Source organism: Typopeltis vanoorti, chromosome 24 (genome assembly GCF_054136105.1).
Source record: "Typopeltis vanoorti isolate ZY-2024b chromosome 24, IOZ_Tvanoo_1.0, whole genome shotgun sequence".
Taxonomy (NCBI): Eukaryota; Metazoa; Arthropoda; class Arachnida; order Uropygi; family Thelyphonidae; genus Typopeltis; species Typopeltis vanoorti.
This window is the reverse complement of record NC_143572.1, coordinates 4,842,431-5,081,828: the sequence shown is the minus strand read 5'-3', so window position 1 is coordinate 5,081,828 and position 239,398 is coordinate 4,842,431. Positions and strand designations below refer to the sequence as shown.

The following is a 239,398-nucleotide window of genomic DNA, read 5'->3' as shown; positions in this document are numbered from 1 at the left end:
AAAAAAAAGCAATCAACTTTCTTATTTATAAGTATATCAAAGAGAGAAAATTCTCTATTACATATTTCTTTTTCTAACATAAATTTTATCTTAGGAAAGAGGCTGTTAATATGAAATAAAAATGTCTAATTCTTCAGTACAATATATCCAAATAGTGAACACGTAATCAGCATAGCGAAAAAAGTACAGGAGTAAGATGTAAATAGTATTCAAGTCATTCTTCCAAGTGTTCCATGATATGATTCAATGACAGTGGTCTTCCACCTACTTCTAGAGATTCCTTCCACAAAAAGCAACCAGAGCACACAACAAAGTCAAAGAAATTAAAGATGTCAACCAGAAAATGTTTAGAAAATAACAGAGGAATTATCTCTGAAGGTATATTGGTGAAAACCAGAAAAACATCAACATGATGCCAGAAATACAAAGGCAAGCTCTGCCATCATGGTGAGTTTTAGGGTCTTTCATTTTAAGAATGAAACATTGTAATTCCCATTAGATTTAGCAGATTTGTTAAAAAAAAAAAAAAAAATTAGGTCATAAGCCAGGCAACCAATATAATTGACCATTGGAATTCCTCCACAAAGGAATGCCTATGTAGTGTACTTTTGGAAAGCCCATATAGTCTGATTGGTGGCATGAAAAATCCTTTACTTTTCAGTTGTGTCCACATCCAAAGAATTACTGTTGTCTGGCAACTGATTTGATTCACTTGTAATTACCAAATTTGGTAGGTCTGATAGTTTATGTAGAACAATCTATGAGAATTAGTCTCATCTTATGGTTATATTGAAATGAATCCATAATCACTTTGGAATTTTCCTGTTACATTTTGAGATAGGAATGTTTTGAGGTGGCAATTTTATATTTAAAATAAATATGCTACTTCAAAATGCATTTGTAAGTTGAATCAGGAGGAAGGTTATGTAGGTGCTTTTTCTAACTGCAGCATAAAATGAGCATGGAGGAATTTTTTTTTAAAGGAGTGATAGTGAAATCATGGCCTCTCAAAAAATCATTAATTTCATCTTAGATGAGTCTAATAACTATAAAATGCAGCAGGTTAACTAACCAATTGTATGCATCTGGAAAGGAGAAAATTTACTCAGTCTTATTACAAGGTTTTCAACCTTTTGCTTGAAAACCTTTTAAGAAGACTGCATAAGTCTGTTTAGATTTTAGAAATGCTTTCTTTCCAGGTTCTTTAGAGATATGAAAAAATCACTATAACTTGGTGGTTAAAACTCTTCGGATAATAAGCTACTGAGAAATACAAGAGCCTCCATAGTTTCAGTCGGTATAGACAGCCCTTCGGTCAGAAAGACCTGAGTTCAATTTCAATCTATACTGTGAGGAACCTTTATCTAGTCTCTTTTGACTAAAGGTGAGTTAGCCAGCCTCACATAGAGGTAGAGTTTTTTCATCCTGAAACTTTGGTTTTTCGTCCCTTAGAACAGACAAACCGGTCCTCTGAACATACATGGATTTACAGTCATAAAAAAAAAAATATATATATATACCTAATCCCTCATTAGGAAGGCTCAACCTGCCCTCCCAAAGAGAGAAAGGGGGAAAACCCATATGAATAAATAAATAATGACTTCCAAAGTTAATACATGAATTAACTTTGAAAAAGTCACTTGGTATGACAGAGTTCATTCAGAAGTAAGGATTTGCTAGCATATAAATAAATCATCTGGTATCACCTGTAATCTTGCAAGCTTCAATTGTAACTTATCCAAAGTTGCACCATTTTCTGCAGATAAGCAACCTCTAATTTTATGAAACTTAAATTATAAAATCTTTTTTGATACCTCTTGGTATTTTTAACAGTTTCCAAAATTCAATGAATATATGATACCGGTGTTACTCTTTAAAAACAGCCAAAAACTCTTGAGACCTTACCATTGCTGAGACAGCCGTTTTGTGGGATACTCACAACTCTCTTGCTTATCTTAAACATCTCCATTTCATCTACCTCTATTCTCATGTTGGTTCCTATCAGATTATTCACTGTATTATCTCCACATGGATGGATTACACCTTTGCAAAATTAACCTTCAGTAATTCAGCTATTGATTGTCACCTGCTGCTAACTAAATTCATTAAATTTATTCTTTTTACTTGCTGCATAGCAAAAGAATTCCAAGAAAGCAAAGGGAAATTCCTAAGAAATAATTCCCAAGAATTTGTTCTTTGGAATTTTTCTTGGCTAATTCCCTCTCATAATCTGATTGAGCCCCTTCTTTTAGTATGGCTAGTTAATCTTCTTATTTATAACTTTGTTCTGCTCACGATCTTGGTGATTGCATCACTCTTTACGAGGGTGGTCTGAAAAGTTCTCAACCTCAACCATAGATGGCAACACTATCAGCAAGAGATTTTTTTTTTTTAAGTTGGTACATCTGTCATAAGCATCCATGTGAAATCGTAAGTCATTCTATCAAGTAGTTTGTTTTATACAGCTGTCTGAAGCAAAAGTGTTGTCTGTATCCCTTGAAATGGATAAAATTGAGTATCGTGCATTTATAAAATTCTTTGTAAAAGAAGATTTAACACCAAAAGAAATTCATTCGAAGTTCATAAAAGTTTATGGGCATCCTTCTCCTTCGTTTTCAACAATTAAGAAGTTGGCTGCCGAGTTTAAACGCAGCCATACCAGCCTTGAAGATGATCCACATGAAGGATGTCCAAAAAGTGTAACACCAGAAATCATTGATCAAGTGCACGATATGGTATTGGATGACCGGGTAGTCAAAGTGCGTGAAATTGCTGAGACTATAGGCATTTCAAAAAAAATTTGTTAGGATGTATTTTGCATGAAGAATTGCAAATGAAAAAGCTTTGCACAAGATGGGTGCCATGCTTGCTCACAGCAGATCAAAAACGCACTCACATGAAAATCCCTGAACAATGCTTGGAGTGTTTTAACAAGAATAAAAGTGATTTTGTGCATCGATTTATTACTATGGATGAGACTTGGATTCACCATTACACACCGGAATCCAAATAGTAGTCAAATCAGTGAACAGAAGTTGGCTGTTCAGCACCAAAGAAGACAAAATCGGTTCCATCAGCAGGAAAGGTCATGGCATCGGTGTTTTGGGATGCTAAATGCATTTTGTTTATTAATTATCTTGAAACAGGTAAAACAAAAACCGGGGAATATTAATCCGGTCTTTTAATCAGACGAGACGAAAAACTTCATGAGAAAAGACCCAGTTTGCAGAAGAAAAAAATTATCTTTCATCAGGACAATGCACCTGCCCACAAAGGTGTTTTGGCAATGGGAAAATTAAGGGATATGCACCATAAATTGTTGGAACATACACCTTATTCTCCAGATTTGGTTCCCTCTGACTTCTATATCTTACCAAAACTAAAACTCTTCCTTGCTGGTCAGCGTTTTTCTTCGAATCAAGAGGTCATTGCAGCTGTAGAAGGGTATTTTGCAGATATTACTGAGAACCACTACAGTTACGGGATAATGGTGCTGGAGCATCGCTGGAATAAATGTAATTAGTCCTAAGGGAGATTATGTTGAAAAATAAAAATAATTTTGAAATTATAAATTTTTTTTTTTTTTTTTTTTTTTGTTAGGCCAAGAACGTTTCAGACCACCTTCATATATTCCTTCCATGGTATTTTCTCTTTTGCAACTTTTGCTTGATGATGCTGCTGACTTATTTAACTCCCATCTGATTTACCATCATGATCCTGGGTTTGCATTCTGATATCACTTTCCTTAAACATTCCTTGACCATTGCCATGTACTACTACTAGTAGTGGTTCAAGGAATGTTTGCAGTCATGTAGACCCTTCCTTACCAATTCCTATATCATGCAACTGTGCTAAGCTGCATTTTCAATTTCTTATAATCAGCTGCTCTATAGTTCCATATATCCCTTCTCACTAAAAATTCCATATGCTTAGCAACATCAAAAGTGAATAGTGTTTCTAATATGTTTTTTTTTTTTAATTCCAAAGAGAGATTAGCACAATTTTGTAAATAAATATGTGCAAATTATTTTAATATCAGATTTGGACATATTATTGAGTTACATGATTGTCTTTTTTGTAAAATCATTATCTGTTTGGACAAAAGTCAGCTGCTGCTATACTTTTATAGGCTGTATTTTAAGTGTTTATCAGCACACTTAAACCATAACTTTTAGAATACATTTCTAAAATGTTTACATTAAGTTAATATTTGTGCTAAATTATGATTACTAGTAAGTGATACTTTTCCACTTTACCAAGATTTATTTTATTACTATTTGATTCTGTGTATTTATTCAAAGTCTGAAAATACAATAAATTCACTTTCACCATTACATCACTCAAAAGAAATATAAAAAAAGCAATGTATTCAATTCTAGGTGTTATATTTGTTGAGTCTGAGTGATAATAGATATATTGCACTTAAGGTTCTTTTGCTGTAATTTGGCAATACTTTATTTTTAAATAATATTTGTAAGATACAGTCACTCTCAGATTACCAGGGGTGAATTCTCCGTGCTTGCTGCGCAACGCAAGCTCATTAATTGAGATTTATTTGTTAATAAAAGCATGTATTTATAAGCATTCCATTTAGGCTTTTATTTTTGTAGACAGAAAACGTCTTAACCTTGCGCGGCAATAATTGAGCTTTGCATTGTGTATCGAAGGCCGATGCTTGCTCGTCTAGTCAAAGCTACCTTGGCTTGCTCGGTTGTAGGAGCTTCTCAGGTCCTCGCAGCAGCACTGTGATTTCATGCATGCGCATAGCCATTTCATTGTCTCACTCTGTTGTTTAAACACAGGCTATACACAGTCAACGTAGCTCTAGCCAGTGAGCTTTAGCCAGCCTTTACAAGTGTACGTGTTGTTTGGGAAAATTAAGTTACAACCAACTTTTTATGACTATGTTATTGACCAGTTCACCATAGGGTAGAATTTGTAATCATGTAGCTAATTGGAAAAAGATAGAATATCATTTGTAAAATAAATGTTGTATTTGTATGATTAAATGTACACAAATTTCTAAATATATAGTTTTAAATGGTCAGTAATTCATTATTCCACTAATCAGACTTCAATCACACCTCTCACTCCCTGAATGATAATAAGAGCAAGCGTGAATTTCAAGACCAGCATTCGTCCCTGCACATTATTATAGTAGATTTCTTTTAGCACAGTATTGCACCTGTTAGATTTTGGTCAAGACTTTTCACTTACAGTGTTTGCTATATTGATAGAATTTGTTATAGTAGTAATTGCTTCAGTGAAGTACCATCCTTAATGTGCACCACCAAAAGAAAACAGATTATGTCTAGTTTAAGGAAAGTAAGCATTGCTATAACTTATAAAAGATCCACTCACACTAACAAACTATTGAAAAATTCTGACCAAAATGCCATAGCCTACAGTTCAGTGCTAAAAGAAATTCACTATTGCAAACTACCCACAGTGACAAACTATTCCTGTGGGCTCCAATGTGTGTGTAATAGTGAGAGTTAACTGACTCTACTTGCTTTGTCATTGATTAAAATTTTATTTTCATTAAATACAGGACACAGATGAGTATGTGCAGGAAGGCATTTTTATACTAATGAAATGCCCTAACTTGTTAATGCATATGTTGAGTCTGAGAGATAATAAGTATGTTGCATTTAAGATTATTTCACTGTAATTCGGCAATACTTTCATTCATAATCATCATCAAATTACTGACATGTACCCTCAAGGGATGTACAGGATATTATTATTATCTGAGACCTCCAAGGAGTCAAGGACTCATTGAGGGAGGCTGTAAATTACCCAACCCAGCTATCATACCTTCCCTTAAATTCATTTACACTAGATGCACTAGCTATCTCCAAGGGCGAATTATTCTACTCACTCATGGAATTCTACTCACTCTTTGGAAGAAAAACCTAGTTCTTACCTCTATCTTGACTGAGAACAACCTTAACTTCCATGGATGCCCTTCGTGTTCTCTCCCTGCCTTCCATGTAATGAAAAATTTCATCATTTGAAATGCTATAACACCCATTCAAAAGTTTATGGACCTCTATCATATCACATCTCTTTCTCCTGTTAACCAGAGTTTGCAATCCACATACTCGACAAATGACATCATAATCTAAATTCCATAATCTGGATATAATTTTTATAACTCTTCTTTGCACCTTTTTGAACAGCTTCTTTACACCATTGGAACCTCGAAGACCAAATCTGCTCACAGTAATCCAGGTGTGGTCTTATCAAAGCCTTATAAAGAGGCAAAATGACTTCCTTATCCTTACATGTGAAGGTTCGCTTCAACATAGCAATTATCCTCTGAGTTGTATTTGCAACTTTTGCTATGTGACCTTTGAACTCTTATCCACCACTACACCAAGATCCCTTGCCTCTTCAGTTTCTTGTAGCATAACCAGGGCCGGATATCTCGGGGGTGCAATGCACCCGGGCCACACGATCGTATTTTTATTTTTTTTTTCTAATTTTGCTTATAACTAAAGGGATTTCATCGACAGGATTTTAGGGTTCCCGGTAATAATAATATCTGTGTTTCTCTATTATATTAGGGGAGTGTTTGCTTAACCCTTTTGATGCGTTTATGCAGTGTATAAAAATTAACAAACATGATTTCGTTTTTACCCTAAAATGCTAAAATGCCTGATTCATCATTAGTTTTTTTTCTAATCTGTTACACATTTATATCATTTGGCTCGTTATCGAAACCGTTGAAAAAATATTTATTATATTCTTTATATATTGTTAGTCTAGAGCAGGGGTGGACAACCCTTAACGTGCCTGCCAAACGTGTCACGCCAATGACTGTTTTCAGGCACGCAACCCAGGGCTCATCTTAAAAAATAATTAAATAAAAAAATACATTTCAAACATCTTCGCTGACACATATTTTAACTTAATATAATACAATTTTATTAAGTACAGCTATACCAAATAAAAATGCAATAATTAATTAAACTCTACCAACTGTTTCATAATAAGTAATAAAATTAGAAACAAACATCCTATTTCCAAGCCATCGATATATCTTCGCGATATACTGATGTACAAGTTTTGTCCAGTTCAGTTGTTGCATTATTCAGGCATCCAGACGTGACGTGACTCCTTTACCATCAATTGATGTCTTTTCATGTTTCGTAAAGAACGTATCCGTTTTCTAAACTGTATTTGGATTTGGATTTTATTAAATCGCAAGTCATTAAAATATGGATTGGAAGTATTTATTGTCAATTAATATGTTTAACTTATTAGATATAAAAGCAAATTTCCTTTACATTGATTTTCGGAAACTCAATTTTTCAGGGTTTTTTTTCGTAAAATCCCCGCATATATTGCAATTGCTAATTCCTGCCTAGAGAGCAGGTTTCTCATGTGCATCCTACCCAAGCACCATCTGTTTTTCCATTATTTCAAGCAAAAATTAGCGGTAATTTACAAGACTTGAGATACTTAATGAACAATCCTTCACGAATGACTAATGAACAGACAGCTATGGTACTAGGCCAGTAAAGATATGTGCATATGATTGGTGCGGTATTAACAAAAGATCGCGCGAGTCAAAGGTAAAAGTCAGCAGACAATTTTTAATTGAAATGCTAATTCTCTTCAACCAAATTCAATATCTGAAAGTGCCATAACAATATTCACTATATATTTCTTAGTTTAACACGTTTACGAATTTTAACACTTATTGTTAATTTTTATTGTTGCTCTTCATTTGAGCTGGGGGGACAGACTCCCACATATCTAGTTTTTAGTGTTTGCCAGTGCAGCATGTGGTTTTGCTTGTGGCTAAATAGCATAGTTTTTTGGGGAAGGAACATGCGATTCATTAGTTAGTGCCATTTTTATCCCAGCTGTCTCTAATTGCACTATTTGTTGAGAAATATATTACACAGACTGCAAATGTTGAAAGTTTATTTTTCACTTGGTTAGAGTATAATAAATTTAGTTTAATCCTTTATCCAAGTGTGAGCAAACAGGGTTTGCACTTGAAAGTATCTTCAGGACTGGGGTAAGGTGGTACAACACCAGTGCAACTCCTTTGGTAGCTTGCTCCACCTTTGCAAGGAGTTTCCCTGGTGTTGTACCACCTTACCCCAGTCCTGAAGATACTTTCAGGTGCAAACCCTGTTTGCTCACACTTGGATAAAGGATTAAACTAAATTTATTACACAGACTGCAAATGTTTGTACCTAATTCAGTGATACAATAAAACGACCTGCTTTTACTTGTGTCTGCAGACATATTGGCTAGTATGGAGGGCACGTGGTTTACCACGGGATCTATTGCCATGAGGTGAACATGACTAAAAAATTTTTTTCTGTGCGAGGTTACGCCAAACTTCAATTTCTTTTTTTTGCAAAGTAAAATCAGGGGTGCGAGTTATACGCGATTACCAGTTATATTCCAGTAAATACGGTAAGTTATTTTTAAAGCTATGTGAAATGTATTATCAATATTCAGGATTATGAAGTGTCTGCACGTGATTAGATCTCAACTGCATTCTTTTCCACTCAGTTAATAGTGATAGATAAGGGTGAAACTGATGTACTGAAGTAAACAAATGGAAAAAATAAACATTCCTTGAGTGTTTCTAAAATTTTGTAAAATTGTAAAAAGTATGTACATATTTAACTTTTTGTTAATTCATGGGATAAAAATATTTAATATTATTTACTTATTCGACAGGCAAAGCCTAACCCATAATGTCCATGCCAAAAAAAGTATCCCTCTGGGTGTCAAAAAATGAAATCAGCAGAAAAAAAGGAAGAAAAGCAAAATCTCAAAAAGTCACAGGTAGATTTCTTTTCATGGCTACAAAATAAATCTGACAATGAAATTGCTACGACTTCAGCAGTTGCGATTCAAACTTCAACTGAAGAAGAAAACTCCAAACAAGCTACACAACTTTTCAACGAAAATGTAGAAACTGTGGGATTCGTCGAAAAAGGCGTCTGATTATACAATCGTTTTGGATACAGCAAATAACGAAGAAAACAATAACGATGGTGATCAAGTGAATATAAATGATCCAGGTTTGTGGCCAAATATTATAACTGATAAATTTAGATTATTTTGTGTTAAAACCGGAACTAAACAACATCATCAAGACGCATTCGTTAAGAATGTTGAAGGTAGATCATTTTCTACATCGTACTATTTAAATGAAATGCCAAATGGTGAAACTCAGCTTCGCAGCTGGGTAGTTTACTCAAAAGCTCAAGACTCGGTATTTTGCTTTTGTTGAGTATTATTTTCCAAAAGAAGAGGAAAAGATCAATCAACACGATTTATATATGGTTTTAATAAATGGAGAAAACTGTCATCTGTAATTCGAGATCATGAGCTTTCTGTTGGTCACTTTAATTCTTTTATTGCTTTGCAAGAATTATTAAAAAGGCTTAATTTATGTTCCACTGTTAACAGAACAAATCGAATTAATATAAATAAAGAAACGGAACGTCCGAAATTACTGTTCCAAAGAATTGTAGATATAATTCTATTTTTAGCAAGTAATCTGTCATTTCGAGGATCCCATGGAACAATAGGATCTGACAACGAAAGAATTAGGAACGCCGAATTGAAAATTTTAAGTTTAATAGAATTATTAAGTAAATATTATCCTGTGCTAATGGATCATGTAAACGGAATTAAAAGTACGAAAAAAAGAATTGTGCATCATTTGGCGCATAGATTTCAAGAGGAAATTATTGCTGCATTAGGTAATGAAGTCCTTAATAAGAGTAAAGGTGATATAAAAGCAGCCATATATTAGAGCAGGCATTCCCAACCCCATGCCAGCGGGCACCATGGCGCTCGTCGACCAATTTGTATGTTCCCGCCACTGTTCAACCGTGTGCCGTATAGTTTGAAATAATCACGTGCACATCACACAACAATTCATGGCATGCTATATGACGCATGCATTAATGACACATGACGAGTGTTAAATGCGTACAATGTAAAGTAGACGCACATTCGAAGTTGTTCATTATCTGTTGCTATTTATATGCGCATAATTTTAACGGTGTCTTGTACTTAAATTTTTGAAATATTTTGATTTTTAATCCTAAAATGAATGAATCAAGTAAAAGACAACGAACCTATAATTTTAACAATGACTGGGAGGAAACATATTGTTTCGTTAATTTTAAAGATAATTGTGTTTGTTGTGCAACAGTAGCGTTGCAATTCCGAAAAAATAGATGGTGCCCGTCGCCCTATCGGTATTTTAGAATGCTCTAGGAAACAAAAAGGTTGGGAACCCTTATATTACAGTATCCAAATGGATTGTACTCCTGATATTTCTCACAAGGAACAAACTTCAATAATTATTAGATATATAAATTTTGTAGATAGACAAAAAAATAATTATAAATGAGTCATTTATAGGATTTTTTGAAGTGACTGGTGAAGGACTAGCAAATTCGCTTTTAAAAAGAATAGGTGTGCTTGATTTAGATATTATGAATTGTAGAGGGCAAGCATACGATAATGGTAGCAATATGAAGGGAACATATAAAGGCCTACAATCTAGAATAATTAGTTTAAACCCTCATGCAATTTATATACCTTGCTTATCACATTCTTTTAATTTGATAATTTGTGATGCTGCTTCCAGTAGTATATATTGCAAAAAAAATTTCAGAATATTGTAACGTTTATACTGTGTATTTTCTGCATCTACAAAAAGGTGGGAAATTATACAAAAGCATTTCAATATTACGCTTAAACCATTATGTGATACTCGTCGATGGGAAGCCAAAATAGACGCAGTCAGAGCAGTTTATACACCGTTTCAACAAACTTATAATGCTTTAGAAGAATTTATTGGTGCAATTAACGATAACACAGCAGTATCCGAAGCTAAAAGTCTACTGGATTCATTACAAGAAATGCCATTTATTTTAAGCTTATCGGTGTGGTTTACAATATTGTCAAATATTAATAGTATCAACAAACTATTTCAAGCAAAAACAATTGTTCTTGACTCTGTTTTAATTTAGTGAATAAAATTAAAAATGAAATCCAAAATTTAAGATCAAAATTTAACACATTTTTAGACGACGCAAAAATGATAGCACGAAACTTGAATATTTCCGAAGACTTCCCAAAAAAGAAAAAGAAAAAGATTATTTTCCGAACTAGCAGAAGATGAAGTTTTACTAAACCCTGCAGAGGAATTTAGATGTCACTTTTTCAACGTTGTGATTGATGCTGTTATTGTACAAATAGATGAGAGATTTAAAAATATACCCAATGTTATTTCTTATTTTAAATTAATCACTGATATAAAAACATTAGAAAAAATGAACTAAAAAACCGCTCAAGGGATTTTGTATAATATTATAGTAACGATGTAAATGAAGACTTAATCCAGGAAATTGATTTGTTACGAGAATTGAACTTGGACCCAAAAAATGTAAATAACGCGCAAGACATATTGCAATATATATTAAATAATAGTTATAATGAACTATTTCCAAATGTGCTAACTGTATTGAAAATTTTCTTTACGTTACCAGTTACTATAGCAAGCGCAGAGCGTTCTTTTAGCAAATTAAAATTGATAAAGAATTATCTTCGGTCAAGTATGTGCGAAGAACGCTTAAATGCACTTGCTATATTAAGCATCGAAAAGGAAATTGCCAAAAATTGTAATTTTTCGGAAATGATTAATAACATAGCAAAAAAAAGCGCATATTTAAATAAATACATATTAAACAATATACGTGTTAGTAAAAGTAGGCCCCTAATAGTAAACCTATTTATTTTTTTATGTGCTTAAATTAATTTATTTTATTACTTTAAACAATAATTAATTGTAAATAGTTTTTGTGCGCTAGTTAGTGAGCCAGGTTACTTTTTTTGTGTTAAATATTTATTTATTTTAATTATTTAATACTTTTGTGTTCAGTAAACGTTATGTTAACCTGTTATATTTGGAATATGTTTTTTTTTTTTGTTTGTTTGTTTTCCTGTGCCAAAATCATTTGCAGTTAAGAGGTTTTACAGTACGTTTATTTCGAATCCTTTAATTTTTACCTTTGAAAAATATTTTAGGGCCCCAAAAGGTTTCTTGCACTCAGGTGCCTTTATAGAGAAAGTCGGCCCTGAGCATAACCCCGCTAATATAATATGCTACTGGAACTCTAATCACGCCAAAGTACATAATTTTACACTTACTAACATTAAACCGACATCCATTTTCGTTTACCCAGATTTCCAGTCTATTCAAATAATTTTGTAATTGCTGAATATCAGTAGCTGTACCATCGACAGGGTGTAGCATAGAGGCAGCCTGCCTCATGGCGTCGTTTGATAAGGGTGCTCGTTCAGCCATATTGTGGTAGGCACCGTATTACGGCAACAAGATATTTTGCAAATATACGGCATTTAGTTTAGTTTATGAACTTATATTTTAATAATAAAAAAAATTATAGTGATACATACTAAAACTAAACCGTTTAGAACCCACTTATTAGATCAATGTTTCTCAAAGTATACTACGCGTATCCCCAGGGGTACATGGCAATTTTCGGCTATGCATCATTGAAGCATGGAATCATTATTAAGGGAAAAAGTTAATTTAAACGTTAATTAATTTAAATTAATTTAAACTCCTACTCAAATTGCGAGTTACTATCGCCCCGACGTGAACTCGCAGAAATTAAAACAATTCCTGTTACCTAACAAATGCAGAACTTGCCTAACTAGTGCAGAAAGAAGTTTTTCAAAGCTTAAACTGATTAAAAATTATTTGCGAACAGCAGTGACCAGAGAAAGATTGGTTCGTCTAGCAACTATATCGATAGAGGCGGAGATGACTTATTATTTAAATTTAGAAGAGCTTATAAACAGTTTTATTGTGCGATATCCCCATAGAGCAAACATTTAATTAATATTATTATGTAATCGTTTTGCATTAATGTTTCTCTTGTAATAAAAAAAATAGCAATTAGAGATTTTCTTATGTTTTTGTGTTCTAATCCATCAGCGATACGTAATTGTTTGCCTCAGGGCGCGATCTAATCTGGCGACGGTCTTGATCAGTAGCATCCCTGATTGCCCTGCCTATCTTCGCATCAGCAGCATACAATTGCAAATCTGATGATAGACCCTGCTTGATGCCATTAATGTATAGATTGAACAGTAATGGCCCAAAGACAGCCCTGAGGTACACCACTGGTTACCTTAAATCTGGCAGATTCACACCCACTGTATACCACTTTCTGATATCTGTCTGTCACAGTGGTGCACTCAGGATATAATCTTGGGGGGGGGGGGGACGAGTTGAGTAGACGATTTGAGAATACACACTACGCATTGCATACGACCTATGATTGAGCATCTGCAGTGATTGCCAATACATGATACCCGTGATCTCTGGCCCAGCTCGGGCAAACAAAATATCGCCAAAGCACTACTTTGTTCACCTTGCGTTCACAACGGCCGTGATTCCCGAGAGCCAGAGGGTATTCCCACCTTATGTGACTGCTAATTCATGAGTAGTATAGAAATAGAAGACATGACACAACATAAATAAATAAAAAAAAAAAGAATTTTAATTAGGAAAAGATTTTTGGAAATTTTTCTAGTCTTTTTTTCCTTTTTCTTTAGGGGGGGACAATGCCCCTTGTCTCCCCCGGGTGCGCCAATGGGCTGTCAACCATCCCCTGATCCAAGTCAATAGATTATATACCAATCCCATATTCTCCAGTTTACGCAATAGCCTATCGTGTGGTATCCTATCAAATGCCTTACAAAAAATTATTATTATGTGACACCTCCAGGGAGTCCAAAGACTCATCGAGGGAGAGTGTGCCAAACAGCATCGAACAAAATCAACCCTTCCAACAACTAACCGCGCTCAAACTTGCTTAACTTTTTGAGCCATTAGTATCACTCTCTACCAATCGATCAACCTTTGCTGGCCAAGATTATCATTCCCTTTATCCAACTCGGCTGTAACATTGTTATAAAATATGAGCAAATTGCTAAAACATGACCTTCCTTTAGTAAACCCATTATGAGTTTAGAATGTTTGTCTACCCATTTCTGTATGCGAGTTCTTACCAACTTCTCTAAAATCTTCACTACCACACCAGAGACACTAATAGGTCGGTAGTTAAACACATCAGTTTTTGCACCATCCTTGTGCAATGGAACTATCATACATTCCTTCCATTCCTGTTGTATCGTAAACACATTCATAATTTAAAATTATGAATATTTTTACAAATGGTTTATATTAGTACATTATTAGTTTTGCTTTCATAATACGTATTGTCGGCATTTGCCCATTATTATTATTAGACACCTCCAGGGAGTCCAAAGACTCATCGAGGGAGGGCACCTGCTCTACAACTCTGTCTCCACCACTCAATCTACCAACTGACTGCAACTACACCCACGCCATCTACCGCCGGCCACCACCACCACTATTTCCACAGATTATCACAAACATCCATGCCCACGGCAGGATTCGAAACCGCAGCCTTTTGGCTGGAGAGCGCATATGCTAACCCAGTGCTTTCCGAACTTTTCATGTTAGTGACGCACTTTTTAGACAAACATAATTTCGAGGCACAGTAATTCAGTCTGATGTGCCTTTCATGGATCACGTGTCCAGATCGGATGTAGTTTAAGTATATGCTTTTATAATTATATTTTGTAAAACTGCGATTTTTTGTAAAGCTTTAACAGTGACTAAACATAAAATAAAAGCACCAGAACTTCGTTTATTCACGTTGCAGCTAGAATAAACATCAATAATAACATTTGTATGAATAAGTGGTGCACTTTATTTTTACTACTACGTGATAAAACCACAGGGATGAATTCGGCTGTATATACAATTATATAATTGAATTATATATACAGACTATATTTTAATTATTTTTAACCGATAGTTTGTGTATATAATTTTGAACACCACCAACCAGAGCCATAATCTCAGCGGTGGCCCTACTCAGAAATTAGGACGATCCCTAGACCACTCCATAGTGGCCGAAAGACCATCCAACTCAGCGTTGTTCCACTCAGTGACAGGCTCACCCCATCACCGAGAAGAACTTCTCAGCGTTGGCTCTACCCAGTGCAGGCTCACCCCACCACCAGCCAGAGCCATAATCTCAGCAGTGGCCCTACTCAGAGACAGGCAAAAACCTATCCCCAAGAAGAGCCTCTCAAAGCCAGCCCACACAAGTTCCGACCCCCATCGAGGTCTCATCAGTGGGAGCCAGGCTAGAAACACCAAGATTTTAGTAATACAGAGCTTATAAGTATTTTACCAGAACAAGTTACCACAAGGTGTTTTAACCTTATTAAATAAAAATCTCAGGAGGAGATATAAATGCAGAAAGTATTTTACCTTGGGTATAATAAATGTTAAAGATACCAAGCTATTTTAAATCTGGTTTTACTCCATTTCCCAAGTAATGCTAATTAATGCAAGACCAAAGCAACTCATGGTAAAAGTAGAATAAGCTCTGATCACTAATCTTAATATTTACCCTTAATGCAAAGCACATCTCCTGGAGGAGATGTGCTTTGCATTAAGGATCAGAGCTTATTCTACTTAATTTGCGAGCCCCTTGTTCTTCTTGTTTACTTTTTATTTTTTCAAAAAAAAAAAAGACATAATTTTTTGAAATATATTAAGCGACAAACTCATACGGTAACCTAACAAAGTGAATTTATTGAATAAAATATTATAGTTACTGTTACTACCATTTTACAAATTAGAATTCACTTTTGGTAATCGCATATAAATAAATAGGACTATAAAATAACGCCCCTTGATTGGTACCGTTGATTATCACTTGAAGTATAAAAACAAAAGAGAAATATAACGTACTTCAGTTTTATTGTGTTTAGATAATATTTATTTATTCTTAATAGATTGTTTGTCATAAAAACATCTATCGCAAACAAAATAAATTTATTTTGTTTATAAAAAAAGCGGACTATTTCTTCTTATTGTGCTATCTTCATTCGAAGGTCAGCGACCATCTTGGCGAACAAACTGCGCTCTTGTGATAATCTGAGCAGTTGTGCACTGCTCTTTCCTGTCCACATCTTGATGTTGTCAAACCATGATATTCTTTTTCTTCCTCTAGTTCCTTTGCCATCAATTCTTCCTACCAAAATAGTTTGTAGAAGTTGGTATTTGCTGTTTCTCATGATGTGGCCAAGATATGATGTTTTTCGTTTCTTGATTATTTGTACAAGATGTTTAGCTTTGCCAATGGATTTTAAGACATCTTCATTGGTAATTTTTTCTGTCCATGATATCTTTAGCATTCTTCTGTATAACCACATCTCAAAGGCTTCGATTTTCTTGATGGTTGTCGCCTTCAATGTCCATGTTTCAACTCCATAGAGCAGAATAGACCACACGTAGCATTTCAGCATTCTGCATCTGATTTCCATGTTTAGGTCTTTATTGCAGAATAGTGTTCTCATTTTCATGAAGGACTGCCGTGCAACTTCAATTGTCTTTATATCTATTTCTGGATCCCACCGTTCATTAAGCCAGCAACCAAGATATTTATATCTTGACACTTGATCAATATTTTCCCCATTGACTGTCAGTTTCATTGATGAGGCTGGATGTTTGCTGATGATCATGTATTTTGTCTTGTTGATGTTTATATTTATTCCCATTCTTTGGCTTTCTATGTATACTCTGTCAATGAGTTTTTGGAGATCCATAATATTATCTGCAATTAGCACGGTGTGATCTGCATATCGTAGGTTGTTAACAATCTTTCCGTTTATTGTGATTCCCTCTGGACATTCTTCCAATGCTTTTTTAAAGATTACCTCTGCATATATGTTGAACAGGAGTGGTGAGAGCACACATCCTTGTCTCACTCCTCTTTTGATGTTAATATCACTGGTGGTAATGTTGTCTAATTGAACGGTAGCTGACTGATTCCAATACAGATTTGTTATTAGTCTTATGTCTTGTTCGTCTAGCCTTATTTGTTTGAAGGACTTCTATTAAGTTAGTGTGCCTGACTTTGTCGAATGCTTTTTCAAAATCTATGAAACACATAAAGACAGATTTTTGTTTTTCTATGCATTTTTGTATCAATATTTGGGTACAGAAAAGGGCCTCTCTAGTACCAAAACCATTCCGAAAGCCGAATTGTGTTTCAATTAGAGTTTCTTCACTTTTTCTATAAATGCGATTCTGAATTACTTTCAAAAATATTTTTAATGTTTGGCTCATTAGACTAATAAGTCGGAAGTCACCACAGGAATTCGCTTTGAGTTTCTTTGGGACAGTGATAAATGTAGATTTGAGCCAATCTGATGGAAATTCATCACTTTCATATATTTTATTAAATAGTTTTTCAAGAAGTTTGATGTTATCATGTTATCTGGTTCTATTAATTTTAAAAATTCTGTTTGCACACTATCTGGTCCACTGGCTCTTCCTGTTTTACTTGTTCGTATAGCATTCTCTATTTCGCATTTCATGATTGCTGGTCCTTGAATGTTATCTTTTATATTTATAGGCTTCTGTCTAGTATCATTGAAAAGTTCTGTTACATATTTTATCCAAATCTGTGCTTTATTCTCTTCTTCTAGAACTATTTTTCCATTTTCGTCTCTTAGAGACACTATTTGCTTTTTCCTCAGTTTTCCGGAAATTTCGTTGATTTTCTTATACAGATTGAAATTATCATGTTTCTTCTGAAGCAGTTCAATTTCAGTACATAAATTTTTCATCCAATTTTCCTTGGCTTCTTTTATTTTTTTCTTGATGATGTTATGTGTTTCTGTATACCTGGCTAGGTCTTTGTTTTTATACATTCTTCTTGTATCAATAAGAGTAAGAATCTCATCTGTCATCCATTCCTGTTGTTTTATATTATTCACATAACCTACTTCTTCAATACTTGTTGTTACGATGGCATTCTTTAAGCTATTCCAAAGAGATTCCACACTTTTATTTTCTTCTATGTTAATCTGTTGTAATCGCAGGTTAAGCTGTGTCTTGGCACTTTTATTTATGTTTGGGTCTTTCAGTTTTTCTACATCAATTTTCTTTTTCTTCTTTTGTGATTTTTTAGCTGATTTTAATCTAAGACGTACTTCTGCAACTCTTGGATTGTGGTCTGATGAGATATCTGCTCCAGGATAAGTCTTTGCACTCTTTATACTGCTGTGGAATCTTTTATTTGTCATTATATAATCAATTTGATTTCTGACAATGTTATGTTAGTTATCTTGAGGGAGATTATGTTGAAAAATAAAAATACTTTTGAAATTATGAATTGTTTTTTTTCATTGTTAGGCCGAGAACTTTTGAGACCACTGGGTGGCCCTTCGCGGACATTATTGAATTACATCATTGCGACCTTGGCGGCGTCAGCAAAACATGTGGGGTTATTTTCAACTGTGTTAAGAGAGCAGCTCATCTTTCTTTCACAGCCTGTTATTCACATATCGAGGCATCGATTAAAAATGAATTTTGATATTGCATTTTGCATCATAGTGAATTTTTTTTTTCAGTTTATTATTTGTGAGATATTTTATTATAATGATAACACTGCATTTGCATATTTTATTTTTAGGGAATGAATCAACCTCCGTCGCGCGGGAATTTGAAGAAAACAAAAACATTAAAAGCCAGCCATAAAAAAAAAAATCAGCTAACCCCTTGATGTGTAAAGAACACCCGGTCTTTGATATTTTTTAAGTCACTTCCCTTCATTTATCAAAAATCAGTGTTACAACCAGTAGTGGAATATCGCAGTGTGGTCATATAACAGTTGAAAACTTTCGTGGTGAAATTTTTTATAAAAATAATTACAGCTAAAATTAAAAATAAAAACAATCCTCTAAGATACCCAAACCCAAGAAAATTGATACTTTTTTTATCCACGAACATTAAAATTAGCATGACATTTGTCAGAGATGTAACAGATGATGTACAGAAGCATTTGTTTAGATGTGAGTAGATGAACACTGACTGACTTTCTACCCAAAATGAAATGTCAACTAAACCCTTAGAAATTGAATAAATCTACAGATCTTTTTGTGGTATCAGCTTGGCAAATTCCCCACAAGAACTGTTGGGGAATCTGCCAAAATGTTAATTATATCAGGGTATTTCTTCTCCAGGAGACAAATCTAAAGGGTTATAAGAGCTGTGCGAGATTTTGCTATTGTTTATAAAGACAACAACTGGTGATATACCTCTACATAGTTTGTTTTTTTGACTGACGAAATCCCGTTCTAGTATGTGCAGATGAACACCACTATAGAGATTAAGTTAAGCCGGGTTATCGATAATCTTCCCTTGCAACTGTCACATACTTCTGTGGGTAACTCTGATGAGCATGATCAATGCTCTCTCTCTCTTTCTCTCTCTCTCTCTCTTTAAGTTACTGATTGTCATCGTTTGCTAGCAAAAATAATTGAAATTAAAATAAAATTTGAAAATTTCAAAAAGGATTTGAAAAACTGACAGTATTTACTAATATTGTTACTTTGAGAACCTTCATGACCATCAGGTTTAACAATGCCCTTTAGTTGGAAAGACATGAATTTGAATGGCATCTAGGACATGAAGAACCGTTATCAGAGCTTTTCATCTTACAATAACAGGCAAACCAGTCAGAACAGATATATGAGACTATTGGAATAAGGAATAACCACTCTCTTCCATTGGATCTGGCTTCAAAAGCATGCATGATACTCTTGCAGCTCATCAGTAAGTATTAAGGAGGACAGATAATATAGTTGTTGCTTCACAGGGTGATCATATTTTGGTATGAGAACAAAGTAACTATGTAACGCACAGTTTATTAAGAGTAAATTTATTCTATATGTACATGAATTTTCTTTCTTAAAAAAATTCCATTTTATGAGAGTTCATCACACATATTTGTGTATTGCAGAATCACATTTACTTAGCAGCCATTAGTCAACATATTTGTTGAATTGAAGCATTTCGCCATCGTCCCTACTATTATAACAAATCGTAGTGAAGATATTTTTGTCATCAGCGAAGCTCTGGTATGGGTGAATAAATTCATTTGTGAAAATTGACGTTAACTAATCTAATCGCTTATTTTATTTAGTAATTTCTCTAATGTCTCCACTCCATTACTCTAACCCATTCCAACTAATACACTATATTTAGTTATTTTCAACTCGAGTCATGTACTGATTTTGAGATCAGGTTGCAGAGACATTTTCAGTGCTTAATATCTAGACAATAGTCACTGTCACTTGAACTCATGAAAACAGTGATGGATATTTTTGTAGCTATGAAGATTTAAGTGAATGTTTTAAAAGAGAAATATTATATTTGTAATTTAGTTTATTAAATCCACAAAATGTCGGCGTATAAAAATAATTGATATACAACATGGATAGGGGTAGATGACAAGAGAGAGGAAATCCATGGAAGTTAATGGTTGCAGTCAAAGTGGTGAATGCTAGATTTTCTATTAACTGGAATGCTTTGCTGTTGGAAGTTTTGCTTGCTGACAGTGTGAATGAATTCAAGAGAAGGTATGATGTGGTGTGGGTTATGTGTGGTTTCCCTCGAGACCCTGTTCACTGGAGATCTCTTGTAAGAACTTTTACTTTATCTCCCCCGTCTGCAGAACTGCTTAATAAGGTGCTCTTCATCCATTTAACTCTCCCTTGAATTATCCTTCTGATATGACATCCCTTAAAGTTCCCTTAACAATTTAGAATGCACCAGCATTCTGCAATTTTTATGATTTAACACCATTCCAAGTTGTTTCCCGAGTGCATCATCATCACTGGCTCTATGACTTACAATGTATCCCCAACTTCCTGATGATTGTTTATTCCGGTCTGGTTGGCCAAGTGGTTAGCATACCCACTCTCTAGTCAAAACGCTGCGAGTTCCAATCCCACTGAGGGAATGAATGCATGTGATTGTCTGTGTAAATACTAGTGGTGGTGGGCGATAGATGGCGTTGTAATTGGTGGATTGAGTGGCGGAGACAGAGAGTTGTTGAACAGGTACTTGCCCTCAATGAGGACTCCATGAAGGTGTTATATAATAATAATTCATCTCCCAGTTTAAGAGATTATCATTCTTTCTTTCTTTCTGTGGTTCTGGTATGTCCTTACACTCCCATGCCCTCGACCTTCCAAGCACCTTTGGATTTTTAACCATTATTATAGGATACATTGGTCACCATATGCTCCCATCTGCTTCATAATATGTTTGTATGTGAAAACATTGTCTTTTTTTGGAGGAAGAAACCCCAAGTTTTTTGGCAAAGAAACATCATTCTCTCCTTTGAAACCAGCAGCTAATCACCTTCGGTTGAAAAGTCATGATAAATGTTCTTTGTATCTAGTTGGAATTTGAACTCAAATCTTTCCAGCTGAATGGGTATCATTAAAATTTCAGCTACTTCTTACTGTTTTAATTACTTCTCTGTTGCATAAATTCTAGGCACGTGTAGCTCAGTGGAATTGTCGCTTGCGTCCTCCACGCTTGGTCTTTCGAAGTTAGACTTAAGTTCAAGTCTAGTCACTGACTGGAGGAAATTTTTCTAAACCTTTCTTCGATTGGTTCCCGAGTTAGTCGATCTCTGGTACGGGCATGCTGGTTTTTCCTCCCGGAAACTTGGGTTTTTCGTCCCGTAAACTCAAGAAAATCGGCCGCAGTACCCACATTATTTCAGACAGTAACACATCCTGTTAGGGTTAGGTACCAGGAGATGACAGCACTTGTTTTTCAGCCTCTTCATCAGTGGCTGTTATAATTAGTGATGGACGGGTTAGCTATCTCTGATTGGCTAACGGTGCAGATTGAACTGTCCACTTAGTCTCAAAAAAGCTAGATAGGGTATAAAGGCATCTCCTACTCCCTATAAGGGAATAAAAGGCGTTCGTTTTTTTTTTTTTTCATAAATTCAATTTTCATCCTCCACCAGTTGGTTTAGATAAGCCTTTAGTTGAAAAGACCCAGGTTCGAATCCCATCTATGTGTGGTGTGAGGAATATTTGTTAGGTGTTTTAAATCAAATGGTGAGTTAAATGGTCTCAAACAGGATTTTTCTCCAAGAAATTGGGATTCTGTAAACTATAGAGCCAATGAATCAATGACCATAGTATGAGAAACATTCCCACGGCACCCTGATAAGGTGGACCTCCTTTCACTGCGATGACTGCAGCAATCTTCCAGGGCATACTCCCATAGTGGTCATAGTGAATTTTGATCCATTCTTCCTGGAGGCATGTAATGAGGTTCTGGAGTGGACATCCCTTGATCTCACTCGACACTCCAGTTAATCCCATAGATGTGCAGCAGGGTTGAAATCACAGTTCAGTGGAGGCGCCAGTCAAGTGTAGTTATATTTATGTACACAGACCACGCAGTTACAGCAACAGCCTTATGCCACAGTGCATTATCTTGCTGGAATAGACTGGTCGGTTCCGTAGAAACGCCATGAAATAGGAAGTATTTCATTATCCAGAATATTCAGTTGCCTCTCGGAGATCAACATTCGTGTCATCACAGAGGTCTGAGGGCATACCAGGAAAATCGGAACCATACCAGCACATCACCTCTGAATTTCAGTTGGGAACTATGCACTCTGGCAAGAGATTTTCTCCAAGCATTTGTCACACTCACACATGTAATCTCTCCGATAGACGGTGTAGGGTGATTACCTGCTCCATAACACAGTTTTCCATGCCTTCCACGTCCACGCTCTGTACTCGCTCTTTGCACTGCTTAAGACGACACTTGTTGCTCGGGTGGTATAGGGCCTGCATATTGCGGTACTACCATGTAAACCCATGTTGTAAGCTTCGATTTTGAATGTTGTTGACAGATTTGTATTCCAATCGATGCTTCGAATTCCTTATCCAACGTGTCAGCCAGCCAATGGCGGTTTTAACATATTATTCATAGCATCTAATGGTAGCATTTGGTCTATTTGGTTGGTCATCCGCTACAAGTAACACTTGCAGTTGACTCCCTGCGCTTCCATCTCAGTATGGTATTATTGATCTGGGATGGCGCAATTTGTTTACAATTCGCCGAACAGGTAAACCTGCAACACAGGATTCTATCACAACACCTCTTACAAGTCCTGTCAGTTCCTTTGTCAGGTTTTTTTTTAACTATTTAATTAAAATTTAAATAATTTTAATAATTATTTAAATTTTAATAGCTGTTAAATAAAATTTAACATCTATTTAACCCAGACACAGATGAACTGACTTGGGAGCACCATATTCTACTAATTAATGCTAGCAACAAAGACCGGATTCGTTACATGGAACGATGGAACTTGCCTATGGGAGTGTGTGATGGCTTTTTCCAAGCTATGGGAATAAGGATTAACCACCACTTCGGCGGATTTGGTTTCGAATGATTGCACAGTAAAGTTTGGGAATATGTGTGAGTATAAATGGAGGGATCCTTCATATGTTCTTTGTTCCAGTCTCTCTATGCGAATTTCTCTATGACACTTATTTGCACTGCTCAATCTCATTCAGCTAATTCACTAATGTGTACAAGCACAAGCCTACAGCAGCATAATAATATTTTGGCTTAATACTAAACAGTAAGATGTAGTAATTACACTCAACGAACAAAACATTAGAGAAACCTAATAGCGTGGCAGTTCTCCCCTAACGCGAATAGCAGTTTGTCCTCTCCGAGGAATTTACTTCACCAGATGCTGGAGGTAATTCCAGCCATGCAAGTTGTAGTGTCCACAGCTGCACCTTGATATCAGTCCTGGATACATGAGAAGTTAGGGATAGGGATAGATGGTCCAAAACTCAGATAAGTGTTCCTCACACCATGCCTTGGTTGTGGTCCAGTGTGGTGGTGCATTGTCCTGCTGAAACAGACCATTGGTTGCAGGATGCACAAAGGCTATCAAAGTATGTAGGTGATCAATGAGCACGTTCTGATAGTTCGCATTTAAGGAACTTTTCAGTCACACTAAGGGATATAATGTGTCACATGAGAAGGATCCCCAAGCCATCACAGAATCACCACTACTTTCTTGAACAGAGTTGGCTTGGCATGATGCCATACCCACACTCTCCCATCAACACAGTACAACTGATAACAAAATTAAGTCATCAAACCATGCGATGTTCATTAGCTCATGGAGTGTATTCTTCAAACACACCACGAAGTTATGAGAGAAAACGAATAAAATACTGATCAACTACTTATAAATTTCTAAGCAGCAGACTCAGTTTGCACTTTTAATGTTTTGGAGGGGTATATCCCATAGTTTACAAAACACACTTCCTTGTCTCTTCAGTTGTGCAGAGTATTGATTCCCCAGTTCACAGAAAGATGCAAAACTTTCTAATATAATTCCTATGCAGTTATATTAATAACTGTATGCAAACAAATTGTTTCCACGGGAATGTATGTTGTAGTGTCAGACATTCTAACTTCCTGGGATATATTTCTAGTGAGACGAAACCTTGAAAGCAAAATATATTAGGATACAAAAAGTAAGTTAAAATCTGAAGTTTTCCAAGTCATGGGTTTAATAAATAGGAATTTAAATTCCTCCCTATAAAACTTAAGTTAAAAAAAATGTAAATATTAAATATGTTAATATTACTTATCTAGATCCTGTGTAGCTCAGTGGATGTGGCGTTTGCCAACCACGGCGCTTGGCCGCACGAAGAAAGACATGGTTTCGAGTCTAGTCGTAGACTAGAGGAAATTTTTCTAAGCCTTTTTTCGACCGGTTCCCGAGTTAGTCGATCTCTGGCACGGGCAAGCAGGTTTTTCCTCCCGGAAACTCGGGTTTTTCATCCTGTAAACTCAAGAAAATCGACCGTAGAACCCACATTATTTCAGACATTAAATATATTGTGTTAGGGTTAGGGACCACGAGATGGCGGCACATTTGAGCCGTCTCTCTTCACTGAGTACCGCTTAATTAATGATAGCCTTGGGCCATCTATCTCTGATTGGTACCAGTGGAGATTGAACTGCCCACTCAGTCTCCAAAAGTTAGATAGGGCTAAATGGCCTCGCCTACCCCCGTATACGGGAATAAAAAGGCGTTAGCTGATTTTTTTTTTTTATATTACTTATCTTATGGTACTGAGTGGATACTGACTGAAATTAAGAATACAAATATATAAGAACGCCAAGGAAATCTTATTGAAATCATAAATAAAATCCGTAAACAGCTTTAATTTCCCAAACAGGAGTAGGTGAGGCCTTATTAGCACTAACGTTTGAAGAATGAAAGGTGTTGTTAGTGTGGGCAAGGAGAAATGAGAGGTGGCTAGTCCAAACTTCCATTTTGATTGGCATTAGCTGGACAGACTATAGCAGACTGCCATTATCTCGCGGTCTATATGTTGTAAAAATATACTATTGTCTGGAATAATGTGGTCGGTTTTCTTGAGTTGATGATTAAATACACGTGTTTCATTAATTAGTTTCAACAAACAGTTGAAGATCAAAGGTCTGGACCAGAGAGAATATCTTAAATAACCACAAACGATGCTTCCCCTCAGGTAAGGAGAAACCAAGATATCGAAGTTTGTTACAAACATTCGGAAATCCACACTAGGAATGTCTATCTGGCAGATGTGTGGAATGCTCACAATCCACAACCTGATATTTTGCTTGATAAAGGCGTTTGCTCAATGCTCTTCCTAGAGGAAACACATGTTTATTACTCCAAATACATGTGGGAGCTAGGAAAACGTACCTGGCTACAGCTTAGTGGAATTTTGGTACAAACCTGTCGACCTGCATTGTGGGATATTGATGCTAGTCTTCCTGCTAGGAGCCTTTTAGAACATCTAGAAGGATATGGTCTGAGAAAATTAGAACCATAGATTGAAGATATCTGGCCTCTATGAAATCGAGTCTATAAGTTACGAACTATCTCTATGGCACCCATCCATCATATTGATGAGCGATTTCAACTACTTGAAAGATCCAGTCTTGGATAAAGTAGTTGGACAATTACCATCTTAATCAATTAGCTGCAGACACCTGGAAACTTGCATCAGCAAATTTGCAACACCAGCCTGACGGATGTTTGCAATCCTCAAAATTTTCGCACTTGATACTACAGGTGGTCAGGCCAGTTAGCAAGTATAACGCTTGACCGACTTTGTAAAATACTTTCTCTTGTTCTCAATGTTGAGAAGATCAGATGTATAAATATCGCTACAACATCACGGGTCATAATTAAGTTGTGCTCACTTAGTGTCTTCAGCAAGTAGAAATTGGTATCGGCTCCTGCTAATTACACCGGACTTCCCATCACTCTTCTTGGCCAAACTTCACTCATTTTGCTCCTACTGGAAAATAATCACTGGAAATAGGACAAGTGGTTGAGACTAATATCTGCCATCAAAGAAAATACGAGATATGTGGGACTAAGGAGAGAAGCTGGTTCGGAGATAATGAGAACCAACGTTTACCATGCGACAATATGATTGGTGACATTAGTCTAGTGATGCTGAAAAACAAAAGCACTTGGAGGAAAATTATTTTAAGACCAGATTACATTTATGCGCTGAAGCCAAACTTTCGTTTTCTTTATATAAGACATTATTCATCAACTTCCGAGAGGAAATAACCATTACTAGCACGAAGGAAGGTGGTCTAAACAAGAACACAACATTTAACATCCTAGAATCCTTACGGAGGTACTATGATAAACTCTCCTAATTTCTCATGTCTACTCCTCTTGGAATATCGTCTCATTCTCTGCATATATTCAAGAAAAGTTGGATTGTCCCATCACAGCGGCTGAGATCAGAGCAGCTTATGAACAATGGCTAAAACACCTAGGCTTGACTAAGTTAAAGAGAGTTGGTAAATCCCGTTTTATTTTATAGCCGGGTACAAAACTCGGATCGAAATCCATTGAATCCTTAGAGTTTCATGCCGAAAAAACTATCGGCGAGCCCAAGTGTAAGTGATCACCTGGGTAGTACAACACCAGGGCAACTCCAAGCAAAGGTGGAGCAAGTTCCGTCACTAACTTTAATATTCTCTCATAATGTAAAACACAGCTCCTAAGAGATGTATACATTATTAAAATATATACATTATACATTATTATTACGGTAAAATAAGCCTTAAAATAAGCCTAGGTATAATAAGCCTTTTGGCTTATTATACCTAGGCTTGACTGTTTGGTGATAAGGTTTTATTGTGCAACATAGGATTGTGCACTACCTGTTCTTGTTACTCTCTTTAAGAACATCCTATCCACTGGAAATGTGCCAAGCAACTTCGTGTTGTACTGCGTTCATCCCCATACTAACAGGGATCGCTCCCTAATTAACAACTGAAGGCCAATAAGCACAAACCCGAACTCCAAGATCATCGCTCGTGTCGTTAATAACCGTTTGAACTTGGGGATGAGGTATATTATCCAGGGTACAAAAGTGTATGGCATCAAAAAAAAAAAAAAAAGAAAGGAAAAAAGGGAGAGAAGAGTCAAGTTTGAACTACTCTTTTAAAAAGATTCTTCCCCCAAAAAAGGACAATGGAGATAGTTCGGATATGTGATTAGAACAAAAACCGCAAGCATACTACTTATCATCTTGAAACACCAAGGCCGACGTGTATGCAGATGTTGGATGTTGAGGAACATATTGAAGGTCAACATTGGGAAGCATTCTATTTGAATCTGAAAATTGGCTGTGTTGAGAACAATATTTCACGTAGAACTATTCTACTTAATTCAGAATAATCGTAATTAGGTTTCGTCATAATCACAATACTTTTCTGTTTTATCAATTTCTTAATTAAGAAAAAACGAAGGTTGAATGCTTTCCAATATCCAGAATATTGGGCTCCCACCACAAGTGAGAGGATATTTTCGAATTGTTTGTGATCATATCTATGGTGGCGTTATAGTTTTCATTAATCCTGTTGCGCATTGCGTTCCTTTCTTTCGTTTTTGTTATTTATCGGAAGCCATCTTTGGGTAGAATTTGCAGTCTTTTTATCGTATTGTTTGTTTGATTCCGGTAAAAGTGCCTTTTATTGTAGTATTGGTGTTGTGAAAATTTATCAGCAGGGTAGTATTCTTTCTTAATGGCTGACAGTACAGAGGTATGTTGCATTACCTGATCGTTTTAAATTTCTATAGTTCGCAACAGTTCGAGTGCAATTAACGAACTTAGTGATTGAGAGGTGTATTTAGAGAAGTGTTAAATTTTTAAAGGAAGTATTCAGTTTTAAGTGACGTTTTTAGTATTATTCCTACCCAAATGTACTGTTTGCAATATATATTATATATATATATATATATATCCATCCCATGAAAAGATCCATGTAATGGGTATGTTCACGTTAAGAAACTAAAGTTTTAACGCGATTGTCAAATTAGTTTACTATGTTCATTATTGTAAGTGTGTGTGTGCTCGCACGTTGCCTTTGTCCTTGCAGCATTTCAAGTCTTAATATAAGTACATGACTAATTCTTCAGCCTACAAGTATTCGTTTTTTGTCATTTCAGGTTTGTTTCGGCTGTAGAGTGCTGTTGAGATGAATAGGAACTACTTAAGGTTAAATTTTTCTGCATTTTATTCTACATTGCAAACGTAGTGTATTATGTATTCTGCATATAACCACAAATTTTAAGATAAAAATTATTGGTAACATGTCACGTTTTTTTCTTATTTCAGCCAACTTGTCACTCGTGTATTGATTTGAAAGCATTAACGAATTGAAATGCGTGTATATTTTTGTTTTCTTGTTGTGCAGTTAAATTTGCCGTCCAATTAAAACCTCAATAAAGAAAAGACTTAGAATTCCGATCTGGAATCACTGATCGACGAGCCAGTCATAAGTCGGAAATCACAACCATAATGCTGTTAATTATTATTATTACATGGGTATCTCCATGGAGTTAAAGACTCATTGCAGAGATCCTCATTTACCATTATTCACACAATTCTATCATGGCACACGGTACTTGCTGGCAATCTGTTCTACTCATTCACCATTGTTACAAGCTAAAAATCTGGTTTGCACACCCTTACTAACCAAACTTACAGAGCTTCCAGGAGTGACACTCTTGTGCTATCTATACTCATGTATTGAAAAAATTCTTTTGTATGTCGTAGAACTCCCCTTTAGTAACCTATGCTTCTGTCACCCCTCCCCCCTCTTCTTCCTCTCAACTAAACTCTGCAACTCGCACACAATCTGCCCTCATAGGAAGCATTTCACAGACCTGCCACCAGCTTGGTCACTTGTCTCTGGATCCTCACCACCACAACCACCTGATCCCAAAGATTAACATTTAAGACATTTAAAATTAATAAACAAGGTTAACACTTAACATTCCTGACTGGTTAAAGTGTGTAACCCGGTTTTGTATTTTTTAAACTGATTATTTTACTCTGTTTATAGTGAAATAATACAGTGTGTAAAGTTATTGTATACAGTACTAATAAATAATGAAACAAGTGTATAGTGCTTCTGTGCCCTGACATTAAAATAATCATATGGAAACACATGGATCAAGATAAATTCTTTGAAGCCGCTGTTTTATTAATTAGATGATTCATTGGAGGAGGCCTACCCTGTCTAGTTACCAAATTCTTTAAATTCAGGAATTGCAATAAAGTGTTTTGATAATGGTTCATGAGATGCATAACTTGTGGAAGGTTCAGGCTCATCTTTAGAGGTGAGTTGACAGCATTATCATTACATGACACCTTCAGGGAGGACACCTACTCTACTTCTGTCCTCACCACTCTCTGAATCCACCAACTACAACTAGTTGCGACCACACCAACACCATCTACCACTCATCACCACCACCACTAGTATTTTCACAGACAATCACAAACATCCATACCCATGGCGGGATTCGAACCTGCAGCCTTTTGACTGGAGAGTGGATACGCTAACCACTCGGCCAACCAGGCTGGCAATGAATGAAGGCCAGCATGAATGGACTTGTTTGCCTTTTCTTTTCTGCATACATTTCTTGATAGTAGGCAATTACAGATTGCATCAGTGTTTCACTGAATCTCCATGTTGGGATCCATTTCCTCAAACAGTTGAATTGCTTTATGAATGGAGGCAAGGAGGCAACTATTTCTACCAATACTTTCACTGTTAATTTTTTTATTTGAGTGGGGGGGGATGAGGATCACCCTTCATGTTCTACTTTTTTTTTCTCTTCTGCAATTTTCTATGCTTCTCTCTCTATAAGGTCTGTATTTGCAAGCTCCTTCCATACTGCTCAACATTTCCATTGTTAATTTGAACTCTAGTTAGCAGTACTATCTTCACATATCCTGTGAATATATGAACATAGATTTTCAGCAGCTTCTTCCAAACATAATACATATAATTCGACCACAGATGAGAGAACCCTCTTCTCCACATGACAGAAGCATGCAAATCCATTTTGATATAGGGTAATCAATCTGTTTTGTGGGATGAGTGTTTATTATTACACATTGGAAAATTATCTTTTCTTTTATGAACATTCTAGTTTTTAAAGTGGTAACCATTTTGCTTCTATAATAGCTGGAAAATTTTACTTATAAAGCAAGTGATTTCACCTGTTGGTGATGAATTCATACATCCCTTATTCTTTTTTCCCCTTCAACACGAGTTGGCTCTTTTTGTCACTCTGCCAGCTACGGTTCTCTCAACTGTGGGTAGACTACACTTTGTCATCTTACTCCATGCTGCAGCTACATTCTTTATACAATGCAGGAAATTATATTCCTTCCAATACAGCAATAAATTCTCATCTCTGGGTTGCAGGAGTGAGGTGGTATTTGGTGCTTGTGTTATAAATGCAAGTGTGCGAGTCAAAGAATGACCTACGCAAGCAATCCTTGACTTACGATGGGGGTTCCATTCTGATGATCCACTCGTCGAAAAGGTCAGAAGTCACTAAGAACATAAAGATTTGTTAAAATGGTTTATTTTTTTTTAACTAATTTTACTACTTGTTTATAGTGAAATAATACAAATAAAATTACTGTATCGAGTACTATAATACATGAATGTACAGTGCTTCTATACACATTTACCACTAAAACAATCAGCTGAAAACATGGAACAATTCTTTACAGCTGCTATATTAACGATTCATTGGATGGCAAGAGAGAGCCTTAGTCATTAAAAAAAAATTCTTTCTTATTCAGGAATTCCAGCAAGTATTCCAATGATGTTTTGCCATATGCATGCAAAATAGTTATGCGCATCTTTTAGGAATAAAGTGATGACAGGAGTGGGCTTCCTTAAAATTGTGTACATTACATCCAACTTAGTTTGCACACACTTTGCTTTTTCTTTTCTGCATAAATTTCTGTTTCAGTCATTTGCTGCTTTCGTCCTTTTGACTACTTTGCTAACTCTCTGTCAGGATAAGTTTCTTGGTGAAAACATATTGTCATATATTTTACCAATATCCAATACTCGCTACATGAAGTCACATAATCAAGTGGATGGAGCTTTTCAACGTCAGTGGAAGTGACATCACAGGTGTGATTGTCATGCAGAAGGCTAGGAACGAATGTGCCACCATGCAGAACACTAGAAATCATTCCATTAGTATAATTGAAAATAAAAATGAATTTCAAAAAGGAAATGGGCCACGTAAAAAAAAAACCATAAAAAAATGCCAAGTATTGCATATTACACACACAGAGTAAAATAAAAACAAATAATCTTGATAATATGGAGTTTTTTCCCTTTCTTTTCATAAAAAAAAATTATATGACCTTCGAATCGGAGAGAGCAGACTGCCCATAGCTAAACCTGAGTTTTGTTTATAAATTTTGTTATCATATATGGAGTTTTTTCCCTTTCTTTTCATAAAAAAAATTATATGACCTTCCCAAAAGTAACTTCGTCTGTGTAAATAACTACTTTTCTATAACATAATCATGATCCATGACATTTCCATTATTTCTTCATGAGTTTCATCTTCATTATTTGTAATCTTTGAACTGTTAATTATAACCAGAATATATATTATTAACGCCTTTCTTTTCCTTGTTCAAACAAATCATGATCAATTTATTCACCAACTTCAAATAATTAAATAACATTCCTCTATTTTTACTTGCAGCAAAGAAATTAAAAGTTCTCTGCTCTGCATTGCTTACATTTTGCAAATTTTAGTAATAAAAATGTGAAAATAAAATTGAAAAAAAAAAAAATTTTCTTGCTGACAGTGAAAACTAATAAGTTGTTATATTGATGATGTTACACTTCTGAATAAATCCATTACAAGTCTGCAAGCTTCCCTGACTAAATTTATTAATGTTGTAATAAAATGAAAATCAGCAATCAAATGACAAAGATAATGAAAATAGGCAGAAACATTGAAAACATCCATTGTATCCTGAATTTTGAACCTATAGAACAAGTAAAGCATTTCAGCTATTTAGGGAAAATTTTTAGTGAAGATGGTAAATTAAATATGGAAATAGATAATAGAATTAGTAAAGCTGGTATGGCAGGAAGTCAGCTGAATAAATTTATATTGAATAAGAAAGAAATTAGTCAAATAAAACTGTGTTCAAACCAATTTTAACTTATGGATCGAGAGCTGGGTTAGAAATAAAACACTTGATCAAAGACTAGGGACCTTTGATATGAGAGTTCTGAGAAAGATTTGTGTAGTGAGCAGATGGCATCAATTGCAGTATCACATTAAAAATGAGGATATTAGGAAAGAACTTTCCATTGTTAGTAGAGCTAATGTCAGGTGGTATGGTCACTTAAAAAAGTTCCATGCTTTAGGTATGGCTCATAGAATCATTTGGAAAAAGATCACCATGCTCAATCATAGTAAATTTAGAAGAGACTATTTTTGGAATCTGCAGATGTTCTCAAAAATCAACCAATCGGAAATTAAATAAATATGGTTGCACTAAACTTCTTAAAATATGGAAACACTAGCTTGAGATCCTAGTATTTTAGGCTGCTGGCAGGTGCCCACATAGGGTGTCTAGTTAAGACTAGTCTTTTGTCCATGTGTTTCCTTTGTGCATATGTTATTACAAATCTCATATTGTTCTCCCTGATGATGTCTCATTGACTGAGACAGTATATTGCAAGAATTAAATATTTTTAAGCTTTTCTCAGTGCTATTTCACTCCATTAAGCCTCCAACATGAGTTTCTCCTAGCATACGGCTAGCCTTAGTTGTTGGCAGGTGGCCTAAGAATTAGTTTCCCAAATCTTGGTTAGTTCATCACATCCATACTTATTTAGATTAGGCTGGTTTTTTAAATCTGCTACTGATTCTAAAAAGTCTTCAGTTGTATTTACTGTGATGGAGCGTAATAGTTTTCTTCCATCTGATTTTGTGCAAGGTATCCAAGACATGATCAGGTATATCTGACTGACCATAGTTGTTGCATATGCATTTTTTGTGTTCATTTAGGTGGATGTTAGCAGATCTCCCAGTCTGACTATAATATGATAAATTACAAGAACAAGGAATTTTGCAAACATGTGGAACAGAGAGGAGAGAAGTGGATGCTTATGAGAACAGAGAAGGAAATTTAGCTTCAAGTGAAGCTTGAAAGTAGTGTAGTGATTTTATTCATTTAAAGTTCTAGCTATTTTTTGTGAAGTGCCCTGGATATAGGGAATAGTAATGGCATTACTGTAGTCTATGCTGAGAAGGTGAACGGGACTGATAATTTGTAGATCTTTTTGGCATTGTAACCATTGGGCAGGAAGGGTTGGCAAATAAGTGCATTCAGCTATAAGGGAAACTTGGGTGAAACAGAGGTTAGAGGCTCTGTTGACAAGAGTTTGTGACACCATATTTTGGAGAAGGGGGGATGATAAAGTTTATGTATATATCTACCTGTGTGGGTGGGTCTTCTGAAAACTTCAAAAGAAAGGATGCCATTGGGCAGATGTGATTAGAGTATCTAAAAAAGGCAAGCTGTTATTTTATTTTTCAATAGTAATATGTATTCTGGGGTGCTGACTGTTGAGATGGAGGAAGAAAGAATCTGTCTGAGTCATGTGGTCAGTTAGCACATCAGTGTACCTTAATCAAATAGAAGGTTTGCGAATGGCAGTATCAAGAGCATGTTTTCAAAATGTTCCATACAGAAATTGGCCAGCAGGGGAGGGGAGAGCATATGGTACTTGCTGTTTATATAAGGTGCACTTCCAAGATAAGTGAGATCAATAGTGTCAGGGGAAAAGCATTTTTCAATAATTTTAGTATCAGAAAGGGGTATATTTGTGAATAAGGAGGCAACATCAAAGTTCACCATGATATCATTGTTTAAAACTAAATTTTGGATTAAGGATTTGAAATATGTAGGATTTTTTATATTAAGAAGTGTAGCCTGTAAGTGGAATTGAATTTGAATGAACATAGGCAAGAAAAGAAAATTAAGCAGCAGAATAAGAAACAACAAATCACAGAATCAGATTAGTTAAGAACAAAAATCAGGTAAGTAATGTTTATAACTTAAACATTATAACAGATTATATAACAGATAATGTTTATAACAGATTATAACTTCAAGTTTTCCTGGAGCAATAATTAAAAACATAACACATGCAATTGAAAAACAGAAACGTAAATGAGATTGTAATTGTAGTAGATCTAATGACTTAACCAGCAATAAGTTCATGCTTAAGAGAACAGAGAAGGGTATCTAGCTTCAAGTGAGGCTTGAAAGCAGTGTAGAGATTATGTTCATTTAAAGGCCTGGCTATTTTTTTGTGTTATGAGAGAGGATACATGAAAGGATTGTTGGAAGAAGCTAGAGTGAAGAATGAGAAAGTGAAAATTGTAAGTATATATTACTTCGATATGACAAATGAATTATGAAGGGCTATGATGGCAAACAGTTTATATAGGCTGTGTAAAAGGAATGGATGAGAGTTCTTGATATGTGGAGCGAGTTTGACGGAAGATTGTTTCTATAAGAAGGATGGCCTGTCTTTGAATGCGTTTGGTATCAGGAGTCGGTATGAGACATAACACAGTCAGGGAAATTAAATTATAATGGGAGGAATGGTGAAAATGTGTGTAAGGGCAACAATATTATGTAATAACTGTGTATGATGGGAATGGGCATTATAATGGAAATGATTACAAGGAGAGAATGATTTAAACTATGTTCGTCTGACCCCATGAAATGTGTGAAAAGATGTCGGCATATATAAAGCACTAGAGAAGAACAGAGATCTGCAAGTTGTCCAACTGTGTCATGTAGACTACTGACAAGTGTATACAAAAGAACATGTAGTTAGCTTATGTTTTTACATGAGTGCAAGGAGTTTCAGAAACAAAGGCATTGTTACCTTGGTCAATTTAGAACCTCAGATGGTAGGCCTTAGTGAGATCTGGCATTGGAATCAGACATACTAAATGGTATCAAGTGTAAAAGGTAGAGTATTTTAGGAAGGATAGACAGGATAGGAGGTGTGTGTGTACGTACGCATGCACTGCTAATGATATTGGATGACTTGAATCCAGTTAGTGTTGAGGCTTACTAGTATAATTGTAATACTAGTAACAGTTTTTCATGTGGTAGTGAGTTTAAAGCCATCTGGTGTGAGGTGGAATCTAACAAGATAAAATACATAGTGAGGTGTTGTTATGGACCTAGTTGATCGGTTGTTAGTGATGAAGAAATGCATCACCAAATAAAGATGATGGGTATGAAAAGAGTAATCATAATGGGAGACTAATTATCTGAACATTGATTGGATAGTTATGAAATCGCATGAGAAGAATGAAGCTGAATTTATTGAGCTGTTGTGAAACAACTTCCTCAAGCAGCATGTGACAGAAAGAATTCGAGGTCAAAGAGTGTTAGAGTTCCTCCGGTACGTGACAATGATCATGTGGCACTCACTTGGGAAGTTGTAAAAATATTCATAATTTTAAATTATGATTATTTTTACAAATTGTTTGTTAGTATATTAGATTTGATTTCATAACACATACATTGGTACTTGCGATGTGCCCATTATTGATATTATTATTGTCAAAAGGAAATGTAAAGCATTTGAGAAATTGATGTACTTGCTAGATTTTGATAGTTATGTTACTTTCAATTCTTGTTATTGTAATTTAAAATCATTAAGTGTTTTATAAAGACATTTCCAACCAGGGGAACAAATCTGTACACAGTAATCCGTATAAGGTCTGATTAAAGCCTTATACAATGGATATAGTTGTGGAAAGTTTTACTGCTAAGTTACGACATATTATTAATTGCTTGCTTGGAGTGCGCATGCTCACCGAGGAGTTTGATGCAGGACTGACAGAGACAGCATTCAGTATTGAAGTAACGAAAAAAACGAGATCTAATGGAAGTTTACGAATGCAGACTGGAGAAATTTTGTTCTTAGAAAGTTTTTTTAGTTTTTACATGACAGTCAGAAGAATATTAATAGTATATTCTGAAAAGGAATAGTAAAACTGTGAGTCTTTAAACTGGAGGAGTTGAGACTGTCATCAAGTAATTAGTAAATAAAAGAAGATATTGCAGTCAATGTTCTAAAGGAATGTTTGAGACTACATAAAGCTTCATCTGTCTTAAGGACACCTGATCTATTTGTTATTTCTACTGGAAAAGGAAATGGAATTAGCTCAACTTAGAAATATTGATTTTGAAGTAGTAGTAGAAACTTTTTTTCTGGTACAGTAAATTGTGCATCAAATTGAACTGTAAGAGTATTTAGACTTCAGTGAATTCAGAGTATTTATACTTCAGAGACAGAGGAATAATATTGTATACCACAGAAGAGTGATAAAGGATCCCATGGAAAAGAAGGAAATGTTAATATTTTCGGAAAAAGGCCCTAACAAAGAAACTGACTATGAACATTTTGTTATTGTGAAAAAGGTGTTTAGTCTGGGACATGATTAAGTATATGTTAAACAATCCATTAACCACACTACCGGCCAAGATGTCAAGGTTATCATGGATGTGAAGTGCATATTAAAATTGTAATTCCATTGATATTACATTGAAATATATGATGGATGCGAAGCGTATGAGAATGCGTATTTGATCCACAATGGCCGATAATGTGGTTAATAGAATGAGTCAGAGATTGGGTGATTTTAATATTTTTGGATAAGAACATCTCTGAAGTGTAGATTTTAGGTCCTTGGATCCAATATTTTGTAGTTATGTAATTTTAAAGTGTATATAGTTTTATTAAATGTGTATATTTTTTGTATTTGGTCTTGAGTCAGCGATTTTAAAACAAACAGTTAAAAAGTCATTGCAGCAATTAGAATTGAACCCTTGTGTAAATAATAAGCACTCGGAATATAAAAATATCTTAATAGAGATAATCTCATAACAAATGGTGATTAATAATCTCATTACAAATGGTGCAGTCGACTTACAGGATTGGTTGTGACTTAACTTTATTTTAGACTCCAGAAAATAAATCTTGACTCAAGCAAAATGGTTACAGGAGACAGTAATTCTGGTTCTGGAGTTTCTTCAGTTAAAGATGAGGAATTTTTTAAGTTATTCCAAACTTTGTTCTTCATTCTCAGATGATAGTCATGAAAGCATACAAATATTTTTTAGATATGCAGAAAAAATTAGAGATTTTGAAAAATGGTCGAATTCCATTTGTTAATTATACCTTGTAATAAATTATTGGGCAAAGCCAGAATGTTCTTAAACACATCCCCTTTACTGAGAGACTGAGAGTTATGCAACATTTAAAAGTTTACTGATATCAAAATTTTCAAATGTGGGAGAATTAGGACCTAACATTTGGAAAATTCGTCAGTGCATTCAAGGTAATAGGGAGTCTGTTTCAGATTATTACCACAGACTTTGGAACACTGCTCATAGATTTCATGTTTCATCTGAACAGTAACCATTCTAAAGAGAGATCCTCTTTAGAATGGTTACTGTTTCATCAGTTTAGGCATAGCCTTAAAAATAATTTGAAAGAAAAGCATACGAGAAAAAGGTTAAAAATCTTGAACAATGTTAATCTTGTTAGGAAAGAGGAAAAGAGACTTAGGGATATATTCCATTCCACAAATAATAAACAGGTAAATTCTTTTCAGTATAATGAAACTTATTCTCCTAACAGAGTAAGTAGCCTTAGATAAAGTGAGATTATTTTAATCAGAAAGACGGAAAGAACTCAAGGTCAAAGACTGTTGTATTGGATTATAGTGTCAGAGGATCTTTCAATTAAAGATGTACCTATTCTGCCTCTGGTTGGTGACAGTGATCATGTGGTACTCACTTGGGAAGTGACTAAGTTTATGAATGTTCCACTCAGAAAAGGTTACATGCTGAACTACAAAGCATGAAATTATGACCAACTGAGGAGTATACCGAGTTCAGCGCAATGGTATCAGTTGCTGGATGCGAAGTATTTAAAAAAATACTTAAATGATGCAATATCAGAATGTGTCCTGAGAGTTCAAAGAATGAATAGGGTAGGAATCAAATGGATGTGTAATCTTATTAAGCAAGAGATTTGTAAGAAAAGATGAAGGAATACCATGTGTATAAGGATGATATCCATTATGAAAATTATAAGTAGCAGGCCAGAAAAGTTCACAGCTATTTCACGGAAAGCTAAGTATGAGTATGAAACAAAACTGGCTCTGCAACTGAAGATAACCTCAAAGAATTCTATTAACATGCTGAAAGTAAAAGAAAGAATGAATATGAAAAAATAAGTACTGAATGTAAATGGTATGAGGGTGACAGATACACAACAGTTTTTTCAACTAATGACTGCCCATTTTGCTAAAAGCTATCTACTGATGTATGCAACATTGAGTTCACTGATTCCTCTTCACTGGAAGAAGAAACTCAGTTGTATGAGGACGAGGTATTAGAGCTGTTGCATGAACTGAATAAAAATCCAGCAATAGGTACTGGTGGGATATCAGCATGGGTGCATAAGTGTTCAGCTGAACTGGCTATTCCCTTAACTAGCTACATAATTTGAGTGTCAGAATAGGGAAGATTCCAGAGTGGAAAGAATGTATGGTAATTCCATTGCACCATGCACAGACTGATATATCCAGCTATCAACCAAGCAGTATCTCAGGAGGTGAGTTTGGAAAAGTTGGTTAGGGCTTACATTCAGAAATGGGTTGACAAGGAATCTGTACTTTGCAATGAACAGCCTGGGTTTACTAAGGAAAGATCATGTTTTAGCAACTTGCTCACATACTAGAATAATGTTACCACTGAGCTAGACAATGGGAATGGATACACCATGATAATTTTGGATTTTGCTAAGGCTCTTGACAGAATACAGCTTTCAAGACTGTTGCATAAATCGTAGAATAATGGATTGGATTATAAAATATTAGTTTGGATAATAGGATGGCTGACTGACAGATATCAAAAAGTGGTATACAGGGGATATGAGTCTGTAAAATTTAAGGTAACCAGTTTATTTACTACAAGGAGCAGTCCTTGGACCATTGTTATTCAATCTGTACATTAATGACATTGGGAAGGATTTTACAGATGACATACAACTTTGCTGATGATGCAAAGATAGGTAGGGTAATCAGAAATGCTGCTGTGATATGCAGAGAATGATTTGAATAAATAAACTGAAATTGTGGACATGGAAAAATGGATGTTAGTTCAATGTCAATAAATGTAAGGTCATGCACTTTGGCATGATTTAGATATCCAATGTATATTGGTAGATGGAAAGTTGAAGTTCAGGGGCCATGTAGCAACGTTTGCAAATACAACTCAAAAGATAATTGCAATGCTGAAATGAACTTTGACAAATAAGGTTAAGGATGTCATTTTGCCTCTTTAAAAGGCCTTGATAAGACCTTATTTGGACTATTGTGCACAGTGTGATCTCCTGGTTTCTGTTGCGATTCTCATACAGTAGAGAGAGAGAGAGTGAAGGAGTGTTTAAAATATTAGGATTGTGGAATACTGATTATGAAGACATTGAGAATTTGTAAACTGCAGACAGGAGAAAGAGGGTTCATATAATTCAGACATAAACTTCTGAAAGGGTTATATGGAATTTCTGTAGATGGAATTTTTCATTTTATTGAGGGTGGGGAAGACAAGAGGGCATCCTTGGAAGCTGAGAATGAATGCTGCTACGAAGGGGTGAGATCTAGATTTTTCTCTCATTGAGTTCTGTATGATTGGAATGAGTTGCCATTGGATGTGTGTGTGCAAGCAGTGTGAATGAATTCAAGAACAAGTACGTGGTCTCTCTCAATGAGTCCATGATTCTCTGGATAATAAATTGTAATAATAAATATTTAGTTAACTGTTCAGCTAATTTAAAGGAGAGAGAGAGAAAGTCAGTAGCATCTACTATGGACTTGTGAATTTTTGGCAATCTTCATATCGAGGGGAGTGACTAAAAGCTTGAGTTTTTTTAAAAAACTTCAGAAGGTCAAGATGCAACATCATCAAATTCCTGATATGTACCCTCAAGGGGTGTACAGGATATGATAGTACTTCATGAAAAATTTACATCATTATAACTTACTATCTACAATTTTCCTCCAAATCAATTTCTTACCTATCAAGACTCCAATATTATAATATCTTATATTTCTATCTTCTAAGACACTTTTGACTGTATCAATCCACCTACATTTTGGATCTTCCTATGGGTCTTTTTCTTTCAAACCTGGCAGAGAACACTTGTTTTGCTAATCTTTCCTTTCCCATTCTGTTTAAGTGACCATACCACCTGTGATTAGCTCTGCTAACACATTCCTGGATGGTAACAATGTCAAGTTCTTTCCTAATATCCTCATTTTTAATATGATATTTCCATTGATGCCATCTGTTCACGCCCCTAATCTTTCTCAGGACTCTCGTGTCTGCGGTCTCTAGTCTTTGGTCAAGTGTTTTACTTCTGACTCAGATCCATAAGTTAAAACTGATTTGAACACCGTCTTGTATGCAGCTAATTTAGTGTTCCTACTAATTTCTCTCTTATTCCATATGAATTAATTCAGTTGACTTCCTGCCATGCCAGCTTTCTTGATTCTGTTGTATATTTCCATATTTAATTTACCATCTTCACTAAAAATCGTGCCTAAGTAGCTGATGCTTTACTTGTTCCACAGGTTTCCATTCACAATGCAGTTGACATTTTCAATGCTTCTGCCTATTTTCATTGTCTTTGTCTTGTTATTGCTGACCTTCATACCATATCTATTACAAGAGTTATTCAATTAAGTCAGGGAATCTTGCAGACTTGTAGCAGATTTATTTAGAAGTATAACATTGTCTGCATAAAGCAAAGTGCCGAGATTAACATCTTCAATTTTGATATCAGGATTAATTCCACTTTCCTTCATGATGTGATTCGTATAGATAATTATTAACAGATAGGATAATGTAAATCCTTGTCTCACACCAGATTTAATATTAAACCATCTTCCTGTACTTCCTTCATTTCTAACTGCTGACTTACAACTCAAATAAAGACTAAGTATTGCTTGATATAATGCCCAATTGACGCCATATAACAGTAGCGTATTGAATAGCTTCTTTCTTGGCACCTGGTCATATGCCTTTTCCAGATCTATAAAACTTAAATACAGATCTTTGTTGTATTCCCATGATTTCTCAACTATTTGTCGTAAAGTGAAGATCTGATCCTCACAGCCTTTATTTGGCCTAAATCCAGCTTGTTTTTCACCAAGATTCTCTTTCACAATCCTTCTCAACCGTTTCTCAAGTATACTTGCATAAATCTTAACAGGAACACTCGGTAGAGAAATCCCTCTGTAATTCTCACATACAGTTTTATTTCCATTTTTATTTATGGGTACTATGAGAGCTCTACTCCAATCATCTGGAATTCGTCCCTCTATCCAGCCTTCTGAACTGTGCAGCCACTGTAAGACTTTTTTACCTCCATACTTCAGCATTTCTGGTCGAATGTCATCTACTTCTGCTGCCTTTTCACATTTCAGACGTTTGATATCTTTTTCTACTCTTCAAGTATGGATATGTATTCCTGATTGTGTGCCTGGTCAGTGTTTTTTACCACTGTGCTATCACTGATTGTTTCATTTAACAATATTTTGAAGTAATTACTCCATACATCAAGGATATCTTTTTCTCCAGTGTTCATGTCACCTTTATCATCTCCAATTCCTTTTACAGCACTCTTTCCTCCATTTCTGAGCTTTCTCAACAACCTCTAGACTTTCTTGCCACCTTATTGATATTTATTTCCTATGTTTTCAGCTAGTTTTACAGTTTTTAACTTTCTTACATTTGTCTCTATATTCTCTAAGAGCACAAGCTGACTTATTTGTCAGGAACTTTTAATATGCTTTCTTCTTTTGATTCACTGCCTGTGACATCTTTTAGAAACCTTTTTTAAGTCTTTTTCTGAGACTTGGTGAGATCATAATCTAATGGTTTATAAGTGGTGAGGTCTTAGAGCAGTGCATTTATTTCTGATTATAATAACTGAAAATGATGACAAAGTGGCACCAACTTTGTAAGCTGTACTAATGATTGTGTTATGTCTGTGGAGTTTACATAGTGCATAGAGCTGGCTGTTTGGAGTGATTTCTTTTTTGCGACGATGTTTTTGATCTTAATGACATTGAGCCTGATGTTCAAAATTAAGAGCTAAGTTGTGCAATTTTCCTCCCCAAGTAAGGGTTGTATATCAGTAGCATTCCTGATCACTCTGCCTATCTTGGCATCATCAACAAAAAAAAAAAAAATCAATAGAGGTTTTTCCCAAATATGAGCAGAACCTTCTCATTAATATATGATAATAATGAACATTATCTGTTTAAAAATATCAAGACACCCATTTGTTGTAGTTGATATGATTTTTTACATCAAAACCATCACTCATACAGGTATAAAAGGAAGCACATGATATTTCATACTTCATGACAAACATTAACAATGAAATTGGCTCTACTGAAGATCTCACTGACTTTTGACACACTATCATAGGATTCCTGCTGCCTTTGCAACAACTCAGTTTCAGAAATTTCTGTCCTAATAAATTAAGTGATATTATTGTGAAGCAGAACCTATGAACAAAATCTACTTGTCAGCCTATATAAAATCCCAGCAGGACTCTTGAGTGCTGAAGCAAATATCACAAAAAATCTCCTGTCCTTAGTTTAAACACTTGCTACCAAGTTCTGTAATGGCTCTTCAAACAATTCCAGCACTGAAGAACATCTTTATCAGCAGCTGAAGAACATGCATTCCTGTTACTGTATAGCTGCACATAACCCTAACATCGAGGGCAACAGCAAGCATCGAGTGGTGTCTGCCTTTGGACTTGTGCAGTGGAAATGCATTCTCTGGAGTGATGTATCATTTTTCCCTATTTGTTAAGATGAGTGGGTTTGGCAGATGCCAAGAGAATGCTACCTGCTCAGATGTGTTGTACTAACTGAAGTTTGGAAGAGGCATCATGGTATGGGCTGTGAATCCCCCATCCCTTCCAGTTGCAGTGACAGAGAATCTTAACATTCTGTACAATGCTGTGCTTCCACCTTCATGGCAACAGTTTGTTGATGACCCTTTCCTGTATCAACATAATCATTCACACATCACAGTTTGTGCAGGAATGAGTTGATTGGATATTGAAAGACTTGTGATACACTAGGCTGCACAGAGCCCTGAACTCACCCTGTTGTACATCTATGGTATGAATTGGAATGCTGATTGTGAGCCATCAGTGACTAATGTCATTAATATTTTCCGGAAGGATGGAAGGAAATCTGCAACAAGTTATCAAAATCTAGTTGATAGCCTTCCCAGGAGATTGATGTCTGTTATATGACTAGCTCCATATCATTGCCTTTCATATTAGAGTGAGAGTTGCAATGCGCAACTCTTGTTTGGGTGTTTTTGATCAGATGGTTTATACACCACTACTTGTTACCTTAAATCTTGCAGATTCGTTCTCCATATGCTACTTTCTAACACCTGTGTATCAGTCACTCACTTATCCAAGTCAGTTTGTTACAATCCCATATTCTTTGGTTTATGCGGCAACCTTTCATGTGGTATACTAACAGTGCCTCAGCAAAGTCTCTTTATCCAACTCAGCCATAACATTATTATAAAATAACAGTAAATTGCATACTCTTCCTTTAGTAAATCCATGCTGTTCATTGCAAACTATAGCTTGTTTTTCAACCCATTTCTGTATACGAATTCTTATCTTCTTCCTCTGTGCGTTTTTCCCGCTTCCATTGGAAGGTCCGCGTGTTACATAGATATGTTTGTTAGTACAACTCCCAGCCGGCCTGCTGAGGCGTAAATGTATTTTTTTGACTGTAGCAGCGTGTGTTTATGGGATGAAAAACCCCAGATAAACTGGATAAAAAACCCTGCTGTCCACGCCCAAGACCCGCTAACTTGACTATGGCTGAGAAAGCTCCTTAAGCTCCTCACGTCGTTGACGGGAATCAAACCTAGGACACTCCTTCCCCAGGCATATGGTTGCAAAGCGCATAGCCACTAGGCTAACTGCACGGACATATGAATTCTTATTGACTTCTCTAAAATCATCACTACCTTCAGAGATACTGATAGATTGATAGTTACATATAATCCTTTGTGCTACTCACTTGCAGTGGGATTATGATATGTTCTTTCCATTCCTGTGTGGTCTTTCCAAGCTGAGATTCAAATTATACAAACATTCCATGGACTAACCAGTTTAGCTGAACATTCCTTTAGTACACGTACTGATATCCCATTTGTCCCTAATGCCTATTTCTTATCTGGGTTATGCAACAGTTCTAGAACTGCCTCATGCACTTCCTCAGCCTCTTTCAGTGTAGTAGTAGCATTGTGTGCCATGTTACATACATATGGTTGATAGATCTAGTGAATAGTCATTTGAACAGTGCATATGCTCTTTCTTTTACTTGGAGCATAACATTATTTTGGGTTGCCTTTAACTTGCATAGGCAACTTCTTTTCATAGTCTGACTTAGGTTTCACATTATCTTCTTATATAGATTTATTGCTTAATAAGGTTGCACCATCCATTTTATTCCCATCTTATTTGTTCTTCAAACTCAGGAATATATTCAGATACATTATTTATTCATGTTTTTTTTCATAGCTTCCCATTCAGTAATTGATACAATGAGACCGAACGAGTTTGTCATACTTTTCAGCTTTGTAATTCAACATATAATCTGTTTTTATTTGGAACATCTGTATACTTAATTGCTTACCAGGACAATACAGCCTGATCACTGTCACCAACTGCTGGCAGATCAGACACATCCCCTTCTGAGTCCCCCCTTCTGTTGCTATGCTGAAAGCTGACTCAAGTTGCTTCTCTCATATGCTGCTTGAGAAAGTTGTCTTGCAACAGCCCAATAAATTCTTATGAGTTTTGTCTGCTACCCAGTCAATGTTGGAATTATTTGTCAACCTTAGTTATTTGTTTAGTACCCATGCGGGTAATTGACGACACATTTCTTTGTTCTCCCAGCATTCCCAATTGCCACATCTGCAACAACACTCCATTTCACATTAGATAGCCTCACACTCCTACACAGAACATTAAAACATTTCAAATCGCGATCATTAATTTTAAAGTTTCTCCTTCAAAGTATGCAATTTTTTTATTTTTTTTTAAGCAATACTTTGCCAACTTTGTTTCTGCCACTGTCTGATTTTTGAGCTGGGGAGGGGGGGGGGAATTTCCAAATCACATTTCATTTAATAACCTTGCTGTTATTAAATCTGATTTTTCAAAATGTTTGTATTTAAGTGAAAATAATAAAATAACATTCTATTGTGCCAAATGTTGGCTGTAGAAGCTGCTGTATTAGACTTGCTTTTGGGGGCAGGGGACATGAGTAGGAGTGACATTCACTTTTCCTTGCTTGTGTTTCATCCAGTTGCTTTGTTTTTCATTGTAAAGGTGTGGCGTTCAAATTCCATCTGATATGAGAACTTAAATTTTTAAATTCAGATGCAGCTGCCTCTGATGTAGAGGATTTCTTTTTTTAAAAACAAATTAAACATTAAAGTAATAAATTTAATATATGCCTATAGCATTAGTCCAGTTCAACAATCCATGTAGGAATTCTCACTGCAGTTGGATTTTGCTCTTTCAATTTGTTCATCTTGTTTTACCTAGTTAACTGTTCATTAGTCATTTTCCATGGTTGACTCAGTTTTCTATTTCCGTACCATTGGGGAATAAAATATTGCCTGCAATGAATATTCTTCACGATGACTTTTTTTCCTTCTGATTTTTGTAGATTCTCATAACAGACCTTTAATGCTGTTTTATTTTGAGAAAATTTGGATTCTAATAAAAAAAAGATGACTAGGGAATATTCTTATTGGTAACTAGTGACTTCCCTCTTATAGTAATGATATCGCATTCTAATGAGGACTTGAAAGTATTGTTAAAGGTAGCGAAAGAAAACAGTGACAGAGTTAGAATGGTGAGTCTGTTGCCACGGTATGACAGAGAGGAGGGCCATAATCGCAAATGACATTATGCGCAGGTTATGCAGACGGTGTGGTGTGGAATGAGTTTGATGGGCGAAAGGACTTATACAGGATGAATGGCCTGCATTTGAATGGACTTGGTGTGTGGAGACTGGAAAAACTGTTGCTGAATGAAGTGAAAATGGATGTGCAGAACTAGGGAAACTAGAACTACCAAGGAGGAGGGGGGAGTGGATATGCGGACATCAGTGAGACAGTTGAGTGTAAGAATGCATATAATGTACCCCAGCCAGCACCAAGGACAAAAAATGGGAATGGGACATTTAGAATAACGCATCAAGATAGGGGTGGGATCACTGCATTTCATGCATACTAATGCCAGGAGTATTAGGAACAAGAAGGAAGAATTTTTGGCCTTGATTGGCTCTTCTTGGCCACAGGTTATTGGCATTTGTGAAACATGGCTGACGGAAGATGATATAGTTAGTGGGATAGAATGTGTAGGTTATAGTGTGTTTAGGAGGGACAGAGAGAATAAAATGGGGGGAGGGGTGTTATTGATGATAGCTGATGAACTGCAGCCAAGGAGAATTGAATTTGTATTGCAGGATAATGAAAGGAGCTAATTTGAGGCTATTTGGTGTGAGATTGAGATTGGCAGAATAAAATATACAGTTGAGTGCTGCTATAGACCAGGTGATGGAATAGATGATGGAGATGGTATGCATAAACAAATTGATGAAATGAATGGAAGGAGGGTAATTATTATGGGGGATTTCAACTATGGTAACATTGATTGGAAGGAGGAGAGGACACATGTGAGGAAGGAAATGGATTTTATTCAATTATTAAGGGATAACTATCTGAGACAGCATGTAATTGAAAATACTAGGGGTGCGAGAGTACTTGACCTGGTAATAGCATCTCAGAATTTGACTGTAATGAATATGACCATGTTGCCACCTATTGGTGAGAGTGATCATAAGGTCTTGACCTGGGAGGTGGCTAAAGTGTGGAATTTTCGATTAAGACAGGGTATATGTGGAATTACCGTGCTGGCAAGTATGACAAGCTTAGGAGATTGCTTGGATCAGTGCCATGGCATGTACAACTGCAAGGGCTGGACGTCGATAGAGCATGGGAAGTGGTCAAGGAGCATTTATAGGAGGTTATGGCTGATTGTATACCTAGGGTCCGAATAGTAAAACAAGTAGGGGTTAAATGGATGAATAACACCATTAAGATTGAGCTGCAAAAAAAGAAACGACTGTGGAGGGAATTTAAAGAAAGGGGTAACCTGCAGGCGCACGAATGGTATAAAGTGCAGGCCAGAAGGGTAACGAGTGTGGTAAAAAAAAAAAAGCAAAAGCGGATTATGAAAGGAAACTAGCTATGCAAGCAAAAGAGAATCCCAAACAGTGCTTTCAATATGCTGTAAGCAAGAAAAAAACTGTACACGGCAAAATGATTTTAAGGAATGACGATGGTAAGGAGGTCACTGAATCAGTCGATATAGTGGAGTTAATGAGCGCGCACTTTGCAAAAGTATATCATCCAAGTGGTGACATTGAAGAAATGAAGGAACCATTAGTTTATATGGGAATTGTGATGAATGAAGTGGAGGTGAATAGTCTATTACAGAACTTTAATGTGAATACATCTGTGGGATCGGATGATATACCGGCATGGGTCTTGCGTGAAGCGGCTAAGGAATTATCATTGCCCTTGACCATGTTGTTTCATCTGAGTCTCGGGTCTGGTTTAGTCCCGAAGGTGTGGAAAGAGAGGAAAATAGTTTCACTGCATAAAGGCGGATCTAAGACTATGGTTGCAAATTACCGACCAATCAGCATATCAGGAGTCGTTGTCAAGGTCTTGGAGAAAGTAGTCAAGGGAAAAATACCGGAATGGATTGACGAAAATGAGATACTGTACAGGGGACAGCATGGCCTTGTGAAGGGTAGATCATGCCTCAGTAACTTGCTCAAGTTTTATAACAAGGTGACGGCTGAAGTGGATAAGGGTAATGGGTTTACAGTGATACTGCTGGACCTGGCAAAGGCATTTGACAGGATACCACATGGAATTCTAATCCATAAACTACAACATATGGGAATGGATATAGGGTTGGTGAGATGGATAGGTGGGCGGTTGATGGAGAGATATCAAAGAGTATTTTATTCAGGAGTAGAGTCCAAATGACTAGTGTTGTGCCACAGGGTTCTGTTCTTGGACCACTGCTATTTAATTTGTTCATTAATGATATAGGGAAGGATCTAAGTGGAACAGTTCATTTGTTCACTGATGATGCAAAGTTGGGTAGGGCGATAGTGAATGCAGAAGTAGTCAAAATCTTGAGGACGACTTGGATAGATTGGAGTTCTGGGCTAAGGAGAATGGATGTCAATTTAATGTGACAAAACGTAAGGTTATACATTTTGGGGTGAAAAGATTAGCAGCAGTATACCACATTGGTGGAACTGTACTCCATGAGATTGATGAGGCCAGCGACTTGGGAGTGTTGGTGGACAGGGAATTGAAGTTTAGGGGGCACATTGCAAAAGTGGCTAAATCAGCTCATCAACTCACTTGGTTGTTGAAAAATACCTTGACAAGCAGAGACAAGCAAGTTATTGTACTTCTGTACCAAGCCTTGATAAGACCTCATCTCAACTACTGTGCCCAGATTTGGTCACCTCGGTTCCTTCTTGATGGGGAGGAGGTGGAGAGGATCCAGAGGCGAGTGACTAAGATGATAGCAGGTCTATGGAATGAACCATATGAGAACAGGTTGAAGATTTGTGGGTTGCAGAAACTAGTTGATAGGTGGAAAAGGGGAGATATGATTGAGACATTCAAATTGCTAAAGGGATTCTATAGAATTAATTCAGAGGATATTTTTGAGATCAGGACTGGTGATGGGAGAACTAGGGGATACCTATGGAAGCTGGGCAAGAGTGTGGTTAGCAGAGGTCTTAGAGCTGGATTCTTTACTTTTAGAGTGGTAAATGAGTGGAATAAGCTGCCAGAGTCTGTTTTGGGTGCTATGGCGATGAGCGAGTTCAAGGCAAGGTGTGATAGATACTTAGGGCCTCCCTCGATGAGTCTAAGGACTCCCTGGAGTCGCCCGAAATAATTTTAAATGGAAAGAATTATATACAACTCGTAGATTTAATGGAAATAATTTATAATTAACCTGTGAAATAGTTCACAGGTTAAATTCTAGTTAACGATTTGATGTTTCTTACACCCCGGGGATACAATGTAAAGACTAGTATGCACTCATGTAACCCGAAATACAAATGATTACACTTCAGCCCTTGGAAGGATGCTGTCTGGATTTTTAGTTGGTAGCCTCAGTGGTTGGGTAGAAATCCATAAAGCTGCAGTTTCTCATATTTTTATACAGCCATATTTATTTAGGTTAAGGTAATTTTTTAAGTGCATTTGCAGACTAGCAATTTTTACTGCAGATTACAACAATTAGCATCTTATAAGAATGTGTGAGTGTGTGCGCGGTAATAGAATCAAAGGGGGCATAGGAATGGTGTTTCATCATTTCACATGCTAGTTGAAACATGAAAGATGTTTTCCATTATATGCAGTTGCTGTTTAAAACTACCCTAACCTTAATAAAATATGAATCTGTGAAACTCAAATGGAAAACTAATTTTAATGCCTTCTGCTCAACAACTAAGAGCAGAAACCATAAAGGGTACCCCTAGAACTTCAGTAATTATGCTGCTTCCTTGCATGTTTCTGTATTACCTTGTACTTCTGATCTTGGTGTGAGAGGAAAAAAATTATAATCAATTTCATTAATTACAATCAATGCTTAATGATAACGTGCAGTTTAATTTACATCATATCTCACATTTAAATGTCGTTGAGAACTTCTTATGCAGTTTAATGACATTAAGTTGCAAAATTGTTTTATAGCATTAAGCTTGCACACATGCTTTAACTCTTACCTGTTAGACAAAACGTATGACATTGAACTTATATTGAATTGTTTCTATTTTGCACGTTATTCTTATTCTAAAATTAGATTCTGTAGACTGCATATTTGAATATTAATTCTGCCAATTATGACGTGAAAAGAAAAAGTAATACCAATTTTTTATTTACAGGTTTTTCAAAGTGTATCATTAGATGCAGGTAATGAAAAGAACAGTAAGTTTTCTGTTACTTTAAAATTTTTCAAGTTGATTTTTTTTCTTTTTCTTTTTTTTTTTGGAAATCTAAAATATTTTGGTTTTTTTTTCTTTGACTAGCAGTATTAATTTAGCAAACTGAAGTGTATTGTAGGTCCAGTTTCACGCATGTATAGGCACAATAGGTAGCGTGCCTATACATGTACAAGCACGTTGCTTTGAATACAAGCGCAGTCAAGTCAATAACATGTGCACATTGGTTGGAAAGATCCGAGTTTGAATCCTGTATTGGATGCAAGGAGCATTTTGTAATGTTTCCAAATGAATGTGAGCTAACTCATCTCATAAGTTGTGAAATCGGTTGGTTGATTTGGATTTATGGTTGAAGAAACTGGGGTTATGAGGCTAATATATTATTATTATTATTATTCGTGACACCTCCAAGGAGTCCAAAGACTCATCGCGGGAGGACACCTACAACTGTCTCAACCACTACACTGAACCTCTACTACGAATCATCTCCATCAACGCCATTTACTGCCCACCTCCACCACTACCACAGCTAGTATTTTTTGTTTGTAAATTGCATGTGTTCTGAAGGGCCAATTTGTTTGTATGCGGAATGAAAAACCAGAGTTTCCAGGAGAAAAACCCTGCTACCTCCGTATGAGATCGGCTAACTCGCCTTCGATTGAAATCGTCCAGATAAAGATTCCTCCCGTCGCGACGAGAATTGAACTTAGGCCTATTCCAATCAAAGGACACAATGCATCGTCGTTCTTCCAGTTGCGCTACGGTGGTGCTTACGTCTGTTATTATGTCTGTTAATTGCATGAGTTCTAACAAGGTGCCAGAGTTCTTCCCCTCAAAACTGTTTGTCAAAATTGATACCAGTTTTCTACCTGTAGAGAGAGAGGAAAGGGCTTATTACTGATTACATCCTGATAAATAATTTTTCACTCTTTTGGTGTTAAAATTTAATGAGGAAAAATTATTATAAAATAGAGCTGGGTATTTAAGGATTAAGGCTAGATAACTGAAAGAATGGGGAAAAAAAGTACTTTGGAATTGTGACCTATTGTCCATTCCTCAGTTGGTATCTGGATACCAAACAAGCAAATGAGAGTGGGCTGGTAACTTGTGAGTTTGCTGACTTAAGATGTATTTTATATTGCTGAAATGAAAGGATGTATTATGGTGGAATAACATAATGAAAAATTATGCTTGCTGCGTGACATGGTGGCATTACTATCCTGTGTATCAAGCCAGGCTATTTGGCTGAGTGCGTAGCATACTTGTATGGAGTCTCCAGTGAACATGCTGTAGATTTGAATTCCACAGTGGCATGGATGTCTGTGAAAGTCCAGTGTTACCTGTCTAAAATGAAAATGTTTCTTTGTCTTCACAAAAGACAACCACTTGCTGCATGAAGAACATGCCTTCTGGGGAGATTTTAGTAGGGATATGCTGAAGTATGATTTGTACAAATAAATGAATATTATATTTAATTTGCAATTCATTAGAAAAATTCTAATGGAATTTTACAAAAAGTTCTGAGGAAAAAACTTTTTTTTTTTTTTCATAATCAAATCCTGATATGTACCCACACGGAGTGCAAAGGATATGATCCTATTTTTTTAATAAATGAAAATTAAAATAAAATTTTGCTTTCCATAAGTTTAATAAACTGGTCATTTTAATTTTATAAGGAGCATTTATTAAAACTGAATAGAACATAAAAATCAGGAAAAAAAATGTATTTCCTTAAATAACAATAAAAACATTAATAAAACTTAAATTTTTTTCAATTGTTAAATATAGAGAATAATTATGGATTTACTAATCAAAAGGAAGTTATGATCCATTTTGATGGTGGAAAAGCATTTTTCAGTGATTTTTGGAAGACCTGATTTCTTTAATTATTTCAAGTTTCTGAAAAAATCTTGCTGAATGTGCTGATAGCTGGTGCCAAAAGAAATTTTATTGCTATTTCGTTCAAAATGGGCAACCTGATTTTCATTTCTTGCCACTATGCTAATAAATCAAGTTCTTCCTAATCTTAATAGTAGTTTAACAATGAGATGATTGTTTTAATCTTTTTTTTTTTTTTTTTTTTTCACCTAGGTTAGCTTTTGACTTGTAGCAATATAGCAGTATGTATGCTGCCATGATTTACTAGATTTTGTTTTCATCATTATGATTTCCAACAATCCCTATCCCCTTCACTTTTTTTATAAAGGATTGTTATAAACTTTTTTTTTCAGAATCTGATTTCACATTAATTAGAACACTTTCAGGCACTACTTTGTCTGACTTGAAAAGTGCTAGCTTAAAATCCTAGAATTGTTGAAATAAATTTTCTTCTTGGAGAAATTTTTTCGTTGTTCCCATTTCTGAAAAAGTGTTCCTTGATCTTTACATAAACATTTTAGTCATAATAGTTTTGGAGCACTTCTGAAATTAAAGCAACATTCAGACTCATGGTAAAGACCACTGATTTGAGCTTAATGTGTTTATATTGTTGTAGATCATGTAGACATTTCATGCTCAATTATTCTTGTATTTGTCATGGCATATTAAAATTAGTCCCACCTGTAGGTATATCTTGAACTAATTTTATGCAGCTGAAATTTAATTTGGTTTGAATATCTTAATTTCAAGCATGCTGGTGATGGAATGGTTAAAATGTCCAATTTTTCTAAATCTGATATTAGTATGTGTATTAATGGTGCCAGTTATTGCTAACTGCAGTGTATAAGTAAAATATTGAACATTTGTAATTTCCACATCATTACTCTCTAACTGTGGTCACATCAGGTACCAGATAATCACTTTCCCGTGGGGGTGGAACACAACAAATTGCTTTGCTCTGCTAGTGGTACATCTGGTAGGCATGCGATTTTCAAAGCAAGCAAAGCTACTGCTACTGTATTTACTCAAATATAACTTGCCCTCATGTATAACTTGCACCCCTGATTTTACTTTGATTAAAAAAAAAAAAAAAAAAATTAAGTTTCGCATATACATCGCATATGAGAAAAAGTTTAAACACGTTTACGTCAGGGCAATAATAATTCGTTCTCCCACAGTAAACAACACACCTTCCCCAACAGCCACTATATTGCAGATGCAAGATAAGCAAGTACTTTTATTGTATCACTGAATAAGGTACAGAAAAATTTGCAGTCTAATATATTTCTCAACAAATAGTGCAATTAGAGACAACTGGGATTAAAATGGCACTAACTAATGAATCACATGTCCCCTCCCTATACAGAGTCTATATTGAGTCTATACAGAAACTATGCTGTATAGATTCAATTAAACCATTTGTTGCACTGACAAACACAGTATAACTAAAAATTATTGTCCAGTTTTTGAAATTTTCGATGTCATTAAGACATCACAAAAGCAGAAGCGGCACACAAATAGCCAGCAATAAAATTAAACCAGGGGTTGAAACTTTGTGTGAGTTAGCCCGGTAATGAGAAGTTCCGTTGGAACGATAATTGGAAAAACACCATCCCATTGTGAATGTGTTAAAACTAAGAAATATATAATGAATGTTGTTATGGCAGTTTCAGATATGGAATTCAGTTCATGAGAATTAGCATTTCAACTCAACTGTTGGCTTGCCTTTGTTGTTTGGTAGCACAATCTTTTGTTAATATCGCACAAATCATATGCACATCTTCATAGCTGCTCTATCTCTACTGGCCTACCATTGCTGTCTGTTAAATGTAAATTACTGTCTTGTAAATTACTGGTAATTTTTGTTTGAAATAATGGGAAAGAAGATGATGCTATTTGGGTAAATGACTGATGATGCACACAAGGAAACTGCTCTTGAGGCAGAAATAGTGATAGCGAATAGGAGATTCTTGTTAAATCATCCCCATTTTCAGTTTTTTTCCTGAAAACTTTAGTTTCTGAAAATCCTGGCATATATCTCGCACCACGATTTTTCAGCTTTAATTTTTGGGGAAAAAGTGAGAGTTATATTTGATTAAATACTATATAGAAGGGGGAAAATTTTTTTGGTTTCAGGATGTGTAAGCAACAGATTTTGGTTGATGTGTTTAAACTTAAATGGTGTATTTCAACCTGCATTATTAATTGTATACTGCCAAACTTTCAAAATGCTGCAATGAAACTGTGTGACAAATGATTCCTCCCCTCTCTCCTCAGCCACCACCAGGCACAAACAAAAAGTAGAATATTTACTTTTAGCAGGAAATAGAGTAGAATATCCTAAAAACCTGCTTCAAAATTATGGATTAATGAAATATTTTCTAACAATTTTCAATGATCTCACATTTATTCTTTAAAATAAAATACTAGTTTTCAGAGTCTATTGCCAAGGAACTTAAGAATAACTTATTCACTGGTGATAATTTCTTGTTCTCATTCCACAGCACATCTACTAGCCAGCCTTTGTTCGCTTTTGGCCACGAGCCATTGAGAGGTTTCGAGAAACTCAGTCATTTGATGTTTGCCTTGATGTTTCTGGGACATTTGGTCAGGTCTAATATCATGGCCTTGCCCAAGCATCCATCTTATGGTATTCTATTCCTCCTTCCCTTTGTGAATGGATTACCGGCTTCCTTATCAGTTGTTCATTGCAGGTCATAGCAGATGGTTTCTTTTTGTCAGATTTTTCTGTCAATGCTGATGTACCTTAGTTTTGTGCTTTCAACTGCATTCTTCTTATGCATCAGTGATGTCTCTCTCAGATCATTTTCAAAATTTGCTGGTGCTCAGGTTATTCACACTTCAAGATCTTTTATTTAGTCATTTCATTAAACACTTTGCCATCTCTTTGCCATTCTCAGGTGGGGTAGGGATAGCTTGGTGAATTTTGGTGCCATCAATGCAATCCTGTCTCATTTCTTGGAAGAATGGCCATGCTTCACTCTCCTTCATTTTTGACAATATTCTGCTTGTCAACCAGGCTCTGTGTCATGTACCTGTTCATGGTGGAGAAACCTCCCAGTGATGGTATTGACTCTTGTCATTCTTCCTCCTTTTCTTTGCTTTTCTTCGTGCTCTATTTCTCCTGAGTAATTTTTACTATCCTATTTTTCAGACTACATCACTGAGATCCAATGCCTTGCCACTGTTTACCGTGCAGTGCAACCCATGGACATCTGTAAAGGAGGATCATGTAGTATTGGAATTTTTTGGCTTTGGCAAGACAGGTGCTCCTGGATTGCCTGGCTAGGATCAATTGGCTGGTGGGCTTGCCTGTTAAGGGTCAAGGGTGTTGCAGTAAGTCTCCTTCTCCATGGTCTGGGGACAGGGCACAAGGTTGCTGTGGTGCTTGTATGGCATTTTGGGGTCACTCTGGTGTTCCACTCCTAAGTGCAGTCATTGCCAGAGAGTGGGCATCCATGGTGGGTGGGGAGCTATGGCTCTGAACCAAAAACCACTCAAGTATGAATCCTTCAGCCTCATTCATTTCAGGGAAGAAAGTTAGCCACCACCACATCTGCTCTGAGATCCTGTTATGCTGAGAATATAAAAGTAAAGAAAATGTCAACAGCAACTCACTCATGTCTATTCCACCATGTGAGATGTCAAGGTCAAAAACAATCCTGGATCCAATTTACATCATCGATTAATCAAACAATGAGTGCAAAACCTGTTTTGGATAAAATCCAGAAGATGAAAGGTAGATACAGAATGCACCAGTTGTAAATAAATAACTTATAACTTATAAATTTATAACTTTTTTGCACATATTTACAATGGGAAACAATGATGGCAATCTAATGAATGTCCTATTTTCTGCGACTTTTGCAAATTGTGTCATGAAAAGGACACTTTTCGACACGTAAACATTGCATCACATTCGCATTAATAGCCTGATTCCATATTCCGGGTGTGCTAGGTGTACAGTGCATCACATTCGCATTAATAGCCTGTGTGTGTGTGTTCAAAATACGTACAGAGCCCATTGATCAGATGTACAGATTGTGTATTTCAGTGGGTCAAATTTCAGTGGTTTTAAACAGCCAAGAAGGCAAGGCAGGGTGTGGATTGAGACAACACCTAGAAATCGGTGACTGTTGATTGGTTATTGTTTCAACTAATCCAGCTGAATGTTGTCATTTGTCATGAGTTGCTGTTTTTCTTTTCTGAGTTTCATCTGTTTTGCATGCATGAAGTGTGATTTGATGTGGTATATAATATAGACATGTTTTTAATGTATAATTTTCCATAAATTTATAACTTTTTTGCATATTTGCAATGGGAAACAATGTTGTCAATCTAATGAATGTCCTGTTTTCTGCCGGAACTTTTGCAGATTGTATGGCTGTGATCGAAGGAGATAAGCCCCCTCATCCTCTTCCAAATTTACTGATCAAGCACAAAGATGCACAAACTGAATGTGTGAGACAATGTAATGCAGTAGAATGGTTAAATGGATGTGAAGTGCAGTCAAGACTTTTTTGTTGGCCTTGTTTATTATTGTTCACAGAGAAAGGCATTTGGAATAAGCATGGATATTCCGACCTTTAATAACAGTAGTACAAACACGAGCGCTCCAAATCACATGTTCAGTCACTTTTAAATACTTAAGATGTTTGGAAACAAAGAATTGACACTCATTGACCAACAAAGAAAAATTGAAGTTACCAGTCATAATGAACAGGTAAAGAAAAACAGAGACATTTTTAAAAAGATTAATTGATGCTGTTTGTTATTTGGCTAAGCAAGAGCTTCCTTTGAGAGGTCGTAATGAGTCTGAAGATTCAGCTAACCAAGGAAACTATATATAATTTTTAAATGAGTTCCGTGAGTATGATCCTCTTTTAGACAGTCATTTTTATTATTATTTGTCCAAAGACTCATCGAGGGAGAGCATGTACTCTGCAACTCTGCTTCCACCAACTGATCCCAACTACACCAATGCCATCTACCGCCGACCACCATCATTAGTATTTCCACAGACCATCACAAACATCCATGCCCACGCGTGGATTCAAATCCGCAGCCTCTTGACTGGAGAGCGGACATGCTAACTGCTCGGCCAGCCAGGCTGGCATTTAAAGGATTGAACTGTATTTCAAGGGACGTCTTTGACAGTTCAAAATGATATCCTTAGCACTATATCTGATGTGGTTAAAGACGTTATATGGCATGTTAGTTGCACTTCTTTTCGGTAAAATTTTATTTCTAAAATTAGTGTTTAAGTGTCTGGATTGAATATCGCAAATTCAATTCAAACTGAATTCAAGTTATATTCATTTTGCTTTTCATAAATTGGGTGCTTTCTGTGTCCAATGCTGTATTATAAACAAAGCTGTTATACATTTCTGGAACTAAAAATTTGAAAGCAGATGTTAGGACAAATATGTTTAGCTAGCTGTTATGTTTACTGCTACAATAAAAATGTTCTGTTTGCATGCTGAATGCATGCAAACAGAACAGAAAAACACCCCAGGAGGGGAGTGCTTTTCCATTACGTGTGTCGTTCAAGTTGTCTCTAATTACTCTAATTGTTCCTAAATACAGTACACAGATGTTAAATGAAGCTACTTGTTTTTCTTGCTTTGCAGTATAGCACCTGTTGAGGGGAGTGCTTTTCCATTACGTGTGTCGTTCAAGTTGTCTCTAATTACTCTAATTGTTCCTAAATACAGTACACAGATGGTAAATGAAGCTACTTGTTTTTCTTGCTTTGCAGTATAGCACCTGTTGAGGCTGGAAAGTATTTTAACAGTATGGGAACATTTTTATTCTAGTCTTCGGAAACAAGACGTAAGATTTATCTATTCCTGAATAAAAATGAATACTTGTGTATTATGAGAAGTTGTTGATCTACAGCAAAATACTAGCATGTGTGAGATAAAAATAAATGAAACTAATAAATGTAGGATTGCCAAAAGTGGATGATTCCAATAATGATCGGATATTATGTATCCTATTATTGTGTAGAATGTATACTGAGTCTCCGTAACAAAAAAAATTCTTAGAAAACAAAGTTAAATCTAAGCCGGAGAAATACACATGCACAACAAATTTTAAAAGATGATTTGTTGCTCCATCAAGCCACATGTATTCCTGCCACACTTAAATGAATCACCTGATCAACATTATTAGTTCATTGGATTATCCTCTCCCTGTAATTTTAACTGAACTACTAAATGTATTAGTGGCTGTTTATTATTGGTTAGTTATTTATACTTTGCAAACAAATCTCTTTCCCTCTCCTCATAGTTTGTTTATACTTTATAGGATCGTATGCTATTCGCCCTGCCCATTAACTTATAGGACATATCACAAATGTTAATTATTAATAATTCATTTGCCATTAATGTATTTATGCACACATTTATTCTTTCCTTTACATTTCCCATTTTCACATGGTTTATAAATGATGGTTCACATATTTCCACCTTTGAGTAATTCAAATATAACAACCAAATAGAGCATTTCCCTTTATTGTTTTCTAATATACCTTAAAACAAACAGTTTTCCCCACTCTCTGTAATTTGGTTACAATTAATTGATAAAGTATTCAATTTTCCTACAGTTAATTGAATTGGACTGATTAAGATGAGTACTGATGCGCTGTACACTCGTGAAACTTTCATACATCAATAAAAATGCAATCGTGTAGTCAAATTGATGTGAATTTTTTAGCACGGGTTGCATATGCACACAACAGCACATCCAACAGAAATGGACACACAAAATGCCACTGACATATTTTTTCTCATATTGGTCTTTTTGCTTTACATAAATTATGTGCTTTTTTGTATCTGCTAGCTGCATTATAAACAGCTGCTATATGTATTTTTGAACTGAAAATTTGAAAAAGGACGTTAGGATAAAAGTGTTTAGTGCTGCAATGAATCTGTTTTGCTTGCATGCAGGGATAGTTTGTGAGAGGGAAGTGTTTTTCAGTTGTCTCTAATTACACCAGTTGTTGCTAAATATATTACATAGACTAAATGTCTATACTGTATATAGTGATACAATAAAACTACTTGTTTTTCTTACTTCTGCAGTTTAGCACCTGTTGAATATGGGATGTTTTTCATGGTATAGGAACATTTTTATTCCAGTCTTAAGAAAGAACAGCAGTAGTAAAAATTTATATCTTCCAATAAAAATGAATACTTCTTGTATTATAAGATGTCGTTGATATACAACAAAATGCTAGCATATGTGAGATATCTATTATCATACAGAAGAGCTACTGATAAGAAAAAAGTAATGAATGTATGAAATGCAAAAGGGTGAATAATTCTGATGATTGGAAATTATGTATTCCATTACTGTGTAAATTGTATACTGATCCTCAATAAACAAAAGAAAATTCTTAGAAACTAAGCAAAATATACATAAAACAGAGAAATAAATACACATAACAAGCACAATAAATTTTATAAGATGACTAAAATAAAAAGCCAAAAGGCTTCATTTCGGCAATGCAAAATTATATAAATTAAGTGGATATGTCCAGCATTATTTCAAAGTCAAATACAAAAACCATAAAAGTTTTGTGTGAAATTTGACAAGAGAGCTTACTGAGTTTGCCCTAGCCGGACCTTATTATTATTATTATTATTATTATTACGGGCAACTCCAGGGAGTCATTAGACTCATCGAGGGAGGCCCCAAATCATTTTCATCACAACTATTCGACATTCATACAGTATCTATCATACCTCGCCTTAAACTCATTCACTGTCACAGCATCCACCACAGACTCAGGGAGCGCATTCCACTCATTCACTACTCTAAAAGTAAAGAACCCAGCTCTAACACCTTTACTAACAACACTTTTGCCCAGTTTCCATGGATGTCCCCTAGTCCTCCCACAACCAGCCCTGTTCTCAAAAATATCTTCTGAATTAATTTTATAGAAACCCTTCAGTAATTTGAATGTCTCAATCATATCTCCCCTCCTCCGCCTATCAACCAATTTTTGCAACCCACAAATCCTCAACCTGTTCTCATACGGTTCATTCCACAGACCTGCTATCATCTTGGTCACTCGCCTCTGGATCCTCTCTACCTCCTCCCCATCAAGAAGAAACCTAGGTGACCAAATCTGAGCACAGTAGTCGAGATGAGGTCTTATCAAGGCTCGATACAGAGGAACAATAACCTGCTTGTCTCTGCTTGTCAACGTATTCTTCAGCAACCAAGTGATTTGATGAGCTGATTTGGCCACTTTTGCAATGTGTCCCCTAAATTTCAATTCCTTATCCACCAACACTCCTAAATCTCGTGCCTCATCAATTTCCTGGAGCACGGTTCCACCAATGCAGTAAACTGCCTCCCATCTTTTCACCCCAAAATGTATAACCTTACATTTTGCCACATTAAATTGACATCCATTCTCCCTAGCCCAGACCTCCAATCTATCCAAATCATCCTGCAAAATTTTGACATCATCTGCATTCACTATTGCCCTACCCAACTTCGCATCATCTGCAAACAAATGAACTGTTCCTCTCAGATCCTTTCCTATATCATTTATGAACAAATTAAACAGCAGTGGTCCAAGAACAGATCCTTGTGGTACACCACTAGTCACAGGCCGTCTAGTGGACTCTACTCCTGAGTAAACCACTCTCTGATATCTCTCCGTCAACCACCCTCCTATCCATCTCACCAACCCTATGTCCATTCCCATATGCTGCAATTTACTGATTAGAATTCCATGTGGTATCCTGTCAAAGGCCTTAGCAAGGTCCAGCAGAATCACTGTAAACCCATTACCCTTATCCAGTTCAGCCGTCACTGTGTTATAATACGTGAGCAAGTTACTGAGGCATGACCTACCCTTCACAAAACCATGCTGTCCCCGATACAGTATCCCATTTTCTTCTATCCAATCTTGTATTTTCCTCTTGACTATTTTCTCTAAGACCTTGATAATGATTCCTGTTATGCTGATTGGCCGGTAATTTTCAACAGCAGCCTTGGAACCACCTTTGTGCAGTGGAACTATTTTCCCCTCTTTCCACCCCCTTGGGACTGACCCAGTCCTGAGGCTCAAATTAAACATAATGGTCAAGGGCACTGACAATTCTTTGGCCGCTTCACGTACGACACGAGCTGGTATACCATCCAATCCCACAGATGTATTGACATTGAGGTTCTGTAATAGACTAGTTACCTCTACCTCATTCATCACAATTCCAGTATAAGCTGTTGGTTCCTCCATTTCCGCAAAGCCACCACCTGGATGATATACTCTTGCAAAGTGCTCGCTCAGTAATTCCACAACATCGACTGATTCAGTTACCTCCCTACCCTCAGCATTTTTTAAGATCATTCTACCATGAGCATTTTTCCTTTTACTTGCAACATATTGAAAAAACTGTTTGGGATTCTCTTTAGCCTGCATGGCCAATTTTCTTTCGTAATCTGCTTTTGCTTTTCTTACCACCCTTGTTACCATCCTGGCCTGAGCTTTATACTGTTCATGCACCTGATGGTCACCCTTCTCCTTAAATTCCCTCCACAATTGTTTCTTTTTTTGCAGCTCAAGCTTAATAGTGTTATTCATCCATTTAACCCCTACCTGATTTATTATTCGGACTCTTGGTATACAGTCAACCATTGCCTCCTGCAAACCGTTCTTAACCACCTCCCATGCACCATCAACATCCAGCCCTTGCAGTTTTACATGCCATGGCATTGAGCCAAGCACACACCTAAGCTTGTCATACTTACCAGCCCGGTAATTCCACATATACCCTGTCTTATAGGAAACATGATTTCTTTGCCTAAACGTCGATATAGTCATCTGTTATTGGTTCATTTTGATAAGGTTTCACTGGCCTGACAGCTGTTTCAAACTGATTGGTTCTCCTCAGAGACAAGGCAGAAACCTTAAGAGAGCAAAAACTTGTTCAGTACTAAGGAACTCGAAGTGTTGGAGAGGTATATTTTCCTTAAGTGAACTTTTGGTCGTTGTGTAAAGTGTTTACTAAAATAAAGAGCGAAAAGGCTTCATTTTGGCAATGCAAAATTATATAAATCAAGTGGTTTTATATATATATCATATAAATCAAGTATATAAATTAGTAAGGCTTGAAAGGCTACATTGAATTGATTTCCAAAACAGAGTTTTTAGATTGTTTAATTCTTGTCTCACCTGCAGTACTAAATGCATGATAGATTTTTAATCTTTCATAGGTAGAGTACCTATTTAACAAAAACACTTTAGATTTTTTTTTTTCTCTTTTTCAGATGAAGCACAGCTCTAGATTAGTGCATCATGTTCATATGTAACTCACCACACTTTTAATTAACAGACCTCCGCCTTCCCAATTATGGATGTTTTCTTAATTTTGTTTAAAAAATTATGCAATTTGTGGCATGCCTGCATAGACAGGCATGTTCTTGTGTTCCTGCCCCATCAGCAAGTACCACATAGATGATTAGTTCCATGCCAAAATACCCTAAAAGGGTATTTAAGTTTTCTAAGTGAATTTGCTATTTTTTAACATTTTAATTTTTTATTCCTGTGGCACAATATCTTCCTTTATATATTGGTTTATCTGTAAAGTAATTAGTTGTGCTAATTTTGAAGTAAACATTTGAAGTGTTATTAAATGGATTCTAAAGTTATTTTGCAGATTTCAGCAGGAAAAGGGCTTACACATGACTTTTTCCCTCCTAAAATCTGCCAGAATAACCTGAGGGAAGTTTGAGTGACTACTTCTTTTTTTGTACTTAAAGTAGCTTCATAGGAACCCTCGAACAGATTGTTTTGAAGTATCAGGATTTTGGTCCTACATGGTCATAAAAATGTGTAAAGTTTGCTAAAAAAAAATATAGCAATAAGAAACATACCCTATTTGTAATTGATTTTCTTATATTGCCAAGCCTGTTTGGCTGTGTGGTTAATATATATCTACTCTCAGCTGTGGGCATGGATATTTTCTAAATGTCCATATGTGATAAATGAATTTTTCATTTTCCAGTATTGGATTATCACCTTGCTTATTGGAGGCCTGCAAAAAATTCCATGTTTGGTCACTTTGTGAGAATTTACAGATTATTTAACTCTTAGCCTCCCCACAGTAATGATAACAATGTACTATAAGTTTGACAGCTTATTTATGTGTGGAAGCTTAATAGTACATTAGGTGAATTTAATATAAATTCACCTAATGTTTATAAATATACTATTTATAAACATTTTGTTAATGATTACTTCCCTGTCAATTGAGAATATTAAGTATTTATATTAACAAAAAAAACAAAAAAAAATTAAACCTACTTCAACACCAATTTAGGGCATTTTTAAGTTTTCTAAGTGGAATTTACCATTTGATGCCATTCTTTTCTATTTTAATTTTTACTCCTGTGGTACAGTATCTTCCTTTATATATTGGTTTATCTGTAAAAACCAATGAAATAATTAGCAATAGTTATGCTAACTTTGGACACATTTGGAATTATTAAATTGATTCCAAAATTGTTTTGCAGATTTCAGCAGGAAAAGGGCTTATGCATGACTTTTTCCCTCCTAAAATCTGCCAGAATAACCTGAGGGAAGTTTGAGTGACTACTTCTTTTTTTGTACTTAAGGTAGCTTCATAGGAACCCTTGAACAGATTGTTTTGAAGTATCAAGATTTTGTGGTCCTACATGGGTCATAAAAATGTGTAAAGTTTGCTAAAAAAAAAAAAAAAATATATATATATATATATATATATATATATATATATATAGCAATAAGAAACATACCCTATTTGTAATTGATTTTCTTATGTTGCCAAGCCTCTTTGGCTGTATGGTTAATGTACAGCAATCCCTCAATTAGTGAGCCTAATGCATTCTTTTAAACAGGCGCATTAATCGAAAACGCACTAATTGAATATAATAACCTATAGGAAAATGTATAATTCGTTCTCAAATTTCTTATTTAGGGTCTAGTTAAAGGAAAACCATGAAGCAAAAAGAAAATGAAACATATTCAGAATATAAATTTTATTATTCTTCTTCTTTCACTCTTATCCCATGTTAAACGGGGTCAGCGCACTGATCTTTAACCTTCCTCTTCCAAGTTTTCCAGTCCAGGGCATCCTTTGGACTCCATCCTTTCTCCCTAAGATCCTCTGTCACCTTACCCACCTGAGCTTGGGCCTGCCTCTTTTCCTCCTTCCCTCCAACTCCATATACTCCACTTGTTTACCAACATACTCCTCACCCTTCCTCTCTACATGTCCAAACCACCTCAGCCTACTTTCTTGTATCTTCTTTCCAATTGGTCCCACCTTAACCGTCCCTCTGATGTAGTCATTCCTTATTCTGTCCTCCTTTGTCACACCACTCATCCATCTCAACATGGTGCGGAGACGTGGTTATAGGCCACGTCTCCACACCATGGAGCATCGCCGGCCTCACCACCATCTTATACAGCTTTCCTTTCCTCTTACAACTCACTCTCTTGTCGCACAGGACCCCACTCATCTTCCTCCTATTCATCCAACTGCATGTTATTCGGTGCTGTATTTCCTCATCCAAGTCACCATTCCTCTCGACAACCAACTCAAGGTACTTGAATTTCTTCCCTGAAATTAGCCTTTCACCCTGGAGTCATATGACCATATCCTCGTCACTCCTCATTGACATATATTCAGTCTTCACCTGGTTAATTCTCATGCCTCTCTCCTCCAATGCATTTCTCCACTCTTCCAGGGTATTTTCAAGCTTCTCTCGGGATGATTCGCATAGAACAATGTCGGCAAACAGTATGCTCCATGGTGCCTCCTTCTTGACATCCTCGACTAGTACATCCATGACCAGGTCAAAGAGGTAGGGGCTCAGAGCTGACCCTTGGTGTAGCCCTACGACAATGGGGAACCCTTCTGTCATGCCGACACTAGACCTGACCTGAGTTTCTGTTCCCTCATATATCTCCTTCACCAACCTCATGTACTTCTCCGACACCCCCTTCTTCCTCATACACCTCCATACCTCCTGCCTGGCCACTCTGTCGTATGCCTTTTCCAGGTCTATAAACACCATGTGCAGATCCACTTGCATCTCTCTATATTTCTCCATCAATCGCCTTAGCGCAAATATCCCATCTGTTGTCCCTCTTCCTGGCATAAATCCAAACTGCTCCTCACCAATTTTCGTTTCCTGCTGTATCCTTCAATTACTCTTTCCCATATCTTCAATGTGTGTGACATCAACTTGATCCCTGTATAGGTGTCACAGGCTTGAACATCTCCTCTTCCTTCGTAGATTGGGACGAGAATATTTTTCCTCCATTCCTCTAGTATCTTTTCCTGTTGGGCTATTTTCCTCATCAGATCCCATAACATATCCATGCCCTCACTGCCCAAACTTTTCCACACTTCCCCAGGTATCTGGTCTGCCCCCCACAGCCTTTCCATTCTTCATTTTTCTTAGTACCCAATCCACTTCCTCTCTACTTATGTCTTGCACCGGTCTCTCGTTTACCTCTCCATCCTCGCACCTCTCTCTCGGATTCTCCTCATTTGGTAGTTTACGGAAATATTCTTTCCATCTTCCTCTTGTAATACTACTCCTGAGGCATCCTTTATCTGCTTGACTGCTGTTATATCTTTCGAGGCATTATCTCTGGCTTTCGCTATTCTCAACAACAGCTTCACCACTGTTTCTCTCCAGTTCTTCATAAACCTCGTCAACTGCCCTTGCCACAGCTCTTTGCATTTTTCTTCGCTAATCTATATGCCTCCTTTTCGGCTCTAGTTCCAGTCATGTCCCATTTTTTCTTTGCCTGTTTCTTTTCCTTGATCTCCAACTGCACCTCCTCATTCCACCACCATGCCTCCTTATCCTCAGGCGGTCCCTTTCCTGATTTTATACCAAGCACCTCTTCTCCAATTTTTCTAATATTCAGACTGTTAACGTCCCACCATTCTTCCACATCCTCTGGTAACTTCATTTCCTTCAATACCTTTTCTTTAAACTTATTCCTTGGACCTTCCTCTTCCAATTTCCACCACTTTATTCTCCTCTGTATCCACTACTTCTGTCTATTCTTCTTTTCCCCTTTTATATCACAGTCTACCACAACCAACCTGTGCTGTGCCACTACACTTTCTCCATTAATCACTTTACAGTTTTTCACCTCTTTCAGATGTTTCCTATGGCACATAATATAGTCAATCTGACTCATTCTATCCTCACTCTTATAGATTATCAGATGCCCAACTCTCTTCTTGAACCACGTGTTAGCTATAGCCAGACCGAAGGCCAGCATATTCTATGATTCTTTTACCTTCTTCATTTCTTTCACCACTACTCTAACCCCCATGTACCCTTTCTTCACTGCTTCGTCGCCTTCCTACATGCCCATTCAGATCTGCTCCGACGATCACTCTCTCACCATCAAGGATTCGCATTACTACTTAGTCAAGTTCTCTCCAGAATGTCTCTTTCGCCTCCTCATCACAACCTATTTATGGGGTGTAGCCACACTTCCTCCCATCTCAAGCTTAACGCTTATAATCCGATCATTTTTCCGGCACACCTCGCAGACTCCACCCTTTAGCTCCTTATCAATGATAATTCCAACTCCGTTTCTTCCCTTCTCATTCACACTGCTATAAAACAGTTTATCTCCCTCTGCCAGCTCCTTTGCTTTATTGCCCTTCCACCTTGTCTCCTGCACGCACAAGATCTTCAGCTTCCTTCTTCTCATCATGTCCACTATCTCCCTACTCTTAGAGATTATTCAAGGAATCTTCAGCACCACTAAAAAACGTTCCTAACCTCAACAAATTTGGGTGCATGAAACTACCCCAAATTTGGGAGACTTACATTTTAAGAACTTCAGCCCAACTGCCAAGTCAACCAAATTAGCCCACCAGAGGGCATCATTAGGACTTTAGGAGCAATATTAGTTTCTTGCTTTCTTCCTCATTCAGTGACCCGATTCTTACTTTACACACACACTCTCTTTCTGTTGGACTCGCTTCTTTAGCTGAACCCATCCTTGGTTCAGTAGCCCTAGCCCACTTCTCACAGTCCTCAGGCGACAGAACTGCATGTCACTTATGGGGGACGCCCTAGCCCTGGTCCTTTCTATGTTATTGAACATTTCATCCTTGGTTTTGGCATGGTTTTTTTTTATGGCCGGATGCCCTTCCTGACGCCAACCCTCCCCATTTATCCGGGCTTGGGACCGGCACTGAGAAGACTAATTTGCCCTCCCCAGTGGCTGGGTTATAAATTTTATTATTCTACTTCTTAACAAAGAATTGAGCTAATGTAGTTTGGTGGCCATTTTGTTTCTTTTTTTGATACAACCGAAGGTATGGCCCTATTGCCTCTTCTACTCTTTTGCAAATTTTACTGCTTCTGTCTTCATCAGTGTCAGCATCTAAGCATTGCTGCTTAAAAACTTCGATTGTACGAAAAATATTTTCAAATTGTTTCTGTGAAATCTCTTTTGGCTGACTATCAGTGGTTAAATTTTCTTCATATTCTTCGGGATCTTCCTGCTGTGCATCTAAATTTAGCAAGTCAGAATCACTCAATTGAGATTTAATTAACTCTTGGACGTTATCATTGAATGAGAGAAAGAAATGAAGGACGTATCAATTGGTCTCCAACACGCGAAATTACGTGCTTTATAGATAAAATTTCCCAACTGTTATACAAGCAAAATAGTTACCAATTTAAAAATTACAATGATCATAAAAGAGAAGTTAATTTTCAGACATGTAATAATAAACAACTCATCCCAGAAGACTGATTGATTACCCTATTATCGGAATGGCTTCTCCTTTTTGTGACATGCGCAGAAGTGTCGAAGGGTCTCAAATCTGTGGGCGTATAGCAGATGACATAAATTTTGGTGGTAAAAATTTGGAACATAGTGTAGTATGCCATTAAAAATAGCTTTGTAAAATGTTGTAAATTGGTAACTAAATTATTTCATTCTGGTGAGAGATTTTTTAAAATAGTTAGCCATAAAAATGTATAGATAGAAAATTTTTAAAATCTGTAACATTTATTTTTAAGATGTATATAAGCGCACTAATTGAATTTGGGTGTCGAAAAAAAATGTCGCACTAATCAGGGGCGCATTAATGGAGGGATTACTGTATATCTACTCTCAGCTTGGGCATGGATATTTTCTAAATGTCCATATGTGGTAAATGAATTTCATTTTCCAGTATTGGATTACCACCTTGCTTATTGGAGGCCTGAAAAAAATTCCATGTTTGGTCACTTTGTGAGAATTTCCAGATTATTTAACTTTTAGCCTGCCCACAGTAGTAATGATAACAATGTACTATAAGCTTGACAGCTTATTTATGGGTGGAAGCTTATAGTACTTCTAGTAGCAAGGCTTATACGTTGGTCATACATAACTGGTAATTAGTTTACGGAATTAACAACGTATATAAAGTATATTAATTAAAGATAACTTTAATAAATAACTTCTATATTTCTTTATACTTCTATATTCTTGGGGTTATAAAAACACTATATAACAGGGCAAAATTAATCTGCTCAGATGACAAGGCCCTAACTACTGAACTAAACCACATCCACAACACTTTCTTAGCCAATGGCTATAACCTCCAAAAAATACTCAAACCAGTAAACCACAACCCCCCTCCCCCCTCCACAATAAAGATTACACCAAATCTATCACCATCCCCTACATCCAGGGCACCTCTGAGAAAATAACCAATATCCTCAGAAAATATGACCTTACTCCCTGTTACAGACCATATAAAAAGTTGGCATCCCTTATCCGCTCTACCAAAGACCAACCACTTCCCCTAGACCTACCTGGTGTATACCAGGTCCCTTGCAGCTGCAAATTGTCCTACTTTGGCCAAACAGGCAGAACAACAAATATCAGGATTTCAGAACACAAAGACTACATCCGGTTTCACCAGTACAGCTGCTCTGGGCTGGCAGACCATGCCTTAGATACCCACCATAGAATTCGCTGGAAGAAAACAAAAATAATACACCGCAGCAAGTTGAAATACGAGAGATTATTCAAGGAATCTTCAGCACCACTAAAAAACGTTCCTAACCTCAACAAATTTGGGTGCATGAAACTACCCCAAATTTGGGAGCCTTACATTTTGAGAACTTCAGCCCAACTGCCAAGTCAACCAAATTAGCCCACCAGAGGGCACCATTAGGACTTTAGGAGCAATATTAGTTTCTTGCTTTCTTCCTCATTTGCTTTTGTTAGTGCCCGCATGCACATACCATATCTTTATGTTTCTGAAGATGGCAACGTGACATTGCCGAAATATAGAAGTTATTTATTAAAGTTATCTTTAATTAATATACTTTATATGTGTTGTTAATTCCGTGAACTAATTACCAGTTAAGCTTTTAGTACATTAGGTAAATTTAATATAAACAGTGAATTTGATTACTATTTATAAATATTTTGTTAATGATTACTTCTCTGCCAATTGAAAATATTAAGTATTTATATTAACAAAAAAACCCATAAAAATTAACCCTACTTCAATGCCAATTTAGGGCATTTTTAAGTTTTCTAAGTGGAATTTACCATTTGACACCATTCTTTTCTATTTTAATTTTTACTCCTGTGGTACAGTATCTTCCTTTATATATTGGTTTATCTGTAAAAACCAATGAAATAATTAGCGATAGTTGTGCTAACTTTGTAAATGTTGGAATTATTATATTGATTCCAAAATTGTTTTGCAGATTTCAGCAGGAAAAGGGCTTATACATGACTTTTTCCCTCCTAAAATCTGCCAGAATAACCTGAGGGAAGTTTGAGTGACTACTTCTTTTTTTGTACTTAAGGTAGCTTCATAGGAACCCTCAAACAGACTTTTTTTTTTTTTTTTTTGAAGTATTAGGATTTTGTAGTCCTATCATAAAAATTTCTAAACTTTGCTATAAAAAAATTAATAGTAATAAGAAATATGTCATAATTGTAATTATTTATTGTAATATTATTTGCCAAGCTTGTTTGGCTGAGTACTGAATATGTCTACTCTCACCTGTAGGTTAGAATCCTACTGTGGGTATGGATCTTTTACAAATGTCTATATGTGGTAAATGAATTTCATTTCACAGTATTGGATTACCACCTAACTTGTTGGAGGCACAAAGTTCCTCGAAAAATTCCATGTTTTATCACTTTATGTGAATTTCAAGATTATTTCTCCACCTCCCTCCACTAAGAGTGCATCATCAAATTCCTTATTTACTCTTAGTGGATGGGGGGGTGGGATATACACAATAAAGATATTATGATAGTACTACATGAAAAAATTATATCATTACTTACTTACTATCAGCAATTTTCTTCCAAATTAATCTTATCTGTGATGACTCCAGTAATATCAGATTTTGGTCTTATAAGCCACTTTTTACCGTATTCCTCCACCCAGACCTTGGTCTTCGTCTAAGTCTTTTTTTCCTACCATCCTGGCAAAGAACACTTGTTTTGCTAGCCTTTCCTCTCCCATTCTGTTTAAGTGATGATACACCTGAGATTAGCTCTGCTGACACATTCCTGAATGCTAACAATGTCTATGTAGAACTCTCATCTCTGTAGTCTTTTTTGATCAAATGTTTTATTTCTAACCCAGCTGTCAGATCCATAAGTTAAAAATTAGTTTGAACACTGTTTACTTTAGTGTTTTGACTAATTTCTCTCTTATTCCATATAAATTTATTCACTTAACTTCCTACCATACCATCTTTTCTAATTCTGTCTAATTTCATTATTTAATTTTGCATCTTCACTAAAAATTGTGCCTAAATACCTGAAATGTTTTACTTGTTCTATAGGGTTCTCCATTCAGAATACATTTTGAGGTTTTCACTGTATCAGCATCTTTTTATTGCTGTTGTTCATACCAAATTTATCAGCAGTTATTCAGTTGTCAGGGAATCCCTGCAGGCTTCTACTGGATTTATCTAGAAGTTAGAACATCATCATTGAAAAAAATCATTCATTCAGAAAATCATCAGTCTAATTCTGGATGTTGGAGTAGAGCTTTCATAATTCTCATCTATTAAAAAAAGAGAAAAGAAAAAAAAATTATCAGAGCCGAATACAAAAATGACAGAGGAATTTCTGTACTAAGTGTTCCAAGTAAGATTTATGCAAGTATAGTTAAAAAAAAATTGTGGAAGAGAAAGGCCAAACAGCTTGTCAAACTTACAACAAATGTTTGAAAAATCATGAGAATATAAGAAGGATCTCTATTTAAGATCTGGAAAAAGCATATGAAAAGGAGCCCAAAAAAATGCTTTTCAAAGCATTGCAATTGTAGGAGGTAAATGGAATATTATACAGAGCAGTGCATAATCTATATTTAAATTGTAAGTTGTCAGATTTGTGAAATGGGATGTAAGACAAGGATGCATGATATCTTCACTCTTTTTCATAATATGATCCATCTACATGGATCACATTATGAAAGAAAATAGCGTTAAACCTGTTATTAGAATCGGGTATCGAACTTGCCTCTGCTTTATGCAGATGATGATGTTCTCCTAAACCAGTGATTCTCAACCTATGGGGTGCACTGGGCAAAGAAAGGGAAAATCGCAGGAAAAACTACTTTATTGAAACAAAAGCATTTAATGATTTATTGACACAAAAACAAACATAAAATGCACTCTGAAAATAAAATAATAAAAAAATGTATAACATCCTTTGTATTGAATCAACTAGTTATGCTTACAGGAGCATATCAATATTGCAACCTATACTGAGCAACTAATTAAAACTAAACAATAACAATGAATCTTAAAATTAATGGTTTCCTTATGCCTGTGTTGTGGAGCAAAGCTTTTCATATGTTGGTGATACATTAGAAATTGACACTCTTAGTTCTCTTTCTTTATTTAACTGAGATCTATATTTTGTTTTTAAAGCGGCCACTGCAGAAAATCCGATTTCACAAAGATAAGATATTGGAAATGGCAAAAGTGCACGAAAAGCTCTTGACTGTAGTGCAGAAAATTCATCATCAAGACCGACCCAAAATTCAAACAGTGATTTAGATTTAGAAATTGTCTTTTGATTTTGCTGCTTGACGTGAAGTCTGTAAATTGTTCCTCTTCTTCAATTGAGAAACATTCAGGGATAATTTGAAATAGGTTTCTAAGTCACTCATATCTTGCCATTATGTTGCCATCGGTTATAAAATAGTTTCTAAAATTCTTCGTCAACATTGTTAAATAATTTTCAATAGTTGCAAATAAAACTTTGATGTGTTGCCCTTTTGTTTTGATAAATTCATCCACATTTGTAAACATTTCTAATTTTTGTTGCTTTATCTTTTTGTTCCATAACTTTAGTTTTTTACAGAAAGCATTAACTTTGTCACTCATCTCTAAGATATTTGTATTTTTTCCTTGGAGTTGCAGGTTTAATATATTTAGTTCTCGAATATGTCCACCAAGTAGCTCAGTTTCATCACAAATAAGTGGTCTCTATACTTCTCTACTTCTTCGTGATTTTCCTCTTTCAAGAAGATTGCTATTTTATCTCTTAATTTGTAAACACATTGTAAACATCTTCCCCGTGATAACCATCTTGTCTCGCAGTAAAATAGTAGCCCTCTAGCCACATCTTTTCAAAGTTCAGAAAACAGATCTTGATTTTAAGGGTCTCATTTTTTTATAATTCATGGTTATAACTGTTGTTAACACGATGTTTAGACCAGGACTCATTTCCTTGGCAGCAAGAGCTTCTCTAAGAGTCATGCAATATGTCCAAATACATTGTTGGGATTTTTCCCTCACAAGGACTTGTAAACTTTTAAACCTTCCAGACATAACTCAAGCACCATCAGTGCATATTCCAACATAATTTTTCCACTGTATGTTTGCCTTGCATATAAAATCGTCCAATATTTTGAACAATTCAGAAGCTGTGGCTCTTCTTTCTATTGGTTTACAAAACAATAACTCTTGAACTGCTGATAATCCATTACAAAATTGAACATAAGCAATTAAATGACAATCCTTGTTGCTATCTGTTGCCTCATCAAGCTGAATTGAGAATAATTCTTGCAAAGCTTCGATAAAGGTTGTTACTGCATATCTTCACATATATATCACCACTTTGCCAAACAACAGTATTATTTGATAGCGGTATGCACTGTGGTTGGTTAGTAACACTTTCTCCAAACATAGTTTCCACAATATCAATCTCAGCTGGCAGAATTAGGTCTTCTCTAATAGTGTGGGGCTTTTTGCACCTAGCATATTTTATGTGCAACTTTGTAAGAAGCTAATAAAGCTTTTTCATTTACAAAGCTTTTTTAATGCTAAGTTTTTGCTTTTCAAAACATTTCAGTTTGGCAGCAAAGACCTTGAGGTTTGTTAACATATTCCTTGTGAAGTGTTTCCAAAATGTCTTAAGTTTATTTGGTTTCAAGCTATTGGCTGCCAAAATTTTTGAACAAATAACACATAGTAGTCTTTCTTCATCATTTAGTTCAGTTTAGATTTCAGTTTTTGTGAAACTGAAATCTAAATATTCTACTGCATACTTTCTTAATTTTACTTTTGGAGTGATAGTCTGTGAACCTGAATTTGTTGACGTCAATGCTCCACAGTTGTCAGATGCCTGCTTAATTCCAGTTAAAAATTTATTCATTATTCTGTACTAGAAAAGATTGTTTTTATACTGTGTATCACAGTCATTGCGAATAGGAGTAAAATAATCTATTGACTATAACTGTTGGTCAGTGTTACTGCTGTCTTGCCATTTCAAGCCTTATTTATACTCTCAGGAACATTTGAGACTTCCTGTGATGAAATTGTGAATATTTCTGAACGACTGATACTATTCAACAGTCTGTGCAGTGATGCCCGATCTGTTCAATTTTCAAAAGATTTGATGACGTATTTAAATTTGTATGAATATTTAAAAATTTTAATTAATACGTAGTTTTTTTTTAGTTATGCTAACTTATGGGTTTTGTCAGTGTCTCAACACAAGAATTGCAAGGGTAGAAGGTGAGGGGGATGCCACAAAATCTAATATTAAAAAATGGGGCATGAAAGAAGGTTGAGAAACATTCTTAAATATATTCAGTACAAGTCTTCAGGATTGTCTGACTAAATTGAATAACAGATGTAATAAATTTGGCATGGAAATCAGTAATAAAAGACCAAAACTATGAAAATAGGCAGGAACATAGAAAACTTCAGCTGCATTCTTAATGGAGAACCAATAGAATGTAAAATATTTCAGCTATTTAGGAACAGTTTTTTGTGAAGATGGCAAATTAAATTTGGAGATAGACAACAGAATAAGCAAAGCTAGTATTGTGGGAATAATTTTGTTGAATAAATTTTTATGGAATGAGAAATAAATTAGCCAGAATTCTGAATTAGCAGTATACAAGACACTACTCAAACCAGTTTTAAATTATGGATTTGAGAGTTGTTGTGCTAGAAATGATCACAGATATGTGAGTGATGTGAAAAATTAGGGAATTGAATAGAATGGTATCAATGGCAGTATCATATTAGAAATTAGGATATTTCTAAAGAACGTGACATCGTTGGCATTCAGGTATGTGAAGCAGGGCCAGTCTAAGTTGTTGTGGTCACTTAAACAGAATGGAAGGAGCAAAACAGGTTTCATGCCAAGATAGCAAGAAAAAGACCCAGAGGAAAATTAAGCTCTAGGTGGATTGATTCAGTCAAAAGTGCCTTAGAAAAATGAAATTTTATATATGACAGTATCAGAGTGGAATGCATAAATTGAATAGTGTGAATAGATTTACGATACAGTATGTTGAAAGCAGAGCTAACCTTCCATGAGGAATCTGTGGGCACTAAGGAGTAGGGTGACCAACTGACTTGGAGGAAGATTATTGATAGGTTATTAATAATAATGTAAACACATGTATTTTTGTTGGAGTAGCCTGAACACATTTGAGGGCATATGTCAAGAAATTGATGATATCATCTACATAAAGTAGAGCTGAGATGATCATCTCCAATTTTGATATCAGATTTAATACCACTTTCCTTATAGATTCTTCATGGATCACATCATTATGTTGTTCATCATTGCCCCATGGACATCCTTATCTCACGTCTGATTTAGCATTTAACCATCGAAGATGGTTCAATGTCAAATCAAGTTAACAACATGACCTCTCCACTGTTGTTTATCTTAAAGTGAAAATTTCATCCTGACAAACATTTATTTGGCTTGAATCCAGTTGGTTCTTCAACTTCCCATCCACAGTTTTCCTTAGTTGTTTCTCAAGTATATTTGCAAAAATCTTACCAGGAACGCTCAATAAGGAAATTCCTCTGTAATTTGCACATTCAGTTTTATTTCCATTTTTATTAGATGGGTGCTATGATAGCTTTACTCCAATGAATGGGAATTCAACTTTCTCACCAACACCAAGCCTTCTGAATTATTCACTGTAACGATGGTGAAACTTTTACACGTTCATATTTGTGTATTTCTGGTCAGATATCATCTGCTCAGGCTGCCTTTTCACATTTCAGGTTTTTGATGGCTTTTTCCACCTCAGTTACTGATACATGTTCCTGATTGAATTTCTTTTTCTTGTTTTCTACCATCAATGTTGTCATTGCTTGTTTCATTTAGCTGTCTTTTAAAGTAATTGCTCCAGACATCTAGAATATCTTTATCTTCAGCTTTTATGCCACTTTTATCATCTGATTTGTTTTACAATACTCTTTCATCCATTTCTAAGCTTTTCAATAGCCTCCAGAATATTTTGCCACCTTCCTGATGTTTATTTTCTATGTTCTTACCCAAGTCTTTCCATGACTGATTTTAAAGTTCTTCACTTTTATTTTACATTTTTCTCTATGTTCTCCAAGACCACAAGCTGACTTACTTGCCAAGAACTTTCAATATACTTTCTTCTTGTCCTACTGCCTCTTCCTAAGTCCATGATGGAGCGATGATTTCTTTCACCATGTGCCTCTCTGACTGAATCATTGTTTTTTTTTTCCCCTACAGGGTTTCCTACTGAATCTCCAAGATTTGGTTCTTGTTTTCAATGTATTTAATTTTTTCTTGAATGATTTATATGTGTGTATGTCCGTCTACAGTTCAGCTCTGAAAGTTGCTCAACTTTGATTCATTTTAAAACTTTCTTAGCCTTCTTTTCATTATGAAATTCAGTTTTATCCTGTTCAACACTAAATGGGGATCATCTCCAGTTTAAAATCTTCTGTACACTCTTGTGTCCTGAAGCAGTGAGAAAACATTGCTATCAACATTAAAGTCAATGAGACTTTTCTTAATCTGTGCATCTTTCCTGCCTGTAAATTTGTGCATATTTTTATGCTGGAACATGTAATAACAAGTCCATGTACCGAATAAAAATTCAGCAGGCACTTACCATTATTCTTCTTTTTTCAAATTTTCTCAGAATATTTCTATATGTTTAGTAATCACCCACATTATTACTAATAATGTACTACCAGCTAAGACTGCTTTTTTGAGGGTGACAAGTTATAGTACATTAAGTGAGATCAACAAACAAATAATAATGGAATTTGATTAGATTTTTGTTTGTTACTGAGATATAAATAAATTATTAAAGATTAATTAAATAAATTAATTTGAGAAATATGATTATAAATTTATTCCTAGTATATTGCTGTAGTTTGAGCTTGATATGATGTTTAAAAGTTAGGATATGTTTTTCTCACTGGTGACACTTACGTTAAATATTTTGCATGAAATATTTTAAGTCATACTGAATGTTTGAAACTGAAATCTGTGTGTGTGTGTGTGCGTGCGCGCGCGTTCTGGTTGTAATAAGTAGAAAAGTTATCAGTCTTGTATGGGTTGTTCACTCCACTCGTGTATACTGAACAAAGTAAATAAAATTAGAATACTTCAGAAATTACTGCATGTCATTTATACAGAGTAACTGCAAATTTTAATTAGGATTTGACAAAATAGGATATAATATTAGTAGATTATCCTTTGTGATTTATTATGGTGCTGAGCCAGAGGAAGAACATGTTGTTTAACATGTATATTTGACGATGACGGGTAAGTCTTGAGTGTGATATTCAGTTATTTGCTGAGCTTGATGACTGACCACAGATCCAAACACTAGTCTGGCAACCTACCAAGAAGAGTCAATTCATGCTGAAGGGGAAAAAAAAATAAAGGATGTACGAATTGGCCAACATGCAAAATCACGTGCGTTATACGTAAAATTTTTCAACTGTTATACAAGCAAAATAGTTGCCACTTTAAAAACTACAATGTTCATAAATGAAAAGTTAATTTTCCGACATGTAATAATAAACAACTCATCCCTCAAGAAGGATTGATTACCCTATTATCAGAATGGATTCTCCTTCTTCTGACATGCGCAGAAGTGTCGAAGGGTCTTGCATCTATGGACGTACAGTAGGTGGAACATTGCTAAGGTGATTATCATTACATTGTAAAACAGAAGGAATAAGGAAGTGATTCTTCTCCTTCACCAGGCTTTGATATGACCTCAGATTTTCATGTGAAATTTGAAAATCAGTAAAAACTTACAAAGTTTTTTAACAGTTTTACTTCACAATAGAAAACAATAAAATTGCTGAAATTTTGCTTTTTTTTTTTTTTTTTTAAATCCAGCATCTTGAGAGCATAAACAGCTTTTAAATGGTTCTCACAATTAGTTAATTGTGAGAACCATTTAAAATTATACTGTACAACATAAAACTGAAGCCCAAATTGGTACCATCTGTTGTTGGATAAAAAGAGCATTGATCTCAAAATGACTCTCTCTCTCTCGCTCTCCCAGATTTTTGGTAAATTGATACAGCCATACATATTGAGGTTTGGAGAATGTTTTAGTCACTACTGATTCCAAAAACTTGTAATAACCTGTGTGTAGCACTTTGTCCACCCTCCTCCCAATCTAATTGTGAAGGGGACATCCAAGGCATCAATCTTTCTATTATGATATTACTGAATGTATTTCTTTTACTGTCCAAGGCAGGTGTCATCAAAACTTCTTGTCTGTCCATAGTAAACCAGGACATAAGCACAGGATACTTCATATATTCCTGGATGAGATAAAGATGATGTAGTAATTTATGGTACACTAGTACTATGATTGGACAGAAACAGAAAAATAAAAATGTGTCAGCACTGGATTTCGAAACGTAGCCAATACCTCCTCAGGATGTATATAACAGTGGATATTCCAAAGGGGCAGAAGCAAGAAAGGAAAATAGTTCAGTGACTTAACAGATTTAAAGGAAAGTTGGTATGTTAGCAGGTCTATTGAACAGGACATTCTGTGTATGAAAATGCGTGCATAGTAAGTAATTTATTAACTGCAAACTGGTTCTTATCACTGGGTTGCTTAACTGTTTTCTACAGATTTGTGTTTCCGTTTAGTATGAACTTTGAATTTCTGGTTAAACTCAGACTTAGGTTTTTTCAAATGTCTAATGTTACCTATCTATATGCTTTTTTATTTAGAATCACTTTGGCTTATTTTTGAGTATCTAATACTAATCAAATTTTACTTTTTTTTTTCCTGTGTAGAAAATGCACAGGTCATTATTATAGCATTTTATGACTAGATTACATTCTTATTTAAGAGAATATTTTCTGTTTACAGAAAACTGATCCATACAGGTAGATACATTCACCAACAATTACCCCCCCCCCAACAATATGGGATTATAAAAACCCTATATAACAGCAAAATTAATCTGTTCAGACAACAGTGCCCTGGATTGTTGGCCTAATCCAGGCTAAACTACTGAGTCCTTTAACTCAGTAGTTAGACCTGAGTTAAAGAGACATTGGCTAAGAAGGTGTTATCTTTAACACCTTAGCCAATGGCTAAACCCCCCCCCCTCCTACTCCCAAATCCAGAAAATATTAAAACCAGTTAACTGCAAACCCTCCCCCCCTAACAGAGATTACACTAAATCTATCACCATTCCATATATCCATGGCATGTCTGAAAAGCTTGCAAAAATCATAAAAAAAAATATGACCTGACTAGCTGTTACAAACCACATAAGAAATTGGCATCCCTTATCTGCTCCACCAAAGACCAACCACTTTCCCTAGACCTACTGGGAGTATACCAGGTCCCTTGCAGCTGTAAACTGTTCTACTATGGCCAAACAGGCAGGATAACTAATAGGACAGGATTTCCGAACGCAGACTACATCTGGTTTCACCAATACAGCCACTCGGGACTTGCGGATCATGCACTAGAATACGTTGGACGAAAGCCACTTTATACACCGTAGCAAATATAAAAATGAAAGATTGTTCTTGGAATCAGCCTCAGCTCAAAAAAAAAACTTCCTAAATCTCAACAAATTTGAGTGCATCAGACTGCTCCAAATTTGGGAAGCCTGCATCCTTAGAACATCAGCTCAACAGTCGAGACAACCCAATTTAGCCTGCTTGGGGGGCAACTCTAGGACCAACAGCAGTTGCTTTCTTCAGCCTCATTTGCTATTTGTTAGTGCCTGCATGCACATATCATAGTTTTATGTTCCCAGAAGATGGCAATGTAACATTGCCGAAATATAGGAAGGTATTGATTAAAGTTTTTTAATTAATATTTTAGTATACTGTCTGCATGGTTAGCCTAATGACTTTGTGCTTCATAACCATATGCCTGGGGAAGGAGTGTCCCAGGTTCGATTCCCGTCGAAGACGCGAGGAACTTGAGGATCTTCCTCAGGCATAGCCAAGTTAGCTGGTCTTGGGACGTGGGTAGTAGGGTTTTTTCCACCAGTTTATCTGGCGTTTTTCATTCTGCAAGCAGGCAAACTGGCCCTGTGAACATACGCTTCTATAGCCAAAAATATATCCCCCCACCCCCAGCAGCAGACTAGGCGACAGGTTGGTTGGGAGTGGTACTAACAAGTAGTTGCATCTAAGTAACATGTGGACCCTGCATAGGAAGCCAGAATAATGTGTAGTGAAAGAAGAAATAATATTTTAGTATACGTTGTCATTTCCTGAAAAATTCAAAGTCACATCAAGGTTCTGTAATATGCTATGCACATTCATTTCATTTACTTCAGTTTCCATATATGCCTTTATCTCTCTTGCTGCGTCTGATGGTAGGGAGTTAACTGATTCAGTTACCTCCCTACCATCAGTATTCATTAAAATCATTCTGCCATGAACATTCTTCCATTTTACAAGTAAAAAGGAAGGGAGAACTGTTCGGAATTATTACTATTATTACGGGCGACTCCAGAGTCCTTAGACTCATCGAGGGAGGCCCTAAACACCATGTCCAACAACTATTCGACATTCTCACAGTATCTATCATACCTTGCCTTGAACTCATTCACTGTCATAGCACCCACAACAGACTCTGGCAGCTTATTCCATTAATTTGCCACTCTAAAAGTAAAGAACCCAGCTCTAACACCCTTGCTAACCACACTCTTGCCCAGCTTCCATAGATGTCCCCTAGTTCTCTCACCACCAGTCCTGATCTCAAAAATATCCTCTGAATTAATCCTATAGAAACCCTTCAGCAATTTGAATGTCTCAATCATATTTCCCCTTTTCTGCCTATCAACCAATTTCTGCAACCCATAAATCTTCAACCTGTTCTCGTAAGGTTCATTCCATAGACCTGCTATCATCTTGGTCACTCGCCTCTGGATCCTCTCCACCTCCTCCCCATCAAGAAGGAACCGAGGTAACCAAATCTGGGCACAGTAGTCGAGATGAGGTCTTATCGAGGCTTGGTACAGAGGAACAATAACTTTCTTGTCTCTGCTCATCAAAGTATTTTTCAGCAACCAAGTGATTTGATGAGCTGATTTAGCCATTTTTGCAATGTGTCCCCTGAACTTCATCCCCCTGTCCATCAACACTCCCAAGTCCCTGGCCTCATCTATCTTCTAGAGTACAGTTCCACCAATGTGGTATACTGCTGCTAATCTTTTCACCCCAAAATGCATAACTTTACATTTTGCCACATTAAATTGACATCCATTCTCTTTAGCCCAGAACTCCAATCTCTCCAAATCATCCTGCAAGATTTTGACATCTTCTGCGTTCACTATTGCCCTACCCAACTTTGCATCATCAGCGAACAAATGAACCGTTCCCCTTAGATCCTTCCCTATATCATTAATGAACAAATTAAACAGCAGTGGTCCAAGAACAGAACCCTGTGGCACACCACTAGTCACAGGCCGTCTTTTGGACTCTACTCCTGAAAATAAACTACTCTGATATCTCTCCATCAACCACCTATCCATCTCACCAATCCTATATCCATTCCCATATGTTGCAGTTTATGGATTAGAATTCCATGTGGTATTCTGTCAAAGGCCTTAGCCAGGTCCAGCTGTATCGCTGTAAACCCATTACCATTATCCAGTTCAGCCGTCACTGTTATAAAACTTAGCAAGTTACTGAGGCATGATCTACCCTTCACAAAACCATGCTGTCCCCCATACAGTATCTCATTTTCATTGATCCATTCCTGTATTTTTCCCTTGACTACTTTCTTCAAGACCTTGACAACGACTCCTGATATGCTGATTGGTCGGTAATTTGCATCAGTCTTGGATCCTCCTTTATGCAGTGGAACTATTTTCCCCTCTTTTGGCCTGTGCTGCTAATTTCTTTTCACACTGCTTTTGCCTTTCTTACTACACTAGTTACCCTTCTGTCCTGTGCTTTGTACTGTTCATTTGCCTATGGGTCACCTTTCTCCTTGAATTCCCTCAATTTTTTTTTTTTTTTAATTAAAGTTCCATCTTAAATGGCATTCATCAATTTAACTTCCACTTGATTTATTCTTCTGACTGTATGTATGCACTCTGCTATTCTCTCAAACACTCCTTTACCATTTCTCATGCATTGTCAACAGTATCACATGCTATGTTACCGATCCAAGCAACCCCTAATTTTTGCCATACCTACCAGCCTGTAATTCCACATATATCCCCTCTTAAATGAAAATTCCACATATTTAGCCACCTCCTAGGTCAAGACCATATGGTCACTCTCACCAGTTAATGGCAACGTGGGCATATTGGTTATGGAGAAATTCTCTGAATGCCGATACTAGATCCAGCACACTCAAACCCCTGGTACATTCTATCACATGTTGCCTCAGGTAATTATCCGTTAGTAACTGCATAAATTCCATTTCCTTCCTCTAGTGTCCTTTTCTCCTTCCTTTACATCCTCTGATCTATAGCAGCAACCAACTATGTTTTGTTCTGCTGGCCACTATCTCACATGAGATGACATCAAATATGCTATTTTCACTGGCCTGCAATTGGACTCCTACTCTCTTTGATTGCATTTGTCATCAGTAATGTTCTTCTTCCCATTCTTTTCTCTATCCTCCCTGAACAAACTATATGCTTCACATTTTATCCTACTAACTATATCACCTTCTGTCAGCATGTGGAGACCTTCCACTTATCTAGCTTATACCCTTAATGAATCTTTAAAATTAGATGTAAAATTAAATGTTTTAATTTATTAGTACAGTTTAGATAAAATACGTAACAATTTTACGTATTTTAAGCTTATCTAAATTATTTTATCTAAATCGTTTTTAATTTTAACAGTTATTTAATGAAGAAAGCAGAGAAAGGCAGTGAAATTATTTCTAAGTTAAGTGGATGTTGCTACAATAGTTTCAAAATCATAGTGGTTTATTTGCAAATTTTGCATGCTGAATAATTTTAATTAGCGATTATCATTAAACAAAAAGGTTAGTTATACCTGTAATGTAAAATGGATTTAGTGAATAATTTATTCTGTTAAACTGAATATTAGCAGAATCTTCTCTAAAATCATATATTCCATTTCATTGCAAGATTATAACATGAAATGGTTTACAAATTTACTTTTTATATATTTAAATATTGTAGTTGATCCTTAATAGTTTTTGTTTTTTCAGCTGTTGCAAGCATGAGGAAATCTGAAGAATCAGTCGATTCTGACAGGGTAGGTAGAAACAGTAAGCTTCATTTTATTTTATTTCTTTTTAATTTTAAAATTGTTTTATGTAAATAATAATTTACATTACACACCCAAACAGGTCTTGGGCATTAAACTTTATTTATTTGAAAGCAAGTTTTTTATTTTATGCAATATTAGTAATTATTGGAACTTTTTTTGGAAATATTAAAAAAATTTTTACATGACCCATATTTATTTTATGCACTTGAAATGTTAAAATGCTAATTCAAAGAGTAAAGACTGCCAAAATATATGTGCTTTCTAACATGGTATTCAGATTGTTTATTTCATATGTATGGAGACACAGAAAAATTCTGATTTAATACAACTTTTTTTAAAACTATTGATGAAAATAGGCACACAGTATTTATTATGCTTCAGCTCTGAATATGCTAGGTTGTTCTCCACTTATATATATTCCTTGAATAAGATTCAGCTCATTTCGTTTTCTTTTATGTACAGTAATGCCTTATGGTTACAATAAAAAGTGATCAAATTACATATATTTCACTGGACTGAACTACATAGGTAAAACCATTGATACCAGTGGCTAGCTTCAAGTTTTAAATATCTTTTGCATTTTTCCTGAAACATTGTATTTATTATTCAGTTTTAGTGCATTAAGTTTAATTATTTTAATCATTCTGATGTGATGTCTAGACACTCCCAAATTTATTTTAATTGATCGCTAAAAATAATTATGTGGACTGTCTTGCCCGGTTGTTGAGCCCTTAATAGTTCATTTGAATTTAGCCTGAAACTATTTTCCAGCTAGTGCCATGGATTTCATTTATTTTTTTATTTATCACTTTGTGAACAGCATCTAAGCTTTGGCAATTTTATGATATGTCTATGAATTGAAACTGGCTACTTTATTTCTTGTAGAAAAAGAAAAACAAAGAAATAGTTATCACCAAAGCAGATAAGGGGAACTCAATCTGTGGTACTGTGGTACTCAATCATACTGACTACACAGGTAAGCTTAAGGCTTTACTATTAGATTGAGCTACTTACCTCCCCATTGAATACAATCCCACCAACTCACAACCCCCCCCCCCCCATATATATGGGCTCCCGAAAATACATAAAGAAAATGTGCCATCACGTCCCATAGTGGATGGCATTGATTCCCCCACTTACAAACTAGCTAAATATTTAGCCAAAGCGCTCACACACTATACAACACATCCTCACACATAAAAATACTCGGCCCACTTCAAAGCCAGTATAGAAAACCTTACACTCTGACATAATGGTCAGTTTTGACGTCTCCTTATTCACAAATGTCCCTCTCAAAGAAATCTTAAAGCTAATCCAATCTAAATTTCCTCCCAATATCTCAGCCCTATTTCAGTTCACAATGAACTCAGGCTATTTCGTTTGGCAGGAAAAATTGTACAAACAGATAGAGGGGACAGCCATGGGTTCACCACTTTCCCCACCCTTGGTCAACTTCTTTATGGAGCCTTTTGAAGAGAAAGCCTTAAACTCTGCCTTACCATATGGCTTTGCTACGCTGATGATGTGTTCGCTATTTGGCCACATGCCCGGATACACTGCTCTCCTTCCTAACACACTTCAACAATCAACACCCTAGAATCAAGTTCACCCTGGAAAAAGAGGAAAACAATAGCCTCCCCTTCCTAGACACACTAGTCACCCGCCAACCTGATGGTACCTTGGTTTTCTGAGTTTTTAGAAAACCCACCCATACAGGCAGATACATTCACTAGCAACCCCCCCCCCCTCCCTTCACAACAATATGGAGTTATTAAGACACTATTCAACAGGGCTAAACAAATCTGTTCAAATGACCAAGCCCTAACCACTGAAAATCACATCCTTAACACTTTCTCATCCAATGGCTACCCCCCCCCCCCCCCCCCCCAAAAAAAAAAAAAAAAAAATCCAAAAAATACTAAAATCAGATATCCACAAACCCTCCTTCACAAAAAAGATTACTCTAAATCCATCACCATTCCCTACATTCGAGGCACCTCAGAAAAAATCAACAAAATCCTAAAAAAACAAGACTTGACCACTCGTTACAGACCATATAAAAAATTGGCATTCCTTATCTGCTCCACTAAAGACCAACCACTTCCCCTAGACCTACCTGGTGTATACCAGGTCCCTTGCAGCTGTAAATTGTCCTGCTTTGGCCAAACAGGCAGGACAGCAAATATCAGAATCTCGGAACACAAGGACTACATCCGATTTCACCAGTACAGCCACTCTGGGCTTGCAGACCATGCTCTGGATACTCGTGACAGATTAAGGTGGAAGAAAGCCAAAGTAATACACTGCAGCAAGAAATATGAAAGACTATTCATGGAATCAGCTTCAGCCCTTAGGAACATGCCAAACCTCAACAAATTTGGATGCATGAGACTACCCCAAATTTGGGAAACATACATCAGAAGAACTTCATCCCAAAGGCCAAGAACACCTAATATAGCCTGCCAGGGGGCACCATCAGGACTTTAGGAAAACGGTAGCTTCCTCGCTTCGTTTCTCATTTGCTGTTATGTAGTACTTATGTGCACGTGTCTTTATCTTAAGTTCCCATGACGTTGCCGAAATATCGGATAATATATATTAATGTTGATTTAATTTATATTTCTAGTGTACGCTGTCAATTCCTTAAGTGTTAATTATCATATTTCTACATAGTGTCTAATCTTACCCGCCACACACCCCTCACACATGTTGTTGTCCATTTTGATGGATATAATAATGTTTACGAAAATGGATTATATAAGCATTGAAAAATCCAACATTAATTTGATTGTTTTGATATGAAATATTATAACAGCTTCATGTGGACACAGTGATTAATTTTGCAAAACATTAGAATATAGTTTGAGAAGTTGAAATTATATACTTTGTTAAAAAGAAGAAAATACATGTTTATTATTTTCTTGAAGCCTACTTTAAGTTTGCCGAGAGTGAACTTAGAACAACTGCATAACTTGTTTTCTTCCTTTTGAGGTTGTAAAATAATATTGTTCACAGTTGCATTCACTAAGCAACTGTGGGGTAAGGACTATGGAGTAAGCTGTAGTTGCAGATATATTTTGTCTGTGGTGATTTTCATTATGTGTCTTTTGCACTTGTTTTTTAAATGTGATGACTTTTGAAACTTCAGTGTGATTCTGACATTTTCTAAAGTTTACATTTTCTTTCTAATAGTAGCCTGAGATGTTAAATGTGTGTAAATGGCTGTTGTATATATTTAGTATTCCTAGCACATTATTCATAATTGCCAAATCAGCCAGTATTGTGCATATGTATAGAGAAATATTTATTTGCGTAATGCAAACATTTAATGTATAGATACATAGATTATTCATTAATAAATTAAATAGTCAGCATTTGCAGCAATGAATGTAGGGAACAAAAGAACAGTTTTAATGAAAGTTTACTGCTGGATTTCTTTTTGATGCCTTCGTGATTTGGTTGGGACTTTTTGGTAGTTGGATTCATGATATCACATTGTTATAGTTGTGTGGCAGTTATGTTGGAAAAAAAATTATTTTAAATTTCCGCACAGCTTTTGCTGTTTCTCAAACATCATCAACATACGCTTTTTTAAATTCTCACTCAGTCATTTTATTTGTCTTGCAGCATGAATTTGCCAGATACTTACAGAAGACTTGTGTGAAGTATTCATTGTCTTATTATGGGGGGGGGGGGGAATTCATATAGAACATTCACAAATTTCAACACAAATCTGTCTGTTAAGACAATAGCACTAATTTTGGAGAAATATATAGAAATGGGGGGAAAAAAAGCCAGCACTCCTAACATACTCAGAAAACAACTTGTGTAAACTGCTTTTGTCAGACCAGTGTTTCTCTCTCTTTCTTCAAACAGCACTTGCCGTTGTTAGCTAATCCATGAGTATATAATAAAGTGCCTTATTCCTGTAATAGGGGTGATTAAGGGTAGAAGCTGTATAACTAAGAGGAGACCTCCACTTTGCCTTTAAAGGAATGCAGAGAACCGACCAGGGCTTCTGACCTAATGTCCAATCCAAGAAATGGAGCTAGCTGAGGAATTAGATAAGTACCAGATCGACATAACAGGGGTGACTGAAACAAAAAAGACAAAAACTGGTGAGATCTTTCTGAACAATAAATATAAAATGTTATACTCAGACAATCAAGGAAAAAAGATGTAGCCATAGTATTCAACACTAAATGAGGCTAATCTTCTTGAGTGGCAGGCAGTCTCAAGTAGAGTGATGTGGGCAAATATGAGAATGGGGCACTGGACAATGAGACTTATTTGTGCCTATGGTCCCACAAAAGGTTCTACTAAATTAGAAGTGGAGGAATTTTTTGAGGCTCTAGAGAAAGCAACTGACACAATGAAAAAGAAAAAAAAAAAAGTCCTTGTTGGGGATCTAAATAACAGAGTAGGAAATGATTGTGAGACATACAAAAATATTTTGGGAAAATTCGGAGAAAAGAGCAAAGCTAATAATAATGGCAAATACCTATTGGATTTCTGCTCAAGACATGGACTGGTTATTACTAACACCATGTTCCAACATAAAAATGTGCACAAATTCACATGGAGAGAAGAGGCAAGGAATAAGAAAAGTCTCATTGACTATGTTATTGTTGATAGTGATGTTTTCTCCCTGGTGCAGGACACCAGAGTTTACAAAGGATTTGAAATTGGAAATGATCACTATTTAGTCTTGAGCAGGATAAAATTGAATTTCATTTTAAAAAGAACATGTAAGAAAGTTTTAAAGTGAATAAAAGTTGAGAAGCTTTCAGATATAAACTGTAGACTAAAATACACAAAGATTATTGAAGAAAAAATGGAAGAGTTTGAGAACAGGAACCCAACCTTGGAGATTCAGTAGTAAGCCTTGAAGAGAACCCTGATTGATTTAGCCAGAGAGGCATGTGGTGAGGTTGTTTGCAAGGATAGGAAAATCAGAACTCCATGGTGGACACAGGCAGTTAAAGAGCCAGTGAAAGAAAAAGGAAAGCATATCAAAAGTACCTGGCAAATAAGTCAGCTAGTGCTCTTAGAGAGTACAGAGATAAATGTAAGAAAGCTACACACTGTGTAAAACTAGCTAAACAAAAGTAATGGGAAGACTTTGGTAAGAACATAGAAAATAAATATCAAGAATGTGTAAGATATTCTGGAGGTTGTTGAAGAAGCTCAGAAATGGAGTCAAGAGAGTGTTGTAAAAGGAATTAGAGATGATAAAGGTAAAATGAAAACTGGAGAAAAAGATATTCTTTATGTATGGAGTGATTACCTCGAAAAATTGCTAAATGAAACAAGCAGTGATTGCACAGTGGTAAAAAAACACTCAAGACACATACAGTTAGGAATACATATTCATACTAGAAGTAGAAAAAGCCATCAAAGGCTTGAAATGTGGAATGGCAGCAGGAGTAGATGATATTCGACCAGAAATGAACTATGGAGGTATAAAAGTCTTACAGTAGCAGCACTGCATAGTTCAAAAGGCCTAGACAGAGGGACAAATTCCCGATGATTGGAGTAGAGCTCTCATAGTATCCATATGTAAAAAAGGGAAATAAAACTGAATGTGAAAATTACAGAGGCATTTTTCTGCTGAGTGTTCCTGGTAAGAATTATGCAAGTATACTTGAGAAACAGTTGAGAAGAATTGGGGAAGAACAAGCTGGATTCAGGCCAAATAGAGGGTGTCAGAATCAGATCTTAATTTTTCAACAAATAATTGAGAAAGCATGGTAATATAACAAAGATCTATATTTAAGTTTTGTCAATCTTGGAAAGGCATATGACAAGGTGCCAAGAGAGAAGCTATTGAAAACGCTACAGTTACATGGTGTCGATGGGCATTATATCAAGCAATACTTAGTCTTTATTTGAGTTGTAAGTCAGCAGTTAGAATTGAAGAAAGTACAGGAAGGTGGTTTGATGTTAAATCTTGTGTCAGTCAAGGATGTACATTATCCCCTCTGTTATTTATTATCTGTATGGATCGCATTATGAAGGAAAGTGGTATTAAACATGATGTCAAAATTGGAGATGTTAATTTCATCTCTTTCCTTTATGTGGATGATGTTATACTTCTAATTAAATACGCTACAAGTCTGTAAGATTCTCTGACTAAATTGAATAACTGTTGTAATAGATATGTTATGAAGGTCAGCAATAACAAGACAAAGACAATGAAAATTGGCAGAAGCATTGAAAATGTCAACTACATTGTGAATAGAGAACCTATAGAACAAGTAAAACATTTCAGCTACTTAGGGAAGATTTTTAGTGATGATAGTAAATTAAATATGGAAATAGACAACAGAATCAAGAAAGCTGACATGGTAGGAAGTCAATTGAATAAATTCATATGAAATAAGAGAGAAATTAGTCGGAACACTAAATTAGCTGTATACAAGTGTTCAAACCAGTTTTAACTTATGGATCTGAGAGCTATGTCAGAAGTAAAACACTTGATCAAAGACTAGAGACAGCAGATATGAGAGTCCTGAGAAAGATTAGGGGTATGAATAGATGGCATCAATGGCAATATCATATTAAAGATGAGGATATTAGGAAAGAACTTGACCTTCTTTCCTAATATCTTCAGCATCCAGAAATGCTTTAGCATAGCTAATCTCAGGCGGTATGGTCACTTAAACAGAATGGGTGAGGAAAGATTAGCAAAACAAGTGTTCTCTGCCAGGTTGGCAGGAAAATGACCCAGAGGAAGACCAAGATATAGGTGGATTGTTACACTAAAAAGTGTCTTAGAAGATAGAAATATAAGATCAGGTAATGTTGGAGTCTTGACAAGTAACAGACTGATTTGGAGGAAAATTGTAGATAGGGAGTTAGTAATGATGTAAATTTTTCATGTAGTACTATCATATCCTGTACACCCCTTGAGGGTACATGGCAAGAATTTGATGATGATGAACCAATTATATCTCGATCTAAAAATCAGCCATGTGCAAGTGCACGTTATGCCTACTGTACAAAACAAAGATGCAACAAATGTCATCGACGAACAAGCACCCCATGTCTCACCAGTGTAGCGTCGTCGATTGCTGACAAACCCACAAAGTGCCACAGCTGCAAAATCGATATCAGCGATAAAAAAAAGGGTATAATGCGTGAGTTCTGCTGCCACTGGTTACATGCTTCCTGCACAGAAATAGCATATAAGATATATATTGATCTTAACCAGCCCAATTTCAGTTTGCTGTGCCTCCCGTCAATAAAACAGTTCCTCAACTGATGCAAATGAATAGAAAGCCTCAAACAACACATCAGTGTTATGAATGAAACTTTCTCCAAAATATGTGGACTAGAAACCAAGCTTGAATCAACTGATGATCAGCAGCACAATTCAAGTTCCCTCCCCTTGCGAATGAACTCCATGAAATAATCACATCAACGATGCATGACTCGATGGAGGCCAAAAACAAAAAAAACTCAACACCGTGATTTTGAACTTTCCAACAGAAAACAGAACTAAAAACACTAGAAAACTAAAAAGCACTAAAAGAAGACATCAAACTAGCTGAAGAATATGACATTGACCCTATAAAATATCGTCAGATGCCATCGTTTCAGACACAAGTGACCATACCACCTGAGATTAGCTCTGCTAATGCATTCCTGGACGCCGACAATGTCAAGTTCTTTCCTAATATCCTCGTTTTTAACATATTGCCATTGATGCCATCTCTCCATGCCTCTAATCTTTCTCAGGGCTCTCATATCTGTGGTCTCTAGTCTTTGGTCAAGTGTTTTACTTCTAACCCAGCTCTCAAATCCATAAATTAAAACTGGCTTGAACACTGTCTTGTATACAGCTAATTTTGTGTTCCGACTAATTTTTCTCTTATTCCATATGAATTTATTCAGTTGACTTCCTACCATACCAGCTTTGTTGATTCTGTTGTTTATTTCCATATTTAATTTACCATCTTCACTAAAAATCAACTTTGAATACTATCTTTGGTCCCATGGTGTTATTTACTGAATGGGAAAAATGTCAGCAGTGCACGGAAATCTTGTGAAAAAGTGCTTAAATGAGGCGATATCTGAATGTATCACTAGTGTTTGAAGAATAAATAGGTTGGGAGTGAAATGGATGTCCAACTTTATTAAGCAAGAAATCCACAAGAAGAAGTTGATGTGGAAAGAATATCGTAGGAATAAGAGTGAGAGGAGTTATGAAATATATAAAGCTGAAGTCAGAAAAGTAACGAGTATCATGAGGAAAGCTAAAACGGAATATGAAAAGAAATTGGCCATGCAAGCTAAAGGAATTCAAAATAATTTTATTGCTAGCAAAAGAAAGAATGAATGTGGAAGAATAACTTTATTGAATGCAGATGGTACTTGAGTGTCAGAAGCTAATGAGATTGTTCAGCTAATGAGTACTCACTTTGCTAAGATATATCAACCAGGTGTATGTAACATGGCACACAGTTCTACTGCTACATTTGATGAAGAGTTAGAGATTCATGAAAATAAGGTTGAAGGGCTGTTGCATAACCTGGATAAGAATTTGTCTATGGGGACAAATGGAATATGACCCTGTTTGCTAAAGGAATGTTTAGCCGACTTGGCCATTCCTCTCACATGTTTGTATAACTTGAGTCTCAGCTCAGGAATGATACTATAGGAATGGAAGAAATGTACAATAGTTCCATTGTACAAGGGTGATGCAAAAACTGATGTGTCTAACTACCTAAAGATTTTAGGGAAGTTGGTAAGAACTCGCACAAAGAAATGGGTAGACAAACATGTTATGCTCTGCAAGGAACAGCATGGGTTTACTAAAGGAAGGAAGGACATGTTTTTAGCAGTTTGTTTATATTTTATAACAGTGTTACGGCCAAGTTGGATAAAGGGAATGGATACACTATGATAATGTTGCATTTCTCGAAGGCATTTGATAGAATTCCACACAAAAGGCTGTTGCATAAACTGGAGAATATGGAATTGGAATATAAACTCCTGACTTGGATCAGGGGATGGTTCACAGACATATCAAAAAGTGGTATACAGTGGGTGAGAATCTACCAGATTTAAGGTGACGAGTGGTGTACCTCAGCATTCAGTCCTTGGGCCATTATTGTTCAATCTATACATTAATGACACCAGGAAGGATCTAACATCAGATGTGCAATTGTTTGCCGATTATGCAGAGATAGGCAGAGTAATCAGGAATGCTACTGATATTCAGCAATTACAAAATGATTTGAATAGATTGGCAATTTGGGCAAACGAAAATGTGCACAGATTTGATCTCCTGGGTTCTAAGGAGATAAAGAAGCTGTGGAAAGGGTGCAAAGAAGAGTTACAAAGCTTATATCTGGATTATAGGATTTAGATTATCAGGATAGATTTGCGGTTATGTGGATTGCAGATTCTGTTTAAGAGGAGAAAGAGGGGAGATTGATATGATAGAGGTCTATAAACTTTTGAATGGCGTTATGGGATATCAACTGATGAAAATTTTTGTTATATGGAAAGTGGGGAGAGAACACGTGGGCATCCATGGAAGTTAAATTTCTTTGAAGTCAAGAAAGGGATAAGAGCTGGGTTTTTATCCCAGAGAGCAGTGCATGAGTGGAATAATTTGCCCTTTGGAGTAGTGAGTGCACCTAGTGTAAATGAATTTAATGGAAGGTATGATAACTAGTTTGGGTGAGTTATAGCTTCCCTTGATGAGTCCTTGACTCCCTGGAGATCTCAGATAATAATAATTCAAAGCATTTCAAAATAATTACTCCAGATATCCAGAATATCTTTAGTTTCAGTTTTCATGTTGCCTGTATCATCTGATTCCTTTTACTATACTTTTTCTCCCTCTCTAAACTTTTTCAGTAGTCCCAGAATATTTTGTCATCTTGACAAAAGAATATTAAGAATAATGAAGTTATTCTACATGAGTGCATTTCATAATAGCATATGCATGTAGTAACTTCATTACTTTTAACATTTGAGCCTAGGGCTACTTTGGACTTCATCATCAAATTCCTGACATATACGATATGATAGTACTACATGAAAAATTTACATCATTACTAACTTCCTTTCTACAATTTTCCTCGAAATCAATCTGTTACCTGTCAAGACTCCAACATTATCAGATCTTATATTTCTATCTTCTAAGGCAGTGCTTTCCAAACTTATGGATGTAAAGACCCCCTTTGGAAAAGTTAAAATATTTCACCACCCCCCATCGGAAAAAAAAAAAGAATAAATATATGAATAAGCATATATTTACTAATATTCATTAAGTGCCGAAATACATAATAGTAATAATTTAAGAAGTAAAATTTGTGAATCAAACACCATGTGATTTTTTTCCATTAGAATATAAAAAAAAAAAAAAAATAATCAACATTAAATTTGTTTATTTTAAGATTAAAAAAGAACTGCTTAGTCTTAAAACATTTTAAATTTGTTTTCATTATTTCATGGCCCCCAAGGGGGCCGCAACTGACAGTTTGGGAAGTGCTGTTCTAAGGCACTTTCTACTGTATCAATCCACCTATATCTTGATCTACCTCTGGATCGTTTTTGTGCAAACCTGGCAGAGAACACTTGTTTTGCTAATCTTTCCTCTCCCGTTCTGTTTATCACCACCTGAGATTAGCTCTACTAACGCATTCCTGGATGCTGACAATGTGAAGTTCTTTCCTAATATCCTTGTTTTTAATATGATATTGCCATTGATGCCATCTGTTCATGCCCCTAATCTTCCTCAGGACTCTATTATCTGTGGTCTCTAGTCTTTGGTCAAGCGTTTTACTTCTGACCTAGCTCTCAGATCTATAAGTTAAAATTTGTATACAACCAATTTCTCTCTTATTCCATATAAATTTATCCAGTTGACTTCCTACCATACCAGCTTTCTTGAGTCTGTTGCCTATTTCCATTAAAATTGTGCCTAAGTATTTTCAGTGCTTCTGCCCATTTTCATTGTCTTTGTTTTTTTATTGCAGACCTTCATACCATATCTATTACAACAGTTATTCAATTTAGTCACGGAATCTTTGCAGACTTGTAGTGGATTTATTTAGAAGTATAACATCATCTGCATGAAGCAAAGAGCTGACATTAACATCTCCAATTTTGATATCAGGATTAATACCACTTTCCTTCATAATGTAATCCATATTGATAATAACAGAGGGGATAATGTACATCCTTGTCTGACACCAGATTTAACATTAAACCATCTTCCTGTACATCTTTCAGTTCTAATTGCTGACATACACCTCAAATAAAGACTAAGTATTGCTTGATATAATGCCCCATTGACATCATATAACTGTAGTGTTTTGAATAACTTTTCTCTTGGCACCTTGTCATATGCCTTTTGCAGGTCTATAATACTTAAATACAGATCTTTGTTATATTTCCACAATTTCTCAAATATTTGTAATAAAGTGAAAATCTGATCCTGACAGTCTGTATTTGGTCTGAATCTAGCTTGTTCTTTACCAAGCTTCCCTTCCACAATCCTTCTCAACCGTTTCTCAAGTATACTTGCATAAATCTTACCAGGAACACTCAGTGGGGAAATACCTCAACAGTTCTTACATTCGGTTTTATATTCCTTTTTACATATGAGTATGATGAGAGCTCTTCTCCAATCATCTGGAATTCATCCCTCTGTTCAGGCCTTCTGAACTATGCAATGCAGCCACTGTAAAATTTTGAGTATAATGAAATGTTGAGTATAATATTTTATACTCAGCATTTCTGGTTGAATATTATCTACTGCTGCCTTCCCACATTTCAGGTTTTTGATGGCTTTTTCTACTTCAAGTATGAAATATGTACTTCAACGAGCAAAGCTAATAATAAGGGCAAATACCTGTTGGATTTCTACTCAGGACATGGACTGGTTATTACTAGCACCATGTTCCAACATAAAAATGTGCACAAATTCACATGGAGAAAAGAGGCAAGAAATAAAAGTCTCATTGACTGTTGTTGTTGATAGTGATGTTTTCTGTCGGGTGCAGGACACTAAAGTGTACAGAGGATTTGAAATTGGAAGCTCAAGTCTAAATAACCATTTAGTCTTGAGCAGGATAAAATTGAATTTCACATTGAAAAGAAGAAACATGTAAGAAAATTTTAAACGAATAAAAGTTGATCAGCTCTCAGATATGAACTGTAGACTAAAATACACAAATATTATTCAAAAATAAGAAAGAGTTTGGGAACAGGAACCAAACCAAGCTCTAAAGAAAACATTGATTGATTCAGCCAGAGGCATGTGGTGAGGTTGTAAGGATGGAAAAATCAGAACTCCATGGTGGACACAGGAAGTTAAAGAGGCAGTGAATAAAAAGAAGAAAGTATACCAGAAGTTCCTGGCAAATAAGTCAGCTTGTGCTCTTAGAAAATACAGAGACAAATGTAAGAAAGCTAAACAGTGTGTAAAACTAGCTAAACCAAAGTCATGGGAAGACTGGTAAGAATATAGAAAATAAATATCAAGAAGGTGGCAAGATATTCTGGAGTTGTTGAAGAAGCTCAGAAATGGAGGAAAGAGTGCTGTGAAAGGAATTAGAGATGATAAAGGTGACATGAAAACTGGAGAAAAAGATATGCTTGAAGTATGGAGGAATTACTTCGAAAAATTGCTAAATGAAGCAATCAGTGAATGCACAGTGGTAAAAAAAAAACTGACCAGGCATGCAATCAGATATACACTTTTGACTTGTCTTCTGTAAACATATGTACTTTTGCTTGCTTAATTTTCATTAACAGTGATCTGATGAAACTGAAATTTAGATGACCATACATTTGAGAAATTATTATTTTTTTTTAAATTAAACAGTCAGAGTAGAATTACTGCTACCATTTAAATTATTTTCCTGTAAAAAATGGTCTAGCAGAAACGAAAGTCGAGTTAAACAGATTTACATGGGCATCCTTAAAGTGAAACATTCTTAAATTCGATCCAAATACGATTGTTTCTTTTTCATTGTGAATTAAACCACAAATTACAAATGAACATAAGCTGATCTGCTTAATGCTGATGCTTTTTCTACCATTGGTCTTAGATTGTTCTTATGTTTTGATTTTTTTCTTTGAATATTAACAGTTGTGAACTGTAGAGGGTGAGCATCGTATTGCTGTGTCACTGAAATAATTCTTATCTGAATAATGATCATTGTAGTCTTATAAATAGATATTTGGATAAAAACCTTAATTCCTTATAAACCTGTAATGCATTTTGTACTGTGGGTGTGCTAAGAATTTTTTTTGCCATTTTTATCAATTTTATATATATTTTTTGTAAATTTTTTTTTGTATATTTTTAAATAGCCTGTAAACATTGTACTTTTTCAAGCCACTTCAGACCTCCAATAAGTGGGATAGCGGTTTCACACTAGGTAACGGAATTCATCTCCTACCTAAAAACATGCAGGGGGCAACAGGTATTGACCTGGGGACCTTTCAGTTCCACTCGATATCTTCTCTTTACTTAAGAGATTGATTTTAGTTAAATAACTGTAATTGTCCTTTTCCACTCTCTGGTTGTAATAAATAATGTGTTGGTGGGATTAATCTCTATAAAAACTTGATTATCTCAGCTCCTTCTGATGCTTATTAGGGTTGATCTGCTGATGGTCTCACTTGAAGGCATCTAATGGTTAAAAAAAACAACTTTTGAGCCAGTCCATCCTAGGTTTGAATAAAGTAAAAGGCATATGTCATTTATGTATGAGGCGTCTTTCTCCATACATTACATTACATGGAATTTTGGCCGCACAATAGGGACTTGTTCCTTATTTTTGTAGTTTAACCTCTTCTCTTATTCCAAACCACCCACACCGTTAATCTGGTCTTCTAGTTGCAGGCTTAACTAAGTTGATCAGCTACAGAGGTCAGTAGTTTGGAATACCACTGAAAATGAGTGTTCAGGTGTAGTATGATTTACTGTAATGACTTTTTGTGGTTCTTTACTGATGCTGGTCACAAATTGTGTTCTGATATAGTTCATCTTATTTCTAGAAACTGTCTACTTCCTGGCTAGTATCTTGTTACTCCTCAAGACAACTTCATATTTACTGTTTGTGAATATGCCAGTGTATGAACTTATAAATGAAGCTAATCAAATTAGCTTTCAGTATTCCACTCACTGTCTTCTCTTTATTTAGACTAATTTCAGTTAAATAACTTTGCAATAAAATTGGTACCAGGTTTGTGCCTCCCTGCCAGGCAACCTTGTTTTACCTAATTTACTATCAAACCATCTTCATTTGCATCCTGCAATCCTAACTATAATAAATTTCGTTTAATCCTTTATCCAAGTGTAAGCAAACAAAGTTTGTACCTGAAATATCTTCAGGACTGAGGCAACTCATGGTAAAGGTGGATCAAGCTCTCATCACTACTTGTCTTAGTATCTTCCATAATGCAAAGCACATCTTGCAGACATGTATAATACTATGCATTAAGGGAAGGGCAACTACCCAGACTGGTTTCAACCTTTGTTGAGGTCTCTTCAGTAGGAGCCAGACCCAGAAGTTGTCTGGCTCCCACTGACGAGACCTCAATAAAGGTTGAAACCGGTCTGGGCTGGCCCTTCTCTTAATGTATAGCATTATACATGTCTGAAAGGAGATGTGCTTTGCATTATGGGAGATACTAAGACAAGTAGTGATGAGAGCTTGATCCACCTTTACCACGAGTTGCCTCAGTCCTGAAGATACTTCAGGTGCAAACTTTGTTTGCTTACACTTGGATAAAGGATTAAACGAAATTTATTATAGTCTAACCAAGTGGAGAAAAAAACTTCCAGGCAGGTCCTAACTATTGAAATATACACTGTATTACTGATTAGTGTAATGTCCATATGCACCACACATTTTGTAATGTTGTGAACAGCTTTTACTGGTAGCAACTTATCACATGCTTTTTTTAGATCTGCAAAACTTAAATATGGGTTCTTCTTATGTTCCCATGATTTCTCTCTACTGTTTTAAAGTGAAACATCTTATCTCCTATTTGACCTACATCCTAGTCGTCTTCAATTCGTTTTAGAGGTGGGAGGACTTAAGTCTAGCTTTACACTTGGCTTGTAACATCTGTATGGACCGCTCGGTGGAATCCAAATATGACTTGTTGGCTCTTTCAAAGTCATATTTGGATTCCACTGAGTGGGCCATACAACTGTGAAAAAGTTGCTTCTTGCTCAGAAAAGTTATCCGGTCCCTTTTCAGCAACCAGACTTTATCCCTTTCATGCTTCTCCCAAACCCTAACTTTATGGATAACCAAAGCAAATTTCCCTTCACTAAGTGAGATATTGCCAGAAAGATATTACAAGGATCCTCAATAGTTTGGACATGAGCAAGGTTGCTTGTCCAAGTGGTATTTCTCCCCATCCCCCAACCAATTGTGCTCAAAATGTGTGCTTCACAACTGATATCTTATATATATATATATATATTTTATAAAAATCATGATTGTGTGAAATTTATCCAACTTGACTGGCTTATCTCTCAACAAAAAATGGAAGTGAGCCAGTCATCAAACTGCCCTGTCCACATCAGTCTTTTCTCAAACTATTAACCACCAACTTCAACCTGAAGGCCCACGAGTTAGTGCTCACCAATATGGATTTTGACACTCACTCCACTGCAGATCTCTTATCCAACGTTATCCTCTTTGGACACAAATCATATAGAGGTGTGATGAATTTAATGTCTGGCATCGAGAACTTTTTACCAAAATGCTATTTTATGCCTTGTGCTCTGCTAGCTTCCTCACTGCAAATTTGCTCACTGTCACTCAGAGTATGGTGTCTAGTACTTTCACTAGCTCTTGTTCTTGTACATTGACCTTCCCTTACACGACAGTGCATTCCATTTCTCATCATTTGACAGACTTTGTATTGCTGAAATAATCCAGCTTTCAAGATTACTATAACTGATCTTGCCATTCAAGTGAGCTTAGGACATCTTATGAATTGTTCCCACCAAATCAGAGTACTGTTCTGTTTCTTGCAAGAACATTTCACTTCACTTTTACTTTTAGTATACTCAGATCCCTAGTCAAGATCTGGTTTTCCCTTCTCAAATGACTTGCACTTCTAGTCTCCTGGCACAGACCTATCACAAAAACAAAAAGACAAGCTTCCAAAAACCTTGATGCCCTCCTCTCTTCAACACTTCTCACTTATGTCGCTAATCCCATATAAATCCTAAATTTGCTGAACCTTAGAATATCCTTCTCACATTTGGGATGATAAATCAGAAACTGCCCTAAAATGCTATATAGAAGAAGACATTTCATTAAATAGATAACTTCCCTCTCAAAGGCTTTGCACATTCACTTTCTCAAATGTTCTTATGCTTTTTTTTTTTGCATAAGTTTGTTCATAGACACTTCACAGAACTTGATCACTACCATTAATCCTTTCCTCTAATCATGTAAGAACATGAGCAGTTGTAATTCACTCCATCTCCCTTTCTGTTCTTAGGAACAATTTCCTTCACATTCTTTTTATCCAAGGACTATGAACTCCACATGTTTGTGACATATGGACAGGTTACTTCTTTCTGCTTAATCATCTGCTATGTGCTATAATTTGTGACCTCTTGAATGTCAGAATTTTTTAGCCCTATCTTTTTGAAAATCATTAGGTGATTTGTAAGAAGAGAATTGTAAGGATTCTCTTCTTATCATTGGCAAAGTCAACAGCATTCTAGAAAGGTGGTGTTCCTAATCCTGTATGGTATTTAATTTGTAAGTACCTGTGTGTTCTGCAGTTTTTTTTTTTTTTTGCTAAGTTATGGATTAAAAACTAGTTTTTGTGGAAGAAAAATTGCTTACATCAACAAAACTGACTCTTGCAATTGGTTTGAAAATGTATTCGGAAAAGTTTCTGGACTCCTTTCAGCTAATTCTATTCTAAACTTTTGAAGCCCCCCCACCCCGCAGATGTTGTAGAAGTTTTTATAGTCTATGTTAGCATAATATACTATATTGTTGGAATGCATCTTTGTCTGTGTTAATTTTCTATAATTAGCAAACAATTTGAAAAGTACACAGCTAATGTGTGTGTAGGAAGAGCAGGCAGTAGTTATTAATTGACAATATTTAAGTACATTAAAATATATCTGGGTTAAGTGCCCAAATAGCAGGCATCACATAGTGCAATCATACTGAATTTCTCTGATACAAAGTCATTGGTCACATGGCAGCACATCTTATATTTTACCTTATTTTACTCATGTAAAATAATTGTCATAATAATGAAATCAAAAAATATTAGCAGGCAAAGCACATTTGATAAGTATTCTTAATACTGCATTATTAAATACAGAAATATGAAAGCTAGTTTGTAGGGTATCTCCAAACAAAGAGAATTCATCACAGGAAATCCCAAACAAAGACAAAAGAAAAATTTTTATCAACTTCTAATTCAGTGAAGGATAGTGAATCATCTGAATGTGACTTAAGATATCTAGCTGAAGATTCATCTTCTTATGAAGATGGACTTGACACATAATAACCATAGTTGCTGCACCATTAAATGCAAAAGTAACTTTCTCTTCTCACAGATTTTTTTCTTTGTAGTGAGTAGCATATTTTCCTCTTAAACATAAAGATCATAAAGCAAATGTATCCTTCAGACATTTCACTCTCAAGTTGTAGACGACTTTTGTTTGTCAGCTGGTGGAAACAGCCTGCTGTTGCTACTTCTGTGATGATTTTCTTCTATTCCAGAAACTCTTCTTGCTCAGTTCTGCTGTCTGAGACTCAAATAAATTTTAAATTGTTATATATTCATATGACAATACCAGCAGTATTGTCATATGAAATTTTCAGAATCATGGAATAGTTGTGGGTATGGTTTCTTCTGTATGCCATTTGTATGTTGTGAAATTTCATTCCATATAGTCTTGATTAATAAAAAAAAAAGGTGTCTTTAATGGTGAATGCCTTCAAAATTGTCTTACATAAACATTCAAATTGTCCCTGACTCACAGTTCTGGTCATTAATATAACTTGAATGTTTAAATACTCCTTGGCTGCAGAAGAGTGAAGTCATATTGGTTAGCAGAAAAACAACTGATGGCACTTAAATATTTGATAGACCACAGATAACATGGGGAATTTTGAAAGGAATTCCTTTCTGCATACAATAGGGTTTCAATTCTTTGTGCAACTCTTTACTAATTTTTAAAGATGCCAATTTTTCATCCAGCCTTCTGTATTGGAAGGCAGACCTAGCAAAAAAAAAAATAATATTGTAGTTCTTGAATATCCATGGATTGTAGCTGTGGTAGATGAACAAACATTTTGATTTTACATTTGCCTTCTGCATTGCAACCCAGGACTGATTTTGAAACTTGGAACATCCATTTCTTCTCATACAGTCTTGGTGTGGTTTGGCACCTACATTGCACAAAAAAAAAAAAAAAAAAAAGCCTCATCCAGATAGATTTGTCTGGTTATATTTAACAGAACATAATGACTGATTTAATACTTTGTGTGTTTTGTTTTTGTTCCTGATGTAGCATAAGGCACTTATGCTTAGCATATACTTTTTATATAGAAGTTGATAGCTTTTATTTATTTTATTTTACTCAGTTTTACTCAACTAGTTGCAAAAGAAATGTAGTAGATGTGAAAGTAGCCCTGAATGCAGTTATGCTTAGCATGTGCTTTTTATTGTAGAGGCTGATTGCTTTATGACATCTATTTTTTTTTTTTTTTAACTTTCTGATATGTTCTTCACTACCAGTATCACTTGCTGCATGCTTAGAGGCTATTGTTAATGTATTCACATAGCAAATATTTCCCCCCAAATCTTATAATAATATAATATTTTAATATATAATAATCCTTATAAGCAGTTTCAATCAGCACCATGTTAATATTTCATTATGAACAGTTTAGGCTCACTGAATTAAATTTATATAAAATACTATCAAGAGAAAGTCACAGTAAATACATCAGTTAAGCAGTGGATATCGTGTAGGGGATAAGTCATCAGCTTGGCTTACTCAGGGATCATTTCCTGGATTTTTCTCAGAAGTTCCTAAGTCCATAATTTGAGTTGGGCACACAAATGAAATAAATGACTAAATATTGTGTTGTGGAAGTTCACTTCTGTGTGAACAGAAGACCTGTATTATATTTGAGAACAATTTTCTCCTCTTTCTCCTTTTTTTTTTTTTTTTCATGGTCTGAAATAAAGTATAGCTGGTGTATGGAAGAGCTACTATAATTTACTTCCGTTTCAACTGCAATGTAGTGTTTCTTGGACTTCTCTCTTTGGGTGTAGTATTATGGTATTGTATTATTTTACAATGTTGGTATATGAGATTACTATTAAAAATTAGGGGTGAAATATTTCAGTATGGAGAATACTGAAGAAGATTGTAAGTGAAGGTGGATTTGATAAATATAGATGGTAAAATTAGAAGTAAGGTGGGAAATGAGAAATGCAGAGTATACTGATTTTTATTTTATTCAATTTTACTCAACTAGTTGCATTGCAAAAGAAATGTAGGAGATGTGAAAGTAGGTGCAGCTTTCTGAACACGTGTATATCCATTTCCACCATTACAGCCACTTGGGCTAACTAACATTGTCGTGGACACTCACTACAGAATATGCTGGTAGAAGGCCACTCTATTGCACCACAGTAGATACAGATATGAGAGACTATTCATGTAATCTACCTTAACCCTGAAAAACTTTCCAAACCTCAACAAATTTGGATGCACGAAATTACCCCAAATTTGGGAAGCATCCTGAGATCTTCATCGCAGTAGTGAAGACCACCCAATTTAGCCCACTAAAGTTCATCATAGATATAACGAATTTCCCCATAACTAGAAATTTTTTTTAGTGAGGATGTTGCATTTATGATTATTTTAAATTTGCACAAATGCAGCAAATTGACTATAGTTGGACTCGTAATTAATTTACATTTTATTTATTTGATATAGTGCATTTCATTGAATATCTTCTTAGTGCATTTTAGTGAATATGTTTAAAACTGCCTTATACAATGTGTAAATCATTCTTTATCTTTTGACTTATTGTTATATTAATTGTCTTAACACACTACTTATTCAAAACCCATATTTCAAAAATTAATATTTTTTTCCTAAAATAATGATATTCTTAATCTTAAAATGAACATTTTTATTTCCTCACCTGAAAGCATGAATGGAAAAATCATTCATCATACTATAGATTGTCTTGATAGAAATCCTTCACTAGGCTAACATTTTTGTCTGAAGCAGAAGTTTGCTTATGTAGTTGTACTGTTGTAACTTCTAGTAGGTCAGTTTAGTATGAGGATAGGATGCTCTGTATTGGCATCATATCTAACAGTATTTTTTCTCATTATATATTCCCACTTTTTGATATATTCACTGAAATGCACTATCTTCTTAGTGCATTTTAGCGAATAGCTTGTTTTAGTGAATATGTTTAAAACTCTACAAAAAATTTTTTTAAAAAATTTCTCCATCTGCTTCACCCATTACAACAACCTAATAATCAAGCTGTTTCTGGCATCATTCTTCTCCAGCTCCTGCATAAACAACTAAGAGAAATCACCTCTTACCATGACAAACAATGCTCATTGTGGTCTTTCAGTCTTGATGGTGTCAGAAGTTTTGCTCCAGAAACTAACTCCATCCTGTGTTGTATCTTCACTTTTATATTCAGCCAACATCTGAGTATAAACATGAAGAGACAAAGACTATTCAGTTCATTCTAAAAATGAGAAATTTGTATCTGCCGTCAGTGTCTTGTCAATGACAAAGGTTATCGATGGTAAATTTCTTTACTACGTTGGAAGCTCGCCATTTAAGTAATAACCACTAATAAGGATTCTGCTACGCTAGATCATTCAAAGTCTCCACCATCAGTTTCTGGACACACACATCATGAAGAAATGTGTTGTTGCTTCAGATGTTTCCATACATTTGAGTACAACATCAAAGCTTGATTAGCAAATAGCTGTCCTTGAACACTGAATGCTGCTTGTTATAGTGGGTGCCTTCATCTCCTTGGGATTCCTGTCATTGTCAGAGCACCTTAAGACTTACATTGGTGGGAGGTCCAAAGAGAGGAAGCCAAAAAAAAAGTCGTCTTTTATTTTTTCTCTCTTATACATGAATTACTTTCACAATAACCCTATCCATGATTTTGCTGGTGATCATTTATGTTCTTCCTGCTAATTTGACAAATCTTTAGTCCCCCATATCTCCCTAGATGAGAATAATCTGGTCACCTTCATTGTTATCAAAAGTCGTGCCGTTTTTGTCAGAAATGGCAGGAATTTCATGATTTTTGTCAAAAATCATCATGAACCTCCTCATACATTCTGCCTACTGTTGAGAGAACCATAGCTAGAAGAGTGCCAATAAGAGTCGATTCATATTGAAGGGAAGAAAGGATTAAGGATATACGATTCATCACCAACACGCAAAATCATGTGCTTTCCTTGTTTGTCGCTATACTGGCTTTATTTTTATTGTCGCTTTTTTTGCACTGTTTTTTTATTGTATTTATTTGTATGATCTGTATGATGGATCCAGGACAGTCAACAAGTTCTGGCATTAAACCTTTCAGTAGTACTTGTTCCAATTTGTCAGGCCACAAAACGTTTAAGTGAAATTGAGGTATATTGGAGTTGACTGTTAAAAGAATTCATAGGGAAAGAAAAGGTAAAGATAAGCCAAAATTTAAATCTGCTAAAAAGTGCCAGAGAAAGAAAACCATCGAAAACGTAGTTTTGAATGATTTTGACATTCAAAAAAGACTGTAAGAACTACTCATGAATTTTACGCAGTTGAAAAAAATGTGTAGATTGTTCTTAAATTGATTCCAGTGCTGAAAGGAAACATTAATTTTCCTTGGAAAAGAGAAACTTTAAGGAAAATATTTCATGAAATCAGATTTTGTTTCAAAAAGTCACAGAATAAAAGGAACCTCATCATGGAGTGAAGTGACATATTTTGAACACTGTATTTGAGAGCAATACAATGTTTCAGGGAGGAGAAAAGACATTGTGTAGCTAGATGAAACTTGGATTGACAATAATATAACATTTTGGAAAACGTTGGTAATCTAAAGAAGAATATGGAGTGTTACAAACCAGAAATGCCTTGCAGGGCATAATTCTGTGTGCGGATGGAGAAATGGGTTTTTTTACCGAATTCAAATTGACTGTACGAAACCAATTCAACAACTGGAGATTACATGGGCAAATGAATTCTGCGATCTTCAAAAAGTGGACAGAAGAAAAGCTGATTCCAAACCTTCCTAAAAAGATGCAGTTGATAATGCTCCATATCACTCCATCAAATTGTTCTAATAGGAAGCAAGTGGCTCTCTGCAAATAACATTTCTCATTCTCTAGATATATAAAAAATTGAATTGCTCAACTTGGTCAAAAGAAACCCAAAAACTGAACAATTTAAATTCAACATGATGCTCAAAGAACATGGATTCATAGCTTTGAGACTACCACCATATTATTGTGATATTGATGCCATTGAATATGTTTCGGCAGTAGTGAAGAATTTCATTTGTCATCGCATTGTAACTGTGGGGATATTGATGTCAAAACTTAAGATTTCAGAACAGACAATGAAAAGTATTACAGTTCAAAACTGGGGAAAATATTGCTCTCGTGTTGCCTTATTAGAAAATATGTATTGAGATGGAAACGGAATTGTAAAGATTTGGTGATTTGGATACCGATTCAAATGACTATGAAGAGTACAAGGATTTGATAAAGGTTTTTTTTTTTCAAAAATTTTATGCATGGTTTTGTTAAAGAGTCACAAGTCATAAATAATTAATCGGTTTAGCTCATTAAAGTGTCTGAATTCTTTCGACTGTAATTTTAGAATGGCTAAGTGTATTTGAAATAATTTGTTTTTCTGTGTTTTTTTATACAAAACTTTAATAAAAATAAATTTCACTGACATTATTTTTTTTTTTTTTTTATACCTTTTTTTTTAAATTTTGCTAATACTATATGCAAAATTTTCCCCAAGTGTTATACAAACAAAATAGTTACCATTAAATAACTAGAATGTTCATAAAAGAAAAGCTAATTTTCCGACATGTAATAATAAACTCATCCCACGAGACGTATTGATTACCCTGTTATTGAATGGATTTTCCTTTTACCATGCACAGAAGTGTCGAGGGTTCTCTCATCTGTGGTTGAACTATATGTATACAGGATACTCTGATTGTCATGTGAAAAGTTTTAACTTTTATATCAATTTTTCTCCAAATCAGTCAGGATATTGTCAGATCTTATTTCAACTGTCACTCTTCCACATAGATCTTGGTCTTCATCCTGGTTTTTCTTCCCATTCTGTCAACAAACGTTTTCTCTACTTTTTTTCTCCTCCTATTCTGTTTAAGTGATCATACCACCTTAGATTTGTTCTGCTCACACATTCTCAGATGCTGCAATGTCATATTGCTTCTTAGTATCCTCATTTTTAGTATGATTCTGCCATTGATGCTATCTGTTCACCCTCTAATTTTCTCAGAACTCCGATGGTTTCTAGTCTGAAGTGTTTTACTTCTTACCCAGCTCTCATATCGTGAGTTGAAATACACAGTCTTGTATAAATCAAGTTTACTGCTTTGACTGATTTCTCTCTGATATCCAGGTGACTTCCCATTATACCAGCATTGGTTTTTTCCAGAACATTTCTGTTTATCTGGAATTTATTTTTCGGTCTGTTGTTTAGATCTCCAACAGGGACCAACTTAACTTTGTCGGCTTCCTTCTACAATGGTGGGAGAAATAATCCTTTCCCCTTATTTATGCCATGGTCCTAAGTAGAACTTAGGACCATAGGCATAAATTAGTCATTATCCAATTTCATATTGTTCACATCACTACTCGATAATTGTCTGCCATCCATGAAGATTACCCTCAAAATTAGCATAGAATATTATAACTATTCTCCCTTTTTTCCCCCTTCTGATCACTATTGCCATAATCATATCTTGCATTTGTTATTTAGGAGAATCTAGTTTTTTGTCTTGTTTTAATAACATCAATTATGTACTTCTATCATTCTTATACCAGTTCCACTTTTCCATTGATTTCACACTGATGGTGCCTATATGGAGTTTTGCTGCTGCTGATCTGGAATTGTTCTAATAGCCAAGTTTTCACAGTTGCCCCCTCCCCCAAATAGAAACTGCATGGGACCTTGTTCATTTGGGTGATGTCCCAGTCAGCTTTCCATTTAATATTTTACCATTTTGGTTTGTGCTAGTAGGAATACAGATTGGTTGGTAAAATCCAAAAACAAATTATGAATCCATCTTTTTTTGTCCAATATCCATGCAGATAGCCACTAATAGGGTCCACCGTGAGAAGATGAGTATTAGACATTAAACCAGAAACCCAGTTAGTTTTCCACATTACAGGAAAACCTCGCTTAATAAAATCATCAGAGTTAATAAAACTCAATTGCTTATATTTTTATTTAATGTCTAAACCAGTGGTTCTTAACTTTTTCAAAGTCACGGAACACTTTTGATTATAAGAAAAATTTGGGGAAAACACCAAAAGCATTAGGGTCATAAAACTAACAATAAACATATGCATGGACTTGCCTTTTATAAAAATGGAACTAATTTTAATACCATACTTGCATTTGTCAGCTTTTGCAGGTTTCAGCAACAATATTAGGTCTAATATGTGATATACCTACCCTATCTCTTTGTCTATATTAGTAAGTCTTTCATGCTTTTTAGTGTTTATGTATTCGTTAATATTGAGAAAACGAGCTCTCACATATGATGACAACTAACAAAATTTTCAGTGCTCTTGTGGAGAGAGAGAGAGATGGGTATTTGGCTTGGAAAAAATACAAAATTCCTTAAGAGTTATTTCAGAGAATTTCATTTTTAGAGCACGATCCATTGACAAGGTAACTAATTGTTCTTCTTCTTGTAATGAAAATTCACAGCTCGGTGTATTAACTGTGCCAACTGGATTTCGTATCCAGTCATGATTGTGTGTATTTAAGGAAGGAAAGTAACTCGAAATATTTTCTTCTTTTGTTATATATTGTTAATTGTTCTGTTATAATGGAAATAATTCCCTCGACATTTTTATTCAGAGTAGCCAATTACACTCTGAACTGTGTCATGTGACATCTTTCACTGGCGGAATACTTGTAACAAGTTTGTGGAACACCTGTTAAGAACCACTGTTCTAAACATTTGATTGAGCTACTTTTTTAAATTTTTTTACAAAAAAATTAAACATGTTTGAATTATGTTCAAATTTTTCATCTTGTCATGCAATTTGCGATAGCTGGCGATCGCTTTATCAAGATTTCAGCAGACTATGAAGCTTCGTTCTGTATCAGGATCAGCATCAAACAAAATTTCTTTAGCATACTAATGTGATTGAAACTAGCTCTTTTGCAGTTTAGCTTCTTAGTTATGACATTCTCTTCTTGTTTACACTCCTTATCTTCTCCTTCTACATATGCACACTGTTCTTTTAGTTGAAGATCATTCTCGCTTAAATGTTCTGAATGGGAATCTAGCAAGTTTTTCACATCTTCATTATTAAGTTCATTACATCCAAGTTCTTTTCTAGTTTTGCTTTCTTCAGTAATGCTAGATCTTGGATGGTGTGCACGATAAACTAACATAGGCTTGAGTTTAAAGTTACCTTCTTCATTGCCTCCTAATAAAAGCGTAAGATGATCTTTAGATACTTTGTATCCTGGTTGAGATGCTTCAGTTTTAGCTAGGAAAGTTTTTGTTGGCACATACACTTCCAAAAGAGACCAATTTCATTGATGTTGAATATTTGCTGATCGTCATAATCACCCTCCTGAATTATCCTTTTCAATTCTTCAGGAAACTTGGTCACAGAATCTTTATCAGCACTAGAAGATTCCCCAGCCATTCTTAAATTATGCAGTCCAGTTCGATTTTTAAAACGGTCAAACCATCCTAAACTCTCAATAGAGCTTTCGCATTCCTCTTGATTTGGTCTCTTCCAATGAGGTAAAAAATATTGAGAACTTTTGCCTGAATATTCTCTGTACTAAGAGAGGTATTCTTTTTTGGTTATAATCTTCAATCCAGAGTGATAGAAGACTCTCCATCTCAATCATTAAATGGCTTCTATTTCAGGTGATCTGCATGCTTAAAGAAGAAGTAGCAACTTTTCCTTGTTCTTTGTATTCTTTGCTCTTATTTAACATAGTCCAAACTGTAGACTTGCTGTATCCCAGGTCTCGTACAATCGTATTACTAGCACCACTTTCACATCTCTTGATGACTTCCACCTTTTCCGCTCACTGCAGATTGGCGACAAAAAATTTTGCGTGATAAAATTTCGCATAACGTAAAAAAAAATCACGCTAACTGATTAATGACTCGCTTAAAGCGGGAAATAATATATCACTCAATCTCATCAGCTGATTATCACGCATATCGAATTCATGTTAAGTAAGGTTTCCTGTACTTAATCAAAAATCAGCCTTGTGAAGGTCTCCCAGTTATCTTAGACCTCAAATGTGACCTCCTTGTCAACAAAATAACAATTCATCTTCCTTTACTCTTGATAATGCATACTGCTAGACAGGATCAAATCTGTCGTCTCAGATTGACATTTACCACTGTTGTTACCTGTCATAAATATACCACATAGTAACGTCGTTCTTTTTTGTTCAAGCCTCAGCTTTTCACCTATCCAGCTATTAAATCTGTACAGATCTCTTATCCACCCAACCTAGTTTTAGAGCTGTGCACCAAAAATTAAACTTTCTTTCTAGACATACTTAATATTTGGCTCATCAGTGATCCCTTTCTTAATGAATCACTTCAACCACTCTTCTCACAGTTGATCTGTTTCAAACTTTTACTACTGCTGGGATATTCATTCACTTCTGTCATTTTCCAGTTTCCACCAGTCCTGTTAAAACACAGGTGCATGAGACATCCTTTTACAGTTCAGCTGCATTCTCTTTTATCCGTCTGTTCTCTGCAACATCTTCACAAAGCATTTGTCATTAGCCACAACCTCTTTCTTTTCAAGAATATCAGTAAAGTACCTTCTTTATCCCTTGACCACACATTTCACCAGTGTGCTAAAATTTATGCAACTTTCAGTGTTTGGGAGTGATTTATATATATAAATTTTAGGTTATATAATATATGCTGTTTAGTCAATCACATTGATGCAATGTGATTGACTACATTCAAGCATATGTATTGAGATTTTTATAATCTTACCCAGTTAAGTTGGAAGCATTAATATAATTGGTAGGTTGTTCTGAGAATCTTGCCATAACAACTAGGCAATATGGTGGTTTTGTGTGATGACAAATCATTTACTGTTCATAGGCAGTACATCTTGTGATTAAACTAATCACTCCAGTAATTTTCAGTTTGTAGAACTAATGCCTTGGAAACTTTTTTGTTTTGAGTGTTATTTTGGCAGGAAAATGTTCACTATTATTGCGACAGATTTTTCATGTTGTTTATTGTATATGTTATGAATTGTTGATACACATGGAATTTTAAAAGTGAAGCAAAACTTAAAATTCTAAACATGCATTTGTTTTCAAATTTTCATACAAGTCATTCTAAGTATTCAAGTAACTAAATGTCATCATTCATTTTGACAGAAAAGGTTTGGTGCTTATGTTGATATGTTTGTATTACTACCTCATTTGATATTGCCTTTCATACGTGTTTTACTTAATTATTAAAATATTAATGAACCATGATTATTTTTGTATTATAAAATTGCAATCACTGTGATAATTACAGATATAGAATTTACAATCGACTGTTGGAATGGTGAATATATATATATGCAACTGCAGTAAATCATATGCATTTACTATTTAATTTTAATATGAAGTGATATAAATTAAACAGATCTGTTAGCACTTGTTTTGGCAGGCTTCTTATTTCAATAAGATATTTGAGATATTTGCATTATTGTAATATTTAGCATTTAAATCAAAAACTTGCTTTACCAAGACCACAGTAGCTTCACCTTAAGTCTGTCATTTCTACCTATCCCATATTAACACATCTTTATGAATGTTGCTGTCCAAGAATCAACTTCTCTTTGGCACTCTCTCTGTGGTGACCAGTGGAAGATGAAACAGTAACCAGAAGAAAAGACCAGCAGGTATGTATTATCTTCATTGGAAGATGGACAACATGTTGACAATCATTTTCTTTATTTTAATTAATAAAATTTAAAAGTATGGTAATTTATATAAAATGAACCAGAATTAATGTTAATTTTTTTCGAATTGATATTTTTAAATATGAGATTAAACATTTTAAATACACAATTTATTTTTGAAATTGCATTCTGTTAGGATAATTCCTTTTATTGATAAACATTCTTATATAATTAATATCCTTAAATCATAGTTTGCAGTTTAGTTAGCATTGTATAAATTGCCTCATTTAGTTAGTGTATTTGTACAAACTGCAGATTATTCATGCTCAACCAGGAGTTGACATTTATATTGTTAATTACAAGCCTGTATTAGATCTATTACATATAGATTTCTATTACGGCTATTTTTTTTATCTCTTTTCAGATAAAGGATTAAGTTGCTTTCAAACTTATGTAAAAACATAAAAACAAAGTTTTGTTTAAAGATATATAAAATTAGAAACAAATAATTCTAGTTATTTTAAAAATTTAAGATTGGTTTTGTGTATTATGGTCCTGTCTTGTCAAGTGTCATCTCCATCCAAGAGGTTAGCTATCATGGATCTCCATTTATTTCTCTCTCTTGAGTAGCTCTGAATAGTTCAGGCCCAGCAAGTCCTTTATTTTTGAACCACGTGCATTGCTGTCTTCCTTTCTTATGCTTGCCTTCATTTCTTCCTTCTGTTAAATCTTTTTGAAGACTTTCATGTCTCATAATATGATTTTTTTTTCCTTTTCAGTATGCTCTTTATTGATTACTGAAGGTTTTATTTATCTAATCCTGTTATGAATTGCACCATTGTTGCAATCCACGACAGGATTAGGTAAATTAGACAAAACTATTAAATCTGTTGTACCTATTGTAAAAGTAGTTTGAGTAGTATCAGATTTCTATACTGAGATCTAAGCACAGAAGTAAAATTCTAGATATATGTAATCTTCTTTGATAATTCCCTCTTATTCTCAAAATTGAATCTTAACTTCAATAAGTAAATTGAGTTTTCACATTTCAGTATAAAAAGACGTAAACCATTAATAATATTAAGATACATTAAAAAAAATATGCAATATTCTGAACTTTACTTCATCAACAGGAACTTGTCTTAAAATCTAAAAAGATAAATTGCATCTTATCTGGTTTTTGGATCCAAAAATGTACCAGCTAAAATGAACATTGTCTCTTAACTGCATCTGAACTTCTTTAAAGAAACGGTTTCTTTATTTCTTGAGCAAAACAGTTCATTTCCTGAAAACCACTTTATCTTGGAAATAACTGTGGATTTCCTATCCCTTTTCAAAGATACATCAAGTTGAAACTTGACAATAAAATCTTTAAATTTGAATGCTGTTTAGTGTTCCTCCATTAATGGCTTCTAAAAAAAAAATCACACAAAAATGTTGAACCTTTCCAATTTATTAATCAAGATTCATAATTTTTTTTTCTCTTCCTGTATGAAGGATTGCCAATGAGAAATGATCACACATTTAAAAATCAACTCGCTGTATCCTCTGAAACAGCCTGTACTAATGGAACCTTTAATATCCGATAAACATTTCTCTTCCTATTGAAAAATTTTGTTTATCAAGTTCCTGTGACTTTCTTTCACAACTGTTATTCCAATTACTTTTGTAACATTAACAGCTAAATATCATTCATGACATCTTTCTTTCAGAAAGACCAGTGGTAATGGAACTTCTTCTCACTAGTTCCAGAAACTCTTCTATTTCGCTACATATCTGTATCTTTCTCACACTTACAGAGCTTTCAATCCAGCTGATTTTTACTAGTTAATGTGAAGTAAGGGAAACTGCTGCCATTACATGTTATCTTTATGTTGCTTTGCTTGCAAGCAGTAAAAACTCAATTTTCAGTAAGTAAGTCCTTTCAACTTATATAGTTTAAACATACACAAATATTAATCTATAATACTAATTTTAGGTCAGACTAACAAGCACATCTACTACATTCACTTCGTTAAAAATTATCGCTGTACGTTCTTCATTTTTCGTATTAGGCCTGTTACGAAGCTGTCCTAAGCCCTTACAAACGGTATCTGTCCCGAGGATAAGGTGGTTAGCCCCATGCCTCCCGATATGTTCTATGTCTATAGGTGTGTGTTCAGGGGACTGGTTGGTCTGTTGTGGAGGACGAAAAAAACCAGAGTTTCTGGGTGAAAAACCATCTATTTCTGTATGAGACTGGCTAATTCGCCTTGCGTCGAAAGAGACCAGATAAAGTTTCCTCATGTCACTGACGGGAATCGAACCCAGGTCTTTTTGACCAGAGGACCTCGTCTATACTGACTAAGCTATGGAGGCGCTTTTAATATATTCTTGTAGAAGAAATAATATTGTATAATACATTAAGAACCGATATCATCTGTTCTAAACACACAGACCAGAGATTAATAGCTTCTCTCACAGTTAAATTTTAACTATTTTCACCTTATCTAATGGATATAATTAGATAAATATCATTCCTGATATTTATTTTCTAGAGGCTATTGAAAAAGCTCAGAAATGGGGGAAAGAGTACTGTAAAAGGAAATAGAGATGATAAAGGAGATATGAAAACTGAGGGTAAAGATATTCTTGATGTATGGAGTAATTACTTGAAAGATTGCTAAATGAAATAAGCACTGACAGACATTAGGATTGCCATCTGCAATCTGTGCTTGAGGTAGAAAAAGCTCTCACAAACCCAAAATGTGGAAAGACATCTGGAGTAGATATTCCAACAGAAATGTTAAAATATGAAGGTATAAAAGTTTTACAGTGGCTATCTGAATTATACTTTCTGCATAATTCAGAAATCCTGGTCATAGAGTTGAATTCCAGATGATTGGAGTAGAGCATTCATAGTACCTATCTATAAAAGAATTCTATGAATAATATTTCTGTTCTTTTAATTTATTTGACATTTAACTTTCTTGCAACATTAATGTTATTCATTTTGAATTTCTGGTCCAAAGTAATGTGCTTTTTTCTCTTAATTATTCTTTATTTTATTTACTGTCTTGGGTAACCAAGACAGAAACGTGTCAGAACATAACACGTTTCTGTCTTGGTTACCCAAGTGGTTAGTGTATCTGCTCCAACTAAGAGGCTGTGGGTTTGAATCCTGCAATGGGCATGGATGTTTGTGATTGTCTTTAGGCAGGAGACTAATCTCATTGCATAGTGTGAGACCACTTCCCTGCTGATTGGAGTCTTGATTCCATGTTTTTCTATAGATCAGGGTTTCCAGACTGTTTAATGAAAATACAACTATATATTTATATACATACACATATATAAAATATTTACATATGTGAAATTTACAAAATAAAAGAAATTTTGGTCTGTCCATGGTATGGTACAAATATGTTAAAGGTTTTACAACAACAAAAAAAAAACTTCCATGGGTTCTTGCTTTATACAAAAAGCTGAACAGTTCAACAGTTTTATCTTTTCTTCATCAATTACATGTTCAAAATCTATAGTGTTATCATCATCATCATCAAATTCCTGCCATGTACCCTTGTTGGAACGTCCTTCTTGGCTGTATGGTTTGCCATCTTGTTGTAATGTTGTTCTTAATAAAAACAATTAATTGCTGGTTGATTACTAATCAAAATGTAGGGAAATTTATATTTATACTGCACCACCCTATATTTAGCTTAGTCTATGTAAAATAGTAGGATCAATCTTCAATTAACTTAGCAGTCTCCTTATTCATACAGACCGAATTTAATATTTTTCACTTAGGGCTTGTACAAGGTTTGAACTTTTATGAACGGTGCAATGAAAAAGAATTAGGCACACACAATTTAAATCAACAAAACAAAACATTTAATACAAGGTTATATGACAAATACATAAATTTAACTCTGAAAAAAAGATAATACAATTTATTTAGTTCTTCAGGTCAAAACATTCATATTAAATAGGACTTCAAATCTTCAGATATAAATTTCACAGTTCTCTCAATAAGAAAGATTGTTCACGCTGATCAATACTACAGAATTTCTTGCTAAATAAATTTGCTGGTATCACTCAGTTACGCTCTATATTTAACACTTAGCAAGCACTTATAACACTATTAATCACGGCAGTTATTGCTTTAAGGGGAATTATTTTCAAACTTCTAACTTCGGCTAAATTCAGTGAAACACCACAGTAAATGTTAGGACATTCGAGATGAAGCTATCACTTAAACCTTCACATTGAAATAAAATAAAATAGGACTGTTCTTACCGGGATTAATCCTTAGCACATCATATTCAATGGGAGCACATTTCAAACTATATTCACTTGTTACTTCGATGGAACACTATTCAAAAGAATTCTTCAAGGAGATAACTGAATTAATATTATCGCGCTACACAATTCTTGACGGGCTTACTATAGAGCAGAATAATTATTCCATGTTTACTACTGCATAACAAATTGAGCTTTGTACAATCCTTCTTTAAAGCGCTATAGGAATACGTAGTAATTCTAAAACTTGGTGGATTTATTCTGAATCTTCTATTAATCTTCCGGTCTTTTACTTATCCTATTACGGCACTAAATTCCTATTACTGCCAGCGCTGACTTTACTCTCAGCTGTCTATAAGTTTTCTCCTCGTCTCCGTACACTTCTGAATGCTACCCCCTTGAATTCCCTGCCCTTCAGTCTTCTTGTTTGCTTTTACCTCTCGCTTATATGCCTTCCTTCTTCCCGCCTAAAACTTGTTCACTCCGTCCAACTCATTAATTTTCTCTTCTCCCAATTATCGAAGCTCACACCCTACGCTCGCACGTTCTATTTTATTTCTATCTCCATGGCAACGATCAAAACAGAACATAAGCATTAGCGTTACATAAGGTTATACCTTTACACTGAGTAATGAAAAATAATAAAAATATAGTTTACCTAATTTCTCTTTCATTTCATTTACAAATAATAATAATAATAAAATATATGTTACAGTTTAGATAAGGCACACAAAAGTTACATACATAGAATTCCTCATAATATTATTGAAGGAATAAAGTAATAAGATAAATGTTATTTACTACAGAGTCCTTTCAATAGTATAATATACATTAAAATTATATAATTAAATAATAGCTGATAAAATTCAAGGATAATACATGAATAATAAATCTTAAGCAAGGGATTAACAAATAATATTTAAACAAGTCTTGTTTAGTATATGGTAGATTATGTTAAATGTGAATGAAGAATAAAAACATACAAAACAATTTCATTCACAGTTTAACACCCTCAAGGGGTGTACAGGATATGATACTACTACATGAAAAATTTACACCACTACTAACTTCCTATCTACAATTTTCCTCGAAATCAGTCTGTTACTTGTCAAGACTCCAACATTACCAGATCTTATATTTCTATCGTCTAAGGCACTTTTTACCGTATCAATCCACCAATATCTTGGTCTTCCTCTGGGTTGTTTTGCTGCCAACCTGGCAGAGAACACTCGTTTTGCTAATCTTCCTTCGCTTATTCTGTTTAAGTGACCATACTGCCTGAGATTAGCTCTGCTAACGCATTCCTGGATGCTGACAATGTCAAGTTCTTTCCTAATATCATCGTTTTTAATATGATATTGCCATTGATGCCATCTGGTCATGCCGCCTAATCTTTCTCAGGACTTTCATATCTGCGGTCTCTAGTCTTTGGACAAGTATTTTGCTTCTGACCCAGCTCTCATATCCATAAGTTAAAACTGGTTTGAACACTGTCTTGTTTACAGCTAATTTAGTGTTCTGACTAATTTCTCTCTTATTCCATATGACTTTATTCAATTGACTTCCTACTATACCAGCTTTGTTGATTCTGTTGTCTATTTCCATATTTAATTTACCATCTTCACTAAAAATCATGCCTACTTTGGCACGATTTTTAGTGAAGATGGTAAATTGTTTTACTTGTTCCACAGGTTCTCCATTCACAACACAGTTGACATTTTCAATGATTCTGCCTATTTTCATTGTCTTTGTCTTTTTATTGCTGACCTTCATACCATATCTATTACAACAGCTATTCAATTTAGTCAGAGAATCTTGCAGACTTGTAGCGGATTTATTTAGAAGTATAACATCATCTGCATAAAGCAGAGCTGAGATTAACATCTCAATTTTGATATCATGTTTAATACTACTTTCCTTCATAATGTGATCCATATAGATAATGAATAACAGAGGGGATAATGTACATCCTTGTCTCACACCAGATTTAACATTAAACCATCTTCCTGTACTTCCTTCAATTCTAACTGCTGATTACAACTCAAATAAAGACTAAGTATTGCGTGATATAATGCCCCATTGATACCATATAACTGTTGCGTATTGAATAGCTTCTCGCTTGACACCTTGTCATATGCCTTTTCCAAATCGACAAAACTTAAATGCAGATCTTTGTTATATTCCCATGATTTCTCCACTATTTGTCGTAAAGTGAAGATTTCATCCTGACAGCCTCTGTTTTGACCTGAATCCAGCTTGTTCTTCACCAAGCTTTTCTTCCACAATTCTTCTCAACTGTTCCTCAAATATACTTGCATATATCTTACCAGGAACACTCAGTAGGGATATACCTCTGTGATTCTCACATTCAGTTTTATTCCCTTTTTATATTTTTATTGAAGTAGAGCTCTCATAGGGTACTACGAGAGCTCTACTCCAATCGTCTGGAATTCGTCCCTCTGTCCAGGCATTCTAAACTATGCAGTGCAGCCACTGTAAGACTTTTATACTACCATACTTCAGCATTTCTGGTCGAATATCATCTACTCCTGCTGCCTTTCCACATTTCAAGCCATTGATGAATTTTTCTACTTCAAGTATGGATATGAATTCCTGACTACATGCCTGGTCAGTGTTTTTTATCACTGTGCTGTCATCACTGCTTGTTTCTTTTAGCAAATTTTCAAAGGAATTATTCCATACTTCAAGAATATCCTTTTCTCCCGTTTTCTTGTAACCTTTATCATCTCTAACTCCTTTTACAGCACTCTTTTCTCAATTCTTAAGCTTCTTGACCAACCTCCTGAATATTTTGCCACCTTCTTGATATTTATTTTCTATGTTCTTGCCAAAGTCCTCCCATGACTTTTGTTTAGCTAGTTTTACACACTGTTTCGCTTTCTTACATTTGTCTCTGTATTCTCTAAGAGCAATAGCTGACTTATTTGCCAGGAACTTTTGATATGCTTTCTTCTTTTCCTTCACTGCCTCTTTAACTTCCTGTATCCACCATGGAGTTCTAATTTTTCTATCCTTGCAGATAACTTCACCACATGCCTCTCTAGCTGAATCAATCAGGGTTTTTTTCAAGGTTTGGTTCCTGTTCTCAAGCTCATTCATTTTTCCTTCAATAATCTTTGTGTAATTTAGTCTACAATTCACATCTGAGAGCTGCTCAACTTTTATTTGCTTTAAAACTTTCTTACATGTCATTCTTTTCAATGTGAAATTCAAATCCTGCTCAAGACTAAATAGTGATCACTTCCAATTTCAAATCCTCTGTACACTCTGGTGTCCTGCACAAGGGAGAAAAATCACTATCAACAATGGAGACTTTTCTTATTCCTTGCCCCTTCTCCCCTTGTGAATTTGTGCACATTTTTATGTTGGAACATTGTGTTAGTAATAACCAGTCCATGTTCTGTGCAGAAATCCAACAGGTATTTGCCATTATTATTAGCTTTGCTCTTTTCTCCAAATTTTCATAAACATTGTTGTATGTCTGACAATCACTTCCTACTCTGCTATTTAGATCCCCTACATGGACCAACTTTTCCTTTTTCATTCTGTCAGTAGCTTTCTCTAGAGCCTCAAAAAATTCCTCTCTTCTAACTTAGTAGAACCTTCTGTGGGACCATAGGCACAAATAAGTCTCATTGTCCAGTTCCCCATTCTCATATTTGCCCACATCGCTCTACTTGAGACTGCCTGCCATTCAAGAAGATGATCCTCGTATTTTGTGTTGAATACTATGGCTAATCTTTCTTTTCCTTGATTGTCATTGCCTGAATATAACATTTTGTATTTATTGCTCAGAAAGATCTCACCAGTTTTGGTCTTTTTTGTTTCAGTCACCCCTATTATGTCGATCTGCTACTTATCTAATTCCTCTGCTAGCTCCATTTCTTTGCCATTCAGGCTTCTTATGTTGACAGTACCGATCTTTAACTCTGGTGATAGATTTGTTCCAGTAGCTGACTTTTCGCTGTTCACCCTGGTTCCCTGGCGAAAACAACGGGGGCCCTGTTTAACCGGGCAACGCCCCGGCCAACATGAAATTTTGTCATGTTGTACCATCATTTTGAATTTTGGTTTAACCACTAGGAATTCAATTTGGTCGGCTAAATCCCAAATTGCCAGCCCATCCTCATTCGTTCAGTATCTAGGTAGATACTCAACAGGATGCACCATGAGAAGGTGAGGATTGGGCATTAGGTCAGAAGCCCTGGTCGGTTCTCCGCATTCCTTTAAAGGCCATGTGGAGGTCTCCTCTCAGTTTTACAGCTTTGACCCTTAAGCACCCCTAGTAAATAATTGTAAATAATTTTTTGAAAACCACATTAAAAAATTAGAAGTGTGACTGACATTTTTTTTGCGAAATTGGAAATATCACAAACAATTTATTTCTGCAGTCATTTTTTGATGAAATCTCAAGATTACTTCTATCTTGGTTAAATTTGGCAAACAATATGCACTATCATTTGTTATAGAGTAAACCAGTCTTTGCTCAACTACTTTTCCATTTTTCAAAACATGTTTGTAATACGCATCAGAAAATTTTCATAAATGTTCATCTGAAAAAATGTTTACTTGAACCGTGACCCCCTCTTGAACTAAGCAATCACAAAATATGCTATCTATAATGGCCAGAAATATGTGTCTGGAATATTTTTTAACTTTTTGTGTGTGTGTGTGTGTGTGTGGTGAGCAGGCATTTCCACTTCATTTATAACTTCTGTGTCAGATGATTTCTATTCTTGTTCATCTTCAGTATTTGCAATCAATATGGATGTAGTTTCTCTGTCTTCATGTTGACTAGAACTTTCCACTCCCTTTATAAATTCCTCTGCACCAGGTTTCTTTGTGTCCATTTTCTGCAGGCCAGTATCTACTTTATAAATTCCACCAAAAATCGAAAAAGACTACCGACTTGACTGGCTAATCACACTTTTTAGCTTCACATTTTTTTTATATGCTGCACCAACCATTCTTAAAAAATTATTGTAATAACATGTAATATTAATAATAATAAAATAATATTTTTTATATAATTACTTTTTTATAAAGAGATGAGCAAAGCTTTTATTGTTATGGAGCACCCTAGATCAGAATGTGTCTTTTGACTGCGATTCTGTTTTTAATTAAAAACAAAAAAATTTTAATTAAAATATTTTTATGATTTTAACTCCTTTATTCATATCTGTTAAATTTTAAAACTCAATGGAGCTCCATCTTACTATTTTACTTATCACCAGTTGCAGATGAAGAAGTATGATATTGGTGATAGATAATAAAGGAGTTAAGTGTAAAAATAAATATGGTAATGATTTGATATTAGTAAATACACTATAAAACTTTTAAAATTTAAAAATAAAAGATATTAAAAGATTAAAAACTAGAACATGAACTGGAAGGATAAGACAAAGTAAATGTTTTGAAAGTAAAATATGAAAATATATGATGAAAGATGGAATCAGTTTATGGGATGAAGTAAGGCCATTTTGGGAAAGCAGTCATCAGAATCTTTATTTCACCCTGGGAATTGATTTCATCTTTTTTTTTATATTATATATATATATATATTTATGTTTTACTTGCAAAATCTTTACATTCTTTTCTTATCCTTTACAGTTGTCACATTCTAATTTTTAATCTTTTAATATTTTTCATTTTAAAATTTTACAAGTTTTATAGTGTATTTATTTATCATATCACATTATTCATTACCAGATTTATTCTTATCTTTTAATAGTGTCCTATTATTTTTATGATTTTAACTCCTTTATTCATACCTGTTCCTGTTTTAAATTTTAAAACTCAATGGATCTCCATCTTACTATTTTGCCTATCACCAATATCATACTTGTTCATTATCATCTGCAGTCTCCACTCCATATTTCAAAGATCATTATTAACAAAAAGTACTACAAAGGTAGGCAATATATATGATCACTTCATTAAACTTCTATTTTGTTTTTAATTAATAAATAGTTGCAGTCAAAATACACATTCTGATCTAGTGTGTGTGTGTGCGTGCTCCATAATATAAACGCTTTGCTTATCTCTTTATATCAAAGTTTACAAAAGTATCAACATGGACTATAGGTTCAGAGACTATATAAGATACATATCTTTAAAATTTGAAATAATTTGCCTAAACTTCTATTTCTGTTGCCAGTGATATAATACTAAAAAGTACTGAAATACCACTTTTACAAAATACACGTGTGAAATGTAAAACTTCTGTTTCGTGGGAGATCTTAACACCGAAGTGAAGGCACAAATGAGCGGATGGTCAGATGAAGGAGAATGAAATTACAGTACCAATAACACAAAATACTTTCTTTCTGTCACTTTTAAGACCTGTGGGGAACCAAGTTTGTTTATTGCTGTGTTAATATTAACATATTAATACAGCAATAAACAAACAGCCAGTGGTTCAATGAGCACATGGCTCATTAGAATACATAGGTAAAAAATTAAAAAAGAATTAAGTAAATTAAAAGTAAAATAAAATTTTTAAAATATCCATTTCAATAAGGTTTGCACATAGAATACAGATTTATTCATATAAAGTGAATATTATTATTAAGAGAGACCTCCAGGGAGTCATTGGGGGCTGCCACATACTACATGCACAGCTATCATACTTATTCTTGAATTCATTCACATTGCTTGCACTCACAACATACAATGGCAGTCCATTCCAATCATGCACCACCTCATGAGAGAAAAATCAGCTGAGTTTTTTCCTTTAGAATTTTTAGCTTGCATCCCATTTTGGGCACAATACTTATCTTCTCAAAAAAATTTAGAAGCTAATCTTTTCATATGATAAATCTATCACCGACTTCTTAGCAGCATTCATTCTCAGTTTCTAAGGATGCCCTCTTGCCCTTTCCCCAACCTCAATAAATTGAAAAATTCCATCAACTGAAATCCTGTATGACCCTTTCAGAAGTTTGTGAGTCTCAATCATATCACCCCTCTTTCTCCTGTTTGCTAGGGTTTGCAGTCTATAAATTCTCAATCTGTCTTCATAATCAGTATTCTTCCACAATCCTGATATCATTTTTAACACTCTCCTTTGCACTCTCTCCAATAAATCAGAATCGCAACGGAAACCAGGAGGCCAGACCTGCGCACAATAGTCGAAGTGAGGTCTTATCAAGGTCTTATAAAGAGGAAAAATGACATCCTTATCTTTACATGTTAAAGTTTGTTTCAACATTGCAATTATCTTTTGAGTTGTATTTGTAATCTTTCCTACATGGCCCCTAAAAACTTTTTAACTTCCTATCTACTAACACTCCAAGATCCCTAGCCTCATCAGTTTCTTCTAGCATAATTCCACCAATATATTACGATAGATATCTAATCATGCCAAAGTGCATGACTTTACATTTACTGACATCCATTTTCCCATGCCCACAATTCCAGCCTATTCAAATTATTCTGCTAGTACTGCATATCAGAGTATTCCTGATTATCCTACCTATCTTTGCATCATCAGCAAATAGCTGTATGTCACTTGTCAAATCCTTCCCGATATCATTAATGTATAGATTGAATAACAGTGGACCAAGCACTGATCCTTGTAGTACACCACTGATTACTTTAAATCTTGCAGACTCACATCCCCCATATACCAGTTTTTGATATGTCAGTCAGCCATTTTATCCATGCTAATATTCTATAATACAAACCCATATTCTCCAATTTATGCAACAGTCCACCATGCTGTATTCTGTTAAAAGCCTTAGCAAAATCCTAAAGTATCATGGTGTATCCATTCTCCTTGTCTAGTTCAATGGTAATACAGATTTTTATAGAATGTGAGCAAGTTGCTAAAACAACGTTTTACTAACTTGCTTTACGAACATGGGTTTACTAAGACATTCCCTTAGTAAACCCATGTTCATTGCAAAGTAGAGATTCACTGTCAACCCATTTCTGAATGCGAGCCCTAACCATTTTTTCCAAAATCTTCACCACCATTCCTGAGATGCTAACTGGTTGATAGTTGGATACATCAGACTCTGCAATACCCTTATGCAATGGATTACCATACATATGAGAAGTGTATCTTAAAAAAAAAAAAAAAAAAACATAATAGATATACATCCAATATGTATATGGATGTACATGTAAACGTAAGATCATGATTTATTATTTTTTTTTTTTACACATACCTATCATATTCGCTTTCTGTGAATAATCTTAATTATATATGTGCTCTAATACAGTTTTATGCAAATAGTATTTAATTTTAATTTAGCTTTATTTGCTTCTTTTTAAACCATTCCTTACTTTTGCTTCCTGGAGAACTGTGCACACTCTGCGGATTGGCTAAATTTGTTTATTGTTCTGTTAATGACTGTGGCATGCAGTAGTGTAAGAAACCATATACACTATGACATTGGGACAGTTTTTAAGGATGCTGTTGAGAGGATATTTATCAATTACTGAAATTATCACACTAAAAGAAAAGACATTTAACTGCTGCTCCTGCTGGTTGGCCAGAGAGCAGCAGAACGACAGCACTTTGTAACATCTGTTTGTCATTCCATTCTTATTTCAGGTAATGTTCTGTTCCTTTTGTGTCTTCACTTTGAGATACTCATCACAAAATATGGTATTTTGTTTTTCTTTGTATAATTTATGTGTATGGTAAGTTCATCTCTATGAGTTGAATTAATATTAACATCAAATTCACACGGGTATCTCGAAAGATCTCCACTGTTCACTCAATGAATATCTTAATACAAATTATTTCATTTGTGTTATTGATTTTATTGATTTTTTCTTTTGCTGTTGATACTTTGTTGCAATAGACAAGATAACATTGCATACACAGTTGTTAGTGACTGCTTGTAAACAAATAAACAGCTATCTGAATGTTCACTAGTGCCTGTGTTATGTAAATTATTTTATTAAACCAATCCAAATATTTAAAATAAATAAAATATATCCAATTATTACTTCTTGGTATCCTTGCAACTTGTCACACCTAGGCATTGCTTTAGTTGTTTAGTGGATTACAACAGTTCTGCATGAATGGCTGTAGTGTGCTGAAGGTTAGATGATTCAGCAACTTGATCTAAAGATCAAACATAGTAGTCATGTTAAAGGCCTATTGGAGTGAAAACATAAGAAAGAATTAAACCAGTGTTTAATGCTTACAAGGAAGTGTGATGTAAAATTGTCACATTCACACACACCAGCAACACAAAATATATAGTAGATAAGTCTAGTCCCAAAACAGGTCTGTTTCACTCCATTAAGCCTCTAATATGTGAGACTATCCTCATAAGGAGGCATTCCACAGATTTATCACCAGCTTGGTCGCTTATCTGAATTCTCTCCACCACTTTCTAATCTCAAAAAAAAATGCAGTTGACCATGTGCATGGTAGTCAAGATGTGGCTGAATCCATAGCATTATAAGAGGAATAATAATCTTCCTTTCCTTACTTGTCAATGTGTTCTTCAACATCCAAATATGGGTGACATTAATTTTAGAGATTCTGTATTACAAACTAAGCTTTCAATTGGCACCATCTAGATGTCTGTATTAAGTTTCACTTTATTTTGTGTTGCTTGTGTTACACATGTAATTTATGTTGTATTCTGTGGTGACGGTCTCTGTGATTGAGATGAAATATTCGAAGCATTTAACATTGGTTTAATTTTTTTCACTCCATTAAACCTTTACGTAAGTTCTGCCCATTTAAGCCTAAATGCATAACTATAAAACTACTTTTTTTAAAGCATTTGGTGAAATTTGAACAGGGAAGGAGAGATGCTCCTTACTTTGCCAATCAGGCTAGCCTATCTATAACTATGTTTGTCATTTAGTGGTCAGTGCTACATTTAAGATTCATGCTTTACCAAGAATTCAGACTGAAAATATGCTTAAACTGTTGATGCTTATCCAAGTCCAAGAATTGTACGTGGCTTGATTTGGTCTGAGTTTATTCTCCACTTAACATTACAATAGTTTTAATAATTGGCTCATAAGATTGTTGTAATTAATTAAAAAAAAAAAAAGAACAGATTGTATGGTAATTTGATCCTGGCCATTTCTTTTTTTTTCAGTATTTTGAGAATGTCCATTAGTTTGCAACAACTGGCTTCATATTTTCTACATTACTGTTAGAAAATATGTAGTCAATTGCTGTATTTACTTGTAGTGTATTTCGGCATTCCTACACAGTCTTTATTGCTTCTCCAGTGAAGTAGTTAGTGAGGCCTTGTAGAGATTTTTCTGACATTGTGGGTATTATCCTTTGTTAGTATTGGGTAACTGTCAAAGCTCACTATAAAGCAAGTCTGCCTTTGATGTAAAAATTACAAGACTTGAACCTCTTGACTCTCAAAGAACCATTCTGTTTGCCCTTGAACTTTTTAAGCAAAACATTAATATTGCAGAGAGCATGAACTTTTTCAACCTTTAGTTCACCCAAGTTTAGCTTCTAATGATAAGACCTCAAAGGTCAGAACTGGAAAGTGGTCTATGTAGTGACAACTGTGCATAAGCAACATACACATTTAAGAAGTGTGTTTTGCATTATGAAATACTAGTGCAATTTGATGTGAAATTATATGCCTCCATGTACAAGTAGCTTAGTTTAGTTGTCAAGATACTTCATGACTAAACTTTTGTTCCTTCATGCTTGGGTAAAGGATTAAAACAAGAATTTAACTTCTTATTAAGTATAATTTACTTTGTAAAGTGAAAAGCCTTTCTGCATCAAAAGTACTTTCACTTTTTTTTTAGCGAATGTGCTGATTTCCCAATCCAATCTTATTGCTGTATTTTCATTGAGATTTTGCAATATTTTTAAGACTCCAACTTATTTATCACTGTTTCCTCCCGTGTTTCAGATATCATAATTCTGTATATTGCCATCATTTCCACTCAGGTGATATACACTGAAAATAATTATTGTTCAGTAATTCAATTGTTTGCTGCAGTTGCTTTCCTACTTCCTGTATTTATCAAAGATATTCTTGCATAGTTATTTCTCCTGCCTAGCACACCCATTTACAGCTGTAAATAGATATTGTTGTATGTTTAGTGGAAACAGGGAGAAATGAATATCAGTTTTGTGGAACTGGCATCCATTTCCTCCATGGGTGCTGTTCACAGAATAGCATGTAGGTATCTGTAGAAAAGTAAAGTGCACCCGACGGTCTGTGTTAGGAGCGTGGTGGGTGAATCTGAGATTCACTGCATTAGCTGAATCGCCTTTTGTATACTATTCCAAATGTGAGAATGGTATTCTAAGGTTGGATTTGGGATTTCTACAGATTTAGTAGCTGAATAAGTGAATAGAAACACTGAGCAAAAAACTAATACCAAGTTTTTGGAGGTGGTAAATGTGATAAAGGAAAGCCTGGATGTAGCTAACTGTTAACCCAAGAAGAATGATCAAGTTTTAACTTTGAGCTAAGTAAGGTTTAAGGCAGGTTGTACATAATCTCAAAGCTTGGTATTTGAGTATTGCAAGTTTGTCGTGGAGGAATGGCATATACTCTCATCATAAAAACTGAAGTCAGTGAAAGCAAAACATTTATGTAGAGAGTATATTCATACGGAGACCTACTGGAGTAAAACAGCTGGCAAAGGATTAAAAACACTGTCACAAAGACACATTCTGTGTTCCTTGTTCCTGCAAGTTGACTTTCTATAGACAAGATCAGCTACCATTCACATAGCATAACATAATACATCTACAACAGTGAATGTATTCAGTCATATCTAGCAGACCATGCTTTGGATCATCATCATCATCAACAACCATGGGTCCAATGCCCATAGGTGTCTGCTGCCATCTTGATATGATTCTTCCATTGCATTCTGTTTTGTGCAAGATGACTCAATTTGTGTATACAGTTTCCACACCATTTCATGATGTCATCGCCCCATTCTCTGTTTGGCCTTCCTCTTTTGTTCTTTCCTTCAATCATTCCAAACAGCAATGTTTTTAATTTTCTGTCATCATTCATTCTACATATATGGCCAAATAGACATAGTTTCCTTTTGATTATTTTCTGGATCAGGTTTTCTTTTGGTTGTATTCATCTCTAGATTTCCTCATTGTTCAGTTTCTGTATCCAGCTTATTCTCAAGATCTTTCTATAGCACTTCCTCTCAAATGCCAATATCCTCCTTTCAGATTCTGTCAGGCCTTGCATCCATAGAGCATACTGCTGAAGATACAGGTTTCTACAAAGCGCAGTTTAGTTTGCATCTTTATAGCTCGGCTCTTCCATATTTTGTCCATGGCTTTTAAAATAGTCGTTGCCTTGGCTATTCTAATTTTTATCTCTTTTTTGGGGTCCAAGTCATGCGTCATCCAAGATTGTGAAGTGCTCCACAATTTCCAGTTGAAATCTGTCTGTCGTAACTCTGTTCAGTAACTCCTGTTGTCCGAATATCATTGTTTTAGTTTTTTCCAAATTGACATTTAGTCCATATCTTTTTTCTTCTGTGTATAGTGTGTGCAATGTCTGTTCCAGCCTTGCTGCGCTTCTTCAATCACGATGATGTCATCTGCAAAGCAGAGGTAGTTTATTCTCATGCCATTTATTGAAATGTCTCCACCTTCTTTAATCTTATCTAGTGTTCTTCCAGATGTGTGATGAAGATGATTGGTGATATTGGGTCCCCTTGTCTTGTGCCTTGACTAGTGGCAAACCAATCTCCAGTCTCACCTGCTATTCTGATTTTTGCTTGTGCTTGGCTGTTTATATCTTTCAGCAGGCGGATCAATTTATTGTCCACACCATAGGATTCCAAGAGAGCCCATGTTATATTTTATCAATATTATCAAATGCTTTTTGGAAGTCCACAAAACAGCAATATATCTTTTTGGTCTTTCTTCGAGCTTTCTCTGTCTTAGTCTCTATTAGTCTTAGTATTTGTTGCACTGTACTTCGATCTTGTCGAAATCTGGCTTGCTCATCCAGAAGATGTGCCTCCATATGCCCCTTTAGGCGTTCTTCATCATTTTGCGAAGATGACTCATTAATGCAATAGTTCTGTAATTGGTTCATTCTAAAGCACTGCCTTTCTTATGAAGAACAACCAAGACCGATTTTTTCCACTCTTCGGGGGCATATCCTGATCTCCATGTTTCATTACATAGCTTATGTATTTCTTTTGCAACTGATTCTCCCCCATATTTTAGCTCTCCCCTATTATGTTGTCATTTCCAGGACTCTTGTTGTTCTTGAGATGTTTTATAGCCTTATTCACCTCTTCCAAGATGTCATTTTCAAAGATCTCTGCTGGTGGAGAGATTGCTTTTAGTTCTTTGATTACTTCTGTTGCAGTATCGTTTAGTTGATTTTTATATAGCTCGCTGCAATATCGTGTCCATCTGTGTATGATTTCTGTCTTGTCCATCAACACTTTACCATTTTCATTTTCGACTGCTACTGATCTTGTTTGCCACTTCCTATTGACATTTCTTATAAGTTTGTAGACCTCTCTAGTTTTGTGTTCTCCATGATACTGTTCAATGTCTTTGCACTTGTCCTCCAACCATTTGGCTTTATCAGATCTTGCTGCTTTCCATATTTCATTGCATTTTTGACAGTGTAACTCATTTGCTGCCTCAGAAACTCTTAAGTTTCAGTTCTCTTTTCTCTTGTACCAATTTTAGGGTTTCCTGAGTTATGGATATTATGCTTTGGATACTAGGCAAAAATTCAAATTTAGAAAAAAAAAAAAAAACCACCAGATTACAACAGAGGCCTCCAGAAGGCGGCATCTCACCTATTTAGCTAGTCTTCTGTCCACTTCTTTCACTTAATTCTGTGTGTGTGTGTGTGCGTGCATGCGCACACATTACACGTCTCATTTGTGATGCCGTATCTCATCAGAAATTTTATATACCATATGGCAGTTCGAAGTTTGGTTGAACAATCCATGTGCAACATTCAGTTTGGATTTATTTATCTAGTCACTCTAAAGAGTCTCCTCCTCTGTGAACATCACTTTAATACTGAAGGAATTAAATATATCAAAGGCTTAAAAACAAAAAGAAAACTTCTGACTGTACTTTTCCCCAGATGTTTTGAAGTCTGGATCTAATGTTGGAAAAATTATATCCATAATGGATGGCTTAGTGTAAGTATTGTAATTGGTATCCTTCAGAATTCATATATCAAATTTAATTTAATTAAGTGTACTTTCCTTTCCCTTTCAAACATATCTGCGTTTTTAGCCTGCCTCTCTCTATAATACTAGCCATCTCCATCCATAATAATTTATGCAGCAAATAAAATTCTGATATAGATAAAATATATCTTTCTACTGACATGGTCCATTGATGATATAAGTATTCATGGAGAAGCTGAAAACAAATCACATTAAATTCTGACAGCTAGATGCCAGATATTTCCATATCATTACTGTCTTTTGGAAAATTTAACAGTTTGGGATGCTCTTGTCGTGAAATTGTACTTCATATATTTTGGCTGTTTCTTTATCCATTCTTCAATTCTGAATACATGAGGGAAAGAGAATATAGGCTAATGCACACCAGGATATTGTTAAAATGTTTTCTAATGCTAGAGTGCAGAATCATAGTGACATTTTTGAGTAGTCACAAGATCTAGTGGAAAGAATATCTGAATGAGAGGAATTTTTTTAGCAAAGCGGGCACTTTTGCAAGACCCTGTTGATAGATAAGTTGACATATTACTGCATTCATTCTCTAATTAATGTGAGGAGAAATCCACCTTGCCAACATCCAAATGTATACATTCAAATTTTGCTTCCTTTCCTGTTGAATGCAGAACAAAAGAATGGCAATTGCAACAACTAAAATATTGTGGCGAGCAGCTTCCCAATTGGAAAAACTGCAAAATATGTAACTGGAGGTTTTTTTTTTTATCATAATGTTGCCATATAAGCTTTTGTTAAGTGCTCCCCCCCCCTTCCCCATTTATTTTTTGATTTTGCCAACACAAAGTTTATATATTAAACAGTGGATATGACCTAATAACACTAATAGAATTTGTATCCTATTCACTCCTTTGAATATATAAGATACCCCTATAGTTTCCAAACATTGGACTCTCCCTAAATTCATAATAATTTTATGCCCTTGAGATAAAATTTTAGCAAGCCATGAGCAGCTCAATGCAATACTGATACCTATCCATCAGTTGAAGCTACTTTATATACAGGTAACCCTCGTATAACGCGATACTTATACAATGCGGTTTCGATATAACGCAGTCTACAAATTGTAGTAACCCTTGTTGAACGCGGTACTTATACAATGCGGTTTCGATATAAGACAGTCTACAAACTGTAGTAACCCTTTATCTTTTCATATTTTTCACTGTGTGACTTAAAAATCAAATTTTATCTTCGTTAAATTTGCATCTGTCCATATCGTGCATGTAGTTATAAGTAGCGAATTTATATTGATGCATGTACGTCAATTGTTTACCGTATAAAGTGTTTATTGTTGAAAATTGTCTTCGTTTTTTGCCAGGAAAGCGCATTAAAAATCATAAGTGTGTTAATCTCAAGCTGAGCACTTTATTTTCTGGTGAGTTAAATAAAATATGTAATGCTTTTTTTATGTAAAAAAAAAAATTATAGTAATGCCCACTTAGAGCGCTTTTGCGATATGTGTTTGTTAATAGGGATAAACCCACCCACTGTAAACTGCCAAGGTAACAATTGAACACTACTGAAGATACATTCAGTTTCGATCAGCACATGAGACTCGACCTTTGCGAACTTCTTCATAAGTGCTCCAATCTCTTCAGTATGAATTAATTGATGTGGAAATAGATTTAAATAAGGAGGAATTGATACAATTAATAAATGATGTCGAACCAAATTGCGGGGAAAGTTCTGCCGAAGATTCTGATTGTGATGAATCCGTTAAAGAATTCAGTTTAGAGAAATTAGCAGAAGGGTTGAACTTGGCAAGAAAGTTATTTTATGGATAATCATCTCCCAATGGAGCACTCCAGAAAATTTACTAGACAATTGGATATTTGTTTAGCTCCGTATTATGAACTTAATGATAAAACATTGCAGCATAGTGGTAAGCATGATCTTATTACTGACTTGATAACTAAACCAACCGAAGTATGCAATGAGAATTATACAAATGACGTCCAAGAAATATCAAGTGATTACGACGTTCGGCCACTCGTAAATAAAGAACATCTTCAAAATACTAGTTTTGAAGAGAGTGATGACGATTAAAATATGCACTTTATTTTATTTTGCCTAAAACATTTATGCATTATGTGCAATGAAGTTTACGTACAATTTATAATTTTTTGTAATTTTATACTATGTATTTGTTTCATTGTTTATGTTTTCTTAACTTACATGAATTACCTGAATTAAATAAAAATATATTTTTGTTGGATATGTCATTGTTTATATAATCTTAAGAAAAAAAAAATGATTTCGGAACCTAACCCTACTTTTTCTGTGTGATCTGAGTCTCGCATAACGCAATTTATATAACGCGCCGTTTTTGTGGAAACTAACATCCGCATTATACAAGGGTTACCTGTATCACCTTTTTCATTACACTTAAACTATTTTTAACTTTGAATTTGAAAATTGTGCTTTTTTTTTTGTTTTGTTAATGTGCATATGGTATTTTACATAATTTTTAATGTAATTTTTTGTCAAAGGTTAAAGCAATTAACTTTTGGCATTGGATTATTTCCCATTGTGGTGTCAGGGAAGAGAAGGAAAACAAACTGCTCTTGAGATAAAATTTTAGTAAAGCTATGAGCAGCTCATTGTAACACTGTTGGCATTTCAGTAACTAAAGTAATGCATGATTATATATAACATTTGAAAGATAGTTTTTAGAAGATTCCATTAAATGTGGGAACCAGTATGCGTTCTCAGTAATTAGAGGACATTACTGACTTAAAAGGATAAATTGCTGTGTGAAGTTTTGGCAACAATTTAACATTTGGGAGTGAGGTGTACATTACCTATTACAAAATAGCATTGTGCTTTTATTTAGGGGTTAGGCTGTACTGTCTGCTGGACTGTTTGTACAGCAAACATTATAGCCTCACCAATGTACAAAAGCACAATATAATAGGGATTTCTTTCCATTTTGTATTGTGCTTTTGTAACTATGTTCACTGTTCAAAGTCCTTGCAGCTTTCAGACACTAAGCAGGCTTTTTTTTTTTTTTTTTTTTAACTTGGAAGATATTTTTACCTTTTGATCAAAGGGTGCTATGTTTTGGCTTATGATATTGATTATATTACAATTTAAAAAAAAAAAGCCTATATTATCGGAATTTAGCATTTTCTTTTCCATTATTTAAATCCATTTTTTTCCATGAATAAAGTTAAATATATTAAAATTATGTTTAGTTCTAATTAATGTCTCGACTTCATTTGACAAGGAAATTATTGGCTCCAGTGATCTATAGAGCATACATTCCAAAAGTAGGTGAAATGTTCAATTAATCTTTTGCTGGTCATGCCTTGTTTTCGTGTTGTTTAATTTTGACGGTATATATCAGAACACAGAATGATAAGTAAATAATTATTTATTGACTTATTGCTAATATTTCGCTGGTGTTATAACCAGTATCTTTAGAGCACAAAAACACAGTTTGTCACAGTATGTGACTACAAAAACATGGTGTAACAAAGGGACTAGTTTAAAAAATTGTAGCAACAACACAGAGACTTAAGTCCTGATTGGTGCCCTCTATGTTTAAAAAAAAAAAACGGAGAAAAAACAGGTACTAGTTATGTCTTAAGATGACTGTCTCCCAAATCTTAGCCAAATTTATACAGTTGAGGTTCAGAATATGCTTCAAGGCTTCTGTGCAGTACTTTTGTTTTCTTCCAGTTGATCGTGTGTGCAGGGATATCCAAAGCATGGTCTGCTAGGCCCGACTTGCCATAGCAATATTGCCGGATGTATCTTTTATGTTCACTGATATGGATGTCCACAGTTCTTCCTGTTTGACCGTAGTAAGCTTCACATGAGTAGGGTACTTCGTAGACTTCTGGATGTGATAAAGGAGAGATGCTGTCCTTGGGTGAACGGATGATAGTTGCTAACTTGACACACAGTCTGAATACAGTGTGTGTAGCTGATGTTTATTGAGAACTCTAGATATCTTTTCCGATGTTCTTTTAATGTATGGGAACCATCAAAATATTAGCAATAAGTTAATAAATAATTATTTACTTATCATTCTGTGTTCTGATATATACCATCAAAATTAAACAACATGTATGACAAACACAAGCCTTTCTACATCTTTATGCCTTGTTTTTCAACCACAAATAACAGGTTTAGTAGCCTTGCTGGTGCAAAAAGCGAGTACAGAATAAGAATTTTTTTTTCTCTTCAAGTATACATATATACATATTCTTAGCAATCCTCAATATGGATTGCTAAGAATGTTTGTATATTTGAGTGAGGGGAATTCTTATTTTGTGTACTTTTTGTGCCAGCAGGGCTACCACCTGTTTCTGTCATTTGTGTGGTATGAATTTAACAGCTGTGACCAGCAGAAGAGGCCTCGGATATTAACATGACTCCTCTCTAAAACCAAAGACAAAGAAAGTGAATCTGTTGCATGGGAGTTCTTGTACAGTTTTGTATGAATTATACAGAATAGTATCCCTTATAAGTTTGCATTAGTATTATCCTTTTATGCCTTTATATGAAAAAAGATGTAATTCAGGTTCTTGCAAACTAATTAATATTAAATATGAATTCTTGAATTAATAGTTGCTTCTCCCTTCCTCCCAAAAATATTTTAATCTTACAAAAAAAAATTTCTAGCAGGACTTAAGATAAATTTACTCAGTTACATTTCACAAAATTACTACTTATAAAACAAACTACCAAAGTGTCCTGATGTCATAGACACAGCACTATTCTAAAAGAAATTGACTAGCAGATTATCCACTGAAACAAATTGACCTTGTATAATACTGGTGTCCAAATTTTTGGATGAATACTCTTTCTGAAGATTACAACTACAAATTCAGACAAACCAGCTTGTGGCAATACGTATAACTGATTTTGAGTAGAAAGCAGGTACACATTCAAATTTTTGAATCGCATGCAAAGAACCACATGGTAGCGCTCAACACGATGATAAAAGGCTGTTCTAAGTGAATTGTGTTTGAAGGAAGCTACTTTCATGAAAGATTAAATGAAGGAATAGCATTGTATCCCAGCTCTGGACTTTCAAACCAATGGAATCTATTAAAGATGTTTACTAAGAGATCACCCTCGCTCTACCATAAAGCATGAAAACAAAATTTTGGTTATTATCATCATCATCAAATTCCTGACATGTATCCTCAAGGGGTGTACAGGATATGATACTACTACATGAAAAATTTACACCACTACTAACTTCCTATCTACAATTTTCCTCCAAATCAGTCTGTTACTTGTCAAGACTCCAACATTACCAGATCTTATATTTCTATAGTCTAAGGCACTTTGCCCTATCAATCCACCTATATCTTGTTCTTACTCTGGGTTGTTTTCCTGGCAGAAAACACTTGTTTTGATAATCTTTCTTCGCTCATTCCGTTTAAGTGACCATACCACCTGAGATTAGCTCTGCTAATGCATTCCTGGATGCAGGCAATGTCAAGTTGTTTCCTAATATCCTCCTTTTTAATATGATATTGCCATTGATACCATCTGTTCATGCCTTTAATCTTTCTCAGGACTCTCATATCTGTGGTCTCTAGTCTTTGGTCAAGTGTTTTACTTCTGACCCAGCTCTCAGATCCATAAGTTAAAACTGGTTTGAACACTGTCTTGTATAAAGCTAATTTAGCGTTCTGACTAATTTCTCTCTTATTCCATATGAATTTATTCAGTTGACTTCCTACCATACCAGCTTTGTTGATTCTGTTGATTATTTCCATATTTAATTTACCATCTTCACTAAAAATCATGCCTAAGTAGCTGAAATGTTTTATTTGTTCCACTGATTCCCCATTCACAACACAGTTGACATTTTCAACAATTCTGCCTATTTTCATTGTCTTTTTAATGCTGACCATCATACCATATCTATTACAACAATTATTCAATTTAGTCAGGGAATCTTGCAAACTTGTAGCAGATTTATTTAGAAGTATAACATTATCTGCATAAAGCAAAGAGTTGACATTAACATCTCCGATTTTGATATCATGTTTAATACCACTTTCCTTCATAATGTGATCCATATAGATAATGAATAACAGAGGGGATAATATACATCCTTGTCTCACACCAGATTTAACATTAAACCATCTTCCTGTACTTCAATTCTAACTGCTGACTTACAACTCAAATAAAGACTAAGTATTGCTTGATATAATGCCCCATATAACTAGCGTATTGAATAGCTTCTCTCTTGGCACCTTGTCATATGCCTTTTCCAGATCGACAAAACTTAAATACAGATCTTTGTTATATTCCCATGCTTTCTTGACTATTTGTCATAAAGTGAAGATCTGATCCTGACAGCCTCTATTTGGCCTGAATCCAGCTTGTTCTTCACCAAGCTTTTCTTCCACAATTCTTCTCAACCGTTTCTCAAGTATACTTGCATAGATCTTGCCAGGAACACTCAGTAGGGAAATACCTCTGTAATTCTCACATTCAGTTTTATTTTCCTTTTTATATATGGGTACTTTTAGAGCTCTATTCCAATCGTCGGGAATTCGTCCATCTGTCCAGGCTTTCTGAACTATTTAGTGCAGCCACTGTAAGACTTCTATACCAGCATTTCTGGTCGAATATCATCTACTCCTGCTGCCTTTCCACATTTCAATCCTTTGATGGCTTTTTCTACTTCAAGTATGGATATGTATTCCTGACTGTATCCCTGTTGAGTGTTTTTTACCACTGTGCTATCACTGCTTGTTTCATTTAGCAATTTCTCGAAGTAATTACTCCATACTTCAAGGATTTTTCATGTCACCTTTATCATCTCTAACTCCATTTCTGAGCATCTTCAACAATCTCCAGAATATTTTGCCACCTTCTTGATATTTATTTTCAATGTTCTTGCCAAAGTCCTCCTATGACATTTGTTTAGCTAATTTTTCACAGTGTTTCTTTTTCTTACATTTGTCTCTGTATTCTCTAAGAGCACAAGCTGACTTATTTGCCAGGAACTTTTGATATGCTTTCTTCTTTTCCTTCACTGCATCTTTTACTTCTTGTGTCCACTATGGAGTTCTGATTTTCTATCCTTGCAGACAACCTCACCACATGCCTCTCTGGCTGAATCAATCAGGTTTGATTTCTGTTCTCAAACTCTTTCATTTTTTTCTTCAATAATCTTTGCGTATTTTAGTGTACGGTTCACATCTGAGAGCTGCTCAACTTTTATTCGCTTTAGAACTTTCTTACATGTTATTCTTTTCAATATGAAATTCAATTTTATCCTGCTCAAGGCTAAATAGTAATCACTTTTAATTTCAAACCTTACAATCTGGTGTCCTGCACCACGGAGAAGGCATCACTATCAACAATAACATAGTCAATGAGATTTTTCTTATTCCTTGCTTCTTCTCTCCATGTGAATTTATGCACATTTTTATGTTGGAACATTGTGTTAGTAATAACCAGTCCATGTCCTGAGCAGAAATCCAACAGGTATTTGCCATTATTATTAGCTTTGCTCTTTTCTCCAAATTTTCTCAAAATATTTTTGTATTTCTGACAATCATTTCCTATTCTACTGTTTAGATCCCCAACAAGGACCAACTTTTTCTTTTTCATTGTGCCAGTTGCTTTCTCTAAAGCCTCAAAAAATTCCTCCACTTCTACCTTAGTAGAACCTTCTGTGAGACCATAGGCCCAAATAAGTCTCATTGTTATAATAACAAAATGTAATCAACACACTATGGCAGGTCAGCTTGTAAGGTGGCTCCATTCAAGCACAGGTACAGAGATATCTTGACAAACTGTGGCAAGATGTCTGTGATAGGTAGGCCCCAATATGCCCAAATGTCTAGTCTGCGTCCTTTTATCCACTGCTTATTGTAGAGCGTGTTTTCAATTGTATTGTTTCCATAAAAATTTGACAAGACATCAATGGGCTAATGTACTCTTTTCAGATGAGAGTTGTTTTAGTTTTTGCTCCAATTCTAGACAACACTTGATCTAGCATGGAAGTGGTACTGCTTGCCATCACAAGAATATTCTTATAGGAGATGGATACGGCAGTCCTGGGGTTTGTTGTTGGAAGGCGTTATGTTTAATAGACATACCAAGCCACAAGTGCTGGAAGAAGGGACTATGACTGGTGAATGCTATTGCAACGAAGTTCTTCAGTGTCATGTTCAATTGTTCCATGGTGCTGAAGGCCAAGAATTTATTTTTATGGATGACAGTACCAGCAGTGGAGACAGGATATTAATTGAATCAAGTGGCCAGCACACTCCCCAAAAAACACTTTTGGGGCACAATAGGGAGATGCATTGCAGCTCGAAATTCCCCTCCAGAAAACAAGGCCTTATCCTTTCTCTGAAGGAGAAGTGTGCCTGTTTGCCTCAAGAACTCTCTGAATCACTCTGTGCTAAGCATGGTACAATGTTGTGAGCTACATTGCAATTCAGGGTGGACGTATTCCATACATAGTTTTCTCCATACTATAGAAAAAACTGTCTCTCTGCATAGTTTTCTGTAAATACTGTACATTAATTACATAACTACATACTTTGGAAATTTGTAACTTTTGCCAAAAGTGTATTGAAATTTAACTTGTATCAAATTTATAAGATATTTGTGTAACATAATTTATTAGTATGCTGGCAATAAATTTGTCCATATTTGACTGTAGTCATGAAAAATTTTTCATATACAGGTAAAAATGTAGGTTCATCTTTAGCTTTTGGACACCAGTGTATGATTATCAGGAATTAGGGATGATCCTTTCTTGAAGCTGTAATCTTCATCACCACATAAGGGATGACAAAACATTTTCCATAACTTTCTTCCTCTAACTCAACATTTTCAAATTTAAATTTAAAATTTAAAGCTTTTGCAACAGCTGAGTTATTGCAGATGAAAGTAAGTCCAATATAAAATTTAAAATATCAACAAGTAGGTGTAGAATTGCTTCATTTATGAGATATTCTTTAAAAATGAGATTAGTAATTGCTAAAAAAAGCAGGAGGGGGATTTCGAAAGAAAAGCTGACATGAAGTGTAATAATTGTAAAAATTGCAATGATTATCCTTTATCAAATTTAGGAAACTGAAAAAAAAAAAATAAATGTAATGGTTATTACCATCAAAATCTGCATCCCAAAAATTGAGCACCGGTATTTGGGTTGAGAATGTAAATCACAGTCTGAAAACCTAGGAAAATAATAATTATAAAGATCTGCTTTGTTTGGAGTTAGAGATAATGTTAGCTATATAGTATAAGTCAAGCAAATTTATACTTGGAACTTGGAAATTTCAAAAGCATATAATCCGTGTCATGAGTGGACTTGATCTCTAAATTGTCCATGACAGCAGACAGTAATTATATCAATGCTTTGTGGTTAATATATTTTAACTTTAGTAGATTAATTTCATTACTTTAGAAATATTATTTTACTGTTTCAAGTACAATTTTGTTGTTGGCTTATCAGAACTAATAACCTGGGTGGAGTATACACCTGGGCACTCTCCCCAGTATAGCAGAGGTAGGCTCAACAATTTATGTAAAAAGTGTTGTTATTTTATATATTAATGTACTGTTTTCAAAAATTCTAAATAAAATTAAAAACTGAAGCATTCTTCATTCTAGGTCATGCATAATTAGCATTGATATCCAGTGGGGGGGGCGAGAGCATAGTTGTGATACTGTCTTATACTATAAGGATAACTTCATTCTCCTTATCACTGGAAGAAGGAAAGTTTAATATTTGTATATAGTATAGCATATACAATTTATACTGTTAACTTTAGGAAACAGTTTCCTTCAACATTTTGACCAGAATTTAACTTCTGATCATATCACACTCTGAGCATGGCTTTCAGTTTCACCAGTTCTTAACTTTAAAGAGATTTTATTTCTTGTGCACTTTCATTGGGATTTCACCCCCTTTGCATTCCTTTGAGTTAATATAAAACAGTGGATAGTAGATGGAGTATGAGATGCCATCCATTCACCACTTTTCATGTAAAATAATCTTCTAATGAGAGTAGATTTTTTTGACTTTGACAGTGCTTACAATAATAATAAATCAATTCTGAAATACTGATAATTATGCATAGAAGATTTCACTATTGGCTTTAGTTCTTTCGGAGTTCAGAAACTGAAAATAGAAAAAGTCAACTTCTTTAATTGAAAAAATGTTAACTGAACCTGTTTCACTATTCCAAAGGGATCCTTGTAACATCAGTAACTATTCAATTATTAATTGTAACTATTACCAATCAACTCCCCTCCCTCCCAATCTGAAAACATTGCAACATGTGGTGGTCTCTAATAGTACCATTTCACTTGACTAGGTAATGGTTTTTGCAAACTATTTGTCCGTATCCAAAGTGCTTTCACTAATGTTTTGGATTCTGATTAATGTTGAAAATTACAGAAATGATCTGTTAGTTCCAGAGGTATTCTGATGAGTTTAAATTCTGATACTTTTGGAAAGGCTATTAGAAGCTTGCACCTTTTTTTTTAAATTTTATTTGAATGCATGAAGTAAGATATTTAAATGTAGCAGATTATTGCATAAGATAAAACTATAAATATTAGTGTGCAATTTTTTTATATAATTTATTTTGCTCTTTTTTTCTGATGTTCTGTATCTGGCAAGTTTAGCACTTAATTACAAGCAGTCTTCAGTCTTATGCATAGTTGCTTACTGAAAGTTGTATTGTAAGTCGAATCATATGGTATCTGCAGTGTTAAAAAGTAAATAATTGTCATACTTGTCATTAACAAGTACATTTAAAATTGTTATTCTGCATTTGGACATTTTGTTCACAAATATAATAGTTATTTGAAGAGCTAGACTAAAATTATTGCTGAACCAGTTCTCAAAAATGTTTTGTGTAATCAAGCATTTATATTAGATTTTCAAACAACTAGAAGGAATCCCTTTGAATGGGTTTTGAAAACCATTTCTGAAATGATATCTCACTAAGTTTTAGTTTAAAATCACCTGCAGGATTGGACCCAAGCAAAAGGATATCTTTGGAAGCATTATGACCTGGTAAAGATCAGTTGTTTTGCAGGTACTTTCTGGGTTGAATTCTGGGATCTATGAATTTTCCACAGGGTCCAGTTTCATTTGCATTAAATATCCAATGAGCACTTTCTCATTAATTTTAGCTAATGTTATTTATTCAAGTATAGAACCATAAAGTTTCAGTAATATACTTTAGCTAAAGTTTTCCAAAAACATACAATCTGCTTCTTCATATGAACTAATGGATTTGACTCTCACTTGGATTTTGTGAAAATTGTTCTTTGCTTTATATATAACAATCCAACCTCTACCAGCATGCCTCTCTCGCCGCTCTTGTTTTAGATTCTCAAAATGCTCCTTGCTTTTTCCTAACTCATTCACAAACTCAGTGGTGCATGATGTTTAGTTTAATCCTGAATCCAAATCATTAATTTTTCAGCATGAGCAATAAGTCTTATTTACTACTCAGTTGTCATTGGATATTGCATTTGACTCCTGCTCTTAATATTCCTCTTAATTCTTACTTTATTATGATGGTTGCCACTATCCTATGAAGAATATCCAAGGCCTGGCTGATTCTTGTTGCCACCTCACCTTTTTTGTTAGAACACTCAAGCACATCATTTGTGTGGGCATTGCTACCATTTTACATTTATTGGTGGTCGATGGTGTGGCAGGATTCAAACCTGCAATCTCTTGGCTGGAGAGCAGACACGCTCTCCAGCCAAGAGATTGCAGGTTTGAATCCTGTCATGGGCATAGATGTTTGTGATTGTCCTACAAACTGTGTATGGAAAGGGAAGCTGTGACCCTACTACTTATTCTAGCAGAAGACTTTACTCCCAAAACCCTGTGTTGTACAGGAGTGACCATACAGCATCTACAGACATCAAATGTGTTTTTGTTGAAGCCAAAAATATCACCAGCACTGCATCTTCTGTTTTTCAGACATTGTAAAGGGTAAAACAATGGTGTATGTTGTAAACAAGCATGCTTGTTACGTTTTGTTTTGTCTAGACTTGGCTGAGCACCATACAATAAATGTCATAAGCAGGGCTCCAGAAATTCTTTCACCCACTAGCCACAGGCAAGTTATCAGGGACAAGTGCATTTTGAGCATCGTTCTAGATGCATTAATTTTTTTTTTTTTTTTTTTTTTTTTTTTTTTTTTTTTTTTTTTAACTTTAAAACATCTCATTCATTGTCAAGTTATTTGATTTCAAGTGGCTGCCAACAAATTTATTACAGAAGTTTTATTTTCAAAGTTGGAAATAAAACTTCTGGATCTGAAATCCTTAATCCGAACGCTATAGCATTTCTTTTTAAAGAATCACAAAAACATTTGCAATTTTAGTTGCCAATTTTCTCTACAAGTCATAACTTAATCCATCAAATTTCTGACATGTACCCCCAAGGGGTGTACAGGATATGATAGTACTACATGAAAATCTTAATCCAGTAATCTTTAACTTCTTCCTTCCTTTTATCTCCTTTTAAGGCTCAGAACTTTAAAAACTTTTCATACAGTTCATGAAAGACTATGAAAAAAAAAACAGACATCAAGTGTGTTTTTGTTGAAACTAAAAATATCACCAGCTGCATCTTCTATTTTTCATACATTGTAAATGGTAAAACAATGGTGTATGTTGTAAACACACATGCTTGTCACGTTTTAGAACAGACATTAAAACATTAACCTGGCATGTCTTCTTCCCACAATAGTTGTTTTGGTGTCATTGTCACAACATCACAGTTGATAACTTTTAAACATTTTTCTTTCTGTATGAAACACTTCGTAAATATCCACAAAATATCCCATAATTTCTCTCAAGGCAGAATATATTGTGTTCTTTTCACTCCATGAATGCTCAGCTAGATGTCACACACAAAATTTGTTTGTCATGGAGTAATTAAAATAAGTTGCCATTATGTGTTATAGTTCTGCTACTTTTATTTATAAACAGTGATAAAGATTTTCATATCATGAATACATTTAAATTAAATTCCAGTTATTTCCAATTAAATAAATTTTTAATCAAATCATGCTTCATTTAGATCAATATTAACTGTACACATATATGAAGTACACATAACATATTGTTACGGGATATGTAATACAGTCTATTATAAAACAAATTAATTGTATTTTCTAGCAATATAATTTCATTAACAATATAAGAAGCTGGTAATTATAACAAATTAAAATTGGCACAATCTAAATACTGTAGTACTTGTATATACTATATTTTTCCGTGTATAAGACAAACCCTACCTTTTTTGAACCCAAAATTAAGAAATCAATATTTTAAAACATAAAACAGAACACATTTGATATTTTTTTAAATATTCAAAGTATATTTAGTAATTAGGTAATATTTTTAAGATATATACTAAGAAATTATGCATCACTCTCAGTTCCGGGCATATCGTTTTTTATTTTCGGACATTTTTATGGGCTAGCGCTCAAAATTTTGTTAATATATTGACTTATCCTGCCAACAAGTTGTAGATGTATGAATGCTTTCAAAGTTCTGATTGGTTTATTCAGAATCAGCCGTTAACGACATCAATCAACAGAGTTAACAAAGGCCAGTGATTTGCGGAAGCCTGTTCGTGGAGACAGGGTACTGACACTTTCGCCACAGCAGCAGCGGATCTCTCAACCTACATGTATAAGATGATCCCCAATTTTTGGTCGAAAAAAAGTATAGTCTTATACATGGAAAAATACAGTGTCTCTTATTCTTCCAACATCTTTTACCCTTAAGTAGATGTATGATTGTAATATAGCATTGTCCTAAGCTTATTTTTCCAGTTTGCAACATGAAGTACTTTAGTGTAATTAAATGCTTGAAAATCATACATAATGAAAGTAAATTTTAATACTATTAAAGTTGTGAACTATATTGTGTTGTAAATTTTAAACCCACGTTAAAGGAAAGTATATTTTTGTATAATTGCATGTAATGTGTAATGAGAGTTAAAGAAGGTATTATTTTGTTATGTCATCATAACATTTAGGTTTTTCAAACACTGCCTGTAATAATATTTATAAAAAATAGACCAACACTTTGGGTGAGTAAAGTGTTTTTGTGACTAGTGGATTTAAGTTGTATTTCTAGAATCCTGGTCATAAGTAGTCAAAGTGCTGGCTTGTCTTGGATTATATTCCTTTATCATTGAACATTCTAAGTCCAGATCACCATCATTCAAGTGCTGACTGTACTAAAGCTTTAAATTAAAGATACTAAGAATTATACACTTGGTTTAATCCTTTATCCAAGTGTAAACAAGCTTACTCCTGAACTATTTTCAGAACTGGGGCAACTCGTATATATAGAAGCGTATGAATTCACATCACTTGCCTTAGTATCCTATGCATTGTGGGAAAGGTCACTACCCAGACCGGTTTCGACTTTTATTGAGGTCTCTTCACTTGTTTGCTTACACTTGGATAAAGGATTAAACCAAGTATAAAATTTCTTGGTATCTTTAATTTATAGTATAACCAAGTGGAAAAACTTCCAACAACTATCTCTAATCCAGAATAATTGAATAATAAGGTGTGACCCTTTTTGGCAACTCATATATGAAAATATGACTCTTCAACCTTGGTATCACCTCTGGGTTTGGTTCCCACTGAAGAGACCCCAATAAAGGTCAAAACTGGTCTGGGTAGTGACCTTTCCCATAATGCATAGCATTATACATACCCATAAGGATGTGCTTTGCATTATGGGATACTAAGGTAAGTGATGTGAAGTCATAAGCTTCTATATATATATATATATATATGAGTTGCCCTAGTCCTGAAAATAGTTCAGGAGCAAACTTGTTTGCTTACACTTGGATAAATGATTAAACAAATTACATAATTTCTTGGTATTTTTAATTTATAGTATAATTAAGTGGAAAAACTTCCATTTACTAAAGCTTGATGAAATTGACAAAACTAATTCTATATTATAAATTGCAGATTCTGACACTTTTAATTTTGTTTTGTGCCTCTTCTATTTTAATGATGACAAGTTTGGATATGACTGTTTTATTAATGGTTATTCATAACCAAATATGGTGTCCCCATACTTATGAAGAATAAATTTTCTTGTGGTAGTTTTCATAACAAGAAAGTTTTCAAAAATTTGCAGAATGCACTGATAAGTTATAAGTAAATCATAGACTTTGAGTAATAATAAAGTGATTCATTAACTTTGTAGTCATTGTACTGTAGTATAAACCCTGAAGAGGCTCATGTTTTTTTTTTTTTTTTTTTTTTTGAAGTATTTAAAATATTTTTATTTTTAATATCTGATCCACACATGAAAGGCCACAAGACCTATAGCACATTAGTGCCATGTGTGGGCAAGAGGAATAGAAGAAAGGAGGAATCTGTTCACATTTTGCTTGAACAGCTAGAGGTTGTAATCTTTGAGGAAGGCAGAATGGGAGGAGACTTCCAAAGAACAGAAGTAGATGGAATGAAAGAGGCAGTGAAGTTCTATGCTAAATGCTGCATATATTTCAACATGAATATATAACTTATTTAATTTTTAATATATAATAAATATAAAAAATATATTATACCTTATTACTGAAATACCCTAAACACCAGTCTGATATACAACCAATGCATTATTCATTGTATTAAGCAAAGAAGCAATATTGGAATCATGTTCTTGCAGTGTCCTTTGCACCTGTAATGTGTAATGGTTTTCAAATTTTATTGAAATTTAGGCTGTTTCTTGGCAAATGGATTCATTTAAGACAATTAATCTTTGTATTACAGATGATTTAATGCTTTTTTTTTTCTTTTTTTTTTTCAAATGGGAACTAGACATTTAAATGAATTAAAGTTAAAATATTGAATTCATTTGTAATTATTTAATTAATTAACTTTATAGTAAGAATTTCATTACTTTAATTTTAAAATCTTAAATATTTTAGAAAAGGATAATCATCTTTCTAGCCAAGTAGCAGCAAATATAAATTTGTACTATTTTTGATAGCTTTTCTTACAAGGCACCACTTTTTGAATTACCTAGATATTGCACTTGAATGAGGGAGTGAGTGAGAGATGACATTTTAAACAAAAGCACATATTTCATGTTCTGAAATGCCAAGTCCTACTCATGAGAAAGTAATCATACTTATATCAGATACACCATAAGAAATCATTCATGTTTCCAGTGGTCTACCTGATACAGGTGTGATTACTTTCTCGTGATACAGGACTGCCTGATAACTTTTAGTGAAAGTTTTGTTCATCATTCCCTTGTTAAAACAAGAGTTTTCATCCTTTTTTGGAAATGTATAGTTATAGCCTTTACACTTTTTTTTTGGAATAATATTCCTGAACCTTGAGGGTACATATCAGGAAATTGATGCAAGAATATTTTTATATTCAGTACATACTTCTGTATCTACAATTTGTTTATAGATATAAATTTAGAACAAGTCTGATTAGTGATATATGAAGCAAAGGACACAGTTATATATATAAAACTGTGCTTTAATCAGAACTTCTTGAATTTGTTCAGTATGACTTAATAAAATTGTGAATGAAAGTTGAAATTAATATGCAGCATTTCAAAGTAGCTTTTGTTATTTTAAATGAATATAATAGTTTAATTAATACTTTATAAGCATAAATTTTGATTTCTGCCAATATACTAACTCTGTTTTTACATCTCCCTGAAAGACGCCCATTTTCCCAACAGGAACAAAGTCCTGGAAGTAATAGAGAATGCAGTAGTAGTCGCAGCAGTACAAGTTCATGTGGGAACAAAAGTCCAAAGCATCACAGCAGTTCTGGTGGAGAGAAGAGTCCTTTACACCACACAAGTTCATGTGAAGAAAAAAGTCCTCCTCATCATAGTAGTTCAGGTGGTGATAAAAGTCCACACCGTCGAAGCAGCAGTTGCAGTAGCAGCACCTCTGTTCATTCTATTAAAAAGAGAAGCAAGAGTAGAAGTAAAAGTAGAGAGAGGCAAGGCCATGGAAAGGAGCATCACCGTAGTAGAAGCAGAGACAAAAGAGGATCTAGTAGAGATAGAAAGAGTAGAAGTAGAAGCAGGGGTCGATTGACGCGGGATAGAAGTACAAGAAGTCCTCATGACAAACGTCACAGAAGTCGCAGCAGAGATAGGAGAAGTTCTAGAGAGCGGTAATTTTATATTTGTAGCAATCTACATTTGCACAGTTGTTTATTCTAGAATTAAATGTTTTTATTGTCTTTAAAAACATAAATTTATTGCATATACACTGTCATCAAAATAATCAGATATATTTAGTTTTATATCAGTTTTGAAGACAGTTTGTATACATTACTTTAAGGTAAGAAATAAAATATAATGATATTATACTTGATTATACACTCATCATATTATTGCAAGAAGTCAGCTGTTTCTGCAAATTAGCATAATTAATAATCGGAAGTGGCAAAATAGTTAATTCTCTCATCTCATCTTCCTTTTTTTTCCTTTTTCTTTTTTTTTTTTAACCCTCTTTTACCTTGCAGTGTTGGAAAATTTCACAGGTTCCACCAAGATAGTTGATTCTCTTGGATTAAAATCTTATAAATCGGACCTGTCTCTGTATTTTCAGCTAGTATAGCAGCAGATTGCAACACCTTAAAACCTTAGAATTGGCCATAATAGAAAAATGATATATAGAATTCAAATTATTAAGTAAAACTTGTTTTTTTTGACCAAATTATAACACTTAGATGTGTAAAACTCTTGCAATTCTGAGTAAATTATAACAATGCATTGACAACAGTCAATGCATTGCTATAATTAATTATCTTAGTCTATAGAAGAATTATTTTATACTTTACTACAAAATGCTAAACTAAAGTCATACATTAGATAGTTATACAGTTCAGAAAACACTCACAAGTTTGCAAATATGCAGTCATTTCTTGCTATAGCAAACTTTGGAAATAGTTTGATGTAGCGGTGTTTGCTGTTGTGAGAGTCATCGTACATAAATTATCATTCTCAGAGTTGACTGGATGAAGGAAACTGGAGTGATACAATATTCCCTTTTAGGCAAATTGGGGAAAACATGGTCTCTTATGTATGCTCTAACTGTAAAAGTGGGTATTCTCTGGTGGATCATACTCTTCAAAGGATAGAGGCTTCATAGGATACTTAATGATTTACTTCTAGTAGAAAATGACTTCTTTAAGTCTTTATGCAAAATGACCCTTAGAACTGTATTTGTAATAGGAAATAATTTTTATTAATTTTTCTATGATAGTACAACATGACAAAATTTCATGCTGACTGTGACGTTGCCTGGTTAAACAAGGCCCCCCCCCCCCCATTGTTTTCGCCAGGGAACCAGGGTGAACAGCGAAAAGTCAGCTACTGGAACAAATCTGAAAACACACTCCAAGTCAACATCACCAGAGTTAAAGATCGGTACTATCAACATAGGAAGCCTGAATGGCAAAGAAATGGAGCTAGCTGAGGAATTAGATAAGTAGCAGATCGATATAATAGGGGTGACTGAAACAAAAAAGACAAAAACTGGTGAGATCTTTCTGAGCAATAAATACAAAATTTTGTATTCAGGCAATGACAAGGAAAAGAAGGAGTAGCCATAGTATTCAACACAAAATACGAGGCTAATCTTCTTGAATGGCAGTCAGTCTCAAGTAGAGTAATGTGGGCAAATATGAGAATGGGGAACTGGACAATGAGACTTATTTGTGCCTATGGTCCCACAGAAGGTTCTACTAAGTTAGAAGAGAGGAATTTTTTGAGGCTCTAGAGAAAGCTACTGACAGAATGAAAAAGGAAAAGTTGGTCCATGTTGGGGATCTAAATAGCAGAGTAGGAAGTGATTGTCAGACATACAAAAATGTTTATGAAAATTTGGAGAAAAGAGCAAAGCTAATAATAATGGCAAATATCTGTTGGATTTCTGCACAGAACATGGACTGGTTATTACTAACACCATGTTCCAACATAAAAATGTGCACAAATTCACAAGGGGAGAAGAGGTAAGGAATAAGAAAAGTCTCAGTGTTGTTGATAGTGATGTTTTCTCCCTTGTGCAGGACACCAGAGTGTACAGATGATTTGAAATTGGAAGTGATCACTATTTAGTCTTGAGCAGTATAAAATTGAATTTCATATTGAGAAGAATAACATGTAAGAAAGTTTTAAAGCGAATAAAAGTTGAGCAGCTATCGGATGTGAACTGTAGACTAAAATACACAAAGATTATTGAAGAAAAAATGAAAGAGTTTGAGAGCAGGAATTAAACCTTGGAGATTCAGTGGCAAGCCTTCAAGAAAGCCCTGATTGATTCAGCTAGAGGCATGTGGTGAAATTGTCTGCAAGGATAGAAAAATTAGAACCCCATGGTGGACACAGGAAGTTAAAGAGGCAGTGAAGGAAAAGAAGAAAGCAAATCAAAAATTCCTGGCAAATAAGTCAGCTTGTGCTCTTAGAGAATACAGAGACAAATGTAAGAAAGCTAAACAGTGTGCACAAACGAGCTAAACAAAAGTCATGGGAGGACTTTGGCAAGAACGTAGAAAATAAATATCAAGAAGGTGGCAAAATATTCTGGAGGTTGTTGAAGAACCTTAGCAATGGAGGAAAGAGTTCTGTAAAAAGAGTTAGAGATGATAAAGGTGACATGAAAACGGGAGAAAAAGATATCCTTGAAGTATGGAGTAATTACTTCGAAAAACTGCTAAATGAAACAAGCAGTGATGACAGCACAGTGGTAAAAAACACTGACCAGGCATGCAGTCAGGAATACATATCCATACTTAAATTAGATAAAGCCATCAGAGGCTTGAAATGTGGAAAGGCAGCAGGAGTAGATGATATTCAACCAGAAATGCTGGTATAGAAGTCTTACAATGACTGCACTAAATAGTTCAGAAAGCCTGGACATAGGGACGAATTCCCGATGATTGGAATAGAGCTCTAATAGTACCCATATATAAAAAGGGAAATAAAACTGCATGTGAGAATTACAGAGGTATTTCCCTACTGACTGTTCCTGGCAAGATCTATGCAAGTATACTTGAGAAACAGTTGAGAAGAATTGTGGAAGAAAAGCTTGGTGAAAAACAAGCTGGATTCAGGCCAAATAGAGGCTGTCAGGATCAGATCTTCACTTTACGACAAATAGTCGAGAAAGCATGGGGATATAACAAAGATCTGTATTTAAGTTTTGTCGATTTGGTAAAGGCATATGACAAGGTGCCAAGAGAGAAGCTATTCAATACGCAACAGTTATATGGTGTCAATGGGGAATTATATCAAGCAATACTTAGTCTTTATTTGAGTTGTAAGTCAGCAGTTAGAATTGAAGGAAGTACAGGAAGATGGTTTAATGTTAAATCTGGTGTGAGACAAGGATGCACATTATCCCCTCTGTTATTCATTATCTATATGGATCACATTATGAAGGAAAGTGGTATTAAACGTGATATCAAAATCGGAGATGTTAATGTCAGCTCTTTGCTTTATGTGGACGATGTTATACTTCTAAATAAATCTGCTACAAGTCTGCAAGATTCTCTGACTAAAAATTGAATAACTGTAGTAATAAATTTGGTATGAAGGTCAGCAATAAAAAGACAATGAAAATAGGCAGAATCATTGAAAATGTCAATTGTGTTGTGAATGGAGAACCTGTGGAACAAGTAAAACATTTTAGCTACTTAGGCACGAATTTTAGTGAAAATGGTCAATTAAATATGGAAATAATCAACAGAATCAACAAAGCTGGTATGGTGGGAAGTCAACTGAATAAATTCATATGGAATAAGAGAGAAATTAACATCTCCGATTTTGATATTGCTAGATAGGAAGTTAGTAATGATGTAATTTTTTTCATATATTACTATCATTTCCTGTGCACCCCTTGAGGGTACATGGCAGAATTTGATGATGATGAAGGGCAGCTCCTAAAAAAAATAACCATCAGAATAACTTAACACAGCTTGGTTGAAATTTCTACGATGTGACTTTTTATTTACTGAGGTTTACTTTGATGCTTTTGCAAATAGTGCACCATTCATCTTCATAAGTATGGTAGTTACAGCTTGTCACTGATACATGACTAATGTGAATTTCAGGTTTTCCAGAACTTCTATAATATAGTTATGAAAACATTGCAGCACCCTTCATTTGGAAAGACTTGGCTTTACAAAGATACAAAGATTCCTCAAATCATCTGGTTGAAAGTGGCGGGATTTTTCTCTCATTTGTTTATCCCACAAACTGTTCACAAGAATATATGCAGTTAGCAGGTCACCCCCAACAACAAGTTAGTCATCATGTTTGTCTTAAGATTCATAAACTGTAGAACAGAAAGAAAATGAACTATAAAAACCAGAACATTTCATCAGATCTTTGCCTATATTTATTACCATTTAAATTTCTCCGTGAATAATGTTTATGCTTTTTGTAATTTCACATATATTTTCTTTTTGTAAAATGACCCATTTCTAAAACTTTGCGATAATGTTGCTTTGTTTTGTTTATACAGTTGGATAAGTGGTTTGCCAGGGGTTGTATTATTGCATAGATAAATGGCACATCATGAATGTCACTAAATAGTCTAATTTTTTTTTTTTTTCTTTTTTTGTATGTCTCTGTCTTATGAGGATTCACTCTTGCAGTGTTTTTCAGTTATGATCAACTGTCATTATATGATTGATTCTGAATTTGTCGATATGATGGTTTTAGCAAATTGACATTCCTGTGAATCAGCCTATGCACATTTTTGTGATGTCATTGCTCACTGCATTTCAGTGTTTTGTTGAGAGTTAATAATGCCAGATAAAATTCAAAGTATGAGTGCCAAAGAGGACTTAACCTTATTACATTAAATTCTAAAATTAAAATTTTGTGACAAAATAGTGTATTGCCCACTGGAATATGCTACAGGCTAAATTTACTTCCCACCACTGATTACAGTAAAGTGAAAATTGGGATACTAGTAAATACTACCGTTATCAATAAATGTGATAGTCTTATTGCTGAACTTTTAATGATATATTGACCAAACTGGTTGGTGTGTTCTCTTAAGAATAGGTTTTATGTTTGCAAAAATTATTCTAAATTTTTCATTTTGCATAACTGACATAAATTAAAGCTTTATTTTCATCATTCATGTGCATATGTGACTGTTTAAAATGTTATTAAACCATTGCATCTACAGGTGTGTGTGTGGGGGGTGGGATGCAGTGATTATTGTATGACAGTGATCTGGAACCTAACATGTTATGTGACTGGGGTGTGGCTGTAATTTAAAATTGTAATAAATATGTTAAAATAAACTTTATTTACTAAGAAATCAAATACCAGGTTCATGTTGTGTATAAAAGCAACCAAAAAGATTGATCTGGGAGTTTGCCTGCATTTGGCACATTATATGTCTATGTACTACTGTTGTTCACTGACTCTTGAGGCGATCTTGGTTTTTATTGTGTTTATCATAAAAGACAAATTTGTGAGATGAATTTTGTCACCTGATGTGAGACTGCTGCCCTGCTTATTGGGTGACTGAAGTGGCTTGAAAAGTTCCATGTTTAGTGTATAGGGCAAGGTGCCCAGACAATGTAAAAAATAAAAATTAAAAATACAAAAAAAATAAACACCCAGAGTACAACGTACTACAGGTTTGCAAATAACCTTTTGTAGGCAAGAGCAACATTAAAAAAATAAAAAGTCATATACAGCTAAGTCTCGATTAGTGCAGATGATGAATCTCATGAAATGGTTATATCATTCGAATTCACAGTATTAGAATATATATAATTATATGTAAAATATAGTAATCGATTCCAGCTTGACGTTAATAGGTAGTGAAAAATTTTAAACTCATTTTTATATTGTTTATATTGTTTCACTGAAAAATTACAGTGAAGAACAGTCACAGAATATTTATAGAGAGCAAAATAAAAAAATGTTCAAAGTATTTTTTAACTTATGGATCTGAAAGTTGGATTAGAAATAAAGCATTTGAATGAAAGACTAGAGACCACAGATATGAGAGGTATGAGAAAAAGTAAGGGAGTGAACAGTTGGCATCAGTGGTAGAATCATGTTTAACATTTTAAGATATTAGAAAGGAAATTGACATTGTTAGCATTCAAGAATGTGTGAGCAGAGCTAGGGAGAAAAAAAGGTTAGTAAAACAGATGATTTGAATCAAGTTAGATTTGAAACCTATGAATGCAATACTAGTAACAATTTTTCATGTGGCAGTGAGTCTGAAGCCATCTTGTGTGAGGTGAAATCTAACAAGATTAAATACATAGTGTGGTGTTGTTACAGACCTGGTGGACCAGTTGCTAGTGATAGAGAAATGCATCACCAAATAAATACAGTGGGTGCGAAAAGAATAATCATAATGGAGGACTTTAATTATCTGAACATTGATAGGGTAGTTATAAGAAAATTGAAACTGAACTTACTGAGCTGTTGCGAGGCAACTTCTTCAAGCAGCATGTAGCAGAAGGAACTTGTGGTCCAAGAGTGTTAGATCTGATTATAGTGTCAGAAGAGGTTTCACTTAAAGACAACTATTCTGCTTCCAGTTGGTGGCAGTGATCATGCAGTATGCACTTGGGAAGTGGCCAAGTTTATGAATTTTCTGTTCAGAAAAGGTTACCTGCTGAACTACAAAGCAGGAAAATATGACCACCTGAGGGGTATGCTGGTTTCTGTGGTATCAGTTATTGGATATGAAGGATATCAACGGTGCTTGGAAAGTGTTTAAAAATACTTAATGCGATATCAAAATGTGTTCCTAGAGTTTGAAGAATAAATAGAGCAGGAGTGAAATGGATCTGTAATCTAATTAAGCATAATGATGCTGTCAGTTATGATAATTATAAGCAGTAGGCCAGAAGAGTCGCAAATGCTGTAAGAGCAGAGTCTGAATATGAAAAGAAACTGGCTCTGCAAGTTAAAGACACCCCAAAAGAATGAATTTGAAAGAATAACTGCTGAATGCAGATGGACAGATAACTGATGCAGAGGTGATTGCTCAACTAATGAGCAACCATTTTGCTAAAACCTATCAACCTGGTATAGCAACATTGAACTCACTGCTACATCTTTGCCATATGAGGAAACTCATATGAATGAGGAGCTAGCACTAGAGCTGTTGCACAAACTGAATATGAATTCTGCAATAGGAACTGATGAGATATCAGTTCCTATTGCATGAATGCTAAAAGAGTGTTCAGATGAACTGGTTATTCCCTTGACCAAGCTGTATAATTTGAGTCTCAAAACAAGGAAGATTCCACAGGAGTGGAAAGAATATATGGTAATCCCATTGCATGAGGGTTGTGCAAAGGCTCATGTATCCAGCAATCGACCGATCAGTATCTCAGGAGTGGTGGTGAAGATTTTGGAAACGTTGATTAGGGCTCGCATTCAGAAATGGGTTAATAGAGAATCAGTACTTTGCAGTGAACAAGATGAGTTTACTAAGGGAAGGTCATGTTTTAGCAACTTGCTCAGTTTCTATAATGTTACCACTGAGTTAGACAAGGGGAATGGATATACCATGATACTTTTGGATTTTACTAAGGCTTTTGACAGAATACAGCATGCAAGACATAAATTGCAGAGCATGGGATTGGGTTATAAACTGTTGGCATGGATAATAGGATGGCTGATTCACAGATATCCAGAAGTCGTATATGGGATAGTGTGAATCTGCAAGATTCAAGGTAACCAGCGTTTTGCCTCAAAGGTCGGTGCTTGGTCCATTGTTATTCAATATGTACATTAATGACATTGGGAAGGATTTGACATGCAAAAAGAGCTATTTGCTGATGATCCAAAGATAGATAATGTAATCAGGAGTGCTGTTGATATGCAGTACTTGCAGAATTGACTTGAATTAGCTCGAATTGTGGGCATGTGAGAATGGCTGTCATTTCAATGTTATTAAATGTGAGGTGTGGCATTTGATATCTAATCACTTGGGTGTGATTAGATATCAAATGTCATATTATATTGGTGGGATTGTTTTATAAGAAACTGATGAGGCTAGGGATCCTGAAATTTTAGCAGACAGGAAGTTGAAGATCAGGGGGATCATATAGCAAAAATTGTAAATTCAACTTAGAGAATAATGGCAATGCTGAAACGAACACTGACATGTAAAGATAAGGAAATCATTTCGCCTCTTTACAAGGCTTTAAGACCTCACTTGGACTATTGCACACAGGTATGGTCTCCTGGTTTCCGTTGTAATTCTGATATAGCGGAGAGTGTTAAATGGTATCAGGATTGTGGAACACTGATTATGAAGACAGATTGAGAATTTGTAGACACAGACAGTGTAGTAGTCTACATTTGTAGACTATACAGCAATGTTAATTTTATGGAGGGTGAGGAAAAGATGCAAGAGTATCCATGGAAGTTGAGAGTGAATGCTGTCTAGAATGGGGATTAGAGCTAGATTTTTCTCTCATAGAGTAGTGCTTGATTGGAATGAATTGCCTTTGGATGTTGTGTGTGCATGTAGTGTAAATGAATTTAAAAAAGATTATGATAGCTGGTGTGTGTAGTATGTGGCCTTCCTTGATGAGTCCCTGACTCCCTGGAGGTTATAATAATAATAAAAGCAAGCACTTTATGCCAAAATGGCAGGAAAGAGACCTAGAGGAAGTCCATGATCTAAGTAGATTGATTCAGTCAAGTGCCTGAAGAACGAAAGGTTAGATACAGTAATATTGGAGTGCTGACAAGTAACATACTAATTTGGAGTAAATTTGTTGATAAGAGATTACTAATAAGGTAAACTTAATAATGTATTGTTGTCATAGTAGCCTTGACCACCTTGAAGGTACATATCAGGAAATGGGTGATTTTTCTCTCGTCAAGAGTATATACTCCTTTTATGATTGTAATTTCTTAGGTGGCAGTTTCTTTCTTCTGTTTCTTAGCTTTCTTTTCTTTAAAAACTTGAAAGATTTAAAACATTTTCTATGTTCTTCCTAAAATCTTCCCATTACTAGAATTTTAGGCCATTTTTACATGTAACTTAGTTTTCTGACAATTTTCTACAGAGTATATGTCAGTTTGCTAGTCAGGAACTTTGTGTCATTTTGTCTTTTCACGAACATCTTCAATTTTCCACATCTACCATGGAAGTCTGTTTTTTCTATCTTTAAAAATAACTTTCTCACAAGATTCTATTTGTTAGATCACAGTTTTCTTGATATTTTGCCATTCAGTCACCAGTAGTTTGCTATAGCAAACCTCTAGGGACCAGAGAAATAGTTTGTCATAGTGCAAGGCTTTCTATGGTGAATTCAGGAAAAAAAGACTGAATCCCTTCACTCCATTCCCATGAAACAGGGAAACAGAACAAAAGAAAATAATGACACGTTTATGACTGTAATCGTGTGTGTATGTTCACAGGACCGGTTTGCCTGTTCCGAGGGATGAAAAACCCTCATCCTCTGTATGAGACCAGATAACTCAACTTTAGTCGAAAGAGACCAATTAAAAGTTCCTCACATTGTGGACCGGAATCCAACCCAGGTCTTTCCGATCAAAGGGCTTTATCTATACCGACTGAGCCATGGAAGCTTCCTGTAGTTTTATTTAGCAATATCTCACATGCTTTAGTGTACTTTGCATTTCATTAATGTCACTTATGTTGACATGGTACTTCTGTAATCCTTTGATCGTTATGTGGATAGTACCTGCCTACATTTCTGCTGAAGTTGGGTTTATTCCAGTAGCTGACTTTTCACTCTTCACCCTAATTATATAATGAAAATAGTTGCACCATATTTAACTGAGAAACACTCAGCTGGCATAACATCTGTTTATTATTTCACCATGTTTGTGGTTTAAGCCAATAAAGAATACAGCTTGAATGGCTGTCCCAAATTTCCATATTATTTTTATTTTATTCATGATCAAAATGTTTAAAAATATCTTGTTTTGAAATGCTTTCAATTTTAAATCACATTGTTGAGTGTTTTTGTTAGAAAATGTTAATCTTTTCCCTGTTAATTAATTTTCAGATATCGTAGGAGAAGTCCAAGAAGCTCACGAAGATCTAGAAGCAGAGATCGCAGGAAAAGTAGGAGTCGCAGTCGAGACAGACATAGGCATAGTCGTACCCGTGACAGGAGAAGGGGAAGTAGCAGAGATCGTTATCGGCGGCGTCGGAGCTCTAGCAGAGATGGATATAGGAGTAGAAGGCGTAGTCGTAGCAGGAGTCGAACCAGGATGACTGCAAGAGAAAAGAAAGAGAAATTTATTTCAGAATTGGTAGCAAAAGCTGGATTAGTTGCTGCAGGTATTTTTTATGAGTTTGTCTGTGGTTGAGCATTGTACTAATACAGAAAGGTCATATTATCACTAAGTTTTATAATAGTAAAGAATCTACTGGGTGATTTATTAACTTTTGATATGATAAAAATGCACTGTAAATGGTGTATGAAAGCCTAATTCTTAGTTTTATTGCTTTATAGTTCAGATTTATAACCTTCAACATACTGACATTTTTCATGAAACATTGTGCAAACTGGTTTTCCAACTCACTGAAAACATTACTCACTTGCTGCTTGGTTGTTTGAAAAATGGCTTTTGTGATCCGGACCTTAAGGATGTAGTTTTCATGAGTAGACAACTGATTTGACATGATCCCATAAAAAATAATCCAGCAGGATCAGATCAGGTGAGCATGTTGGACAAGCAACTAGCCAGTTATCCCAATCCACTTTTTGAGAAGACATCATTCAGAAACAATCCTACATCCAAAGCAGAGTGGCAGGATGCAACTCATGCTCAAAAAAAGTACTATCTAAAAGATTTAACCATTGTAGTTCAAGGATAAGGAAATTCCACTGCACTGCAATGTAACATTCATCAGTGAATTTCATCAAAAAAAGAGAAGGGACCAATAATGCATGCATAACTTCTTGAGGGCATAGCAGACTTTTTTGAAGAATCTTTTCATATTGCCAGGTTTTTTCTCCAAATGTGGCATTTATGGTTGACTGTCACTAATGTGGAAAGCTACCTCATCGGAAAGAAGCATTCCACTATTCAAAAACAAGCTCACGGAATTTGGCAATTTTGACATTAGTTGACAAATTATTATTTATATGGGTACGCCATGGAGACAGCTGTAGGAACCAGATTGACTATACAGTAATCCCTTGATTAATGCATTCTTTAAAACAGACGCATTAATCGAATATAATAACATATGGGAAAAAGCATAATTCGTTCCTCAAATTTCTTTTTTGACCCTTAATTTTTTTATAAAAGAATTAGGGTATGTCTCAGGGCCTAGTTAAAGAAAAACTGAAGCTGAAAGACAATAAAACATATTCAGAACATAAATTTATTATTCTACTTCTTAACAAAGAATTGAGCAAATGTAGTTTGGCGGGCATTCTGTTTTTTTTTTTTTTTTTTTTTTTTTTTTGTCCATACAACTGATGGTATGGCCCTATTGCCTCTTCTGCAAATTTTACTGCTTCTCTCTTCACCAGGGTCAGTCTCTAAGAATTGCTGTTTAAAATTTTCGATTGTACAGAAAGTTCTGCGAAATCTCTTTGGGCTTGTCAGTGATTAAATTTTCTTCATATTCTTCAGGATCTTCTCGCTGTGCATCTAAATTTAGCAGGTTGGAATCACTCACTTTCTCAGAATGAGATTTAATTAACTTAGATTCATTTGAAAAACCTCTAAAATCATTTGCACAATGTGCTTCCAAACAGCTCGCATATTGCCAGTAATTTCATTTGACTTTGCCACTTTATAACAAGGCTGAGATTTCTCTGATTTGGCCAGAAAACTCTTGGAAGGCATTTGCTTCCAAAAAGGCTGGTTTCATTGAAATTAAATATTTGTTGGTCACAATGGGCTATTGTGAAAAAATCTCTGGATAATATGCAGCCACCTCCTTATCTGCAGCTTCGCCTGTGATTAGAACATAATGTTGGTTATTTCTCTTTTTGAAATGCTCAAACCACCCAGCACTAGCGTGGAATTCTTCTTTTCCATCATTGATAACTCTTTCTTTCAAGGTTGCAAAGAGACTTAATGCTTTTGATTTAATAAGGTTAGTGCTTAGCGGGATCCATTTTTGGTTACAATCTTTGATCCATGTAGAAAGAAGTCTCTCTAAATACTTTGATTTTGAGTGCATTGCATGATGAACTTGAAGCTACCTTACCGTTCTCTTTGTATTCAGCAGTTTTGCTTAAAATTGTAAGGAAAATACATAAAAAAAAGTAAGGAAAATAATGGCAAAAGAGACACGAGAAATTATCAGCAAAATGCTATGTAATTAGCAGCGACATAAATGTTGGCGGTAAATTTGGAACATAGTGTACATGGAAACAGTGTCGTATGCCATTAAAAATAACTTTTTAAAATGTTTTAAATCGGTAACTTAATTATTTCATCATTGTGAGTAATCTTTTAAAATAGTTAGCCATAAAAGTATAGACAAAACAAATTTGAAATCTGTACCATTTATTTTTAAGATGTATATAGGCGCACTAATCGAATTTGGGTATCGAAAAAAAAAATGACGCACTAATCTGGGGGCGCATTAATTGAGGGATTGCTGTACAGTGATCAAAATATACCTGGGGCTGATATTGGATAATACCACAACCCTGTGGTCATTAAAGCAGCAATAAAATTAAAGAAAACAATGAAACCTATATACATAGAAAAATATGATCTTGGCTCCCTTAAAAATCAAGAAATACAAGATAAATTTTTAAAGAAACTGGCACAATCCACCACTGTTAATGTTTCTGATTCCACCAAGTATCCTTACCCTAAAGATGAGATTGAGAATAGATGGCAGAAATTTAAAGAGGGCATAAAAAGCATTAAAACAAACATTTCCCAAATTTGAGAAGAAGATGGGTAAATGACAAGATGCTGAAAATGATGGTGGAAAGAAAGAAGAAACACAATTGTCCTGAATACAAGAACTTAAACAAGGAGATCAGGAAAGAATGTAGGATTGCAAAAGAACTATGGCTCAACAAAAAAAAAAGTCTCTCTAAATACTTTGATTTTGAGTGCATTGCATGATGAACTTGAAGCTACCTTACCGTTCTCTTTGTATTCAGCAGTTTTGCTTAAAATTGTAAGGAAAATACATAAAAAAAAGTAAGGAAAATAATGGCAAAAGAGACACGAGAAATTATCAGCAAAATGCTATGTAATTAGCAGCGACATAAATGTTGGCGGTAAATTTGGAACATAGTGTACATGGAAACAGTGTCGTATGCCATTAAAAATAACTTTTTAAAATGTTTTAAATCGGTAACTTAATTATTTCATCATTGTGAGTAATCTTTTAAAATAGTTAGCCATAAAAGTATAGACAAAACAAATTTGAAATCTGTACCATTTATTTTTAAGATGTATATAGGCGCACTAATCGAATTTGGGTATCGAAAAAAAAAATGACGCACTAATCTGGGGGCGCATTAATTGAGGGATTGCTGTACAGTGATCAAAATATACCTGGGGCTGATATTGGATAATACCACAACCCTGTGGTCATTAAAGCAGCAATAAAATTAAAGAAAACAATGAAACCTATATACATAGAAAAATATGATCTTGGCTCCCTTAAAAATCAAGAAATACAAGATAAATTTTTAAAGAAACTGGCACAATCCACCACTGTTAATGTTTCTGATTCCACCAAGTATCCTTACCCTAAAGATGAGATTGAGAATAGATGGCAGAAATTTAAAGAGGGCATAAAAAGCATTAAAACAAACATTTCCCAAATTTGAGAAGAAGATGGGTAAATGACAAGATGCTGAAAATGATGGTGGAAAGAAAGAAGAAACACAATTGTCCTGAATACAAGAACTTAAACAAGGAGATCAGGAAAGAATGTAGGATTGCAAAAGAACTATGGCTCAACAAAAAAAAAAGCAAGGAAATTGAACTTTTGGACAAAAAGCACAAAACCAGAGAACTGTAACAAAACCAGATGAACAGTAACTAAATGTTACTGTTCATCAAAAATAAATTAAGTATTATATCAGAAAATCACAGGCACTCCTATCATAAAACGATCAGGTTGCTTTTTTTTTGTCCTTTAAGGAAGAAAATATGAATTTTGTAATAAGAAGTTTCCTATTTCAGTCTCAAAGTCTGACACATAACCCAGTTTGGTAATTCAGATTCTGCATAAAGCTTTACAATTCTTTAACCATTTTACTTCAAGTGATTTCCAAAAATAAGATACGTCTTTGCTAATCTAGGATTAGGCAGGCTGTTCTTGGATTTCTTCGGAAAAATTCTGAAAAACTAATGGTCTTTCTTTCTTTCTTTCTTGGAGTTAAAGCATAGAAGCACAAATGTGATAATCAAAAACTTTTTATTAAAAATTGCCCATATCCATTCTTTTGAAATGGGCTTTTAAAGTTTTACTATTTTCTGCTATGCCAGAGCATTATTTTGCTTATGCCCATGCATTGTGTTGGTGGTGTGGTGTAACCTCTCCTTCTCCCACCATTCAACCAAAGCTCTTTATAAGCAGATAAGTAGCTTATATGATGACATGTACTTTATTCACTACCATAGTAATTTATTGCACCACTCATAATACCACAACTGTAAATAGGATATTTGTCTATAACTCTACTCATATTCATTCTTATTCTTTCCCTCATATGTCAGTCATATGAATAGAGTTCATATCTGATTAATGAAGATGGAAATATACCAACACTTCTAGAAATTTAAAAAGTATGCAAATATAGAATTCTACTTAATTATGATTATTAGTATAATCTAAACAGTCTTTTCCCGCAGTGTGACTTCTATAAGCTCCCTCTCTTCTTTTGTTCGAAATGTTTTTTTTTTCTTTCTTTCAAAGATCATTTGTAATAGCCTTTCATAACTGTCATTGATAAATCTGTTATTATTAAAAATGCAGGTTTGGTTTCTCGTGAACTTCAAATAACAATTTGTCTCATGCCCATCATGACTGTCTTAATAAACATACTGATCCCTTTTTTCCTAGCTAAGATTGGTCACACTCCTGTAATTTTCTGAATACTTTCCTATAATTGGAGAGTATCAAGAAAAGTTGCATGTTATTATTATATAAGTATCAAATTGTAATCAGAAGACCCATCGTGGAAGATTCATTTATTCGCACACTGGCCATTCACCCAATATGTATCATACTTCTCCTTGAACTCATTCAAGAAGCACTCACAACCACCTTTAGCAACGTATTCAACACAGTCCCTAGCACCCTTGTCATGCACTGTAAAGTCTTCAGTGTCAATCTTAAAAAACCCCTTTAATAATTTAAATACTTCTATCATGTTTCCTCTTTGTCTGTCAGCTAATTTTTGAAGCCTACAGATTGTCAGTCTATTCTCATATGGATCCTCTCCACAACTTCGTCAGAATGGAATCTGGGAGTCCAGATCTATGCACAGTAATCCAGTGTAGTCTTATATAGGGGAACAACAACCTCTCTATCCCTGCTTGTGTGTTCTTCAACAACCATGTAATCTGATGCAGTGTTTTGGTTACCTTCTCAATAGGCCTTACAATAGATTCACAAGAGGTTCACAATCATGCCCAAGTTCCTGGCCTCACCAGTTTCAGTTCCACCAATATAGTAAACAGCTTCTGATCTCTTCACAAAGTGCATTACCTTACACTTGGCCTCATTAAACTGGCTGCCATTTACCTTTGCCCATACTGCTAGTCTTGTCTTCCTGCAGGATCCAAATAATCAAATTCATATCCATCCTCATTTGCTCCAATTCATGTGATACAGCTCTATATCAAATCTTGTGAAATTCTTTTGTAAAAGTCTAGCAATATCTCTGAGTAGCCATTTCCTTTATTGAACTACATTGTTACTTGATATAAGCAAATTATTAAAGCAAAACCAACCCTTCCCCAAACCATGTTGTCCCATATAGAGTATCATATTCCTAACCACTCAGTCTTGAATTCTGTCTTTCACCACTTTCTCCAATACCTTAACCACCACTCCTGAGATGCTGAATGGTCTATAATTTGCTGCTGCTGTCTTGGAGCCTCTTTTATGCAGTGGGATTATTTTGTCCCCTTTCCACTCCAATGGCACCTTCCTACTACTGAGGCTTAAATTTAAACAGCTTAGTCAGAAGAGCTGATAATTCCCTTGCACATTCTTGTAATAGATGGGTTGATATGCCACGTAATCCCTGTATTCGAGGTTCTGCAATATTTTAAGCACCTCTATTCAACCTCTATTCTATCAGTCAAATCAAACTTACTCTGCAAACTCCACACTATTCCTCCCGTACAATCTTCATACTGACTCATTTGCAATCGTAGCTCTGTCTCAGCTCACTTCTGTCATAGAATGTCACATCTGGCATTGTGATATCACCACCACCCCTGCAAAACACTCACTCGGTAATTCAACTATTTTGGTTTTGTTCTGTTACTTCCCCACCATCAGAGAGTTAACTCTGATGTAACACTGTATAAAGTCATCCTTTCATAGTCATTCCTATGAGTATGTCAGCTAGCTTTCTCCTATAATTAGCTTTGGCCTTCCTTACCATACCTGTCACCCTTCTTGCATCTTATACTGCTCATGGGCATGCCAATCACCTTTTTCATCATAATCCCTCCACAACCTTTTCTTTGTGTGCAACTCCTGCTTAATGAAGCTAAATCATGAAGTATGCATTCAGATACTTCTTTCTTCAAATACCCCTTGACCATCTCCCATGCACCAACATCTCTCCCCTCAATTCTTATACCATTGCTCTGCTGAAAGATGTCTCATCAGCTTGTCATAATTATCTGCTTTGTAATTCCACATACATTCCTTCTTAACAGAAAATTCTGCATATCTGGCAATCTACCAGGTCTTGACCTGGTAGATTGCCAGATTAGCAGATTAGCATAGGTTCTCTGATGTAGTGATTAGATCCAGCACTCTTGAACCTTGTGTCCCCTCCATTACTTGTTGCTTCAGGTAATTATCTCTCAGCAGCTGTTTAAATTCCATTTCCTTCTATGCCTGTAACATTTCTCCTCTTAATCTGTCCCCATAATTACCTGACCTGCACTCATGCTAACTTGTGAGTGCATGTTATCTATATTCTCCCATATACCCTTGGATTATAACAGCAGCCAATTGCATATTTAGCCCAGTTAGTCTATTTCACACCATATAGCTTCAAATGAACTGTTCTCTGAATCCCTGTCCCCCTGATGTATTTTTCTTTTTTGGCTTCAATTCCTCTATCATTAGAAATCCCCCCCCCCCCCCATCCTGTTCCTTCTGTCCTCTGAAGACTGCACATTCTTTTTCTATGACTATATCATCTTTGGTCAACCACCTCTCACTAATGCCTACTATAACTTTTGACCAAGCGGTGCTAACTAATGCTAAAAACTCCTCAACCTCATTTTGAATACTTCTGGCATTCAAATTAACCTGCACTGCTAAATTTTGCATAACGTGATCACTCTCCACTTACTAACCACACTAGGTTGCCTGGATCCATGCTCACCTTGGCCTCCCTTCCCCAAACATTCTAGTTTCCCTGACTTTGTACTTCCAAACTCTCTGAACAATACTTTCTCAAGACACCTGACACCAAATCCGTTCAGATGCAAGCCATCTACCTTATATAAATCCTTCCTTCCATCAAACTTACTCTGCAAACTTCACACCATTTCTCCTGCACAATCTGTATACTAACCATTTACAAGCTCTGTCTCAGCTTCTATCATACAATGGCAACAGACTCAAAACTTTTACTTTTTTGCAAGCACTAGCAACTCTTTCACATCTTATCGTATACTGCACATCTCCTGCTTAATCATTTGTACCAACCAAAATAAACATCTTTCATCTTAACTCTGCATCACTGACATCATATATCTTACATATCTGAATTTATTGTTTTGATTTGTACCACAGATAAAAAAGAAATTACCATTTAATTCCACAAATAAATTAAAAATCAATCAAATTTCAGTTTACTTCCTTACATTTAATTATAGAATTTTTTTAAGTTGCTTCTGTTAAATCTTAAGCATGCAAGACCTTAAGATTTCATTTGGTTAATTTCATTTAGTAATTTACTTCTTCTTTTTAGATGTTGCTAATCTGGAAAAAGCTAGTAACCTTCCTCTTAGTCTTGGAGTAACATCTAGTGCTATAACACCACAAATGGTATTGCAGCAAACTATGGCAGCCATGAATGCTCAAGCACAAGCACTCACTGGTATAACACTTCCTAAATATTATAATCCTGCAGCTGTCAATCCCTTAAAATATGCAGAACAAGTTCAAAAGAGAAAGTTGCTATGGCAATCTAAAGAAAAACCTGAAGTGAGTACTTTAACGAGAGAAAAGTCTAAGATTAGGCTATATTTCTTGACTTATAAAATCAAATCCTAAATGTTATTAATAGTGTCTTAGTTTTTTTATTTTATTTTATTTTTTTTTTTGTGACATATTTTTCTTCATCTTTTCTTTCATAGTTACATGATGATCAGCATTGATTATAATAAATTATGGAGACGACAACCATGTCAGAATAATAACTTCCATTTAATATAAATCAGAATAACTCAACATTTTGATCATCATATCAAGGTCATCATCTGGAGAGAGAGAGAGAGAGAGAGAGAGAGAGAGAGAGAGAGAGAGAGAGAGAGAGAGAGAGAGAGAGTGTGTGTGTGTGTGTGTGTGTGTGTGTGTGTGTGTGTGTGTGTGTGTGTGTGTGTGTGTGTGTGTCAGATTTGCAGTAGAGCCATGGACAGACAGTTTTGGAGTAATCTTGGAAATGCCTTCATTCAGCAGTGGATGGAGAATGGCTGCTGCTGATGATGATAATACACACACACATATAAGCTACATTACAATGCAACTAGTAAGAACAAGTTCCTTTCAAATCAGTTTGGTGTAGGCCCTTCACCAAAATGGAAGTGACTTCTGTTTTTTATTTTAACGGATTGGAATTGTTTATCCAGTTTCACTAATATAAAGTAAGTTACAGGAACTCTGATTTCGGTATACAGCTGCATTGCTGGTATAGCATTTGAGATAACCCAGACACTCCACTTCTGATGGCATTTAGTGCTTGTCAGGTATTGGGGTGTGTCTGTGTTTAGCTCTGTGGTTGGTGGGAAATTTATACACAAAAGGAATTTCTAGAATCTAGAATTCTCCTAAAAGTCCTGATGACGCCCCCTAGCGGGCTATATAGGTATTCTTGGCCGTTGGGCTGAAGGTCTCCTGATGTATGTCTCCCAAATTTGTTGAGGTTTGGCATGTTTCTTAGGGCTGAGGCTGATTCCATGAAAAGTCTTTCAAATTTGAACTTGGTATGGTGTATTATTGTGGCTTTCTTCCACCGTATTCTATGGCGTATATCCAGAGCATAGTCTGCAAGACCAGAGTGGCTATACTGGTTAAAACAGATGTAGTCCTTGTGTTCTGATATTCAGTGTCCTGCCTGTTTGGCCAAAGTTGGACAGCTTACAGCTGCAAGGGACCTGGTATACACCAGGTAGGTCTAGGGGAAGTGGTTGGTCTTTAGTGGAGCGGATAAGGGATGCCAATTTTCTATATGGTCTGTAACAAGAGGTGAAGTCATGTTTCTTTAAGATTTTGGTAATTTTTCCGAAGTGCCTCGGATGTAGGGAATGGTGATGGATTTAGAGTAATCCTTGTTGTGAAGGGGTGGAGGGTTCTGGTTTACTGGTTTCAATATTTTTATTTTTTTTTGGGGGGGGGGGGGGGTAGCCATTGGCTGAGAAAGTGTTGAGGATGTGATTTACTTCAGTGGTTAGGCATTGCCATTTGAACAGATTAGTTTGGCCCTGTTGTGTAGTGTCTAAACTCCATATTGTTGTGTGTGTGTGGTGGTGGGGGAGGGAGGAGGGATTGTTGGTGAATGTATCTGCCTGTATGGGTGGGTTTTCTATAAACTGAGAAAACCATGGTTCCATCAGGCTGGTGGGTGTCTAGTAAAGGGAGGCTGTTGTTTTCCTCTTTTTGCAGGGTGAACTTGATTCTGGGGTGTTGGTTGTTTAAGTGTGGTAAGAAGGAGAGGAGTGTATCCGAGCCATGTGGCCAAATAGCGTCAACACAGTGAAGCTATATAGTTGGTTTTTGTGGGGCAGAGTTTAAGGCTTTCTCTTCAAAAGTCTCCATAAAGAAGTTGGCCAAGGGTGGGTAGAGAGGTGAACCCATGGCTGTTCCCTCTATTTGTTTGTAGAATTTTCCCTGTCAAACGAAATAGCCTGCGTTCATTGTGAACTGAAATAGGGCTGAGATATTGGGAGGAAATTTAGTATTGGATTAGCTCTAAGGTTTCCTTGAGTGGGACATTTGTGAATAAGGAGGAAAACTGACCATTTTGTCAGTATGTTGGAGTGTAAGGTTTTCTATGCTGGCTTTGAAGTGAGCTGAGTTTTTTATGTGTGATGGTGTGTTGCCAGTATAGTGTATGAGCACTTTGGCCAAATGTTTAACTAATTTGTATGTGGGAGAATCAGTGCCATCCACTATAGGACGTAATAGCACATTTTCTTTATGTATTTTTGCGAGTTCATATATATGGGGGTGTTATAGAGTTAAACGGTTTTAATTTGTTAGTAACTTCTACAGGCCAAGAAGTGACATTCTTAAGGAGCCTATGGAGTTTTCTGATTTGTGAGTAGGTTGGATTGTATTCAATAGGGAGGTAAGTAGCTCGATCTAATAACAGAGCATTAAGCTTAGATGTCCGTTTGGTTGAGTACTATGGTAGCATTTCCCTTATCCGTTTTGTTGATTACTATTCCCTTGTTTTTCTTCATTTCCTGCAGAGCTTTATATTCACTATTGGATGTGTTGGTTTTTGGTGGTCTTGCTTTGGTGAGAACACAAGCTACATCCAGTCTAATATTGTTGGCAATGTGGTTTGGAAGGTGGCGGATCCCGCATTCAATCTGGATCATTATATCCTCGACAGGTATGTTCTTGGGAGCAGTGGTGAAGTTGTGGCCACATGAAAGAGCGATGAATGCTGCAGGCTTCAATGTAACTGAAGAAAGGTTGACTACAGTTTTGGTTCAGAGGTCGAGTTCTTTTTTAATTTCTCAAATTTCTTAATATGTCGACCCCATATTTTCTGAAATTCTTTATCTGCCGCAGTGCATGAGACATCATATAAAATTACGTTGTGAATTCCTTAAGTTAATTAATAATCATGTATAACCAACGTATAAGCCTTTCTGCGAGAATTACTATCATCCACGGAGATATCCATCTCACGCAAGGCCTGCCAATTCGGTAAATGAAGCTAAGTTATGAAGAAGTTATAAATAGGTTTCACCTGTAAATTTTCGGATTCAAGATGGGAGAAATCTTAGAAAAATTGTAATTATACACTCTGATAGGTTAAAAAGGTATTTTTAAGGAGTAAAATTTAATTGTTAGGAGAGAATATGAATAAAATATTGAAAGATGAAAGTTTTCCTGATAGTAATTGTGCACCATGTTCACAATCATCTTGTATGATAGGAAATAGTTTAAAACTTCATATTTCAAATACATGGAAAAGGAAGGAATTAAGAAATTCTGGTAAAACTAAACCCAATTGCATAGGAATTTCCAGAAACACATAAGTACATAATTCAGATAATGTACACCATCAGTGGTATTAATTATAACGAATCTAACTTGGATGAAATAGTGGCCGAATATCATAGAATGGTTTACTGAAAATTAAATAAACCAGTGGAAAGTGAAAATACCTCAAATTTAGTTAGAGAAGATAATGCATCTCAGCCTTTAGAATTTGATTTTAATTTGTAGATAATAATGAATTGGAAGATAATGAAAATTAATTTCCAATTGTCTGTGGAATCAAATGATTCTGAAACTATTACTAATTCAGAAATTATAATGAATCATTACATAATGCTCATTATAATTTTAAATCTGGGCATGTTGGGTCAAGAAACACAAGATAGTCTGCATTTCAGAATAATGTTAGAGTGTGGCATCTGTTTTAGAAAATTGGAAAATAACTAAATTTCTTTTTGGTAATGGTAGGTTTTCAAGTAACTGCTTTGTTCACTGGAATTCTTTTCTTATGATTATGGATCTGTTCAGAAATGATTTTATCAACATATTAAGGAAAACAGAATATAGTTTTTGGATTTAAAAAAAAGTAGAGATAAATTTGTGTTATATCAACTATTTTCTTTTTTAAGCCTTGTAATCCATGTTCTCTTCATTACTGACTTGTACATGGGTTTTCAATCTTATCTTTAGAAAAAAATTAATAAAAACCTTTCTTTACATAGGCTGTGCTTTCTATAAGAAAACTACAGTTTTATGTTTCTTAATAAGTAAAATGATTTAGTGACTGCCTGTTGTTCATTCAAACAGGCATAGGTTATTTGTAGGTTTTGACAAATTATGCAAAACTAAAAAAAAACTCGCTAAAAAAAACAAAAAAAAAAACACCTCCCCCACTTTTTTAAATATGTTCCAATAAGTAAGTTGGAGTACTACATCTGTGTTTTAATAAAAAATAAAAGGTATTGGCAGAATAAAATTATATTTTCATTAAATATTCTTTTTTGCCTGGGCTGCAGCTACTTGGCAGCAAAATCTGCTCTTCTTCACGAGTGACTGTATTTGTCAAGCTCTGGTTATTACTGTGAATTTTAATTATTTTTTCATGATTATTTCTTTTGTGGTGATGTTTAAACAATTGCAGATCATAGCTGATTGTAATCATCCTAATATTTTGTGATCTTTTGAAATTTTTCATTGTAATGATTTTGCGTATTATGTTCAAAATTATTTGCCTGTCTACATTTATTGCTTTTAATCTCTCCATAGCAAAAGTCATCTTCTGTGTGGGAAAAATTAACATTTTCACAGGATCAAGATGGAAAGATGACAGCCAAATTTAGAAAACTTATGGGAATCAAATCTGAAGATAGTGGGGAAACCAGCCAGGCACAGCAAGAAGAAATTCAAGAACAGCCTACTAAGGGAGGAGATGATGTTGCCTTTAAGAAACAGGAGGCCCTTTTTCGTGACTTAGACCAACAATATGAAATGGCTAGAATGTCTACACATACACACAGAGGAGTAGGTCTTGGATATACATCACATGGTTCTATATATCCTGCTCCACCAAAATGAACATTATGGTAAATTTTAAATGTTTATTTGCAGCGTTGAATTACCAGTGTTTGCTGTACAATGTCTGTTTATTTTACTTTTAGGGTTTTGGAACACTGTACAGCATACAAGATTGAAAAGAAATGCATAGAAAATTAAGAATATTCTGATATTCTTGTTAAGTCGATACATTTATATAAACTTCATTTATATGCATTTCTTTCTTAATTACTGCAAAAAATGCAGTAGAACTGGAAGTCATCACTGGTGTACTTAAATACAGAACTACTTGTTGAAGAATCGTGATGTGTCAGCCTTTTTAAGTACACGAACTATGCCAGGAATGCTTAAAATTGAATCAATAGTGTATATAGAATCAGTTTCTGTACCATATTTATCTTTTTTCTTTTCATTTTTGTGTAAGTATATATACAGATCTTGTCTCTGGTATGATATTTTTGTCTGATAGGAGAATGTTTAAATTGCAAGATGCTGATGGACAGTATGCCTAGGCATTGGGTTTTAGCCCAGCACTTTGTGTTTGTATATGTAAAACGTTTCTGTGAATAAAAGCAGATTGTAAATTTTCTGCCTTTTTCATAATAATAAATAGCATTACCTCTTAATGCTATGAGCATTCACAATAAGAAATGGTCATAGTATACGTGAGTTGGGATTTAAACTGTAGTATCGATACTGCAAATTAAGGGAGTATATAGTCAACCTCAGTAGGAGTCCTAAGAACTAAAGGAATCTTATACTGAATTTCCTTTCAAATTGAAGTGGTGTTTTTAAAGAACTTCGAAGACTTTTTGCCAAATGGTTATGTGAGTTCACTATCCAAAAAAAACTTGAAATAAGTATGTAAGCAGCATGCTATATTTTTCTGAAATGTAGTGCTTCTCTTAACATGTTCTCCACCAGTTTGTGATAGTGAGACATTTTGGGCCACTGTTCCTTCGTCTTCAAAATTAATTGTTCTTAGGTGCCTTGGTTTGGTCCACACCTAACTTTCAGTCCCAAAGATATTTTTTTGGATGAATGAGGACATTGCAGACTGATCATGTTTTGTTTGAACCATATGTATAATGTGCATTGCCGTGTTGAAAGTAATCCTAATCTGTTCTTATCCTGAGAAATTAAATAATGGATGTTACTATTTATGTTAGAAATAAATATTTACAAAAAGCAAAATTTTTGTCTAATGTCAAATACATTCTCAATGTGAACAGACAATACAATAGTATAGCAGTTGAAATTTTTAAGACTTGATATAATACATGATATCTGTTGCAAGAGGACAGCTTTAATCTGTAACTGTTAGAATTCAACAAAATTATTATTCGTTAATAACACAATAATAGGAAGAGTATTTGAGTAAGATAAACTTCCCACTCTCATTCCCATGGTTGGATTATTGCTTCTGGCCTTCCCACCCAAACATATGCAATGAACATAATCGCCAAAGTAATTCTCACTGGCATGGAAACATACATTCCCCACACTACTCTGAACTGCTGTCCCCCTAACTAAACCATAGTTCTTCAAAAGATGTGCCAAGGGTGTACAAATGAAAAATCGAGCATACCATAACCTCACTTCAAGAACTTCGTCCTCCTTTAGTGCTTATACTCAAGCCAAAATGGATGCAAGAAAACTATCAATGCTTTCCAAAACTTGAAACAACAAAAAGCAGGAAATTTGCAGTCTGTCCAAGCCGAGCCGATCTACTCACATATTGGCCTGTTTTGCCAAAACAATTGCTCGTAACTTTTGTCCAATACTATTCCTGCCCCTATCATACCCAGATGGCTCATCATCATCCACAGAAAAAGCCAATTTCCTGACTTCACACTTTGCTTCCAATGCACATGTAACTGACAATGGTAAATGTCCAACATAGTACCCGTATATCCTTTTTGCCAGAAAGAGACCAGAAAAAAAGTCTCCTGCCCTGATGGCATTCATCCAGTTGTCCTAAAGATTTCTGCACCAGAACTAACTCTTATCCTATGTCGTTTGTATGCTCTTACTCCACTGGTACCTATTCCACAGCCTGGAAATTGGTCTGAATTCAACCCATTCCCAAGAAAGGTGACAAATCACTGCCATCTAACTACTGCACTATCTCATTTACCTCAGCCCTGTCTAAAGTAATGGAGAAACCTTCAATTCCCAACTCCTACACTGCCTTGAAGACACCCAGCTAATAAATGACCATCAGTATGATTTCTGTTGCTGCCAATTAATAGGAGACTTACTCACCCATCTCTGGACAAATGCCATGGACAAATTTATGAATCTCAAGTGGTTGCACTTGATATCTCCAAAGCTTTTGACTGGATCTGGCAAAAGGCTTAATAAGCAAACTTCCATCGTTTGGTCTGTCTGAATGTACACTGTGTTGATGGTGGATAGTTCCTTATCCTCTCACCATTCAACTAATGCTGTGGTTCCACAAGGTTCTGTTCTCTCACCAACCTCCTTCCTTCTATATATCAAACTACTTCAGTTGACCTCAAACCCAATACACAGTTTTGCAGATGACAGTACATTGCACTCCTCCCTTTCATTTAGTAAACCTTACTCTACACAACTCACCTCAACCATCACCAAGCCATCCCCCAATGGGGTTCAGATAACCTAGTCAATTTCAATGCTGATAAAACCCAGTTCTGTCTTATTTCTCACGAAAAACAAAAGAACTATTTTCTCCCAGTATTATTTTTGACAACACTCAAATTTCCAGACAAGATGAGATTTCTCTTGGAATTACCCTGACATCAAGCCTCTCCTGGCATAAACATATCACAACTATTGCATCTTCAGCTTCTAAAAAACTTAAGATTTCTTAAGTATAAAGAGCTAATAAGCTTCATTTCGGCTATGAAAACATTACTAAAATTAAGGGGATATTAAATCCCACATAGTTTTAAAACCGAATAAGAAACTCAAAGATAGGAATCAGAGAGTTTCTTGCCGAATATAGTAAACTATAAAGTATCGGCGAACACTAGCGTTAGCAAATGCAAGTGATCCTAGTACGTAGTACAATCTCGGGCAACTCGTTGCAAAGGTGAGTAAAGTTCAGATCGCTATTCTTAGGTATTATCCATAATGTAAAAACACATTTCCTAGGAAAAGTATGTTGTTATTACATTATGGAGGGAGGTCACCACCCAGACCGGTTTCAGCCTTTTTTGAGGCCTCATCAGTGAGTGGCTAGACCTAATACCGAGGCCTCAAAAAAGGCTGAAACCGGTCTGGGTGGTGACCTCCCTCCATAATGTAATAACAGCATCCTTTTCCTAGGAAATGTGTTTTTACATTATGGATAATACCTAAGAATAGCGATCTGAACTTTACTCACCTTTGCAACGAGTTGCCCGAGATTGTACTACGTACTAGGATCACTTGCATTTGCTAACGCTAGTGTTCGCCGATACTTTATAGTTTACTATATTCGGCAAGAAACTCTCTGATTCCTATCTTTGAGTTTCTTATTCGGTTTTAAAACTATGTGGGATTTAATATCCCCTTAATTTTAGTAATGTTTTCATAGCCGAAATGAAGCTTATTAGCTCTTTATACTTAAGTAACTTAATGGTTGCACCTACTTGGAAAACTCGTTCGCAGAGTATATAAGTTCTTTTCGCTATACACTTCGGTATTAGGTCTAGCCACTCACTGATGAGGCCTCAAAAAAGGCTGAAACCGGTCTGGGTGGTGACCTCCCTCCATAATGTAATAACAGCATACTTTTCCTAGGAAATGTGTTTTTACATTATGGATAATACCTAAGAATAGCGATCTGAACTTTACTCACCTTTGCAACGAGTTGCCCGAGATTGTACTACGTACTAGGATCACTTGCATTTGCTAACGCTAGTGTTCGCCGATACTTTATAGTTTACTATATTCGGCAAGAAACTCTCTGATTCCTATCTTTGAGTTTCTTATTCGGTTTTAAAACTATGTGGGATTTAATATCCCCTTAATTTTAGTAATACTTAAGATTTCTCTTTCGGTCAAGACATTACTTCACCTCTGAACAGCTGTTAACCTTATACAAATTACAAATCTGCTCAGCAATTGAATACTGCTGTCACATTTGGAGTGGGCTCCCTCCATCACCAAGCCATCCCCCAGTGGGGTTCAGATAACCTAGTCAATTTCAATGCTGATAAAACCCAGTTCTGTCTTATTTCTCACGAAAAACAAAAGAACTATTTTCTCCCAGTATTATTTTTGACAACACTCAAATTTCCAGACAAGATGAGATTTCTCTTGGAATTACCCTGACATCAAGCCTCTCCTGGCATAAACATATCACAACTATTGCATCTTCAGCTTCTAAAAAACTTAAGATTTCTCTTTCAGTCAAGACATTACTTCACCTCTGAACAGCTGTTAACCTTATACAAATTACAAATCTGCTCAGCAATTGAATACTGCTGTCACATTTGGAGTGGGCTCCCTCAAATTGCTCGTCTCAATACAGAGGAGAGCAGTTAGATTGATTAATAACCATCTCTTACCAACTCACTCCTTCCACTTTCATACAGACTTGGTTTCTGCAATATGTGTATTCTATAAATATTTCCATGGCAAATGTTCATCTGAAATACCATCAGTGATTCCCCTGCTTAGTACTAAGCCCATTGGAGCACGTGCAGCTGCTGCTCAACATCCCTTCACATTACACTTTGAAACCCATAACACAAGTTTGTTTTTCCTCCTCCTTCATCCCTGTTACTGTTTCATTGTGGAACATTCTTTCCCCCTGATGTTTTTCCCAGGGAATACAATATACAGGCTTTTATAAATCAAATGAGAAGTTTTTCCTTTGCAAACCCACTACCCATATATGCTAATGTACTATAGGTTGATGAACCAAACTCATGTAGGCTCATCAAAAAAAAAAAAAGTCATTTTTGTTTGGATTAGGACGATAAATATGGGCATTACAGTTTTTTTTAACACTTTAAACTTAAAAATTAGCTTTTCCTTCAAATTTGATAAATTATTCCATGTTGGACACAGGAAGTTCAAGAGGCAGTGAAGGAAAAGAAGAAAGCATATCAAAAGTTTTTGGTGAATAACTCAGCTTGTGCTCTTAGAGAAACAGAGACAAATGTAAGAAAGCTAAACATTAGTACAATTAGCTAAAAGTCATGGGAAGACTTTGATAAGAGCATAGAAATTAAATATCCAGAAGATGGCAAAATATTCTGGAAGCTGTTGAAAAAACTCAAATGGAGGAAAGAATGCTGTAAAAGGAATTAGAGATAATAAAGGTGACATGATAACTGGAGAAAAAGATATCTTTGATGTATGGAGTAATTACTTCGAAAAATTGTTAAATGAAATAAGCAGTGACAGCACAGTAGTAAAACAACATTCGGTCAGGAATGCATATGCATACCTGAAGTAGGGAAAAAAAAAACATCGAAAGTCAGAAATGTGGAAAAGCACCAGGAGTATATTGAAATTTGACCAGAAATGCTCAAGTATGGAAGTATAAAGGTCTTGCACTGGCTGCACGGCATAGTTCAGAAGGCCTGGACAGAGGGACGAATTCCAGATGATTGGAGTAGAGCTCTCATAATAGGCATATATAGAAAGGGAAATAAAACCAAATGTGAGAATTACAGAGGTAGTTCCCTACTCAGTGTTGCTGGTAAGATTTATGCAAGTATACTTGAGAAATGGTTGAGAAGGATTGTGGAAGGGAAACTTGGTGAAGAACAAGCTGGATTCAGGCCAAATACAGGATCAGATTTTCACTTTACAACAAATAGTTGAGAAATCATGGGAATATAACAAACATCTGTATTTAAGTTTTGTAGACCTGGAAAAGACATATGACTGTTGCCAAGAGAGAACTGTTCAAAACGCTACAGTTATATCGTGTCAGTGAGACATTATATCAACTTAGTCTTTATTTGAGTTGTAAGTCGGCAATCAGAATTGAAGGAAGTACAGGAAAGCGGTTTAATGTTAAATCTGGTGTCAAACAAGAATGTGCATTATCTCCTCTGTTATTCATTATCTATATGGATCACATTATGAAGGAAAGTGGTATTAAACCTGATATCAAAATTAGAGATGTTAATCTCAGCTCTTTACTTTATGCACATGATGTTATACTCTGAAATAAATCCAGTATTAGTTTGCAATATTCCCTGACTTAATTGAATAAGTGTTGTAATAGGTTTGGTATGGAAATCGGCAATAATAAGACAAAGACAATGGAAACAGGAAACATCGAGAATATCAACTGCATTGTGAATGGAGAACCTATAGAACAAATAAACCATTTCAGCTACTTTGGCACAACCTCACCACAGGCCTCTCCCCTGAATCAATGTTTTCTTCAGGATTTGCAACTGAATCTCCAAGGTTTGGTTCCTGTTCTCAAACTCATTCATTTTTTCTTGAATAATGTTTGCATATTTTAGTCTACAGTTCACGTCTGAGAGCTGCTCAACTTTTATTCGCTTGAAAACTTTCTTCCACATTCTTCTTTTCAATATGAAATTCAGTTTTATTCTACTCAAGACTAAATAGTGATCACTTCCAATTTCATATCCTCTGTACACTCTGGTGTCCTGCACCAGGGAGAAAATATCACTATCAACAATAACATAGTCAATGAGACTTTTCTTATTCCTTGCCTCTTCTCTCCATGTGAATTTGTGCACATTTTTATGTTGGAACATGGTGTTAGTAATAACCAGTCCATGTCCTGAGCAGAAATCCAACAGATATTTGCCATTATTATTAGCCTTGCTCTTTTCTCCAAATTTTCTCAAAATATTTTTATATTTCTGACAATCATTTCCTATTCTGCTGTTTAGATCCCCAACAAGGACCAACTTTTCCTTTTTCATTGTGCTAGTTGCTTTCTCTAAAGTCTCAAAAAATTCCTTGACTTCTACCTTCATAGAACTTATTGCGGGCACAAATAAGTCATTGTCTAGTTTTCCATTCTGGTATTTGCCCACATCACTCTGATATGGCTTGCCATTCAAGAAGATTGCCTCGTATTTAGTGTCAAATGCTATAGCTATTTCTTTTTCCCAGATAAAGCTCTCCTCTTGCAATGGATCTCATGCATAATATCACACAATTTTCATTTATCATTCTGTTGTATTTTGTCTGACTTTTGCATTGAGAGTGATCTTGAAAGAAGAGGAAAAAATTACTTTTAGTAAATAATTATTTCCATTGTAAGTAACTTCATTTGTTTACGATGTCGTCCTATTACATTTCTCATGTTCATATGAATTTGCTGTGTGTAGTACTACCACAGTGTTCAATGAATTGCTTACATTATCCAGAATATTGAACATGTTGGCATTTATGTACCTTTGCAATCATCCATTGCAGTAATCATTTAGCCTAGATTGCATCATCTTTAGCCATCTGATCAGATCATGAACTTTATTTATTGTTCTGGTTGACATGTGACTAGTGTGTCGTTACCTTTCTGTAGGAAAACTGTTAATCTTTACAGAAGACCAACTACATATGTCACCCATGATAATAAATAGTGTCAAGAATATAACTGGTCCACAGTGTATGTGGGAGCTGGTGATACATAGAATGATGAATATATGCAGAAAAATGATTTTGTCAAACGGCCATTTTTCAGTATGCTTGATTATTGTCTTAATAGGGGGATCAATGCTTCCACAATCTGTACGAATTGTTTCAGCAATGAATTTTGTATAATTGTTGCAAGACTGGAAATAATCTACTTCTTGAAAAAAAATGAAACCTATTATATATTTTGTTACTTTCATTCTTATTTTTTTTTGAGTTGTTACATAGGAGAATAACTCAACATTGCATAGTGATCTGAAGTCAAGAAAAATGCCCAAGTATATGGAGTGTTCTCTAATCTAATATTAATGACTGTTGATGATTAGTGCAGTTGGAAAAGGGAAGCTTGGAGTTATATTAAAATCTCGAAGAAAAATTACTTCAAGAATTAAATTAGACTTCAAAGATATTTAGTGAAATATGATAAAAAGAGACAATATAGAAGATAGCTCCATTATTGCTTCAAAATTATGTACTACTTTGCTATAGTGAGTCAACCACCACAATTTTTCATAGTGTTTGCTAATGAAGCAAACACTATGAAAAATTCACTTCCTATAACAAACTACCAAGAGGTTTCAGCCAGAATCCCATAGGTAAAAGTTATGCTAAAAGAAATTAAACAATAACGAAACTACCACATAACAATTCCTATGAGTTGACTAATTTGGGGAGGGGGGGGGGGGGTTGTAGAAGTTTATTTTGGTTTGGGGAAGGCTTTGTATGTTTTGTGAAAAGGAGTGGAAGTTTCTGAAAAGTTTTTCCTGCATGTAGTTATGTGCTTGATTTTCCTGATTGTTTAATCATCAAATTCCTGATATATATTCCCATGGGCTTACAGGCTACTATGATATACTACTACATCATTACTAACTTCCTATTGACAATTTTCCTCCAAATTGATCTGAAAACTGTTAAGACTCCAGTATTATTAGATCTTATATTTTGGTCTTATAAGGTACTGTATCAGTCTATCTAGATCTTGGTCTTGCTCTGAGTCTTTTTTTCTGAAAAAATAAACAAAAAAAAAAAACATTTGCTTACTAAGCTTTCCTTTCTTCTGTTTAAGTGACCATAGATTATCTCTGCTGACACATTTCTGAATGTTAAGAAGTGACCAGTTCTTTCTTCATATCCTCATTTTTAATATGATACTGCCATTGATGTCATCTATTCACTCTCCTAATCTCAGACTACTTCAGATATCTTCTGTGGTCTATTCTTTAATGAGGTGTTTTATTTCTAATCTCTCTCTCAGATTCATATGATAAAACTGGTTTGAACACTATCTTTTATATTGTTAGTTTCCCTCATATTACATAAATTCATTCATTTGACTCCCCCACCATACCAACTTTGCTTATTCCATGTTGCCATCTTCACTAAAAATTTGGTGAAGATGGCAACATGCTGGAATCTTGTTTATAAGTTTCAGCATGCTGCCATCAGTTCAGGATGCTGTTGATTTCACTATTTCTGTTTTTCATTGTCTTTGTCACTTTATTGCTGAATTTCATAAATTTATTACAGCAATTATTGAATATAGCTTGCAGCCTAGATTTATTTAGGAGTATAATGTTATCTGCATAAAGAGCTAAGATTAACATCTCGAATTTTGATATTGGGTTTAATGTCACTTCATCATTGTCATCCGTATAGACGATGAATAATAGTGGAGATAATGTTGCACCCTTGTATCATACCTGATTCAGCATCTAACTATCTTGTATTTCTTTCAATTCTAACTGCTGACTTACAACTCAGATATAGACTATGTATTGCTCAATAAATATAATGTCTCATTTATACCATATAATTCTAGCATTTTGAACAGTTTTTCTTTTGGCACCTTGTCACGTCTTTCCAGATCTACACCCTCTGTCCAAAAAGAAACCGAACTTTTCGAAAATAGAAGAAACTAGTGAAGTCGTATCTTTTTGTTGTCGAAAGCGGCAACCTTCAGTAGTGTTGTGTCAGCTGTTTGACATTTGTTTCATTAGAAGCTGAGTTATAGTGCCAAGAGTGACAGTGTGTTTTGATGAACGTGCGGAAAACGAGTTTCAAATAGAGAGCTGCAATTGACTTTTGTGTTAAACTTGGTAAAAGTTTTACCAAAAAGCATCAAATGCTTCAAAAAGCATATGGTGATGAATGCTCATCCCCTGCTCAAGTTTACGAGTGGTTTAAACGATTTCAAACTGGTCGTGAGATGCTTGAGGACGACGGAAAGCTGGGCTGCCCAAAAACGACTGAGTGAAATTAACATCCAAAAAGTGTGATTTCTTCAAAGAAAATCCAAATTGTCCGTGAGATTGATTGAAGATGAATTGGAGATTCCAAAATCAACTGTGAACAACATTTTGACCGAGAGTTTGGGCCTTCGTGAATTGAATTCGCGATTTGTTCCCCCAACAAGTTGACCGACGACCAAAAAATGTATCGAGTTGAACACTGCAAGGACCTCATTAAAACTGCTCGTAAGGACTCCCTTGAAACGATCGTTACTGGTGACGAAACGTGGTGTTTTGAGTATGAGCCTGAAACAGAGTGCTGAGTGAAGACCACCAGAAGAGGGGCATCCGAAAAAAAAGTCGCTTGGAAAAGTCATAAGTAAAGACAATGCTGATTTGCTTCTACGATTCCAATGGCATTATCCACAAAGAATTTGTCCCGCCTGGCCAAACCGTCAATGGTGAGTTTTATCTAAAAATGTTATTGAAGTGATTGATAGCGAGAATTTGTCGCGTACGGCATGAATATCGTGATGCAGGCAGCTGGTCACTTTTGCACGATAATGCACCATCTCATCGTTCGAACATTGTGAGATAGTTTTTGAGCGAAAACGAAGTTTGTGTGTTGGAGATCACTCACCATATTCACCTGATTTAGCACCTTTTGACTTCTTTCTCTTCCCCCAACTTCATTTGTGAAAGGAAAGTGACACGACACCATCGAAAAGGTTCAAGCTGCAGTAACCACGACCCTCAACATCCCAAAAACAGATATAAAAAACTCATTTAACGAATTAATTGACCATACCAAACGCTGTATCGAAGCTGAGGGAGAGTATATTGATTGAAATAAATTATTTGAATAATTATAATTGGTCTGTGTTTTATTTTCTATCAAAAGTTTGGTTTTGTTTTGGATGGAGGGTGTACAGAACTTAAATAACAGATCCTTATTCTTGCGATTTCTCAACTTTGTCTTAAAACAAAAATGTGATTTATCTGGCCCGAACCCAGCTTGTTTTTCTCCATGCTTCCTTCCACCATATTTCTTGGCATTTTCTCAAATATGCTTTCATAAATCTTACTATGAACACTCAGTAGGGAAATTCTCTAATTCTCGCATTCAATTTTATTAAATTTTTTTTTTTATATAGTTGGTTACTACGAGAGCTCTGCTCCAATTATCTTGAATTCGATCTTCTGACCTGTCCTTTTGAATTATGCAGCTACTGTAAAACTCTTATACCTCCATTTCTAAGCCTCTTTTAATAGTCTCCAGAATATTTTGCTACCTACCTGATTTTCTGTGTTCTTATCAGAATTTTTGTTTAGTTAGTTTTAGCAGCACTTTGCTTTCTGTGTATTTCTGTTTGTCATCTATTCTGACACCACCGTTCTCCATTTCTTGTTTTTAATTTTTTTTTCTTTAAAATCGAGTATTGAGGTTGAAAAAAAAAGTTTTTAAGTTTTCACGTCACCTTTATCATCTCTGATTCCTTTTACAGTCCTCTTTCCTCAATTTCTAAGATTTTTTAATTGCCCAAAATATTTTGCTATCTTCCTAGTATTTTCTGTGATCTTGGAAGTCTTCCCATGACTTGTTTAGCTAGTTGTTGATAGTGCTGTTTTGCTTTCTTGCAGTATTCTCTCAGAGCACAAGCTAACATGCTTTCTTCTTTTTCTTGGGTGATGGAGTTTGGATTTGTTTATCCTTGCCAACATCCTCACTACATGCTCTCTTGTGCAAAACTCTCTTGCTGAATCAATGTTGGCTTGAGAATATTTTTGTTCCCTTTGATTTATACATATCAAGCATAACTGAATCTAAATTGTCATAGTTAATCCCAATGAAATTACAATTTTAAAAGAATGTTTTCACTACAGGAAAAACTGACAACTGTGAAGATGACTACGTTTCACTTCCTTTCTGTTCACACAAAGCAAACCCATCAATTTGTAAAAGTAATGAATAGTAATCTTACTGTGATCCTACAGGAGTTTTCTAAAAGATTAACTTATGCATCATCAGACAAGTCACTCAAAATTGCTACTTTATTTTATAACAGTTCTACCCAGGAAAGTAAACTGGAAATTCTGCAACTATGACTGCACATTGAGTTCACTTCATATATATATATATATATATATACCCTTTATCTCTGAACTTGGCTTCACTGATAGTGGCAACTTCAAAATTTAGGGACACAGATACTATTTATACCCTATAATTTACTTTTCAGTAAATTATAGGGTATGAAAAGCATGAAAATAGTTGTTACAGTAACAGACATGTTCCAATTTTTAGGACCTTTTGCATGAATCCAAAAAAGGCAAAAACAGAAGAGGCTTTCCAATCAGAAAATCAGTGTGAAACCTAGTACAGAGGTGATAATTTTCCACCCAAAATCCACATAACAGGCAAGCTGGTCCGCTTGGCCGAGTATTAGCACATTCGCTGTCCAGCCAAAAGGCTGCAGGTTCAAATTATGCTACGTGCATGGATGTTTGTGATTGTCCTACTAATTCTGGGTGGAAAGAACATTACGACCCTATCACTTTTCTAGCAGGCAGCTTCACTCCCAAAACCATGTGTGGTACGGGAGTGACCATACAGTGGACGCCACATGGGAATAACTAACACGCAGTGACTTGCCAGAACACATGCAATTATCTGTTCTACTCTCTATCAGTTGAAAATCTTAAGACCTTTCCAATTGATGGTAAGATCTTATAAAAGTTCTTGGTGTTCGAAACTGGAAATGGTCATTGTCGTTGCCAATTGAGGAATGCGAATGATAGTTAAACAAAATAAAGAAATAAGGCGATGCAAATGAATTTAAAATAATGAAAAGCTAAATGGGAAATAGAAAAAAAAATATACTGAACAGAAGACAGTTTGTGAAATATAAAAATTCTGTTAATTTTTCAGTAGAGCTTAATGAGAGATGAAGTTCTTCATCTAGCCTAACTTTTCAGCTCTGATGTATAATATGATTTCGAACCAAAACTCCTTTATGTATAAAGTAAGGGTTCGAAATGAGTAAGAGAGGAGTATCAGAACTGAAACATGTTGGAGTAGTTTCCTTTCCTTTTGAATGCGTTATATCACCTGAAGGTGTGTTCAAGAAACCTAAATACCAATAAATTTGTGTTGTCCAATAGATCCTTGTGCAAGTTATTATGAGAACCTGGATGAACGGAGGATTGAAATCTAAAATTTATTAGGCGATCCTAAATTTGTTTCAATCGGACCATTTTCAAGAGAGTAAAACATCGAAAGGGTATACACTGATCAATCCGGATATCCCTTGGCAATTCGTGAACTGACGTCTAGATGTCAATGTGACCTCACCAGTATAAAAGGAGGCATGGTGCTATGTTGTTCAGTGCGAACGTGGACTATTTATTGGTTGCCACATCAGTAAGAAATCTGTCACATTCACCCTCAAGTTGCCGAAGTCAACAGTTGGTGACGTGATTGTGAAGTGGAAACGGTGAAGGAACAAAACCACGGTCGGGTAGGCCGCGTTTAATGAGAGGAACAGTCGAGCGTTGAAGGTGGTTCGTCAGCACCGTGACTGCATCGAGAATTAAGAGGAATGGGGTTCCATAGTCGAGCAGCTGCCAATAAACCAAACTTTCCTATGAACGCTAAGCTCTGCCTGCAGTGGTGTAAAGAGAGACGCCACTGTACAGTGGACAACTGGAAATGTGTGATTTGGAGTGATGAATCACGCTTTACCATGTGGCAGTCTGGTGAGAGGGTCTGAGTATGGTGAATACCTGGAGAACGAGTCATGCAAGCATGTGTAGTGCCAACAGTGAAAATCGGAGGAGGTGGCGTTACAGTGTGGCCCAGAGCTCTGACCTGAATCTCAAGGAACACCTTTGGGATGAATTGGAACACTGACTTTGCTCCTGACTCCAACAACCCAAAGAAATCTGTCACATTTCAACCTTCCTCAAGTTGCCCAAGTCAACAATCGGTGACGTGATTGTGAAGTGTAAACGTCACGAACTGCTATGTCAACAGCTCTTCAGGAAGAAGAGATGTTCCAACACCTGGTAAAAAGTCTCCCTGGCAGAGTTAGAGCTGTCATAGAAGCAAAGGGTGGACCCAACCCGTATTAATGTGCACTACTGGAAAATGTGTCAGGGAAAGTGATTACAGTTTTTCGAGTAGGTGTCTGGATACTTTTGATCAGATAGTGTATTTAAACTGAAGTAATAAACCCTCTAACGTTTGACATACCGGATAATTTTTTACAGGAATATAGTACCACTCGACTTAATTCCTAAAAATTTAAATTTGTCACAGATATTTCTGGGGAAAACATCGGTAATCAAAAATATTGAACAATTTGAAACTATTTTTCAAAAAACAGATGGAAGAAACATGGAAAATATTTAATGGATGTAAATTAAAGTAATTCGATGTAAAATTTCCTTAGAATCAAAGGCATTTTCAATACAATTAGTAATACACACTGGCCACTGAAGTAGAAACCTTTATGCAGATATACATAACATAAATGTCACGAGAGTATATACATAATTCTTGGTCATCACGTGTTCTAGGCAACTATTTAAGAATGCAGCTGATCAGTAATCAACAGTGTTGATCACAATGGGAAAAACAAAGGATCATATTTTGCAGTTCGATAGACGGCTTATTCTTGGTGCTCGTCTGGCTGGAACCATGATTTGGAAAACAGCAGTTGACACTGATTTCTCAAAAGATGAGATCTTTTGGTTTAATCAGTGGAAACAACTTTGCTTATCTATCTAAGAGGAATAAGTCTGATCCTAAGACAGTTTGTCAAGAATGACATCATTGTTACCTGAAAAGGCTTGTACAGACAGAAAGCTTCCTGTGTGTGGCATTTAATGAAGGCTGTTCCCGACCCATATCTCACTGAACTATGCACAGGGAATTGAGAGAATCGGTATTGGCATTCGTGTATGGAAACCACTGATTTCTTCAAAGACCAGAAACTTGGTCTTCAGTGGTATCAGGACACATCGTGACTAGATACTGGGAAAAAAGTCATATGGGCCGAAAAGTGATGATAGGCAATTTGACAGGAGTCCCTTGAAGCAGTGATCCTAGCTTGCCATGTAAATACAACTCAAGGTTCTGGAGATATGGTGTGGGGCATGTTCTTTTGGTATGCAATGGATCCCCAAATATTGCTGGATCGTCATGAATCCTCCAAGGAATATCAGAACATTGTTGCCGATGGCGTCATCCTGTAATGTTGACTTTTAATCCAGCAAAGTGACGGTTGTCTCATGGACGACAATGCTATTGCACAAGAACTGTTCAGTGAGCATGACTGACATTTGCCATCTTTCCTAGCCAACACAAAGCTTGGATCCCAGCCCCATTGAGAATGTATGAGGCATGTTAAGAAAAAAAACATATCTGAGAGCAAAGGCCTCTTTTGTCACATTTGAGCCAGTTAAAGGACTGTGATGAATGCCTGGTTCATGTTATAGATGTAATCCAACACCGTGTGGAATCTATTCCATACTGCATGCTGTAATTCGGACTAAAGGTGGTCCAACACAGTATTAAAAGTTTCTAATTCAGTGGCCAGTAAGTGTAGAATACAATTGAAATACAATTAACAGAACTTTATAAAGCACCTTCATGGCTCAAGTAAGACAAGAAATATTTAATGAAATTCTTCCTAATTAAACATATATATAATAGGAATTACTACAGGAGTCGAATACAATATTATTTTCCATGGAGGAATCGAAGCCCATCAGATCTGTTCAAATTCGGACGTTATAAAGATCTCACAACTTTATATAAATGTTCCATACGGAATCTACTCTTGTGTGAAAATTTGATTTTCTTCAACAAGACTGTGCTTAGTAGAGATGGCATGTTCAGCCAAGACCGACTGCTCAGTTTCATAGGGGTGGATATAAGATTTGCACTACGTTAACAAAAAATGGACACACAGTTGTGGTCAAAAATGCGTTTTCGTTACATTTCTAGCACCATCTTTGGCCTAAATGACAGCAAGTATCCTTCGGAGTATACTTGCAACCAATTTCTGATACGTCATAACAGGAATATTCATCCATTCCTAGCAAAAATTCATCCATTCCAAAAGGCCATCATTAGCACCATTCTTCCTTGATGCTGATGATGGCCTTTTGGTCTGGAGCGAATTCGGCTCTAGATTTTAATTCGTCCCAAAGATGTTCGATAGAGTTGACGTTTGGACTCTGAGCCTGCCGGTTCAACACTTCAACGCTGTTTTGTGGAAATCAGTCTCAGACATGCAGTATGGCATGGAGCATTGTCATACTAAAACATGTATGGGTTACTGCTGAAGTACTTCCACAGCATGAAGTTGTCCAGGTAGCCATTAAGCACATGGTTTTGGGCATGTCCACCAATGGACCAAGTCCCATCCAACTGAAACATCTCCATACTATTACTGATACTCCACCAAACTTGACAGTTGGAATGATGCAGTCCTGCCCTGCCAGAACTCTTTTCTGGGTAATCTCCAGATCCAAACACGACTACCAGATTGAAACATTGGAAGTGTGATTCGTCACTCCACAGAACACTTTTCCAGTGATCTATGGTCCAGGAACGATGTGACGTCGTTTGGCACTGAGGGAGGAGGGATGTGTAGCTTGTTTGCAGCACTTGTGCCATGGTAACCTAAGGCATGCAACTTTCTACGGATATTTCTAGGGCTGACAGATGTCCCTGCAGCATTTTCCAGGTTGACTGCTAGGGCCGACACTGATGACGAGCGGGATGTTCGAACATTCCAAGACAGAGCTGGTCGATCTCGGTCAGTGAGTGTCCGTGGCTTCCCAGGTTTTCCTGCTGTGGTAGCACCACAAACTTTCCATCTACGAATGACAAGCGACAACGGATTTCGGTATGCTGAGACGGGTAGCAATGTCATGGCAGAAAGACCACTGATGTGCCCATCTACCATCCCATGTTGGAAGTCTGTCAGTTCAGCTGAACGTGGCATCTTGACATCGAGTGCAGTGCAAAAGATGCAACACATTCCACCTTTCATTACTAGACTTATTCAGACATTACCTGAATATTTGCATGTGGTAGGATCCGAAATTTGCATGGCACGTAAGGTGTTCGAATACTTTTTTCAACAAAGTGTATGTTCTTCACACCAGACAGTATCAGATCCACCTGATTGATCAAAATGAGACAACCTACAATTCTGTTTTTATTTGCAAAACTATTTGAAATATATATTTTTCCTCCTTAGACCACGTTTTTGTCAAAAGAATTCAAAAATGATAATTCCTTCCTGGCTAGATTGGAATTTAATGAAATTTGGTATTTAAGATCGCTAATAAAATATGCCTCCAATTCGACCATTTTAATGACAAAATTTTATCTACATAAAGCTGTATTCAGTTATTGTGATAATGAATGATATTACTATAAGCGAATGCTATTACGAAATGTAGGCATTTATGACAGTATGAAAGTTTCGTACTCTCATAAATGGTTTCATTTGTTTACTTACCTCATTTGTCGGAATTTTTTAAGTAACAGTCCTATCGAATTGGAACTGTAAGCAGATTCATGCCGATTATTCTCTCCGACTGCACTGTGGCATTTGGCGCCTATTTTTGTATCATTGCTTTTTAGTTTTTCACTTCATAATTCTAAACACGGAAAGTTCATTGTAATAAGAAAGATATAAGAAAAAGTAGTTATAAATCCGAAAACTCTTATTATTATGATTATGATGATTTTCTGTGATACGGAAATAGTTTTTAATATATGCTTGCAAGTGTCTAATGTACTCTACCCTAATCTTAATAACTAGTTCCCGCTCATACCACATCTACTTTTGTTCTGCGAGGAAAATATGTAGAAAACTTAATTTTCTTGTAGACAGTCATGCACTTGAAGTAGACGTGTGGCCTTGACGGTCTTTCTCCATCTCCTCTGACAGGCATGACCTCACGAGAAATGACTGTATGTATGCCATCGCCTCTCGAGGAACTGGGTTATCCGGCTCCTCAGGTTGACAAGTGTAGTATATATTAGTTGTCTGAGCGGTCATTGACCTTATGGGTGTACCTGGAAGAAGGTAGTCAACTTTCGCCTCTTGTCCCAAGGCATTTATAGGACGGAAGATGTGTGGCTAACGTTTTTATACTTTTTTTTTCTTCTCCACTTTCAAGCATTATCTTTTTAATCCCATTTCTTCACTATTTATTTCAGACTATTTCCTCTTAAAATTTCGTAAGTAACTTTAGCAAGGCAATGACATCATTTATGTTTCAGCATGTTCATAATACAAACAACTACAAGGGTAGTCCTGTTTTATGTGAAACCTACACTCATCACGGACAATCTCTAAAACTTAATTTTTAATCTACAGCAATCTTAATTATTGTCGTGTTGTTATTTTTAATAATCGTATAAGACGTTCATAAAATGTATTAGTATACATGTTAAGAATATGTATTAGTAGTATATGCACATATGAGTAAATCCATGGGATTTGTATTTTTCCTCTTAAAAATCATACCTACTTCTGTACGTATCAAAATGACAATATTCTATTTAATCCCACCACATACTACACTACAAACAATCCATCTATTTATTCAGTTCCATTCCGTCAATTTAAATGTATTATTGTTTATTAAGCGATCTCCAGACAGGTTGCCTGTTCTGCTAGAAGGGAAAACCCCTACCTACGCATGAAGTCGGTTTACTTTCAATTGAAAAAGCCCTTATAAAGATTCGTCACGTCATGATGAAAATCGAACTTAGGTCTTTTCAAATTAGAGGGAGTTTGTTGTATTTTCCCTTCCAGTGCTCTACAGAGGAGCTACAGTTATCATTTTTGTATTTCTTTGAGTTAAATGTTTGTCAATAACTGAGAGTATAAAGACAAATAATATATATATATATATATATATATATATATATATATATATATATATATATATATATATATATATATATATATATATATGTGTGTGTGTGTGTGTTAATGATACCAAGCAATTTTATAAGCTAGGTTTTTAATACTTTTTCCCAAGTAAGTCAAGTTTGCGGCTGCACGTAGTGCAACACTAGGCAACTCGTAAAGTATCACTTCCTTAGATTTTTTATTTTATTTTTTTACCGAAGGTAAAAAACTTTCTACATATTTATATATATATATATATATATTAAAAAAGCTGTCATCCATACTAATGAATTACTATTCATTGTTATTATTATTATTATTATTATTTTAAGCATATTATTTATTTATGCTGGACAGAGATTCTGTTTTGTAATTATCGTATGTTCTGGACAACACCTGTTTTGATCGCTGTTGTAAAAGACTGACTCACAAAGATAAGAAAATACCAACTTTCATCTAAAGCAATTAAATTTGATTTAAAAAGTATGCTTGAGCTTGCTGATTGTTTCTGACCTTTCATTACACAAATTTTAACTTTCATAATTTCATAATTTAAAGAGCTTATCACAGTTGTATCGTGATGGTATCCGATTTTAATATATTTCGTTAGTCTTTGTCTTATCCGTTGTGTTCTGAATCGCTTGGATGTTCTCCTTTCAGAATTGCCAATGATCTTTCGATCAACCATTTTTACAGTTCACTGCAAGTATACCACATTCTGGCCTAGCTATAGTTTTTGGTCCTGATCCAGCAGCAAGCATTAGGCGAACCCTTTTACACTTTTTATAAATGTTGTTCTTCTTTTGTTCCTGGAAGATGTTTACGATGCTTGGGGAATGATTTCAACATAAAAAACTGCTCAATCTGTTCAGATAACACTGTGTGTAGTGTTTTCTTATTGTATTCATCGAAAGTCAGCCGTCTCAATAAGTGACCTAGGTTTTCTTTTTGGTATGTTATTTTGTAATAGAGGAGGTACCATTGTTGATAGGATAGTCACAAGACGTGTATAATCTGTTAATATGTACGTGTATACTGTTAGGTTTCGTTATCTTCATGTCCAGCTAAGGTATTTTTTTGTCCTTCTCAATGAAGCTTTACTTTGTGGTGAAATTCATTGGGCATCAAACTAAATTCTGAGAGTGTAACTTCTTCAAATCAAATATTCTTCAAATAGCGTTACCTAAGGGCAGCAGCGTAGCTAGGGGGGGGGATCCACCCCAGGCGGCACTTTGAACCTTTTTGAACTTTTGCAGTTAATTCTAAATACAGTCTCGAGAACTCATTTCCAAATATTGTAATACTACTGCGAATTTTCCTCACAATTGCTGTAAGTGTTGCTAGTTGAGGAGTTTTTCTAAATAAAATTGATTAAGAATTACCTACATTGTTATAAAATAGACCTCGCCAATGTCATCGACGATTTTGCTAACAGAAACGCAAGAAAAATAATATTTTAAAATGTTGAAATTAAACTTTTACTTCAAAAATAAACATAGTGTTTTAATTTATTTCCCTATACGTCGTTTTGACTTTTTGTAGTATTTTTCGTGTGTATTGAGAGGGGCGACAAACTTAGGGACCTCCCTAAGTCCCTAACACAGCAGAGGTTCCATTTCCAGCCTATACCTTGGTTTATAGATCTGGTCATTCTACATTATTTAAAGAGAAGGCTCAGTCCTATTAATAGAAATACAGTACATGTTGGCCATGGGATCTTGGCACAGAAACTTCGCATCCAAGTCGCTTCAGAAGCCCTAGGGAAAATTAGATGTTTGTCTTTTGGACACATTATCTTAGAAAAGTATCTAGGTCTTATAAAATATGGTGTACTTTCAGTAAACATACGAAGAACAGAACCGATTCGGACGCCGACACTGGTGATCGAATCAGTTTTGTCGCTTGTTGGTCGAACTGTTTTGCTGCTAGGCTGTGCTACTGTGTTTATGATGTCTTAAGGTGGCGAAAGATTTTCACTGTTATGGAACACCGTCTCACTTATTGAAGGCCAGAAATGGCATAAAAATGCACATTCCGTCTTCTGGGCCTAGTTGAAGCATATCGTATGATAATCTTTTACTGTCCTCACTTAACCTAACTCCCAAACTTTCGAAGTGTAATTGACATAAAAAGAATGAAAAGACGAAGAGGCGGGGGCTAACAGAATACGTATCAAAAAATGGAGCGAAATCATGAAATGGAAAGAGCTTCCTCACTACCCTCATGAGTTATTAGTGGACAGTTGCCAAAACAGATCGCTTAACTGTTAATCAACAATCATAATAGCCGTCACCAATATTCAAATGAACTATTTGAATATGAATTAATGAAATTATCCAGTATTTCGAAATATTTGACCATAGCTGTCGTATGTCAAACTTTTGATATTCGATGGGATGCAAATAAATATTTAGAGCCAATCTGAATAATTAGTAACCGTGGATGTGATACACGAATTTCATTGTTCTAAATGAAATAGTTATATATCTTTTTGTTTATATGCTACATCTGGTCAAGTTTTTATAACTGTGATCAAATAGTTCTGAAGATGCCGTAGTTTTGTAACGATGAAACATGTTAGGTAAATGTAAGTAAATAAGCGTAAATAAATAAAGCGAATGGGGGGGATGAGAAAGAGTGATGGATTACAAATAGATCGTTTGGCACAAGTATATTATCCTTCCATGGATTAAGAATTTGGCGAATTAAGTTCCTATAACCTCCTCTATGTACACACACACACACACCCGCACACTGACCTGAGCGGTTAAAAATTATTTGCAACAAAGAACTAAACAATATACAGAAATCGATGTTGTTTTAGTGAAGAAGAATTTAAGAATTGCAGAGGTGAAAAGAAAGCAACGAAAAAAAAATCTTAATCCATGGAACTAACAACTCATTGGTCAATAAAGGAGTCAAAAAATAAAATAACAAAAATTATTCATAAATGCTTTTGGGTCAAAATGAATAGTAAAATTTTTCTCTTTGCTGGAACAGAATAATCATCTAATAATAATAATTAATATATCTTTCAATACTTCTCTTTAATAAATATATCTTTCAATACGACTTCCCTTCAATATCTTTCAATATTTGAAAGATATTGAAAGGAAGTCGACAGTCGCTTAACGTGGCAATGGCTTCAGCAGGGCAACATAAGAAAGAGACAGGAGGTCTGATACTTGTTACTCAAGAACGTGCACTACAAATGAATGCAACAAAGGCAAAGATTGAAAAGTTCTGTTAACTGTGCAGAAATTAAGAAGAGACAGTGGCGGGCATTCTAATTAGTTATTGCAGCAAGATTGCCCATACAAACTATAAACAAAGGTATGATCAGGTAGCAAAAGCTGTACACTGGAGCTTGTGTAGGAAATATGGTTTCCCAACTTGCAGAATCCCTTGGAAACACAGTTGAAAAAGTTATTGAAAATGAAAATGCCAAGATATTATGGGACTTTAAAATTCAGACAGACATATTGAGCATAATATGTCAGTCATCACTGTAGTCGAACAAGAAACATGAGCGGTTTATTGATGTCGCAATACCAGAGGATAGTAGAGTAGAAGAAAAAGTACATTAACCCCTTAACGCCAATTAAAAATCGGAAAGCGGTCGTTTTTCTGTCAATGTTTTGGGCGAGGGCGATTTGCTGAATTTGTACAAACGCAAACGAAATAGCCGATACACGCCGTTGGCAACTTTTCTCGGCACAAGATAATAGATAAAGATAATAGATACAAGATAAAGAAAGGAAATAGGCACAAGATTGTCTAGCATCTATATTTGGTTGTATTTATATTTGAAACCAAAATTCAAAATCAATTTTGGTGCAATAAACAAAAGACGTGTCACAGATGTCTTTGTATGTTAAGGGGTTAAAACTGACGAAGTATAAGGATCCGGAGAATGAAATTCAACGACTTTAGAGCAAGAAAGCAACAACAGTTCTAACTGTAATAGGAACTAGGAGCAATACCAAGAACATTTATGAAACATCTGGAAAAGTTGAGTCTCACAGTTATATAATACCATCTCAACTCCAGAAAACGACACTTTTAGGGCAATCTTAGGCCTTTGGATAACGCACGAATTGGACTAGTGATTTCATTATTCTATTTCATGTTACTCTTTGACTGTAAACTCTGTTAACTGAATATATTATTAATAATAATAGATTATTTGAACTCCATTAGTGTTCTCAAAAGAGTTTTGACGTTCTTATAATGTTCATTCATTTCTCTATGCCTGTTATTTATTATTATTATCATCACCATCATCATCGCTGATAACATTATAAAAACAAACTGAAATAGACTACCTAATATAAATGATCAATTACGTTATACGACGACCTTAAATTCCTGTTTACGGAAATAAATAAAAAAGTAACAAAGCACCCAAGAAATAGCAGCACTAAATAATCCATTGGTAAATGGGGATATCCTTAACAGTATTGCAATGAAAGACATAATATGGAAGAGAGTAAAAAAAAAAAAAAAAATCACCCAACAACATTACACGAAAACACAAAAAACCAACTAACAACTAAAATTAGGAGTGCAAAAAGACTACTACTTTCAGAAATTCGTAGAATAAATACAATGTCAATATGAAGCAAACAACATCACACAACTCAAAATATTTTTCCAACTAGGCATAACCCAAAACTACTAACTCAAAGTCAACAGCAAACCATGACTCCCCCACCTCCATCCCGCATCCAAATTGAAACTGAAAGATGCTTCTCACAATTCAAGCGAAAGCCCTGTCCAGGAATTGTCAAAATCAGACTCACAGACCTCTTAACAGATTTTGAACAACCGAATCCTATACTTCTGAAACTTGTGAACATGATATTCGATACAGGCGCTATCCCAAACAACTAATATCCACGATAGTCACACCATTTACTAGCAGGGTAAAAAGAAATGACGTTCAAAACTACAGACCTGTAGCTGTGGAACTGTGGAAATTGTATCAGCACACTTAGTACTGCAAAAGTTGCCATATATGTCCCCTAAAACATAGTAAACGCACTAACAAACGCTAACAACGACATTAAGTTAATCCCACTGTCTGCAGAAAAGTTAATTCTAGCTTAGAGGTCAGTGAGATTACTCCGCGTCATCATCCTTTTGCTGCTTTAGCAGTAATAATAAATATTAGTTTTATTGTTATATTTATCAGTAAATTTAAATATTAGTTTTGCTGCTAAATATATATAATTTCCATTCCTTTACATTATCATATGCATAAGATACTCGCACATACTCAAATATACTTAATTATTCAAATAAAGTTAGTAGTCTTTTATAAAACTTATTTAAAATGAACAAAAACCGAAGTATTTATTGCATCAAACATAATTAAATTAATACTAATATTAAAACTAAATGTAATATAATAATATTATTATGTAAAATCATTATTATTACGTGACAATATTACCATGTAATATAAGCAGTATTATGTAAAATATAATAATATATTAATTTTACTATGTAGTATGTGAAAATATAAACAAAGTTTGATCGATTGGTAGAGCCTCTACTACTAATGGCTCATGAAAAATGTTAAGCAAGTTTGAGCGCGGTTAGTAGTTGGAAGGGTTTCAATCGTTCGATGCTGTTGGCACACTCTCCTTCGATGAGTCTTTGGACTCCCTGGAGGTATCACATTGTTTTTTTTTTTTTTTTTTACTTTTTTATTGATTGCTAAAATATTTATACATACAATAAGCATCTTGTGTGACATTGCACCTTATAATTTTACGGAGTTCAGCACTAAGTGCTGCAATTCCTACATTGGATTTCAATTAAAATTTTTAATAATACTTTTTTGCCTTTATATTATGTATTTACAACACATGTTCTTCTAATATTAACAATGAAGATTATACAGAATTGTTTGTATAATTTTTTATTTTTTATTTTATTTTTATTTTTTTTAAAGTTTGAGAAAGAGTGATTATACATACAAATTTCTGCATTTGCTTATAAGGATTACTTGTAGATGAGTGAGGTAAGTTAATCCCACCTACTTCGAAGCTTGGGTTAGCTTTTATGAAGAGAGTGGGATTTAGCCTTCACTATTTGTGTTGTTGCGACTGTTTATGTATGGGATGTAGGCATTGGATGCTAGTGATTTGTGATGTGTATATTAGTGTTAATGGTTTCTTAACTTTGTATATTTTCCAGAGTTCGTTTTTTAATGTTCTGTAGTTATCTACGTGTTTTAACTTTCTTGGTAGGTTGGTGAGTTGCGTGGGTATCTGATGTGATCTCACAAAAGAACCGTATGAGTTGTTGAAGGGTGTGGGGATGTAGAGAGTTGTTGTAGGTCGTGTTATATGATATGTGTCTCTGTTGTTTCGATAGGTGATGTTGAAATAATTCCTTGTTAATGTCATGTAGTGTTTCAGGTTTTTTATGCCCAGAATTCTGTGTATCGCCATGTGCTTGTCGGATATTGGTTGTTGCGCGTAAGGTGTTCAGATCACTGTTGACACGATTTTCCTGTGTAGTGTTTCTAATTTTGTTAGGTGGCTGTTTATAATAATAATAAAATAGTAATATTAGTAAAAAATTATGTAAATAATGAATTTACTTTGTACTGTATGTAAGAAATAGGAAATATAATATTTTAATTGTACTGTATATACATATAAATACTGTGTATAATCACACTTTCTCAAACTTTGGAAAAAAATGTGAATTCCAACATGTGAAATTATTTAACTCGTGTAACTGTGAATTATATAATTGTAAATTATTACTGTGATTATTATTAATAATCGCAGTACATAAACGATTATTTTATACTCATTATTTAAAATCTGTAGTGAACTACATATAGTAAAATGTAGTATTGTTGTTTAAATTCTACAGGGTATATGAGTGTAACTATATGTAATTTATTTGAGAGATAAAACTAAAAATTATTATTTCTGTAGTGAACAATGAATTGAGTAAAGGATTTTTGTAGTGATAAAAAATATAATAATGATGTTTTAATGTATATATGTAAATACGGTGTACAATAATAAACTATGGATATGGGTACTGAAAAAATTTGTATTATTATTACACAGGCTCCTCCGAGAAGTCGAGACTTTCTTCCAGATCACAGAGCGCCGAAAAACCTACATATCACCCTTTGAAAACACTCATTAAAAATATACCCACAACATCCACTGGTAGGCCATTTCGCACACTCAGCATACACCAAGAGAAGAACCTGGATCTCATATGCTTTCGTAAACACATTGATATTCAGTTTTCAAAGATGATCCTGAGGAGTTCTCCTGCAAATGTTATTAGCTGTATAATCTCATTTGTGTCAATACCATTAGATCCTTACCAACTTCTATGTTTCTGTCATGTTTTCATCTTCAGTCTATTGCAGAAACTTGGAGGAACGCACCCCCCCCACACACACACACTCCACGTCAATCTGTTCTCAAGCACATTTCCATAGACTCGATATCATTTTGTTTTCTGTGAACACATATGGTCACAGAACGTGACCATATGTGTTCACAGTAGCAAAGATGTCGTCTTCTCAAGCCCTTGTAAAATGGAAGAATATCACTCTTAGTCGTACAGTTAGTGTCCTCTTCAGTACTGCAGTTTTCTAATGTCACGACTTAAACACCTTAGTAATGTGGTCACTAAACTTTTTTCCCTCATAATATGATTAATTCAACAATGGTTTTTTTACATGAATTAATCCTCCATGTTTCGCAAGCCTTATATCGTTTTTTAACTGTCTCCATAATTACAGTGTGTACACTTTTGTCATGGCTGAGTGAGAAGGTACGATGGTAGTCTGAAAAGTTCTCGGCCTCGATGGCATCACTATTGGCACGATTTTTTTAAAAGTTGTTACATCTGTCATAAGCATCCATATGAAATTGCAAGTCATTCTATCAAGTAGTTTGTTTTATACAGTTGTTTGAAGCAAACATGTTGTCTGTATCCCTTGAAATGGATAAAATTGAGTATCGCGCGGTTTTAAAATACTTTGTAAAAGAAGTAACGCCAAAAGAAATTCACTCGAAGTTCATGAAAGTTTATGGGTACTCTTCTCCATAGTTTTCGACAATTAAGAAATGGGCTGCCGAGTTTAAACGCAGCCGTACCAGCCTTGAAGATGGTCCACGTGAAGGACGTCCAAAAAGTGTAACACCAGAAATCATTGATCAAGTGCACGATATGGTATTGGATGACCGGCGAGTCAAAGTGCGTGAAATTGCTGAGACTATAGGCATTTCGAAAGAAGAAGAATGTGTAGGATATATTTTGCATGAAGAATTGCAAACGAAAAAGCTTTGCCCAAGATGGGAGCAGCGTTTGCTCACAGCAGATCAAAAACTCACTCGCATGAAAATCTCTGAACAGTGCTTGGAGCGTTTTAACAAGAATAAAACTGATTTTGTGTGCCCAATTTATTACTATGGGTGAGACTTGGATTCACCATTACACAGCAGTCAAAACAGAACAGAAGCCGAAAAGGTCATGGCATCGGTGTTTTGGGATGCTAAAGGCATTCTGTTTATTAATTATCTTGAAAAGAGTAAAACAATAACCGAGGAATATTATTACGATCTTTTACCAGACTAGACGAAAAAATTCACGAGAAAAGAACCGGTTTGCAGAAGAAAAAAATCCTTTTTCATGAGTACAATGCACCTGACCACAAAGGTGTTTTCGCAATGGGAAAATCCACCCTATTCCCCATATTTGGCTCCCTCTGACTTTTATCTCTTCCCAAAACTAAAACTCCTCCTCGCTTCGAATCAAGAGGTGATTGCAGCTGTAGAGGGTTACCTTGCAGATCTCATTGAGAACCACTACAGGGACGGGATAATGGCGCTGGAGCATCGCTGGAATAAACGTATTAGTCTTAAGGGAAATTATATTGAAAAATAAATATTTTTGAAATTATAAATTCGTTTTTTCATTGTTAGGCCGAGAACTTTTCAGATCACCCTCGTATATGTCAACTCGGTAAAAGTTTTTATTCCGACGTCAGAGTTTGTCAAACAGTTTGTTGCAGATCCCCGTAATTCGAAAAAATGAAGTCTTCCTTTAGAAGGTCAAACAGGTGGTGGTCAGAAAGTGTCAGATCCTGGCCATGGGCGAGATGGGGAAGATAAGTTGAGCCAAATGTTGCAATTGTATCCCTTGCGTGCAAACTGGTACGAAATCGAGAGTTGTCATGGAGAATGAGGATCTCATTCATGTTTGTGGTAGGCTGAATTCTATGGATGCGTTTTTTTTTTTTCTCTTTCAATTTCTGCAGTGTGTTCATGTGGTATTCTGAATTGATCGTGATGACCCTCTCCAAACAGTCCACAAACAATATATCAACTTCGTCCCAGAAAATGTTAAAAAGTCTGGTCCAGCGTTTAACTGTGCTCACTTCAAACGTCTCAGTACCCTACCCATTTATCAGACGGGTATGAATTTACATCGGCCTTACATCTTCCACAATAGGGAGCTCAATTACTACTCTATGTTTCGTACATGCACCTGTGCCATTTTGAACTACCTGAATGCTAAACTCATATGAACCATTCACTGTGGTAGAACTAGACTACTGTCCACTAAGTAATTATTATTATTAATGTCCCTCCCTGTTACTCATGCCGGTCTAGAACCTTCATTTCTGTTGTTGTTTAACAGCAGTGAAAGAGAGGGGGCACTCTCGCTATTGCTTTAATTGCAGTTACGTTGAGCTGTTTCTATTGTTCTAGCAAGTTATGAATAACTTTCCGAAGTTCCTAGATTGTATCTTGCATACTTCAAGTAAGAGACTTATGCTCGGTAAGTGCTTTTTGAAGTGGCTGATTAACCACAGGGTCGATGAGAAAGCATTCCATCCCAGGTGAAACGTTTTTTTCTGCTTCCCACCTCAGCAATGATGGACGGCTAATAACGATACTACCGAGAAAGAAGAGACCGGGAAAATATCTACAACGATAAAGAGACAAATATATAATGCAACATATCCAGTTGCCGGTATTTATACAGGCTCTCCCCCCCCCCCCCCCCGATTCTCGTTGCTCCTGATTATTCACCACCACCACCTGGCTGTTACTACAGAGTAACTATTTAAGTAGTGAGTGTTAAAGGGCAGATATTCTCATTCTCCTTATTGGTTTTAGGATAACAAAACCATAACTGTCGAGTTGAGAACAGAATAAAGCTGTTTCAACCAACACACGTTTTCTATATCAAAAGGATTTATTATACCTGCCACTACATTTTTCATAATAAAAAGCACTGTTTTTACTGGGTTAATAAACTGCATAACGTGTGCTGAAATCTGAATAACTCGATAACTCACGGGGAGAGAAAAGGGGGTTGGACAAGTTATCCTACTTTTGCAAAGTTATTTCGGCTAGTTTCTAATATTACTCACTTATCCTGTTCACTCCCTGCGGAGTATAGGGCCTCGTTTCTAACAGTAGTAATATATTTCTGCACCACTATCAAATAGTATATTCTGCAAGAGGAACCAAGGAAGCGCAAAATTCGCTTAATGCTATCTAAGAGGTTCTTCGTGATAATTTGGACTTTACCATCAATGCTATAATAACCGGTTTATTAAATTGATTATCACCCGTGATTTTGCTTAACGGAAGAAACAAACAAAAGGGAATTCGAATTTTTAGTTATTATTAGCCAATATTTCTCCTTAGTCGCCAAGACATTTTTCAACAGCACAAAAATATGATATATTAAGGAGCCCTCAATAACAAACAACAGAAAAGCAAACACATTAAGTTCTAAATAGCGTTCACTATGGGAGTGAGGGGAACTTCGTTTCTTGGACAAGCTTTCATATTTTTTGTGGCGTGAAGTAATTGTAATTACTGAGGTTAGGAGAATGTTGCACACTTGTGGCTCTACAAACAGTCTCTGAGATTTGTAATTACATCAGTATAATTTTACCCCCACTGGATTTAATGATTTCTATCATTAGATCCAGTGGGGGAAAAAAATCCACGTGTGTTGCATGGCCTGCAACACACGTGGTTCAATAGTGGAAGTATTTTATATGTTCGTCCAATCGAATACTAGCAGTTCGTCAATTTGAAAAACAAATTGACGAACAGGAAACCTACTCACAAGGGTGAGTAGGTTTCCTGTAGACAGAAAATGATAAGAAATGCAGGGTATCCCATAAATCACGAAGGAGTTTAAAATGCGAATTACTCATAACTAATAAAAAAACCCTCCAGGTTCCGTATTTCATTGTAACAAAAAAATACAATTAATAAATAATTATAAAGTTATTAAATGTTCAAACCCCTTCGTGACTTATGGACCAGCCTGTAGCTGAGTAACCGGGTAAATAAAGTGCCAAGGAAGGTTAGTGAAAAAAACAAAATATTATATTATACTTGAGAAACCGTTTTTAGAATTTGCCACGCACTGCAATATTCTCCTAACCTGAATAAATACGACTACCTACCAAACATGAGTCAGGAGAATGCCATCATTAGACCTTCGGCGAAACAATCAAGTTTCCCTAAGCCCATAGCGGACGGTAGTTAGGATTGTTGTTTTCCTGCTGTTGTGCATGTTTGTACGTGCGTATCTTATATCCTTATGTCTATGAAACTTGGCTCACCTTCATTCAACAGACTTGATCTCCATGAGCTGTTGTTATATGCATATTTCCGTACATGTTTATCTATTCATACCTGATAATGATGATGATGATGATTCCTAGACGTCTGTTTCTTCTTTTAAACAAAAATGTCAGGCATAAATGACATAATGTAATAATTCATATATTTCTATTATTTTCGTATTTACACATAAATTTGTTAATAATGAAAATATGAGATGTGTTTTAAAATTTCATCATATCATTTATAAATCTGCTAATTCACATGAATTTTTGAAATGGCTATATTTGATTTCCGCAATTCTAACACATAGAATTATACAGATTTGATGTTTCTCCCCTTCTCTTTATTGCAGCTCCTTTTCTGGTTGGGTATCCAGTTGTCAGAGGGAGCTACCAGTTAAAGTATAGTATCCATTCTTATAAGGCTAGATAAAAAGTTCACAGCAGATACGACTACATCTACGAGAAATTGTGTTAATATTTAAAGTGGAACATTAACTGTATAGTAAATTAAAGTAAACTATGCCATTATTTGTTTACATTCTGTATCTGTCATTGACGTAACGATGTCACAGATCCTTTCTGACGATCTCTGAGGGTTTGGAATTGGGCGTTATAACATTCCTAAATTCTCATAATTAGGTAAAAATAAATGCAGTCGTATTTATTACGCTTTTAACTTAAAACTTTCTTATTGCAGTGAAAAGCAGCATACCGTAAGACAAGACACAGATTTATGTAGCAATTTATTTACTGTTTCGTTCCTCGAAGACTAAAAAAAATGAAAAAAGCTGTTAAAATATAAAAGGAAAACTCGCAACGGTTATAATTTAAGAAGGTGGATGAAATTACAAAGCAAATTACCAGATTTCACGCCTCTGTTCAGATAGAGGCGTGGAATCCAGTGATTTGATTTATCGGGCAATTTCCGTTTGGTTTAGATCGGACAGCGGCGTATGTGTGCGCCGATTTTAATTGATACAAAATTACACTCCTTGGAAAGAAGTCAAACGACACCACAGTGTGAGGAACAAACAGTCATGACGCCCACCTTAATAAGATGTAGGACCTCCTTTTGCTGCGATGACTGCAGCAATCCTACGAGGCATACTTTTCACAAGCGTACGATAGCGGTCAATGGGAATCTTGAACCATTCTTCCTGTTGGCATGTTATGAGGTCCTGGACTGTTGTGGAGCAGACGTCCCTTCAACTCAACGAACGCTCCATTTCATCTCACAGATGTTCAACAGCGTTGAGATCAGGGCTCTGTGGCGGCCACTCAAGCGTGTGACCTTCATATCCACAAACCACGCAGTTACATCAGCAGCTTTATGATACGGAGCATTGCCTTGCTGAAAGATACAATGGTCAGTTCCGTTTCTACGGAACTGACCATTGTATACAAAATGTACAAAATGTAATGTTCAGATACCTCTCGGAGTTCATGTTCGTTTCACCAGAAACAAAGGACTGAGGCCAAACCAGGAAAAAAGAAACATACCAGAACACTGCTACCTTCGAATTTATTTCATAGTTGGGGGTTATCCACTCTAGTAAGAGACATTCACTGGGAATCCACCACATCCACACCCGTCCACCTGCTCAGTAGAGGGCGTAGTATGATTCGTCGCTCCATAACACAGCATTCCAAGCTTCCACGTCCCACTGTACACGCATTTTGCACCACTGAAGACGACGCTCTATGTTGCTTCGGGTAATGTGAGGCTTACATATTGCGGTCTTTCCATGGAAATCCATGTTGTAAGCCCACGGATTTGCATATTTGTTTGCAGATTCGTGTTCCAGGCGATGCACGGAACTCCGCATTGAACGTGTTGGCCGATGAATGCCGTTTTCCGTATTATCCTTCGTAGTACCCTATGGTCACGTTCGGTGAGTGTCGTGAGTAGTCCAATGTGGGTTGCGCTTGCAGTTGAATCCCTTCGCTTCTGTCTTAATATGATATCACTGATCGATGACCTGGGATGGTCTAGTTTGTAACAATTTGCCAAACAGATAAACGTGCAACATGGCATCCTATCACAACGCCTCTTTCAAAATCTGTCAGTTCCCTTCTCACAGCCATTTCACCTGAACGCAGTTGCATTGACTCGGGAGTATCATATTCGTCCAATTTCTACCGGATACAAACACGTGACTTGTTACATGGCACGATGCACCTTGCCCATGAGAGTGTCCGTTAACTTCTTTCCAAGTAGAGTATGTTGCAAATGGCAGTAAATAAACTGCCGTCAAAGCTGGGTCTGGATTTAAAATCTTAGGTGTGCAAAATGCGTAAATAGCTACTCGATTCATTTTGTCCTCACAAGTAAGTACACTTGCAAGTTACTGACTGGAAGGATTATTTAATTTTTTAATGTGAAAGCCCTTACAAAAATTTGTATCTGTATAACCAAACACAGATAGAGACAGAAGTCTTATAACAGTTTACATAAAATACAGTTTGATAATTGCAGAGTTCAATTTTTGATTGTTAGTATTTGCGTCAATTTGGCGAGAACCATCATCAAGTTACTGACAAATTTATAACATTAATAAAGGACTATGGAATGATGGTAATTTCGTTACAAATCGAAGAGTGTCAAATGTTACAGCGCATTTTGAGCAACAAATGTAAAAGCTTTATTGAAATTAACTTCTTAAAATAATTGCAGTAAAAGAAGATGAAGTGAAGAGTGTAGTAATCGGATTGAAAAAAGTGGGATGTGACAACATAAATGTTAAAAAGTAACATTATCATTAGGCATAAATTACAATTCCTTACAAATATCATTAATAAATCCTTTGAACATGGTAAATTTATAGAACACCTAAAGACTGCTTCAGTTGTACCATTATTTAAAGGAGGAAATAGAAATGAAATAAAAAATTGCAGACCAATATCTATAGTATCTACAATCTCAAGGGTTATTGAAATTCTGATAAAAAAAACGCTTAAATAGCTATTTAAATACAATATCCTTTTACGCTATTAATCGATATGGGTTCAGATCCGGAAGCAATACTGAAAAAAAGCGCTACTCGAGTTTCATAAAAAGGTCTATAGGGGAATAAATGAAGGAATGCACACGGCAGCTGTTTTTCTTGATATATCTAAAGCGTTCGACTGTGTTCATCATGATCTATTGCTATTAAAAATGTCCAAATACGGCATTAGGGGAATTACTAATGACTGGTTCAGATCCTATCTGAATAATAGAAAACAATATACCAGCTATGATATATTTAAAAGCACAACAAACATAATAAAATACGGAGTCCCACAAGGGTCGGTACTAGGACCCATCCTATTCATAATATATGTTAATGATCTATGTAAATGCAAACTTTTTGGCAAAATTATATCATTTGCTGACGATACGGCTTTAGTATACACCGAAACAACCCTTGAAAATCTAAAAAATCGGATTAATAGCGATATGTTAAAACTAAGTATATGGTTTAGCAACAACGGATTTAACATTACCAACAAAACGAGATATATGTACTTTACATTAACAGACAAATTAGATCACAGTATAACTATAAAATGGCATGAAAGGAAATATAGTGATACTCTAAATTGTAGATGTAGCTTAATCAAAAAAAAAAAAAAACCGTCAAGTATTTGGGCCTCCATATCGATAGCAATTTGAAGTGGAACTCCCACACCACTTTCTTAACAAATAAGTTTAGGTTCATAATTAACAGAATATATTATGTTAAAAAATTTGTAAATGCAGCATTCTTAAGATGTTTATACTATTCCTGGGTAAATTCTTCACTGCAATATAGCATTACCTGTTGGGGAGGAGACTATTATAACAATCTGCTTCCATTAATACAAAATAGAATAATTAGAGCGATAACCACTACTGACTTTGCACATTCAACCAATGATCTGTATATCGTTCATAATATTCTACCATTTCAGAAACTATATCTCTATGGTTGTCTGTTATATGTAAAAAGAAACACTGAAAGTTTCTTGGTATATAATGTAGACTATGGATTGCGCTGCGGTCGAAACACGCTGGAAGTACCTAAGGCTAACCAAGAAATTTTTCATAAATCTTTCAAGTACACTGCGGCGAGCAGCTATAATAAACTTCCGAATGAAAGTAAATCTATAACCTCAGAATATGTATTCAGAAAAAGATTGAGAAACTACCTTATGGGATTAAAGAATGTTGACAATTATTTTAAAAGTATAGTATAAGAGATCATTATAGATCATATATCATAACCAATTAAGGTATTGATTTACAAATTGGTTCATTCAATTAGGAATTAAAATATCAACATGTACATTATTATAACTGGTAAGGGAGTCCTCTTAGATGCGGTACCCGGACTCTCAGTCTATGTCTGTTTTGAGCTAATTGCTTTTCTAGTAACCAGTATGGCTACGACCCTTGGTTACACATATCTGCATTAACTAACTTACATTACTCTAAACCAATTACTTATCATAACTTTGAAACCATTCGAAATATATTATATTCTACTTGCATATATGAGAAAACTCTTTTTATTAACCATAATAAAATAATAGCCATAATAAGTGTTAGTACCAACAGAATATGATAGTAACACTTGAATTTTATTTTGTAACATTGTACTCTGCATTGTATTGTATTGTATTGTGAAATATTGTCATAATTATACAAGTTGAATAGTATAATATGTATAATTTGAATATGTGATGTGAATAATAATAATAAACAAATTGAGAAATTTAACTCATTTTTCCATCAGAGTAAGTTTCAAGATGATAGTAAAATACTTTGTAACTTCTCTTTCTAAATTTCTTGCAGCTATGTTGATATAACTTATAAGCTATGTTTATATATATATATATATATATATATATATATATGTTTATATATATATATATATATATGTTTATATATATATATATATATATGTTTATATATATATATATATATATATATATATATATATATATATATATATATATATATATATATATATATATATATATATATATAATTTTATTTGGATTGTGATTCATTTGTGATATATATATATATATATATATATATATATATTTGCTTCAAATCATTCAAGGAATTAATTCCTAAATTTTTTTTGGCGTTAGCTTTACTGTTGACAATAATGGCTGTTAACAATAACAACACCTTTTCGTTATTGTCACGAATCATTTCCTGTTTATATTGATCAACAGATACTATCCGAAGAATAAGGGATCTTTCAGTAATATTGATAGAGTGTTATATTTTATTTTCATAATAATACATCCACGAAAGTTTGGACTCCTACAGTACATTTTTGAAACCATACATCAACTTTGGTTCAAAAATAGTACTAGACTTCTGATTCTTTCGTGCTAACTTTTATAATGATATTGTCAACATCCTTTTACCTTTTTTCTACTTCGCAATAAAGTATGATGCTTGGAAGAAAAGTCATTGACCTTCATGGAATAATGGATAAATATGAACGGGTGAAACTTTTGTCCTTTTGCAGCATATTTCTAACGGAACACTCAGGCACCTGCGTTTTTCAGACAATCAGTGGTGGTCGGAGGTCTATTTATAGAACGGATATACAAATGAACAAACAGGTAAAGCTATTTTCATTCTCAACTGTTTGCTTCTTACTACCACCATTCATTCATACGGCAGTTTTGTGTTTTAATAGACTCTATAGTAGTTTCTATTTTTAAAAATGTTTTCCAACCTTATATATTTTGGCCTTCATTGCGTATTTTTTTTTTAAAATTTTATTTGGATTGTGATTCATTTGCTGACATTCAGATGATTGTCTGTTTTTATAGCTATTCAATGACAAACAAGTAAATTAAAAGAAATGAAAACCAAATCACGGATATCGAAATTTCAAATAATATGTGGTTATATTCATCATCGTGGCATGTATTACAATACAAAATATTTTAAAAAGCAATAAGAATACTGCTGTTCTCTTCATGGCTAATGGTAGGATGCTTTAATGCGGATTTTTTTTATAATATCAATTAAAGACAAAATGATGTTGATGGAAACAATTCAGTCATCATATCCAAATCAACAATGATATTTAAAGAAACCCAACATTTAATTACAGAATTTCGATAGACAAAATCCCACCCAAAAAAGCCGTTAGCCATATATAGAACATTAATATTAGTATCAAGAGAGGGTTAACTCGTTCAGTATCCCTTTGCTTAGACAGAACTGAGTTGGAAAGACGCTTGAGTTTTGTATTTAAAAAAGTATTTTAGCAAATGATATGATAGCGAAGAAAGAGTAACAAAGATGAGGCATAACTAGGCTCGAGTTTGCGAAAATAAGCATGTTTGAGAATTGGAATGAATAGCGAACAAAAAATGAACGTGGACAGCTCTTTTATTGTGAAAAAAACACATACTGAATTAAAAAAGAGATCCTAAAGACCTTTGTGAAACTAAATAGAAACATAAATAATTTTACTTCCGTTTTTCCTATTTTGTATAGTTTTTGAAAGCCTATGTCACTATTATCTCAGATCATGAAATCAAGATAAAAATCCCGTTACATCCCAGCCCATCTTTCTTTACTTATTTGTTTGATGGTTTGTTAGGGCCAAACTGCGAGCTCATTTGCCCTAATGGATAGTGCATCTACTTTCCAACCAATAGGTTTGTGGTGGGTTCGAATCCATTATAAGCATAGGCGGTAGATGAATTTCATCGTCCTGCGTGATTGAAGGTGTGAAAAAGTTCCTGAAAAATTTCCACCTCTAGAGCATGGTATCTGGATTATGTAACCATTAACCAAACCTCTGTGCTAATGTATGGTAGGTTTACAACATTTCGTGGGTAGAATTCTTATATAAAATAATTTGACTTATAAACTTTTCGTAATGAGAGGGCCGTTACTCCTGTTTCCCCTAGTCTGCTATGTCAGCAACTTATACACTTTTGTAAGAGGAACCTTCCACTGCAGAACTTGCTGTGCCCATATGAGTCTACTAACTTCATATGAAAATCTCATATAAATGATCTTCCCTAGATGACATTTGAATGTAGTTCGTTCTAGTCAAGTGGATCATCGCTACCATCTGTGGTAAGGAGTAAAGACAGGATAAATATTATTATTTGGTTCGTTGATGTGAGATTTCTACTAAATGCAGATTTGCCTATGTTACATCGCAGAAGAAAAATGTCACATTATGGAAACAGCTTGAGAAACAGACATATCAGTTTTAGTTATTGTTCGCTGACAGAGCACCTTATGAATTCACAGCTTCTGTTCTTAGCACCTTTCATCCATTAGGTTCCCGGATAGTGAATTTTCGTTTTTTCACAATTTCTGTTTGTTAACTGAGACCACAAGAGATTCATGACATTGTCTCGTGCACTCATTTATTTATCAAGACTGGCTGAGGATGAGAAATGGATCATATCTGTCGAACATGTGTGTTTTTAGCCTGGCTTTCCTATTTGCAGGGGGAGATAAACTATATAATACCAGTCAATTGATAATGTTGCACCATGGCTAAGATATAGTAAAATTATGAGTTAAATGAGTTATATTATCTATAACCTATTTGCATGGTGATCTGTAAACGTTTCTTCTCGATTGAATGATATGTTTTTAATATCCCTAATTCTTTATTAAGCAACTTTTGTTAATGTGTCTGTATGCTCTGGCTTCTAAGGTTCTGAAACAACTGATTTACTAGACAGAGCTTAGAAGTTAGGCAATTGTAGAGATAAAGTAAATGTAATCAGACGATCAAAATAAAAATATCAAGTTTAGCGGTCGATGTTCTGTTGTTATTGCGGAAATATCTAGGAAACCGGGAAACCGATTCCCAATATCCACTTTTTTTTCTTTTTTTTTTTTTCACAAATGAGCTGAAACTTGTGATCTTTCACAAGTTTTAGCTCACTTTCACAAATTCAAATATTCAGTACTTCATATTCATATATCATTTCATATTTTATAGTACAAGAAAGTAGCGCATTAGTTGATGTTGGACGAAGTAGAAGAGTAAAATACTAAAGCTTCTTTCCAGCATGGATGTAGACATTAAATTATTTTCATCCCATCCTCCGATGAAGTGTTAAGCGCAATGACTTGTCGGGACAAAGTGATATGGTTTTGTATTAAGTTAATTAATGCTTTGATAGTGCCGTTAATTCTATCGTGTTAGTCTGCTAAGTCTGTCTGTCAATTCGTCTACTCTCTTTCGGATTTGTCTGTTTTAAAAACAGAGGAAAACTAATGTTCCTTGCTTGTAAAAACTTCCATCTCCATATGCGATCTATGATTTGCCTGAATATATACCATCTGTATGAAAATTAAGCACAGAGCACCCCCCCCCCCCACACACACACCGGGAATAAGACTAAACTTCTACACAAGAGCAGATTTCTTATTGAAACTTATGAAACGTTATTTCATTGTCCAAACTGAAATGGTCTGCGTTTGTCTCCTTTATGGAAGAATAATACTTCTATCTGTTAACCTTTCGTAACTTATATATATATATATATATATATATATATATATATATATATATATATATATATATATATATATATATATATATATATATATATGGGAATAAATTTTTAACTTGGGTATATTGTATATTAGGATAACCAAGCAATTTTATATGCTTGGTTATTTTAGCACCTAATCCCAAGTATGCAAACAATTAAGTTTGCGCCTGAAACAAAGTTCAAGTCTAAAGATGGTACAACACCAGGGCAACTCATTGTAAAGGTGGGTAAAGCTTTGATCACTATTCTTAGTATTTTCCCATAATGTAAAGCACATCTCACTAGAAGATGTATACTGCAATGCATTATGGGTGGGGTCACTACCCAGACCGGTTTCAACCTTTTTTGAGGTCTCCTCAGTGAGTAGCTAGACCCTAAATACCAAGGTTTTAGTAATACAAAGCCTTATCAACTTTACCTATATAAGTTGCAACAAGGTGTATTAAGTTTTAATAAAAATCTCTGGAGGAGATATTGATGGGAATAAATTTTTAACTTGGGTATATTGTATATTAGGATAACCAAGCAATTTTATATGCTTGGTTATTTTAGCACCTAATCCCAAGTATGCAAACAATTAAGTTTGCGCCTGAAACAAAGTTCAAGTCTAAAGATGGTACAACACCAGGGCAACTCATTGTAAAGGTGGGTAAAGCTTTGATCACTATTCTTAGTATTTTCCCATAATGTAAAGCACATCTCACTAGAAGATGTATACTGCAATGCATTATGGGTGGGGTCACTACCCAGACCGGTTTCAACCTTTTTTGAGGTCTCCTCAGTGAGTAGCTAGACCCTAAATACCAAGGTTTTAGTAATACAAAGCCTTATCAACTTTACCTATATAAGTTGCAACAAGGTGTATTAAGTTTTAATAAAAATCTCTGGAGGAGATATTGATGGGAATAAATTTTTAACTTGGGTATATTGTATATTAGGATAACCAAGCAATTTTATATGCTTGTATGTTATTTTTGATAGTAAGCAATTTTATATGTTTCAGGCGCAAACTTAATTGTTTGCATACTTGGGATTAGGTGCTAAAATAACCAAGCATATAAAATTGCTTGGTTATCCTAATATACAATATACCCAAGTTAAAAATTTATTCCCATCAATATCTCCTCCAGAGATTTTTATTAAAACTTAATACACCTTGTTGCAACTTATATAGGTAAAGTTGATAAGGCTTTGTATTACTAAAACCTTGGTATTTAGGGTCTAGCTACTCACTGAGGAGACCTCAAAAAAGGTTGAAACCGGTCTGGGTAGTGACCCCACCCATAATGCATTGCAGTATACATCTTCTAGTGAGATGTGCTTTACATTATGGGAAAATACTAAGAATAGTGATCAAAGCTTTACCCACCTTTACAATGAGTTGCCCTGGTGTTGTACCATCTTTAGACTTGAACTTTGTTTCAGGCGCAAACTTAATTGTTTGCATACTTGGGATTAGGTGCTAAAATAACCAAGCATATAAAATTGCTTGGTTATCCTAATATACAATATACAATATACCCAAGTTAAAAATTTATTCCCATCAATATCTCCTCCAGAGATTTTTATTAAAACTTAATACACCTTGTTGCAACTTATATAGGTAAAGTTGATAAGGCTTTGTATTACTAAAACCTTGGTATTTAGGGTCTAGCTACTCACTGAGGAGACCTCAAAAAAGGTTGAAACCGGTCTGGGTAGTGACCCCACCCATAATGCATTGCAGTATACATCTTCTAGTGAGATGTGCTTTACATTATGGGAAAATACTAAGAATAGTGATCAAAGCTTTACCCACCTTTACAATGAGTTGCCCTGGTGTTGTACCATCTTTAGACTTGAACTTTGTTTCAGGCGCAAACTTAATTGTTTGCATACTTGGGATTAGGTGCTAAAATAACCAAGCATATAAAATTGCTTGGTTATCCTAATATATATATATATATATATATATATATATATATATATATATATATATATATATATATATATATATATATATATATATTAGGAGAATTCGTTTTTACTCGGTAGGAATATTATAAAATAAGTTTAATGACTATTACCGAGAGAAAAGTGGCAAGATATATTTAACAAGATACTACTAGTTTACTAGTTTCGTTACAAGAACATCATCAGGTATCATACTCAAAGAAATATATAAAAAATTACAGAGACTTAAAATTGTACTAACAGAACAAGTGAAAAACAGTAGCATGTTTGAAAAAATGCAAGTATGAGTTCCATACAAACGAATACTACGCGCTGTCGCGAGTGCGCCAGTACTGAACAGAAGCAACGTGTGCGTCCGAGAGATTGTAACTCAGGCTGTTGTTCATATGAGAGGAATCTAGAGAAATTTCTCTTGATTCAACAATCTTTCTTTCGAGTCCATCGTAGCACACATGGATATTAGCAGTTTGAGTCCAGTTTACAATGTGCTGGCGGCCTTCGTCTGAGTTAGCAGAAAAGAGAACGTGGCTAGAGAGAGCGCTAGCTCTAGTCCTGTTATAGGAGATATCTCTACGGTGTTCATCCAAACGTAGAAGGATGGATTTGGCAGTCTGTCCATAATAAGGCTTTCCGCAATCACACAAAATCTTGTAGACTCCTGGAAACTGAGTAGGAAGATGTTTCTGTTTATGTTTGCAAAGTAATGAACGAAGTTTTGGAAGCGTAGTGTAGCACGTTTTGAAGTTAAATTTCTTGAGAATCTTTGTCAGTTTTGGTGAAAGAGAGCTGATGTAAGGCAATGAGATGAAGGCTCTTGGGGGAGGGGAATCTTCAGCAGTAGTTGAGTGCCTGGGGGAAAGAAATTTGTCAATCTTCTTTGGAGAGAAGCCATTGTTAATAAACGTTTTTTTAAGAAAACTGAGTTCATTTATAATTTCTGTTTCTTCGGTAAGTAATGATTTGGCTCGGTGGGCTAAAGTGGAAATAATACCACATTTTTGTGGAGGATAATGATGGGAGGAAGCATGAAGGTATCTGTCAGTATGAGTAGGCTTTCTAAAAATTGAGATTTTAATGTTCTCAGCACATCTGGTAAGTTTGAGGTCTAAAAAGGGAAGACAGTCATCCGATTCCAGTTCGAGGGTGAAAGAGATTTTTTCGTGGCACTTGTTTAGGTGGTCTAAAAATAAATAGAGGTTATTGACGCCCTCTTCCCAGATGAGGAAAATATCATCAATATATCGGTACCAGACTTTTGGTTTAAAGTGAAAGGAGTTAATAGCTTTTCCTTCAAATTCGTTGAGAAATATATCCGCAAGAATCGGAGAGAGTGGGCTGCCCATAGCCAGACCTGCGTTTTGTAAGTAGATCTTGTTATCATATTTGAAGTATCCTGACTTTATGCAATGGGAGAGAAGAGCAGAGTTTTTTTGATAATTTATTCTTGAGAAGATCGAGGACTTCTTGAGCAGGAACATTTGTAAAGAGAGAAACAATATCAAAACTTGCCATTAAATCTGTTTTTTTAAGTTTGATGTCCTTGATTTTAGAAACAAAATCTGCAGAGTTTTTAATATGTGAAGAAGAAATTCCAGAAAGATTTCTTAGAAAACTCGCTAGAAATTTGGAGAGATTATAAGTGGGAGAGTGTATGCCCTCAACTATAGGTCTGAGTGGGCAGTTATTTTTGTGAATCTTGGCGAGACCATACAGTCGAGGTATCAAGGGATGAAGCGACCGAAGAGAAAGCCGAATGTTTTTTTGTAACTCTAAGGTGGTTTTTAATAAATTATTAGTTCTATTATGTAGTTCCATCGTAGGGTCATTAGCAATTTCTGAGTAGGTATCACTATTTAAAAGTTCCAATTAGTTCCAGAACTAATAATATATATATATATATATATATATATATATATATATATATATATATATATATCACCATCAGCCATTATCGATCCACTGCTGGATGAAGGCCTTTCCAAGATTACTCCAACACTCTCTGTCCATGGCTCTCCTTTTCCATGTCACTCCTGCAAATCTGATAATATCATCAATCCACAGTGATTTCGGTCGGTGTCGTGGTCGTTTTTCCTCTGGTGGAATCCAGTCCAATACTTGTGTTGTCCATCGCTGATCTTGTCTTCGGGCAATATGCTCAGCCCATTGCCACTTCAGATGTTTCACTCTTCCTATGATGTCAGAGACTGGCTTGATTTCTTATCTACGTATTCCTTTTATATCAAGCATACTTCTTTCCATACTAAATCGTGTTGTTCTTAATTTTTGAATTTCGTTTGCATTTAGTGTCCATGTTTCACAGTCATATGCTAATATAGGAAGAATACATTGGTTAAAAACTTTTCTCTTCAGGCATAATGGTAGTTGGCTTTTGAATATCGAATGTAATTTTTCAAATGCTTTCCACCCAAGCATCTTGCATCTTTTAATTTCGTCCATGATATTTTGTTCTATTGATATCTGTTGTCCTAAATATATATATAATGATCTACTTGTTTAATTTCATCATTATTGATTTTTATTATTTTTGATTGCACATAACTATTGAACATAACTTGGGTCTTCTTTAGGTTTATCTTTAGGCCTGCTGTTCTGCTAGCAATTTGGACCTCATGGATACGAGTCTGTAATTCATGTGCAGTTGAAGTAAAGATAACTATGTCATCTACAAAGCATAAATGGCTTAAATATCTTCCATTTATCTTCAGACCTTTCCCTTCCCAATCAAGAAGTTTGAATATTTCTTCTAGGTACGCTGTGAATAATTTTGGAGATATTGTGTCACCCTGTCTCATAGCTTTCTGTATTCCCACAGTAGAGACGTTTCCATTGAAATGAATTGCTGCTGTGTGTGCATTGGTGTATGCTGATTTAATGGTTCTGATGTAGGGCTCCTCCACTTGTTGGTTTCGTAATGCTTTAAGTATTGCACAAGTTTAAAGTGAATCAAAGGCTTTCTCATAGTCAATAAAACCAAGACATAGTGGTAATTGATATTCATTACACCGTTCAATAATCTGCTGTACAACTTGAATATGGTCCATTGTACTAAAGCCCCTTCGAAAGCTTGCCTGTTCTTTTGGTTGTGCTAGGTCCAGAGTCGCACAAAGTCTATTAGTTAAGACTTTTGTAAACACTTTGTAGACCACTGATAGTAGACTGATAGGTCGGTAGTTCGTCAAGTCTTCTATCTCACCTTTTTTATGTATCAGAATCAGGGTAGCCTTCTTCCATGTTGTTGGTACATCCTTTTTCTTCAGGCATAAAGTAAATAGTTTTGCTAAGAGTTCGTAGATTATTTCTCCACCTGTTTTTAAAAGTTCAGCTATAACTCCATCCTCACCTGCATCTTTCCCATTTTGGAAGCTTTGCATAACTTCTTCTGGTAGAATCTATAGTACTTTAGCTGTATTGTAGTTGTCTTCTTCTTCATTTAATTCATCATCCTGGTATAATATTGAGTAGAATTCTTCAATTCTTTTTGCTATTGCATATCTATCTCTGGTGATGGTCCCGTCTTGTAGTTTAACTGCAACCATCTGTTTGTTGTTCATAAATTGCTGTTTGGCTCTTTTGAGACTATGGTTGTTATCAATTGTTTGTTGTATTTGTTGTATTACAATTGAATTTTCTGATTTCTTCTGTGATACGTTTTCTGATTGTTTTGCACAATTCTGTTTATTCAATTTTATTCTGTAGGTTAATTGATTGTTTCATTTCTCTTCGTTTCTTCATAAGCTGTTTTGTTTCTTCAGAGATTTTGTCTTGTTTCTGTTCTGTGGTACCAGCTATTTCAAGTGAGCATTGTAAAAGGTTTTGGATAATAATGTCATTACTTTTCTGATATAGCAGCATTGTCATCTATAATAAGATGTTTAAATCTATTGTTTAGTTCATGCTGGTATATAGCTTTTTTTAATGTTGAGTTTGTGTACATCTATGTTTTGCTTTGATTTCCTAAACATTTTTCTTCTTTCTTTTTGGCAGTTTATTTGAATCTTACTGCGTACCATACGATGGTCACTTCCAATGTTGAAGATGTTTATAACAGAGCAGTATTGAAAGAAATACACACACACACACACACACACACACACACACACACACACACACACACACACACACACACACACACACACACACACACATATATATAGGGAAAAATACTAAGGAAAGTGATCGGATCTTAATCCACCTTTACTACGAGTTGCCTCAGTCTTGCACTACGTGCAGGCGCAAACTTGACTTACTTGTCTGTTTGCTTACTTGGGAAAAAGGATTAAAACCTAGCTTATAAAATTGCTTGGTATCTTTAACATATATATAATATGAAAGGTTAGCAGATAGAAGTATTATTACTGTGCGTAATTAGGAATTTGTTAACTTTTGTCTTCTTACTGGAGTTATTGTGGTGCTTTTTAGAATCTCTTTGTTATTCGTATATTATCCTGTTCCATTTCTGTACTGAAGATGCCGTTGACATGTAAGCGAAAATTTTACCATTAAAGATCAAGTTTTTTAAGATGAGGTTTCAATTTTTTTTTTTTTTAATAATCTCTTACAATGCTAGAACGCTTAATCCTCAGGGCAATTGTACTGTGGAATTTTGAATGTTGCGACGTAAAATTACAAAAGAGCTTAAAATATTGCAGTTTTTTTTTTTCTGTTCCTTAACCAATCTAAAAAGGAACAGAAATAGCTTCAGCAAAAGAGAGCCTCCGTAGCAAAGTCGGTAACGACTGGGTTGAAAAGATCTGGGTTCGAATCTAGGATGAGAAATCTTATTTCAGGTGAGGTAAATTAGCCGGTCTCATCCGGAGGTTGCAGTTTTACCTCCTGAAAACCTTGATTTTTGATCCCATAAAACAGGGAAGCTGGACAAAAGAACACCCATAATTTACAGACATAATACACTGGCCTTATTGCCTTACTTGCTTTGGTATAATTCCAAACAACTCAAATCCAATCTCAGACCCGTGCCAAAATGCAATTCCGACTGGTAAGACGAAACAGTTTCGTGAATACTCGGTATGACATTTTAAATGAAACATCTGAATGAGATGAGTTGGCTATGAAGGAAAATCCTCTTGTGTTGTACCTACTCTGTGCAGATAACGTTATCCTCTTAAACAGCAGGATAACGTTATAGGGAAAATCTTCAAGAATGAAATCAGCAATGAAAACTATGAAAACAAAGAAAGTAGTAAACTTGTAAAATAGTAACATGTTTTAGACGTTTATACATTTGGACACATTTTTAAAGAAAATGGCATATTAAATATGGATATACAGTAGTTGAATAATACCATAGCAGATAAGATAAATAATAGACCAACTGAAGTATACACCCCTTGAGTATACACCATAAGAGGAAGAAAAGAAAGAGGAAGAAGAAGAAAATGCAATGATGATGATAAAGAAGATAGTAATCAGAGTATGATGAAAACTGTAAGAGGTTTTAGGAATTCTTAGAAGATAAAAGTCCCAAATTTTGTTTATGGATGTGCTCCTTTTTTAAATCATATTTCAAGATTCTCATTAAGTGGTATCAACAACAACAAAACGTAAACAGAAAAATACCTGTATAAAAATATGTTCGCTAAGGTAATTCATTTCATATCTAGATACTGAAATCTCGTAAAATTTCAAGAGACAAATTCCATCGCCGTTCGGAACTAGGGTGCTCCGAAGGTGGAATTTCCAATCTTGCCATCTGGTTCTGTAGGTCACCAGTCTTTGGCACAACATGTTATTTGCATGTTTTCAGAGGCGCTGTTCGAGCCCTAAATTTCCTCTGGCTACAGTCACTAGCAGACGTAAAACTTGACGCAGGGGCGTCATTTGCTAAAATAAATATCCGTGGGATTCCAGATACTTTCGTCTTCGTTGAAGGTCACGACAACGGGAACAACATTCTGCTTGCTTGCGCAATTTTTATTCCCTAGAGCACAACGGGAATGCAACATGGTGAGTAGTTATCTTGGAATATGTTTCTTACACGGAAGACGCGATTGCTCACACATCTATCAAAAGCAGAATGGCGACAATGACCTAAGTGGGACACATAGTAGTTTGTGTTTTAAGGTTAGGATAGTTTACAACCTTAAAAGGCGTCCATCCTGTCTCTGAAAACTCATCGAAATTTGGATGGATAAAAATATATATCCTTATATTAAAAAAAAGAAAATCTACTCCTTAAATGACTGTCTCAAATTTACTTAAAGGTGCACTACAAGCGCGGAATGGAAGCCGAAACATGTGGCCAAATCACACCCACAAAGAGCCTTTTTAATATTTACATTATCTTAGTAGCTCAGGCAATCAGCACAGTAGATTCTGTAAGTCCTGCTCTCTGATACTGTACAGAACTTTATCTGCAAGCTTCATTTCAACTAAAGGCGAATTAGGTCTCATACAAAGATGGCAGAAACCGGCAGGAAAACACACACTTAGTCAATAGACCTATGTACTCACTGACTTCATGGTCTTATTTATCTCTGCGGTGGTTCCAACAAACCCAGTCTTGGACAGATTTCTATCCATTCATATTTCGATTAGTTTTCAGTGACAGGCTTGACGCCTTTTAAGCCTGTAAGTTGTCCGGAAATGATTCTATAGAAGTTCAGTAATAGGTGCAAAGATGCTGTATACATCATCATACAGCATATTTGCACGTAAAATGCAAATGAAATTTGCGTATTTCGGCTATTTTATTACTGCATTTTTCACTCCCACTGCCTAGTGGCTTCCTTAACATTCATTATGTCATCGGATTGATATCCGGAAATGATGACCAATGAAGGAAAACGTTACATGGGGGATATGCCAAAAGTACATAATTAGGCAACCTAAAATAATGTATTCTAAGAGTCATGCCTTTTCCCCTTTTCTTTCTTTCTTTCTTTTTTTTTTAAAAACAACCCTCTCCCCAGTTAGTTCTCACTAAATAATTTTTGACAAGACTGGTAAATATCACGCAGAAAAATAAGTAAATAAAATTATTAATTTTTACAATAGACGTTAAATGATAAGCAATTTATTACAGTTCCAGTAGATCTCATTTTAAATCTATCATTAAAAATTGCGACTAAAAAAAAAGAGATTGTATGAATACGGTTAACAACATTAAAAGATAAGATAAGGAACTGCGACTTTATTATGTTTTGGATTGTTTGATGATATTGAGACACTCCAGTCCAAAGCGTCTTTGGGATGAATAAGGTCACTTGTTTTGCAATGAATGCGATCATCTTGTTTGTAAAAGTACCAAGTATTGAGTTTTAAGCTGTTTGATTAAGAGAGAGACATAAAATAGGAAAGATTACACGAGACGGGAATAAATTAACATCTGTTAGAGTTAGATTTCGCATTTCATTATACTATTTGAAGGTATTACTTACAGCTGACATTAAAGATTAATGTTATATAAAGCAGATAAGAAAATTGTCAAAATTATATACTTTAACTCTGTATAGTTATTAAAAATATAAGCATCTTGTAGTAATTAGCAGATTTTTAGCCTTTTTTATTAGTACAGTGGACAGCAATGGTTGTTTCGTAAACTGCGTTAAAATTTCTGGATCAGAGATAAAAAAATAATTAGATACTTTGTAAAATGTAGATCTCAATCGAATTATATAAACTTTATTAAGGATTCCTATATCAAATTTCTCCATTTTTGATCAAGCGGTTTTAGGAGAGAAAAAGCGAGATACAGCATTTTGTTCTCATTCTAAATAATCATTTGTCCTGGTTAGCAGAATGTTTTATAAAGAGAATAAAATGCTGTATCGGGCTTTTTATCTCCTAAACCGCTTGATCAAAACTGAGAAAATTTGATATAGGAATCCTTAATAAAGTTTATATAATTCAATTTAGATCTACCTTTTTTTACATAAATTACAATTAAAATACGAAGCAGCCTATTAAATACAATTACATTTTGATCACTGCTGTGCTTCCACCACTGCTGGCAAAGAATGTGAAACAAGCAAGCTGTAAATCACATACTAGATATTTTATCAATACCTACAAGTGAAATTTTAGTCTCCTTAAGACCGAATATTTTTAAACTGAATTTGAGATTATGTGAGCACATCCAAATGTTACAAAAATATCGCTATTTTTGAAATTAATGACAGGGTGGCCCATAAGTCAGGAAGAGGTTTGAAAGGTTTTAAAATGGAATAACTTTTTTGATTATTAAATTGTTAATTTTTTTTTCAGGTATTCTAAGGAACATTTAGGAAATGAATCATGGAAAAGTTACCAACCCAACAACGAACCAAAATCGTGCAATATTATTTTGAAAATCAGCGCATTGGCGTGCGAATAATTTCACGAAGATATGCAATTAACTGGCCATCACGTTCTCCACATCTAACGGCTTCCGACTTCTTCTTATGAGTTCACCTGAAGGAAAATGTGCATGTGAACAAGCCCCAGACAATCCAACAGCTGAAGGAAAACATTCGTGCAGAAATTAGGGCGCTGCAGCCAGAAACATTAACGGCTGTCATAGAACATGTTATAGGAAGGGCCCGTCTTTGTGAAGCCGAAAATGGACATTTATGTGATGTGGTTTTTAATAGTTAATAAAAAATCTCTAGGTTCTATATTTCATTATAAGAAAAAAAAAAAAAAAAAAAAAAAGTTATTAAATGTTTAAATCCCTTCGTGAGGCCACCCTGTGGTAATCTTTTTTCCCCTGATAATACTATTCATGAAATTTTAGAAACATTCGCGAATGTTGGATACGTGAGATTGCTGTACGATAAAATTTGACCCGGGAAACAGATAATCAGTAAACAAAATAAGAAAAACGTAATAAAGGAAATATTTAGAAGTAGAATTTATTTTGGCTCAACATATAACAAATGATGAATTATATGAACTGACCGAACAAAAAAAAAGTATCAACAGTGAAATAAAAAGACAGAGATGGAAATGGAAGAGACATGTACTGAGAATGGAGAGGAGAGGGAGAATCCAAATCCAAAAAAATAGCTTTGACATGGATACCAGAAGGAAAAGGAGAGAGCCTACACTAACTTGGCAGAGAATGGCAGAAAAGAAAAAAAGAATGGTTGGCAGGGGAAGAGAGAGCTGGAGAGTAGCAGAATTAGTTGCACAAGAAGAGGTAACTGGAGGAAATAGATCTCGACCTTATATGCCATGGGGCACAAAAAGAATAGCTAAGCTGATCTACCTAAAATATTAATTACAAATCTTTTGAGCTTTCGAAAATTTCAGTTAATGTTAAAAAGGTGAATGAAAAGATGAAGACTACACTAAGAAACAGTAAGTTAAGAAATAAAATTCTTGGTGCCATCTAAAAACATCCTCCTTCTAATCATAGATGATTATGCAATCGAAAAAACACAATTTTAATTTGAAACTCTTTGTCGTGATTGTAATCATGTGTAAAAATAAAAAAACAAGTTATCACATGGCAAACGTTCTACAAATATTTTTGGAAAGTTTGCTGTCAGCAAACAAGACACCTTATCATTCGCAAAAAGAAGTCCTCATCCATGTTGTCCCCAAATTTCTCTTCAAAAGAGCACCTGCGTATTACAGTTAAGTGGGTTCAACTTTGGTGGAGAGAAGTGGGATAGGGGGCTCTCTTCAGTTGACCCAAAAAAGACAACGAGGAAACAGGAAAAAATATTGAATTTCCATTCAAAGAAGAATAATAAGGATCCGTAATCTTTAAACAACCTTTTGCCAACATCTTTTGCTTCTAACAGCGAGGAAAAGTGCGTTCCTAATTATATAGGCTGGAACAGCAGACTAAATGATTTGTAATTTGTTTTGGAAAGAAGGGGAAAAAAGAGGTAGAAAGAAAGAAAATATTATTTTCCCGTATTTTCTACATATAATAGTAATCAGCAATTAATGCGTACGTACAGATCTAATTGAAGTCTTATTAAAATGATATAATTAAAATTAATTAATTTACACCACAAATATCTAATTGGATTTAGATTTAAATTTACATGTAAATTTAAATCTAATTAGATCAATTTCTAGATATGCAAAAAAAGAAATATTTAAAAATAAGGTATGTGCTATTTTTCACGTTAAACTGGTGTTTGGATGAATTTGTAAGACTTCCTTTATGGCATGGAATGTGGGACTTTGATGAGCGTTTTAACTTTATATTTAGATCTTTCTTGACTTCTCATTTTATAGAATACTAGACGCAAGTCATCAATGGCAACGCTAGTGTAAGAATTAATTAGTTTTTTTTTTAAAATATTATACACGAATGGAATATACATCCCACTTCCTGAAGCTCAAAATGTTCTAGAAAACATTTTTAGAACCCTCGCTACTAATACTCATAAGAGCGCAGATATAAATGCTAGCGTATTACCCTATGACGTCAGTTAGCACTCGAGTGGCGTCTTTCGTCGTTCCTTGTGTGTTAATCACGTTCTCGGGAAGAAGGACGATGACGAGGATTATTTCTATAAATTTTGAATTTTATCTATTATAATCTTTCAGACACCTTATCAAGACAAGGATTTCTAGTTTTCTGCCTGGGCATAAAATTAGAAATCCTTCCTCCTTCGTCGGAATGTGTTTCAAAGGAAATATGTGAAAATTAGGAATCCCAGTTTTAAAGAATAACTTAATAGTGATTTACTGATTTGGACGGAATACTCTTAAGATTTGAAATATAACCAGTATAAAAAATACTTCGAGATAGGCAAAAAAGAACAAACAAAACAAAAAGATGATATAACTGACTTCCCAGTAAGTGTTCCCGACAAACGGGAAGTACCACGTAATAAGAAACATTGAAATCACTTACATACACTGCTTGGAAAGAAGTGAATGGACACCACAGTGTGAGGAACAAACAGCCACGGCATCCACCTTAAGATTTAAGGCCTCCTTTCGCTGCGATGACTGCAGTAATCCTACGGGCATATTTTCCACAAGCGTACAATACCGAACAATGGGAATTTTGCACCATTCTTCCTGTAGGCATGTAATGGAGTGCTGGACTTGTGGCGCGGACGTCCTGTGACCTCACCTGCTCCAGTTCATCCCGCAGATGTTCAATAGGGTTGAGATCAAGGCTCTATGGTGGCCAGTATTGCTGAAAGATACAATGGTTAGTTCCGTAGAAACGCCACAATTAAGAAGCATTGCAGTATCCAGAATGTTTAGATATCTCTCGCATTTCAGTGTTCGTGCCACCACAAACAGAAGTGCGAAACCAAACCAGGAAAAACAGTATCATACCATCACATCGTCACCTCCGAATTTGGGTTACGTACTCTGGCAAGAAATTCACCGGGAATCCAATCTCACACCCGTCCATCTGTTTGGTACACGGTGTAGCGTGATTCGTCGCTCCAAAACACAGCTTTTCAAGCTTCCACGTCCCACTGAACACACTCTTTGCACCACTGAAGACGGTGTTAAGCGTTGGTTCGAGTAATGTGGGGCTTGCATGTTGCAGTCCTACCATGTAAACCCATGTTGTGAGCCTCGGTTCTGAATGTTTTTGTGCAGATTCGTGTCACATTTCGATGCCCGGCACTCCGCATTCAACGTGTCAGCCGATGAATGGCGGTTTTTTCATATTATCCTTCGTAGCACCCCATGGTCATGTTTGGTGAGTGTGGTGGGTCGTCCACTGCGGATAGCACTTGCAGTTGACTACCTTCGCTTCCATCTCAGTATGGTATCATTGATTGTTGATCTGGGATGGCCAATTTGTCAACAACCTGCCGAACAGACAGGCCTGTAATATGGCATCTTATCACAACACTTCTTTCAAACTCCATCAGTTCCCTTCTCGCAGCCATTTCATCCGACACAAGTTACACTAACTTGGGAGTATCATATTCGTCCAATTTATACTGGCTACAAACACGTGGCTCGTTACATGGCACGATGTACCTTACCCACGAGGGGTGCCCGTTGACTTCTTTCCAAACAATGTATATTGTACAGTAAATTTGAATATAAATTCTAAATACCATATTTCAGGATAATTTGTAAAGCCAGTGTTGTTATATGCATACAGATGAACAAACTTGCAAAGTAAGAACTCTAAGTGGTGTGCTTTGTTTCAAAATGCGTCTAAAACCGTGCACATGTCATTATTCGATTGAAAACAAATAGTTTTCCAGCAGAAAAAATGTTAAATATCATAGCGATGCTATTTGATTTAATTGACCTAATTTCTGTGGGAGCATTACTCCTTGAAGGTTCTTTGCGTCGCCTACTTGATCAAATCCCTCTTTGCGCATATTGCTTCGCTGACTCATGAAACAATAATATCAGATTTAAAAACAACTACTGCGCAGAGAAAATTAACCAAAACTAGAGAGAGATTTTTGGATCAGGAGAGATTTGTAGACTGACTTAATATTGTGATTGTTACTGGTATTTGGGATTACGGCCAAAATGACTCAGGTCCATGTATCATGAGGCTATGAGGCATTATATCGTGCCTGTTTGCGTGTGCTCTTCTGGCCAGTTTGCCTGTTTTACGGGATGAAAAACCAAAGTTTCCCGGTGAATAAATCTTTCTACTCCCGAAAACTTCGATAGTCTACTATCAGTATATGAAAATAGCAACACGAAGAAGAAACTTCACTGAAAATTATCACTAAATTATAATTGAGTTAACTGGTGAAAACGAAGTGGACAGAATCGGAGAAAATCTTGCAAAGCTATATACGAAAACCAGCTCGTCGGCAATAGTATCATTGTGAGTTAACATAGTTCAAATATCCTGAACTATGAGTTTCTCAAAATTCTTGAGAATAATTCACGTACTTTGAAGTTTTAGGTGGTAGATGAAATTCATCGTCTGGTGTGAGACCACCAACCAGTTTATTGAAGGATCAAAAGACTTGGAGGAAAAATATCGCAGATCGAGTTATTGTAAATCGGCTCTCTTCACTCTTTTTTATTTGTCCTTGCATAACAAAAAAAACGGCTTTAGAGAGAAAAACTGACTACTATAGACTCAAATAAAAAGAATGGTTGGAAAGACATCTCTCCAATTAGGTTATTTTAATTATAATTTTCGTCGCCTGTCAGATCACCATCTTGCATGCTGGAAACCTGAAGAAGGTTGAAAAAATTCAATGTTTTAGAGAAGGGTTCCAAATAATCTAACTTCCAGATTATTTGGAATAGGTTATTTGCTGTAGGTTTACAACCATTTCGTGAGTGATCATATCATTAAAAAATGATGTTTACAATTTTATAGAAGGGAATTTGTAATTTACGATAGGTGGTTTAATCTATCGTATATTATTTTTGTGGCTCGGAAGGAAGTTAAGAAGAAAGAAAAATTACCAGATAAACTTGTAAATTTGCATATTTTATCCTTTGGAAATACATAAGCTGGGAAGTTGTTTCAAAGACACAACTGTAGTAGAGGGAATGAATGAAGAGGGAAAAACTTGTTAAGTGAGTTTGGATTAGAACTGTGAAGGCTTCGATACCAGAAATTGAACGTGTTTTAATCTATTTCTGAATTACTGATGTTAATTATGAAAAATAACCATGAATTTTTTTAGATATTTCTGCATAGAAAATTCATATGGCAAAAACCTAAATATTTGTGGTAAAGAGGTTGGGGTGAATCAGCAAGATAATGATTCATTAATCAATCTAATTACTGTCTTCTGTAAAGCAAAATTTTAAGGACACTGTCCCAGAAGTAAGAACATATTTAAAGGTGGATTTGTAATTTTTTATGTCAGCGCTACCCATCAAACGTTTATGGATGGGGCTGACAAAGAAATCCTACTCTAAAAATCAAATCTGAATATTTATCAAGAAATTTCAGACGTTCAGTAAATAGGACAATAGTCTCACATAGAGTGACGAGCATTATCTACCATTTAAAGATATTCACAGATGCTCCATGCTGCAGTGAGATTCGAATGTACAACCTTCATTGCAGAGCAGAGACACTGGCCACTTGACCATTCAGGCCGCCATTTGTGTAGGATTCACGATTATTCATAGATAAAGCAATGTTTAAAGCTAAAGGATAAAGACTTTGTTTCTTGGATGTAAAAAAAAAGAGAAGATATTTGTGATTTGTTCAAGCAAAGCAAACTGCAGACTAAAGTTATTACAGGAAAGAGAAACGTGTCAAAATAAAATTTCAAGTTAAATATTTTAAAATATAAACATTATATGACTTATGATCCTTAGTGATAAATAATAATAATTATCACTTTAATTCAACTTATCACTCTTGTATCATCCCTTTCCCAACACAAAACATCCACTTTTTCACTTCACCAAGGTGTTTATCACAATAAGTAAGTTAACTTCTCTTCCCCCTTTTCTTGCCTACTGAAATCAAGCAAATCAGACAGGTCCACTAATATGCTTTTAAGAAAAACAAAAGAACAAAAAATGGGTAGCATAACTCTTCCAGTATAACACCTGGCGAGGAACAAAAATGGAGTCAAGTAACCCGAGTCTAATGCAATCTACAGAGAATGATAGCGAATTTAAAATAGATCAAGATCTATCCTAGTTCTTAAGTTTATTCAATAGTGGTACTCTCAAGGTTCAATTATATATCATTCTCGACGAGACTGTTAATACAAGAAGAAAATTTTATAATATACTCCACAGAACGGTCACGATAGAACAGAAAATATATAACGAAAACGTGCAATTACGTTTTATTTTTGTAATTAGCACATAATAAGGTCGTTTGAGAGGTTTCATTAAAAGAACAAAATAAGATAAACGTGAGATAGACCTAACTAATGCAACAAAGTAATCAAATACTGTACTTACATTAAGGTAAAATTACAATAATGCACACAATAAATGCATCGTAACCAGGTAAACTAAAACATTGAAGAATGAGATTCAAGAAAGTCAGTGAAATCGCAATCAAATTAAAATGAGGTATTTTATTTCTATTTACCGCTGTGAAAAAAATTATATTTAGTGGAATTTTAAATCTAAATTGCAGAAATTGAAAAAAATTTATACAAGAAATTAAAATCTTTTACCTGCAATATTGTATTGCAGGTAAAAGATCTAACGTAAGTGTGATGATTATGGTATACTGGTATGTATTATTAGTTCGTAATTTAACTTATTCGATTATTTTATTAATTGATTCTATCTCACTTTTATTAGCCATTTTAGATGCAAAAGTGCTAATTTAGCTTTCTTTATCCATTTTTTTTGTATGTATAGCCTTGGCCATTTTGAATGGAGTTTGATTAAATTTGATATTTGGAATCTTTATGAAACGTTGCCAAGCAGTTTTAATTTTGGTATCAATAAGGATATTTTTAAGTCAAGTACACACATCATTTTTGGCGATGTCTTTTGATAAACTTTTGTATTTAGGAGTTAAACTAAAATTGATTACATATTTTGTTTTCGGTTCAAATTGGACAATTTCAGTGTTCGGAAGTGTATATATAAAACAGTTTTTGCTAGTACTATTCATATAATTATATGAATTAGGCACAGAATTTTCGAGTATTAGATACCATGTACTATCTTGGGTATAGACTTAACTTGGTTGGACTATAATTAAAAGATACGATCCAGATAGGGAACTGCATACTGATTTTAATTTTAGATTTTCATTAACTAAACCACTATTTCAGGTCTATTTAAAACCTTCTTCGGTAAACGGGCAGAAAGGCCATGTTGACAAAAGTTAGCAGATTATACTTACAATCCTCAAAAGCATATGGTCAGTTCTCAGTGAACTGCGATCGGAATTTCATAGCGTACGAGTGTTCTCTAGCCAGTATACCTGATTTAAGGAGTGTAAAACCTGTGGAAATGAAAAAAAAAAAAAAAAAAAAAAAGGCCGCCACCTCCCAGTAAGACTAGCTAACTCACGTTCACTTCAAATTCCTTACGAGGGTAGTCTGAAAAGTTCTCGGTCTAACAATGAAAAAACGAATTTATAATTTCAAAATTATTTTTATTTTTCAACATAATCTCCCTTAAGACTAATACATTCATTTATTCCAGCGATGATCCAGAGCCATTATCCCGAAAATACCCCTCTACAGCTGCAATCATCCCTTGATTCGAAGAAAAACGCTGATCAGCAAGGAAGAGTTTTAGTTTTGCGAAGTGATAGAAGTCGGAGGGAGCCAAATCTGGGGAATAGGGTGGATGTTCCAACAATTCATAGTGCAGATCTCTTAATTTTCCCATTGCCAAAACACCTTTGTGGGCAGGTGCATTGTCCTGGTGAAAGATGATTTTTTTCTTCTGCAAACCGGGTCTTTTCTCACGAATTTTTTCATCTAGTCTGGTTAAAAGATCGGAATAATATTTCTCGGTTAATTTTTTAGCCTTTTCAAGATAATTAATAAACAAAATGCCTTTAGCATCCCAAAACACCGATGCGATGACCTTTCTGCTGATGGAACCAACTTTGTCTTCTTTGGCACTGAACAACCGGCATCTGTCCACTGTTTTGACTACTGTTTGGATTCTGGTGTGTAATGGTGAAATCAAGTCTCATCCATAGTAATAAATAGACGCACAAAATCAGTTTTATTCTTGTTAAAACGCTCCAAGCACTGTTCAGATTTTCATGCAAGTGCGTTTTTGATCTGCTGTGAGCAAACGCTGCACCCATCTTGGGCAAAGCTTTTTCGTTTGCAATTCTTCGTGCAAAATATATCCTACACGTTCTTCGTTCTTTTAAAATGCTTATAGTCTCAGCAATTTCACGCACTTTCACTCGCTGGTCATCCAATACCATATCGTGCATTTGATCAATGATTTCTGGTGTTACACTTTTTGGACGTCCTTCACGTGGATCATCTTCAAGGCTGGTACTGAAACGTTTAAACTTGGCAGCCCATTTCTTAATTGTCGAAAACGAAGGAGAAGAGTGCCCATAAACTTTTATGAACTTCGAGTGAATTTCTTTTAGCGTTAAACCTTCTTTTACAAAGAATTTTATAACCGCACGATACTCAATTTTATCCATTTCAAGGGATACAGACAACATTTTTACTTCAGACAGCTGTATAAAACAAACTATTTGATAGAATGACTTGCAATTTCAGGGATGCTTATGACAGACGTACCAACTTAGAAAAAAATCATGCCGATAGTGTTGCCATCTATTTTCGAGGCCGAGAACCTTTCAGACTACCCTCGTATAAAGGTTATTGGCCTCCTATACGGGATTTGAATCCAGGGTCTTTCTAACAGAAGGGGAAACTGTCAACTTCATAGCGAATACATTTAAAATATTTGTGTCAATGAAAGTTTTTTTCTTTTTTGTTTGTTATTTAGGCAGAATATTACAGAACTTGTTTCTAATATATTTAATATTATATATAAAATATAAACAATTTAATATATTTCCAGTATTAGTGGACCAACCAGTCGTTCCGGTCCACTCAAGTGCGTCTCTGCAAAGAAGGCTGTTGTTTGAATTCCATAAACATGGTTTGTGGGATTCGAAATTACGGGGAAAGATGAATTTTATCGCCTGTGTGAAATTATTACCACCCTGCGATTATTGGAGAAAGGAAGCAATTTGAAAACGTTCCATTTCTGTAGTGTAGGATCACGGATTATTATTTTGTGAATACACCCATGGAGCATTGCAAATCTATCGTATACATTTGTACTGGATGGGTAAAGGGTTAGATAATGCGAGGCTCCTGCTCCAAAGAAGAAACATGGAACTTTTTCAAGTCATTCAGGTACCGTACAGTTTTACAATATTCGTGGGTATGAATTGCATAAAAAAGCAAAACACTTTGATCAGATCAGTATAGTTAAGTTTATTATGCATACAGTAGGATTGTTGGCCGGTTTGATTTTTATAATGTTTGACATTAAGAATTATAACTAAAATTATGAAACAATTTCAGACATTGCTTTTTTTAGAACAAGTCCATAGAGTGAAATGCACGAGAGTTAGAGAGGAATTATATACTTTTTAATGACACTCATCATGCTCATATGACATGAGCTATGTTTGCAGTACAATTAGCATACAAATAACTATTAACTATTCACATCTTTAACTTCGTCTATTCTGCTTGGTTGACCACCTTAACCTGTATTATCGTAAGCTGCTTGCCTTTTTATTAACTGATGGGTGTCATCAAATGTAATGATAATTAATTAGTTGATACTACCGATGTAAGTTTTTTATTTCTTCTCATTTATAAATTTAAATATATTTTGTTCTTTACGTAACTTGCTTTACGAGAATATGTCACAGCTGTATTTCAACCAGAAGAACTTTTCTGTCTCCACAGAACAATAACTATGGAGACCAGTAAGGTAGACAGATAGAAAGAAAAACATGATAGCATAATGTTCTGCCAGAATCGAGTTATGGTATACTACTTTTAACAAATTTTGCATCGTTTAAATTATGTTGTGCCTCCCCCCCATCATTTGTTAATTCAATGCTTATGAATTAAATGTACTGTATTGCTAAATTATACTTTCCACTAGGGACATGCATACGCGCCATGTACTGTTTTCGAAGAAATTAAAGGAAAGGCTACAAAATTCAAAATTCTTTTTCTTGCTTTGTCTCAAAAAAAAAAAAAAAAAAAAAAAAGAATCAAATCGTCCTTGACCTCGGGAGCAGCTTCTTCCTTGAACTCCACATTGTTAGTAAACTCTGAATAGCATTTAGATGACATTCTTGGCATCACTTATCTGGACAGACATTCGATTTTTATGTGCCTTTTAAGACCGCTACAATGGATTCACTATCTCCCCTCCCTCGAAGTGAAGAACAGAAAACAGTCAAAACACAGTTTTTTTTCCCCGCGCAGATTACAGAGTATAAAATAATCAATTTACGACACAATTAGTTAATAGTAAGATAAGTAAGAAAGTCTAAAGGTAAGAAAGTGCAATAGTTTTCTAATTTACTGCAGACTGAAAAAAATATACAGCAACCTTATGTGCCAGTAGGCACGGAGAGATTTGATTATGATGAAAAAAATGCAGCATTCAAAATAAGAGAAACATAAATAAATGAAAACATGTGAATAAAAAGAGAACACTTCACTTTTTGAAATAATCGCTGCTTTTATCCAGAGAAAGAGGATGATATATGTCACAGCAAAATGATCGCCTGTGCTATTTTTCGTTTCTCATCCCCTCCCCCCACAAATCGGCCATTAGCTCTAGTAGTGTATATTTCTACTTTTGAGCTTTATGCATAAACCAACAAAAAAAATCAATTCTAATGACTACATAATTGAAATACAACAAATAGTAACTACTTTGTCAACAGTTTCAAGAACAACGAACTTGTGTTCTATACTGAAGCTACATTTCTCGTATATTATTATTATTATTATTATTATTACTAACAAAAGCATTTGACACACTAACACATAAAACCTTGTTAACGAAACTTACCCATATCGGAATTGGAGGTCGCCTACTCCAGTGGTTTAAAGCATACACGAAAAACAGAAAGCACATCACACGTATAGGATCAGCACACAGCAAAGAGGTACATGTAACCTGTGGAGTACCGCAAGGAGCTGTCCTATCTCCCATTCTATTTAACATATACACACACGACATAAGCCAACTCCCCCTAAAAAGTAAAATCTTCCAGTATGCAGACGACACTGCCATAGTATCCATTCACAACACTGCAAAAATCGCTTACGAAAATATGCAACACGACATCAATCAAATCACTAACTGGCTAACTGAAAACGGCATATATATAAACCCTGGAAAAACAAAGCTAATGATATTCAAAAAACCCCAAACCGTGCCCATAGCAACTAAATATCTCACTATCAAACATTCAACCTCCTATACGCAAAGTGCAGAACCTAAAATCACAACCATCACACAGGTGAAAACAACACGCTACCTTGGACTTCACTTCGATGCAGATCAAAGTTGGAATAGCCATACAAACTACCTACATACCAAGCTTAGGATAATAGCAAGCAAAGTATACAGATTAAAAGACATTGCCCCAACCCACATAAAAATACTAATCTATAAAGCATTATGTGAAAACATTTTAAGATATGCAATCACATCATACGCATTCTGCGCAGACTACAGACTTAACAGGCTACAATGGTTGCAAGATAAAATGATTAAACTGATATTCTGGGAACAACCCACTCTTATGCAGGAAGCATGGACAAAACATAAAATATTTAAGGTGAAACACTTACGCCACTACACAGTCATGCTAAAACACTACTACAGCCCAACATATAGAGTAACCAGAACAACATATCAAATAACAAGACCACAGTCAACAAACTACATAACATATAAGTACAACAATCACCACGGCAAAGCCACCCGAAACTTCTACGTACCTGACATGATAAACAAACTGCCGTTCGACAACAGAAACCTAGGAACATACAGAGAGCTGAAACAGGCACTATATAAATATTATAGCGAGAATGAAAATTAGAGCAATTCCTGTTTCTCTCTCCGCCACCACACATACACACACACACACAAACCTACGACAACCCCTCCTCTCAAAAAACTACCACTACAAGAACACAAAGAAACAAACACACCATGTCTAAATCCAACCCTATTTGCACAAAAAAAAAAAAAAAAAAAAAAAGTTAAACCGTAATAGCAGCCGAAGTCTTTCAAGCACGTACCAACAAACAGTAAAATCAACACCTGGCTTGTGACCACTATAGGAACACAACCATGAAACTACCACCCTCTGTCATCTATTATCTTCCTCAGATAAGCTCTGCTAAGCTTCGAGGAAGAAAATTACTAACTTGCAAGTATCTGTTATACACACTTGTAATGCGTTATAAATATTATATACATATAATTACTACAGCAACTATGTATGCAATTCATCTGAGACATAAAAATAAAAAATAAAATAAAATAAAAATAAAAAAATGAAATAAAAATTCTGTATAATCCTTATTGTAAATACTGTAAATATTATTATTGTATGTAACTTATACTGAGACATAATAAAAAAAAAAAAAAAAAAAATTATTATTATTATTATTGAATTGTATGTGTATGCTGCATTACTGCATTGTATCGTGAATTGTGTGCATATTGGTGCCAATCCATATTTAGCTAGTTTAAAAAAATGTATATTCATATTTATAAAATGTACTCTGCATTTTGTATATCGAATTTTCGTACTGTACAGAAAAGATAATATGTTTTTCATTGTGTGTGTGCAGATACTCTGTGTGATAGTAAACCTTATCATTTTCATTGTAAAAACAAATAAGTCGTTTATAAAAAAAAAAAAAAAAAAAAAAAAATTATTATAATATTCTAAATTCAAAAATTCTGTATAAACCTTATTGTAAATATTATTATTGTATGTAATTTATACTGAGACATAATAAAATGTTATAAAAAAAAAACTATTATTATTATTAGTTTCCCAGGAAGAACAGAAAACAAGGCTCGCCACGACCCGCACCAGACATAGTTCGTCTGACAAGCAAGGCTACAAGAGACAATCTCATAAACGCCAGCAGACTGAAAAAACCAGTAGGCAAGGATTTAAATGCATCGCAAGACAATACACCAATCTTTCTATCTGAGTATTTAACACCTTTCAATCAGAATCTTTTGTACCAAGCAAGAAAAGTAAAAACAGAAAATACCATACAAACTTAAGGAAACACAATATATTCGCTCAGGCTTCCAGTTCAGCGACGCATCAATACATTCCAAGTTATTGTGTGTGTGTGTGTGTGTGTGTGTGTGTGTGTGTGTGTGTGTGTGTGTGTGTGTGTGTGTGTGTGTGTGTGCGTGTGTGCGCGCGTGCGTGCGTGCGTGCGTGCGGGTGTGTGTGTGTGTGTGTGTGCGTGCGTGCGTGTGTGTGTGTGTGCGTGCGTGCGTGTGTGTGTGTGTGCGTCGTGCGTGCGCGTGTGTGCGGGAGTGTGAGTGCGGGCGTGTGAGTGCGCGCGCGCGAATTTCTCAATCATAGATTTCGTAGCATCCCAACACAGCAAAAAAAAAACAAAAAAAAACAATACATAATAACCAACTGGTGTCATCCTCAGATAAGCTTACACATAAGCTTCGAGGATGAAAGCAAAAAAATTAGTTCTCATCCAAGATGTATCATATGTAACCAAATGCATGTAATGTACGTATCACATGAAAACCAATGTATGTAATGTATGTATTATGTGTAAACCAATGTACGTAATGTAAATATCACATGTAAACAAATGTAAGTAATGTATCATATGTAAAACAAATGAATGTAATGTATATAATAATTGTAACAAATGTATGCAATGTAAAAAAAAAAATTCTTTTAAAAGTAAATCATGAGTTTACACCGTATGTTTGTGAAAATAAGGAAACATAATATTTAGATTGCATATGTGTAAATACTGTTGTATAATCACACCTTTTCAAACTTGAAAAAAAAATAGCAAACCACAACATGTAATATTATACAACTTATGTAACTCTGAACAATGTAATTGTAAATTATTATTATGATTGTTATATATACATAAAAAAAAACTGTTATCATCATTACTATTTAAATCTCATTATATGTAGCACAAAGTGCTGAACCTTGTAAAATAATATACTAATAATATACTGAATAGATGACCATTGTACATATGAAATATTTGAAAGAACAATATAAAAAAAATTATTAAGAGAGAGAATTACTCCAGGAAGTCAGAGACTCATCGAGGGAGGCCACATACACACCAGCTATCATACTTATTCTGGAATTCATTCACACTGCGTGCACTCACAACATCCAATGTCAATCCATTCCAATCACGCACCACCTCTCAGAGAAAAATCTAGCCCTCACACCCTGCTTGGCGGCCTTCATTCTCAGCTTCCAAGGATGCCCTCTCGTTCTTTCCCCACCCTCCATAAATTGAAAAATTCCATAAATTGAAAAATTCCATAAATTGAAATCGGGTATGACCCTTTCAGAAGTTTGTAAATCTCAATCATATCTGCAATCTACAAATTCTCAATCTGTTTTCATAATCAGTATTCCACAATCCTGATATCATTTTTAACACTCCCCTTTGTACTCTCTCCAATATATCAGAATCACAACGGAAACTAGACCTGCGAATAGTCCAAGTGAGGGCTTATCATAGCCTTGTAAAGAGGCAAAATAACATCCTTAACTTTACATGTGAACGTTTTTCAGCATTGCAATTATTGCAAATTGCAATAATATATGGAAGAGGAATCGATAAATCTTGCAGAACAGAAAACCAGACTTAAAAGAGTATCGAAATATTAAACCTTTTGCAATTTAAAAGATGTGGTGGGAATCTGTTAGCTTCACATGCATTTAAACCATAGAGTGCAACGTACCTTTATCTCCATAAATCACAGCGTCTAGAGAAAGATTTCCTAGAAATACTGAGGTATCAACAAGACAAATCTGGGTGAATTTCAATATCATATGCGTCTTGCTCTGGATAGTACAACCCGGAAATTTGAATATGCGCTCGACATCTCAGGAGTACCTCGTAAAAACGACGCAGCATCTACGAATGAAAAGAAATAAAAAATTATTATTTTTATTAGTGTAATTAGTTATAAAAGCTTCAGCCGGTTTTGACGATGCTCTTAGGTTGGAAAGACCTGGGTTCGAAGTTTGTCTAAGACGCGAAGAATCTTCATCAGTGCTTTTCAATTGAAGGTGGGTTAGTCAGTCTCACATGGAGGTGAGGGGTTTTTCTTTCCGGAACTGGGATTTTTCATTACGCAATCGGCAAACCAGCGAGAAGAACTTACCGAATTTACACAAAATTCTAAGTATACTTATAGGCATAGAACTAACCATTTTATCCTAGAATTATGGTTACGAAACCCAAGGATACTTGAAGGTCGTGGCTGTTAAGGATTGTTAGGACAACTGATGACCATGTAAGTTGTTATGCAAACAGATGCAAAAAGATGAAAGGATTTTATCATAAATATCACACTGACAGGAAAAATTGCGATAATGTGAACATTTGTTTTGAGTTCATGGGTTGTGTAAGATTTAAAAAAAGTAGTATTAACTCGATATAGAATTCCAGAGATTTTTTAAAAAATAATAATATTTAATATTTATTCATTATAATAATGAAAACTAAAGAGGTGGTGGATGACCACATAAAGGATGGCGTAGTACAAAACCTAATTGTTCAAGACATACAAATTTTCAGACTTCTTAGTTGCTGGACAGTCCACACCATCCTGCAACCAAGGGTGAAGAATGATTATAGTTACAGACATATATATTTTCTCTTTAAGGTATTCTGCATTTTCAGTGCAAATTTTTCCTTTTACTACATTATGCCTCATATGGCATGCTATGTAATTAGTAAGAGAATAACGATCTAGTACATAGGACTAGCTTCTTTTTTGTTATTATTATTATAATTAGTGTTTTTTTTCCAAATCAACATTTAATTTATATTCTGATTAAGATCCAACTGCTATAACGAAAGATACTGACCATCGAGCTTATTTTGAATCTCTCAAGTAGCGGACCAAAGAACCATGAAACAGCTCGAGGATTTGTTTTCTAAACTATTCCTTTGACACGTGTTAACCAGCGAAGAAGGCAAAGTCCTTACAATTCTTTACTCTTGTTTATTTTTCTTAACAATGTTTTATGAACAGTAGTTCTTTCTGATCATCTAAGTTTTTTACTTCTCTCTCTCTCTCTCTCTCTCTCTCTGACGTATAACGGAAAGAAGAAGAGAAAGAGTGTTTCAACAGTTTCAAATCACTGTGTTTGAATTATTTACTCATGTTTTAATGAAAATATTGAATTTGTCAAATGTTTTTGCTTGAATACATTTTACGTTTCGAAGAGCTCAACTTCTATGGTCTTCTTAGATAAATATCGTTAAATAAATGTTTGGTTTAACAACAGGAGTACAGTGTACAATTTACTCTCGCATACATGCTTCCCTGAGCAAGAAAGGAGTGCCAGAAAACTCAGCCAGAAAGAGTTTTAAGCCAGTTTGTCTTTTTTATGCAAGAGAGTTTCCGTAATTAAAAATAATCTTCAATCTCATTTCTATCATTTTATTCTACTGACTGCAGTACAGGTTGGTATTTCGACATGAGCATGCTGAAAAATCGGAATTCGTTCTTTAACCCCATCTCTCACATCCTCACCTGAAATACACACCGCATACTGGAAGTACATTTAGCATAAAGCACATTTAAATATGAGATATGGAGATATGAATTGCCTGTACATATCAGGACTAACGCTGAAAATCAGGAAAAATAATAAAAACATATGTAAATGGCATTAATTAATTTTGTAAACATTTTTCTCGAATCTTAAATGTCACCTTAACTTTAATGTCGCCTTAAAATTATAAATAATAAACCGTTTTTTTAATCATTCTAAGCTATCGTAAACATTATTCATAATATTCTTCTATTTTATGGTAGCGTAAGGTGATTTTATATATATAAAAAAAATACTGTTTATCATTTTCAAGGAAATAGGAAAGGCAACATAATGATGTCAGCATAATGATCGCAATCGTTCATTAAAAAAAAAAAAGCAGCGGTGTTTCTAGAAGATAACGCTGCGAAGGTAAACACTGCATGGATTCTCCGACTGGATGGCCTTTATTTGGGAGCGGAAAGCCCAAATTTAAAGGGAAAAATCCTACCAACTCCAAATTAAACCAGTTGAAAAACTCTTATAGAGGTTCCTCAATTCCTAAGGCTTAAGGCTTTCCAACTTTCAAAAGTTGATTATCGTTTCCGAATTTTCTGAAATTCATGGAGCTAAAAGAGTTATCAAAAGTTTTCGATTGGTAAGATGAGACGATAAATCTTCAAGATATTCTAAACATGAACATCTTTTTAAACTGGTAGTAAGATTGAACCACACTCTTAAAGTATGTTTTGCAAATATAAATAAACATGCAATCTGACAAAAAGTTATAGTTATTTCTCACTGGTTACTATATCTTAGCTTGCCACGCTTGTACTGGACAGACAAGAAAAAGTCTTCTTTAAAATTATCCTTTGTTAGTTTAGCATTCCATTTACAAAATGAATAAACGTAAAGCTCTTTCCTGACTAGCAGAAATAGGTGTTAATTCCTATAAAGAATGCCAAGAGTGAAATGTTCAATATTTCCGCAAGCAAAATCTTGTGCAAGACTAGGAAACGAGTAGGAGACGTGATCTAGATATAATTTGATTCCCAACATTTGATTGAATAGGGATGATGCATTGGTAACAAGGAAGAATTTCTACATTTTCGAACTTCCAATAACAGTCTCACGTGATTAGATATTCAACAACCTAAAAAGAAAGGAAGAATGAAACCCACGACCAAAAAGATGGCGCTGAACTCTATTTATCAAAATGACCTACCGCCGGTCGTATCGAGGTTAGCGTTGCTAACGGACGCTAAATGAGTCGCGTGAATGCTACTCGTGCCCGAAGCAATCACGATTTTCCCTTTCACTTTCACTCCCAATGACCGATTCCTCTCAGAGATCATTCAACTCTGGGGTCAATGAACTCCAAGGGGGCAGGAAACACTAACGGCGCCTGGGTCACAAGGTTTAGGCAGCCTCGATATTATAGCTCAAGTATCCCATTGGGCGGGTCTGTCTTAGAGGACATCGACATCTGAGCGAGCTATAATGTTTATGGTCACTATTTTCCAACAAACATCCACAGGAAGCGGCGCGATGGACCAAACCTGCACACCTGGTTTCGCAGAGTTACTGATTCAAAAACACCCACCTGAATTTTTTATTTATTTATTTATTTTTATTTTTGAGCAATATCCAACCGTTGATGATTCACGGATTTCGAACGATTTTCGCATCCAAAAATGGTATCAGAATGGTTTGCGTGAATGAAGGAAAACCAATCAAACGACCCCGACTTAACCAGGTCAGGGCTCCGAATGAGCAAATTATCGCTAAACTCAGCCGATTTTACAGATAGATTGATGATTTATTTAATGTTGTTAGCAGGGGACATTGACGTGACCTCGTGTCAAATGGAAACGTGCTTAAAAATCAAATCGATTTCTGAATCCAATGCAATGTGCAATGAAAAACTTCCGCTTTTTCCTGTTTTTCTGGAAATTTATGTAAGAACTAAATGTATTTTATTATTCAATTTAATTTCGTTCTCATGACGCATTTAAGCCTGCTAATATTATATATTAATCACATTCTTGAGTAAGATCTAATGCCCTCTAATTCTTCTAGATCGAAAAGCTAAATATTTCATATCAGTTAAGTTTATTTGAGAAGCTATGAAATACATGACCTGTCATAACAAAGACTCAAGTAGAATTATTTTTCTCGAGTGTCTCCGTCAGCAGCTCCAAACCTTCTTATGGCTAAGTTTCACTTTCTAAATTTCTCGAGCATTGCACCGGTTTGTGATTTTAACAATAATAAAAAAAGACATTGTCCACTACGCCTTATAAAAAGAAAAATGAGAAATATCACTAACGCATGACACTCTGCATTTGATTAACGAGAGTGTGTCTTTGATGATTATCTTTATAGCAGCTTTCTGATTCATTTTCTTTTGGTAAGAATATGGAGTAGTTGCAATAATTATAAATTATTGCAACTACAGGTTATTCCTTATTCAGTTATTACTCAACAGCAATCAAGTCGGCTCTGTAGATTTGAAAGCGAAAGGAATTTATTAGATTCACTGTTGCATTCATTCGGAAACATACCTTTGAAACAACTCAAGTTGATCAGATCTGTCATATGTATGGTAATCGTAGATATGTAAAAATGGTAGAACTAGAAAGGGTATTAACAGAAGCCAGAATAGACCTCACTGACGTTAAGAGCGATACGATTTTAAATGACTAACTGATTAGATTTTCCGTCCACAGTTTCGGCAAAATTAAAAATAGATAGGGTGAGAAGAATAAAAACCAAAACATCTATGGAAACACAAGGATGAAGGTAGAAGAATGTTAATGCACTCAGCAGAGTAATACCAGATACCAT

At 35.1% G+C, this 239,398-nt stretch overlaps 1 protein-coding gene across 5 annotated transcripts; it reads left to right on the top strand.

Annotated features, from left to right (window-relative positions):
• The first annotated feature begins 27,977 nt into the window (after positions 1 to 27,977).
• Positions 27,978 to 171,045, top strand: LOC150092901 (uncharacterized). Of its 5 annotated transcripts, none has more exons than XM_090414044.1 (8): positions 27,987 to 28,120; positions 28,527 to 28,575; positions 50,595 to 50,622; positions 83,528 to 83,574; positions 146,989 to 147,434; positions 157,311 to 157,588; positions 165,420 to 165,655; positions 170,171 to 171,045. In XM_090414044.1, the coding sequence occupies exons 4-8, from the start codon at positions 83,539 to 83,541 to the stop codon at positions 170,477 to 170,479; spliced, it is 1,305 nt and encodes a 434-aa protein (XP_090270170.1). In that variant the 5' UTR covers positions 27,987 to 28,120; positions 28,527 to 28,575; positions 50,595 to 50,622; positions 83,528 to 83,538; the 3' UTR covers positions 170,480 to 171,045. The 5 variants fall into 5 exon arrangements, with proteins under 5 accessions (XP_090270168.1, XP_090270167.1, XP_090270165.1 ...); XM_090414043.1 differs by having other exon boundaries at positions 50,595 to 50,637; XM_090414042.1 differs by lacking the exon at positions 28,527 to 28,575 and having other exon boundaries at positions 27,978 to 28,120.
• The last annotated feature ends 68,353 nt before the right edge of the window (positions 171,046 to 239,398 follow it).

Excerpts from the sequence above, each read along its gene's own strand:
- LOC150092901 (XM_090414041.1), top strand. Across the intron at positions 147,435-157,310 it reads AGGAGAAGTTCTAGAGAGCG|ATATCGTAGGAGAAGTCCAA; the intron begins GTAATTTTATAT and ends ATTAATTTTCAG. Across the intron at positions 157,589-165,419 it reads AGCTGGATTAGTTGCTGCAG|ATGTTGCTAATCTGGAAAAA; the intron begins GTATTTTTTATG and ends TCTTCTTTTTAG.